The sequence below is a fragment of the Acomys russatus genome, chromosome 12 (genome assembly GCF_903995435.1).
Source record: "Acomys russatus chromosome 12, mAcoRus1.1, whole genome shotgun sequence".
Classification (NCBI taxonomy): Eukaryota; Metazoa; Chordata; class Mammalia; order Rodentia; family Muridae; genus Acomys; species Acomys russatus.
In genome coordinates this window covers 53,676,737-53,965,094 of record NC_067148.1, presented here as the reverse complement: position 1 = coordinate 53,965,094, position 288,358 = coordinate 53,676,737, and the positions used below count along the sequence as shown (strand labels likewise).

At 42.1% G+C, this 288,358-nt stretch overlaps 2 protein-coding genes and 2 pseudogenes across 2 annotated transcripts; 3 read left to right on the top strand and 1 right to left on the bottom strand.

The window, feature by feature from the left end:
* Positions 1–10,760: 10,760 nt before the first annotated feature.
* On the top strand, positions 10,761–15,219 carry LOC127196106 (ribosomal protein L18-like; annotated as a pseudogene).
* Positions 15,220–17,152: 1,933 nt separating this feature from the next.
* On the bottom strand, positions 17,153–17,966 carry LOC127196105 (spermidine synthase-like; annotated as a pseudogene).
* Positions 17,967–103,915: 85,949 nt separating this feature from the next.
* Positions 103,916–276,625, top strand: LOC127196603 (transmembrane protein 232-like). Its single transcript, XM_051154437.1, has 3 exons — positions 103,916–104,088; positions 130,697–130,944; positions 276,417–276,625. The coding sequence occupies exons 1-3, from the start codon at positions 103,963–103,965 to the stop codon at positions 276,463–276,465; spliced, it is 423 nt and encodes a 140-aa protein (XP_051010394.1). The 5' UTR covers positions 103,916–103,962; the 3' UTR covers positions 276,466–276,625.
* Positions 240,111–244,958, top strand: LOC127196604 (transmembrane protein 232-like). Its single transcript, XM_051154438.1, has 2 exons — positions 240,111–240,201; positions 244,658–244,958. Exons 1-2 carry the CDS (start codon positions 240,136–240,138, stop codon positions 244,889–244,891), a joined length of 300 nt encoding a protein of 99 aa, XP_051010395.1. The 5' UTR covers positions 240,111–240,135; the 3' UTR covers positions 244,892–244,958.
* Positions 276,626–288,358: the final 11,733 nt, after the last annotated feature.

The following is a 288,358-nucleotide window of genomic DNA, read 5'->3' as shown; positions in this document are numbered from 1 at the left end:
CATCATGCCTCTTGTCCTTGAAGTGCCCAATTATTTTTAGGGAATTTGCGTCATAGGAAGATGTACGTACTCTGGCTGTCTACATAACTAGAAATATTTTTCCTCCTCAATTCTTCCAGTTGTGAGCATTTGTAAAAACACAATCTCTCCTCTAGTAGGCACAGGGCTTCGATAACCTTACAGGATGTTTTTATGGCATTGAATTTAAACTCGCCCCCTTGTGGTTACTTTGCATCAAAACACCCTGGCTGTTTTGGTATCTGACCGCCGGCTGCCATGGGCTCTCTGCAGAAAGAAATTTGCTAACAGGAACTTCTTTCAAAGCTAGTCTGTCTGAGAGGGTCTTAGACGCGGTAGGAAACTCTAACTGCTGCCAAGCCACGTGTGCGGGTGCTGGCAGGCGACACAGTATGCAAGGTGGCCACGTGGAGTCATAGCTGTGTGCTTTCATTTATTGTTTAAAAACAGAACACACGTGGGGTGGGGGTGGGGTGGGGGAAGGGCTGGTGGAATTGTGCTTAGAGCTTGCGATTGGCTAAACCCTTCTCACGAGACAGTAAAAGTTCAACCCTCAGACTCCGAGACCTACTTGCACAGCGTCCTTAGCAACCAGCTGGGTTCTTGAGCAGTCTGGAGCACAGGGGTGAGTAATTGTAACTCCTATTGCTGGTCACTTGGGAATTCAGATTACTGTCAAACCAGACCACAAAAGACCCATATGGACTCAGCATCCCAAAGCCCTGGGCATTTGAAGAGACTTCTAGTCTTCGAGGACTCCGGGCCCACTTAGCATCCTTACAGCTTCAGACTCCTAACTAAGAGTCTGTGCCCTGCAGTTTCCCCCTGGTTGCTTGCTAGATACGGTGTTTAGGGGAGAGTGTAGAAGGCGGGCAACTTTGGTAACGGATCCAGAGCCTCTCGGGTTGCTTGGCTGAGCACTCTTCACGTTCTCTGGCAGTTGGTCAACTTCTTTTTCCTCCCCCTCCTCCCTCTCCCCACCACCTACTCATTGGCTTTTTTCTTGCACCCATACACTTCTGGATTTCCAAAGAGAAAATTCTAATATGAAGATTAGTGCGCGTAAATGTCAGGGGGGCATAGATTAAACCCAAACCAAACCAAACCAAAACACAAGCAACCTTGAAAATAAAGCCAGAGTCATCAACCAGGAAGCGTTTCTAGGAGCAGGTGAGAGAGTGGTAGAAGTCTGTCACCAAAGTCCTTCTGACCGACGCTGTCACCTCTGTGGTCTTTGGCCAACTCTCCTGTCACTCTCACAGTTTACACCTGGTGTTCCCTAATGCAAGATACATTTTCAAAGGCGTGAGCTAATTTTCATATGATCTAGTTCTCAGAATCTGCCTTTTAAGTCATATATTCCAAAGCTTGTTTTAATTTGAAGCTTTAAGAGGTAGCCCAGAGATTAATAATAAATTACCCTATTAGAAAGAAAAAAATTACACATCTAGGCCAGGTTGCAGATAAGCCGCCAAGCAACCAGTCATTTTACTGGAGCTATTTCCACATGAGCAATGCCTCAGGAACGTTTTGATCCCACACAACTCTTTAGCTTCAAGGTGAGTGCTGGATTTTTGCTGATAACTATCAGACATTTTCCAAAATGCATCATCCATGTAATTCCAGGGAGTAGTGTTCTAAAGAGTTCTTGCCAATAAATTCAGAGAAAATTACACATCACATTGTCACTCAAGGAGATTCATTGTATATGCACACATAGTAATAAACTCTTAAATCTTAGAGCATGATAATCTATGTAAATGTTCTTAGTCCAGTGTTTAAACTTATTTAATCACATAGATTTTTGAATAGTTTTCAATGTAAGAGGTTATATTCCACATTGCAATTTTTGGGAATTACTGTTTTTTAATTTTTATTTATTTGTTTTTATTAATTTATTCTTGTTACATCTCAATGGTTATCCCATCCCTTGTATCCTCCCATTCTTCTCTCCCTCCCATTTTCCCATTATTCCCCTCTCCTATGACTGTTCCTGAGGGGGATTACCTCCCCCTGGGAATTACTGTTTTAAACTAACTATATACTGCTGTTTTCTTCTTCTTCTTCTTCTTCTTCTTCTTCTTCTTCTTCTTCTTCTTCTTCTTCTTCTTCTTCTTCTTCCTTCTCCTTCTTCCTTCTCCTTCTCCTCCTCCTCCTCTTTTTAAAGATTGATTTATTATTTGTATACAATGCTCTGCCTGCATGTACACCTTCAGGTCAGAAGAAGGCACCAGATCTCATTACAGATGGTTGTGAGCCACCATGTAGTTGCTGGGAATTGAACTCAGGACCTCTTGAAGAGCAGACAGTGCTCTTAACCTCTGAGCCATCTCTCCAGCCCTCTTCCTCTTGTTTTGCCCTCACTACTTTGTATTGCATTTCAGCAGTAACGCAAGCTGCTGGCTACCCCCATGATTACTGTTTAGGACTACCGCTTCCTGCTGTAACATGGAAGCAGGATTCTAATACCGTAGCATCTAGCGTCTCTCAGCGGCTCTGTAGCTATTTGACTAACTAAAAATAATCATCAGTTTTTTTCCTTTTATAATACCTGTCTATAGAGGACCAGTTAGCTGTTTTTAATAACAGCTCCCTGAGCTGCAGTGGTCATTAGGTGATGATAGATGTTTTCTGCGTAGAATAAGTATGCTCTGAGGACTGGCTGCTTTGGGTGGTTCAGGGAACAGGGGTTTGAGATCAAATCAGATTCTTCATCTGTGAATTTTAAATAGAAATCCCAGGTGAAGAGCAGCATTTGGAGTCTGGGAGTAGGAACGCTTTCTAAGTATTTGTCTACAAGCTGGGTGTCCAAATCAATCTGAAAAATAAATCTAGATCTGAGAAGTCAGACTGGAGGTAGAGGCCTGAGGGTCATTGGTCTGTAGCGCACTCCACAGCATAAGGCTAGATTTGTGTCAACTCCAGAGAGATTGACTGTGGAGAAAAATGTACGCTGGCCACAGGTTGATGTGAATGTGTAAATTCAATGTATAGGAAAGCATTTCATGGGCTGAAGTGAAGTACCACGAAGGGGTGATGATCACTAATTCTAGATGGTTTCCCAAAGAAATAGACTGAATTTGGTTTTCTGGAATATAAGGAACAGTTTGGGATTGCGTTTGATGCAATGCGCCCCCACCCCCAACTTAACTCCAGTAGCTTACCCGAACAGGGATTTGCTCGTTTAATAATAACACAAAAGTAGGTGTCTGGGAGCAGTTCACCTATCCCATCAGTGTCCTCCACGGCTGCGTTTCTGCTGGTCATTTTCATATGTGCTTTTCACCATCATGGCCACTTCTAGACAGTGAGGCAATTTCTTTGGCATTCTTCTCTCATCCAGGAAGGCAGAAGAAATAAAGAAGGCTTCATGGATTTATCAGAAAGGCAGACTTTTCCAAAATTTTCTATTCAGATTTAGAAATATATATGTATATACATATATGCATGTAACAGCAATTAATAAAAGAGGCCATGAATTTGAAAGTGAGTGAGGAGGGATATGGTTTAAACAGGGGAAAGGAAGAGGAAATGATATAATTACGTTATAATCTCAAAAAGCAAAAGAAATAATTTACAAAAAGATTTAGATAGAGCTTCTAGTTGCAAAAGAAAAGCCAAAAGTCTTGCCAAGAGCGCCAAGTTGAGGGCATTGCCTGCGTGAGTGCAGTGGGGATGGTGACAAAGCCGAGGGAGAGTGAGATTCAGAGTGCGACCATGGTGCCTGCCACACCCAGGAGAAAATATGCTGAGAAGTAGGCAAACAGAGCTAACAGTCGGCTAAAAAACGGACTAAGGAATAGAAAACTATTGACCAAAATCTTTTAAGCATAGATCTAAAAATCCAGAACAAAATATTATTCAAAAGAATTCAACAATGTACAAGCAGAATTAATTTAGGGTCTGATACTTCTACATTTGTTGGCTTATACAATACACAAAACAAACAAACAAAACAAACCCAAGACCAAAACCAAAAATCCAAACCCAAACCAAGAAGTGTAAGAAAATCCCACATCCCAGTCACCGCAGCCTGTTTTTTGTTTGTTTGTTTGTTTTGTTTTTCTGTCTTCGTGTAGCCCTGGCTGTCCTGGATTTGTAGACCAGGCTGGCCTTGAACTCACAGTGATCCGCCTGCTTCTGCCTCCCGACTGCTGGGATATTCCCACTGTTTTATAGCTGCAGCTCACACTGGATTATAGCCACTAGTAAACAATGACTCTGTGAGGCTGTGTATGAAAGCATCTATTTGGCTTTGTGGATTCTCCACACTGTGGGCAGCTAGCCCCTGTAAGATGAAGGCACCCAAAGACCACGGAAGAGATTCCCTTCAGGAGCGGAGCCTGCCTCTGCCCGCAGCATTACTTTTCCAGTGGGACCTACGCAAAGCTGTGCAGTCTGAAGCTCACCACCAGCACCCAGCTGAAGCTGTGGCTGCTGCTCCCCTCCAAGTTCATGGGAAGCCCAGCTCGCTAAGAAAGTCCTCGCCCCGAGGAGCCGTGTCAGGAACACACGGAGCATCACTGTTTCAGCACCCTACATTTTGGATAATTTGTTGCACAGAATAAATAATAATAGTAAAATAACAGTCTTTCTGTGAGTGTAACTAATTTTTTTCTAGGGGATTTATGGGTGTTAAGACAAAGATTTTACTTCACAAGGTCTTGCATTTCTGCTCCACACTTCCTTTTCTTGTTCTAGTTTTGAGCTCTACCCCATCCTAGCGCAGTCCTTTGAAACACAACCCTCACCCACCCCTGGCACAGGACACCAGCTCTGTGGGCGTTGCCTCTTCCAGAGTTGCTTTTCCTAAAACATCCTGGAATTATGATGGATGAAATGATCTTTATTTTCTTGTGTTAATTATTTTTTATTTAGATCTCCACTACATCAAACAGGTTTAAATGAACCCACATTTTTTTGAACAGAAAACTCCATTCTCTTTTTCTTCCAGACATTAACGCACAGAGGTATGTACCAATAAACACACACACACACACACACACACAGACACACACACACACACACAGACACACAGACACACACACAGACACACACACAGACACACACACACACAGACACACATACCAACACACACACACAGACACACACACACAGACACACAGACACACACACACACACAGACACACACACACACAGACACACACACACACAACACATACATACACAGACACACTGTAACACACAACCACACCAACACACACATGCACACACACACAGATACATACCAACACACACGCACGGACACACTCTAACACACATATACACACCAACACACAATCATACCAACAGACACACATACTAACACACACATACAGATACATACCAACACAGAAACACACACACACACAGACACATACTCCAACATACATACACACACCAACTCACAATCACACCAACAGACACACATACCAACACACACATGCACACACACACAAATACCCACACACATACCCCCCCACAGACACAACCCAACACTCACACCCCTCACCATACACATACACACACAGCCAACACCTCCCCAATACTCACACATACACATAGACACACTCTTCATAACCACACACATACACACCCAAACACTCACACCCCTCACCCCCCCACGTGCCAACACCCCCCAATACTCACACATACACATAGACACACCCTTCACACCACACACTACACACACACACACATTAATACCCACATGTATAACCACACATACATAGAGACATACCGCGACACTCAGACATTTTTCTTCCCCCACCCCTCTCGGTTTGAAAGTTAAACTCAGCATTTCTCACGGCAGGCGGTCTGGGTGGGCTGCTGTTGTCATCTTGAGAGCACCAGCCTTGCTTGTGAAGCATTCTCAGAATCTGGGCGAATGTGTGCATCAGCTCTGGACGCAGAATGCACTTCTGCACGACCTCGGACATTCTGATGGACCGGTACCGCCATGCACTTGCGGATGTTGCCTAGCAGGTGGCGCTATGCCTGGTAGCCAGAGCCATTCTTGTAGCACAAAGGCATGGCTTCTGCAGCAGCTAAGCTCCTCATGAACAGAAGCTGGGGCATCGGCTGGCTATTGCTGCTGGAATCCCATATATTTATGTTGAGCACAAGAGACCGCCGCGTGAAACTCTTATTATCCTGACCTCGAGGAGGGTACTCATTCGATCAGAGTCTGTCTTCTTTATGGTGGCTTTGGGGAAAATGCCTTGTAACTTTACCAGGAATGACTACTTCTACAACCCATTAGATTTTAATCTTCGAGACACCAGTAAATTGTCGCTTTGAGCATTATTTTTTAAAAGACAGAGTTGTAGCATATCCCTGGCAAATGCATAAATATGATTTTTGTGACACGAACTTATCTACCCCTGTCTCCACCTTATTTCCTTATTCTGTTTTAGTCTTTTATCTAGCTTTTGCCTATTTAAAATTTGATTTACTCCTGCATCTAGTTGTTTCTGGAATTCATCTTGAAAACTTTGATAAAGGACAAGGTGTCAGTGGATGATCACACATCCTCAGCGGGCTGGGTTATTAGGTGGTATAACACAGCAGGAGGCACAGAAACCCTTCCGCCTGATGCAGTGTGGAACACATAAATGCAACTGAAAGAAAGCTGGGCAAAATGTTAACTTGGAAAATCAGTGAATGTACCGGCAAGGCATACTAATAATAAGGGCAGGCACCAATATAAAAACTGAACTTTGATGGAAAGAGGACACGAGCCATGAGCCGTTCTTCATCTTCCTCTAAGTTGAGCATCTCTCCATGTCGGCATGCCTAAGGCCGTGGGGAACCCCTTTCCTGGAGCTCCTCCCCAATCCCAGCCGTGTCTCTAGCCACCGAGGGCAGTTTGCTAGTCTTTCTAACCCCCCAATCCAAGTTACATGTTACATGCCTGATGCTGTGGCTGAGAGGTCAGCCTCTTGTTTTCACATTGCAGAAAGAAGGCTCAGCATCACCCAGTAGAGAAAGAACACTGGTGTCCCGACACAAGTCAAGATAGCTAAAGGTGGCATTGCACCTCAGTTGTCACAGTAATGCGGGGACATTCCCCAGGGAAGAAAAACAGAGAGCTATGGGAAGATATGGGACACTCTCATCAAAGGAACTAATTTTGTCTAATTTTACTCCAGTCAAAATGGCATGGATGTAGAAAGAAGGGATTGTTTAATCGCTTTTGGTGGCAGGGAAAACTGGACAGCCACCAAAGATATGAGTGTGGAGGTTTCTCAAGAAGGCAGTTCTAAAAACAGAACCACCACACGATCGGGCAACACCACTTGTCCTGGCTAGTCTACGTCAGCTTGACACACAAGCCAGCGTTAGCTGAAAGGAGGGAATCTCAGTGGAGAAAACACCTCCATAAGATCCTAACGAGTGATTGATGGGGGAGGGCCCAGTCCACGGTGGGCGGGGCCATCCCCGGGCTTGTGGTCCTGGGTTCTGTAGGAAAGCAGGCCATGGGAAGCAAGCCAGTGAGCAGCACCCTCCATGGTCTCTGCGTCAACTCCTGCCTCCCCCAGGTTCCTACCCTGCTTGAGTTCCTGTCCTGACTTCCTTCAAGGAAGAACAGCAACGTGGAAGTATAAGCTGAATAAACCCTTTCCTCCCCAACTTGCTTTTTGGTCATGGTGTTTCATTGCGGCAACAGAGACCCCGAGACGCCACTCTCTGGCCTATACCAAATGAACTCTCTATCCAGCATCAGAGATCCCTGGTCATCTGTGTTCATTGCTGCTCTATTAATAACAGCCTGGAAATAAAAACACCCTAGATGTCTATCGGTTGAGTCACACAGTTCAATCCTAAACAGTCCCTTTAAAACAACAGCTCCTTTTAGTTGAAAGCAACAAATTAACCATATGTCACTTGGTTCACCCAGGTTGGTGGGTGAAGGGGCAGTTAAAGGGAGCCCTTCCTTGGTCAGAACACACCTCAAAAACTGGCCTCAAAACAACTAGGTTGTGGTCAGATGGTAGGGAGGAGCTCCCCTTCTGTCAGAGGCCTAGGGGGAGGGGAATAGGGCAGAAGAGGAAGGGAGGGCGGGAACGAGGAGATACAAGAGAGTGGATAACATTCAGGATGTAATCTGAATAAATTATAATAAATAAAAAAACCCCAACTTATATCCAAATTTAATTGGGTCAGTGTCCTAGTTAGCTTCAGCTGTCAACTTGGCACAGCCTGAATTCATGTGAGAAGGAGTCTCGGTTGACAGATTGTCCGTGTTGTCGAGGGTTGCTTTGATTATTGGTGGGTGTAGGAGGAAACCAGGCCACTGTGGGTGGCACCATCCCTAGGGCAGGTGGTCTTGGCTGCAGCAGAAAGCTTGCTTGCTCAGCAGGAGCCTGTGAGGCAGTGAGTGTTCACGTTCCTCTGTTTTCTGCTCCAAGTCCTGATGGAGTTTCTGCCTTGACTACCTCAATTGATGGACCATGTCTTATAAATGAAGATAAACCCTGTCCCCTCCTAAGTCGCAACAGAAATTAAACTAGACCAATCATTTTGCCGAGCAATTTGTTGTGTAGAACATTTTTTCAAAGTACTAAAATGATCATCTGGAGACTAATGGGTTGGAGCTAACACAGAGTGAGGCATACAGTTTAGTAGAGAGAGGGAAATGGAAATCAGTCAGAGAGAGCTTGCCAACGCCACTGTTACCCCGGGGATGCTGTGTGCATGCCCATGGCTGTGCTGTCTGCAGAGTGGTGCCAAAGGCTTCACGCTGAAAGGGAATCGAGTTCACAAAAACAGCCAAAGCCCATGTGTACAAGCCCAGGCAAAGGAGACAGACAAGCTGCAGCTGTGCAGAGTCTGCGCCCATCTTCCCTCTACAGTGTATTGCCTAGAATGGTCAGTTTCAGGGGGAAAAAAGTTTGTAAACACACAAGGAATCAGGGAAATGCGACTTTTATATAGGAGGCAGGGGGTGATGGTGGGGAGAAAAGGACAGGCTGTCAGCGTTAACAGCTCAGTCATTAGGAGTTCATTATGCATTTTCAGAGAATTAACGGAAACCGTTAAAGAAATCAGGGAAGAATCAAGCGTTTAGTAAAATGTAGAATATCAATAAAGACAGACATGCATACATCTCTCTCTCTCTCTCTCCCCCTCTCCCCTACTCCCCATATAAAATAAATGAAAAATTTGGAGTTGAAAATCTAAAAACCAAAACTACAACAACAACAGCAACAACAACAAAAACTTTATTAGAAGCCGGGCGCCTGTCATCTCAGCATTCTGGGAGGCAGAGGAAGGCGGATCTCTCTGAGTTCGAAGCCAGCCTAGGCTACAAAGTGAGTCAGGACAGCCAAGGCTACACAGAGAAACCATGTCTCGAAAAACCCAAACCAAACCAAACCAAAGAAACTTTATTAGACGTGTTAACAGTAAACGGAGACTACCAGACGGTAGAATCAGCGTAGACTGCTAGTGAGTGTGCAGTCCAAAGAAGAGGAGGAAAACTTGGGCACCTTTCAGCATAGGTACATTTATCTAATGAGAATACAAAAACAAAAACAAAACAACCCCCAAACCCACAGATAAAAACACCCTAAACTTGCTCCCAAGTATCAGTCAGTTCTGAGGGATGGCTGCAGCGCAGTGCACACCGAGACACATTAGAGCGAGCACGTTGGAAGGTGTAGTGCAGTGCGGTGCACACCGAGACGCATTAGAGCGAGCATGTTGGAAGGTGCAGTGCAGTGCGGTGCACACCGAGACGCATTAGAGGGAACGCGTTGGAAGGTGCAGTGCAGTGCGGTGCACACTGAGACGCATTAGAGGGAACACGTTGGAAGGATAATGAGCCACAATGACAATGGCCTGCAAAGGAGCAAAGGAGAATGGTGCTTTGGGCATAAAAGGACTCAACCAGGCTGAAGGCTGTTCTTGGTCGTCAGCTTGACCACATCTAGGATGAATTAAAACCCCCAATAGAGGGCGCACCTGTGAAGGATTGCTGCTTGATTTGAAGTGTGAAGACGCAACTTTAATCCAGCCTTCTGCTGGAAGCTCATTCTTTGGAAGAAGGAAGCTTTTGTTCTTTTCCTGCTTGCTCTCACCTTGCGAGCAAGTCTGTTCCTCACAGCCAGTCTCGCAGGCTGAACAACTGCTGGATTCTTGGATTTTCTGTTCATAGCCAGATACCCAGTACTGGATTAGGTAGACCACAGACCGGGGGTGGGGGGAGGGGAGAGATGTTCACTCTATCAATTTTGTTCCTCTAGAGAACCCCCAAAATATAAACAGACTGACAACCAACTTTTTGTTAGCAGCAAGAGAGGCCAGAAGCAATAGAAGGATGTTTTCAAAAGTCCTAAAAGTTAAAAAAAAAAAAAAAAAAAAAAAAAAAAAAAAATCAACTAAAGCTAGATTTCATCCAAGCAAGACATAAAAAAGAGGGGGAAAACCTGGGATTCCAGGATCAAGAAGAACTGAAGGCATTTGCTGCTAACAGATTTAATTTACAAATAATAATCTGCTATTATTCTCTTCCTTGCATTGTCCTTTGTTGGCTGAGTCAACCATTTGTGAAACCTCCAAAGTTTGAGCCTCAGGAGCTATTCAGGATATCGTCTCCTTATATAACCCTGTATATTTTTTCTCAAGATGCATTCTGTTTCATAATCTTTGTAAAAACAAATCTGTCCTGTAACATTTCCTGCGGAAACGTGAATAGTGTGTATTTGCTCCAGTGAAGATGCTGACAGCAGAGCACCAGGATGGCCGCCAAGCCGGGCGTGCGAAGCGAAGGTTTTATTGAGTCTACGTATTGGGGTGTGCATGGGTAAGGTTCACTAAGTGGAACATGGAGACACAAAACAGCTGCGTTGTGCAAAGTTCCACTCCACTGTGGAAGCAACCGTCGGAGAGCTAGCTGCGTCACCGCAGTCCACTTTCACTTCAGTGCCCACTTCCTGGGCTGTAGGCGCTCCCAAGATGATTTGCGGTTGTTGGGGCCAGGATGAGGTAATGGCTGAAACCCCAACCTGAGACCCTCTTCTTCTTCTATCAGGGGATGGTCAATCACCCATCACCACAGAGCTGGCCATTCTGCTTATTTTATGGCTATTGGCCCAGGGTTGTTTGTACTCTAAGGTGTCAGTGGGATGGCCATGCCATGCTTAGAGGAGAAAGCCACATATTGAAACAAAACCACAGTGCAGACACAGTTCTTTATTGTTTACTTGAAAATTGGGGGCTTAGACATTTAAAATCCCAAATTCTTTTAATTCTTAAAAGGTCATACAGAATATCCCTCATGAAGTGTGTATGGAACAGCACCCTAAAACCCAATGCGTAAATACATTTCCAAGAAAATATATGCAGATTCATACTGAGTTGTAGTGATAGCTGTATAAAATTATGCTATTTTGGCTGATTTAAATAGAAATGACCTGGGAAATAAAATAATGAGATCATTACAGACCAGAATATTCAGGCGCTTCTCAGTTCTAAGAAAAACAATCTGTAAAGCTTTAGCCAAACACAGATTCAAGCTCACAAGACCACCTGTGTGTGTAAATCTCTACCCAAGACCCAGCTCTCACCTCTAGAGAAGAAAAGATGGTTTGTTCTTAATCCAAATGTGGGTGACCATGGTCTAGGAGCAGAGATTCACGTTACCCCAAATGCCACGTCTCACCACAGTATTAGTTACATGGAATCTTAGTAGTTACAGGACAAAGACAGTCATAAATCAAGGCATTTGCCAAACACGGTGATGGAGAACCGTAGGCATGGGCTGTGGCAAAGCGGGGAAGCCGGTTACAAGTGTTAGATGTGTCATTCTTAGCCTATGGATGGCGAAAGCTGGTGGTTTGCTAATGGTTTTGATAGCCACAAGGACGTTAGGTCAGACATGGACGTGGGCAGTACATACTTTTAGAAGGACTAAAAATAGCCCAGGGACCTACCTAGGTCCTGGCCTGTGACCTCTCACTCCATAACCAGTGAGTTTGCTTACTCAGCCTTGTAGCATCCTTAGCAGAGGCGAGTCTTTTTTATTTCTTGGGATTTGAGTTCAACTAAGCACAATAAATTTTTAATCATACCCTGGGTCGCTTCCAGGAGCTAAGAGGGTATATCAGTTTTCTAACTTCTTTCTTTCTTTCTTTCTGTCCTTCCTTCCTCTCTCTTTCTTTCCCCTCCCTTCCTTTGTTCCTTTCTTTCCTTGTAGTTTTTGTGATTTTATTTAAACACAAACAACACACACACACACACACACACGCCATCACTCATTTTCTTCGCTGTGTAGCATGGCGTTGGGATTGGTGGCTCTGATGGCAGCTGTGCTGCTCTTTCCTTGGGGGGGGTGTTCAAGTTTATTTTTCAGTTATTTTTTTTGGACTTCAAGGTTTCTGGTTCAGTTTCACAAAGTTGCCTTTAGACATGGAAACCCAAAACTCCTTTGAACTTTCTGTCTTCACCAGCTCTGAAGGATCACTAATTCTTTTTCTAAATTAAAAAAATTTTTCTTTTAGAATCTCATGTTTGTATACCATGTGCCTTGATTACACTCATATACCGCCCCCACCCCCAAGTCCTCACAGCAATGAATCACCTTCCCATTTGGACACTTGGGGCTCAGAAACAAGAGATATTATTATAATTCTCAAGTCTATGTGAAATAGCTAAACACCTTGAATTAAGCCATTGGCATCGTGTCAGAGACATAGTCTGGTGTGGAGCCAGGATTAAAGTAAGGTCCTGGCTCGTGCAATGCACAGGTAAACCCCACACCGCACCAGAGCCTGAGTGGGAGCCCCTGGGCACAGGGAGAGAAACAGAGAGGAACGTGACACCGATGAAAGAGAGACCTAACTTACTTTCAGGGGTCCGCAGGGAGGTACAGAAGAAAGTCTGGCTGCTTCGTGTGCCTGCAGCTCATTGTTTTCCCTTTTCTCTGCCTTAGGCAAAGAACAGAAATTAAATTATTCCATTTTTTTTTTTTTTTGCGCTTGAGTGTATTTAAGAGTAAATACCATTTAATTTGAAAAAAAATCACACCTTTGTAAGTGAAGTCTAAATTCATGTCTGTCTTTTGTCCACTTCAGATAAAATAGTCAAGATAAAGCTTGGGCATCTATTGACATTGCTGCAGCCGCCTTGCTCTGTAGGAAAGAACATGCAGACCTCAGACCTTCCTCTACAGGGTATGTCAAAGAGGGGTACCACGGGAGAGCCGGGTCTCAGGGGTCGGTGACGTCAGCGGTAATTGTGGTTTCCTATTTTGGCTCACCATTTGAAGGGATATTTTATTTACTTAAAGAAGAGATCAGATCAGTTATTAAAAAAAATGTATTCATTGAATTTGAAATTAAAGTCTGTTAAACCAATTTTATTTTTTATTTTTAAAAAGGTAGAGATCAGTCCTATCTTAGACAACTTTGTTCACTTAAAGTTTTATTTCCATTTAGACCCGAAAGTTCAGTAACTTTCCAGTGTTTGGGAAAGGAAGTTTAAAATGTAAACATTCTTAAGATAAACATATCAATTTTATAATATCTTCTCACTCAGAAAAACAACAGAAAGGCCATTGATTGACAGAAAATTAAAAGAGAAGTAATCCAGTTTAGCCTTTTACTTTTTGTGTTGTGATTTCCACTAGATATTATCATTCATTTGGCAAGTAAACTGAGACTTGACTGACTGTTGGGAGGAGGGACACAGAAGCCACGCCCCCAGGCTCCTTGGCACTGGGCTGCTTTCCCCGACCCCTCCTCCTGAGGACTGCACAGGAGACGGAACTCTGTCTTTTCATTCCTTTACCCTCCCCTCAGGCCTCCAGTTCCTACAGGGACCACTGGGGGGTCCTACCAGTGGCTGAATGCAGTCTTTAGAATAATTGCCCACGCCTGGGAAATTGCCAGGCCCAGAGCCCTTTTCAACCAATGAGGGACAGCGTCCTGTCGTTCTCTACACTGATAGGCTGACGCAACCCTTCCCTTCTCCTGTTCCGGCGGAATCTCCATAGATGAAGCTATCCTTGCTCTCCGCCTTCTCTTCCTGCTAGCCTTGCCTCTTTCCCCCACCCCCTCTTTCTAAGTTAATCCCTTACTCTCCAACCTTCAGGAAAATGCTGATCAGTTGAATTGAGTTTTGAAAACTCCGGCAGGTGAGTCTGAATTCTCTCTCTCTCTTTTTTATCTTTCCCCGAAGTCTGGTGGCCTTTGGAGCCCCCTGCTCTGCGTATGGGGAACTATGATAATCCCAGGGGGTTCTTTTTTAGCAAACCTGTGTTGGGTCAAATTACTGTTTAGATAACATACTTTTAAAAAGTGACTAGTGACATAAGTTTCATCTCCTGGTTTATATGCAAAAGAAAACCCGTGTGGCCCCGCGTGCGCCGACGACTTTTAGGTACCGCTCTGAATACGGATAAGCACAGGCTAGAAGAAAAATATTTCCAAAAGGTACGTCCGATGAGGAATGCTATGGGACGTATACAGAGAAGCCTCATGACTGAATAGGAGGAGAACGCACGACTGACCACAAAATGGGACAGACCCCTCCACAGGCACCTCACCAAAGACCATACGCATAGGATAGATAAGGCATAAGCCAGGCCAGTGACGTAATCATGGAGCTGCAGAGAGAAACAGTAAATATAGCTTTCTGGATCTTGGCCAGCAGGGGGCGCCGTCATGGGTGTTGACATTCGGTGAGAGGAGACCCCGAGTCAGGCCGTCTACCTGTGGCTGCTGGTCAAGCTGTACAGGCTTCTGGCCAGATGAACCAATTCCATCTTCGTCCAGGTTGTGGTGGAAAGATTACTTATGAGTCCCACTAATTGGCCACCTCTGTCTCTGTCCCTGATGATCCAAAAGACAAAGCTTCCCAGCTGAGACAACAAAACAGCTGTGGTTGTGGGGACGGTCACAGGTGACGCACAGATTCTGGAAGTGCCCAAGCTGAATGTGTGTGCCGTAGGTGAACAGCTGTGCTGGATGTCGGATCCTCAAGGCTGGGGACTATATCATCAGCTTTATCCAGCTGGCCCTGGGATCTCCCAAGGGCTGTAGCACCATGCTCCTGTCTGGTCCTTGAAAGGGCCAAGAGGTGGATTTTGACAAGGTCCCGGAAACCCCACACAGCCATACTAAACCCTATGTCCGCTCCAAGGACTCAAAATTCTAGCATGCTAGATGTCTAAGGGCCAGCCATGGTTACAAAAACTAACCCTGGATCTTACAGTTATTAAAAAGAGTCTTTGGCCCGGCATGGTGGCGCACACCTTTAATCCCAGCACTTGGTAGGCAGAGGCAGGCAGATCTCTGAGAGTTCAAGGCCAGCCTGGTCTACAAGGCGACTCCAAGACAGCCAAGGCTACACAGAGAAACCTTGTCTCGAAAAAAAAAAAATTCTTTGAATTTTGAACGAATAATCAAATCTTACACATTTATCATAATGGCCAAAAGTCAGACATTGACAACGTAAAAGCTGGTTAGACTATAAATAATAAGGACTCTCATCAGTTGATTAGGAAATAAAAATGGTGCAGTCACACTGGGAGACATCAGAAGTTTCTTAGAAAACAGAACATAGCGTACACTTACAACCCTGAGTCATACACTTTGGTATTTACCTATAGGAGTTCCAAACATAAGTTGATGGAAAAACCTGCACACATGTGCTGTAACAGCCTTATTTGTAATTGCGAAATATTGGAAGCCACAGGAGGCTGCCCTTTAGTAGATAAACACATAAAGCAACTTGTACAGCCACATAAGGGAAGATTATCCAAAACTAAAGAAGAGAAGCGCTGTCACTCATGCCATGAACAGGGAGGAAGAACCTAGGCTGAACTAGTAGGAAGAAAACAGATCCGAAGAGACTTGAGACCATGATTCCGCGTGGACAAGGCAGAGCTTCAGAGAGAGCCAGCATCTCAGGTGCAGGGGTGAGAGTGTGAGAGAAGGGTGGATGAACAGCCTGGGCACAGGGGAAACGTGTGTGTGTGTGTGTGTGTATGTGTGTGTGTATGTGTGTGTGTGTGTGCGCGCGTGCGCGTGTGTGTGTGTATGTGTATGTGTGTGTGCGTGTGTGTGTCTGTGTACTGTAATGGACACAGTCGTCATACACTTGTTCACACTCATAAAATGCACAGACTGAGTGGCCACCTGAGTGTGACTGGAGGACTGAATAATTATGTCGCATCGGCGTAGATTCATGTCATATCGAATATACTTCTCTTACCGCGGACATGGATAACGAACGGGGTGAGCTGTGCAGGCACAGTGGAAGGATCCGTGTCAGATTCCACATTTTCTTCTCATTTTCGTTGTGAACTTAAAACTGCTCTCAAAAATATAAAATCGTTGTTAAACAAGAACCCCAGGTGTGCAACCCAGGTGTGCAATCCAGGTGTGCAACCCAGGTGTGCACACAGAACAATAGTGACTTAAACATCCACCTTGTTAATGTGACAAATGACCTTCAGGGTTCAAGCATGATTATTAACCCAATGGGTCGTAGAGGCACCGTGCTCACAAGTCCTGGGCACGTCTGTGTGCATTGTCTAGTGAGGTTAACGGAAGTGGGAAGATCTAAATCTAAGCAGCATCATTTCATGGGCTGGAGTTGCAGACAGTAACAAAAGGCAAAGGGGAGCTGATCAGTATTTATTAGTCCTGGCTGGTTGTGTGTGTCAATTTGACATAAGCTAGAGCCCTCAGAGAGAAAAGAGCCCCAGCTGAGGAAATGCCTCCATGAGATCCAGTAAGGCATTGTCTCAATTAGAGATCATTAGAAAGGGGTGGTGTACGCGTTTAATCCCAAGTAGAGGCAGGCGGATCGCTGTGAGTTCAAGGCCAGCCTGGTCTGCAAAGTAAGTCCAGGACAGCCAAGGCTACACAGAGAAACCCTGTCTCAGAAAAAAAAAAAAAAAAAAAAGACAGTGGGATTGGTAATGGTTTCTATTGTAAAAGTTAAACTGTGTACAATTTTTAAGATTAATCAGAAAGGGGGGAGATGTAGAGGAATTTTTACTCAGAACATGGCTGCTCTGGCAAGAGAGCACGAAAGACCTTCTAGGTCTGTGTGATGGGCTGGAATACAGACACGCTGGGTGGTGGAGGCGGCATGTGCCTCTAATCCCAGGAGATCGAGGCAATCAGTTCGCTTGAGTCAGTGGGTTGAGAGGCACTGCAGTGGACTTGAGTTCTTGGCAGTACACTTCATGGAATTCAGAGACAGTTTTGCTGGGGGATGTTTTGCAGAGAGAGGCTGAAGAGCTAACAAACTCGACACAGGAAAAGACAGAACAAGCCAGGCAATGAGAAGGGAGCCAGAAGCTTGGAACAGATTGCTAGAAAAGCCTCTTCCTGATGAGGTCCAGGTGCAGCCGCTGGCACTCACCCTGGCAGCAGAGGATGTGGTCTTCCTTGAGTGCTGTCTTCATGACCTGTTGGTAGGATTGCTTGAAGAGGCTCTCAGCGGGGCCCATGGGATCCAAGGGGTCAGTGGTGATGACGACATCCTGGGCATCTTGGTTCTGTTTCATGAACTCAAAGGCCTCATCCACACGGAGGGTTAGCTTTGAACTGGAGCAGCCGTTGGCCATGCCAGGCAGGAACTTCTTAGAGACTTCGATGACATCCTCACCGATCTCGCAGCGGACCACAGACTGCACAGAGGGGTGCTTCACCACTTTCCACAGGATGCCCCCCATCTCCACTGCCGAAGATCCAGGACCTTCTGAGGGTGGGGTGGCTGCAGAGCGGCAGGTTGGCGATCATCTCCTGGTAGGAGAACTCATCCCTCTCAGTACACTGCATGACGTCATCCAGAACCAGCATGTTGCCATAGGTTTTATACAGGATCAAGAGGATGGCTTGGTACCGTGAGCCAGGCTGCAGGTCTTGTGGAATCAGACCTCGGGGATGGCAGCAGACCGGGTGTAGCTGGACCATCAGGCTGGGCTCCATTGTGGCCAGCAAGCAGGCCCAGCCGGGGACTGCAGGCTGCTGGGAGCCTCAGCACAGCCCAGCTCTGCCTACTGCCCACACCACAACCTAACCTATTCTGGGACCAGGCCTCAATCAACCCATTTCTTTAATTTTTTACATTAAATATTCTACTGGACATGCATAGGATACCCTGGTTTTGTTTATACACTCAGATATTTTCCAAAAGGAAATGAAAGATGGCTAATAGGGATAGCTAAATGGTCAAAAGACATGAAGTGTGAAAAGATATTAACAAATTGTCTCAAAAAACTCCACTAAGCATAAAGGTCTGTCAACAGACACCAGCACTGAGCAGAGAGCTCGCAATATGCTGGTTTCTGTTCTAAACTGCTGACGTCTTCTCAGAGCCACACCCTGTTCCTAGTGAGGACTCAGGCACAGAGCCATGATGCAAACCCACTGGCCTGGTTGTACAGCTTATTGTCCTAGCCAGCTGCTCTGTTCTGTCTATGTGTCTAAGTTAGGGTGTTATTGCTGTGAAGAGACACCATGACTAAGGCTACTCTTTTTTTCTTTTCTCCCTTATTTGTTTATTTATTTAGTCTCTTCACAGCCTGATTCCAGCCCCCTACCCTCCTCTCCTCCCAGCCCCCACCCTCATGCCCTCCTCCTCATATTTCCCTCTCTCCTCAGGGAAGGGGAGGCCCCCAAGGGGTACCATCCCACCCTGGTACCTCAAGTCTCACTAGGACTAAATGCATCCTCTCCCACTGAGGTCTGACAAGGCAGCCCGGCTACGGGAAAGGGATCCAAAGGCAGGCACCAGAGTCAGAGACAGCCCCTACCAAGCTGCACATCTGCTCCATATGTACAGGGGCTAGGTCCATCCTGTGCATGCTCTTCGGTTGGTGGGTCAGTCTCTGTGAGCCCTGGTGGACCCAGCTTAGTTTATACCTGTAGGTCTTCTTGGGGTGTCCTTGACCCCTCCAGCTCCCTCTATACCTCTTTCCACTCTTCCACAAGACTCCTCGAGCTTAGTCTATTGTTTGGCTGTGAGTTTCTCTATCTGTTTCCATCAGCTGCTGGAGGAAGCTTCTCAGAAGACAGTTATGCTAGGCTCCTGTCTCTAAGTATAGCAGAGTATCATTAGTAGTGTCAGGGGTTGGCCCTCTCCCATGGGGTGGGTCTCAAGTTGGGCCAGTCACTGGTTTGCCATTCCCTCAATCTCTGCTCCATCTTTATCCCTACACTTCTTATAGGCAAGGCAAATCTTGGGTTGAAGGATTTTTTTGGGGGGGGGGTGGATGGGTTGGTGTCCCCCTCCTTCTTTGGTTGAGGGACATCTAGTTGCTTCCAGTTTCTGGCTATTATGAACAATGTTGACCCTACTTCATGAGCTTAGGAAATCTTTCCATCTTCTGATACCTTCTTTAATTTCTTTCTTGAAGCTCTTTGTCATACAAATCTTTCACTTCCTTGGTGAGAGTTACACCAAGATATTTTATATCATTTGTGGATATTGAGAATGGTGTTGTTTCTTTAATTTCTTAAAAAAACCAATTTGTTTATTTTATTTTATTTGCTTTGGCTGCATACATGTCTGTGTGACAGTGTTGTATCCCCTGGAACAGTCATTATAGACAGTTGTGAGCTGCCATTTGGGTGCTGAGAATTGAACCTGGGACCTCTGGAAGAACAGTTAGTGCTTCTTAACTGATGAGCCACCTCTCCAGCCCCCATAATTTCTTTTTCAGCCCATTTATTGTTTGTATACAGGAGGGCTACTGATTTTTTTAGTCAACTTTGTATCCTGCCACTTTGCTGAAGTGTTTATCAACTGTAGGAGTTCTCTGGTAGAATTTTTGGGGTCCCATATGTATACTATCATATCATCTGCAAATAGCAATACTTTGACTTCTCCCTTTCCAGTTTGTATTCCTTTGATCTCCTTTAGTTGTCTTATTGCTCTAGCTAAAACTTCAAGTACTATAATGAAGAGATATGGAGAGAGTGGGCAGCCTTGTCTTGTCCCTGATTTTAGTGGAATTGCCTTAAATTTTTCTCCATTTAACTTGATGTTGGCTATTGGCTTGCTGTATATCACCTTTATTGTGTTTAGGTGGTGTGTCTTGTATCCCTGATCTAAGATATTTTTTGTTTCATTCCAAAGATTTAAAAAAATTTTTAAACTCATTGAAAGAAATAAAATTATATTAAAAAAATTAACTCATCTCACAGACGGAAAGCCAGGAACAAAAGAGCCAGTTAGCACTTTTCCCTGACAGATCTGATTAACTGTAGAATACAGTCTTCCCTCGCCTGTCACACAAGCAGGTGTCTCTCCTGTTTGCAAGGCATCAGAAGCACGCTAGGCACTCCATGGTGACTCAGGAACGAAGCTTCAGCTCTGATACAAGATTTTCAACCTGAAGGAGTGTTGGAGTTTGTCAAAGGCTTTATGACTAAGGCAAATTTTAAAGGAATAAATTTAATTGGGGCTGGCTTACAGTTCAGAGGTTCAGCCCATGATCATCATGGTGGGAACCACGGTGGCACGCAGGCAGACAAGGGGCTGGAGAGGGAGCTCAGAGTTCTACATCAGCAGGCTTTGAGACCTCAGAGCCATCCTCCTGGTGACACACTTCCTTCCAACAAAGCCACACCTACTTCAACAAGGCCACCCCTCCAAATAGTGTCACTTCCTATTGGCCTATCGGAGCCACTTTTATTCAAACCATTGCACAGCGGTTTTGAAAATAAAGCAAATAATAATAAAGGCTACAAATTGTAATCGTAGGGGTGGATAAGCTTGTACAGTGATGTAATAGAAGCCAGATGGGCGTGAGCTCCAACGTCAACGTTGATCCCTACAACTCAGTTTCAGTATTTTCTCAGTAAGCCTGATTTCTTCTTGATGCCTTTTATACTTTTTCATGTGATTTATTGTTCTGTATTATATTGTACTCTGACAATAATTTGCAATTTTTATTTAGGTTTCTAATCTGTAACTATGGCAGCTCCCAAGTCACCTGTGATCGATAAGTTGGGCGTAATATCTTCCAGTTATCATGAAAATATCTTGAGGTCTAATTCTGAAAGTGAAAACAGAAAGAAGAGTAAAAAACCAAAGTAAGTTTGGGATTTTATGCTTCTTATGTGGGTGTTCCAATTCATTATAGATAATTTTTTAAAAATTGTGAAATTATAAAAGAACAACTGCAACTTTGTAACTGGAGATAAAATATAAAAAAGTTTAATATTTTTAATTAGTTTCATATATTATGTTATCATATATTGCCGAAAGTTGTGAATTATACATATTTTATTTGAAAAGATATTTTTATATTTTTGTATAATTTAGAGTGCTACTGGATTCATGAAATACATGAGCAGAAACTTTTAATAATGGCTATTTTTAGTCTTTTGATTTTAAATTGAGACATAATGCTTTCCCATTTTTACATTATTGGGATAACATTTCTAAAATGAATGCAAGTGCAGCTCAAGAGAGCTGTTGCAAAGGCTTTACAATCACAAGAAGTATAATTATCCTGTGTTTACTTAGTTTTATTTAGTTCTGGTTCTGGTTTTGTTTTAACATCATACTAATCTATATAAAAATGAGGGGATGTGGGAAAAGTTATTAATAACTTTTATTATGCGTAACAATAAAGATGCAACTCATAATATAGAATCTAAAACGGAAGCTTTACTGCTACTTCTGAAAATGCCTTAATACATTTAGTATTGTGTCGATATGTCAGACAAACAAGTGAGAATGATTGGGGTGTCTAGACTGTCAAACACATTAGAAATGAATGCAAAAGGGCTGGTAATGTTGACTAGGTAGTTCTGGCAGAGGAGAAATAATTTGTCTTTAGATTTTTATAGCAGGACTGATTTGATCTAAAATTGCAAGTTTTCAGTACTTAATATAGGAATGGTCAAATTAACGAAGTGCGTGTAACAGTGTAATATATTGACGATATTTGTAAGAAAAAATGTCATTTTTGTCACACTTAAAGGAGTTTCACAAAGAAGTAGATATTTCTAACTTGTTATTATGTGTCTCATAACATGTCTAGTTTATTGGTGACTGTAAATTAACTTCTGGTAACTTAAGGTCTCAAATACGTACTTGGTACAAATTCTACTTATCTGATACAGTTTGAAGCAGCCGTTCTTCAACTTTTTCTTTTTAGATTCCAGATCCTCTCTGTAGTCCGATCAGATCACAGATCCATGTCTTGCCTGACTCTGTCCCCAGCACATTTGGAAAGTCACTAAACTTCTCATTAGTCCCTTTTACTCTTATCAAATGACGTTGTCAAGATCACAGAAACAGAGGGTAATGGGGTATATGCTTTCGCTCCATGGTCGAGCACTTACTTTAAAAGGGATACTGTAGCTGATGTTTGCTACTTTGTGGGTTCCACGTCTCTCCACCCTTATTCCATCCTTCCAACCTCCCAACACTACGTAGGAGAGAAAGAAGGATGGAGGGGAAAGGGGGCATTGGTGTTGTTAGGCCACTTCCAGCTGACCAGTGGTGTCGAGTTCCTTGGGGCAAGTTTGATCATAGCCATCAGGATATTCAATTTCTTCTCATCTGTTTATGCATGACCACTCAACAAACCACAACAATAGCGAACATCATCATCATCGTTGTGGTCGTCACCCTCATCATCATCATCATCATCATCATCAGCAGCAGCAGGAGCAGTAGCTGCAGCCTCTCTCAGGGCTCTAGCATTTATATACCCTTTCAAGAGTCCCCAGAATTCCATATGTCATACACTTGCAGAAACTATAGGCAGCTGGCAAGATCACACCCCTACTAGAGCATGAGGCAAATCCTTGTCAGCTGCTGTGGACTATCTGAAGCAGCCCCATATCCCACACCTGGGATTAGAGCAAAAACATATTCCCATAACATTTTTGTGTTTTTAAAGACACCAAAAATTCTCACTATGGGATACAATTTGAAATTATAATATAACAACAAAAAAGATAATTCGAGAATTACTCACTTGGGTGAGGACAATTATTATGGTCACCTTCTACTGAGCTTGTGGTACTCAGTGGTCACTGTGGCAAGCATTGCTAACTGCTCCTGTCCTAGACCCGTTTTCTCATGGCTCATATTAACAGAATTTTTAGTATGGCACAAAGTGAAGTGTTAACGCACGTATTTTCCAGATCCCCTTGCTACTGATGTGACCATGGGTTTGACCCCTTTAAGTTCCATGTTAGCAGAAATTTTGTTACAGTTTAATTTTGGCTCATCTCCAAGGAGAAGTACGCCTTCCTGGTCTTTGTTGCTTCCTTCTAGTGGGGATTGGGCAGTGGCTGCAGCAGCTGGAGCAGACACTTGGCCACAAAATGGAAGGTTTATGTTGAGGACAACAAAGTTCCAAGAAAACAGTGTGGGCCTCCTCTGCAGACATGCCATCCTAGACTTCATGTCTTGGCTCTTCTACCTGTAAAAGAATTGTCTGTCTTGATTACAATAATTTTGGCATTTATAGCACTTGAAATCATTTTCTGCCTTCAGTGTGCTTCTAAGATAGTTCACGACGACATTAATTTCTCTGTAACTAAGCTACAAGCAATGTCTCCAGCCTTGGCTGCCACGTTGTCTCTATTCTCTTTCCAGATGACTCATTGATCGCTCAGCTGACTAATATGTTCACTTCTGGCTTTGGACCAGTTGTTAGCAGGGATGATTGACCTCTTACAGCCATTTTCCTGGGTTCTTACGTGTCCAAACATATAAGAAAAAGATGTTCATACACATTACCGACAAATAGTACACTCTGACTTACCCCACTTCATAACACCCTTGACCTGAACTGAACTTTCTACTTTGGATTGAGTAAGTTTTAGCATTCTCTGGGACAATTTCTTCTGACAGAGAGAAAATTAAAAATTCTCCTGTTTTATCGCATTTTCTCCTTGGTTATAATTGCCATTATGCATAAGCTTATTCTTGAGAAGGGAGTGTTCTGATAAGATTACCATATATTCAATAGAAAAGTCACGTGTACTTAGTATTTAAGTTTTGCTTTAATTGATATACACATTTCATGTCAGGATAATTTTATACTTGTGAAGGACATGCAATGTTCAGATGTGAATGCTCAGCATGTTTTGAGCAGGGAACTCTTAAGTTCTTCAGGATGTTTTTGAGACATGTAATACTTTTTAAAGCTACCTTCCTTTTACTATTCTATAAAACATTAGAGTTTATTATTCCCATCTTTGTGTTGATGGTACATGATGACATCTTTCTCCATCTCATCTCCTTTCTCCAATCATAGACTTTATGATCATTAGTCTACTCTTGAATTTGAGGAGGCAAACCATGTTAGCTTCTACATATGACTGAGAATATGTTAGAATATGTTACTGTGTCTGGATTTTATTCTAATTAGCACCATGTGGCTGGAAATGGCAGGAAGCCATTCCTTTGATGGCAGAATGACTCTCCTCTCTGTGCACATGCCACATTTTTTTTTAATCCACTTAGTCTACAGTGGGTCTTCCTTTGGCTGCTGGAGCTGGCAGGTCATCTGATAGTTCCAGTTTTAGTTTAGTTTTTTTCTTCATTTGTCTTTAAGAATATTAACACCAATTTCAGTAATGACCATTCTAGTTTCTACTCTCACCCACAGTGAAGAGTATACTTTCTCTGTATTTCACTAATTTTTGGCCCCCCCCGAAACATAGCCTTTTTGCCAGGGTAAAGTGGCCTACGACTATAATTGGGCTTCCTACCTCCCTATTAGTGATCCTGAGAAGTCTTTTTAAAAATTTGTTGGCTATATATGTTTCTTTCTTAAAATATAAATCTCAGCCGGGCGTGGTAGCACTTGGGAGGCAGAGACAGGTGGATCGCTGTGAGTTCGAGGTCAGCCTGGTCTACAAAGTGAGCCCAGGACAGCCAAGGCTACACAGAGAAACCCTGTCTCAAAAAACCAAACCAAACCAAACCAAAACAACCCCTCCCCCAAAACCCAAAACAAGAAAACCTCTGTCCAGATCATCTCTCCATTTTACTTTCGTGTTACTTCCTTTTACTATTGTTGACTGTGTTCCTCACACATTGTTCATATCAGTCCTGGTATCTCCCCTTTCTTCCTGCTCCTCCTCAGCTTTTAATTCTTCTCTTTGCTGTTCCAACTTGTGATCCTTGTGTCTCCTGCTTTTGCCAGCCATGCTGAGGGATGTTATGCTAAAAGTCTTTGTTCGCACCGGTGTTCCTCTGTGTTTCCTTCTTGCATCCCATAGTTTAAAGTCTTGCATTTAGTTCTTTGATCTATTTTTATTTTAGTTTTATGTTTGGGGTCTAACTACTTTTATCTCTGGCAGATGGGGGTCCAGTTTTCCCCAGTACCATTTATGGAAGAATCTGTCCTTCTTTCAAGAAAATGGCATCTGCTCAAAGTCTTTCAGCATTTCTTTGTGCAGGGAACCCTTGAACTGTTCAAGATATTTTTGAAATACTTAACAATTTTTATGTCTATACTCACCTTATTGTTCTATTGCAGTAGAATAGAGCTAAATGCAATAGCATCAATGATGCCATGTTCTTGGCATCTTTGTGAAAAATCAATTGGCTGTAAGCAGATAAATATATTTCGAGTTTTTCTGTCCTGTGAATATGTGTGTTAGGAGATTTGGAAAATCATATGGGTATGAATCTGTTAATCATGTAATTTCACTTGCAATGAATAATGGGAGATATGAAAAGGATGGAATACATGGCACCTTTTCTTTTAAAATTAATATATTTTTTATACACATGTATAATGTATTTAGATCCAGCCCACCCCCTGTCCTTCCCTTCAATTCCTTTTCTATCCACACTTCCTCTACTTTTTGCTGAAGGTTCTTTCTTATGCAAAACATTTCAAGTACAGTTTGTCTTGGTTTTTTAAGTACATGGATTCAAATATTGTCCCTTTGTGTAACTAAGTCTCTTTGAGATTAATAATTACATTCAGGATAGATGACATTAAACATCAGAAGTTTGATTGTATTAAAGTGTGCACCTCAGGGACAACCTTGAGGACCCCTGCACTGTCTCAGAAGAGAAATTTTATAAATTCAAGGGCAAGCATTTAGAAAGGGAAGTATTTTGAATTTTCTTTCAAATGACTTTTGCTCAGAATTCAGTATTATTAACAACTTTTTCTTCCCACGTCCATTTATGAAGCTGGAGAATCTTTCATTTTCAAAGCTTAGCAAACTATTTGCCTTATTAAGGCTGCATTATGAGTTTAAAATCTAAAGAAATATCAAAAAGGAATTAGAGACCACATCAAATTGCAGCTCTTAGAGATGAGGACGTGGTCTCTTTAATGCCCATGGGGTATGCGCACAAGTGAGGAGGAGAGGCCATCTCTAGCGTCTGACTTCAAAGCCCAGGCCCAAGGTCAAGTCAGGGCCGATCAGTTCAGAGGAGTGCTGTGATCACAGAGTAAACGCTGTGCGTTCCCACGTCATGGCTGCTTGCTTATCCTCTTCAGCCTAGTGAATTTTTCCCAGAGTTCCTACTGTGTGTTTACATGCATCCTGGCTTCATCGAGGGCCAGAATTCTTTCACTCCTTGGGCACTTTCTGAGTTGTAGGAGAAGTGACATTAATTATAATTTGAAATTGCTATGTGTTTCAATTCAATTTTTTTTTTACCTGCTGTGTCAAATTTATATATAAAAAGACTAATCAGTATTTAAAGTTGTTTCTTTTTTTTCATGTATTGATGAACACCCTGACAAATATATTTTAAAAAGTTCTATAATGAAATTACTCTCATGATGATTTCATCAACTCTTTAAGTATGAATTCTAATGCCTTTTGGTCTTCAGTATTGACATTTCTACAAATACATACCGTTTAAGAATTTTCTTCTTCTTTAATTTATTTTTTGTTATCTAGGACTGTGATTTTTTTTCATGAAATAGGTACATTTTCAAACTATGATAATTGATAATTGAGGATGGTGGTGGTACAATAAGGCTATATCCAGGCCTGTTTTCTCCACTGAGTGCTAAGTGTGTTCTCTTCACACACTGGAGGTGTCAAGATGACGTTGACAGGTTCAGTCTGAACATCACTGTCTTAGTTCCTTTTCTATTGCTGTGAAGAGACACCATGACCAAGGAGACTTGTAAAAGAAAACATTTAATTGGGGGGCTTGCTTATGGTTTCAGAAAATGAGTCCATGACCACCATGGTGGGGGACATGGCCCCAGGCAGGCAGGCAGGCAGGCAGGCAGGCATGGTGCTGGATCAGTGGCTGAGAGCTCATATCTGATCCACAAACAGAAGGCAGAGAGAGGCGGGAGGATTGTGAAACCTCAAAGTCTTCCCACCCATGGCACACCTTCTCCAACAAGTCCTCACCTCCTAATCCTTCCTAAACAGGTGTGAACAAAAACTGAAAAGAAGCTATGTTTTCCCTGATGGATGGACTCATTAGAATCCAGTTCTGTGGAGAGGCTGGAATGCCGAAGGCCCAAAGGCTGGTCACCTTATCTTGGGTTAATTCTAGCCTCAGAACAGCTGTTCCTTGCCCAACTCCATGTCAGAGCAAACATCTTATAACCAATAGATAGAAACCTTCTAGAATCTATTACCTCAGCAGACCACTGGCTTCTACCAACCCCGAAGCTCAGAGTGCATCTTGGGCCTATAGAAAGCTTCCTCCATCTCACCACTGATGTATTTTAAATTGGTCCTGATTAATGACTTTCTTTGTTCTATAAAACGGTAAAACATTGTGAAATGGCTTTTGTGCTAGAACATGGGATTCCATTCATTGGCTTGGATTGAGTCGGCTCGAGTTAGACCTAATGAATATTGGCCAGAGGATACAGAGAGACACACGGGACAGACATAGGACTTCAGCATGCCAGGTCACTGGGCATTTCGAGTCATGAATAAATTTGTGAGTAAATTCACGCTTACTTTGAATTCCACTTGTTAGTTTCCTAGATATCTTTCTGGTTTTTTTTTTTTTTTTTTCTTTCCTGGATTCATCCACACATCTTCTATTGGCAGTTTTCTACTTGAAGTCTTAGCTTTAACTACCACTGACACAGAGTAGAAATTAGTTTTTGTTTTTTTAAAGATTTATTATGTATACAATGCTCTGCCTGCGCGTACACCTGCAGGCCAGAAGAGGGCATCAGATCACATTACAGATGGTTGTGAGCCATCACGTGGTTGCTGGGAACTGAACTCAGGAACCCTGGAAGAGCAGTCAGCGGTCTTAACCTCTGAGCCATATCTCCAGCCTACGAGAAACTACGTTTCTACTTGCAGATCTTAATCTACTTTTTAATGCCTGTCTCATGAGTATGCTGTCCTATAGGAAAAAACAAACCAAGTACATCTGGAGTAGTGTAAATAGTCTGCCTAAATTCTTCCTCTCTGGCTTTCATGATGGTCTCTCTCATGTAGGCTAAAAACCCTAAGCTCATCTGCGTCCCGGTCCTCTCAACCTCTTTTCCCCATTATCCGCAAAGCCTTTTTGGCTTAACTTTCCAGGTTTTAGCTTGATTTAGTATGGCTTTCGTTGGCTTCTATCCAATTCTTCTGCCCTGCGAGATTATGAACCCAAAGAAGCCGAGAAGGGACTGTGCGTGGACAATCCCTGTTCTGCGTCCTCCTGTCCCTGTCACACCGCAGGTCAAGCAGCAGCCCACAAGAAAGGCTTTCCCTGAATCTTTGAAGGAGAATAGTCGTGTTTATAACTGTCATTTAGCCTGAGCTTATGCCAGCAAGCAGGCTGCGTGTTTTGGGTTAAGGCTTTTAAAATCCCACGAGATTCTGTCCCCATTTCACTAGAGGGTACAATACAGCTGGCCTAGACTGGGTCACCCGAGAGCACTAAATTTCTCGTGGTATTTCACTACCTTTCCCTACTATGTCTCCTTTATGTGAAACGTGTGTAAATGTGTAAAGTGTGACGGTTGGTATGAGAGCGGCCCACGCAGGCTCACATATTTGAGGTTTTTTTTTTGGCAAGGTTTATGGGTTGCAGCCTTGTAGGAGGAGCTGTGTCCCTGGGGGCGGGCTTTAGATTTCCGAAGTCCGCACTGTTCTCAGTTAGGTCTCTGTGCCTGTGCCTGTGGATCAGATGTGAGGGGGGCTCAGCTACTGCTCCAGCGCCATGCCTGCCTGCCAGCTGCCGTGTCTGCCACCATGGTGGCCATGGGCCCACCCTGTGAAACTGTAAGCCAGCCCTCATTAAATGCTTCCTGTGTAAGAGTTGCCCTGGTCATGGTGTCTTCACAGTAACAGAGCAGTTACTAGGACCGCATTCCTTTCTCAGACTCCGAGCCTCCTGAGGTTAGTTCTCCGTCCTCACCTAGCTTCCCTTAGAGCTAGCAAAATGTCTTCATCAAGCATTCATAAGTAAACTGAATCGCAGCTAATATCGTCGGTTTGGATTAGGTATCCACGCAAGCAGGGAACTTTAGTATGTTTATTTTCTGTGTAAAATTAAAACGATCGTCTTTGTAGGCTGCCAGTTAAACAAGATTGTACTTTTAGTCCTAGAATAGATTGTGTTTATCTTCAAGAAATGCTTTGATATTTTGAAGAAACTGGGATGTAGGAAGCTAAATTACATTTGGCTTTCAAATGCCTGTATTAATTTCATCATTGGTTATATGTATACATTGTATATAACTAATAAGGGTTAATTTGTTCTATTTTCAATGGGCAAAAAATTGTTAAAAAATGTCTATATTTATTTCCTGTTAAATATTTATTAACACGAGCTGTGGGAGACCATTAAGGCATTCAATATCTGTACTGAATGTAGGAAATTATTTACTTTGCATATTCCCAATGGAACATTACAGACCACAACTTATATTGATTGAAGAATAATTGACAAAAATAAGATTATTTGTAAGCTATTCTAAGCACGTGAATTGAATTTGATACCGTTTTCATCCCAAAGATTTAAATGTTTTTTCTTTAGACGTAAATAATCTCTGGGTTTATGAGAAAGTTGAAGCAAAATATTTAATTTTTTAAAATAAAATTTAAGCCTATATTGAAAACCTTGGGTAGTTTGTATATAGCTATATTTGGGAGTGCCTGTGTTTGGTAGTGGGGGGATCTGTTTCAAGTTCATTAATATAGATTTATTATGAAGACACACACATTGCAAGCTCCTACACATAAGTCTGATTGATACCTATAAAATGAGCTCAAAGGTTTTAAGTTTCAGCTTCTTTTAAATACTGTTGTTATTTGCTGTTACATACACTTCAGTGTGATACTTAAACCTTTTTTCCTTCTCATAAAACAATGTACATCCTCTACACTTCAGTCAGCATCTATAAACACTAAGCAAATTTATATATGTGTATACACATATGTGTGTATACGCACATGTACACATATATGTATATTTTAGATATGTATATATGATATATTTTATATATAAAATATATATACAGAACAATAGAGGGAAGCTTTAGCTCAAGCCACAGCGATGACTATTAGAGAGGTGCATCAACATTAAGTTAAGGAGCATATTCCTGTGGGTTTACAGCTGGACCGTAGATGAGTCCTTTGTAATTACGCATTGCCAAGCACAGACTTTTTGTCTCCCCTGTCACTGTGCCCAGCCTCCCTCTGGTCTCCATTTCTGCATTCACTCACCCACTTGCTCTCTGAACAGCAGTCTCGGATTTCTTCTTAGATGTGTAAATGCCATGTTTTCATGCTCTAATTTAAGCTCTTACCACCTTACACTCAGATCACAAATAAAATTCCAACTCTCTCTCACAACCTAAATAACCTTCTAGGATCTGGTCCCGGGCTGCCTTCCATCTCAGAGGAAATCCCTGCATTATAAAAGAAAAAAAAATAATAATCATACACATGAAATTCAGTGTGTGCCCACATTTAGCATGGCAATGAAAAAAAAAAAAGTGTGGGAGAAGCTTAAGTGCAACCAGCGAGCAAACATTCAACGATAATTAAACTAATTATTATTAACCAGCTATTCAGGTTGTATAAATACCCCTTTTAAAAAAAGATGAAGGATTTATTTATTTATTTGAGCACGTATATTTTATTTTTGTTCTTTTTATTAGTTCTTTGAAAATTTCATACAATGCATTTTGATCATATTTCCCCCTCTTCTAATTCCCCCATAGAACCATTCCTTTCCCCTACCCATCCAACATTGTGTTTTCTCCCTCCCTCCCTCCCTCCCTCCTTCCCTCCCTCCCTTCTTCCCTCACTCCCTCTCTTTCCTAACACCCATCTAACCCGGTTTGTGCTGCCCAACACTCTTGGCTGTGTGGCCCTCTACTGGAGCATGGTTTCCCTAGCAGGGGCTACACTTGGAGAAATTGGACTCTTCCTCTCTCAGCTGTCGTTACTTCCTAATAACTTCTGCTAGGATCGGGACTTTGTGTCTACTTCTCTTCTCTGTGCTGGGATTTTGTCTGCCTTGAGCTTGCTCAGGTCTTCTCTGTGTTGTCACCACCATTGTGAGCGCCTGTGTTGAACTGTCTTGCTATGCTGAGATGTTTCCCTGTAGACATCTGCCACCTCAGATGCTTACAATCTTTTTATCCCCTCTCACACAGTGATCTCTGAGCCTTAGGTGGTGGGGTATGACCTCGATGTCCCACTTAGGGTGGAACATTCCGCAGCTGTTAATTCTCTGCACCTCAATGGGTTGTGGGTCTCTGTGTTCATCACCATCTACTGATAAAAGAAGCTTTTCCGACGAGGGCCGAGAAGTACGTTATCTTATGGATATAGTAAGTCATTAGGAATTGGTTTAGTATTATGACCATTTAGCAGCATAGCCATAGTAGCATCATCCGTGGGTCCTATGGCCTGTCTAGGCACAGGGCCTTGGCCCAATAGTAGTGTAAAATCTGGTTTTCATGTTGTAGATGAGCAATTAAAATCCAATCAGGAAGTGATTGGTTGCTTCCACGATGCTCATGTTACTGTTGCACCAGTGAGCACATCTTGCCGGGCCCCCTCTCTTTCTATTACTACGTTAGTTCTTTGACAATTTCATACATGTATATAATGCATTCGGGGTGCTCTCTCCCCCTAAAGCAATGACTCTTCCTTGGCCTGAATCCATCCTTGCTCCATCCTCATCTGGCTGTTGATAGATTCAAGGCATGGAAGAGTCATCACTTTCAGTTGTGTGTTGACTATTGATTGTATGTATCAAGCTCCAGTAGATATTTCCAATCCAGTGTCACAGATATGGCTCTGATTAAATCATATGGGTCACAACAAACTAAAAATTATAAACCTAGGAAAAGGCAGGTGGGGAGTGCTAGGGACAAGAGGGAGATAAGAGGGGGCTTTAAGAGGCTACCAAGAAGAGACTTGATACCCTATGAGCATATACAGGAGGAGGAGGTCCCCCTCAGTCACAGTCATAGGGGAGGGGAGTAGGAGGAAAGTGGGAGGGAGGGAAGAATGGGAGGACAAGGGAGGGGGTAACAATTGAGATGTAAATATGAATAAATTAATAAAATATTCAAAAAAAATAAAACAACTTCAACTTAAAAAAAAAAAAAAAAAAAGAGGGGACTTTAAGTGGAGAGAGTAACCAGTGCAATGTTCCAATAGATTGCTACCAAATGTACTGATTAAATACAACCTTCCCGTATCCACCCTTTAATTCCTTCATTGTTGTAAACTTACATGAATTAGTATTCTGAATTCAGCTGAACTATTTTTAGTGTCCCTTTACTGTGAGAAACGGCATATACAACTTGTGTTTTTGTGACTGGCTTTTTTCACTTAACATGGTGTCCTCCAGCTTTTTCTTCCATGTTTGATTGACAGGATTTCATTCTCCCCGTGGCTGCATTATTCTCCTTTGTGTATATCATGTCATCTTTACTATCTATTGATGGGCACTTAGGCTATAGAGCGTAGCTACTGAGAATTGTGCTGCCACAAATATGGTCATGTAAGTATCTCTTTGCCACGTTCAGGGCGGAAACCCACTGGCACACCTAGTAACCCACTAGGGGAATTTTTGCTTACGGTTCCTGCAACTTTAAGTTCTGTTTGTGCTGGGAGCAATCACATGCTGGATTGGCAAAAGCAGTCAAGTGAGCTTCCTGGAGGCAGCACACTCAGTTTTGCAGGCCTGATGAATGGGCACGTCTCTGGTTTTGGCAAAGCCCCAGAAAGTTTGCATCAAGACTATTTATTGTTGCTACACTGCCTTACTATGCCTGTCCCCTGTGCCTGTCTCCTGTGCCTGTCTCCTGTGCCTGTCTCTTATGCCTGTCTCCTGTGCCTGTCCCCTGTGCCTGTCTCCTGTGCCTGTCTCCTGTGCCTGTCTCCTGTGCCTGTCTCTTATGCCTGTCTCCTGTGCCTGTCCCCTGTGCCTGTCTCCTGTGCCTGTCTCTTATGCCTGTCTCCTGTGCCTGTCTCCTGTGCCTATCTCCTGTGCCTGTCCCCTGTGCCTGTCTCCTGTGCCTGTCTCCTGTGCCTGTTCCCTGTGCCTGTCCCCTGTGCCTGTCTCCTGTGCCTGTCTCCTGTGCCTGTCCCCTGTGCCTGTCTCCTGTGCCTGTCTCCTGTGCCTGTCCCCTGTGCCTGTCTCCTGTGCCTGTCTCCTGTGCCTGTCTCCTGTGCCTGTCTCTTATGCCTGTCTCCTGTGCCTGTCTCTTATGCCTGTCTCCTGTGCCTGTCTCCTGTGCCTGTCTCCTATGTCCGGCATAATGCAGTTGGGCATGAGCAGGCCCTCACTGTCTATTCACAATATTATTCCTCCTAGGTGCTACTCTCTCTCTGTTGGGCAGATTTCCTACAGATGATTTTATAATGCTTGATAATGGTTCCTGAATTGATCCAGGTAATTTAAGAACCCTCCTGCACTATAGCAAAGACTGCTAGGAGCTCTGAGAACCTCTATCTCAGAATTACACCAAGAAGGAAAACAAGATTGAAACAAATTAATAATCAAGGAAATACATTCCTTCTAGGTTTAATCCAAGGGTAAGGCCCAGGTGTACACTAGGATAAGAAAGACTATATGAATGTAGAAAAAAATATAAATGATTATATGTACAAGACAAAACAGACACCTGTTTCTTAGAAAAACCTTGACATAAAAATCTCTTGCTTTGGACACGTAACGTACATTTGAAATAAGAAGAAGATAGAACTTCTGCTTTGAACTCATAATAAATATATAGATAAAAGCCACTGCTTTAAACTTACAATAAACAAAAGTATATAGTTAGATATAGCACTAATTAAAGAACTTAGAATCAATAGTCCTACTGTAACTCCCTTTTTATGTAGCAGTTGTATCTATTTTTGAATGAGGTAATTTTTTTCATAGATAATATAAAAACCCAAGTCAGAAATAAAGCTGCTGTTGGTTGATTGGACTTTTCCTCCATCCACCAAATATGTGTCTGTCTGTTAAAGTAACTTTTTTTTTTTGTTTTTTGTTTTGTTTTTTTGTTTTGTTTTTCGAGACAGGGTTTCTCTGTGTAGCCTCGCTGTCCTGGACTCACTTTGTAGACCAGGCTGGCCTCGAACTCACAGTGATCCGCCTGCCTCTGCCTCCCGAGTGCTGAGATTAAAGGCGTGCACCACCACGCCCGGCTTTAAAGTAACTTTTATTCTCGTTGCAATATTGATGTCTGGGAAGTTTACTGCCTCTGTCTGTTAACCTAGGCCTAGTCCTGGAAGTTTCTAGCCTCCATACAATCTAACCTAGGCCTAGAATGTTTTCAGCTTCTGAGGCTTACTACATAATAAGCTCACCTTTCCTTATTCTTACTGAACTCTGGGCTGGCTGGGTCAACTCAGCTGTTCTGGCTCAAATTCTTCTCCCAGCTGATTTATTTAATCTGGCTGCTCTCTTGGCTTGGATTTGTTCTGCTTGGCCTCAAACTAACGCAGCAATCTGTTCTAATCTTCTGGTTCATTCTGCCTTCACCTTAGTTCTCTCTCTGCGCCGCACCTCTCTGTTACTGTCCTGGTAAAACAGCCTCTTAAGTAGCTTCTTCCCTTTCCACTTTCTTCTCGTGAGGCTGGGTATATCCTATTCTGTCAAATCTTCTCTGATTGTCACTTTCAAACATGGGTGCTTCCTTTTACAAACTAACTTACTTTTGTTTGGGATTAAAGGCTGTACTACCACACCTGGACCTAAGCTTTTCTTTACCTGATACTCGCTCTATACCGGGCTGGCCTGGAACTCAGATCTGTATTCCAGCGGGACCACACAGACATTACATCTTTGGATGTAATCCCTTGCCAGAACAGCCATGGTATGAGTTAACATTCCTCTATGTCTGTCTGTCTATGTCTTTTATGTATGTTTTTGAATGATCTGATCAGTGGGGGCTCCCTATGTTTGTGTGAGTGTAGGGTTTTCTTCTTTTCACCACAAGTAGTGGGCCTCAAATAGCAAGACTACCAGCCTGAGAGTTTAAGAGTTAAAATACAGCAGCTAGAGCCATCAGCCTGGCAGGATCAGTTTCTCTCTGTGACGGGGGTGGGGTGAGGGGGGTGGGGGTGGGAGGGATGGGGAGGGTGGGGGGCTGGGGGAGTGGGATTGGGGGTAGTGGGGGGGGGTGGGCAAATAGCCTGAAAGCTTGAGAGTAAAGTACAGAGAGAAGGGCTAGAAGCAACCAGCTCCTAGCCCCATAGGCCTAGAGCTAAGGCCTTTGGACCCTCTTTCTCTCCGACTGTGCTGTCCCACCTCAGCTACCCCTGTGTTGGTTTTTTACATTTTGGCGCACCTAGAAGTTTCACTTCCAGAGTGCATAGAGGTCCTGCCAGGGGGTACAGGAAACTTGCCATGGGGATATGAGAAGTCTGGGCATGACGTATGCTAGTAATTTACTAAATATATTTGTAATTTATGTGTATCAGGGAAAATGCCCTGCAGTTTAAATTTCTTTTAGCAGTTGAGTGGTTTGGACACCAAGAGTTCAAAAGTGTTCATTTTATTATATTTTTAAAGAGGTAAAGAGAGTTCTGCAAGTCTTGGGATGTTTGTGTTGTTCATGAGGACACCTGATTCTGATTCCCCCCCCCCCCCCCACCGGGAACGTTTTAGTCATTAATTTATTTTCATTATTTGTCATTGGTCTATTCAGTCTTTTTACATCTTGATATTATTTCTTAAGTTTTGGCAGTTTGTATGTTTCTAAGGAATTTATCCATTTTTGGTAATTAGCTAATTTATTGATATTCTAGTATAATAAATTCTGGGCATTATGTTTTAGAAATATCACTTTAATATATAACTTATGTGCTAGTCTATTTAAGTTCTCTTTTTTCTTGGATAGTCTAAGAGGTTATTAATTGTGTTTATTTTTACAAAATCACTTAATTCTTCTGACGTTTGTGTTTATTTCTCTTTTTGATTTGTTGCCATTCCAATTTTTATTATTTTCTTCTTCTGCTGTTTGTGGTCATTCTTCTTCTATTTCTTTAGATGTAAAATTAACTAATTTAGTTGACCTCCTCCTCTTCTTTTTTTTTCTCTTGGCTGGACTGGAACCTTCTCTGACCTGCCTTTGCCTCCCAAGTGCTGGCACTGAAACCGTGTACCACTATGCTTGGCTGAATCTTTATTTTTTTTATGTAGGCATTTATAGCTGCAAACTTTCCTTTTAGTTATCTATGGAGAACTCTGGAGGTTGTGGGTTTATGCTGTCAGCATTAAGAAAGGACTGTGAAGATGCATTAACTGTTAATCTCAGCTGCTCCTGATGGGTGCAGTGTGAGGCAGCAGTGTTGGGTGTTAGTGGAGCTGTAAGTATTTGGTGTGTCATCAACAACACACTTACGCTCATACTTCAAAAAAAAATTATCTTCTTCTTCTCCTCCTCCTCCTCTTCCTCCTCCTTCTCCTCCTCTTCCTCCTTCTTCTCCTCCTCTTCTTCCTCCTCCTTTTCTTTCTCCTTCTCCTCTTCCTTTCTCCTTTATTCTCCTCCTTTTTTTCCTTTCTCTCATTCTTTCTCCTCCTCCTCCTTCTTTCCTTCCTTCCTTCCTTTCTTTTTTCTGAGACAGGGTCTCTCTCTGTGTAGCCTGGGCTCACTTTGTAGACCAGGCTGGCCTTGAACTCACAGGGATTCACCAGCCTCTGCCTCCCTGAATGCTGGGACTACAGCCCTGCAAAAACTAAATTCTAGTGAGAGCATAAAGGTAACAAAGGGCTGACCTTTACCTCTGATGACTCTCACAGCACTTTGTATAAATTGTAAAATTAAATCAATTTTATATTCTTCATGTAGATGCTCCAAGTACACTTAAAACAAGAAAAACAAAACAAAACAAGAACCTAAGGGGGGAAAAAAAACCAAATAGACAAAACCCGTGTGCCATATCCAATGGCAGCAATAAAAATCTTTTTAGCCTGTCTTCATCATGTCTAACTGAGAGCTATCTCAAAAGAGAAAGTAGAAAGAGGAAGAGAAAGTCAAACATGGAATTGCTCATTTCACAACTACAACTGCTGGTGACTATGCGAGTCCAAACTCTCAGCTCTTCCCCTGCTGTTCTGAATGCTGCTGGAGGGCAAGGATGCGTGTCTACCCCACCTCTGTATCCTTAGTGCACGTTTCAGAGCCCGACACAGGGGATGCTTAGGATGACGTCATTAGCTAGTCCTTGAGCTATATGTCAGTGGTTCCAGTTTGCAGAGTGTCTCGTCGATTTGAGACTGTGCAGCACTGCCATAAGTTTTTGCCATATCTTTCTGATAGAAGGATTATAATTTATTCAGTGGCAAAATTAGATTTTCATTCATTTTTTTATATCCCACAGAACAATTAATTTAGAAACTTCTGATACAACAAACTATAAATAAATGTGTTTCTATTTCTCCTGATCTTGCATAGTAACACAATTCTAACAGTTATTTGACTGCAAAAAATATAATTCATTGGATTTATCAACATCATACTATTTTCCTGATTTTTTTTGAGGTTGATGGGAGGTGCAGCCCTCACTTGCCTGGAATTTACTTTGCAACCTACTCTGTCCTCTGACTAGGAATCTCCCTACATCAGCCTTCAAAATGCTAACGTGGCTGACTTAACCACACTGTTGTTTTGCTAGCAGCATGGAGCCCACAGCCGGGCTCAGTTCTGCCGAGTTCTTCAGTGCTGTACTTATTGTCCTTTGGAAGACTTCAACTTATTCCCCCTGCTTTTCTTTAAAATGATTGTCATCTTTCCGCATAAGGCCCCTCTCCTGTGGAGGGCTAAGCGTTGGTATGCACTGACATGCGAAGGCAAGCATCTCTCACCTGGTCTTCCTCCTGTAATTGCATTCCCCAGACCCACGCTTACGCTCTCATCTCCACTTGTCTGGCATTGTCATCCCCAGCCACGTCCGGAACCCTTACATGAAGTATGTACTAGCGACTCTGTTTATTCAGTGAGGCAGCTGTATTGTGACTCCCGTCTTTAAGCCTACCAATACCTCTATGGTCAGTTCCATGTGAGGCGTATGCACTATCCAAAGCATCCCCTTTACTTACATGGCCGCCCTCCTGCTGCAAACCGTCATTAGCTCGTGTCTAGCGCGTATGTGGCTGTCCCTGCAGATGTGTTCCACGTCCTCCACTTCAGCTCTCAGCAGGTTAGAACAGCGCCACGAAGGCTCCCTACGCCCTGCCTCTCCGCTCGCAGAAGCCCGCCTGCAGTAGCATCCTCTCATGCAGCGTCACCATGGCTACCTGCGCCCGTGCTGACTCTACTCCTGGTCTCTTTTCTCGCTTGACACTTGGCTGTAGTCACAGCTGCACTGAATCCACACGGAGGGAATGAAGACTTAGCCTAGATGGGAGCAACACTATTTATGGGAGGAGATAAATCAGCCTTCGGCGTAACTAAAGCTGCGTTCGATTTTACCTGTGAAGAAACCATCCAAAAGCCTGCTGGCAACCATCTCAGGAACGTGGCTCACATGAAGAGCACCTTTGGAAATGAGAATTTGTCTCTCAAACTAAGAGAATGGGTCTAGGCGATCTGCTCAGGCATATTTGATGCTACTGATCTTGTTTGTATGCGAAGCATTATAAGTAAAAAAGTAAAGCGCTTCTCCTACAGTGTTGTTCTGCTTTCCCACCAGAAGACGATTAATTACAATTTGAAGACGATTATTATTATTATTATTATTATTATTATTGTTGTTGTTGTTGTTGTTGTTGTTGTTGTTGTTTTTGTACAGGCCATCATTTTCAATCACCAAAGAGTTCATATTGCGATTCAACCACCCGAGGAATCCAGCAGAAGAGGCAGAATTGTTGGAACAGGCTAGGAAACTCATTGTCAAGTGTAAGGTAAGGGTTGGCCTTTAGCTACTTGGTTTGTAAATTCATCTCCTAGTTGGCAAATGCATACCTGCTGTATAGTATTGAAAGGAAAGAAATAAGGATGTGGGTATAGACAGCTACCTTTAACTGTAAGTAGGCAGAGCTAAAATATCAGTGTTAATTAAATTTAAGTTTATAACTAAATAATTCAATGTCAAATAATTTTGGAGGGGAGCGTCCCCATAAAAGAAAAATAAGAAGTTTTCTCTAGCTCTGAATGGCTCTCAGAATATAAATGAGAAATATTCGCAGACGGATAAACGAAGGGATGCACTTTTCCATGTGCTGTTTTCATGTTTCCCCATCACAGAGGAAGCTGGGACTCAAGACGCTGGGCTCTGGGAAGCACGTGCACCTCCCGACGGCCTGGACTGAGGTCATCTATCTGGCTCAGTGTAAAGGGAAGATCCAAGACGGTATGTGTGCGGAGCCAACTGCAGGCACACCCCACATGTCTGTGGCCTCGCAAAGAGGTGATCCGAGAAATTAAAGTAGATTTTTAGTAAATTTAAACCAAGCTTTGTAAATTCTCTGTTTGCCGTCAAAATATGCCCTGATGTTCCATGATCAAAGTTCCTCTGTAATTCTCAGTGTATGGCTTTGACTGTTGAACTTTTAAATTACAAACTGGTTATTAAAAGCTTTTTCTCAGCTGGGTGTGGTGGCGCACGCCTTTAGTCCCAGCACTCGGGAAGCAGAGGCAGGCGGATCGCTGTGAGTTCAAGGCCAGCCTGGTCTACAAAGTGAGGCCAGGACAGCCAAGGCTAACACAGAAAGACCCTATCTTGAAAAACAAAAACAAACAAACAGACAAAAGCCTTTTCTCAGTGTGGTCTGTATTACCTTCCCCCTACAATTGGCAACTGACTTAAAAGTCACCATGTAATGTCTTTGATTAAGTCTAACTGCAGTAGTCACCTGGATAAAAGTGTTTTTGCATTTTATATTCTTATAAAACATTAATCAGACAACCGTTGGCTTGCCTTTTTTTTTTCTTTCTGCTTTAAAAAACCAGAAAGGATTGCTCATTAACTCTTCACTTATTACTTCTCACGTATACGGTCTCTCTCAAGCAACTTCTAACCAATTTAAAAGGAAATTAAATAACATTATTTTTAAGGGAATAAAATTCCTTCTCTCATTAAACTAAATGTTATGTGTGTGCCTTATAAAATGAGTCTGCGGATGGTAACTGCTAAGGTCAGAGGATATTTCTCGGTAAATTGGGATTTGTGCTGCTGTCTGGAGCGCAAGTGCTTAGAGGAGGGAAAATGTTTTGTACTTAACTTGTTTTTATGGCCCCCACATCTCAGCGCTGCCACCTCGATCAGATGTTTAGCAGATCTGTGGTGTGAGGCCTTGTGGTTTACCATCAACCAACCTCACCGAGATGTGGGAGAAGATAGAGGGGATGAGGCGAGGGAGACAGGGGAGGGCGTGGGGAGATGGGCCAGGCAGAGGCTGTGTTTCCTTTGGGCTGCTCAGGTTGAGGTGCCTCTCACTGGGAAGAGCGGAAAGCATTTACGGGTACAGCAGAGCCCAGGAATCGGTGTACCGAATTGCAAGATGTAAGTATGACATGTAGAAAGTCAAGGCTAATTTTTCAGCGACAAAATTTCCCTCTGTTAATGTTTCAGAAGCTTTAAATATGCTCCACGCTTCGCTGGACCACGTTTCCTTTGATTATGATCAACTTCCCGCCCTGTTTTTTCTTGCGGAATCAGTTTTATATAGACTGTGTTGTGATGCGTTCATGAAGGAGTTTTTATATTCAGTTGAGATAAAGCTGGTGAAGGTATGTTTTACGTTTTAAAAAGTGTCTTAACTGCTTTAGGTGCAAGTGATAGGAAACCATAGTTCTGTCTGCTTTGGGATCAGGCAAGACATCGGGGTTTAATAAGGGTAGTTTAACAGTCTTTGAGTGTAACTAGTAGATTGCTACTTTATAGCCACGTTGAAATAGTTTGAGAAAATGGAATTTCACAAGCTGTGTAAAAATATAATTATTTAAACATCATCATACTGTTTTTTTATAACTATGCATAGATTTTCTTTTAAGGATTAAAAAGAAAAGATTTATTTACTTTTATTTTATGTGTATGGGTCTTTTGCTCTCACATATCTATGTACTGTGTGTGAGTGTATGAGTGTGTGTCTGTGTGTGTTTGTGAGTGTGTGTCTCTGTGTGTGTCTGTGTGTGTTTGTGAGTGTGTCTCTGTGTGTGAATGTGTGTGTGTGTGTGTCACTCTCAGAGAACAGGATCCCCTGGAACTACAGTTACAGTGTCCAGTGGTGAGCTTCCATGTAGGTGGTGGGGACTGAACCTGTGTCCTCTGCAGGAGCAACGTATGCTCTTAACCACTGAACTCTCCAGCTCCTCCTTTTAGGGATTAAAAAAAAATGCTCTGTCCTTTATTTAAAACTTCTGAGAAGTAACCTTAATTTCAACTTGAGGTGAGTGGCCTGTCAGCAGTCTGTCGTTCTAGAGTTGCTCAACAAAGAGGCGTCATCCACAGTTATACTTTGTAAAGTCCTTAGTCAAATGCTTCCAATATTTGTAATAGCCACAGTTGACATGGGGAATTACTATAAAAATAAGTTTAAGAATAACTGGCAGCTTTATTGCAAATACATTGAGCTTAAATAATGGTTTTATTATTACGAAAAAGGTGAGAAATATTAGAAAGATTTCCTTCAGATCGCAATGCGTGCAGCATGTCTATAAAGCAAGTGAAAATGAGTGAGCAAAATATGTATTTTACAGCTTTGGCCAGAAGAGAATATTCCTGTGTCCTCCACCACTAGGAAGTTTTGGGGAGATAATTATATTTTATGCCATGACCCTAGTCTCGGAGCTCTCTGACAGTTTTAGGAATAAAAGGTAGAATGTTAGAAAACATAAAAGAAACTGCCAACAAAGGCCCAAGATTCTGAGTCGAAGAAAAGAGTTAGCACATTAATACCTGGTGCAGTGAAGTTATAATTATTTTTTTAATTGCTTTTTGTATTTTTCAAACTGCTCATTATGGATACACATTTGTAACTATTTACAACAGAAAATATGAAGAGACCAGAGTTTATGCATAGATACAGGTGTGAGACAGAAAACACCTGCATACATATTCACAATGAAAGAGGTCGGATCAATGGAAGCATAGAACAAGTCCACTGTCTTGGGCTGGGCTTCTCCAGTGACCTTGCTCCATGTCTCTGCTTAAATTTCTGCGGGAGGAAAAGTGGTTGTGTAACTCAGCTTCATCCCTGGATGGATTGCCTCTGTGTTAGATTAAATGCCACACTGTCCAGCTTTTGAAACATTGCTATGCCTTCGCATCTTCAGGTTGAATGATTTGCACAGGTTCTTGTAGTGGCCATGAGTGATCGACGCACGACTGTGTACATTGCACGATAATGAATGTGCAAGCGTGAGACATGTTGACGTTTTATGTTTCACAGTGTATGGACCATAGTAGCCTCCACTTTGAACATAGGTGAAAAAATTGTGTCATGGAGAGTTTAACTAACTTACCATCTCAGCAGGAAAGCTTGTGAAAACCCAGGCAGACACTGAAGGTCTAAAGTCCAGGGAACTCTAGGCTGTGATGCCACATATCCCCTTAGTTTTTAGATCACTCATTTAAAAGCCAACTCTTTCCTTTTGGAGCCAATACACACCAGTCAGGAGAAATACGCACGGCCCGTGTCCCTAAGCATCATCCTGGTCTTTGTAGACTTTGCCTTAGGAAACCAAACATACATTGGAAAGCTTCCTTCCGCTAGTTTCTTTGGATAGAAAACATTATTGAAAGGCACTGTTACTGGTGTATGTGAGGGGGAGTGTTTTTTTTGTTGTGGGTAAGAGAGGGACATCCAGAGGCATCTGGAAGAGTCCAGAGCAGAGAGGGAAAGGAGACACAGCCAGGGCTTTCTGTGAGTGAAGGGAGAAGAACAAGAGAGAGAACAGCGAGGATAGCTGGACAGAGGGAGAAACCTTGGTGTTCTAAAGAGTGTGGGAATCTGCACTATTCTGGGGGCCTAGCACAGTGGAGGAGGGGTGAGGGAAATGGGAGCCAGGACGGCAGCATGGGCTTTGAAATGTGTAACAAGAACTTGTGTGTAGGCCATGAACTTTTTCAAACCTGCTTTGTTTGGGGTTCTTTCACAGTTCCGCTTCCCTTCCAACCCACGTGCCCTAGCTAAGAGAGAAAAGAGGTTAGTGGGAACAGGAGAAGTAGACCCTTTGAGAATCAGTTCCTTGGAGCGATTCCTCTTTTGTCGTCAGGATTTCAGCAGACCAGTTAAAAGAGCAAACGAGCAATTCAGCAAAGGTGACTGCAACCGCAGCAGCCGGAATCCAGAGCAGTACCAGAACCCAGAACCTCGAAGTGCTGTTCTTTGGAATGTTTCTCTCTAGGAACGTCTGGAAGGGGAGTGATGAACAGCTAAACAATAGGAAACGATGCCAAGACCAAGGAGCCCAGCCTCTTGTTTTGGGCTCATATATATATCCCCTCTCAGAGTCTGTCCTAGGATGTTTATCAGTTGGCAAAGACCATGCTCCTTTAAGAGGCAGTTCCTCTTCTAGTGACAAACACCACCTGTTCTCTCACAAGTCTGTTTCCAATGCACAAACACTGCACACCTTCACGTAAGTCTGTTTCACATTCCACATGGGATCAAAACGAAAACATGTTTCCACCCATTACATTTGTGACTAGGGACTGAAGAAACCTGGAGGCCAGCACGGGCTTTGACATGCCACACAGGTGTATGTCAGTGGGGGAACCATATGTACATCCTTTTGCCGGACACAAAGGAGATGGCTCCTTTTTGTGGGTGAGAACCGATTTCACAAGATCCTGAAAAATGCCGGCTTTTATCTAACCTCGAGAAATCCTTCTACAGTCCTGCTTGAGGTGAGCCAAGACTGTCATTTCCGGATACACATACTTGGAGAGACACAACTGGAAAAATCTGGGAGTCCCACCAGAGTCATCACACGTTCACAGGGAACTTGGCACCCTTAGTCTCATTCATGAAAGAATTTAAGAATGGACCCAAACAGAAGTTCAAGGGGCAACTCTATTGGAATTTACAAGAAAAACCCCAGGGCAGGCAGGGCATTGTCAGTCTCAGCAGCTTCCTGGAGGAGAGACACGGAGAAGAGGAAGAGAAGCCACGCTTTTTGAGTTACATTGGCATGGAGGACAGCATATGGTGGCCAAGCAGCCATTTGATGAGGAGAGGAGCTTTAGAGAGAGAAAGGAACTCCAAAATACCAGAAACAGCATACCTTATGCTGTGGGCAGCGCCAGGAGGAAAAAGACAGGTCCATCGCAGCTGCACAGTAGCTGTAGCAGCTGTACTGGAGGGATGGAATTCTGGGAAGGCCATTCACAGTATCCCACTCGAGGGTTGATTATTTTTCCCATTTCTCCAGAATGGCTTGAGGCAAACCTGCCTTCCTGAGGGATTGTCCCCTCACGGCCAGGTAATTGGCCATCCCCACCACGATAAATCTGAAAGGAAGATGCGATGGCATGCTACCACCGGGTGCATTGCATCTTTTGGCTGGAAAGCAGCAGCTTTCCTAAAAGTTCCTGCAGTCTCTGCCTTCACCATTCAGCCCCTCATTTAATGAAACAATTAAGGCTTGAGTAAATAAGTAATATTTGATTCCTGAGCATTACCCCGGTTCCAGATTTTTTTTTAGCACGTCTTTCTTTTTTAATCTGTTTTCTACATGTAGATCTTAGTTATTGAAGCATCCTTCTAAAAGTATAGAGAATAAAATATAAGAAACACAAATTTGGTGTATCGGGGAGACAATACTGCATAGAGCTTCTGTATAAATATAAAAATACAGAACAAGATAATTCCTGGATAGTGTTAACCTCACAGTCAATGGGAGAACAGGTAGAAAGAGATATGAGGAAGAAGCCTTTGCTTAAGGGGGAGAGGGCAGGAGGGAAAAGGACACTTTAAGGGCAGAGTTCACATGGGGGCGAAGCTGAGTTGTCAGGCTACAGAGAGAAAACGTAGAGAGAGTGCGGTGGAGTCCCAGATCTGAGAGGCAGGGAAAGGGACAACAGTCAACACAGAAACGGCCTTCAGATCGTCACAAGCACAGTCCTTCTAGGCTGCAGCAGTCGCCAGGAGCAGCCTCCGCATCAGTGACACCGATGATGAGTAAAGCCTGAGTGTGATTCATTATTCCTTTCAATATAATCACCAACCCTTTAAAAAAACCTTAAATAATCCTCCCCACTAGCTCTTTTAGCCTGCATCTTCAGTCATGGGAGTGCGTACTTGTCAGAGCTCCATCAGACGTTGCTGTCTGTCACAAGCATGCAGATTTTCACTCCCTTGAGCGAGTCCAGAGCAGGAAGAGACCACTGTACATATACTTCCCTTTATTTTTGTGTGTAAGTCTAAAAGGCTGGTGTCTGTACGTTTTAGAAACATCCCTAAATACCAGTTGCTCTTCACCAAATCAAATTTAAGAATAAAGGTTTCTGGTGAAAATAAGAGAGCTGGTTGAAATTCAGGGTTTACATGAAAGTGAGTGGATTTGGGAAAAGGCCATCCTAGCTTCAAATTCCTGTAATAGCACCCTCCTCCTCCTCCTCCTCCTCCTCCTCCTCCTCCTCCTCCTCCTCCTCCCTAAACAGTGCTGGGTGAAGCATTTGGGACTTGGCCAGGTTTAACTATTTTATTATATATATATCTTAGCTAATATTTTGCATCGCTGTTTGATTTCTCTCACATGTAAACTCAATAGCAATTGTTCCTGTTATTTTGCATGGCTCCTTGATTTCATAACTTTCACAGAATGCAGTTCATTTGTTTTTAAAATTTATATGTTCTCATTATTATATAAAATCTTATGTATTGTATGTTTCTGCAGATATTTCCATTTTCTGTAGCTTATGTAAAACCACCCATTTTCTTTTCTTTCTTTCTTTCTTTCTTTTTTTTTTTTTTGAGAAGTTTCTCTGTGTAACCCTGGCTGTCCTGGAACTTACTACATAGACTAGGCTGGCTTTGATCTCAGTGATCTACCTGCCTCTGTCTCCCAAGTGCTGGGATTAAAGGTGTGCACCACCACTGCCCAGTTTTAGCTACCGAGGCATTTTTATTGTCACACAAGTAAGAACTCACAGTGTTTACTGTGATGACATGCTGGAGGAATGGGGGCTTAGTGCAGCGTGCTGTGAGAAGCAGTTATTTCCCAGTGCTCCCCAAGTCTGTGTTTTAAAGTGTTTTGGTTAAAAGCCACAGAAAGAAATATGTTACATACAGTGATACACACATACATAATATACAACCTTCTATATACTGAAATAAAAGGTTTCGTGAAATACAAGATGATATTTTCTCTTCTCATGTATCTTATTTTTATATTAACCCCCACCAATTCATGAGTTATTTAAGGGCTATGATCTTCAATTTGGAAAAACAATGTTGCTTTGAAGGGTACAGAACCAAACAACACCCAAAATGGTCCATTTGAAAACGGATAGAGATGATTTATTCAAGTTTTTCTTCTGGCTGAACCAGCATTTCAGTCTTGACATAAACGTTTTAAAGTTATTTCAGAAACACATAATATCAACTGAGTTTGAAATTGTTTTATCAAAAAGTAAATGTAATAATAAAATGGTTTATCTTTCTCTATGGTTTTTAAGCATTTATTGGTGCAATACCAAAATGCTTTTCTCTTTTTTCTCTTGACAGATTGGCTATTTGATCTTCTTACGACTTTTTGTATTTTTCCTGCATGGTCACTTAGAAAATTTTAAACAACATTTACTTAGACTGCAACCATATTTATACGGTAGAATATTTTTTTATTTTTACACTTATAAATGTTTTATGCTACATTTTAAAGTTCTCAGAGTGTCACTATAAAGAGCATAAGCTGTTTTATGTTTCATGAAAAGTAATACCACCAATGATGGCTCCTGGGCCAGGCAGCATTTCTTCAGTGTTTGTTTTCCCTCAGAAACTTAGAATTTCTTATGGTGAGAACATTTAAAAATATAGTCTCTTTGCAATCTGAATAAAACCTACTTTCTTATGAACTGTGGTCACCACCTGTGCCATAGATGACAGGATCTAACACTGACTGAGACGTCCCTCTCCCCACTCCCTCTCCCCAGCCCCTCCCCACCTCCCTCTCCATACCCCTCCCCCTCCCCCTCTTCCCAGCTCTCCCCCACCTCCCTCTCTCCAGCCCCTCCTCCACCCCTCCCTCCCACCCCTCCCACCCCTCCCACCTCCCTCCCCACCTCTCCTCTCCCTCCCCACCCCTCTCCCCACCTCCCTCTTCAGACCCCTCCCCCTACCCCTCTTCCCACCCCTCCCCCCCACCTCCCTCTCCCACCCCTCTCCCCACCTCCCTCTCCCCACCTCCCTCTCCCCACCTCCATGTCCCCACCTCCCTCTCCCTACCCCTCTCCCCACCCCTCTCCCCACCTCCCTCTTCAGACCCCTACCCCTCTTCCCACCCCTCCCCCACATCCCTCTCCCCAGCCCTCTCCCCACCTCCCTCTCCCCACTTCCTCTCCATTCCTCTCCAGCCTTGTGTATGTGGTGGTGACTGATGTTCAGTTTCCTCATTTGTAACAATAGCTACCAGACCAAACTATACAGCAACAAAGTCCATGTTTTCAGGTCGGGGTGTTGGCAGCGTAGATGCTGGGCTGGAATAGGGGGAGAGGAGGATTCTGGAGGCCCTCTCAGTGTGGACGTATAGCAGGATAGTTCTGCACTACATAAAGCAGTGTCCTTTAAATTGTTCTGGTTGGTACTCAAAGGGAGAAACGCCATTTGCACTGCAACTCAGCATGCTCTACTATGTATTCACTTATGCACTGGAAAGAAGGAATTATGGAAGAACGGCCATTGACGATGTCAGTGATGGCAACGGGAATGTCACGTGGCAAAACACTTTAAAAACATTTAGAAGAAAAAGGATCAATTTTAGCTAATTTGCCCTAGGTTGCATGTGTACAAAAGCGAGGGAATCAGGAGGAAGATGATGTTTTAGATATTGATTAATATGGTGAAGATTTGGAAAAATGAGACAGCGAAAGTGAAGAGTAGGATATAGGTGATTAATAAAGCTAAGAACCCCTGAGGGTGTGCTGGGACGCCACAGCCCATACGTAACCCACTGAGTCCACTAATGCTGTTCATATGTGAATGCGTTTAAGGCTGATCACCTGAGACTGGACAAGGCGTCAGAGAGCTCATCCCTGAGGACACTGCATAGTAACTGCACATATGTATTAATATATACCATGTATAATAGACAATTATATATCGCATAATATACACAATATGTTAAACCATATATGTTTTAGTTTAAAAATCTTAGGATTCCATAGATGAGCACTGCACTGACATCGCTCTCACCCCTCCTCTTCCCCTCCAATTCTTCCGACCTCTTTTTGGACTCATGACCTCTTCTTTACACCCATGCGCCTATGTGTCTATGAGCAGAGCATGTTGAATCCCTTTAGCGTTGCTCATGTATGTGTGTGCTTAGGGCTGACCGCTGGGGACTCTCACAAAGCTCTGCCCCATAGAGGAAGAGACACCTTAGCCAATGGCTGCTGCGAGCAGGAGAATAGTGATAGTATTTGATTGTACATTTGACTATCACACAAAGCTGCTCTGAGTTATACAAACTCTAGTGGGATTTATTTAAAATGCAGTTCTCTTCCTCACCACCAGAGGACACACATACCATTACAAATTTTCACTAGACAGAGCAATGCACAACAGGAGGAAGTATTGAATTTAATTATACTTTAATAGCTAAAAGAGAAATGGAGCACAGTGCTAGACAGTAATAAAACATTTCTCACAGTTGATTTTTCTTCTAACAGCACTTTACTTCTCGGAGGTGTCCTACCACAGGTACCCGAACATCTTCTCAAATGTGCAGTTCATCCTGAAAACAGCGGAGATTATATGGGAGAGAGAACTCCTTTCTGAAACAGTTGTAGGAAACACAGGTGGAACAGAGGACCTATGTTCCGACTTGGTAGGTAAACAGACGTGGTGGGTATGCTTGCCGCATATCTGTAAGATAAACTTGCTGTGATTATATACGCCTTCTCATCAATCCAGCATGCCCTACTGTAACTGACCGTAGCTGGGGAGGTGAGAGGGGGCGGTGATTAGCAGAAATTCTTGGATCATAGATTGCTAGCTGAGGAATGGGCCTTCAATGTGATTCGTTACTTTCTTGAGAGGCACAGTGGTGTAATACGCCTTCCACACAGGTTCCATCTCGCGTAAGAACAAATCATAGCATAACTTAGGTCCACAAGTTAACATTTTAGGGGCTGGAGAGATGGCTTAGCGGTTAAGAGCACTGACCACTCTTCCAGAGGTCATGAGTTCAATCCCCAGCAACCACATGGTGGCTCACAACCATCCACAATGAGATCTGGTGCCCTCTTCTGGCCTGCAGATGTACATACAAGCAGAACACTATACATAATAAATAATTATTTAAAAAAAAAAACCAAGTTAACATTTCAGCACATTCTATTTCATTAAGGGGAAGGTGTGAAATATAGACTGGCTGCAAAACAAATGGCGTATGATTGTGTTCTCTATGTTTCATGTGAAATAACATTTACTATGCCACTGAAGCTAGCCAGAAACTCCCCAAAGCTCAAATTGGCCAGATATGGTGGCACATGCTTTTAATCTCAGCACCAGGAAGGCAGAAAGCAGGCAGATTTCTGTGACTTCAAGGCCAGCCTTCCCTAGGTAGTTTAAAACCAGCCAGAGCTGCACAGTGAGACCCCTCTCCCCCAAATTTCAAATTGAGAGATTAAAATAATTCTAGTACATGAAGTTAAATTTTCTTATATTATTAATAACCAATTTATTCAATAAGCACTAATTATGCAAACACAAATCCAACGAGCCATGTAATTGTGTATAAGACAGATGCTTTTCAAAGGACAAACTTCAGTCTATTTGGAAATAATCTATTTCCTTTGCTCAAATATTTTCTGAAAAATAAGGATTTTTTCATTATTTTAATTTTTATAGTTTATAAACAGAAAATTTGCTCTTTTTTAATTTCTCAAAAAGAAAAAAAATCACGTTTCTTGCTTGTGTGTATTGTGTGCATGCACATATTTACTTAGGTTCCCATGTGTGTTGGTATGCATATGTGCAGTGTGCATGCATGTGTGTTTGTGTGGAAGGGGAGGCCAGAGGTAAATGCTGGAACTTTCTGTGATTTATTTCTCTGGACTATCTTTATTGAGGCAATGTCTGTCCTTGAACCTGGAGATGCTCCATTCTAGCTGGCTGGTCTAGCTTGCTCTGAGATCCCCTGTCTGCACCTCCAGAGAGCTTACAGGTGTGATGCCCAAATGGCCCCGTTTTTATGTGTGTGCTGAGGACAACACGCCAGTCCTAAGCTTATACAGCGGCACTTCATCCAGCCAGCCTTCTCCCCAGCCTGAACCTAATGCAAATTCTAATGATAGGACATTTGTAAAAGGAACTTTTATTCGCCTGGTTCAGTTGTCTTGGAGGCTAACTGCCTCCTTCTTCTAACCTAGGGCTAGTCCTGGAAGCCTCCGTACAATCTAACCTAGACCTAGAATGTTTTAGCCTCTGAGACTTACTGCTTAATAAACTCACCCTTACTTGTTCTCACTGAGCTCGGGGCTGGCTGTTCTGGCTCAAACTCCTCTCCCAGCTGACTTGTTTAATCTGGCTTCTCTCTAGGCTTGGAATTGCTCTGCTTGACCTCAAGCTAACTCAGCAATCTGCTCTAATCTTCTGGCTTCTTCTTTTCTGGCCTGTTCCGTCTTCACCTGAGTTCTTTCTCTGTAACTCGTCTTTCTATTACTGTCCTGGTAAAACTGCATCCATGAAGCAAGTCCAGGGCAGCCAGGGCTACACAGAGAAACCCTGTCTCAAAATACAAAACAAAACAAAACAAAACACCCCCGCCTCTTAAGTAGCTTCCCTGTCCTCACTCTTCTGGTGAGAGTTGGCCGTATCCTATTCTGTCAAATCTTCTCTGATTCCTCACCTTTCCTGCCACTCAGACATCACTTTCAAACATGGGTGCTTCCTTCTACAAACTAACTATACCTTTGTTTGGAGTTAAAGGCTGTATCATCCAACCTGGATCTAAACCTGAAACTAGTTCTATGCCAGGCTGGCCTTGAGCTCAGGTCTGTTCGCCTCTGTCTCCTGGATTAAAGCTGTGTTTGTATTCCAGCCAGATCCCACAGACCTAGAAGATCTTTGCATGTAGTCTCTTGCCAGAACTGCCATGTTCTGAATTAACAATCCTCTACAGACATTTGTGAAAATTTCTTTAAAAATATCTGCATTTATATGTGACCTCAAACTTTAACTACAAATTTAAGAGGAGGAAATACCTGCTATTATGTACGTTTGTAACTTTTAAGCTTAAGTATTTGCCTCTTGCCTCATTAATGTTAAGCCGTCTAAGTAATTTGAAACATTTGGTTATAATTAGTAATGACTGCAAATTATGTCACGCAAAAAGAAGCACTTGTTTCAGAGTTTAAAATGTGTTTTGATAATTCCCAAAATTTGTGGACAAATGGGTTGAGCTAGAAATGATCATAATGAATGAGTTAACCCAGAAGCAGAAAGACTCAAATGGTATATACTCACTTATATCTGCATACTAGCCCAAGGGGCATGTCCCATGAAAGCCTTCACTTACCAGGAAACTGGGACAGAGGGGAGGACATCCTATTGGGACGCTAGATGAGAGAAGCATGGGAGAATAGCAATGTAGAAGGATCCAGAGGGTCCTAGAAACCTACAAGTAGAACATTATGATAGGCAGATTTGGGCCCAGGGGTCCCGCTCAAACTAAGGCACCAGCCAAGGACAATACAGGCGGTAAACTTTAAACCCCTACCCAGATCTAGCCAATGGTCAGAACATTCTCCACAGTTGAGTGGAGAGTGGGGTATGACTTTCACACGAACTCTGGTGCCTCATATTTGACCATGTCCCCTGGAGGGGGAAACCTGGTGGCACTCAGAGGAAGGACAGCAGGTTACCAAGAAGAGACTTGATACCCTCTGAGCATATACAGGGGGAGGAAATCCCCCTCAGGAACAGTCATAGGGGAGGGGAGTAATGGGAAAATAGGAGGGAGGGAAGAATGGGAGGATACAAAGGATGGGATAACCATTGAGATGTAACAAGAATAAATTAATAAAAAATTAAAAAAATGTATTTTGATGACAAACATACTTAAAATAAGATATAAAGCTGCAGAAAGAATACTGAGCCTAAAGAGTAATGATCTGCTTGCAACAGCCTGTGTCATCTAGGGGAGTCTGTTTAGCTTTTCTATACCTGCATTTGCTCATTGTGTACACACACACACACACACACACACACACACACACACACACGTATAAAAGCTCTGTTCATTTGCATGATCACCATCACCACCACCATCACTGCTGCCTTACTAGAGAAATAAAACTCTAGTTTGTAGATAAAATGTCATAAAAACATAGATATTAATAATTGAAACTACACCTAGGTGTCCGCTCTGACCTAGGCAGTTCACAATGGCTTTCAGCGGAGAGCATGGCTACCTTGAAGGACTGTGGCCATCTCAGCGTTGTATCTCTAGGTATGGTGCTGTGCAAGCTTAGCCACACCAGGCTCTGGCTCAGGAGAGGCCACCGTTAGTTTCCATGCTAGTGCTCTTGAAGAACATTTCCACCTTTGGAAGCAATGGAAGTGTGCTGCTAGAAGGGGCAAAGCCGACGACAGCTCACGGAACGAAGGCGTCTGCCGAGCGTGACATGCGCAGTCACAGATTCTTTCGGTGTCTTTCCACTTTGTAGAACAAAGGACCTGAATTCTATTTTGGCTCCATTTGTGTGAGTCTCTGAGGGGACTGTAACACATTTGGGGCTGTCAGGTTTATTACCTTTCTTTTTCTCCTCCAATTACTTTATAATATAAAGACTATAACGGATAGTGGGGCCACAGTGTTCCTAAATCACTGCTCGGCTAATCAGCACCGACTCGCGGCGTGATTGCCAGCCCTAACGTTCCCTAGTTTCTACCCGATTTCTCCTGTGTGTCTTTTCTAAGCCAGCCTTTCCAGTTCAGGTGAACACTTGCCCATCCAATACCCATTTCATTCCTTACTTTGGGGAATGAAAGAGGAAAAAAGAAGAGATAACAGAATGTGAAAGCTGCATAGTGGCCATTTTTCCTCCTTATTGATGCTTGATTACAGTCCAGGATTTATTGATCTATCCATCACCCCATGTCTTCTGATTATACTAAAAGGTTCATCCTTTTAGTATATATTGGCCATTGTAAAATATCTTGTGTTTAATGCCTATAAAGATGGAGTAAAAAGCAATTGCTGAATTTGTTGTACAACCTACGCTAGAACTGCTTTAAAAATCCTGTAGAATTTACATATTATAAGATTCACAATACAGATTATTGGTTTTATCTACAAGTAGGAAACTCTCTTTTCCTTGACGCTGGCTGGACATAATTTCCTCTTTTAACGTTCAAGTGATCCAGAGCCATGGATTCCCGCCAACTTTGACAAGCGCTAACACTTTCATTAGCCTCGCAACTGCAGAGCCCGATTGCCGGATTGAATTTCCCACTCTATCCTCTGCTTGGTGGCAGAGCTGAATTTTCTAAGCACAGTTGTCACGCCATAATAATAACATAGTTCTTTGGAGAATATTTTAAACTCAGCTGAAGTGGAGTAGACCCTTTATTAAATGCTATTATCTGAAGTACAAACAGTTCCCTGAAAAGTAGCAGACACACCAATTTTATATTCTGACGTGATTAGTGGCCTCTTCTCCTTTTGTATTTCACACACTCAAGAAGCAGAAAGGCATGATCAAAATCTGGGACACTCTGCTGTACTGCGGGTGTAAAATTTCCGTCATTTGCTAAAAGACGCTAGGCGCGGCATTGTGATGAGACACACGCCTTTTAAAACTGGGAGCATTATCCCGTTGGTCATGTTGCTGTTTGGCTAACACGGTTGCAATAAGAGGACTTTTCACAGCAGTGCCACCGACCCCTAAAGTCACTGAGAACAAGATGAAACTCAGAATGTCACATCTGAGCAGCCACAGCAGAACAACCACCCCCTCCCCACCCCCACCTACCCTCTCCCCCAAGCTCATCCCTGCGGTAAAAGAGCCTGATCAGTCACTCAAGGGAAATGCACTTATAGTCTCATAAATGCCAGGGTGATGGAGTTACCTGAATTCCCAGGACGTCAACAGCACTTTGGTAGGTGCGTGTCTCACAGCAGTCACGGGACAAGCTGTAGACACAGCCCAAGGCTGGGCAGCGAGGGAGGGAGATGGAGGGGTCACAGGAAGCAGTCAAAGAAAAAGAAGAAAGAAGACAGGCAGGCAGGAAAGCAGAAAGGGATGGAAACATATTCTCTAAAGTCATTGGATCCTGTGCTTGGTGCTTATAAAATTATCATCCAGTAAAAGTCACCCTCAGTCCCCGCCCTTTTGTGTATTTGTACACATGCTCATGTGTATGCAAGTGTGTATCTCTGTGTGCCTGGAAGCCAGAGGTGAACACCTGGTATCTTCTTCTTGCTGCTGTCTACCCACCCTGTACCGTGGGGACTGACAAGCCCCATTATGCCCAACTTCATTGTCAGCGCTGCAGATCTGAACTCAGGTCCTTACACTTCTTTCTTTCTTTCTTTCTTTCTTCTTTCTTCTTTTCTTCTTCTTCTTTCTTTTTTTCTTTGATTTCTTCTTTCTTTTTTTTTCCTTCTTCTTTTCTTTCTTTCTTTCTTTCTTTCTTTCTTTCTTTTTTTGAGACAGGGTCTCTTCATGTTGGCCTTGGCTGTCCTGGACTCACTTTGTAGACCAGACTGGCCTCGAACTCACAGGGATCCGCCTGCCTCTGCCTCCCGAGTGCTGGGATTAAAGGTGTGCGCCACCACGCCTGGCCAACCTTACTCTTGTGTAACACACACTTCCTTGGCTGTACACTCTCCCAGACCACCCCTTTCCTACATCAAAGCCACCACAGCATGACAATTTACAAAGTGAAATAATGAGGAATTGTAGGAAAAAAATAAAGCATGACTTAACTTTATTAGATTGGACGTGTATACAGTCGTTCTGCCAGAGAGCTGCAATGCTTTAAGATGTTCATTCATCTTTGCGCTCTGGTTGACGTCTGTAGGCGGTATTCGTCTTCCGACCCCACTAGACAGATCCAGTCTAAAGACACCAACTCTGCAGCACGCGATAACTGTCGGGGCTGCTCTTTCTTGGTCTGTGACAACTGGATTGAACCACGTGATTATCATTATTACAGTAATTCTTTCCTTTTGATAAGCCGAAGGCCAAAGGGAGGAGCGTCAGAGACAATGGGGTTGATTCCCTGGTGGAGGGAGACAGGAGAAGCGCAGGCCTGAGCTTGGGCGAGGAGCTGTGGAGACCGAGACCGAGGGGAGCCCAAGGAAGCAGGAGATCTCTTCAGATTCTCCCACTGAAAAGCAGGGGTGATTTTATGACTGAGTGTTTTGTGGGTGACACAGTGGCTTTGTTTTGGTCTGTGCTAAAGAATAAACATTCCTAAATGGCTTTAAAAAAATCATAGTTTTGGAGTAATATCTGGGGCATGTAGTTTATGCGTTATGTCCAGCCGATCAATATGACCCGACTGAATGAGGCCAGTCTGCAGTAAGTAACGTCAAGGCAGCTGCAGACAGCAGAGGTCCCAGGCTCTTCTCCACGATGTGTAAAAATGACGTCATATAAAATGGAAATAAAACATGGAACTTGCTCATAATCCTCACCGTTTTTTCATGCTTCATTATTTTGTGACAGTATCTCCCTTAACTTCCCAGAGGTGGCTTCAAGTCTGCCATCCTCCTGTTTTAGCATCTCTTGTACCGGGCACTGGGACTATGGGCTTTGGTCACACAGCCCACCTCCTAACGCTTGCTTGCCTTATCGTGTGTTAGTGCAGATAATTATTTACCTAACTTAATAATCTCTGTAGCCAGATAGTATCTATGACCTAGAAAAATAAATAGTTTAAAATTAATTGGCCAGGCCACCTCGAAATTGTAAAACAGAACTTTACCCCTGTTTGTGTGGCCTGCTTTTGAAACGTGAGGACACGCAGGGAGAGACGCCAAGGGCTACTGAGACAATTTCATTTATATGGCTTTTACTTTTTGGATGGGCCCCATCACAAGGCAGAAAAGTGAGCTGCATGAGCACTTACCAAAGTCAGTGTGTCTCAGTCCAGTGCCTTACGTTTTCTCAGAAGGCAGCTTCTCCAAGGGCCAGCAAGCTGTGCACACCGTCACTCTAGCACTGTTCTCCAGCATCTAACTATCCCTGACGTGAAGAGAATTGGTATGCACCCACAGGACATAACCAAGCATCTGACTAGAAACCTTACTAGAAACCAGAGAGGTTTACTCTGAAATTTTATACAACCTTCCAGCTGTTGTAGAGGACTCAACATGAAAACTGTCTTTAGATTTTGGCTATGGTATTCTACATAATAACTGAAGACACAGACCCCCTTAGACTTAAAGTGTTTATTAATAGTATGGAATATGGGGGGGCTAGAGAGATGGCTCAGAGGTTAAGGGCACTGACTGCTCTTCCAGAGGTCCTGAGTTCAATTCCCAGCAACCACATAGTGGCTCACAACCATCTGTAATGTGATCTGGTGCCCTCTTCTGGCCTGCAGGTGTACATGCACTGTATATATAATAACTAAATAAAAAAATACAGACTATGAACTGCTTGTGATCCGGGTGACTTGGGGCGGCATGGGGAGGGGAGTATACCTTTGGGGCAGGGGTTGGGGCAGAAGATGAGAGGGCCACGTTGTTATGAAATGCTGACCACTACGGCAGACCAATTATTTAATGACATTATCAGGGAACACTTAGAGAAAACAAATGAGAAAACCCCGTCAGATATAAATCCGTTGTCCTTTAAAACTTGCTTAACAGACATTGGTTGTACTCTGTAAGACATGTATTTGGTTGTTACTGTAGAGAAATTCACATTTCAGGGCCCAGTTTGTTACTGGATCTTTGCTCAAACTCTTCCTGTTGGTCTCTTGACCAGGTGTTGCAAAGAAGGGAGACACAGAATCTGAGAACACTACCCCCAATGGTGGTCTGTCACAGGATCTGGCATTTTTGTTTTACTGTAGGCTGATTCATTCAACACAGGGACGTGCAAAATTTTGTGTAAATATTAGGCTTATATCAACTATACATACCTAATATAAAAATACTTAGGAATGCCTGTACTTAGTAAAACATGAAATGAAGCGAGTGTTCATTTTTATTTGTATATTTAAAATGTGTTTTCACGTCTGTGCAAGTTAAAGAACAGATCTACCTCCTCATTGTCATTTCAGAGGCGCTGGCAGCTGAGTGAGGGGGGCTATGAAATCAACCACCTGCTCTGGCACTGCGTGGCTGCCTGGTCCTGCGTTCAGAACAACAGTCCTCAGCTGGGTAAAGTGCTTGTGCATCTCCTCACCCACAAAGCACAGCTTCAGACGAAATGCTGGTAAGGGCAACCCTATAAATCCAGAGCGACTCAGAGAGACCTGTGTGCTGAAATGTTAATCATGGCTCAGCTGACTAGCAATGCACTTTATGGTCCCGGCTCCAGAGACAAAAAGTGATGCGCGTGCTTTCTCGTGGTCGGATCAGTGAATTGCTGCCTCTCTGCTGTCTTGTTGTGCTGGCTGCTCTGGGTAGTTTGTCTCCAGTACATGAAAAGTGCTACCGATCAGGAATCTGTTCCCGTGTTTAAAACATTTCTCCTCGTGTTGTTAGAAGGCAGCGATGAGGTCATCTGTTGTGTGTTCGATTGGAATGTACTGAACCTGCTTCTGCTTTTTCAAAGAATATATAAGAAAATTAAAGCCCAGTAAGGGTTGGCTTCTTCTAGTGCATGTGCTGATTTAAGGAGGAATATGGGGGGAAAGGAACATAGAGGGACTACAAAAGCAGGCTGGGTGTAGTGGACCTTAGTTTGTATAGACTGACCAATAATACTTGTCTATACTTGTGGTTCAGTGTGATGTTTAGTGTGTGTGTGTGTGTGTGTGTGTGTGTGTGTGTGTGTGTGAGCACTCTGTGTAGTGATTAAACTCAAGCTAATTGACATACTTACCACCTCTCATACTTGTTTCTTCTTGGTGAGAATGTTAAAACCTATGGTTAAAAATTTGAATTTGCAGTGTGCTGATGATGGTCACCATGCTGTGCGGATCACTAGAACTCGGTCCCACTGTTTAACATTCTCTCTTTCTGTATCCCGACTGCCGTCCTTCCAGCCCTCAGATTAGCTTCTCATTAGACTTCTAAGAATTTGGATTTTACACGTGAGATGATTTCTTTACTAGTCCTATTCACTTGGTGTGGTGTTGTCCAAGTTCACCCATGTTGTCACGGAAGGCAAGATGTTTTTCCTCTGAACTGAAGGCTAAATTTGTGTCTTGCTACTGAGTGGAAGCAGGCATCTACTTAGCATTCTGATAACAGATCCTTTGATCCCTGGTCAGAAGAGCAATTGCTGGGCCATAGGACAGCCTATTTAGAGTTTTTTTTTTTTTTTATGAGGTGTTTTAATGCCCTTTTTCATTTTGGCTTTTATTATTATTATTGTTGTTGTTATTGCTGCTGCTACCACTACGATGACTACTACTACCTGAAGGTTTTTTTTTTTTTTTTTTTTCTCATTCCTCACAATTACCTTCTGCCTCATTGCAGTACCCATGGTAGCAGGCATGAGGTGGCAGTTCACACCCACAATAGCAGGCGTGAGGTGGCAGTTCACACCCACAATAGCAGGCGTGAGGTGGCAGTTCACACCCACAGTAGCAGGCGTCAGGTGGCAGCTCATACCCACAGTAACAAGTGTGATGTGGCAGTTCATACCTACAGTAATAGGTGTGAAGTGAGAATTCCCCAAGACTTCAGTTTTCATTAATTTATTAGTGAGGTGGAGCATAGTTCACATAACTGTGAGCTGTCTGTACTTTTAAGAACTGTCAAGTCAGGGCTGTTATCTTTTAAATTGGGTTATTTATTTGCCTGATCTTTATTTGAGATCTCAATTTGTTTTACATGCCAATTCACCAGATATATACTTTTTCTCCACACAGGAGTCTCTCTCTCTCTCTCTCTCTCTCTCTCTCTCTCTCTCTCTCTCTCTCCTCCTCCTCCTCCCTCTCTCCTCTCTCTCTCTCTCTCTCTCTCTCTCTCTCCACTTTATCCTCTTCTTCTTCCTCTCTTTCTTCTTCTTCTCTCTCTTTGACAGAGCCCCGAGTAGCTCAGCTTAGGTTTGAACTTACTGTGCCGTCCAGGCGGGCCTTAAGCTCACAGTAACCCCTGCCCCTCGCCTCAGCCTTGCGTTAACTGTCTAACCATTTTTAATGTTATTGTATCAACACACATTTAATTAATTTGCTGACATTTATGTTTAAGGCTGACACTAGGCCTTTAAGATCCAGCTGTTTTAGATTACTACTTCATAGATTTGGGGTGAGAGACAGGACAAGCTGCTGTTATTTTAAAAATGAAACTGGAGCCAGTTTAGTGTGTTTGCCAGAGGCTAGAGAAAGGTTCTAAGAGTCACAGTAGAGGACGTTTCCCAGGATATCACCGCACTGTCAACTGGTAACTTCCTGGGTCATCTGAGTCTTTGTTTCTTTTTTTATCTGGGAGGATGTGAGAGTCATCAAGGAGGGCGGGACAGGTATTGCACAGTGTTGAAGGGTAGAGGGGTAAACTGCAAATAATAGAAAGGGCACAATAATTGCCTGGATATTGCCAAATTGTTTTGGTACTGTTTCCTGTGTTTACTTTTTCATTTTAAAAGAGTAGTCTTTCTTTAGAAAAATAAAACCATGATTCTAGTCAACAAAACACTATTGATGTTCAGAGACCGTGGCCATTGAGATGTCTCCTAGTTTACCATTAAGACTGAGAATCTGAGTTCAATTCCTGGAACATACACACTGGAAGATGAGAATCCATTCCCCAAAACTGCTCTTTTACCTATACCTATGTGCCTTGGCATGTTCCTGTATACATGCCTGTGACACACAAGCAAGCACACACACCATACTAAAGCTTATCTTTAAGAGTGTCTTAGTCCGTGTTCCATTGCTGTAAAGAGACACTATGACTCTTATAAACAAGAACATTTAACTGGGGTTGGCTTACAGTTCAGAGACTTAGTCCATGATTGCCATGGCAGGGAACATGGCAGACATGGCGCTGGAGAAGGAGCGGAGAGCACTGCATCTAGATTGGCAGGAAGAGAACTGGCTTAAGCTTCTGAGGCCTCAAAGCCCATGCCCACTGAGACACATTTCCTCCTGCCCCAACAAGGCCACACCGCCTGATAGTGCCAATCCTTGTGGGCTAAACGTTCACACACACACACACACACACACATACACACCTGCACACACACAATCTATCAAAAAATTAAAGTAGCCTTGCTGTGCCTATTCAAACCATCAGGAAAAGATTGACTAACATTTTAAGCTTGTGTTAAATCTGTTTAGAATAGCATTGTATTGAATACAAAAATAAGTTTTCTTCTTAGAGTGTTTATGTACATATTATACACCGGCATTACACAGCAGCATGTGCAGATGGCAGCAGGCCGTCTCTCCAGGTAAAACAAAGCACTGACCTAATTGTTGGAACTACACCAGGACTGCCATTATCCATTCTAGGGAATCTTGTCTGTTATTTTCACAGTGTGCTCTATGATATCATTAACACTACTGGGAAAGCTGGGGAGGTGAACGATGTATTTAGAATAAATAGAGATACGGGAAGGGCTGATGAGGAGTAGGCTCTCTCAAGATTTTCTTCATTGTGACATAAGAAAGACACCATTTTTTCAGCTCTCCTCACCACCATAATGACACCAGTGAGGATTAAGAGAAAATGCCCGTCCAAAATATGTCAGTCCCCGTATGTATCAGAAACAACATAATGATGAATAACGTTGAGCTATTTAATGTAATGAAAGACAGCTTGACCAAGATATCCAATGACGTTCCATTTATGGTGGTCAGGTCCAGATAAGTAGCTGTCATCTGCTCATTCTGGTTGGCTGGTCTGTAGCTGACTCATACACCTTCCTATATGACTTCTTATAGACCCATTTTTTAAAGACTATAATACAAAAGGAAGCAAAAACAACCCAGAGATTTTAAGCCTGAAAATGGACAGGGCCAGGATCTATGAGAAGGGACACACACACACACACACACACACACACACACACACACACACACACACACTCTGTCATAGAATTAAAATAGCCTTGCTGGGGGTCATGATGTCCCAAGAGGAAAGGGTGCCCTAAAACCAATGCAGTATAGAACACAAAGGAGAATTAGGGGGAAAGGCAGCCCCACCCCAGCTGCCATACAGTGGCCTTTGTGTACCCAGAGCTGGAGATAGGCTGCTTGCTAGAAGACAGGCCTCTCCTTAGTATGGTTACATTTCAAACTCTTGTTTTATCCTCTCAGGGCTCTTCTCTGTAGTTTGGCCTTTTCACAAAGTGTCCCATTTTCTTTGGGGAGCTAGCTCAAGCCAACTCCAAAGGCTTTCAAATCTTAACAAGAAAAAAAATATGTATTTCGATTCAATTTTTGGCCAACAGAGATGACTGGAATGTTCAGTGGAACACCATTACATAAAATCTCACGTCCTCAAGCAAAATAGCCAGTCTAACGTGCCCCGTGTGTCTATCCCAAAAATGCTCAATGATTTCAAACTGTCTCAATGTGCCAAATGTTTGTCAGATTTTAGAGTAGAAAGGATCAGGTTTTGGGGGACAGTAGGCCCTGCACGTTCGGATTAGGTCATTGCTATCCCTTGTCTGTCTGTCTCCTCAGCCTTGGTAACTTCGGTGTTTGTGAGGAAGTCTCACTGGAAGGGTTTAGACAAAGGTCATGGTGTTGACTTTCTTCACTCTATGAGTTGAGGTGGCTGTGGGTGAATTTTCTACTTTCTGTTTCACTGGCTCTTCTTGATTCTTATCCCATTCCCCCTAGGTCTACAGGTCCCCTCACTGTTTGTGGGCACTTAGTCTGCTGGCGAGAAGTATGCATTTATGCATCTCCACATTATCATCCAGTGAAAAAAATGTTCACCTTCAAGTCTGTCAGTAGACCTGCATTCCCGATCTCTTACTGCCTGTCCCATTTTCAATGAGTCACTTACTGTGGACGAACCACTTTGTTGACCATTTAGAGACAAAAGAACCATCTCTCCCATCATTTCTCCCTTCCCTTTCCTCCCTCCAAACCCTCCCATGTAACCCCCTTCTCTCTTTCAAATCATGACCTCTTGAATTATTGTTACTATGTGGACACAATATATAAGATACAAAATGTCCTGTTCAGTCTGTGTAACACTTCTTGCATGTATATGCCTTCTGGGCTTCTTAAAAAGTTTCTGAGATGTTTAAATAAGACAATTCTCCCCTACAGTCTTCACGCTCTTCCAACTCAAATTTGAACCAATTTTCCTTAGCTAGTCTCTGGCTGGCTGAGATTTCACTTCAGTATATTTCATCATAAGCTAATAAAATTGGTCTATCCTCTCCTCTCCTCTTCTCCTCTCTCTTTTTCCCTTCCCTGCCCTCCCTTCCCTACTCCTTCCTCTTTCCTCCTCCCTCTTCCTTTTTATATTTTGAGACAGAGTCTCTCACTTGGCTAGCTTTGAGTTCACTGTGTAGGCTAAGCTGTCCTTGAACTTATAGAAATCTACCTGCCCTTACTTCTCCCTTTCCTAACTAGTTGTCTGAATGGGCTGCAAATACCCCTGTTGCAGCTCACACTTCTCCCTTCTCGCCATTTCGTGCGCTCACAGCCTTTTGCAGTCCTATCATTGCTGTTCCCAGTTCCCAACTGGCCTCTGGGATATAGATGTTTCCCTCAACAGTGGGGTCATGCACGACATGCTGCCAGGGTGACAGCATAAACGTGATCGCATCCCTCTCGAGCTCGATCTCATTTACTAAGCAGTGGCTCTCCGCGGCACAGGAGCTGCAGCCCAGTTAATGCCACACAGCTTACCAGGATACTGGAAAACCAGTAGGAGCAGCAAGAGCAGATCCTGATGCCTGGATTCACTGCCAGTGGCCATGGAGATGAGACAGGAGGACTCTGTGGTGGTGTGCCTGACAAATAGAAGCCGCAGCTCCCTGACGGTGCCTTAGTTTCCCCCAATGGCTTCCCTGCAGCCACAGGAATGAAGGAACCCCTGTAATCCAGAAGGTCACCTCATCACAAAGCACAGCATGCACGCTGTTTGTGGTCCACAATGCAGACTAGACTAGTAGATTTACACTAACCCTGTTCTACTTGGTCTGTTAATATACTCTTGTGTTTCTTTATGGCATTAAACTAATTATTTAAAAGTTGCTACCTTCTACTTAGTGAATTATGCGTGCTTCTGGGAAATCCTCCTATCTCTGCCTCCCATCTTGTCAGGGAGCCTTGGGATTACAAATGTGTTCCATGTTGCATCCAGCTGATTTACATGGATTTGGGGGATTAGAATTCAGGTCCCCACACTTGTGTGGCCAGTGCCTTACCCACTGAGCCACATCCCTGGGGCCCTGTAAGAAATATTCTTAAGAGTCATGGTCTTCTCTGAGTAACCAGACTGATACTTATTTTACTTAGCATATATTTTCACTGGTCCCAAGGGAGTCTTCTTGGCCATTTTTCACTTTACTTAATCTCAGAATGAGAAGATACTCATGCAATTTGACATTTTAAGGGAAGATATTTGTGTCCGCAGACATTAACGTTGTGCCTTAGCACAGTGGTTTTAAGTAGTTGAAGACTGTGAGCCTGCCACTGTACTTATCAAGGACCTCCACTTGTCCTCACTTCTGTAGCTTACACACGAGGAGAAAGCCCAGCCCTGCATCCCATGGCATTGCTTCTCCTTACATCCTCTCTATGTATGTCTACATACTTTAGCTCTTTGAAACTTGCTAACTCTGAAGAAATCTGAGGAGATAAAAGTGAAATGAAGCAGAAAATTAAGATTAAATATATATATATATATATATATATATATATATATATATATATTTTTTTTTTTTTTTTTTTTTTAGACAGGGTTTCTCTGTATTAGCCTTGGCTGCCCTGGGCTCACTTTGTAGACCAGGCCGGCCTCGAACTCACAGTGATCCATCTGCCTCTGCCTCCAGAGTGCTGGAATTAAAGGTGTGTGCCACCACGCCCGGCTCTGAATATATTTTTTTATTTTTATTTTTTATTTTTATTTTTTGTGATTCTGTGAATCACAGGATGAACCAAAGCTGAATGCGTTTATTTCTCCCTGCAATTTTTTTTTTCCCCTTTGAGTGTTGACAGTGGGGGTTCCTTAGTGCTTTTCCTCATCCAGGTCTACCAAGGTTACCAAGGTTACGGCTTGTGCTGTCCCCGTATGTTGCTGTGTGACTGACCCTTCTTGTTACCAGATTTCAAGGTCGCGCGGATTTCAGTATAGTCAGAGTTTTCCAGAACATTTGAATTCCATTCCTGCAGAAGTGCAACCCGCTCCTGAGGATACAGCCTGGAGGAGTAAAGACCCTGGGATGGTCAGATAATGGTGGCCTCGCCTCCTTACAGATGTGTGTGTGTGTGAGCAATTGTGAAGCCGGCATCAGTCTCTTTGTTTACACACTTGGGGGCAGTGCACGGTGCCTGAACCGTACGTGCTACCTGTTTGGTTCCAAAGCGTTGTTAAATCAGGTTGCTGCTAACTGAACTCTCCCTGCGTTTATTTTTTTAAATCTTTTTTTAATTAATTTATTCATATTACATCTCAATTGTTAGCCCTTCCCCTGTTTCCTCCCATTCTTCCCTCCCTCCCATTTCTCCCCTTTTCCCCTCCCCTATGTCCGTGACCGAGGGAGACCTCCTCCCCCTATATATGCTCTCAGAATATCAAGTCTCTTCTTGGTAATTAGCTATCCTTCCTCTGAGTGCCACCAGGTCTCCCCATCTGGGGGACATGGTCAGAAAAGGGGCACCAGAGTTCGTGTGAGAGTCAGATCTCACTCTCCACTCAACGGTGGAGGGTATCATGTTCGTCGGCTAGGTCTTGGTAGGGGTTCGAAGCTTACTGCCTATAGTCTCCTTGGCTGGTGCCTTAGTTTGAGGAGGACCCCAGGATCCAGATCTGCCTGTCATAAAGTTCTTCTTGTAGGTTTCCAGGACCCTGTGGGTCCTACTATTTCCTCTTTCTTCCATGCTACTCTTGCCTAAAGTCTCAATCGGATATCCTCTCCTCTGACCCACTTTCTTGGTAAGTAAAGATTTTCATGGTACGTATCCCTTGGACTAGTGTTTTGATATAAGTGAGTATATACCGTTTGTCTCTTTTTGCTTCTGGGTGAACTCACTCATTATGATAATTTCTAGATCAATCCATTTGTCCACAAATTTTGGGAATTCCTCGTTTTTAATAGCTGAGTAGTATTCCATCGTGTAAATATACCAGAGTTTCTTAGTCCATTCTTCTACTGAGGGACACTTAGGCTGTTTCCATGTTCTGGCTATTATGTATAGAGCAGCTATGAACATGGTTGAGCATATGTCCCTGTTGTGTGGTAGGGCATTTTCTGGGTATATTCCAAGGAGTGGGATAGCTGGGTCTTGAGGAAGCCCTATTCCCATTTTTCTGAGAAAGCGCCAGATAGCTTTCCAAAGTGGTTGTACTAGTTTGCATTCCCACCAGCAATGAAGGAGTGTTCCTCTCTCTCCACATCCTCGCCAGCATGTGGTGTCGCTTGAGTTTTTGATCTTAGCCATTCTGATGGGTGTAAGATGGAATCTCAGTGTCGCTTTGATTTGCATTTCTCTGATGACTAACGAGGACGAGCATTTCTTTAAGTGTTTCCAAGAAGGCGGTAGTGGGGTGTAGGAACTTCCGGCCCATTCCAGCTCCACCTCTTCTGTGTGCATTGATTTTCAATTTTGACTTTTAACAAATTTCAGCTCCCATGTGTGTCGATGCTTCTATTCTATTTTCGGCAGAAGCAGTTTTGCTTATAGAAGGTATTGCGGTCAGCAGCATTGATTGAAACTACTGTGTTTCTAGCGAGGCAGCATCTTTCTGCCGTTAAGTGGCTGGCACTGAGATGGTTTTCAATCCATAGTTCAGTGAGCGTGCCCTAGTTTAGATATAGCTTTCCTGACAAAGCGGGGGGGGGGGGGGGGGGAAGGGGGGAGCAGAAGAAAGTCTAAAGAGGCGCGCTGTCCTCAGGGGCGGGCAGGGGCGGGCAGGGGCAGGCAGGGGCGGGGAAGCTCCTGAACTCTGTCTTCTGTGAGCCTTGGCCCACCTAGGAAGCATGTGCGAGGAATGACTCACTCACGGGACTCCTTTCAGATACCCCGAGGCTTGACAGGGCACGTTAACAAACTCCTTAGCTTTTAGCTAAGGAGAAATAGTAATTCAGTTCAATTCAACACTTTAATCCGGCCATTCCAAGTTGGTAATGACCCATGACTCTCAGATTTTGTAATTTATTTATATAGACAAGTGAATTAAGAGCGAGCCAGGGGGGAAAGCGACTGCAAGGTGCTGCGCCGTTTGGTCAGCAGCATATACTTAGGAGCAAAGCTAAAGTGCTGCGCAATATTTCTGACCCGGAAGTCCGTGATCAAACATGCTGTGTTGGGTGTACCGGCTGGGATTTGGGCTTGCCAGAGAAATCCAGCAACACTCAGTGACCAGGTAGGGCTTCAGTTATGCACAGGACAAGCAAAGCATTGTGATGCGGATGCTTGGGTCCTCCTGACTCCTGGAAGTTCAAGTTCTGGCATTAGTATGTATTTTAGGCAGGAGGAAAAGGATGAAGGAGGAGATGAATTTTTTTTTCTAAATAAACCATTTTAAAAAAATTAACCAGAAACATAATAGCTTACCTAGGAAGCCTCTTTCTATGTCTCCTTCAGCCTCAGCTTACCAAGTAGAATTACAGGGGTGTGTCACCACATCTTGTGGTATAATTTTATTTCTATCTCATTGGCCAAACCAATGTCACACAGTGTTTCCAATCTTCAAGGACATAAGGAGTTAATTTTAAGTTAAATGTACTGAACTATAACTTAGATATAATATGTACTTAGATATAATCTCAGTATATTTTTATATAGATCTGTCATTTTTGACCAGCCTACTCATACATTGCATCCAAGACACACGACATCCCATGTTGAAGGGACAATCTGTGCCAAGCATTTTGCTGTCTTGAGTGAAAATTGGGCCCTCTGAAGCAGGTAACAGTCGGTGTCCACTACAGTGTGCTTTAGTGTTGAAACACTTAAGAAACAGCTTAGAAAAGGAAGAACCGCAAACCAATACGCTATGTCAGAGAAGATCTTAGTTACAGCTCTGTGAGCACTGAAGGAACTGTGCACATGCTTTGCAAGCTAGTCTGTGTGTACAATCCGTAATGGTGAAAAGAAAGGCATTTGAAAAGTCTAAAATGAGTACAAAGCCGTCACATTTAAACCAAGTGGGATAATTGATGTGAAAACCCCTTGGGATCTGTAAAACTCTGTCACTGTATTTAGAATTGTCTTTGCATGAGAAGGCGTTCCCTTTTTGTACCTTTTATAACCTATTTTGTTAGCATTTATTAATTGTGGAAAATAACGGGTTCCATTGTAAAATTTTCACACGAGCACAGAATGCATTCGATCACTGCTCGATCCCATTGCTCTGTGTCTCAGTCTTTTCACCCTGCCTCCTGCAGCATCCCATCCCTTTTCCATAGAGGACCTATTCTATGCCTTTCTACCATCTTGCCTTTTTTTTGGGGGGGGGTCTAGATTCTGAATAAAAGGGAAACATGCACACTTGTTTTCCTTAGCCTGGCCTATCTCACTTACATGTTGTGTGTCTGTATAGGGAACGGGAGATGAATGAACCCAGGCTTACTGACCCGAATTAGTACTGAAATCCAGTTTTACTATTACAATACTCAGGATGTTAAACTTGTTAAGTACTCAAAGGCAAGGCAGCAGACAGATCTGCATGCAGGCAATTTTACATTTGCTATCTCTTAATTCTCTTTCAGCCTGTGTCTATTTCGGTTGGGTGAACTGAAAGCAATGCCACAAAATCCATAGGCTCTGGAAAACCCCATTATGTCCAAATATTAACAGCTAACAACTTTAAGTTTAAATTCTCACTTATACATCATTAAAAAAAAACTAGCCTATGATCTTATTATTCACTTCTGTGAAATATACATTTTATTTCAAAAATATTTCACTTTTAAAAAAATAAGATAATACCAAAGTTTTGGAATATTTACCAAGATAGTTTGTCATTTGTTCTATAAGTTAGAAAACAAGACACTCTTTAAATTGACCTCATTGAATCATTTTCAGGGAGATGGACTCAGGGTCCCTCTGGAGAGCCCCAGCCTTTGACTGTTGCACCAGGCAGGAGTGTGAAGAGCCTCATGGTTCTTATTACTCCAATCTCGTCAGTCCAGTATCTCAAATTCACACATCTTCCCAAAACGTCACTTTTTGGGTAGACTTTTATTATAATTGATGCCAACCAGAATCTTTCAATATTGAAAATAAATTGTATCTGACAGTCCAGCCATCAACTTCCTTTGGTTTCAATGCCTTTTCATTAAAATTGATTAACGCTGCACTGTATTAAGGCCTTTATTCACTTGTTCACGGTCCAGGGTGGATTCAGCGCTGGCTTTGTTGGTCCTGGGAGAAGCAGCTAAGCTGAACATGGCCTGCTTAAAGACGCTGATGGACCTCGTGAGAGATTTCCTTTTGAGTGTCTTGTCTGCTCAGAATCAGGTAACATCTTGCAGTTTAGATGTGAAAAAAAGACCTGAGTGGAAACGAGCTTTATTCCTACCATTATGTAAATTGCACATCATATTCGGGCATGTGATGTGTGTATAAATAGGAACTGGTTCTGACTAAATGTAAAAGTGAATACTCACTCGCCACACCTTCACTATTTATCATAAACTCTCTTCTTTATTACTATGTCTGTTAAGTTTTGTACTTACATGTTCACTGTTGTCTATGTGTATGCACTTATCTGTCCCTAGGGACAAGAACCACATGGCTGGCAGGGCTAGAACCAGAAGAGCCACCAGCTTTATGTGCCCTTCGCAGCCTGTGCCCATCACCTGCGTCAGTCCTTGCTCATCTCCTGACACTTAGCCTTCTTATTCTCTTTTCTGAGTGTTATACTATAACCATGTGTGCGTTTGTTTACACATATGCATACATTACTAGCTAGATTCCACATAAGAGGGAGAAAGTGTAACATTCAGTGTGAATTTGTGAAGCTATGAAGATTCAATTCTAAGTGGCTCTCCTTTTTTTTTTTTATTTTAAGATTTATTTATTTATTATGTAGACAGTGTTCTGACTGCATGTGTGCTTGACGGCCAGAAGAGGGCACCAGTTCTCATTACAGACAGATGGTTGTGAGCCACCCTATGGTTGCTGGGAATTGAACTCAGGACCTCTGGAAGAGACTCTTAACCTCTGAGCCGTCTCTCCAGCCCTCTAAGTGGCTCTTCTAACCATATAGAAACTCTTTAAGATGTGTAGGCTTTGAGTCTTGCTAATTTTGGTGTGTGGTTTCTTTTAAATGTAAATTATTTATTATGATATTTATGAATATGTTTGAAAATTTGACATTTTAATGGAAAGATGGTCATTTCATCCTATATTGTTAAATATTAAGATTGTTTTTGATTTTAACAGTTAATAAAACAGTTAAAAATAGTTAATAAAACTCCTTTTTATTTTTTTCATTTCCTCCCACAGTTTCATATATGAATACAATGTATTATGGCTCTATTCCCCCTATCTACTATCTCTTACCCTCTCTCCATTGTGCTGTCTTATTTCTATTTTTATATAATTTTTATCCTTCCTGTTTTGTTTGATTTTCCTTTTTTGTTTTAATTAAAAAAATTTATATAATATATTCTGATTATGGGTTTCACTTCCTCAAGTCCTCCCACCTCCCTGCCCACCCCACTCCACACCCTTTCTTCCTTTTTCTCTTTAGAAACCAAACTAAAATTCAAACCAATCAAGAAAGCAAGCAAAAAAAAAAAAAAAAAAAAAAGAAAAAGATTAAAAGAAAGTACACAAGAAATACACCCACATACACACATAGACACACATACAGACACACAGACATACACATATACACACTCACATACATACACATACACAGACATATACACTCATACACACATACAAATACATAAAACCCACAAGAACACAAAAGTAGAAACCACAATATATAATCACAACATGTAGAAGTTTCCCCCTAAAATATATAAAATATACGTGAAGTCACCACATCATGATAGGGGGAGAAAATGTCCCAATCAAATGTCTTTTGATGCCACGTGAAACTTCCATGGCCAGGAGTGGGTTACATGGCCAGCAGTTGTTGACCAAAGGGCTCCACGGACTCTTAAGCATCTCAGGCTATTGCCCAGTTTATTGGTTGCTCTCCACAAACTGAATAGCTCCTGTGCTCTCATGATTGCAACAGCCATGCATGACCAGAACACAGCGTTTTGCAGCATTCTTTCCCAGCCTCTGGCTCTTATGCTCTCCCCACAGTGTTTAGTGGGCCTTTAGGGGCTGATAAAAATGTGCATCCCATTTAGGGTGCAACACACAACTGTCACGTCTTCTTAACATTTGAGAAGGTTTGAAACTCTATGATCTTCCCAGCCATAGACGTAGTTGACCATATTTATAGTATCAGTTCTGTGGGATAGACCTAAAATTCAATCTGAAAGTGGGTGGTTACCTGCATCCCCCAAGGAGCCAAGTTGCTCTTGTACCAGTGGGAGTGTCTTGCCTGGCAGATTAGGGTTGTAGCTTTCAGGGTCTACAGCTGGATAAGGCTGTTGATTTTTGTTTCCTAGCAGTTTGCACAGGACGTTCTGGAACTATGAATGCCAGCCATCATGAGGGATCTGATAGGTCAATTCCAGCTTGATTTCCCTGTGTCCTGTAAGCAAAGTATGTGGTATCAATGATAGGCTTTTTGCACCTAGGACTGGAATTCTTTTAAATTAAAAATATTTTATTAATTTATTCATATTACATCTCAATTGTTATCCCATCCCTTGCATCCTTCCATTCCTCCCTCCCTCTTGTTTTCTCCCTACTCCCCTCCCCTATGACTGTGACTGAGGGGGACCTCCTCCCCCTGTATATGCTCATAGGGTATCAAGTCTCTTCTTGGTAACCTGCTGTCCTTCCTCTGAGTGCCACCAGGCCTCCCCATCCAGGGGACGTGGTCAAAAATAGGGTGCCAGAGTTCGTGTGAAAGTCAGTCCCCACTCTCCACTCAACTGTGGAGAATATAGGACTGGATTCTTATAAATAAAAATGTAACTGCATTTTTTTTTACTGTTTCTTTTGAATAAATTATTTAGTGAAGTACTATGATCTCTCTCTCTCTCTCTCTCTGCCTGCCTCCTGTGTGTGTGTTTGTGTGTGTGTGTGTATGCATGTATGTGTGTGTGTGGTGTGAGTGTCTGTGCTTGTGTATGTATGTGTGTGTGGTGTGTATCTGTGCTGGTATATGTGTGTCTGTAGACTAGAGGTGAGGGCAGGTATGTTTGTCTATCACGCTCCATCTTATGTTTTGAGACACTCTCTCACTGAACCTGGAGCCCACAGACTGGTAAGGTCAAAACACTCTGCTTCCATATCAGACACTAGTGTTCAAAGCATGTGTTGCCACCCATGGGTGTTTTATGTGGGTGCTGGGGATCTGAAGCCAGGCCCTCAGGATTGCATAGTAAGTATTCTTGCACTGAGCTCTCTCTCCTCAGCTGCCTCCTTCCTTTTTCTCTGAACTTTGCTCTGAACATATTTCTATGGGACTCTTGGGACACATTTTCAAAGTCTGCCTTCCAAGTTGCAATGTAGTTTGTATTTTTATGACTGTGAAAGTTACACACACTAGGAAAGATTATCTTCCAACATAGCATGGAGGGTAATATTTCTTTTAGTTTATTATTTGAGAACTTCAGACAGGTAAGTAGTTTATTTTGATCAAATTCATCTCCTACTACCATCCCCCATTCTTCCATTTTCCCCTTCCAACTACATACAGTCTTAAAAACCAAACCAAACCAAACCAAACCAAACCAAACAAGAAACAACTCGCTTAGCACCCTTATTGCTCCCAGTGTGTGGATGGGTGTAGAGCTAACCACCGGACAAACATGTGGGAAACCTACCAGGCACCACAGCCCTGAATAAAACAGACTCTTTCTCAGTGGATCAGTTCATCTTCCACTGATTAGTAAAGAAATTGAATGCTTGTTGCTTAACATATATATTAGCTACTTATATTTCTGAACAATTTTTTAAATAAAGCACACCCATCAAAAACTAGTTTTAATGAGTGCATTTAGAAATTATGATTTGTTTTACAATGACTGAATAACATTTGAGTACTTTTTTTTTTTTGTTACAGCTGTACTATTTGGTTTCTAAGTTTGACAGAATGTACCTCAGCGCTCAAAGACGTACTTTTGATTTTTCTTGTCTCAGGAAGAGAACAGCGAGGCTTACGACCCTTCCTCGGCCCCAGATATTGTCTTCACATACACAACAATCATTGCGGAAGTCTGTTTGTACGCGGCGACCTCTTACCTGAGGAAGACGGCTCTGATTGGGTTCTGTGGCTGCACAAGTCCCCAGCGGGATGTTTTACTTGTCGACAAGTCAGAAGAGCAGCCAGAATTGGAGGGAGCAAGCATTTTAAGTCTTTTGAAATATTTCTCTTCCAAAATCTCTAGTAACTGTAAGTAACATACTTTTCATTTTAGTGAATAATGCTCTCTGAACACCCCTGTCTTCTTTGTATAATAACGTATTTTCACAAAATGCTTATATCTAAATGTGAAAAATAGCTTTCAACTTAGCAAGACTTCCTAGGGTCAGTATTTTATAAAATGGATTCCTTAAAATCAGTAATTATAGGACAGCTGATATGTACAATAAGCTCAGTAGGTTTTTGGTTCCTGCGATGTAACTTGCAAAGCTAAGATGGCTGAGGCGCCTGTGGGATGCGTCTGCCCAGCTGCGCCCTCTTCACTTCCGCTCTCTCTTTCCTAAGGAGTTTTCTTCTCCGTTCCCGTAAGTACCTGACTTTTCTCTTTTTCTCTCCTGTTCTTTTTCTATCAAAAAACTTCTCTTTAAATTACCTTCTTCTTCTTCTTCTTCTTCTTCTTCTTCTTCTTCTTCTTCTTCTTCTTCTTCTTCTTCTTCTTCTTCTTCTTCTTCTTCTTTCCTCTTCTTCTCCTTAACATCATAACCATCACTGTCATCCTCATCCTCACCAGCTTCATCATCGCTACTACTGTTTTATTTTGCTACTGGGTTTCAGTTGGCCAGAAACTAACCATCTTCCTGCCTTAGCTGCCCAATCCTGGCATTTCCGGCCCATGCCCACTTACTTAACTTCCACTCAGTGTGATTCATTTTTCATGCCTGACTCCATATCTGTCTTGAATGCCAAATCTAAAATCAATCTTTCTACTATGATTCTTGGGACTAGCAGAATTGCTAGTATTACTTTTAAAGGAGGGACCCTGATTTGAGAAGGTCTCTTAGGCTGATTGTTGCTGCAGGTCATTATTGGCTTAGGCTGTTGTTGGTATGATGCTATCCTCCGTGACTGGGTCTAGAGAGCCACCTCTCACTTATGTATCTTTCCTCAAAACCATAATTTAGCGGTGCAGCATGAGTTGTGCTTAATGGAATTTGGGATAGTAAGATTCCAGTGGCAGACTTTAAGATTCCCCTCTTTTTAGCTCATATATTCTATTTTCTCTTATTGAAAATAGATTTCTTTCAAACAATATATTCTGATTATTGCCTCCCCTCCCCAATTCCTCTGTCATTCTCCCTACATTCCCTCCTATTTAAAAATCATTTTCAATATACCTTGCTTTAACAGATTGGATTTTATTATTTCTGAGTCAATATGTTCCACTTTTTTTTATTTTTAAAACTTATTTTCATTATGGGTGTTAGCTCTAAACATATTTTTACTCTTCAGTACACAGTTATATTTCTCTAGCGTTAGTGACATTGATAAAGCTAAGAGATTACTATTCACTTATCTTGGCGCTCACATTCCTAATTGTTCATCTTCTTCTACAGCAGCTCAAAACATGTTGTTTTAATGTGCCATGAACAAAGTATTCTGAAAATCGTAGGTTCCAGCTCCTGCCTTGTCTTGGGTAGCTGGGTATGTCTGGTCCTGTTGAGTCCACACACAGTGTCTCCAATGGGAGGGCCTTTCCTCAGGAATGCCTCTTAGCCACCCTAAGCCGGGACCTCTTTTAAAAATGGTCATTTCCCCCCTCATCTGCAGCTTAGTTTTCCTCAGATATTTGATAACTCATCAAACTAAGTTGCTCATTGTCATTGTTAGATGTTCATATTTTTCTGGGAAATTTACATTGGTCCAGAGTCTGGGTGAGTCCTGGGGCGAGGCACTGTGTCTATCATCTTCCATGTACTGTTCAGTTTTCAGGCAAACACACCCCAAAGATCGTGTTTCCCCTCCAGGAGAGACAGTGACCTGGAAGTAAAATGGAACAAACTCTTTTCTCCCTTACACTGCTTTTGGGCAGAACCTTTTACCACAGCCACAGAATAAGAGCAGAACAGCCATATTATTTAATTTTCACAGATGCCTGACATGTTTCATTCTTATCTTAGTCACTGTCTCATTGCAGTGGAGAGACACCATGACCAAGGCAACTCTTATAAAAGAAAGCCGTTACCGGGAGCTGGCTCACAGGTTCAATTGCCATCATGTTGGGGAGCACGGTGGCACACAGGCAGGCATGGTGCTGGAGTGGTAGCTGAAAGTTCTATATCCTGACTCACAGGAGCAGGAAAGGGGAGAGACAGTGGGATTGGCGTGGACTTCTGAAACCTCAAAGCCCACCCCGGTTGCACACTTCCTCCATCAGAGCCACACCTAATCCTGGTCAAATCCAACAGTCACTCCCCGGTGACTAAGCATTCAAATATATGAGCTTATGGGGCCATTACAATTCAAACCACCACAATGCTATTTTATTTCCTCCACTTATAATCCATATGTATGCATATGGTTTAATAATTATAAAGCCTTTTTATGTTGACAGCTTCTGCTCATTTAAAATATATCCTTGTTTAGATACTGATTATTTTTGTTAGATTTGTCAAATACTGCCTTTTCATTTTCTTCTAACTTTATAATATTCTAGTTTTCTCAGTTTGTGGTGTCATTTTATTTCCTTCCAGTTTTCTTTTTTTGATTTTGTTTTTTAAAGTAACACTCAGTGGTCCCATTTATTAATGGTTGACATTAAGGCCTGGGCCGTTGGTGTTCTGTTCAGGAAGTTGTCTCCTGTGCCAATATGTTCCAGGCTCTTTCCCACTTTTTCCTCTAAGTGGCTTAGTGTCTCTGGTTTTATGTTGAGGTCTTTAATCCACTTGGATTTGAGTTTTGTGCAAGGTGACAAATATGGGTCCAGTTTCATTTTTTTACACATAGACCTCCAGTTAGACCAGCACCATTTGTTGAAGATACTATCCTTTTTCCATTGAATGGATTTGGCTTCTTTGTCAAAAATCAAGTGACCATATGTGTGTGGATTCATATCTGGGTCTTCGATTTGATTCCACTGATCAACCAGCCTGTTGCTGTGCCAGTACCATGCTGTTTTAATTACTATTGCTTTATAGTACAGTTTGAGATCAGGTATGGAGATTCCTCCGGAGCACCTTTTATTGTACAAGATTGTTTTAGCTATTCTGGGTTTTTTGTTTTTCCATATGAAGTTCAGAATTGAACTTTCAATGTCTTTAAAAAATTGTGTAGGTATTTTGATAGGGATTGCATTGAATCTGTAGATTGCTTTTGGTAGGATGGCCATTTTTACTATGTTAATTCTCCCGATCCATGAGCAAGGAAGATCATGCCATCTTCTCAGGTCATCTTCAATCTCTTTCTTCAGAGTTTTGAAATTTTTTTCATACAAGTCCTTTACTTGCTTAGTTAGGGTAACTCCTAGATATTTTATATTGCTTGTGGCTAATGTGAAGGGTGTGGTTTTCCTAATTTCTTCCTCTGCAAGCTTGTCATTTGTGTATAGGAAGGCTACAGACTTTTTTGAGTTAATTTTGTATCCATCCAATTTGCTGAAGGTGTTTATCAGCTTTAGGAGTTCTCTGGTGGAATTTTGAGGGTCACTTATGTACACTATCATATCATCTGCAAATAGGGATAATTTGACTTCCGCTCAAACACTGAGCTCCTGTGAGAATGTTACAAATGACTTGACTGAATGCACATGAGCCTTGGTCTAATCTAGGTCTATGAGGAGTGGCCTAAACATGTGCCCTGCGCATCTGTGTGGCTTATGGCTGATGTTTTGTGAAAAGTGTACCCTGGAAAGTAGCTCTGCTGTTGTGTTACTATGCTGTACCTGTGGGACAAGCATTACTAAATAGTGTGGCCCTGGCTCTCTGTTCTACTCACATTAAGAATATTTGAGAGCTGGGAGGTAGTTTGCCTTCACGCAGTATGCTTCCCCGCACATACTTGCACGCATGTACACAGAACTACATGCACAAACGTGTGTCACAAATAGTTGTTTATATGGTTCCCATGGTGATATTTGATAAATGTAGCACTCAACCAGGAGGAGAAAAGAATTATCAATAAATTGAATTTGTGTAATTAATTATCCATTTATTTAAAGTTTTAATCATCACATGTCATAACCATACACAAGTTCAAAGTACTTCATGGAATAGCACATTAAGTAACCAGGAGACAATATGATATGGTATTTTCATGTTTGCTAATGGGGGGAAGACTTCATAAAACAGAGAAATCACAACTTAAAAAGACACGATTAGACGGTTCACAACAAGAATTTCTAAGACCTGTGCATAAAAATTGGTTAACATTAAAATGCAAGTGAAGGTTGGAAAAATGTGTATACATTATAGAGAGGATAAGAAAAGAAATTCCCCTGCCAATACTGTTGCCATTCTCAGCTCACAGTGTCATTTGTAAGGTTGGTGGATGGCTAGTACCGGACCAAGGGCAAATCCTCTCTTTTTCTCTTTTTCTCAGCTGGCCCCTGCTCTGAGATGAAGCCGTGTGCTGTGTTCTGACCTTTAAGTCAGGCTTGGAACATTAAGTGTTATTCTCATCCTTGTAATTTTCTCTGAGAAAGTACCTACAGCACCCAGCGTGAGATGGCTTGACCAGCTCTCCAGGCTGCAGCTGGGTGCTTTCTGTTTTCTTACACAAGAGCTTCAATGTGGGACTAAGAAATCCTGGAACAATTTCATGTGCCAGGCAAATGTCCCTGAGCCTGGGACCGTGGAGGTGGCAGGCGGCTCAGAACTGCTATGGGTTCTCTTTCTTCTCCGCTTATTGCAGCCTTGAGCTGGGGCAGAGAGTTCTGGAGACTGTAGAAGAGGCAGAAGGTTGTGTTTTCAGTTCAGAGTGGGTGACAATAACGGGCATAGTGATTATAAAGGAAGGGAAGACTCCATGGTCCATTGGTACTTCATTTCCAAAGCTAAGTCAACAGCTGTAGTCTGTGGCCCGTGTGCGCTGTGCTCAGCAAACGTGAGGCAGGGTTTCCCGTCTCTGTCAACATTGCGTCAGTCAAGTGTAGTCTGTGGGGTCTGTAGAAAATAGTTACAGAGTTTTAAAGCTGAAACAGCCTTCTAAATTTATTTTAAGATTTTCATAAAGTCCAAACTAGGTAACCAAAGAGCTACTGGGATGTTTTTAGAGTTCAAGAATGTTGCTGTTCTCCCCAGGAGGCTCTGTCATTCCTGTCTGTCTTCAGATTAAACTAAAGGGCTCCCATTATTTTGTTTTCCTTGCATCTGGTGTGGTTACCATAGGGCAGCGGTTCTCAACCTGTGGGCTCTGACTCCTTTGGGTCACAGGGATCACCTGTGACCATCAGAAAATACAGACGCTTCTATTATGGTTTGGAACAGTAACAAGATTACAGCTACAAAGTAGCAAGAAAAATAACTTTATGGTTGGGGGTCACTGCACCACGAGGGACTGTGTTAGAGGATGGCAGTGTTAGGAAGGCTGAGAATCACTGATCTAGGGGGAAATAACTGGATATTTCAAGCACTTTCCTTACATGAAGGTTTCGACAGTCCTATGAATTAGCATTTCGAACCACCGATAATACAAAGTATTTCATTTGGTTCAGTTTTAAAAAACTCCGTCTGTGGCTGAACATAGAAGAAAAGGGGCCATGACCTAAGATAATGCATAATTTCTAAAGCACTTAGATGCGCTCTAGTCTGTCACTTCTTAACAACGTATCAGCAAAGAAAGGAGAGAGGGTTAGACTTTCTGTCCAAATCAATTAAGGATTGATGTATGTGCACTAATAAAAAGTAACCAGTTACGTCCTTGTAAGCTCTATGTTACATGTGTCGGAATTAAGGTCACCAGTGTATTTCAGAATGATTTTCTCATATTTTATCTGGCCTAGAAGTTAATACGCCTTCCATCTATCAGAGTAACCTGGTTTGCTGGGTAGTGGTGGCACACACATTTAGTCCCAGCACTCAGGCGGCAGAGGCAGGTGGATCTCTGTGAGTTCAAGCCCAACCTGTTCTACTGAGTGAGTTCCAGGACAGGTGGGGATACACAGTGAAAGTTCATCTCAAAAAACCAAAACCAGAAAAGAAAGAAAGAAAGAAAGAAAGAAAGAAAGAAAGAAAGAAAATAATAAAAAGAACTTCAAGAGTTACCTGGTAAAGCTCAGACACAGAAAACACTAATTTAATCTTGCACATTAGAGTGGATTAGAGTCTTTTCAGTGTTTTGACATGGTCAACACAAAATTTTAATATTATGGTATTAGCACACATACACACATACCTAATTCCACATCAGCACATTTAGGACCTTTGTCCTATAGTGTTCACTGTGTCCTTTATACGTGAGGGGATACTTTACGACTGCAGAGGGAGAGCTACTTGCTAAGCACACCCCATAGTGTCTATCTGTGCCACATCGCCACACAGATCTCAGAGGACTGTAAGTGGCAAATACATCACCCCGTGTGCCCACTATTCTGCTCTGTCGTTCTCAGTTTAGCTATTTTTTCTGGCCATTGATTTTTTTAAAAATTCACAGACAAAATGATTCATTATGACAATTTCATCCAAAAAATGTCACTGCACCTTCATATCGCTCATTCAATTACTCACCTTTGTCCTCCCTGCCACCGCCCTCTTCTTCCCTTCAAAGTGCCCTAATTTTTCTTTCATATATACATATATTTGTGTATATAGCATATATACACAAATAAGATGTATACATACATATGAAATATATAAACATTTGTAAATTATATAACAATGTGTCAAATATATAAGTATATAAATAAAATATAAAAATATATGAAGGCAGCAAAGAACTAGAATACGGTAGCTCAAGCATTTAGAGTGCTAAAGTAGGTTCTAACCTGTCACTTTATAATAGCATGTCGGCAAAGAAAAGAGAGGAAGTTTAGACTTCCTGTCCAAATTATATATAATACATAAAATATATGTACATGTATACACATGTGTTTCCTTTACATGTCTGTAATGCACATATGACATGATTGCTTCAGAAATTTTCATGTCATCCTTGTCCAGAGTCATGCCAACCATCTGTGCATCTGACCAGTTTTGATGCCTCTAAAGCCAGTACCTGATCTTAACCATTTCTATTACCTAACAAATGTGTAATTCTAGTATTCATGCTTCTGTGACTGGCTTGGCTCACTAGCCACAATGTCATTAAGGGTCATATATGCCATTGCAGGCATCTCATAAACATAGGAATACTAATATACTTTCAGTTCTTGAGGTTTTCTTTTCTTTTTACATTTTTATCAAACATTTTTTGTTTTTTACATATACATTTATATTATTACACATATATACAGTAAACTACCTATAGCAAGAAGAACCATGACACAATCAGGAATTATATAAATGTTAAATTCTTAGTGTTTTGGATATTTGTATTTGACAGCCTTGAAGAAAACATCTTTCCTATCTTGGTGAGTCTAAAATTCTGAATGTAAATCAGTATCTATCATATCTCATCATTATCAACTTAAAACATCTATCGAGACCTGAAAACATCTTAACCCCTAAATTACTAAGCTTAATTGTAAAACTGCACTATCTGATCTTCAACCCTCTCAGAGACTTGAGAAGGAATAAAATTGATTACCTGAGTATACAGGAAGTGCAGGTTAGTTGCTTTCCAAATGAGAAGACGACAGAGACAGTTTGCTACCTGAGTAGTCACCCAAAACTATAACGTTTGAGCATCATCTGCAGCCTTCTGGCCCAATATATCTGACAGCCATATTTGTGAGGCAGGAACCACTGAGGACTTGCTTACCGTCTTGGCAGAGTTTGGCCATCGACTCTGCCTGCATCCAAGTTTGCCCTTTTTTAGGCAGAATTCTGTCTGTGGTAGAATCAAGGACATTTTGCCCAGTGGCTTGTTTGCCACATTTGAAGCCATCTCCATAAGGAGGTTCTTTGATGCTCATCATCCTCTTTGAGGTAGGCTGGGGGTTGCCAGGAGTTAACCTGTCTCATTGTCAGTGAATCTTTAAAATAATAAACATTTTAAAATGCCATATTCCATATGTGTCTGAGGTTTCTGAAGACCTTGTCTAACTATTTTACCTTATCTTTCTATAGAATCACATCTATCTGTTGCGTCTAATATGTATATTCTTGTGATAAAAATAGACTAGTAATTGATATGACCGTAATTTCAAAGAAGTCACTTATCGCTTTCCACAGTGGCTGCACTGTGTTATGCTCTCAACAAAAGCATGGGAGGATCCCAGGTTCTTCACAGTCTTGATGATGCCTGTTTGGTAACCTCAGCACCGCTCACATCCCTTTGAACATTTGGTGTCTTCTTTATAGAAGACTTTACATGTTCTATTTTTGGTGGTGGTGGTGGTTGGGAGCAAGGCAATTGCTGTTTCATTTTCTGAGAAGGTCTGGGGAAATTTGTACTTTGCTTTTGTTTGCTTGTCTCTTTGAGATGGGGTCTTGTCGTGTAGCTACTCCTTGCCTGGAGCTCACTATGAAGCTCTAAAGTCTTGGTCTTCCCACTGCATCCTCTGAGTGCTGGGAGTGCAGGCGTACGCCACCCACTAGGCTACCCTGTGGATTTTCATCTTGGTTGCTGAGAGGGAAGCAAATATGAAGTCGTCCTCTGTGGCTATGGGAACTCACAGCTTCCTCAGGAAGGTCACATATTCTCAGTTGAGAAAGGTAGAAAATGTTACCACAAAATGAAATCAGACACCGGCCTGTCGAAGATCAACATTTCAGCATATCTCTTTAAAAAAATATTGATTTATTATGTGTACAACGTCCTGCCTGAATGTGTGCCGGCTCGCCAGAAGAGGGCACCAGATTTCACTACGGATGGTTGTGAGCCACCGCGTGGTTGCCGAGAATTGAACTCGGGACCCCTGGAAGAGTAGTCAGTGCTGTTAACCTCTGAGCCACCTCTCCAGCCCTGTCTTTGTTATTTTTTCACTTTAGGATTACCCACCCCATTCCCGTCTCTCCCGCCAGCTCTTCTATGTTCTGCCCTTAGCCTTCATGTATCACCCTTGGTTCTTGCCGAATTCATGGCCTCTTTTTAAGGCTATTGCCACACACACACACACACACACACACACACACACACACACACACCTCCCACATACACACCCACATACCCCCACACTCACACACACACATACATAAAGACACAGACACACATAGACACACACAGACACACTCACAGACATACACACAGACACACACACACATACACACAGACATGCACACAGACACACAGATACACAGACATACACACACCCACACACACACTCACACACATTCACACAGATACACACTCACACAAGGCACACATACATACATTCACATACACACACAAACACAGACCTCACACATACACACCCACGTACCCCCACACTCACACACACAGACACACAGAGACACACATAGACACACACAGACACACTCACAGACATACACACAGGCACACACTCAGACACACACTCACATACACACACATACACACAGACATGCACACAGACACACAGATACATAGACACAGACACACACACACACATTCACACAGACACACACACTCACACACAGACACACAGACACACAGACACACACACACACATACCCCTGCTGAAGTCCATTCCATGCTCCTCATATACTCATGCAACTTAGAGGGCTCAGGGCTCATCCCTGGGGAAGGCTAGTTCCCCCTCTCTCAGCACGCATAGTTCTTTGTCTAGAAGCATGGCCCGGTGAGATTCCCCCCTCACTCTGTGCTATCAGCATGTCTGATGGTGTTGTCACGGCTCATGTCTTACAATCTGCCTGCCTCTTCCTCTGTGATGTTCCCGAAATTGTGCAGAATTGTGATGTGCAGAAATTGTGTCACAGATGTTTGAGTTGGGGCTGGCCACCACATGATCAGCTCTTCTGTGTATTTTGACCTCTTCTCTGAATACACGATAGAGCTCACTCATTAGATCGTCCGTCTCTGGCCTTGTCCTCGGGGTGAAGGTTTCGGTTATTGTGATCCATCTTACTGGTTGCAGTAAGTGCATTCACACTGCCTTTAGTTATAATTAATCCTTGATAGATTACATATGTCCAGAAACACTTGTTTGTACTGGGCTGTGTAACTACAGTAGCTAACAGCTTTTATTTTATTTTTATTTTTATTTTTTTTCACTTTTAATATTTTCTTTTCTTTTTTTTTTTATTAATTTATTCTTGTTACATCTCAATGTTTATCCCATCCCTTGTATCCTCACATTCTTCCCTCCCTCCCCTTTTCCCTTTATTCCCCTCTCCTATGACTGTTCCTGAGGGGGATTACCTCCCCCTGTATATGCTCATAGGGTATCAAGTCTCTTCTTGGCTACCTGCTGTCCTTCCTCTGAGTGCCACCAGATCTCCCCCTCCAGGGGACATGGTCAAATGTGAGGCACCAGAGTACGTGAGAAAGTCATATCCCACTCTCCACTCAACTGTGGAGAATGTTCTGACCATTGGCTAGATCTGGGTAGGGGTTTAAAGTTTACCGCCTGTATTGTCCTTGGCTGGTGCCTTAGTTTGAGTGGGACCCCTGGGCCCAAATCTGCCTATCATAATGTTCTACTTGTAGGTTTCTAGGACCCTCTGTATCCTTTTATTTTGCTATTCTCCATGCTTCTCTCATCTAGCGTCCCAATAGGATGTCCTCCCCTCTGTCCCAGTATCCTAGTAAGTGAAGGCTTCGTGGGACATGCCCCTTAGGCTAGTATGCAGATATAAGTGAGTATATACCATTTGATTCTTTCTGCTTCTGGGTTAACTCACTCATTATGATCATTTCTAGCTCAATCCATTTATCCACAAATTTCGGGAATTCCTTGTTTTTAATAGCTGAGTAGTATTCCATAGTGTATATGTACCACAGTTTCTTTATACATTCTTCTACTGAGGGACACTTAGGCTGTTCCCATGATCTGGCTATTATGAATAAGGCTGCTATGAACATGGTTGAGCAAATTTTCTTGTTGTGTGCTGGAGCATCTTCTGGGTATATTCCAAGGAGTGGAATAGCTGGGTCTTGAGGAAGCCCTATTCCCATTTTTCTGAGATAGCACCAGATAGATTTCCAAAGTGGCTGTACTAGTTTGCATTCCCACCAGCAATGAAGGAGTGTTCCTCTCTCCCCACATCCTTGCCAGCATGTGGTGTCACTTGAATTTTTGATCTTAGCCATTCTGATGGGTGTAAGATGGAATCTCAGAGTTGTTTTGATTTGCATTTCTCTGATGACTAAGGAGGTTGAGCATTTCTTTGTTTCTCAGCCATTTGATATTCCTCTGTTGAGAATTCTCTGTTTAGTTCCAAACCCCATTTCTCAATTGGGTTATTTGTTTTGGTGGTGTTTAATTTCTTGAGTTCTTTATATATTTTGGATATTAGACCTTTGTCAGATGTAGGGTTGGTGAAGATCTTTTCCCAGTCTGTAGGCTGTCGCTTTGTTCTCTTGACAGTGTCTCCTGCCTTACAGAAGCTTCTCAGCCTCATGAGGTCCCATTTATTAATGGTTGACATTAAGGCCTGGGCCGTTGGTGTTCTGTTCAGAAAATTGTCTCCTGTGCCAATATGTTCCAGGCTCTTCCCCATTTTTTCCTCTAAGTGACTTAGTGTCTCTGGTTTTATGTTGAGGTCTTTAATCCACTTGGATTTGAGTTTCGTGCAAGGTGACAAATATGGGTCCAGTTGCATTTTTTTACACGTAGACCTCCAGTTAGACCAGCACCACTTGTTGAAGATGCTATCCTTTTTCCATTGAATGGATTTGGCTTCTTTGTCGAAAATCAAGTGACCATATGTGTGTGGATTCATATCTGGGTCTTCGATTCGATTCCACTGATCAACTAGCCTGCTAACAGTTTTTAATAGTAGTTTCACCGTCTTTTTTATGTCTTATGTTGGTTGTGATACTGTTATCATTTTAGATTTTATCTGTTTCTTATTATTGGTGTAGCTAAATTAATATTGGTGAGTTTTGTTTATTACTTAAACTTTAGCTTTTATTTTTTTCCATTTTTTTCCCTTTATTTCTATTTGAATTCTTTCTTTGTTGCGTTCGGCTAGTTTTGGGTTTACTTTGTCTCTGTTTTGTTGGTTGTAAAATATTTCCGATTTTTCTTTTCAAATCTCAGTAAACGTTTCTCTCCATATTGCTGTGGCACCATTTGAGGTTTCAGTATGTTGTGTTTTTGCTTGTCTTGGGCTATTTTCCAATCTTGCTTTGATTCCTTATATGACCGAGTTGTTCTCCAAGATTACACTTGATTTACACAGTGTTCCGTCCATGTCTGTTGGGGCCATTTAGTCTTCACTGCTGCTGAAGCTCATTCTTCCTGCAGTATTCTTTTGAACTGTTCTTTCTAATAGTGGAAGCAATGGAGGCTGAAGAGGCAGCTGGGAGATTGAGTCTGTATTGCTTTTGCAGAGGACACAGTTCAGTTCCTAGTGCCCATTTCAAATGTTCAAAACCTGCCTGTGAGACCAGCTCCAGGGGCCTCTGGCTTCTGTGGGTACATGCACATGCATATATATGTACACACACACACACACACACACACACACACACACACACACACACACAATTTTAAGAATAAAACCAAATCTTTATTGTATATATTTATTTGTTATTTTACTTAAATTTTTTATGTTTTGGGAATCTTAAATATGAGTACTGTATTTACATAATGTCCACCCCACTCCCTCTCAAACTCATGGCCTTGTCTTCTTTAGTTACTATTGTTACACACATACAGACAACCTACTGGGTTCAGTTAGTGTTGTTCCTATGGACATATGTTTAGGGCTAACAGCTTGGAGTTTGAGAACCTATCCAGGGCTCATCTCTGGAGAAAACTGATTCTCCTTCTTGGTGGGCAGGCGACCATTGATTGCCTGAAGCTCTTCCTCTAGGAGTGGGGCTTGTCTACTGGTGTGGCCATGACTCCTGACTTAGTCAACCACACTGTTGTGAGTTCATGGGTGTGGCTTTTCTGTCACATCTAACATCAGATGCACTGGTCCTCTGGTCTTATGATCGGCACACCTCTTTGTCCACAGTTCTCTCCAAGTTTTGAGTGTAGGGCTTATAGAATAGTAGATTTGTCAGTTGGGCTAGTCACCTGGGGGTCAGTAATTCTCTGCTCTGTGAGCAGTTGTAGAAAGGAGCTTCTTTGGTAGGGGTGAGAGCTACACTTGTCATGGGCATGTAATTAAAATACAGTTAGAAATTGGATTGGCTCGGGCAAATGGCAGGAGTAGGTTCTCATCTAGGGCCTATGACCCCTCCAACCACTAGCAGTTGGCTTGATGCACAGTTGCAGGCATGAATCCCCACCTATTGAGTGGGCCTTAAGTCAAGTTAATCAGCTGCTGTTACCTCCCCCCTCCCCAAAGTAAAAAATGGCCGTTGTTGCACTGTGGGGCTATCCAGCTGGGCCCTCACCCTTGGGTGCAGGCTTTATATTAGGGCTATTGTTTGCTTGTCCCCGTGGGCAACATGCAAGGGATGCTGTGGTGGTTAGTGCTTTGGCTGGAGGTTTCCAGGCCAGTTCAAGCTGAATTCCTCTACCTTACGTAGGGGAGGGGAGGGGTTGCGTCTCTTAGGCAATAGTGTCTTACTGTTAACATCTGGGAGGCAACTAAGGGCTGCAGCAACAGCCTATGTTGTTTTGTAAGATTCTTGGTTTCTCCTGACCAACAATGTGAAGGGCTAGTCCTCACTCTTGGCACTGTGATATGTGAGGCAGTAGATCTTGAGAGAAACCTTATTACCTTGGATGTCATAACGCCACTTCACACACACACACACACGCACATGCACACACAACACACACCACACCACACAAATAATGTTGTTGTTTTGTTCTGTTTTTTTCAAGATAGGGTTTCTCTGTGGAACCTTGGCTGTCCTGCATTCATTTTTTAGACCAGGCTGTTCTTAAACTCACAGAGATCTGCCTGCCTCTGCCTCCTGAGTGCTGGGATTATAGGCATGTACCTCCATTCCTGCCTATAATGCATGTTTTAAAGTAATCTTATAAAATGTGTCATTATGGATTTTCCAAATATCTGTAGTTTTATCTCTCTTCTTTTTTCTCCTTCTGTATTCCCCAACCTCTTCCCAGTTAAAGTCCCTTTCTCTTGTCTCCATTTCCTCCTTTATACCATCTGTGTCCTCCACCCCTCTCTAGGACAGGTGCTCTCCATCTGTGTCCCCCACCCCTCTCTAGGACAGGTGCTCTCCATCTGTGTCCCCCACCCCTCTCTAGGACAGGTGCTCTCCCATCTGTGTCCCCCACCCCTCTCTAGGACAAGTGCTCTCCCATCTGTGTCCCCCACCCCTCTCTAGGACAGGTGCTCTCCATCTGTGTCCTCTACCCCTCTCTAGGACAGACTCACTAGTCTCCTGGCTCTCACTCACTAGTCTCCTGGCTCTCACTCACTAGTCTCCTAGCTCTCACTCACTAGTCTCCTGGCTCTCACTCACTAGTCTCCTGGCTCTCACTCACTAGTCTCCTGGCTCTCACTAGTCTCCTGTCTCTCACTCACTAGTCTCCTGGCACTCAATCACTAGTCTCCTGGCTCTCACTCACTAGTCTCCTGCCTCTCACTCGCTAGTCTGGCTCTCACTCACTAGTTTCCTGGCTCTCACTCACTAGCCTGGCTCTCACCCACTAGTCTCGTGGCTCTTACTCACTAGTCTCCTGGCTCTCATTCACTAGCCTCCTGGCTCTCACCCACTAGTCTCCTGGCTCTCACTCACTAGTCTCTTGGCTCTCACACACTAGTCTCCTGGTATTCACTGACTAGTCTCCTGATACTCACTCACTAGTCTCCTGGCTCTCACTCACTAGTCTTCACTAGGGTGTGGACTTATTTGTACACATTTTTGAGTCCTGTGGGCTTCCCGAATTGAGAGTCCATTTCCCTTTTGAGGCTGGGTGCTTTAGTTGACTGTCCACTCCAGTTTTACAGCGCTGTCCTCAGGGAGGAGTTGCGCTGTGGATGGCTCTGTCTTTTCTACTGGTGTTGGAGTGGTTCGAGTCATATTTCCCAGAGTGCAGAGGTTGTTCTCCTAGTTTCTGTGTTTTTCCTGCAGTAAACTGAGGTCTCTCTGTGGTGGGAGGAGGACCTGGGCTTTCCCATTGTGCCTTTGTTCTAATGTCACCATTTCGTGTTTTTAAACCACACCCCATGGTCTCTGCTGATCAGAAGAATGATAAGTAAGACAATTGGTAAGAGATTCATGTAAGGATGGGAGGGAAAATATGTAACACAGAGAGATGTTGGTGAAAAATGTTCACTGGACACGACCTAGTGTCAGAAATTGTGCATGCCTGAAACTCAAGATGAATATAGCTCTGTCATTGAGCTCTCAATTTGGAGAAAATTATCTTTCAGGATCTTTTTTTTTTTTTTTCGAGACAGGGTTTCTCTGTGTAGCCTTGGCCATCCTGGACTCACTTTGTAGACCAGGCTGGCCTCGAACTCACAGCGATCCACCTGCCTCTGCCTCCCGAGTGCTGGGATTAAAGGCATGCGCCACCATGCCCGGCTTATCTTTCAGAATCTTAGTCTCTTTAGGCTTATAGACTTTGAGTGAGAGGAGGAAGGAGAGAGACAGAGAGAGAGAACGCATGTGTATGCTGTGTGTACTTGCTGGTGTGGACATGTGCACATATGTATGTATGCAGGGCCAAAGGTTGACCTCGGGTCTCTTTCCTCTGTCACTCTCCTTGCCTGGCTTTTGAGACAATGCTTCTCACTGAGCGTGGACTTATGGACTCAGGGGACTGTCTGGCCAGAGACTCCACCTGTGCCTGCTGCCCCCAGTGCTGGTGTTACAGGCTGTGTTGTCACACTCGCTTCCTTATGTGGGCTGGGGACCAGAACTCAGATCTTCGTGTTTGGAGGGCAAGTGCATCACCCGCTGAGCCAGTTCACGTTGTTGTTTTATGTAACACACTTGTGAACACAACATCTTTATTACTTTGCAAGTTTGTCTTTCATATTTTTATTCTTCTTATTCCTTTTTTTTTTTTGATCCGGGGATATAAAAACTTATGAAAATTACCTACTTCTGTTGAGATAATCCGTATCTCATGATAGTATAAATTTAGCTTAGTGAAATTTAAAAGAAGTCAAGGAATTAGGAGTCTAGTATTTTAAAAATTTATCTGTAAGAATCACAGTTGGTCCTGAAAAAAAAAAAAAAAAAAAAACCAAAGAAACCAAAAACTACTTCTGTCCTTTTCAGATATAACTCCAGAAAATAATTATTTTTAATTAACAGATTTCCATAACTTACAGTTGGAAAAGATTATGGAATTTAAGTGAGGCAACTTCCACTCACTTCCTTAATTATTCACGAATGGTTTGACACCCTCCTTGGCATCCTATCCCAGTCAACTGTCACACTGTAATAGAGCCTGCTGACGTTTAGTTCTTGGCCTTCAGTTCTGCCTGCAAACATGATGAACGTGTTTGTGTGGAAGTTCTCCTCGGCTTATTCTGTTGCCTGCTTCTTAGTGTGTGCAGTGGTGAGCAGACGTGGTTATATACGCAGAATAACTCTCGATGGCGCCTATATGTAAATGTGTCATGTATGTGCGTATAACATAATTTCCAAGGCTTAACAACATTCTGAGGAGCGATCATATTACGCAACCTTTATTTTCACACTGCCTGCCCCTGTTGCTGTTTGCTCTGAAGCTCAGGTGTCCTCAAGAGCACCTCTGTTCTTGGCAGCAGCGGCAAGCTGGAGAGTCCCAGAGTTTTGGGTGCCCATTGTGATGCTGCGGATCACAAACACAGCTTTTGTATTTGGTATTTTGTTAAAGGGCTCATAAAATTAACAAAATCACTTACCCTTCATTATGACTTAAAACTGTGAAAAGGCCGGGCTTGGTGGTACATGCTTGCAATGTCAGTGCTTGGTGAGGTAGAAGCAGGTGGATCTCTGTGAGTTCGAGGCCAGCTTGGTCTACAAAGTGAGTCCAGGGCAGGCTGGGCTACACAGAGAAACCCGGTCTCAAAAAACAAACAAACAAACAAACAAACAAAAAACCACCAACAAAAACCTGTGAAAGGATACAAATCAAAAGCAGCCAAGACTAGAGATGGTCATACTGAGTGAGTTAACCCAGAAGCAGAAAGACTCACATGGTATATACTCACTTATAATTGGGCACTAGCCCAAAAGGCATGTCCCACAAAACTCTTCACTTAGCAGGAGATTGGGATAGATGTGAGGACATCCTACTGAGACTCTACGTAAGAGAAATATAGGATGTGGGAAAATAGAAGGACCCAGAGGGTCCTAGAAACCTACAAGAAGAGCATCATGATGGGTAGATCAGGGCCCAGGGGGTCTGCTTAAACTCTTGCACTAACCAAGGACAATACAATAATAAACATAGAACCCCTACTCTGATCTAGCCAATGGACAGGACATTCTCAACAGTTATGTGGAGAGCGGGGACTGACTTTGACATGAACTCTGGTGCTCCATATTTGACCACCTCTCCTTGGTGGGGAGGCCTGATGGCACTCAGAGAAAGAATAATCAGGCTACCAAGATGAGACTTGATAGCCTATGACCATATAGTGGGGGAGGAGGTCCCCCTCAGTCATAGACCTAGGGGAGGGGAATAGGGTGAAAGCGGGAAGTAGGGAGGAATGGGAGGATACAAGTGATGGGATAACAATTTAATTATAATCTGAATAAATTAATAAAATTAAAAAAGAACCCCCCCAAATAAAAGTAGCCAAGAAAAAAAAAAAGGTGTATAGAGCAGAGTCCAGGAGCATGCAAGCACTTACGTACCTACTGTCTCCTGCAGTGGGGCTGTGTGGACGGCCTTTTCCACAACTAGCAATGAGTGACAAGATTCTAAGGTATGCTCAGCTATTAGTCATAGTTTTTATTATGGCTTAGACAGGCGGTTTGCTGACTGGCTTGCTCTAGTCTCTGGCACTTCCAAAGGTTGAACTATTTTATGTGGCTCAGGCCACCGTGAGAATTCACATTTTTAATTCACAGATCATCTATCTATTTATCTGTCTATCTATCTATCCATCTACCGTGTGTGTGTGTGTGTGTGTGTGTGTGTGTGTGTGTGTGTGTGCACGAGTACATCATAGTGCACAAGTGGAGGTTGGAGAACAACTGGGGCACTTGGTTCCCTCCTTCCATCACATGAGGTCCTGGGCTCTATCTTTCTTGGTAACACGTCCTTTACCCATGGAGCCCTCTCAGTGGCTTTATCAAGCAAGAAGGCATCTTTATTTTAACCAGGAAAAATTCATCCTTCTATTTCTCTAATTGTGTAAGCTGCTTTTTGATCAAAGCCTCTGTGTTCTCACTCTCCTGTTGGGAACACTGTTCTGGAGTTCTTGGACAGTTTATGCCTTCATCCTTTGAAACGTTGCTGAGCATCACCGTCCCATGGCCTGCCTTCCTGGTCCAGGCATTCTTACACTATCATCCGTGACTCTTGCAACATCACTAGGCACTGATGCTGTTTTGTTCACTCTCTTCATACCTGCTTTTCCCACTAGATTGATGCATCCCAAAGGCACTGATGTTGCCGTTTTCGTTGGTGTAGAGAGAAGTGCTGGCAGAAACAATCTATTCTGCATTTGCCAATGCATGGCTTGCTGTGAGCCTTATGCACATTTGCCAGTGCATGGATTGCTCGTGAGCCTTGTCCACATTTGCCAATACACAGCTTGCTGGTGAGCCTTGTCCATGCATTCGTTTTCCGGCACTGATCTCATCAGTTTCATTCTCTGTAGCATTTAATAAAGGCGGCACTGAGAACGACATCACACGTTTGGGCTACCTGTCAGCCACACATTTGATTTCACAATATGGAATTGTATTTGTCAAAATCAGAAAGGCTGTCGTCACTGATTTCCATTCATACGAGTGGAAACATTAGCATTCCACGTTTGCAGACTGTTTGCAGTCTGTATATCCAGAATGGCGATGAAAGGCTACACTGAGTTTAGCCAGTGTCGAGAGCTCCTAGTACTGGCTTCCAAATGCCACGAATTCTTAATAAAATTTGAGAACATATAATTTTGGTTCTGTTCTCTCCCTTCCCCACTGGGGCCATGCCTGCTTAGTTGCACACACAGACACTGTTTCTCTCTGTGTATTTAAAGTAACACACTTGATAGCTGCCATAGAGTCAGAACTGAGGACTGCCTGACACTGCGGCTTGGTCCCTGGAACGGGAGTTTCGTAGCAGGCATGCTTTGCAGGAAGTGTCTGTATGTGCCGATGAGGAGGCTTCCTGTGACAGCTGCAGCAAATGCCATCTGTCTCCAAAAGGTTTCTCCCGTGTCATTAGCTGTCAGCACACTACCTGTAATAGATTCTTCTCTTTGATATTATTTATTAGCAACACTCCAGCGGAGTTCAAACAGCTGACTTTAAAAAAAAATCATAAAGCATTTTCAAAAGAAATTTGAGTTTGAGAACACAATTATCAGAATATGTTTTATGGATTTGTTATTGACCTTGAGGACTATAAAACCAAGTCATATTCTCTTGGACATGAACTACTGTAGTCTTACAAAATATTTTCCTTTAATTAATAACTTCAATGTATGAAGAAAAGTGGTCTGTACATATTTTAATCATTTTTTTTTAAGGTCAGAAGGTTGGGAGATGGGCATGGTAGCACATGACTGTAAAGCCAGCTCTTTGGGAGACTAAGGCAGGAGGAACAAAAGACTGAGATCAAGAGAATAGAAGCTAAAGAGCAACATGCAGACACAATCTATTAGACTCTCCAGGTTGTAAACTATTGGATAGAAACTATCTGAAGAGATGGGGGATATCCAGACATCCGTGGTTTAAATATCAAAATAAAATGGGAAACTATAAGTCAGAACAGGAGAAAGTCCAGAGTTCATCCCCGAGGGACAAGTGTGGTGGGGAGCTCTTCCTCCCAGGGAATGAGAGATGTGGCATCAGAGGGCAGGAGCCATGACAGAGAACTCTGGGAAATGTGCGCTGTGTGCGTATTAATGGACACCTTAAAGATCAGAGGAAGAGGAAGAAGGATTGTCCACTGTACTGGCAGAGGGAGGCGGCACCAGGAAGAGCCTCTCTCCTGGGCATCTCACTGCAGCAACGATGAGAAACCATTTCAAAAACAACCCTGCTTCAGGAGGCAGCTTGACTATCCTGGTCCCTCTGTGGATTGCAACCAGGGAAGCCCAGAGCAAAGGTGGATATGGCAACCTGGCCAACAGACTACTTCTAGATTATAGAGAGGAAACTTAGAGTCAGAACCATGTAGCATTCAGTGAGATGGGAGGCTGGTTACAGACAGAGAATTGAAACACAGTCTCCAAGCACACGTAGTAGACATTGGGAAGGACCTTTCAGGGGAGGGATCAGAGTCCCGATCCACCCTGTAAAGGCCTTCTCACTGATGGGCCCAGCCAGCATCTGTGATCTGAACTCCCACAGGTGTGACTGGCACCTGGAAGTCCAGGAAGGAACACTGAAAATCCCGAGGCCCAGCAGCTAGAAGACCACATTCAGCCTCTGCACACACACTCATCTCTCTCCCCTTCTCTTTTATTTAGTGTCCAATGTCAAGTTATCAGGACACTAGTCTATTTTATTCTTTCTCTTTTCTATTCCCTTCTTTACATCATCATCATCATCACCACCACCACCATCATCATCATCATCATAACCATCATCATCATCATCATCACCATCACATCATCACCATCATCATCATCATCATCACCATCATCATCACCATCATCATCACCATCATCATCATCACCATCACATCATCATCATCACCATCACATCATCATCATCACCATCACATCATCATCATCATCATCACATCATCATCATCATTACATCATCATCATCACCACCATCATCATCATCATCACCATCATCATCATCATCATCACCATCACATCATCACCATCACATCATCATCATCATCATCATCATCACCATCACATCATCATCACCATCTCATCATCACCATCATCATCATCACCATCACATCATCATCATCATCATCACCATCACATCATCATCACCATCTCATCATCATCATCATCATCATCATCATCACCATCACATCATCATCATCATCATCATCATCACCATCATCACCATCATCATCATCATCATCATCACCATCACATCATCATCATCTAGCATTTCTAAAGAACATCAGATAGTCTGGTCTTGGATTCTCCATGTCTCAGACTCTGAAATCTGGGATTGTTTTAGGTTATCACATTTTAGTTTTCTTTACCTCCTTTTACTCTACTATTAGTCAGAGACACCTCTTCTTCCCCACATCCCCGTGTTTCCTACCTCCTTTTGGTTGTGAACCTTAGCCTTAATGGCAGAACCATCTCTCCAGGCCCGTTTCCTACCTCTATTGAGTTTTATCTACCATTCCAGTACTAATCACTAGTCTTTCTGACTCACACACAGTAATTAACACCCCACATCCTGTGTGCCCAGTCAAGTGTTCATCTCCATCCTAACAGGATTTGAGTTAAAGGCGTGGTCATTTTTCATTTGACGATCCCTGCATTTTCACAGCGGCCTTGCCCTTTGATAGTTTTTCTTACAAAAACTCTTCTACTCTCTTGGGAATGTTGGATAGTGGTCCTGGTGCTGAGGATCTAACTAGTGGATTAGAGTTCCAGCTTAGCAAAGAAAAGTGAAAGCCTAATTTTACTGTAACTGAGGCCCTCCTATACATTATGAGCCCTGCAAACACTTCCACTGGGTGACTGAGGGTGATCAAAAGCAATAAATATCCAACCAATCATCTAACCACGCATGTGAAAGCACCAATGCACGTATACAAGAAACATGAAAACCCAAAGCAGCGTGACTCCTCCAAAACTCACAGACATGCCCTCAAAGGACAGTAAATTAGTTGATGTCCCAGGTAGGAAGGTAAAACAACAGTTTGTTCAAATAAATCTAAGAAGCCACACGTACACCTCTGAATGAATTTCAAGAGGACATAAACAGAATGAAATAAAAGATGGATATGAAAGTGGAGGCCAAGAATGATATAGAACTATTGAAAGAAATGAATATGAATGACTAGAGATAAAAAGTGCGGGATGTTGAATAAAAAAAATCTCTGCAGAAAGCTTTTTGCAACAAAATGTGTAGACAGACTTTAGAGCTTGAAGACAAGAGAGGTGAGTCAGTGTATTCAGATAATGGCAAAGCTAGATTAATAAGTAAGTACACAGAGGATGCATGAGATCTGCAGGACACTATGATACAACTAAGCCTATAAATTATTGTCTTAGGATTCCCATTGCTGTGAAGAGGCACCATGACCAAGGCAACTCTTACACAGTCTAACGTTTAACTAGTGCTGGCTTGTAGCTTCAGAGGCTTACTGCATTGCCATCATGGCTGGAAGCATGGCAGCATGCAGTCAGACATGGTGCTGGAAGGGTCTAGAGTTCTGCATCTCGATCCTGACCTGGAGGCAGCAAGGAGGGACTGGTTGTATTTCACACTGCTCCTAGCTTGAGAATTTAAGACCTCAAAGCCCCGCCTCCAAGGGACACACTTCCTCTAACAAGGCCACACCTCCCAATACTGCCATTTCCTGTGGCCAAGCATTCAAACACATGAATCTTTGGGGGCAATACCTATTCAAACCACCACAATTATAGACATATAAATAGGAGAAGAATTTAATGTAAAATGCCTAGAAAATATTTTTTAAAAGCCGTGAGAAAAGTCTGTGCAAAAAGATACACACCCAGGTATGGTAGGCATTTATAATCTCAAACAGACAAGATGAGAAACGAACCTGTCCGTGGCATATTATAATTAAAACACTAAATATACACTACAAAAAGTATATTGATAGTTGCAAGAGAAACATCAGGTCACAAACAAGGCAAGCCTATCCGAATAAAAGCAGAGGTCTTACAAGGAGCTTAAAAAGCCAGGAGGGTTTAGAACATGACATTTCAGCGTCTGAAAGACAATTTATAACAACCTAGACTACTGTATTCAGCAGAGCTGTCATAACTGAAGGATACCAAAAAGGCTTCCATAGTAAAAACAAGCAAGGGGTCTATGAACCCTAAGCCAGTTTCACCGAAGACACTGACGGGATAATTTGGACTAAAGAGAAACAAAAACACATTTATGAGGCAACAGGAAAGTATAAACCACGTTAAAAGACAGAAGAACAGTTAATAAGTGAAAAGCAGGAAAACGCCAAGTGCTAAAACATCAACAAGATGACAGTAATCAGTGGACACTTCCCAATGGCCCTGTCAGTGCCCTCAGTTATGCACTCTAAAGGCACGGGCTAGCAGGTTGGATTGAAGACAACAAAAAGCAGGGTCATCTATTTGTTGCCTGCAAGGGATGTGCCCATCCATTAAAGACATTCAAGCTCAGGGTGAAAGGACGGGTGAAGAGGTCAAATGGAACAAGGAAGCAAGCCTGTGCCGCTCAAAAAGCTACATTAAAAAAAATCAAACAAGTCAACGAATAATACTGAGTAAGGTTAATGGAGACGAAGAATAAATGAAGAATCATGTTCAACCATCAAAGAGATGAAAAGTCAAGCCTTGCTGGAGTTCTCACACCAGTCAGAAAGGCAGTCAGTCCCTAGGAAAACACAAAAGAGTCAATATAGATTGTCAATACCCCAGTCACAAAGGAAATCAATGGAGAGGTTCCCCCCAAAACTAAAAATGGATTTAGCCCATGACCCAGTTTATACTCCTCTTGGGTAGTTACCTGAATAACTCCAAGGAGATGTTTGTGCAACATTCTGGCACATCTGTGTTCACTACACTGCTCAGGGTAGCTGAGCTGCACAACCAGACTAAGACGTTCATCAGCAGAGGATGGGCAAAGGAAACGTGACATATGGAAACCATGGGAACCTCTTCATCATAAATGTTGCTGGTAGGAAAGTGGGTGCAAATGAGGATGACTAGATTAGTCTTCCAGAAGACTCACCGTGGTCTGCCTAATGTTTGCCTGTGGGTCTCTGCATTTGTTTTGATCTGCTGCAGGGTGGAGCCTTTCAGAAGACAATTATGGTGGACTCCTGTCTGCAGGCAAGGTGGAGTATCATTAATAGTGTCAGGGGTTGCCTCTCTCCTATGGGCCAGCCATTGGTTGGTCATTCCCTCATTCTCTGCTCCATCTTCATCTATGTACCTCTTGTAGGCAGTGTAAATTTTGGGTTGAATGTTTTGTGGGTACGTTGACGTCCTCCTCCCTCCACTGGAAGTCCTGCCTGCTAGGAGGTGGTCACTTCAGTCCCCATGTCCCCTCTGCTAGGAGTCTCAGCTAGAGTCAGCTCCATATCTTCCCAGGAGCCTACCCTGTCATAGGTCTCCAGTTTGTCACAGAGATGCTTTCTCTCCTCAGGTTCCCCTTTCTCTCCCAGCCTTCTCAGCCCCTGTCCTCACTTTCCCCATATCTGGCCCCCATCTTCATTCCTCTCCGCATACCTTCTCCCACCCTGTCCCCTCTCTTCATCCATTTCCGATGTCTATTCTATTTCCCCTTTTTAGTGGTTTTCAAGCATCTTCCCTTGGGTCCTCCTTGTTACTTAGCTTCTTAGGGTATGTAGATTGTAGCATGGTTATCCTGTACTAAATGGCTAATATCCACTTACAAGTGAATACGTACCATGCCTGTCTTTCTGGGTCTGGGTTACAATACTCAGGATAATTTTTTTCTAATTCTATCCATTTGTCTGCAAATTGCATAATTTTCTTGTTTTTAATAGCTGAGTAGTATTCCATTGTGTAAATGTACCTCATTTTCTCTATCCATTCTTTGGTTGAGGGACATCTGGGTTGTCTCCAGTTTCTTCCTATTACAAATAAAGTTGCTATGAACATAGTTGAACAAGTGTCTTTGTGGTAGGTGCAGCAGTTTTTGAGTATATGCCAGAAGCGATTCTTGAGGTATATCTATTCCCAATTTTCTGAGAAAGCACCAGGTTGATTTCCAAAGTGATTGTACAAGTTTTCATTCCCACCAGCAATGGAGGAGTGTTCCCTTTTCTCCACATCCTCAGCAGCATGTGCTGTTGCTTGTTGCTTGAGTTTTCAGTCATGGTCAATCTGATAGGTGTTGGAATCTCAGAGTCCTTTTGATTTGCATTTCCCTGATGACTAAGGACACTGAACATGTTTCTCTGTTGAGAATTCTCTGATTATTTTTAAATTGGGTTATTTGCTTTGTTGGTGTCTAATTTCTTGAGTTCTTTATATATTTTGGATATTAGCCCTTTGTCAGATGTGGTGTTGATGAAGATCTTTTCCCAGTCTGTTGGCTGCCATTTCATTCTATTGACAATGTCCTTTGCCTTTTCAGTTTCATGAGGTCTCATTTTTAATTGTTGATCTTAATGCCTGAGCTATTGGTGTTCTCTTAAGGAAGTTGTCTCCTGTGCCAATGCATTCAAGGCTGATACCCACTTTCTCTTCCATTAGATTTAGTGTACTCAGTTTTATGTTGAGGCCTTCGATCTACTTGGACTTGAATTTTATGCAGGGTGATAGATATAGATCTATTTGCATTCTTCAACATCTAGTTAGACTAGTACCATTTGTTGAAGACGGTATCTTCCCCCTCCTCCCTCCCCATTGTATGGTTTTGGCTTCTTTGTCAAAAATCAAGTGTCCTAGGCCCATGACACATATGTAGCTGATGGGCATCTTGGTCTTCATGTGGGTCCCCTAGCAAGTGATGGGGGGGTTGTCTCTGACATGGACTCTGTTGCCTGGTTTTGGATCCTTTCCCCTAGCTGGGCTGCCTTGTCTGGCCTCAGTGGAAGAGGATGTGCTCAGTCCTGATGCGACTTGATGTGCCGGTGTGGATTTGTAAGGGGAGGCTCCCCTTTTCTGAGGAGAAGGGGAGCAGAGAAGAAACGGGGGGTATGGTGGGAGGGTGGGACATGGAGGAGAGGAGAGAGGGGGCTGTGATTAGGATGTAAAATGGTAAGTGAAGACTTAGTACATAAGTTCAATAAAAATTTAAAAGAGAAGCCATAGAGACCTTTTCACTATAAATGTTGGTAGGAAAATGGTGCAACTGGTACTGATTTTATTAGTTAAGTCACTCTGAGAGAGTCAGTTTTACATATGACCTTTCATTTGTTCTTCCTAGAGTTTATGTAGACTCATAAAATCATGTATGCATAAATGATATGAATTAGATGTAAAACCTGTTGGGAGAACAAATGGAGGGAAGCTAAATGACCAGGTAGACAATATGGCAGGGAATATGCTCCAAGTATATCATATACTGTGTGAAAATACCCTTCTATAACCCAGTCCCATGTACAGTGTATATACAGCAATAAAACAACTACAACTAAAAACAAACGATTCAAACACCCTACTGTTATGTTGCAATGGCCTGTGTGATGAGGGCTCAGATCTCAGCTTTTACTGGAGATGATGAATCCGTTAGAAAACTGGATTTGGTCAAAGGGAGCTGTATGGTTAGGGCTTCCTTCAATAGGCTGCCAGAACTTTCCTGTATTGCTCTCTGCCTTGCTGTTTCCTGGCTGCTGTGTTGCTCCAGGACATATTCCTTACAGTGAAGTTCTGCCTCTATGGATCAGTGCTTCTCAACCTGATACCTCTTTGGGGGCCACATAGCAGACACCCTGCCCATCATATCTTTATATTATGATTCACAACAGTAGCAAAGATTACAATGGAATTAGCAATGGGATAGTTTCATGTTTGGGGGTCGCCACAGCATGAGGAACTATATTAAAGGCTCCCAGCATTAGGAAGGCTGAGACCCGCTGCTCTAGAGCAAAGCATAACAGGCTAACTGACCACAGATATGAACAACTGGAAAGGAGCCAAAGCCTTTTCCTCAGTAAGAACAGTGCTAGGTTATGCTGGATAACGTGGTGAGGCCTCTTCTCTCAGAGTTTAAGCACAGCTATGTGTGATGAATCACAAAGAAGAAGTAAATACGGTGGGAGTTGAGTCTATAAGTAAATAGACCTATGACCCAACAATAGAGAGGTAATAGTCCAATCAAGTGTTCAAGGCCAGCCTTGGTTACATAGTCTGTTCAAGGTCAGTCTGGGCTACGTGAGACCCTGTTTAAAAAAAAACAAAAACAAAACAGAAAACAGTTCAACAATAAAAAATAGTTAAAATCTACAGCAAATGATACTTGTTTTATGGTTCAAAGTCTTTTTTGAAGCTGAGGAGACGGCTCTGTGGTCACGAGCAGTTGCTGCTCTATCATGAGATGGTGTTCAGTTCCTGTTGCCTCAGTTGGGTGGCTGACAATTGGCTCTATGTTCAGCTCTTAGGGGGCCTGACGCCCTTTTCTGTCTTCATAGGCATCTGTGTGTGTGTGCACGCACACACACACACACACACACACACACACCACACACACCACATGGATACACACATGCACACACACATGCATAAAGAAAGAGCTGAAGTAAATCTTAGTAAGCCTTTCTCACCTGAGACATAGTTTGAAAAATAACTTAAAAATCCAGAATTTGGACAAATGAGGTGCCTCAGGTGGCCCAGGCATTTGCGATGAAGATGATGGCCTGACTCTAACCACTGAAAACCCACATGGTGGGAGAGGAAGTCGATACCCTCAAGTTGTCCTCTGACCTCCACATGCTCACAATGACATGCATGTACCTACACACACACACACACACACGCACACATGCACGCATGCACACATGCACACACACGCACATGCATGCACACATACGCATGTGCACATACACACGCGCACACACACACACGCAGGCACACACACATACAGTTAAAAATGTAATACAAAATTTAAGAAAATGAGCCTCAAAATAGCCCATTCCCTGTCGTGAAACCCAGCATCATCTTTCTGCTGGTCTGTAAAGCACCATCACCCATGTTTGTCTTCATGCATTTTCTTTTTTGGCTTTGTTTTAAGAAAAAGCTGTGTGCCGCTGGAAGCCGACTCTCCCTTCAACCTTCCCCATTTTCCAAATACTCTTCACCTTGTCTCCCGAACTGACTCCTCCAAACGGCAGTCTCATCTTCACGAGTGACTCCATTACTGTTTCTCTGAACGTGTGCTTCTCCTTTGACCTTTGCATTCTTCACTCAAAACAAAGAATTTGTCCCAGTTGCCCTCCCTGAGAGCTGATGTTTGCCTCCTCCTCTCCAGTCTCCTCCTGCCCGTCAAGTGAGGACCTAGATGATTATACAACTTCTATCAGGCTGCGCAGTTCACTGACGGATTGGTTATAGCATCTTGTGGAACAGACAGGGAATTATTCTTTTGCTGAAAATCCAACCATTACGTATGACACCGTTTCCTGTGAGCTGCTCTACAGCGTCACATTGATATGAACTCATTTCTTCAGCCCAGTGTGAGATCCTTTCAGGCACCTTCACTCTTCTCTCTCCTTAGAGCTGCATCTCTGCAGGAATCCTATTATTGGTTCAACTACCCAGTTTTCTTCAGCACAGTTCTAGTTTTGTCCTCAGAAGCACCGTGTTTTAAGCAACACGCTAATCCCAGACAAACGGAGACAGTTTCTAGCACCTTCTCCTCCCTGTATACTGGGCCGTCGTCGTCACGGTGTGAGTGCTAGGTATTCCAGAGCGAGTGAAGTAATTCCCGTCTTCCTGGGACTGTGGGTGACACGAACAATTCCAGTATGATGTACATAGAATTTCGTAAGTGCAAGGCAGAGAAGTAACCTCGAGGATCTGGAGAGAGCTCCTTATTAGAGTGCAAGCAGAAGAACAGGTGGCAAGCCGCTGAGGTAGATGTACCGTTGAGTGGACTGGCTTCCGGTGAGATGAAAGGAACAATTTACATTAACCTCAGAAGGAAGAACTCGGTGTTTACTCCAGCTTTCGCTTTCACCTTTCTTTTTGTAATGCATGGGATGCGAGTGGGATGGGCATCAGGGAGTGGTGTGGATGCATTCTAAAGCGATGCATCATAATGACAGAGCCGAGGTTGTCAGACTCCCCAGCTTGGGCTTTACCCAAAGACAAACGACATACCATAGATTAGTAGTGGCTGTATAGCCTGCAGTAACTACGAATACTGCAGGGAGTTGCTACAACATTTGCTGGCATTTTTTTTCTTTTTTTGGTGTCTTCCAACATGTAGCCAGAGTCCAACTCCTTCTCTACCCTTTCTCCAAAGGCCCCCCCCTACTTGCAGGTCACGCAAGGTCTCACCTTCTCAACCCCCTTTCTACTCTGCCAACCCTCGCTGAGAATCTTGCTCTGGTAATTCCATTTCACCATCTTTGTAAGGACCTATTGCTCTGCAAGTTCTTACGTAAGTTATCCTACCTCCCAAGACCGGTCCACTGATTGAAGCCACTGGTTGTCTATTTCCCAAGAAAGAAAACATATAATTAAATTTGTATTTCTTGATTATATTCTGTTTTTATGATGAGAAACATTATATTCATTAATAGACCCATTTTTTTCAGTTTCAGATTTTTGAATATCACAGTCTATTAATTGTATATAATTTAGTTGACAAAAGGGGAGCCTTTCTAAGTGCCTGGTTTGTTTGCCTCTTGCTTGCACTCCTCTCTTCCTTCCTGATGTCAGTGACACAAAGAGTGAAGGAGCCTTTCTTCAATTTCTGAAGTGTGCACACACTTTCTCTTCCTACCTAGGCTTTCCCTTACTTTCTTACCGTGTAATTTTTTCTTTCCCTAGGAATGAAACTGTGAATTAGAAAGAAATGTCCTCGTCTGAACTGGGGCATGTGCTACTTGGGATGGACTAGTAGGGCTTTAGCTATTAGATTTCCTCAGCTGTGTGACAGTAGGTAACTTTCTAGACAAACTGATGTCATGTGTTCCCTCTTATGTGCTAAATATAGTAGGGCCCATATAACAGAATTACAGCGTAGAATCCAGACTTAGTTGGGACTCCAGTTTAGTCCAGTTAAAATAATAATTATTCCCTTGCTTGTTTATTTTGTTTAAGACAGGGTCTTACTATGTAGTCCTGGCTGTCCTGGAACTCACTATGTAGACCAGGTTGGCCTCCAACTCATAGAGATCTGCCTGCCTCTGCCTTCCAAGTTCTGAGATTAAAAGTGTGAGCAACTGCACCTGGATTTTAAAAATAACAATTATTCTTATTGAAGTTTTAGGGCTTTTCACCTTCCATATTTTCTTGTGAAAGCTGCTTCTTTTGAATATTTAAGTTTTTCAGATAGGCTCAGTTTTTTCATATTGTTCTTTGACTAAATTTAGTTTATATCTCTCCCGAGGACTATATTTATTACCTTACTATTCAAAGATATTTTTCCTGTCTCTACCTGAATAAGAATTATCTATGCTAACCATCATCACATAGAAATATAGCCTAGCTAGGTAGAAAGAATAGTTGAAGCATAAATGACATTATTTCACTCTTCCTAAGGATAATATTGAGAGTAGAACTTAACGTGGTTAAATTCCTAACTATTTTGTAGCTTTTGGGTTGTGGTGTAGTCTAGATTTCAATTTCGGTAGATTAATTAGCATTGATTATTATAAATGTGTATGAAACTGGCTTTGTCTTTTTCTTCATGAATAAGACAGTATATTCTCAAAAACAGTTAGTATTGCTATCCCTCTCCTTATCATCATCATCATCATCCCTGCAGGTGCGAAGGTGGTCTGGACGGGGTATTACAGCTTAGTGTACAACCTGGTGAAGATGTCATGGGAACTTCAGGGTGATGAAGAACAGGACGGACTTAGAACCCTGATATGGCAAACACTGCAAAAGATAAAGGATGTTGAGCAAGACCCTCGAATCCAAGGTGCATTAATTATAGCCCAGGTAAGTTCACAAACTTGTCCTTCTAGCGGCAGAAATAATGTTTGTCAGTTCTCCATTAAAGCGGAATTTCCACATTTGATGACCAGTAGTGACTTGTGATCAAGAATATGGATTTTAGAATCAAGAACATGGACTTTCTATACTTGCCTATTTTTGTTTAACAACGAGAGCTAAGCTCCAGGTGACACCATAAGATGAGACCCTTGACATTTTTAGTATAAGAGAAACAATAAGGAACCCAGGCCAAAACAGAGCAAAACAAAACTAAACCAACCAAGCGAACAAAACAACCCAAGGAAAGACTAATGCAACCACTGATTTTTGGCTATGGTGAAGAGTTCTGACAGATGTGTAGTGGGTACACCATCAAAGGTACCAACTCATAGTTTTTTTTCCACTCTTTTTAGAAAGAAATGGTGAAGAGGCTTGGTAAGTGATAGATATTTCAAGAACATTACATGAACTTCTGACTTGGAAGTTCCTTCTGGAAAGATTAGTAGATGAGTGTAGGCACCACTTTCTACCAGGAGCTGCCAGAGAGGCCAGCTGGCCCCCGTGACTTCTGACGGTTTGTACGCCATCTGTCCAGGCCCTTGACTTGTAGAGTCATCACTGAGAAGTCACGTGTTTTCTAATGGTCACCTCTGTATGTTACTTGGTCTTTTTCCCTTGCAGCTTTAAGCATTATGTTGTATACACTTACTATTTTGATTGTTATGTGTTGTGTGTAATTTCTTTTTGGTCCTTCTATTTGGTGTTGTGTATGTGTCTTGTATGTTGAAAGCTGCCTTCTTCTTTAGCTCAGGGATGTTTTCTTCTATGATTTTGTTGAAAATAATTTCTGTACATTTGGCCTCAGCTTTGTATCCTTCCTGCCCTATTATTTGTAGAATTGGTCTTTTGTAGTGTATCCTTCCTGCCCTATTATTCGTAGAATTGGTCTTTTGTAGTGTTCAAATTTTTCTAGATGTTTTGTGCATAGATATGCTTATATTTAACAATTTATTTTTGACTGTGGTATCCATTTGTTCTACCGTGTCTTCAGTGTCTATGACACTTTCTTCCATGTCTTATAACTTTTTTTGTGAGGCTTACCTCAGGCTTTTGTTTGACTTCCTAAATTTTTCATTTTCAGTTTTATTTCAGTTTGTGTTTTCTTTAGTAATTTTATTTACACTTTCCTGTCTTGAATTTATGTACACATTCTCACACAATCCCACACATCATGCACATATACAAGCTGCTTTCAGGTGGACTATAGGAGCATGTAGAAGCAAAATTTAAGGAAAAAATTTAATCTGTTTGCAGAAACTAAGAAATGATATTAAGAAAAATAAAGTAATAAACTATGAAATCAAACATAAAATTGATAAATTTGGAAATTGTTCTTTGGAGTAAGGTAAAATAGACAATTTGTAGAATAGGCAACAATGAGAAAAATAGAGAAATATTCATCACAAAAACTGGAGGGGAAAATGGAATAAAGCTCTAAGAAAATAATTGTCAAACAATTACTTGAAGGTCTTTTTTGTACAAGTTTATATTAATATATTTGAAAATACAGAAGAGCACAATGGTTGGTTTTAATGTCAACTTGCTACAAGTTAGAGTTACCTGCGTAGGGAGCTGCAGAAGCGTTGTCCTGATTGGCTATTGCTGTTGCCCCTGGTTGCTTCCCAGACATTGAAGGTAAATCCTCATTGCTAAAGACACCATGAAGTTTGGATACAGGACTCTTGAGGTTCTGACCTGAAAGCAGTCTCTCTGCAGGTGCTTTTATAGTCCTGGAAGGTTCTGTGCAACATGCTAGAGGGGAAGTTACCAACAGTCTTAGTCAGCTGTGAAGTGTTTGGACCACATCTGTGACCAGCAAGGCTTGATATTCTGAAGGGCATGTAGCCAGTCTTTGCTACTTTGTGGGTTCTTCTTTTTCCCCATTCTTTATTCCCCTGGTTTCACCCCCATTTCTAATAGGGGAGAAAGGTGGACATAAGGGAGATAGATAGATAGATAGATCACCGAATCTAATTTACTTCCTTTTGTTTCTTCTTTGACCACAGCTACTAATAAACTACAACGCCCCCCAATTGATGAACAACCACCCGCCCCACCTATTAGGGTCTTGCATTTATATAGCCTCTGAAGAGTTCCCAGAATTCCAAATTTCATACAGTAGCAGAATCTACCTCCAGCTGGCGAAACCACCCTTCTGTTAGAACATGAGGCAAAGCATGCTGGGACAGTCCAAAGCAGCCCCACATCCCTACAGCTGGGATTAAAATGAAAAGCGGAGACAGCAATGCATGGAGGGACTGGGATTAGAAAACCAGATAATGTCTGTACAAGCCTCCTTCCTCCTTACAATACCAAGACAAACTGTACTTTCAAAGTTACTGGGCATTTTGATATCAGAGACTTCTAGCCATAGCCTGACCTATTACATTAGCATAGTACATGTCAAAACCAATAGTGGTCACATCTTTTATCCATTTTTTTTCCACAGGCGCTGCCCTTACCTTTAATGGTCTAATAACTTTTTACATTTCGGTATTCACATTTTCAAACACCGAGGTTTCTATAAACACCTGCCTTGAGTCAATGAAGGCTTTGTTTTCCCTGCGTTCCTCAACCTCGTCTCAAGCTCTTAAAGCCACTGAGTGACATTATTTTGTAGTAGTGGCATCAAATCAAATATCTTCTTGTATATCAGAGTACCGCCCTTTGCCTAGCAATTTGTCTTTTACTGTATTAACTCCCCTGACTCTATTTTGTTGTTCAGTATTCTCAGTTGTTAACCACTGCAACTCTGAACCAGCCTCCAGTATAGCTGTTACCAATCCCTTCTAGTTTTTGGATAATAATTCTGTTTTGAGTAGTACAGTTATTTAGAATTTGTTTCATGTAAGGCAGGTATGTGCCATATAAAATCGTGGCCTCTTTAAAACGCCTTAGATCTATTATTTCTATAGGATGCCATCCTATCTCCTCATAACCTTATTCTACACCATTAGTAGGTATATGCTGAATGACAAATGGGAAGGCTGATGGAGATCTCATGTCCCTGGGCTGCCCCTCTCCCACCCTGGCAGTACAGTTGGGAGCAAATCAGGGGATATCTTAGTGATAGCAGCTACAATAAATTTTTTGCTGGCCTCTTGGGAAAAAAAAATCTATTCCTTCATCTCCTGACATTTCCTCTACAACATTTGCAGTCAAATTTTGCATTTTTATCCTTAATTTCTGAGTCCTACATTGGGACACCACTTGTAACTGGTCTTTACTATTTTGTGGGTTCTTCTTTTTCTCTTCTATTTATCCCTCTATTACTAGATAAGGGTGGGGGGGGAGAGAGGGAGGGAGGGAGGGAGGGAGAGAGAGAGAGAGAGAGAGAGAGAGAGAGAGAGAGAGAGAGAGAGAGAGAGAGAGCGCCCTAAACCTAATTTCTTTTCTTTTTTCTTTGACCACAACTACTGACAAACTACAAGCAACCCTCCTGATCTAATAACAATATCCTCCTCACCTATTAGGGATATTGCATTTACAGACCCTCTGAAAAGTTCCCAGAATTCCAAATATCAGATAGTAGCAGAAACTATCTGCAACCGACAAGACCGTGCCTCTGCTAGAGCATGAAGCAAGTCATAGTCAGCTTTGGACAGTTTGAAGCAGCCCCACGCCCCTACTCCTAGGATTAAAACAAAAGCACATTTTTTTTTTTCGAGACAGGGTCTTTCTGTTTTAGCCTTGGCTGTCCTGGAGTCGCTTTCTAGACCAGGCTGGCCTTGAACTCACATTGATCAGCCTGCCTCTGCCTCCTGAGTGCTGGGATTAAAGGCGTGTGCCACCACGCCCGGCTCAAAAGCACATTCTTATAATACTTCTGTGCTTTCCAAAGAAACCAAAATTTCAGAATTCTCACTATAATGGTGCAATAGTGGCATTCATATCTTGGTGGTAACCAACAACTCTCTAGTTGGACTCACGGCTAGGTCAACAGCGACAAAACCATCCTGATACTGGAGGTTAGTGAAACCATGGATTTTAGAAGAGAAGACATTGCTGTCAATTGACTAAACCAGACACTTCTTTTTTTTTTTTTTTTTTTTTTTTTTTTTTTAAGATTTATTTGTTTATTATTATGTATACAGAGCTCTGCCTGCAGGCAGAGAAGGACATCAGATCATATTATAGATGGTTGTGAGCCACCATGTGGTTGCTGGGAATTGAACTCATGACCTCTGGAAGAACAGACAGTGCTCTTAACCACTGAGCCATCTTTCCAGCCCAACCAGTCACTTCTTAACTGCTTTTTAAGCACTTACCCTTGAAGCAACACTTAGTGTAGCTCCCACTTCTCACCAGTGTGCTTTGTCTTTACAATGCTCAGAGAGATTATCAGAGAAAACTGTACCGGGTTAAAATGCAGAGACCAAGTGATCATGTGATGCCAAGGCCCACTGGACACATCTACAACATAATTCCTGTACTTAGAGCTCAGGGAACGTCAAAGATGAGGGAAGAAAGATTGTAAGAGCCAGAGCACCAGGAAGTGTGTTGTAAGACTGTTTCTCTTAGAAACAACAGGGAAGCTTTGCTGAATGACACCTCAAAAATATGGCTATCTAAATAAGACCCAGACAATGACAACACCAACAGACATGCAACATGTACAGGGGAAATCTCCAAGAGCTCCCCCTAGACAACGAAACAAAACCATAACAGCCAAAACCATATAAACAACTAGTGGATGATGAGAGCTAGAGAAGTCGTCTTTCCTCAGGGATGAGTAGCATAAAAGATTATTCAATACCAAGTGGCCAGCCCTACAATCACCCCCTGTCCCCCCGACATACACCTCACCCACCCACCCACCTCACCCACTCACCCACCCACACCCACACATACCCACACCCACACCACCAGGTAGGTCTAGCAAGTTGTGTTTATATACTTATTCACATATGTATATATGCATTTTATGTACATATATTTTTATATATCTGCACATATGAATTAGAGGGTCAGAGTCAGGAATTTGATAAGTGGCAAGGAGAAAAGGACATGAGAGGACTTGGAGGTAGCAAAATGAATGAGAGAGAATGATTTGATTATATTTTAATAAATTAAAAGACAACCCATCCTCCAAAGCTACAAACGTTATTTCTGAATTCTTAGACCATTCCAGCAATAATTGATTTACTGTATGTAATATGACGGTTTAGATTTAGTTGAGCAGTAATTGTTAATGATCAAAGTTAAACACATAATTTAAAACAAGGAAAGAAAGCAAGGCCCGATTGCTGTAACTGATGTGGGAAGGTGTGAATGACCCTTCTGATGGGAGGCCAGATACAAAGACCTTTTGGTACCTCACCTTCCCCTTTGCTCTGAGCTGACTGACTCTGCTGTTGCTGCTCCTGTTGTTCAACCCTTAGCTAGTGTCAGACTTGTGTTTCCAGGCTCCCAGCCTTCACTAAGGTCCTGTAGCTTTCCAAGAACCTTCCAAGTTTTTGACACCAGATTGTGACTGCTGAGACACCCCGCCTCATGGACTGAGCAACTGGGCTTCTCCAATGTGAGACAGCCACGGTGGGACTCCTACTGCTAAGGTGTAGGAACCAGGCCCGACTGGGCTGCCTGCCTGTCTTGCTGTTTCATGTCCTGTTTCTAGCAGCTTCCGTGTCTGTGTTTATGTTGGTTAGCTAGTCATGTTTACTGCTCTGAGAATGCACCCCTCCCCTCCTTGAGACTTTCCCTCCTATGTGCAATCACCTCTTCAGGGATTTCACCTGCAAGTGACATGCCTGTTTTGCTGCCTATTAAAAAGGCTCTTTGGACACTGAGTAAAAGCTGCTGCTGCTCTCTTAGCATGAAGGACCCACTGTTTTATTGTGTGTGTGTGTGTTATATCCTCAGTCCCTTGCCCTTGACTTGGTACCGTGGTGGCGCGGGCGCCACACTAAGGCACCCAACCCAGGCAACCAAGTGACTGACGCGTTCACATCTTCTTAAGTGTGAAACAATGGTTACTATTTTAACATAAGCTGATCCAATACATTCTTTTTTATAGATGTTCATCCTTTTGGCTAATACAGCGAGAGAATGAATGATTTTTTTTTTTCTGAGAAGATAAAAATGATAGAATTGATTTAGTGTGTGTAGGAAAGTAAGATGAACGTATTCATTATCACATTATTTAACACGGCACTTAATCGTGGCAACCTGTGCACTTATGTGTGGCTATTTGCCATTGGGAATGTGTCAGATGACACCACATCCCACATGCTGGCGAGGATGTGGAGAGAGAGGAACACTCCTTCATTGCTGGTGGGAATGCAAACTAGTACAGCCACTTTGGAAATCTATCTGGTGCTATCTCAGAAAACTGGGAATAGGGCTTCCGCAAGACCCAGCTATTCCACTCCTTGGAATATATCCAGAAGATGCTCCAGCACACAACAAGAACATTAGCTCAACCATGTTCATAGCAGCCTTATTCATAATAGCCAGAACATGGAAACAGCCTAAGTGTCCCTCAGTAGAAGAATGGATAAAGAAACTGTGGTAAATATACACTATGGAATACTACTCAGCTATTAAAAACAAGGAATTCCTGAAATTTGTGGACAAATGGATTGAGCTAGAAATGATCATACTGAGTGAGTTAACCCAGAAGCAGAAAGAGTCAAATGGTATATACTCACTTATATCTGCATATTAGCCCAAGGGGCATGTCCCATGAAAATCTTCACTTACCAGGACACTGGGACAGAGGGGAGGACATCCTACTGGGACTCTAGATGAGAGAAGCATGGGAGAATGGCAAAGTTGAAGGATCCAGATGATCCTAGAAACCTACAAGTAGAACATTATGATAGGCAAATTTGGGCCCAGGGGTCCTGCTCAAACTAGAGCACCAGCCAAGGACAATAAAGGCTGTAAACTTCAAACCCCTACCCAGATCTAGCCAATGGACAGGACATTCTCCACAGTTGAGTGGAGAGTGGGATATGACTTTCACACGAACTCTGGTGCCTCATCTTTGACCACGTCCCCTGAATGGAGAGACCTGGTGGCACTCAGAGGAAGGATAGCAGGCTACCAAGAAGAGACTTGACATCCTATGAGCATATACAGGGGGAGGAAGTCCCCCTCAGTCACAGTCATAAGGGAGGGGAGTAAGGGGAAAATGGGAGGGAGGGAATGGGAGGATACAAGGGAGGAGATAACCATTGAGATGTAATATGAATAAATTAAAAAAAAAATAAAAAAAAAATAAAAAATGTGAAGACCTTCTCAGACTTCAGTCCCGGAGCAGCCGTGATTGTAAATGAAACAATAGCATTTGAGCTCTAATGTCATACGATCGCCTGCACTGGAACAACTGACAGCGTGCAGCCTCAGTTTTCTTAGGTGCTTAGGAATTCTAGCCTTGCTCACAGCTTGAGCACTGCGGACACACACACAGGAGAGGGAAAGCCCAGTGACAGAATGCAGTGCGCCAGGGAGGAGGCCCTGCAGGCCAGTCCGGGGACAGTGCCCTTGGGTGACCTTGAGTATATTTATACCTCAGTCCTCTGAAAGTGAGGCCAATAGTCCTCAGTGAATATGCTGCCTGTGATTATTGAGCTAATATTATAAGGTAAACACAATTGTTGCTAAACAAATAAATAAAAAGATAAAAGTTATACTTTGAAGCTTTCAGCCTCTTAATATTTCTATTATGGAGCTATGAGTGAAGGGGACATTTATATTTAATATGAAAGTTTGACATCATATGTTGATAAACGCCAAGTGAAGAAATTAAAAGAAAACTGGAAAATATTGTGAAAGAATTGAAGGCAATCACAACACAAAGGGAACCCATTAAATCATTATTTCTTCTATAGTGGTTTCTTTGTGTCTTCAAGTCGTGAAAACATGGTCCAAAGGTCAGAAAAACTTCACAGAATTGTTGGAGTAATGCTGATTTTGGGAGTAGGACTTGTTACAACATTCCAAAATAAGGGGTGAGGAAGCTGAGCTGCTGTGCATCGGTCTCTTCTGGGGACGAGTCACTCTCTGGATGTAACTGTGAGGGAAATGCTGCCTGTGAGCGAGTCTCCCTGTGGTCGGCTTTCCATCTTCAGGCCATGAGGGTAAGCAGCCCTGCTGACTGGCAGGTGGATCTGAGGCCCGCCCAAACATGCTGCTTGAAGTTTTTTTCTTTTTTTTAAAGATTTATTTATTTATTATGTATACAGTGTTCTGCCTGCATGTACATATGCAGACCAGAAGAGGGCACCAGATCTCATTATAGATGGTTGTGAGCCACCATGTGGTTGCTGAGACTTGAACTCAGGACCTCTGGAAGAGCAGCCAGTGCTCTCAACCTCTGAGCCATCTTTCCAGCCCGCTGCTTGAAGTTTACTGTGAGGAGGGAAACTGTTTTGTTTTAGGTTTGCTTCCTTTAGAGGCATTTAGAAGCATGCTGATTAAGCACTACAACTTGTTTACGTTCCGTGGGCGTTTTACAGCTTGTTTATAGCAGTGAATTAATTGTTCACCTTCAAAAGCGTCTGACTTTGTGCGGTAAGTAATTGACTCACTTGACTTGCAAGTTTCTCCTCTCTGGACTCAAATCCTTTTCCTTAAATTAAAAATACTTTTTGCATTTGCTGGATCCTTAGGTGGTTCTTACCGAATGACCATGTACGTATTTTCTAATAAAGGCATTTTGAAGTTGGTGAGTCACCCTCCTGAAAATACAGATATGGCTCTGCAGTAATGCTTTGCATGCACAATGCCCTGGGTGTTTACAAAATGCTGTCATTTCTTCCTGGTCTTATTTTCTGTCAAGTTAATTCTTCATCATCTTGAAGTAGACATTTTCCTGTTGTTGAAGTTTCTTGTTATTTCTCAGGGTTAAATTAGTTGTTCAATTGTGTAATTCACTATTATGGATTTAACAAATGTTAATAAGTGAGGACATAATTGACTACACTCTGTTCAGAGTATTGTCACGGCATGCGCGCCACATTCTTAGTACAAGTGAAACTTTAACTTCCCAGCTTTTTAATTCTCAGTGTGACGTGAGTGATAATCTGTAGGAACTATGTAGGATTAGAAAGGTTAGTAGACAGGAAATATTTTTTTCCCTTGGAAGAAAACAGACAATTGACTGCCCACTGGAACTAAAATGTTTTAATTTCACCAATTTACCATTAGGCTCCAATTAAGTTTTATCTTTGTTTTTTTTGATTGAGAACTCAGAGAAAAATAAGAAGAAAATATCAAAGCAGTTGTAGTGAGCACTAACACATCGCTCGGATCCCTCCACTGGGGACTTGTGACTGAAATTCTCCCCACTCTAATGTCTGTAAGCTTCACTCCTGACCTTGTAGAGACTGTTCGGGGTAGGGGCTGGGGGGGGGGGGGAGAAGGGAGAGAGGGGTACGGGGCACAGCAGGAATGGCAGTCAGAGTTCTGGACAGCTTTTAACAGACTAGGGGGCATGTCTTCCATGGAACTTTATTCTTTCCTTTCCTTTCCTGCTTGTTTCTGTGACTTGTTCAATTGTGCCCACTGCTCTCAGACCTGCTACCCATTTTCTACGCCATCTCGAATCTCGAATGGGCCGGTAGTAGAACCCAGCAAGCCAGCTCACCGCGCCTTCCGTATTTAGAATTCTGTTTAACGGCTGTTTTCCAGGCCGATCATTTGATGTAAGATGTTCTTGTTTCTCAAGCTTTAGTAAATATCTACAGATAATTGCATTTCAAATTCATAAGTCAATCAGACACAGCAAACATAGTAGATACTGGATGCTGCAAGCAAAGCCTTGGCACTCAGGCGGTTAGCAGACAAGGCAGACAGGGTACACGTGCTGAGGTGTTTGCGGCACTTAGAAGGCTTTAGAAGGGCTTTGCTCACTTGAACTAAGAATTGGGAGGCAAGTTTTCTTCAGAGAAAACTCTAAATTAGAAGTTTCTGAAAGCAGCTGTATTAATTTACTATAAAAATAAGTTAGTATTATATAATATGATGTACGTATAATGCATATGAGGAAGATCAAAACACAGTCACTCTAGGCCTGCCTTATATCAAGGCTATTTAGAATCAGATAGAGCCAATTAAATCACTCAATGCAAAAATATGGTTTTTAGACACAAATCCTAAGGTATCTAGCCTATGGCGTATCATTTAACTTATCTTACTAGTAAGATAGTTCAATTGAAGGAAAAGTTATATGTTTCCTTTGGCTAATATAAATTTCAGGATAGCAAGCCCCCTCCGCCTTCCTCCTAAGGCTGCTGTTGCCTGTGTGTGCCCGTTGACTCCATCTTGGTGACCCAGAGCCCCAGCATGGTGATTAGTGCTGGTGAACCGGGCTATGATCTAGAGTTATTTTGTATGCCTAGTCACATGTGAGTTCTTGGAAAAGATGTTTATTCCTCATGGGCTGAAAGGCTTGTTAAAGATGCCATGAAAGCGTGGCCCTGGGTGTGCTTAAGGGAGCCGTGCACTCTTTGCTGGTCCAGTGATTGTATTGATCATTAAATAGAAATAAGGATAGGTCCATTCCTAGGACTGTAGATTTTATGAGGCTGAAGAGCTACGTTAGCGATCAGTGAACAGAGAACACCGACACTGTTGGGGACAATGCCTCGGGTGCAGCTGGAACAAGTGTCTTGGTGACAATGTAATTGGCACTGGGAAAGCCCTGCAAAGCAGCACAGCTCCCAAATACTAGTCTTCACAGCTTGTTGGTGAACATGACCTCTCAAAGGGTTGGATAGAGGCAAGACTTTGTTGGATTTAAAATTCCAGACAGTAATTGTTTTTGGATGTGCCCTTGATTTGAATTATTAGTGAAATTGGGAAAAGCTAAATACAAAGCCTGTGACGAGAGTTCAGGTTGAGTCTACAAACAGGAGGCGTCCCATTGGCATTGCCAGCTACCAAGCCTTCAACTTCTGTGGTCATCTGCTTAATAAAGCTTTGCACATTGTAAGAATTCTATGTTTGATATTTTTAGAAACGTCAGTGGCAGCATTCCCAAACTTTTGATTTGCACTAATAGCCTACGGACAGACTATCTGTTCTCTCAGGTAGATTGCTGCTTGTGAGCAAAACAAATCGCTTAAGTTACCACTATTAAGCAACTTGACTACACGGCTTGACTTGTATAATGGCAAATCTTATGCAAGCCAAAGTTTGAAAGATGCTTGCGAAGTGAAGTGTTTTGTGTCTTCTCTGGAACCTTGCAACTGTCATGTCCCAAAGTTCGCATTCAATACAAGATGAAATAAAACATGGCGCCACCAAGTGGAGCCTTTCTGGCTCATCCGCTTCCTCCCCAGGACTGGTCAGTCTGCACTGAACCCAACATCTTTCTGCTGCTCCCAACTGAAGCTACCGACCTTGAAAGGAGGAGTCAAGCAAACGGTCGTGTGACGATCTGCCTGTGGGTGTGACATTCCCACACAGTGAGTTTTGAGTTTGACAGCTAATCAAATGGAATTTTGTCCCACTATGCCGTTTGTATTTATTACATTTTTTCTTCAGTTTTTTGAGGTAAGGTTTCATTGTAGTAGACATTTTGAGTTCCTATCTGCCTCTGCCTCTACCAAGCAGCAAAATTATATGCATGCGCCACTCTTCTGGCTCATTCTTATTATTAAAAACAGGCAGTAACAGTATTATTAGAACCGGTAAAGCACTTACTGTGTGCCCTATATTTGCCTTAATTACTGGACTATCATTTAATTACAGCATGTATTACTTTTACCTTTATTTTACAGATGTGGAAATTGAAAATTTAAATGAGGATTCATATTTTCTCCAAGATTAGCTAACTATCTTTTAGGTACGCAGTTATTCATACTGCTTGAAATCGAACCTATATTATACCCTGACTTCCTTTCATCTTCTGAAGTCCTTTAAAATGTTCAAGTGTGTTGTGTGTGCACATTTGTGTGTGAGTATAGCATATACATGCTGAGCCAGCCGTGGGGAGTGAGCCAGTAAGCAACGCCCCTCCATGGCCCCTGCCTCAGCTCCTGCCTGCAGGTTCCTGTCCTGTTTGAGTTCCTGTCCTTACATACATCCTTTAATGATGAACAATGTGGAAGTATAAGCCAATAAACCCCGCCCACCCACGTTGCTTTCCTCGGGAAGTTCCTTTTTGTGGGCATTCCACCCAGAAAACAGTAATCTTAACTAAGACAGAAACTGACACAAGATATGGGATATCGCTATGACAGACCTGACCGTGTTTTTGGAGGATTGTGGAAGGACTTCAGAACTTTGGGCTAGAAAAGCCACTGAGAGTTGAGAGCCCAGAGGACTGATGTTCTGTAGGAGCTGGGAAGACAAAAATGTTGAGAGCAGTACAGACAGTGGAGGCGTGGCTTGTAATGTTTCAGAGGGAAGTTTGAGTCTCTTAAAGATTCTGTTGGGGCCATTTGCGATTTAAATTAAGAAACTGTGGTTCTGGGCAGCTGCGATGAACAAGATACAAGAAACTAAGTGAAACCTTTGCTTTGCTGGGACACTCATTGCCGGTCGGCTGGAGCCGAGACATTATCCGTGATTAAGAAGAGACCAGCATCAGTGAGGTGAAGTCTTCTGGGAAGTGTTTCCCTAGATTGGGTACCTAGAAGCCGCGCTCCAGAGGTAGTCAAGGCTGTGCAGCGTGCCGGCAGATGAACTGGATTTTGTGTAAGGGCCTCCCAGGTGGTGCTGGTTTTCACGGCTCAAAGGGGTCCTATAAAGCAGCTGGGGCTTGGTACTGTGAGAGGCCATTGGTGAAGACACAGCGTCGGTGGGAGCCTCAGGATTGAAGGGGCCACGCAGAGAGCTGAGGAACCACGAGGAGAGACCAGGAGAGGCTGGGCCAGAGTGCAGTGAGCTGCAGGAAGAAACCCCAGCATTTTGGAGATGCCAGAGCCATGGGACAACCAACAAGGGAAACAGGAACTGAAGAGTTCCCCCACCCCCAGCCCCCAGACTATCAGATGAGCTTTAGCTGTGTGTGCTGCAGCAAACCCTTAGGAGAAGCCCAGACCGCGGTGAGTAATGCCAGAAATCTCACACCAACCGTTAAATTATTGGAGCTAGTTTTACTTTGTTTAGATTGTGACTGTGCCCTGTTTTTCCCTCTTGGAAAAAGACAGTCTTTAACTTATTTTGCTTTTACGTGAGTCTACAATTGAAAGGCTTTGAACTTTTAAGGAGATTTTGAAGTGTTACAGTGACTTGGGATTTAAAAGAGAATTTGGATGTTTCAAAAAGATTGAAATTTTAAAGTGTTGGAATTTGTAAAGATTATAGGCCTTTTAAGGTTTTAATGCAGTTTTTATTGTGATGTTTATTAATATGAGATTTTTTTTTTGGATGAACAACAGGGAAGGTTATTGTTAAATAGTGTTGCATTTGTTTGTCAAGGGTTCAGTTATCCTGGCTAGTTTTATGTCAACTTTATGCAAGTTAGGGTCATTTTGGAAGAAAGAAACTCAACTGAAGAAAATGTTCCTACTAGATTGGCATGTGGCTAACGCTGTGGTGAATTTTCTTGATTGGTGATTGCTGAGGGAGGGCCCAGCTCACTGTGGGTGGTGCCACCCCAGGGCTGGTGGTCCTGGGTGCTGTAAGAAAGTAGGCGGAAGGAGTCACTAGGAGCAAACCTATTAGTAGGATGCCGTCATGCCTTCCGTGTCAGCGTCTGTTTCTGTCCCGTTTGAGTTCCCGTCGGGTTTCCTTTAGTGATGAACAGGGACGTGGAAGTGCACGCAAAATAAACTCTTTCATCCACAAGTTGCTTTTGGTCCTGATGCTTCATCACAGCAATAGTCACCCTGAGACAGACAGTGGGCCCTCTGTGTGGGTGATGGGACAGGTGGTCCTCTGTGTGGATGGTGGGATAGCATTGGTATACAGGAATAATCTGTGATATAAATGTTTCCTTTTTAATACAAATATAGTTAGTTTTTCACCTCTTTGCCATTTGGATTTCCTTCGTTTATGAATTGGTAATTCAAAAGCATTTTATATTGGTCTCAGATTGTCTGTATTGTTCAGTCATCGTTACAAACTCTAGATGACACAACTTCTTTTTCTTTTTCTTTTTCTCCTTCTTCTCCTCCTCCTCCTCCTCCTCCTTCTTCTTCTCAAGACAGGGTTTCTCTGTGTAGCCTTGGCTGTCCTGAACTCACAGTGATCCACCTGCCTCTGCCTCCCTGAGTGGTGGGATTAAAGGCGTGTGCCACCATGCCTGGCTTAGATCTAACTTTTTTTCTGAATGGTTATACAGTACTATTTCTACTAAATCTATGTATTCTTCTGTGATTTCCACATACCTTGTTTTGTGCTGTTCATCTTCCTCCTCCTCCCATTGCTTTTCTTGTTTAACACTTTCTTACTTTATGGTGTTAAACAGTGTTGCGGTATATGGTTTTAATCTTCCATTCACTGTAGTCTGACACTTTATAGCCTTGTGTCTAGATTTAATTTTTTTGTTGAAACAGAAACAGGTAAAGAGACACAGATTAAAAATGTTTAGCTCTGCTATCTAAGCTGAACACTTAAGAAGTGAATATTTAAAGAAAATACTGAAGAGACTAAGATTTCATACCTTTATCCCATCTAATCACCTTAAAATAAGGCATTTTTCCTGATTTCTCCATTTTGTTTATGTTAGTAGATTCTTCATACCCAACTAGTATTTGTCTGTGCCAGCTAATGTATTTCCCAGATTCATCAATATTCTGTGTAGCAATTTAAATGGTGGCTCAGGATTCCATCATATTAATTTGTAATTCATCTATCATATTTCCTATTGATAGAGATGTGTTATATTTTCCACCTCAGACTATTCTACCAAAGCAGTCTTGTACACATTTTCTCATTGTCAAATAGCTGATTCTTACTTAACTTTTAATTTCAAAATTAGCATAGAAGACATTACGTATCATTGTGGCATTTTCCAGGTTTGTTTTAGTAGCTGCTTCCACCTTCTTATGGCTCGGCCCCTTCCTCTTTCGGCCCTTGCCTGTAACTCCATCTTCAGTCTTTCTGCTTTTGGGTCACGCGTGTTGTACCCCCGCTTCTTCCGAGGCACCGAGCTTTATCTTCTTTTGCTTTCCTTTTTAGTTTTGTAGGCTAAGCACGCATTTGCACCCATCTACATACAAACACGTATACATTACAAGCTAGATCTGCATATGAGAGACACTGTGGTTCTTGTCCTGAATTTGCGTCATTTTATTTAATATTATAATTTTGAGATCCAGCTAATTACCACCTGCCAATTTTCATAAGTCTGGTTTTTCTTCATAGAAATGCTGATATTTAAATAGCGTTTGTCATGAAGAAACTGGAGTTTTACGATGGTTGGCTAGAACTGGGTATTGAAGAGTGAAAGGACTGGGTCATGGAGATGGTTCTAGTGGGTGACGCCAAACGCTTCCTAAGCTGAACGGGAGGTCTGGCTGCCTCACCCTTGTCACGGGTTAATTACGGAAGGCTTGAATTATGTGTGTGTATGGGATTCAGGTAGCAGTGAATTTTGCAAGTTTTCATTTATTTCAGGCTTAAGTTTTCAATTTAATTTTTTCTTTTCTTTTTTTAAAAATTTAATTAATGCAGATTACAACTCAATTGTTATCCCATCACTTGTGTCCTCTCATTCCTCTCTCCCCCTCCCACCCTCCCCGCACCCCCCGTCCCCCACTTTCAGGATAGATGTGAGGACATCCCACTGGGACTCTAGGTAAGGCAAACATAGGAGATGGGGAAATAGAAGGATCCAGAGGATCCTAGAAACCTACAAGAAGAACATCGTGACGGGTGGATCGGTTCCTAGGGGGGAGTCTGCTGAAACTATTGCACTAACCAAAGACAATACAAGTAGTAAACTTCAATTTAATTTTAAATGCTGTCTTAGTTCCCTTAACTGTTCTTGTGATAAAATACTTTGATGAAAACAACTTAGAGGAGAAAGGGTTCAGCTTCTGAGTCCTGGCTCCAGCCCATCACAGCAGGGAAGCGCAAACGACAGGGGCCTGAGAGAACTGGCCATGTTATATCAGAGACAGAGAGGACCGGATCAGTGCGTGCATACTGGTAGTCAGCTCCCCTTTCCTTTTTTTGTAGATTTTATAACCCAAATCCAAGAATGGTTCTGCCCACTGCCAGGCTGGGTCTTTACCAATGATTAACACAGTCAAGACAACCCCCCACAGACAGGCACACAGGGCAGCAGAATCGAGGCAGTGTCTCATTGAGACTTTTCCTACATTATTCTTGGCTGTGTAACACTGACAGCTTTGTGGGCTGAGATTTTTCCAGCGGCACAGTGAGATGAGAGTTTTAAGTGTCCAGTCAACTGCTTTATTATCATTTCAGTGCCTTTTTTTTTTTTTTTTTCCTCTTGCCTCATTCTTGTGTCTTTGGTCATAAAAGGCTATTCTAAGTTTCTTTGATGGGATACATGGTATAGGCTTTAGGAGAAGTAATCTGTAAACTAACGCCTTGAAAGTCTTCACACTTGCTTTTCAACCACTCAAAGCAGCCGGCCAAAGACCTCTGAGCACCACTGGCAGTCTCAGCTTCTGTCTCCCTCTGCTGCTGGTATTGCGATGTGGAATTTAGATTTCCTGCATTCCAGAGCATTCTTATCCTTCTGAGCCACTTTCTCAGTTAAGCACACACATATCCAGTTATGTTTTTATACCCTTCCTTCTTACGACAGTTAGTACTGCCACACCGAGACAGCTAACGCGACGTCCCGTAGACAGTAAGGCAAACCAAAGTCAGTTTGTAGAAAATGAGAACACTTGACCCGCAGGCTACTGTGCTAAATGTTTTGGCTCCATTAAAAAAACCATATTTTTAAATCAGAAGGAATTGGGAATATTTTGTAAGCAAGCAACCTTTATCTTATAGTTAAAAAAAAAAAAAAAAAAAAAAAAAAAAACCATAGGACAGACCTCTTTTATTTCTTCCTTTGGGCATTCTGTTGATAGCAGACATTTACAAAAAAATAAAAACAAAACAAAACAACAAAAAACCAACCAACCAACCAACCAAAAAACCAAACCCCTCCAAAGTCCATCTATTTATTCCTATGTGTCGTGTCCCCGTGTCCCCGCCCCCCCCCCCCCCCCCCCCCCCCCCCCCCGCGCTTCTCTGACAACTTGCTTATGCATAAGCTCCGCAGGGCCATCTTGCATGTCTTCTGTGATGTAAATTGTCTGGAAGATGTTCTCTCTCTTTTTTTTTTTTTTTTTTTAAGATTTATTTATTTATTTCATATACAATGTTCTGCCTACATGTACTCCTGTATACCAGAAGAGGACATCAGATCACATTATAGATGGCTGTGAGGCACCATGTGGTTGCTGGGAATTGAACTCAGGACTTCTGGAAGAACAGTCAGTGCTCTTAACCTCTGAGCCATCTCTCCAGCCCTGGAAGATTTTCTTTATGAGCAATTAAAGTGAGTCTGTTTTTAGCTGCCCCCTCTTTACTCCATGTGAGTAGGAACATGAAACACAACACCTGCACATTGAAGGCTCGTGACTTAAGACATCTGGCCTAAGTAAAAAGTGTATTACATGCTCAATTTTGGTATTGCTAGTAACTGTGTCCATAACACACGCTTTGCTCTGTCCTGCCCCAATTCCTTGCTTCATGTCAGACAATACTATAACTTACAGTGAGTGGTAAGAAGCTTTGATTATAATCTACTGCGTATCGTACGGGGAAGCTTTGTACTAGAATGTTGACAGAGGTAAATAGAAGTCTTATGCACTAAAACCAAATATGTATTTCATATGATAGATTTTAAAATTTAATGAACAATTTTTAAATTTAACACGTCAACTCATCTTCAATGTTGATAAACCCATTGCTAGCTACATTATGTATGGCCATGCAGTGCGTGTTTTTAATCCATAATAACATCCTGCCATCGGTAATATTGCTGTATCTGTTCATGATACTGGGTGCTTTGGGAGATTTGACGAGAGGTGAAATAGCTAACAAGAATATTTGAAATGAAAATAAATTCCGCATAGATCCCTGAACACGAGTCCTTTGTGCGACAAAGTGAATATAAACTCCATACCTGTCATATTTGCAGAGCGGCTTATAATAAACAAATTTGCATTAACGTGTTGTGTTTGAAATGTTTACAGAAAGACTTGTGTTGAGCAAGGCTTCTCTGTGCCGGTGATTCTGTAGCATAAGTTGACGCATGCCAGAGAAGCCATCTTGTGTAAGGGCTTTCTGCCCTCTGGTACATCACCCGGAACATCAACGGGAAACAGGCACAGCTCAGATGAATATATGACTTTCTTCATGAGTCTTTGGCTCATTCAGTAAAATCTTTTGTGGCTATAATTTCATGGCAAGATTGTTAAAATTGTTTTTATACTTCATGACGTTTTCGTAGCCTGAGTGCAGCCCGTTGGGCAGAAAGGGCATTGGTCAGTCTCTATTAATCTCTTAGTGCCTGTCTGTCTTCCCCTTCACGTCTGACTTATTTTGGCATAAATGGGAAATCTGGGTGTGGAAAGGTAGATATGTTTTTGGAGAAGTGTTCTCCTTCTAGTCTCAACAACAAAATGTGTAAGTCACAGTACCATGTTGAAGGCGGCAGTGATGCTCCCGGAGTCTGCGCAGTACACAGGCCGGGCCAAGTACTGCTAAGGGTCATCCATCTCTTCCACTTCAGCTACACAGCCCTCCCAACGTCGTCGTTGTCAATGTGGCTCGGGGGGGGGGGGGGTGATAAATGGCAGGTGGCTCGCGCCCTGTTGGTGAGTGCGACTCGAAGGCTCCGCCGCGGGCACTACACCATGCTCTTTCAGAACTTAAACGTAAAGGAGGATTCAAGGTCAGAGAGAGCTAGAGAACACGGCCGACTTCCATGTTTAGCATTTACGAGAACGCTTGGACTGGTCGTTCTGTCTTCAGCTCAGCGGCTGGGAGAGGTGCGCAGAGAGATTGAGTAACCAACAGCAAACCACGTGACTCATGAGTGGGGAAACAGCGTTCCCATTCAATCCTTTCTTTAATCCTGTCCGTCAGTTGGTCTTAAACGTTAATGCATCTAACAAGGGTGGAGACTGGCGTGTCGCATGTGTAACGCTGTAACGAAAAGTGATGCCCTTGTAACCAGAATTATACCGACAAAGAACCACCCGCGCTGCTCCTTCCTGTGACTGGAATTCCTACAGAAAGTGACAATTAGGTACTGAAACTTGGAAAAACATTTTTTACAAAGCAAGTAAAGTAATGCCAGTTCTATATTACATAAGAAAATTTAGAGAGCTGTCCTCTGTCACTAGGAATCTGAGTTAGCTCAGATTTTGTTGTGGCTTTTTTTTTTTTAAATTTTAATTTTTTGTTGTGGTTTCTATATTTCTTTAATTGTTGATTCAAACTTTGAGACTCTGGAGAACTTTTTTTCCCCCACCTTTTGTATTGCTACTATATCCTGACTCCCTGGGAGAATGTCTGCTTTGCTGACTCACCACCTCCCTACCACCCTGCATTAATTCCGCCTTCATCATCTTTATTCCCACTACAAAACCAAAGGGCGCCATCTGCTCTCACCCATGGCTAGAACATGTGTGCGGGAGAACTCCCCCTCAGGAATTCCACTCTTATAATTTTAATTCTAGGTTACATAGACACTAAAAAAATTGTCACTTACCCCAAACAAAATGAAATATTAATAGCCCAATAAACATACAACCCTGACCCATTAAAGCATATTATATAGACACCACTGAAAAACAAGAACATAGCAGTGAAAATTAAATCCCTACAGAATAGTTATAGATGGGGAATGAGACACGGCCCATAGGCAAGCTAGTTGTAGGAATAAAGTAGGGATGCAATTTGAAGGATGATTCTTAATACTTTAACTATGTGGGCAAGAACTGAGGACTGGTTTGTGGGTAGGAGGCACTTAAATGTTTGAGTAGTAGCACCTTAGAAGGAAGCCGGATGTAGACCACGACTCTAGAATTACAGGCATGACCTCATTTGGTGAACTTCCTTGCACAGAAGTTGCTTTGGGACTAAATGCGCTTTGAGAAGCCAAAGGCCGGGCCGAGTAGTTCTCGGCGGGCATGAAAGGAGCTGAGGTCTGTTAAGACTGACGCCACGTGATCTCACGTAACCCTCCTAGGCAGAACAAAACTCAAGAGAGGTTACATTTCCTGAGTTTCCTGGGAATATGTAAAAGCAAAACCTAATTTCAACTATTTCAAACTGTAGAGCCTGTTTTCTTTCCTGGAAATTTCCAGGAAGAAACAATCTTTTTCTGTTTATAATGTATCTTAATTTAATCACAACATTTCTTCAAGCCCTTCCTTCCCTCATTTCTCCCATGCACCCCTTTTCACTCTCCCTCAAATTCATGGGTACTTTATTTAAATGGTTGTTATTGCACTCATCTACATCTGTAAGTACAACCTGTTCAAGCTGAATCATGCCATTAGTATGTGTGTTTTCAGGGTTGACCACTTGGTACTGAATACCCAGTTGGTGTGCTTTGCCCAGGGGAGACTATTTCTGCCGATCCCAGCACTCCTTAGCTGCCGGCAGTTCTTTGTGTGGGGTCGAGGACTTGTGGGCTTTTCCCTATCCACTTTGGCATGTCTATTGGTGTTGTCCTTGTTCAGCTCATGTTTATGGATGGAGCTTCCGCTATTACTAGGAGCCACAATGTCACGGCAAAGTTCCCCGTCCTCTGGCTCTGACGATCATCCTGCCCTACTTCTGCAATGTTCCCTGAGCCTCAGGTGTGGGCGTGTGTTGTAGATGTATCATTTGGAACTGCGCTCCACAACTCTTGTGTTTTGATGGGTTGTGGTTTCCTGTAGAGGGTCCTATCTGTTGCAAAAAGAAGTTTCCTTGATGAGGGGTAAAGACTATGCTTATCTGTGTTTATAAGGACAGGTGTTTAGAGTGTAGTTAGGGACTAGTGATGAGGTATTGCAGGTTCTCCACAAGGTCACCATCTCCGAGTAGTTGGGGTAGGATTCCAGTACCAAGCTTTTTGTTGTTTCTGTTGTTGATATCCAGCTTTAACTCTGTGGTGGCCAGGGAGGATACAGGGTGTTATTTCAATTTTCTTGTATCTGTTGAGACTTGTTTTGTATCTGAGTATGTGGCCATTTTTGGAGAAAGTTCCATGGGATGCTGAGAAGAAAGTATGTTCTTTTGTTTTGGGGTGAAATGTTCTGTTTGTCAGGCCCATTTGATTTATGTAATTGTTAACTCCGGCATTTCTGTCTAGTTTTTGTCTGGATGACTTGTTTATTGGTGAGAGTAGGGTATTGAAGTCACCCAGCATCACAGTGTGAGGGTCAAAATATGATTTAAACTGTAGTGGCATTTCTTTCATGAACTTGGTTGCCCTTGTTTGGTGCATAAATGTTTAGAATTGCAATATCCTTTTGGTGGATTTTTTCCTTTGATGACTATATGGTGACCTTCCCTATCTCTTCGGCTTAATTTTGGTTTAAAGCCTAGTTTGTCAGATCTTAATGGCTACACTGGCTTGCTTCTTGGGTCCATTTGCTTGAAATATCTTCTCCCCACTCTTACCCTGAGGTGATGTTTGTTCTTGATGGTGAGGTGTGTTTCTTGGATGTACAACAGAGTGGATCTTGTTTCTGTGTCCAGTGTTAGTCTGTGTCTTTTTACTGGTGGAATTGAGGTGATGGATGCTGAGAGTTGGGCTGGTAGATAGCTACTGCTTCAATTTGTTATTTAATCATAGAATGATTTTCTTTCTCCATCTATTGTGATTGATAGTTTTGAGGAGTGTAGTAGTCCGGGCTGGCATCTGTGATCGCTCAGAGTTTGTCGGACATTTATCCAGGCCTCTCTGTCTTTTTCAGGTCTATTGGGCAGTCAGGTGCTATTCTGATTGGCCCGCCTTTATCTGTTGCTTTTGTTTTTCTCCTTGTAGCTTTTAGTAATCTTTGTTTTGTAAGCTTAGTGTCTTGGTTATTACATACAGTGGGGATTTTCTGGCCCCACCTCTTGGTGTTCTGTGTGCTTCTTGTAGCTTGATAGTTAGGCACTATTTTACTGAAGGTATTTTCTGTGCCTTTGACCTGGGTTTCTTCTCCTTCCTTTATTATTATTCTTAGATTTTTTTTTCTTTTCATTGTGCCCCAGATTTCCTGAATGTTTTGTGCCAAGATTTTTTTTTGTGTGTGTGTTTAGCATTTTCTTTGACTCAGCTATCTATTTCCTCATCTTGTCTGAGGTTCTCTGTTGTATCCCTCGTGTTCTGTTTATGAGGCTTTACCTCCAAGGTTCCCGCTCCAGTTCTCAAAGTTTTCATTTCCGGTTTTCTCACAATTTATTTATTTATTTATTTATTTATTTATTTATTTATATTTTTCTTTCCTTTGCAGTCTTGAACTGTTTTGCTCATTTCCTTCCACTGTGTGTGTATGTGTGGGTGTATGTGTGTATATGTTTTCATAGACTTTAATTCATGGATTTAGTCATATTCTTTTTAAGGTCCTTGAACATAATTATAATAGTTATTTTGGAGGGTTTGTCTTGTGGGTTGGCTACATTACCCTTCCAGGGCCTACTGTAGTAGGGTGCTGGGTTCTGCTGGAGACACATTGTCCTGCAGGTTAATTGATACATGTTTGACCTGGCATTAAGGCATCTGAGTTTGGGGTTGTGTAGGTGTTGATAAATGGTCTTGTCTTTGTTGGGTGGGTGTTCTGTTCCTTGATTGGTATTGTCTTCTCTGGGTTGTAGGGGAGAGTGGTGGCTATGGCTGCCTATAGGAAGTGCTTCTGAGCTCCTGCCAGATGTGGCCACTGGGGCCTCTGGTAGGCCCTGCTTCTAGGCATTAGGGGCTGACACCATGGAATAAGGGAGAGCGAGAAGGGAGGGTGGTGCTGAGGGTGTCCACAGGAGGGAGGAAAGTTGCCAGGAGGATCTGTGGAGGGAGTGGAGTTGGAGCGGAGGAAAAGCCCCTGCAGACTGTCTACTCCAGGGCTGCAGATGAGAGTGGGGCATTGCATTCGGAAGACAGAAGGAGTCCCTGGCTGGTGCGGCCCGCAGGTTTCCAGGCAGAGAGTCTCATTTTCCCTCGCTGCTGAATCAAATTCCTCAGGGAGCCATTGGTTGGCTGTAGGGCAGGTACATTGCTTCCATCTTGTAGCTATTGGGAAGCGAGCAGCATGAGTTTGACTGAGCAAAGATTTATGAAGCATGGGGCCTTTGGAGGTATGCCAAGGAGTGTATGGTAGGGTTGTATGGGGGATTTATTCCTGGCGTTTTGAGAATTCTCCACGCTGGTTTCCTTCATGGCTGCACCAATTTGCAATGCCACCAATGGGATTGCAGTGAATGAGGGTTCCTTTTACCACACATCCCTTTCAGTGTGTGTGTGTGTGTGTGTGTGTGTGTGTGTGTGTGTGGTCACTTGTTTGTTGATCTTTGCTATCCTGACTGGTATATGATGAAATCCCAAATATGTTTTGATTTACATTTCCCTAATTGCTAGGGATGATAAACATCTTTTTTGAGACACTTGTTCACCCCCTACCCCCAATCCCTTTGTTTTCTTCTTTTGAGAATACTCTGTTCAGGTATCAGGCCCATTTTTCAAATGAGTTATTTGCTTTTTCAAATATTTATTTTTGAGTTATTTAAATATTGTAGCTATCAATCCTCTGTCAGCTGGCAAACATCCTCTTCCATTTCATGGGATTCCTCTTGCTGTGCTTGCTGTTTTATACAGAAGTTTTTCAGTTTTATGAGGATCCATTTGTCAGTTGTTGTCTTTAATTCTGGGGCAAATGGAGTCTTATGCAGGAAGGGCCAGAAGGATGGGTCCTGGCAGAAGCATGTGATGGTGGCGGCAGCGCATGTGGTGGCGGCCAGACGGCACAGAATCACTGTGTGTGGTCCCTGCGTTAGATGATGTGGCAGGCTGGGGAATGGTGGGTCCCTGCGTTAGATGTGGCAGGCTGGGGAATGGTCGGATAAGGGGTTCAAGAATGGCCCCCAGGCTGGGTCGAGGAGAAGAAGGCAGGCTGTCTGTATGGGTGGAGGGGTTTTATAAACATGATTGAGATGTGAGAAGGCCTCGGACATCAATGGGGGGGGGGGGGTTTCCCTGAGCTCCCGACAGGGTTTCCAGAGGAGAAGGTGAAGGAACGCCTGCGTCTTGATAAGCCAGCTGACAGCTCAACCTACCTTGAATAGAAGAACGTGAAGAAACACAAAGGAGACACAATGAAACTAGCATCAAAAGTCTAGGGTTAGATTGATGTAGCCTTCTGCAATAGTGTTTAATTTTATTTTATTACCGTACGTGATATTCTGAGAAGACATTGTTTATGCGGGTCTGGATCCTAGTGCGTTCATGTAGTCATTTAGCCTGCCTTACTAATTAGCGTGCTCATAGTGAAGTAAGACAGGGGAGGTACGTTGAGGACACAAATCCAGGTGTGACTGACATCTTACCGAGGAAGCCGTAGACTTCGAAGAGTTAAATAATGTCCCGAAAGTCATGACAGCTATCTTGTGTCCTACACAGTCTGACTTCCTGTTTCCGGCTGAGCGCTGTGCCCAGGACTTCTGGTCAGTAGGCATCAGATTCAGTTCAGCTGTGTATAGTCTGAATTGTAAGCTGGTTGAGGTATCTGGACACACTCGAACTTAAATGCTTTAAAAGTAGATACAATCCAAGGAGAACTATTGATAAAGTTCTCTTTTCTGGAACAGCACAAAAAGGTTCCCTGCTTTGATGATGTCACTTATTAAAATTTAATTTCATTTTTTAAAAGTTGGAAGCACTGTATGTATTTTTAAGTACAGTTCTTTGAAATGTATACATGCTGCATGCACGTGGAATAACTAAATCAAGCCAACTAACATGCTTCTCATGGGTCACATTTTTGTTGCCGAACACTTACAATCCCCTCTCGGCATTTTTCGAGAAAATATGACATAATTATCAACTGTTTTCACCAGCCTGTAAATAGATCTTTTGGAATTATGCCTCCTACACAACCACAACTTCATGTTCTTATTTTAAACACATAGAATGTATTTATTTATGCTCATATATGCATGAAATACAACTTTATATCAGCAGCAATTCAATATGTTCATAATAGTTCATCTGAACAGTAGACCAGTGGGAGTTTTTAAAATTTATAATAACATTTTTTGTAAATTTTTCTTTGGCACTTTCACCCATGTACATAATACTTTCAGGTTTTTGTCAGTCATATACTCTTCTGTTTCCCCCCTATCCCTCCTATCCCCATCACCGGCTAAGGACACGCCCAGTCTTGAGCATGCCCAGTGCAGGCAAACAAACTGTGAGGTCATTACTGAGATGTTGCGTCATGCGGAGTGTTTAGTGCTTTGTAGACGCGGTCTCTGCCCTTCAGCTTTTACGTTCTTTCGTCACTCTCCCTCCCCGTGTTCCCTGAGCCTTCAAGAGGATGGTACAGCCTGCTTAGGGCTGAGCTCTCAACTGCCACTTAATTCTCCACACGTGAGCGTCCACGAGTCTCCGTATTCACTGCAGGTCATTACAAAGAGAGGCTTGCGTTTTACGTGGGTTCTGGGGGTCACAACTCAGGCCCTCAGGCTTGTCACGGGGGTACTTTATTGACAGAAGCATCTGCCATTAGCTCTGACCACTCTTATAAAGTTGATTTATAACCGGCATTTCAGGCATCTAAAACGAACCATAACTGGTGATAGAGAACCATGGGAAGACCAATAATATTCAATAACAATGCCACATGGAAAGAAAAATAAACAGCACCCAACTTGTAATATGAGCGTTTGTAAAACATAGCATGTGAAAATTTAAAATCTCCATTTCCTATTACAAAGTCAAGCCAAAAAAAAAAAAAAAAAAATAAATAAATAAAAAAATAAAATAAAATAAAATAAAATAAAAAAAGTCTCTGAATATTTAAAAAATATTTAGTTAGTCTTGGATAGTATAAAAAATATGTTGTAGATTTCAAACAGTATCTTATTTTGAATAAATTTTGTGGAAATGTTTTGGATTTCTTGCACTCTTTGGCATATGTCACTAATTAGAATCTACATACGTTGAAATATAACATGGTACATGATTAATATGTATAGTTTTCATGTTTTATGTGTCATTAAAGTACAATTTTAAAAAAACAATAAATAAAAAGCCTAAAACATTTTCAACTGTAGCTGAATGCAAAGCTGTTGTTTCTACATTTCTTTTGATTTAAAAATCTATTCTAAGCCAGGCGTGGTGGTGCACGCTTTTCATCCCAGCACTCAGGAAGCAGAGGCCAGCAGATCTCTGTGAGTTCGAGGTCAGCCTGGTCTACAAAGTGAGCCCAGGACAGCCAAGGCTACACAGAGAAACCCTGTCTCGAAAAACAAACAAACAAACAAACAAACAAACAAACAAACCAAACCAAACCAAACCAAACTCATTTAATAGAAGGAAGTCATTGTTAGTCAAGCAAAATACACTATACTTTATCTTTTATTATATAACTTTGATTTTTTTAATGCAATCTTATTCCAACTACTTTTTCTTTCCTCCCCCAAACAGGCTGAATTAAATGACCCAGTTGGCCCTTTTGGTCGGGACGGCACAAAAGCGACACCAAACGAAGGAGAAGAAATTTTCTCTAAGTACGTTGGGTGGAGAATCGCCAACACCCTCTCCAGCCTCTTCTTTCCCCCTCTGGATGCCCGTGCCCTCCTTTCAAAGAAGCCGGTGGAAACAGATCTGCAAAGAGAACGCACGGTCAAAGAAGAGCAGCCCGCAAAAAAGAGAGTTCTACGTTTTATTGTAAAGTAAGCGAAACCGTGTTTTATTACTCTGATGCATGACAGTATCGCAGGTATCAGGGCGGGGGATGGGCGCGGTTTTCACTTAACTCAGTTTCTCCTTTTCAGTTTTTGGCGCAGCCGCCTCCGAAGGTGGTTTTATCCTGAGAAGGACCCTCTTCTTCTCAGGAACGATCTCTCCGTGTTTAGAATAGAATCGCCACGTAATGCAAAACAATGTTAATGTGAGTCCTGTGTAGGAAGAATGCAAGTAAAAACAAAAAAACACGCCCAGTGTTCAAATATTTTGACTTCGTTTTTAGACGTGTTTGTATGTATATGTATATGTATATATATATATATACACACACGTATATATATACATTATTTATATAATATATACACACATTTTATATATATATATATATATATATATATACACACACTCACACACACACATTTCATGTGTATTAAATGCATGTATCCCAATAGCCTTAAACAGTAATAATTTGATAAGTTGCAAGTATAAAGATAGTAACTATGTTTTGTACCTTGAATACTTGTGTTTTTAAATTTACTTCTAATGTCTTAGGAAAATGTAGACTTGAGATAGATTGATTTAGGGGAATATTTTCACTATGCAGGGTCTTAAGATGTTATTACGAATGTACTTAGCTATTTCCCCTCTTGGCACTCTTCTGGTATATTAAAAAAACAAACCCACTGTCTATCTATTCTATGGGCTGTGGTTTATGCTGATAAATATCCCTGTAAAGCTTTATTATAACAGAAGGCTTTATTTATTTTCAATCCAGCTCATTTAAAGAACATATATTATCTAATTTTTTGCTATACATTTTGACAAAGATCACAGAGAATGCATATATATTAGTATTTTTAGCAATTCATTTTTTGTTGTCTCCTTTCGTAGTTGGGCAGGGTGTTTATTAATGACTGATAACTATTAGACTGGACTTTAAACTGACATCTTACACACCTGACTGTTTCAATAGGATATGTGACGTTTCTTCTCCATATTTTAGAAATTATGCCTGACAGCCTTTGTTTTGAGTCATTTTCCTGTATGATCTCTGTCTTTTATTTCTGGCCTGATCTAAACACAGCGAATAAATTTAGCTGCTCCAAATTACATGCTAATAATATATCTATAAACTTAGCTTTAATTATGTATTTTATTCATATTACTACAAATGACGTATTTATTACTTGACTGAAGTATTGTTGATTTTTAAATATATACTGAATATTAAAAAAATCAGTTTGGCCCTCACAAATGAGAGTATGGGCATGCACATATGATTATGGATTGACAAGGCTGTCTTTTGTGCTCTTTTGTACTATTGGAACTTTCATTACTAAGCATTTCATCTGGTTTTTAATCTAACCTTTTCTCCATATTTAACATTTCAAGATTGTTCCTTACGTGTGTTACAGCCTGTGACAATGTGTGCATTTAATTAGTATAGACATTTAGTAAATTCACTTAGAGATTTGTTTTCTAGACACACAATTTTAGTTTTCTTTCTTGGTTTATATATTGCCTTTTTCCTTTTCTCTTATGTGTTTGTTGCTTTGGTAGCTCTCTGAAAACAGATTTTCATCTCGAGTGTGAACCTTTCTTTATCCCTGTTTCTACTCAGAATCCTTCTTTGTTTCCTGTTCCTTGTGATACTGGGTTTAGGACCACTTTCTTACACTTATTAGTTGTATTTGTAAAAATCTGTTTGGCCCGTTTATTTAAGTACAGTTAGGGCAATGTTGATGGGATAGAAAAGCATACAAGCTGTAAGCAAAAGTAAAGGTATCTATCTACTTATCATCTATCTATCTATCTATCTATCTATCTATCATCTATCTCTTTATCTATCTAATGGAATAGCTATTAAGTACCAAACTGTCACACAAAACAAAATGCATAAGAAAAAGACCAACCTGTGTGAAAAATCTAGACTTTGTAAACTTATATGCAATTGATATTAGAACTTCTAAATATATGAAACAAATATTGATGAACTTAATCACAGAATAAGATAGAAACATAAAAATAATAGATATTTTAATATTTAGCATTCAGTAAAAGAAGAATCTGATAGGTCAATATGAAAAAATTGGGTTTGAATAATACTAGATCAAACATATCAAAAGATACCTAAATAACACTGCACCCAGTAACAGTAGAATTTAATTTTTCAAATGCTATGGAACCTTTTCAGAGTTAATCATATCATGTCACAAATAATCTTTTTTTTAAAAATCTAAGAAGAATAAAAAAAAATACCAAATTTCCCCCTAGCCAACAAAGTACAAATATTAGAAAATTTCTAAGAGTTTGAACACATTTTTGAGCAATAGTTGGGTCAAGATATAAATAAAAAAGGAGATTAGCATTTAGAAACAAAACTAAACTATAACATAAGACATAACATAAGTTATGAATAGAGTTGGGGGAAGGGAAGCAAAGCTCAGAGGTCAGGGTGAGAAGAGCAGAGGACCCACAGGTACTGAGTGTGACAGAGCGAGCCTGGGAGCAGGCACTTGCTAATAGGCAGCTCAGCCAGCCCGTTGTCCCCACTTCCTTTGGGACCTGAGGGTAAATATCCTTCAGATACAGCTGCTTTCCCTGTTGCGTCAGCAGAGTAGAGAGCGCTCTGATTTCAGTGTGATGATCTGGAACCACTTGCAAGGGAGAATCGGGAGCTTTTATCATGTGCTGTGGGTAAATTTCTTTTTAAACGAATACTTTCCCTTTTATTTTTAACACAAAAAATTGAAGACAGAATTGTGATTTTTGGCTTATAAATGACTCAAAGTTGTTGTCTTTTATTCTTTTATAAGCATATATTTTAATTTAAGTGATTTATAGAATTCCCTTCTCATGTGACTTCTCAGAAGGAAATTGATCACTTTGGCTCTGTGTGTTAAACTGGGAGCGGGGTGTTTCTAAGTTAGTTAGTTTGCCCCCGTAGGATTCTTTTTTAAATGGAAAAAACATCATTATGGCTTTTCACTGTTTCATTAAAAACTGCAGGCAGAAACCAAGGTATATAACCCTTCCACTTCAAAGCACAGTGTTTTCCATTTTCTCTCCTTGTCAATAAAGGTATCTTAAGTTTACCTTAAGGCTGGACACTTGAAAATCCAAAAACTAAGTAAAAAAAAAAGTTTTTATTTCTAGCCTTCTCTGTCTGTTTCTAAAATGAACATTTTCTATGCTTACACCTTGAATTAGATAATTCCTGAAAATTTCTGTATAAATGTAGATCTAGGAGAATAGTAATTTACAACTTTATCACTAATAAAGCCCAGCTGCTCAATACTTTGAAGGTTTCATTTATCCCCAACTAGACAACACCGGGTAAATGCAGTGACTGTAGACTGCCGGCTTCTGCTGCCGTTTAGGCAGATGTCGTAAACCGTCGCGCGTGGACGGACGTTCAGAGGCAAACCTAACGTCTCCTCGGCACCCTCCTCCATACGGGCATCTAGCTCCAGAGTGTCATTTAAACCCACAGGCACAAGGTAGAAGGTCAAATCCTGGAGACATTTCACTATAGGGGAGGGAAAAAAAAAAAAAAAAAAAAAAAAGACTTAAATGGAGGACCTAGAAGCCGAAGGTGGGCGAAAAGAATACCATGGCTTCTCCTTATCTCACTGATTACAAGGCAGAGCTCTGCAGACACAGCTGGCTGTGCCTGGAACTTGGATTTCAGGAACAAAGACGGCCTCATTGCTGTTCTAGTTTCTGGTAAACATAAAACCTCCATTTTTTTTAGTGCATAAGTGAATAAGTTCTTTAGTTTATTTTAATAAATAAATATTTATTTATTGTTCATCAACCCTCTATTAATGAATGAATAATAAATAATCGCCTTAGTTTCTAAGTCCCTGTATGGTCAAGGCTGGCCTCCCCTCAGCTTTCTGGCGTTGGGATTACGATGGGCACCACCACACCCTGCTAGTTGCCAAGCCATCTGAGTTTTGTTGAGTGATTATTAATATTTAATATTGATTCATATAATTATTAAGGTGGTAGTTATTTGTTAACCTGCCCATTTTATAAATAAAGACATAGAAGCCTGTTAGATTTTTAATAAGCATTAATGCACTGGGGCTGGGCAGATATTAACTTGCTAAGCTATCTTGTCTGCTCCCCAGTCCACATCCCCATAAATACCTGCACATGTTTTTCATTTGGGCTGCTTCTGTCCACCATGCGGGTCCTCAGAGCAGGCTGCCCTTGGCCACCTGCTCCTGGTTACAGCTAACCCAAGGCAACTTTCTCTTTCCCCGCTTCTCTCTCCCCATTGCCCCTCTCCAACCCCCCCCGCCCCTCCCAGCCCCCAACCCCCCCCCAGCCCCGCACCCACAAAGCCCGCAAACCTAGGCTCTGTTTACCTCTCTCCTGCCCAGCCCAGCTGTAGCAACATCATTTGCCAATCAGGGACAATTTTTGGGAAGCAAGGCTTCCACATGTCTTGTGGATATGTGAGAATTTGCTTGCAAGAATCTTGGGGAACAAGCAATTAACATCTGAATACACAGTAGCTCTGGATCAAGCCCCATGGAGTTTGGTAGCAGCTGCACTAGGGAGGGATGTTGGAAAAACGCCAGAAACTCAGAATTCGGAGCTTTTGATACATGTCCATTTCCACGGTCAAGAGGAGCCGCTGGGACTTTTGAGAAATCCAGTTTAGAAGAACCTTCATCAAGGAAGAGACCCTTAAGACTTTAGTCCTGGACAGCCCCTGCCAGACGATCGAAGATGAATTCTGTTTTCCACTGGACACTCGGTGCCCTCCAGTAGGGGGTCTCTGTGTGGGAGACCATGTCAATGTTTATGATTTCTGCCCCTGCCGGCTGCTATGGATAAGGAAGCTTGTTTGGCAGCGGTGCCTGTGACTGTAGACTCATAACTGATAATGAGAGACACTGAAGGCTTCTGTGACAGCCTCTTCCCCTCGCCCCACAAAAGACACAGTGCAGACAGGAAGCCATTGAATAGAGTCCTTAAAAACAGTGCTAAAAGATGCTGTAGTGCCGCTCTTCGCAGTTGATGGCTTACGGTGGGGAAGGCCTCCCTTATCTTTAGGGGGTTGGCCACTGCGTGTTTGATCATGCTTCAGTGAGTACATGGGTGACACAAATAGGACTTGGTTTTTTTTTGCTTGTCTGTTTTGCCGGGGTGGGGGTGGGGGAGTGGGACACCGGGAAGGAAGGGTAGACCTAGGGGGTGGTGGAAGTGGGTATGATCGGAGTGCATTGTATGAAATTTCCAAATAATTAATAAAAATATTATGTTGGAAAAAGTGTGATTTTTTTCCCTAAGGGTTCACAGCTGATTTTGAAAACATGAGGTTGATTAGGACGAATATCTTTAGTAGTGGCTGAGCCTCCAGTTCATTAATAGGGAATTTATGCCAAGCAAGAAGCATTTTCTAATTTCCATGACTTTTGCCAAAGCTAATGGGGAAAACTGATATATGTATAGAGAGTTTAAAAAGAGAGTTCTAAGCATTGATTTAGTCTGCTATTGAGTATTTTCTGGGCTTGACTCTACCTCTAGGATTGCTAAACAAATCTTGTGAACAAATCTGTTTATTTCTGTTTCATACGGAGAACAAGGCACGAGACACATTTTGTTTTACTTTTGACTTGTAGTAGTCGCACCTACTGAATATGATGGCCAGGCCAAGGCAGCATTGCTCTCGCTGTGCCTTCGTGTTTGGAGTGTTCATAAGTGATGGTGAGCCGAGGTCATCCTGTTGTGCAGAGGAACAGTGAAACTTGTTCTACCTAAGCATGCTTGGTTGGCCACCGCGCACCTTCCATTTGCCCTTCCCCTGTGCTTCCTCACCGGAACACATCACCAATCTACACTCATATAAAGTACAGTCGGTTTAACATAATGTCCCCCTGTTCCATCCATTTCCTCCAGAAGCTCATTCTTCACGGCAAATGACCTTCTACGGTACAGAGACCATGTTTTGTTTTTGTTTTTTCTCATCCATTTATGTGTGGGCACCCGAGCCGGTTCTGTATCTTTGCTAACGTAAATAGTGCAATTAGCATACGCATGAAGGTAAGCACTGCTGTGCCGACGCACACTTGGATCCGACAGAGCATCTTTTCTTAGGTGTTTGAAGCCTTCCACACCGTCTTCCATGGCCATCCTATCCACGTTTCTACCAACAGCGGGGGAGTTCACCTTTCTCCACACCCTCATCAGCACCTGGGACTGTTTGTTGTCTTTATTACAGCCATTCCGATGGGGGCAGATGGCATCTTATATGGATTTAGTTCAACATCTTGATAGAGAGTGACCCTGTGTGTGCTTAGACACCCATTGTCCATTTGTGTCTCCTCTGGCACTGTCTGTTTAGATCAACAGTACATTAGTCAGATTGCTTACTTCTATGCTAAAAAAGATTTTTTTTTTGAGTCCTTTACATAGTTCTGAACATCAATCCTTTATCCTTGTGGATGAATAGTCTCTAATGTTCTCTGTTTCTGTCTTCCCATGACTCTCCTGCTGTGGGAAAGCCCCTCAGGTTGATGAAATGCAATGCATCTGATTTCTACTTTGTTGTCTGTGCTTTTGGGGTCATTTCTAGAAGACCATTGCCAACGCCACTTGTCTCACAGTGGTTTTTCTGTTTTTGTTACATTGCTTTCCTAGTGTTAGGCATTGCATCACGTCTCTCACCCACTTAATTATTTTTGAGTAGAAGGGTCACACTTTAGTCCTATTCCTATGGGCATACGGTTTTTCCAGGACGACACTGTCTTTTCTCCAGACATGTGTTGGGCATCTTTGTCACTGAGTAGTTGTTTGTAGATTCTTGAGTTTATCTCTATGTCTGTGTTTTCTTCAGTTACCCTGTATATCTACTTTTATTTTATTTTCATTTTTCTAGAGAGGGTTTTTCTCTCTTTTGCTTTGTAGATCAGGCTGGCCTTGAACTCACAGTGATCCTCTTGCTTCTGCCTCCCAAGTGCTGGGACTAAAGGCGTGCACCACCATGTGCCAATACTATAATCTTTGGTTCAAAGATGAATTTAGCAAAACTAAAATTAATTAGAAAGATTGAACAAAACCAAAACATAGAATGGGTATTCTTTTTTTTTTTTAAGATTTACTTATTACTTCTTATTTTATGTGTATGTTTCTGACTATATGTGTGTGCCCTGCATGTATGCAGGATCCCGAAGGAGATGAAAGAGAGCCTCAGATTGCCTGGAACTAGAGATGCAGTCAAGTGTGGACCAGCGGATGTGAGTGCTGACCACGGCCTCTGAAAGAGCAGGAGATGCTCACCACCAATGAGCCGTTCTCCAGCCTCATGACCGTGTGCTCTTAAGGTGATGGATAGTACAGCACACCACATACACTATGGTACATACCTATAGGCTTTAGTCTTTCTGTTGCTGCAATACAATACCAAACAAAAGCAACTTTACGGAAGAAAGAGCTTATGCAGTTTAGAGGTCATAGTCCATTGTCAATGGTAGTCAGCCTAAAGGAAGACACTACCCAAGCCAGGGCTGCCCACTGGCGTGCTCAGCTTACATAGCCCAGGACCACTTGCCTGGGCATAGTAGCATCCACAATGGGCTTGGGACATATCAATCAATCAATCAAGGAAATGCCCCATAGATATGCTCATAGCCAATCTGTGAAAGCGACTTCTCAATTAAGCTTTATTCTCTCTAGATAATTCTAGTTTCTGTCAAATTGACAAAGACTAACTAGCATACACTCACAGAAATTAATTTATGAATCAGGCAACAAGTAAGATATTAAAACAATAATAAAATGGTTATAATGGTATTCTGTTATAGTAATTGCTCAGTGTTAAGATCACCTGTAGCTGATGCAGAGGACCTAGGTTTGGTTCCAACACCCACCCAGTGGTTTACAACCATCCCTAACTCCATTTATGGAGGGATCTGCTGCTCTCTTCTGACCTCTGTGAACACCAGGCATGTTCATGCTTGCACATACATATATAGACAAAACCCTCATACATATAAAGTGAAATACACATTAAATAACAATTACTTAAAACTTTAAAACCATTCATGATCACACATAATATTTACTCTGTCTTCTGACAGCTTCTTTCTAATTGATTTGGGTAAGTTAGTTAGCTTCTCAAGCCTTAGGAGTTTAACCTTCAGAGGGCTGTGTGATGCTGTCAGACATATTCTGAAGAGAAGTAGGTAGGTAGAGTGCCACACACGTTAGTTCCTTATCTTGTTCAATCATTAGCAGATTTTCTTAAGTACTTATTTTTTTCACAAAGTAAGATTACACTACTAAGGCTGTAATAAGGAATAAGTAAAAAGCATCTTATGCTTTTGCCTGTATTTTTTTTTTCAAGATACAAGCTTCCAGAAACCTTCAGAGAACACACAGTGTTAAGATGGTTTTGCTTTTATCTATTATTTTTCTCTTGCTCCTGTCTGGTTTTCATCACATCATAATGCGATGTATATGTGCTTCATGGCTGTATTAGGTACAATTCTCTATAAGAACAGGCCCAATAGACTACATATATACTATATACGTGTACTATAAAGGGACACTCAGTAGAGTGGTTTACATGGTAGGGGCTGGGTGGCTCACCAATGGGCATCTATACAGGGGAGAGGCTGAAAACTGTAACTCCACGGAGCTGAACTTGTCAACAATCTCAACCTGGCACCAAAACCAGGAAGTCTGATAAAGACTTACTTATTTCCAGCCTACCACAGTTCTGAAGAAAGCAGGAGGCTGGTGCCATCAGAGGACAGGAGCAGAGGCAGTGTAGCATGGCGGAGGCAGCAGCAGGAGGAAGGAGGGAGGGATAGGTGCATTCACAGCAGCCAATGCACACACAGAAGCAACATGGATTTTTGCTCAGACTCTGTATCTGGGCCTCACATTGAGATGTGCATAACTCTGATAGATACCCACTCTCAGGTAACCCTTTCTGGAAATGTCCTCACAATCCCACCCAGGAGCGTTTTCTCATCAATCCCAGATCCTACCAAATTAAAATAAGTATTAACTATAGTGGTTATGCTGTGCAGGGTTATTGGAAAAGTAAGGTGGACATGTCAGAAATCCATGCTGTCAGTCACACTTGTTGGCTTGAGAGAAGTAAAGGGTGTGCAGTGCTTCTTCAGAGAACAGGCTTTTACTTCTTGTCTCTTGTGAGTAATAAGAAACTGATTGTCACATTAGATCAATCCTGCAAAGTGTTAAAGCTTCTGGAGATCTGGAGTACAAATAACTCTTTGACATACTGTCTTATCCTCCTCTTTGGATACAGACCCAGTAATTGGGATCCTGAATCAGGTCATAATTATATTTTTATCTTTTTGAAGATTTCCCCCCCAAAATATCTTCACTACTTACATTCTCATCAGTATATAAATGCACTATTTATATTTTTTATTTTAGTTTAAATTATGTGTATGTGTGCTATCTGAGGGTGTGTGCACATGGGTGCAGATGCTTGTGAAGGCCAGAAGAGGGCAGCAAATTACAGGTGCATGTGAGTCACCCAACATGAGCGCTAAAGCCTTGGATTAGCTGCAAGAGCAGTAATGTACTCTTAGCTGTTAAGCTTTTAATGTTGGCTGTGTGGTTTTGCAGATTGATGTAGTCCCACTTCTTATTTTATTCTGTTGAGATTGAGGAGCTATAAGGTGAAACCCAGTGGCCAGTGATTAAAAAAAAAGTGCTTTATTTGTCCATTTCTATCACACATCTCAGCATCACCCATGGTCTGGTCTGGAAGCCTCCCTGTCTTTGTTCAGCTACTGTTCCTGTTTTAATTGCTCAGGAGCCTTGACAGCAGGAACTTTTCTCTGCATCGGTGGAACCATGGCAAAGCTTTAACTCCTACTTTTCACCATAGATATTTGCCTTCAAAGCAACCATCACCCCCGAACTCATCATTAAAAAGTGGAATGATAGGTTGTAGATTTTTAAACACGACACAGGAATTAACACGATATCAGTGAGATAGAAAAAGTTATATTTTAAATACAGATTAACTAGAGTCAAAATGACAGCCTTATGGGAAAACAAAATTATGCCACAGAGAACAAAATCTACATGTTTTGTTTTGTGTTTCACTTTTCATGTGCTCTTTGGTCTGTCAAAGAAAAGGGCAGTATTCAGCTTGTTATATAATGTTTTTACAGTAGTTGACAAGCATTTATTACCTGTTTGGTTAGAATGAACGCTTGGATATGACACTAATCAAATTTTTACAATTGTTCCACTTTCTAAGCTCTCAGAAAACATGAAACTAGCAATTTACAGGACTTAATCTTTTCCTCTCTTAAAGACTTGATAGGGTCAGGTATTTGATCTGAGCAAGCACCTGCCACCTCTCACGGTGAATGAGGCTGCCAGCTAACCCAGCTGACCCAGCTAACCCAGCTAATCCAGCTAACCCAGCTAACCTATCTAACCCAGCTAACCCAGCTAACCCAGCTAACCCAGCTAACCCAGCTAACCCAGCTAACCCAGCTAACCCAGCTAGTCTAGCTTTACCACAGCAGACACTGACTACAGATTTAAATGGTAAGCAGGCAACAGAGCTCCCTAGAGAAGCTATATTCCTTCGGAAAGCACTAATTGAATACCTCCATAAGCAGGCACTGTGTAAGGTACCACACAATAAAGATAAGGTACCATAGAATAAAGAAAAAATAAGCCATAGCCAGGGGTGTGTCGGCTAGCTTCTGGTCTAGGCTAACATTTGTGTTTCTAGCATATCTTCCCGGTAGAATTAATTCAAAATTGTCTATTCCAATAGCTTAGTTTTCATGCACATCTTCAATTGTTGTTTATTGGATGCCACAGATAAAATGTGTAATAACATAGTTATATTTCTTTCCCATGGGAACTTAAAATCAAGTTTGTAAGATAGATAGCGATTAAAATCATGTATGTAAAGCTGAGCGCATATGTTCAATATCTGTACTAACAAGCATAATGAAGAGATTTCATGGTACCACAGCAAAGGTGCAGAAGGACGAGGAGTGCATACGGCAGCATCCCGTGCATCCGGCAGCATCCCGTGGGGTGGTGGGGGGCGTCGCAGGAGGGAGACCCTGTTCCAGGCGGAGGAGAGAGAACAGGGGAGTCCCAGTGGTGAAAAGGGTGATAGAACACTTAAGCAGATAAAAGATTGGTGGTGTTGGTTCATGCACCACAGGGTAAAGGGGTTGGAGACATGGTCAGGACTTCTAGTTTCATCTTAGGACACACAAGAAGCATTTGGTATACTTTTTATGGTTAAATGAGGGGAGGGAGGGAGAGAGAGAGAGAGAGAGAGAGAGAGAGAGAGAGAGTGTTTCTGACATGGCCTGAGATAATAAGTGTTATAGTTAGGTGACACTGGGCAAGTTAATGTCTCTAAACATAAATATTTGGATTTTTTTTTTTTTGAGACAGGGTTTCTCTGTGAAATAGTCCTGGCTGTCCTGGAACTCTCTTTGTAGACCAGGCTGGCCTTGAACCCACAGAGATCTGCCTGCCTCTGCCTCCCGAGTACTGGGATTAATGGTGTGCGCCACCATGCCTGGCTTAATATTTGTTTTAAATAGGGCAATGACAATACTTTTGTTGTTGAATGCTCTTGAGAAATTATGAAGTAATTAATTAAAAGTTATTATCCACTATGGAATATATGCTTATTATATGACATGATAAATAGGGTATGATTTAGGTATATGTGTGTGTAATATGAAATTACCTTGTAGAAAAGAGATTTGTCTCACATGTTTATTATAGCATTATCACAATTAGATATAAAATGAAAAGAACCTAAGTGTCTCTTAGCTGAGTGAGGTGTCAAGAACAGGTGGGAAACGGAAAAGCAGAATACTGTTTGATTATAAAAAGAGTGAGGCCTTGTTACATATAGCACTGTGACTGCAGCTGGAGACAGTTATCCTCAGTGAAGCAAACCAGGCCCAGAGAGACAAGTGCTGCGCGGCCTCACTGACGTGTGAATTCTTCACTAAGCTGTTGAGACCAGGCTTGCAGTTACCAGAGCCTGGGAAGAGTGAAGGGGATGGAATATAGGAAACGTTTGATTAATGATCGTAAGTTACAGATAAGAGAGGACAGTTCTGATGCGTTACTGAACAGTGCAGTCACAATAGACAACACGCACTGTGTATGTATATGCATTTAAAAAGCTAAGAGAGCTTTAGTATTTTCATTAAAAATGATAATTGTTCCAGGAGACATGTATTTGCTTACCTGATTTATATATGGATATATGTTTGTTTAAATTTCACAAGGAGACCCAGTAATATATACAATTTAATGGATAAGTTGAAAAAGTTAGTGATGAAAAAGTGGCTACAGTAACATCCGGGATTGTGAAACTACAAAACTATTATGATATTAAAGGGTATGTCCTGATGTAATCTAATCTGTAAACAACATGAATGCACGTATCACACTGGTCAAAACAGAGGAAGAAGGTGGAAAGATTTTTGTCTTTCTAGAAAAAGTAGTAGGGTGTAGCAACAGATGTGAGAAAGGGGATAGAGAGGGCGGGTGTAAGAGAAGGGAATCTGATAGCAGCCATCCAATAGGGCCTCCAGAGAGGGAAGGAGGGCGGTGGAGTGTGGCCTGGCAGAGATGACAAGCCCGCTCTGGAACATGCTGGGCTTGAGGTAGTGATTTTGCGTTCTCTCAGTAGAAGTGTCAAGTGGGCAGTGCGTTTCACAGCTCTGCTGCTCAGGAGGAAGTGTGGGCTGTAAACGCAGGTGGTGACTGAAGGCATGGGCGGAAGGAGCTCTGCTTTGGCAAAAAGCACTGAGCAGGATGGGTGCCGGGGCTGGGGTGGAATTTTGAGGAATGCTCTCATTTAGTGTCTGGAAGAAGGAGAGTGATATAAAAATGGTAAAACCACAGCTTAGAAACAGCCAAAGGAGTGGGTGAAAAAGCCAAGGTGTGTGTGTGTGTGTGTAAGTGTGTAAGCTCTTGAGGAGAAAGCTCAGAAGCCCATGATGGTCTCAAGCCATAGTACTGCTGTACAGCTTTTAAAAACTTTTCAGTGTGTGGAACACATTTGAGACTGCCCGGGGCAGTGGCCGAACCCTTCTCTTTTACGGAGCCCCTAGAAGAAGCGTGCTCCTCCAGAAGCTGTGGGGGCAGCTGGCCTGCTTGCACATCTTCACCGCTCCTTGCAAGGGACACGCACAGGCTAAATGCAGATCTCTGCTACTTCCTCCCTTCCTCCAAGTGCAACCCGCCAGTCCCATCCCCAGAGCTGTGGCAGCTCACCTGCTGAGGCTTCTCCTCACCTTTGTCCCCATCACAGGAGACTAAGAAGATCCTGGTGGAACACTCTGCTGTTCTCATTCCTGTCCCCCTCCCCTCAGCCCATCCTGTTCCTATTTCTTAGCTCCCAATACCTAGAAACACATTTTACCAGGACCCCCAATGACCATACTTATCAGGATCCCACAAAAATTTCCTCTCAGCCAACACCCAGCCACCACACTCTCCTAAGAACCAGGGAGGGCAACGGAGACCAAGGATAAACACTCTCCCAACAAAGACAGGACCAGATTACCAGTACCTAGAATCACAGTCTTCCCAAACCCAGACGCCTGGATATTAGAATTAAAACACAGCAACAGCCAGGACAATGTGTGTCCACTGGAGCCCACCAACCCAGCACGGCAGGAATTAAAGGCACGCACCACCACCCCTGGCAGGATTTTATTTTTCTTTTAAGTTGAACAGTATTCCATAGTGTATATGTGTAGTATTTGTTAATTGTATGTGCTATTAAGAGTATCAGTGCGTCCTTTCTATTACATGGTTTAGCAGCACTGCCACAGAGGCGCGCAGTTGGGGAACTGCCTTTGCCCGGAGCCGTTCTAGTCCTAGTACTTAGTGTCTTCCATCTTCATCTGAGAGAGGGAACTTGACGCTGAAATAAACCAGACCGTGGGAAGGGCTGTTGTCAAACCAGAGGCCTTAATCTGTGGCAGCATATGTCAACGGCCAGAAGAGAACTAAGGGGACAGGATGCCACGAAGACCTTAGAGTTGTGTTTCACGAGTGCCTTCCTGACCCCCAGGATACACAGCTGCTGGGGTTCTAGCTGCGTACTGTGCCTGTGCCTTTCATTTCGAAGTTTAAGTTTCTATGTCCTGAATTGTTTTTACATTTGCTTCTGTTTCTCTTCTCCTATGCCTGTTGTAAGTGGATGCATCTGCACCCAATGCTAATCGTGCCTTTGATCTTTAATAAATTGCTATATCCGTTTATCACCCTCAACAGCTTCCACTTTCAATGCTAAGACTGTCAGTGCAATATAAGACCAGTAATTGGTAAGCATTCATCATTTCTAAAGTGATGTGTCACTAAGTTCTTGGCACTCCACAGCAGTTCACTAACCTGAGTCTTGTTGAGTCAGAATTAATGTCAAGTAGCTTTGGTTCTGTTTACATTAATGTAAAAGAATTCAGAGGGAAAAGCCTACCTCAAGCATTGAGATTTTACTAAACCATTTATGTAAGCAAACCAGTGTTGTCAGACCGGATCCTCAGCGTTGCAAGCATGCCTGGCTGATGCATCAACCGCCTGTTATCGTCCTGTCATTAAGATGGAGAGATAGGCTAAGTGAACCACAAGGGGACAGCCGCATGGTAATTACAGAAGCTGCTTTTCTCTCTGGGATGGAAATAGTTTGGGATGCAGCCAGCAGTGACCTGTTAAGAATCTCTTACTGAAGCCCCGTACATTTATAAAACACATCCGACATTCCCTCGCAGTTCCCAAATGCCCGTTGGCCTCGTCCTGGGAATGTTCACCTTATGCCAATATATAAAATACAGGAGAAAAGGAGCATAAATGAAGGGGTCCATGTTGCACTCAGCTTCCACCATAGAAATTTATTTGCCTGGGAGAAGCAAGGCAGCTGACCCAGTGAAGGCCCTGCGTCTCTCCTGGCATTCTATGAGGTGTCCCCTGAGACACCTCAGTTGACTGTGAGGTGAATTTACACAGGCACGAGACCTTCCTCGTTCTAGCTTGAGAAGAGGCAGAAGCAGCACAACTGGCTGAATAATTGGGCTTCCAGAATCTATTAGCAAACTCCTACACTGGCTTTTAGAAGTGCTTCAAAATCTCTACCGTTGCCGTTTCCAGTCACTGCATGGCGCTTGGTGTCATGTGGAACTCTAAATGTAGCTGGCCAAGCAATCAACACAAGCTAACAGAGAGTCAGAAGTAAGGGCGTCTGTGACAAGTGCGTGCATCAGAAGGAAAAGTCACACAGAGAACTCTCAAGCTCCCTTTCACTTCTCTTGCTCAATTTTATGCTCTTTATATCGATCGGCCCAATGTAAAAACAGTGACCGTCTCTTAAGTTCTGGTTACTAGGAACCTGTTACTATTGCACCCAAGCCAAGATGGACTCGGGGAATAGTTTTGCTATAAATTTGCCCATCTTCTTCCACAGATCAGTGAGGATGGCCCTGTAGCTCAGCGTTTTATTACTACCTGGTTCGATATGTTCAGAAGGTGATAAATTAATAAGCCCAAAACAATGGCCACTTGGCTTGAAGATATGATAGGAAAAGTACAATTACTTTCTGAAAAGAACATAAAGACAGAACATTATATTTTAGGAAGGAGTATAGCTATATAAATGGAAGCATACAGAGTGCTCAGGGCATTGTTCTCTTCTTTCTCTGTAGTCAAAGATTCTTGTAACTCACCTGACTCAGTGGTGTTTCCAATCATCAGCAACGGCAATTGCTCAGTGTCTGAGCAAGGCTCACTGCCAGTGAGCCCCACAACCTTCCCCTTTAATTGTGGCCACATATGGTATCAGATGAATGGCATCTGGAAAGAGGGGAGCAGCTGTTTAATTGATAGAGATTCAGACTCTTGACTTGAGTGATCTTATCTGGATGTCCTTATCAATAACCACGGTGGAAAAATTGTCATATTTGCAAAGCAATGTATGTCAACAGTCTGTAACAGTGCTTATGCAGTGGATACATTTAGATCTTAGTAGGCAATTAACTGATAATGGGTAAAATTAACCTTAAGTGTATTAGTGTGTTTTCTACTAATGAGCTATCTCCCCAACCCCGAATGCAATTTTATTTAAGAATATCTACACTTACCAATATAATGGCATGGCTGAGAAATTGACTAAGCCATTAAATGTAGATGCTTAAATGTTGCGTGGGCGTCGGCGGCCATCTGTAATTCCCGCCATGGAAGACAGAAAGAGGTGATTCCCTGAACAGGCTGGCTCATGTTACTAGCCATACCCAGGAGCTCTGGGTTTGACTGAGAGACCCTGCCTCAAATAGCCATGTAGAGGAGAGTCCTTGAGGAATATTCATGTTGATAATCTCAGGTTTTCGCATGCACACGTCTTTATGTTCATGCACACCTTCATCAGAACACATGTAAACATGTACACCACACACATGTACATGCAAAAATTAATCTAGGCATAACTTACTAGAAATATACACAAGTGCACACACATAAGTATTAAAAGTTAACTATAATACAAAGTTGGAAGGAAAATTATTCAGTTTAATATTTGCTTTTAGTAGTGTGTAATAGAAGGTGGTCTTGTGTGGCTGGAGCACAGAGTGGTGCTTTAAGTACCATAGCCTGGAAAGAAAGCAAGTTAGCATTAAGGATTCACCGATTGAGAGACCAGCTCAAAACAATAAATCTAATATGTATTAACCATAAAGAAATAGAGTTAGATGTTTATGTCCGGTTTAGACATCCTGGCAGGAAAAACTCTTAAATTATTCAGTTCCCTTCACCTCTCATATTTTTTTCCCTAAGCCCAAACTAGATTAAAAAAAGATTAGTACAATTTTGCATAAATGTGAGTGTGGCTGTGCCTATTGCAGGACACCACAGACAGTACAGACCAATTGCTCTTTTCCATTGGGTTAATAAACAGTTTAGGTTAGTCATGCTTGCCTGCATTCTTTGCCACACTGACCACCATGATTAATACGACAGATGTCCTCTTATACCGAGACCTCGTAGTTCGTCTCCACTCATGAGGAGGCCAAACAGCCAGAGACCAGAGAGGGCTGTGTCCAGTTTAAAGGCCATTCCCAGGGGGAGGCTTACAGGAGTCACCGGGTCTGGCGTCCTTCTCATATTGAAGGGGAGAAGAATTTTATAGCACTAACTGACTTTACCAAGACCACATAAGATAAGAAGCAGGACAGTAGATGTGGAGTCAGAACCTAAGATTTTTCTCAGTCCCATTTGGGGAAAAATTCTTTTAATTTTGTAGAATTATAGTGCTATTCTAAGGTTTGAAGTAAGTATTTAAGGAAAAAATGGTATACGTGAAAAAAGAGCTAACATGGCTTTTGCTGATCTCTTGAGTAAGGTGCTTGGGCTACCTGAATAAAAATAAACTTGTCATCATAGTTTTGTGGTAACGAGATGGCTGCTTCTATGCAGCATGTTGTTTGGTGCCAGTGTTTGACTATTTCATCAAACACTTGTTATGCATGTGTCTGTGACAGTGCTGTCGGGAGACATGGAAGTTGGGGTTGGTAGAATGAGGTGAGAGGATTGCCTTCCATACGTGAGAGGTTCAAATGCACTGTGCTTACAGCTTAATTAGGACAGGAAGCCTGGCCTTCGTGTAGCAGCAACAGCTCATTTCCCAACTGTGTGAGCTTGGACTGCAGAACCTTCAGGCTTCTTGATTCAAACTGAAACTGAATTATTCACCCATCCTCGAAGTCTGACCCCCTGGCCTCCATTTGTAGACTGGAATTGGAGTGGTAGGGTCTCCTGGGTCTTCAGGTTAGAATGAGAGACCCAGAATGTCTCCTGCATCTCCATCTTGCTTATGAATGTCTTGTGAGCCTTCATAACCACCTGACGTAGCCCATCCCCCGCAGGCAGAGCTCTGATGGGTCCAGTTAAACTTGTTAATATGGAGGATGCTTCAGTTTTGTACAATTCTGTCCCAACATTAGCACTTCCTTGAAAGCTCAACAGTAAAAACTTACAACTTTGCTCTGCTCAGGCAACTACGTTAAAAACGCTTTCCTCATATTTATTTTTATAATTGGAATTTCATAACTCTACTTATTAAAAGACAGTTTTAATACAGGATTGCATAATTCCTACCACATGTGAGATGAAAATTGCGCAGAGACCCACAGTAATGAATTAAAATCCTACCAATACAACTGCTCTGTCTATAAATAGACAACTATTTTCATTTATAGCTGAACACAGACATGCTGTGCTATGTTTGCAAATGACCTGATTGGTTCAGGATAATAAATTGCTGAGATATTCAAAAGAACATGTTCTTTGGCTTGCAAACTCTAATAAGTGGAGGATAACAAGAATGGAGACACACAGAGCATCAATTATCCCCCGATATAATACAATCTTAAGGGTCACCTCCTTAGGTACAGAAAAGCCAAAGGCATCATTTTTCTCTAAAGAAGTTGCAAAGGTCCATTTAATGCTCAGTCATTTGGCAAACACATTGGTTAGTGTCTTTAAAGTTAAAAAGTAAAGTGAAGGAGAAATAGTTGCTGTGAAATTCAGCAGTGAAATTTAAGGCCTGTTCTCTATTACGGAGCTAGCATAGTGGATACCTGAAAGCCAAATTATCCTGGTTAGGGTTTCTATTGCAATGAAGAGGGTTTCTATTGCAGTGAAGAGATGCCATGATCATGGCAACTCTTATAAAGGAAAACATTTACTAGGACTGATTTACAGTTTCAGAGGTTTAGTACGTTATTGTCATGGCAGGAAGCATGGAGGCATGCGGGCAGACATGGCGCTGGAGAGGGAGCTGGGAGTTCTACAGGCAGCTGGAACATAGGGTGACACTGGGCCTGGCTTGAACAGCTGAAACCTCGAAGCCCAGCCCCACTGAAACGCTTCCTCCAGCAAGGCCACACCTCCTAATTGTACTGCTCCCTTTGAGCCTATGGGGACCATTTTCATTCAAACCACCACACAAGGTAGATTTGGGGGAAGAAGCAAAGACGCTGAGCAGGTGAATGGCGTAGGGTTTCAGCACACATCTCCATGGACTGGCATCAGCACTCATAAAGCTTCTGTGTTTGGAATGTATGACAGGTAGATTACGTCCCTCAGGTCACCCATGGGAGGGTTTACAATAATGGCGATTTTCATCTGTGTTGCTGTGGTCCCCTACCCTCATTTTGTCTTCAGCTTACACACAGAAACATGACTACCAACTTTATGTATCATTATTTAAATAGATATCTAAACATTTTAGATTTAACATACACAAAACAGAAAATGTCTACTTTCCCCTCACACCTGCTCATCCTCATTAGTTTTTCAATAGTTATATAATTCATTTTTCCATTATTTGAGGTGTGGAAATGATCTTTCGCTGTTTGTTTTACATACCAGACTCGGTCTATCAGACGCCCTCACAGTTGTGTTTCTAAAATCCAGTCACTTTTCAGTGCATTTCTATCTGGTTTAAAAAGGAAGCAAACTGACATGTCAGCCGAGACAGTCCATCTGTTGAGGTGACTCTTGTTAAGCCTTTGGCTATTGGGAAAACCGAGAGAAGCCTGAGCAGAACTGGAGTTGGCCAGACCCATGTGCTGGGCTATGTGCTGGAGATGGGGTGATGAGCAATTTCACAGGGTTTAGAGCTAACTGCCCAGGCTCACCTAGACCAGTGTTCTCAACCTCCCTAATGCTGAGCCCCTTTACTACAATTCCTCATGGTGTGGTGACCTCCAGCCCTAAAATTATTTTTGTTGCTACTTCATAACTTTAATTTTGCTATTCTTATGAACCTGATGTAAACATCTGTGTTTTCTGATGGTATTATGTGACCCTGTGAAAGGGTTGTTTGGACCCCCAAAGGTGTTGAGAACTGCTGGTCTAGATGATAATCTAAGATACGAGATAGATAATTCAGAAAGCAAAGGAGGCACTGATTGTTTTAAGTTGCATAAGTGGAGTTAACAAGACAATAAAATTGAAAAATCCAAATTCTACTTTAGACATGCAGAAAAGATTTCTTTGAGGAGGTGATGATTAGATGGGGCCTGTGGAAGACCATTCCTGCCTTGTAGAGTGTGTGGGTAGAGACTGCTGACTGAGTGTGGGCCATGCAAGGCCCAGACAGAGAGAGATCACTGTGTGTGCGCGATCATAAACAAGGTGGTTAGTATGCCTGCTGCTCAGCAGTGAGAGAGGAAGAGGGAAGCAAGGCAGGTGAGGTTACCACTGACCCAGGCCAGGCAGGGGTCAGGAATCTGAACTAGCACTTCTGATTTTACTCACGGGGCAGAAGGAAGTGCTCAGAAGGTTTTGTTTTTCATTGGTTATTAGGGAATTTCACATAATGCACACCACTCTAGGGAGTGACAAGGCTGATTTACCTGTAAATGGAATGACTACAGCCTGAAGGTCATAGCTGAGCTAACATTTCTCTTATCCCATTTCCCTTTCAAAATTAAAACTGGTCTTCAAGCTGACCTGGGCTTATACTAATTATCTACAGCCCTTTCTCTGCCAGAGTTCTTTCTCCCAGTGAGTGACAAGTGCAGCCCAAGCTAGCTGAAACCCACTGGTAAACCACTTCTGGCCTGATGAGGGCAACATTTGACCAAGTCATTGAAATAATAAGAAATATAAAGAATGCTTAAGTATTACTGTTCTTATTTTCTTAGAATCCTAAAACACCAGACTGTTGAAGGTGGAGTATAATTTTGGGTAGTTTATTTTCTACCCAAGTATTTGTAGCTTATTTACTACCAAAGGTACTTGTATTATTTAATTTGTTTTGTTTAAAACGACACCATACTCTTTAATGGAGTTTATAGTGAAAGCAAAGCCCACAAAGCTATCAATAATCTCAAAATATTTTATGTCTTAATAATTATTCATGTGTGTGTAGTTGTGATATTTACTATCTTAATGACAATAATTAGTTCATCTATTTCTGTGACAGTCATGCCTTTTTCTTACAACAGAATTTTCAGTGGTCAACTAGGAATATTTTGATTTTGACATTGGTTTTGGCTCTCGTATGCGTTTTAATTTGCATATACATTTTATCCTTGAGTACCTCTGGCTACCCTTACTACTCACAAACTAATTCAATAGAACTCTATTAAAACGCAACAGAAATAGAACAGAGCTCCCTTCTCCATCTGAATGCCGAGCTCCATTGTGCTCAAGCAAAGACATGATGGGGGGCCTTCCATGCCTGCTTTAACCCTTTTTATAATTTGCCGCACTCAACTGATAGTTGTGGAGGCATCCACTCACAATGTCTTCATGAAATTTCTCTTTTGCAGCTACTTAGACTGTTAAAGAGGATCTTGATGGTCCATTATCTACTGGTCCTGTAGAATGATTTTTAACGGGAGAAATTCTCCATTTAGGGCTATTTGTAATTAAGTTATTTCTCTTTTCCCTAAATCATCATGTATAGAAGCACTTTTAAAAAGATGACCCCACACTGCCTCTATCCTGAGCCTCCATCCCGAGCCTCTATCCTGAGCCTCCATCCTGAGCCTCCATCCTTCCTCAGCTATGCCTTTGTGAAATAAGTTTGTCTCATGAAAACCTACGCTGTAACTTTTAAATGAAGACACTAAAAAGTTTTAATCCCTGACTATATTTAAAATGGCATCTTAATTCCCTCTTAAGTGTTATATGGCATGATCCTGAGGACAAACCATGATGATTAATTATGATCAGACAAATTACTATTTACATTTTACTTTCCTCCTCTGGTTCCTCTATAAAGATAAGCTAATTGATAGATGATACACCGATACTTTGTATTCAAAGGGTTCATGTCATTGGTCATTTATGCTTCAGTTTATGGTAAGCGCTTCTGTGGCATTTCCATTAGGTCGGCAACGGGCATGCATTCCCCCTTTCTGTTCCAGTGTGAGCATGGAGAAGGTGTTTTCACACCATTAGTTTTTGTTAGAGTCTGAAAAGAGTGGGAAGAACGTCACTTTCCTTAGTGGAAGCAATCTGACAAGCCACCATGGATAAACACTGTATAAGTAAATAAGCAAAATAAACACTTCTAAAAAATGTAGGATGCATTGCAAAAACAGGCACACTGTTTCATGGCTTGCGTTTTTTTTTTTTTTACCAGTTCATGAGGATTTTAGGAGAGTGGTGGGAAGTTCCTTGCATAATGAAAGAACTATTTCTAGGCCAGATGGAAACTCAGAATCTCGCAACTTCATGATTTAAATCGTCTTGTTAGTTCTTTTTGGTCTAGTTGGTCTAGTTCTTCTTTCTAGCTCCATGATGCTTTGATGAGTTTGGGGTCCTCAACTTTAAGGCGAGCACACACTAGCCTAACCTCTGGCCCTAAAATATCTATTGCGAACAATTATTTGGTCTCATTATCCCATCAGGTGGACATAGCAAGGATTTTTGCCAGCTGAATTATCTCATTGGCCCTTGGTCATTTGTAAAATGACAAAAATTCAGTGTTTTAATTTATTATGCCAAGAAAGAAAAGGAAATTAAAATTTTTCATAAGATAAAAGACAATGGAAATGCAGCACACCACAGCCAGTGGGACGCAGCCAGGGCAGCTGCAAGATGACAGCTTATAGCAGTGAGTTCCACATGGAAGAAGAAGGAAAGGGACCCTAATAAAGCACCTAGTGCTGCGACTTGAGGATCTAAGAAAAAAAAGAATGGAGACTTAGGAGTATGGTGCTGATGCTCCCTCCTGAGGGTGAGCCTGCAGAGGGTGATGTAGGTGAGGAGGGTAAGCCTGCAGAGGGTGATGTGGGTGGTGAGGGTGAGCCTGCAGAGGGTGATGTGGGTGAGGGTGAGCCTGCAGAGGGTGATGTGGGTGGTGAGGGTGAGCCTGCAGAGGGTGATGTGGGTGAGGAGGGTGAGCCTGCAGAGGGTGATGTGGGTGAGGAGGGTGAGCCTGCAGAGGGTGATGTGGGTGAGGAGGGTGAGCCTGCAGAGGGTGATGTGGGTGAGGAGGGTGAGCCTGCAGAGGGTGATGTGGGTGAGGAGGGTGAGCCTGCAGAGGGTGATGTGGGTGAGGGTGAGCCTGCAGAGGGTGATGTGGGTGAGGAGGGTGAGCCTGCAGAGGGTGATGTGGGTGGTGAGGGTGAGCCTGCAGAGGCTGATGTGGGTGAGGGTGAGCCTGCAGAGGGTGATGTGGGTGAGGAGGGTGAGCCTGCAGAGGGTGATGTGGGTGAGGAGGGTGAACCTGCAGGGGCTGATGTGGGTGAGGGTGAGCCTGCAGAGGGCGATGTGGGTGAGGGTGAGCCTGCAGAGGGCGATTGTGGGTGAGGGTGAGCGAGCCATGAAGGATGCCAGTCCCCTGACATAAGGAATAGATTGGAAACTCATACTTGGAAACTCCACAGTGGTTCTGTGAGGGTCTCATGGGGCTTGCAGGAGCTTCAGTGTTCTCCAGCCTGGCTTCTGTAATGATCTCTTTTTTCTTTTCTGCTTTAAAATCTATGATAAGAAACAAGAGACTCGTGTCCCAACCTCTGCTCCTAAAGCCACAACACATTAGAAGCAAGAGAGAGAGAGAGAGAGAGAGAGAGAGAGAGAGAGAGAGAGAGAGAGAGAGAGAGAGAGAGAAATAATAAAAATAAGAGTGGCGATATATAAGATATGGAAAAAACATTACAAATGATTGCAGAGAAAAAGAATTGTGCTTTTGGAATTAAAATGAAACTAAAAAACATTAAATAGACAAATAGACTGAACAAAAAATTCATGTGAGTTCAGAAATGCAAAGTAGAGATGTTACAGACGACACAGTAGAAGTGCAGAACGCCACAGGTGCTATAAACAATTATGTGTAAAACTAGGAAAATCTGGATGATAGTCGATATATAAGAATTAATTTATGCTATGACCATATAGTGGAGGAGGAGGTCCCCCTCGGTCACAGACATAGGGGAGAGGAATAGGGTGAAAGCGGGAGGGAGGGAGGGACTGGAGGATACAAGTGATGGGATAACAATTTAGTTGTAATCTGAATAAATTAATAAAATTTTAAAAAACCACAATTCAAAAATAAAAGAATTTATGAATAAACAGAAGAACTGGACAGAGAATAAGTAAAGAGAGTTGTGGGGAGATGGTTATGTGGGTAATGTACTTACCTCAGAAGTACATGGACTGAGTTCACATCCTGAGCACCCATATGAAAAGTGCTGGCTTCTGTGCACATGCACACACACATACACACGCACACTCATGCACACAATTAAATGAATAAACAATAAATGTAAAGGTATAGGAACAGTAATGATGTTTCCATCAAACGAAAGTCCATGTCCTTATTGTTTCATTGCTGAATTTCAACAGCTGTTTAAAAAGCCAATGCCAATTCTCAAACTCTTCCAATAAAACTGAACTGATATTTCACAACTCATTCTGTCTCCACCATTTATTCCAATATCAAAAGTCAAAGAAAGACACTAAAACAGCAATAAAAGACAAACAAGCAAACAAACAAAACAACAACACCAAGCTAAGTTGCTTGCTAAACATAAAGAAAAACATCAGTAAAATACTACCACACAACCCAAGAACCTTGTGTGTGTGTGTGTGGTGTTCAAACCCCCTGCCTTGTGCATGCCAGGCAAATGTTATACCACTAAACTATGTCTCCAATCCTATACAGTATGTCGAAAACTTATTCGTTATGGGCAAGTGGAGGCTGGCTCAGTGATTGTTCAATATATGCAAGTCAAAATATGTGATGTATTGCATTAGCAAAAGAAAAACAAGGCAACATGCTCATTTCAATAGATGAACAAAAGATATTTGGCAACATTCAATATCCCTTCATGATTGCAACTCTCAGGTCATGGGGATATGGAGGGTATGTGTGGACTCAGGGAGAGCCGGTTATGGTGGAGATACACCTAACGCTACATGGGGATATGGTGGGCATGTGTGGACACAGGCAGAGCTGGTTATGGTGGAGGCATACCTAATGCCAATGGGGATATGATGGGTATGTGTGGCCTCAGGCAGAGCTGGTTATGGCGGAGGCACACCTAATGTCACATGCAGTAGGAAATGTTTGAAAGCGTTCCCTTTGATAGGAAAAGACCAGGGTACTCAATATATAGTCCTAGCCAGAGCAGTTAGGCAAGAAAAACCATAAAGGCACCTAAGTTGGAAGAGAGCAAATTAAATAGTTTGCAGATAACATAATCCCAGCTCGTCTAAATTGTTTGTGGTTTCTTTGCTCAGAGCCTAATCTGAAAAAGTCACCATTGATTCTGTGTAATAAAACTGCATTCATGATCATTTTAAATGGTTAAAGAGCCTAGATGGTGTCCAAGTAAATTTAACATAACTAATTTAAACACATAGAAATTTTAAAAATTCAGAAAAAAAACCTATACATCAAAACTGCCAAAATAAGTTCTAAATTCTTAGCAAAACTTCTGGGTTTCCTCAGATTGTTGTGAATTGAAGGGTTGGTAATTCTGCTGTTTGGTAGAAATTTCCTAAGAAATCATGCTATTAAAGTTCATTGTATGTGAAACACAAGTCAAAAAGATAACCTCTGGGCTGGGATGGTGTCTGAGGATCTATTATTTCTTCCTCTGTATAAGGGCGCCTGCATCTTGAAAATCGCATAATATTTATTTTCCCCTATTAGTATTTGGTCTGAGTCAGGAATAGACAAGCTCTCTGCCATTTGGGTTACAATAAAGAGAAAGGGTGCAAGTGTGGTACTAACCTAATGACATTTAAAAAATTCTTACAATGGGCCAGCAAAAAAAATATTGTACCCAATCTATGTCACGTTGATGGCCATCATGTCTGTCAATAGGTGCTCCTAACTCATTGCATCTTTGGGTTGTGGCATCTTACATTTTCTGTCTCTAAAGACTCACGTTTTCATTTCAACACACTTTTAGTACAAAGTAAGACACCGGGCTAATGCTATGTCTCCTTTAACCAATGAATACATTTTCTTTTTGTTCTGTTCCCTAAGAGAGGTAGTCTCTGAAACACGATTATTATTTTAGAATAGGTCTGTGGTTATTGGACTTTGGTGCACATTAGAATTACCCGAGAGATTTTTTTTTTTTAAATGAATCTTGAAGTCAGGGCATAGGTAAATTAAATCAGACCCTTTGGAGGTGGAATCTGGACAATGTTACTTTGTTAAAACCCCAAAGGTAATTCCAATGTACAAGCAAGTTTCGAACAAAATGGAATAAACAGGAGAATGCTGAAACGTTAGGCTAAATGCAGAGTTAATTTTTAAGATAATAGTAGTAATAATTATTACTGAGCTGGGAGTCTCACATTGTTGTCCAGGCTGGCTTCGAGCTCCTGTGGCCCAAGCAATTCTGTATTAGACCCTCAGTTGGCTGAGAGTCCGACCTGTACCTTTAGTACTTACGATAAATAATTTAACTGTACAAACTTATAGGGCACTATATGATAATTTGACAGATGTATGTAGTGATTAATAATTAAATCAGTAGAGTTAACTTTCATATTTCCATGAACACTTAAACACGTAACACTTAATAGTTGTATATGTGTGCAGTTTCCCCCGAGGTATTTTAGTACATGTGTGCAGTATTTATAGATCAGAATAACTACTTTTGCTGTCTCCTTACTAGTTCATAGTTGGCCTTAACACCTGTAGAGCAGCTTTCTCTTCGGAAAGTCCTTCCATGTACCTGACTGATTTAGTGTTTCTGACAGTGGGCCACATCAAAAACTAGGGAAAATATTTCCAGATGTTTGCTTGGCAAAAAATTTTCAGGAAGACATCCCAAAGCTCAGAAACCACCCCCCCACACAAAAGTGTGTTTTTCCCCAGCAAATAAAACAACACATAAAGAGACATTATTAACACTGGAAATAAGTAGTTCTGTTAATTTTATAAGGGATTGGCAGAACTATAAAATTTCCAAAATCTCATTAACAAAAATTTGTTGAAAGAATCCAATTAACAAGGAGAGAAAGGCAAACATGTGGCCGAGTTGGGGAGAAGGCAGCTGGGACAGTGCACGTGCCTTCAACCCCAGCGATTCAGATGCCGATGCAGGAATGGTGTGAGTTTGAGGATATCCTGGGCCACAACCTGAGAAACTGTATCAAGCAAATGACAACCAAAGGACAAAAGATGTCATATACTGACAAAGACATGGAAAGGGGACCTTTGCTCATTGTTGGTGGGGTTGTATAATATTTGCAAAGCCAAAATAGAAAATAGTGTTGAGTCAGCTCAGAACTACAGCTAACAACTGTCATGTGACCTAGTAATCTCAGTACTTGGGCACATATCCAAGGGAAGTGGCATCAGCTCACTGAGGAAACACTGGTCCGTGTGTGTGTGTGTGTGTGTGTATTGTTCACAATAGCTACAAACAGAAATTGTCTAGATTTTCTTCTATCTGATAATGAATAGACAAGAACAAGTGGTATGTATATACTGTGGAATACTATTCAGCCAGAAAAAAGAATCCCATCATACATAGTGTTACAAGGACTGATAATGATTACGTTATATAAAAAGACAGTAATAGACAGACTGCGCAATCATTGTGATACACATGACCTAAAAGCAGTTGACTTTGCACAAGTTGAAAATAGAATTACAGTTACTGTAGGGTAGGACAATCAAAAGGGAAGGGGTATGGTGTACTTCTGATTGACAGTTACTAAGTTACAGTTACACACGACCCACATCTTCTATAGCCTTCACAAAGATAGAAGAAAGGATTTGAGTTTGTACCAAAAGAAAATATCCAGTATTTGGAGAGATAAAATATTGGACCCAATTTAATCATTGTACAATTTGATGTATATCAAAGCATCACATTCCACTTCTAAGATGTATTCAAGTTTTAGGTTGGCGTGTATCAGTAAAATAACTTTAATTGAGATGAGAGAACTATAATGATGATGTCATTTTATACGCACAAGGTAGGGGCTAAGTTGTTAGTGGTCTGTTCCCATCCTTATGCCCACGGCACAACTTACTTAATTCTGGATTTCACAAAAGCTTTCATTTTTATATCAATTTTAGCTTATTTCTATTTTATTCTGGCTTTTTTTTTTTTAGCATTTTGTTCTTAGGAGTGTTACCTCCAAGGTATATAGAAAAGCAGAAAGTACGGTTATTTTAATTTATTTTTTTTATTAATTTATTCTTGTTACATCTCAATGTTTATCCCATCACTTGAATCCTCCCATTTTTCCCTCCCTCCCATTTTCCCATTATTCCCCTCCCCTATGACTGTTCCTGAGGGGGATTACTTCCCCCTGTATATGCTCATAGGGTATCAAGTCTCTTCTTGGTAACCTGCTATCCTTCCTCTGAGTGCCACCAGGTCTCCCCCTCCAGGGGACATGGTCAAATGTGAGGCACCAGAGTACGTGAGAAAGTCATATCCCACTCTCTACTCAACTGTGGAGAATGTTCTGACCCTTGGCTAGATCTGGGTAGGGGTTTTAAAGTTTACCTCCTGTATTGTCCTTGGCTGGTGCCTTAGTTTGAGCGGGATCCCTGGGCCCAAATCTGCCTATCAATGTTTTACTTGTAGGTTTCTAGGCCCATCTGGATCCTTCTACTTTGCTATTCTCCCATGCTTCTCTCATTTAGAGTCCCAATAGGATGTCCTCCCCTCTGTCCCAGTTTCCTGGTAAGTGAAGGCTTTCGTGGGACATGCCCCTTGGGCTAGTATGCAGATATAAGTGAGTATATACCATTTGATTCTTTCTGCTTCTGTGTTAACTCACTCATTATGATCATTTCTAGCTCAATCCATTTGTCCACAAATTTTGGGAATTCCTTGTTTTTAATAGCTGAGTAGTATTCCATAGTGTATATGTACCACAGTTTCTTTATCCACTCTTCTACTGATGGACACTTAGGCTGTTTCCATGTTCTGGCTATTACGAATAAGGCTGCTATGAACATGGTTGAGCAAATTTTCTTGTTGTGTGCTGGAGCATCTTCTGGGTATATTCCAAGGAGTGGAATAGCTGGGTCTTGAGGAAGCCCTATTCCCATTTTTCTGAGATAGCACCAGATAGATTTCCAAAGTGGCTGTACTAGTTTGCATTCCCACCAGCAATGAAGGAGTGTTCCTCTCTCCCCACATCCTCGCCAGCATGTGGTGTCACTTGAATTTTTGATCTTAGCCATTCTGATGGGTGTAAGATGGAATCTCAGAGTTGTTTTGATTTGCATTTCCCTGATGACTAAGGAGATTGAGCATTTCTTTAAGTGTTTCTCAGCCATTTGATACTCCTCTGTTGAGAATTCTCTGTTTAGTACCAAGCCCCATTTCTCAATTGGGTTATTTGTTTTGGTGGTGTTTAATTTCTTGAGTTCTTTATATATTTTGGATATTAGACCTTCGTCAGATGTAGGGTTGGTGAAGATCTTTTCCCAGTCTGTAGACTGTCGCTTTGTTCTCTTGACAGTGTCTCCTGCCTTACAGAAGCTTCTCAGCCTCATGAGGTCCCATTTATTAATGATTGACATTAAGGCCTGGGCTGTTGGTGTTCTGTTCAGGAAGTTGTCTCCTGTGCCAATATGTTCCAGGCTCTTCCCCACTTTTTCTTCTAAGTGACTTAGTGTCTCTGGTTTTATGTTGAGGTCTTTAATCCACTTGGATTTGAGTTTTGTGCAAGGTGACAAATATGGGTCCAGTTTCATTTTTTTACACATAGACCTCCAGTTAGACCAGCACCATTTGTTGAAGATGCTATCCTTTTTTCATTGAATGGATTTGGCTTCTTTGTCAAAAATCAAGTGACCATATGTGTGTAGATTCATATCTGGGCCTTCGATTCGATTCCACTGATCAACCAGCCTGTTGCTGTGCCAGTACCATGCTGTTTTAATTACTATTGCTTTATAGTACAGTTTGAGATCAGGTATGGAGATTCCTCCGGAGCACCTTTTATTGTACAAGATTGTTTTAGCTATTCTGGGTTTTTTGTTTTTCCATATGGAGTTCAGAATTGAACTTTCAATGTCTTTAAAAAATTGTGTAGGTATTTTGATAGGGATTGCATTGAATCTGTAGATTGCTTTTGGTAGGATGGCCATTTTTACTATGTTAATTCTCCTGATCCATGAGCACGGAAGATCATTCCAACTTCTCAGGTCATCTTCAATCTCTTTCTTCAGAGTTTTGAAAATTTTTTTCAAACAAGTCCTTCACTTGCTTAGTTAGAGTAACTCCTAGATATTTTATATTGCTTGTGGCTAATGTGAAGGGTGTGGATTTCCTAATTTCTTCCTCTGCAAGCTTGTCATTTGTGTATAGGAAGGCTACCGACTTTTTTGAGTTAATTTTGTATCCATCCAATTTGCTGAAGGTGTTTATCAGCTGTAGGAGTTCTCTGGTGGAATTTTGAGGGTCACTTATGTACACTATCATATCATCTGCAAATAGGGATAATTTGACTTTCTCCTTTCCCATTTGGATACCCTTGATCTCCTTTTGTTGTCTTATTGCTCTGGCTAGAACTTCGAGTACTATATTGAAGAGATATGGAGAGAGTGGGCAGCCTTGCCTTGTTCCCGATTTTAGAGGAATTTCCTTGAGTATCTCACCATTTACTTTGATTTTGGCTGTTGGCTTGCTGTATATAGCCTTTATTATGTTGAGGAAAGTGCCTTGTATCCCTGATCTCTGTAAAACTTTAAACATGAATGGGTGTTGGATTTTATCAAATGCTTTCTCTGCATCTAAAGAGATGATCATGTGGTTTTTTATTTTCAGTTTGTTTATATGGTGAATTACATTGATGGATTTCCGTATATTAAACCATCCCTGCATGCCTGGAATGAAGCCTACTTGGTCATGATGAATGATATCTTTGATGTGTTCTTGTATTCATTTTCCAAGTATTTTATTTAGTATTTTTGCATCGATGTTCATAAGAGAAATTGGTCTGAAATTCTCTTTCTTTGTTGAGTCTTTGTGAGGTTTAGGTATCAATGAGACTATGGCCTCATAGAAGGAATTTAGTAATGTTCCATTTATTTCTATCTTTTGGAGTAGCTTGAATAGTATTGGTATTAGCTCGTCCTTGAAGGTCTGGTAGAATTTTGCACTGAAACCATCTGGCCCTGGGCTTTTTTTGGTTGGGAGACTATCTATTTCTGTAGGGGAAATGGGACTATTTAGCTTGTTTATCTGTTCTTCACTCAACTTTGGCAAGTGAACTTGATCAAGAAAATCTTCCGTTTCCCTTAGATTTTCGAATTTTGTGGCGTATATGCCTTCAAAGTAGGATCTTATGATTCTTTGTATTTCTTCAGTGTCTGTTGTTATGTCTCCCTTTTCATTTCTGATTTTGTTGATTTCAATACTGTCTCTCTGCCTTTTAGTTAGTTTGGCTAACGGTCTGTCTATCTTGTTGATTTTCTCAAAGAACCAGCTCTTGGTTTTGTTGATTCTTTGGACTGTTTTCTTAGTTTCTAATGTGTTAATTGCAGCCCTGAGTTTGATTATTTCCAGACATCTACTCCTCTTGGGTGTTTCTGCTTCTTTTTTTTCTAGGGCTTCCAGTTGTGTTGTTAAGATGCTTATGTGCGATGTTTCCAATTTCTTTTTAAAGGCACTTAGTGCTATGAATTTTCCTCTTAGCACTGCTTTCAATGTATCCCACAAATTTGGGTCTGTTGTTCCTTCATTTTCATTGAATTTCAGAAACTCCTTGATTTCTTTCTTTATTTCTTCCCTGACCCAGGTGTCATTTAGCAGAGAGTTGTTTAGTTTCCACGTACGTGTAGGCTTTTTGTTATTTCTGTTGTTGTTGAATTGCAGCCTAAGAGCATGGTGATCTGATAGGATACAAGGTATTATTTCAATCCTCTTGTATCTATTGAGGCTTGCTTTGTGACCTACGATGTGATCAATTTTAGAGAAGGTTCCATGGGGTGCAGAGAAGAAGGTATATTCTTTCTTGTTTGAGTGAAAGGTTCTATAGATATCTGTTAGATCCATTTGACCCATGGCATTGGTTTTAATGATGTTATTTCTTGGCTTAGTTTCTGTTTCAATGACTTATCCTTCAGTGAGAGTGGGGTATTGAAATCTCCCACTATTATTGTGTGGGGATCGATGTGTGGTTTAAGCTTTTTAAGCATATCTTTTACAAATGTGGGTGCCCTTGTATTGGGAGCATAGATGTTCAGAATTGTGATGTCATCTTGGTTGACTTTACCTTTGATGAGTATGAAGTGTCCTTCCTCATCCCTTTTGATTAATTTTGGTTGAAAGTCTATTTTGTTCGATACTAAGATGGCTATACCTGTTTCCTGCTTGTGACCATTTGCTTAGAATATTTTTTCCAACCTTTTACCCTGAGGTAATGCCTATCATTATGGGTGAGATGTGTTTCTTGAATGCAGAAGAATGTTGGATCTTGTTTATGCACCCATTCAGTTAGTCTGTGTCTTTTTATTGGAGAATTGAGGCCATTGATGTTGAGAGATATTAATGACCAGTGACTGTTAAGAGTCTTAATTTTGATGTTGTTTCCAGTCGAGTGTTTGTGTAGTTGTGTTTTTGCCATGGGATAGTTATCTATTTCCTGAGTAGTTTTGGTTGTAGCTTGACCCTTTGGGATGGAGTTTTCCTTCTAGTACCTTCTGTAAAGCTGGATTTGTGGATAGGTACTGTTTGAATTTGTTTTTGTCATGGAATATTTTGTTTTCTCCATCAATGGTTATTGATAATTTTGCTGGGTAAAGTAGTCTGGCCTGGCATCTGTGGTCTCTTAGGGTTTGCAGGATCTCTGTCGAGGCCCTTCTGGCTTTTATGGTCTCTGCTGAGAAGTCGGGTGTAATTCTCATAGGTTTGCCATTAAATGTTATTTGGCCCTTTTCCCTCACAGCTTTTAATATTTTTTTCTTTGTTCTGTATGTTTTGTGTTTTGATTATTATGTGACGGGCAGTTTTTCTTTTCTGGTCAATTCTATTTGGTGTTCTGTAAGCCTCTTGTATGTTTATAGGCATCTCTTTCTTTAGATTGGGGAAATTTTCTTCTATGATTTTGTTGAGAATAGTTTCTGGGCCTTGGAGTCTGATATCTTCTCTTTCTTCAATGCCTATTATCCTCAAATTTCTTCTTTTCATGGTGTCCTTAATCTCTTGGATGTTTTGTGTCAGGAGTTTTCCAGATTTGGCATTTTCTTTAATGGTTGCTTCAAGATCTGTGATTGTATCTTCTAGACCTGAAATTCGTTCTTCCATCTCTTTGATTCTGTTAGAAAAGCTCACGTCTGTGTTGCTCGCCTTCTCTGAAGTCTCACGTTCTCGTTTTTCTTCTGTCTGTGTGTTTATCATTGAATCCATTTTCATTTTCAGATCTTGAACTGACTTTTTGATTTCTTTCATCTGATTGTTTGTATACTCCTGAGTTTCTTCCATTGCCTCTTTATAGGTCTTCAGAGCTTGAACCGTTTTATTTATTTCTTTCATCTGGTTGTTTGCATTTTCCTGCAATTTGTCCAGTTCCACTCTATGTGCTTCTTTTATGTCTCTTACCTGTTTTGCTGGGTATTCCTGCATTTGAGGACGAATTTTATTTGTTTCCTCCATTACCATCCTCATTACTAAGGATTTGAGGTCATTTTCTTTTATTTGAGTTCTCTGGGTTGTTTTCTTTGGGATAGCTGGAAACTGGAGATGCCATGTTGTTTTGTTTTTTTTTTTGTGTATGTTTTTTCGTTGTCCTTTAGACATCTTGCCATCTTTGTTTTTGTTGGGTAGCTTCCAGAGTTGGATGAAGGGAGTCTTATGATAGATTCATTTGTTTTCTCATGATTTCCCTAGGCTGGAAGCTCTAACATTTCACTGGTGTGGATGGTAGGAGGTTAGCCCTGTTGTTTTGGTCTCTCTCAGCCAGTGATCTTCAGCTCCCCTGTGCTGTGGGTCCTGCAATCGTTCTGTGTCTCTGAATGAGCGTTGGGTCAGTCCAAGGTATCCACAGCCTTCTGTGTCCCCTGCCAAGTCCAGCCAGGAACACTGGGCCCAGACCACGGGCCGAACTCAGCTAGATTCTCAGGGCCTGAACCTTCTGCCGAGCTCAGCTAGGGATTCTGGGCCCAAAATGCACACAGGATCCAGCCAGAATTTTTGGGCTGGGACTACGCACCAAGCTCAGCTAGGGGCTTTTGGCCCAAAGTGCGTGCTATGGCCAGTTATTGACTCAGGGCCCAAACTGTCCGCCAAGCTCAGCCAGGAATTCTGGATTCAAACTGCACACTGTGTCCAACCAGAGTCTTAGAGCCAGTGAAATTAAGCGATCCGCCCAGCTTGCATCACAGCAAGAGAGCTGCGGCTGCGCTGAGCTAGGGCCTCCGGTGGAGCTGAGCACTCCGCCCAGCCTGTGTCACAGCAGGAGAATTGTGGCTGCGCTGAGCCAGCGCTGGTGGTGGAACTGAGTGTTCTGCCCAGCCTGCATCACCGCAGGGGAGCTGCCGCTGAGCTGAGGTGGTGCCTAGGGTGGAACTGAGCGCTCTGCCCAGCCTGTGCCACAGCAGGGGAGCTGTGGCTGCGCTGAGCTAGTGCCTCGGGCAGAATTGCTTGCTGGGCTGAGCCAGAACCCAGGACTCTGGGGCCGAACTGTCCGCCGAGTCCAGTCTGTGTTCCAAGGCACCACATGACCCAAATCCTGCCCAGAGTCCCCTCTCTCGCAGCAACTCCCACCAGCCACTACACCAATCGCCTCCACTGGAAGGCTATGAGCTGCAAACCTCAGCCACCGCTGCTGCTGCTGCTGGTGCCGCTGGTGCTGCTGCTGCTGCTGCTGCTGCTGCTGCTGCTGCCTCTGCTGCTCCTGCTCCGATCCAAGAAAATCCGCGCTCCTCTCGTGTGCAGGGGCACACAGGTCCTCCGCATCCTGGTCCTTTCGAACCATGGAGCACTCCCGCTGCCGTGGTGTGGGGACCTCGGTGTTTCTGGCTCAGAAATCTGTGCAATTCCCTGAATTGTTCACTGGAGCCTCCAAACACGGTCCACATTGCTTGCCGCCATTTTGGATCCTCCAGAAAGTACAGTTTTATCCTTATGACTCCAGATACAAATTCCATTTTTAACAGCTAACCTCCATGGCAAATCTTGTTTTATTTTTCTTAACACCCACTCTCCCATCAAATCCAAGTAATTTCTAGTCCATCACTGGTATTACCTAACTTTCTTTAAAGTAATGCATTATGGTTTCAACTCTTTTTCCAAGTAATATTCCATCTTCTAGAGTACATAGTGCCTCTATACATAGTTCAACTTATTTATTTGCACTGAAAAATTATTCGCTTTACATCTCAACCATAACCTCCTTCCTCCTCTCTTCCCAGCCCCTCACCTCTGTCCTTTCCTCATCCCAGTATCTTCTTTCCCCTAACCTTCAGGAAAGGAGAGGACCCCCCACTTCATGCAAACCCATATCAGCACTTTGAGTCTCATCAATACTGTATACTTCCTCTTTGATAGTGTCCTGGCAAGGCAGCCACACCAGGGTGAAGGGATTGAAAGGTATGCAGCTGAGACCATGTCAGAGAGAGCCCTCATCACCTTTCTGGGGGACCCACATGGAGGCAAAGATGATATATATATATATATATATATATATATATATATATATATATATATATATACACACACACACACACACACACACACACACACACACACACACACACACACATATATATATATATGAAGGGTCTAGGTCTAGTCCATGCATAGTCCCTGGTTAGTACTTCAGTGTCCGCAAGCCCCTCTGGGCCCAGGTTGTTGGGATTTCTGGTCTTCTTGTGGCGTTCCTGTCCTCTCCCTCCCACCTCCACTCTTCTACTAGGCTCCCTATGCTCACCCAATGTTTGGCTGTGAGTCTCAGTTTCTGTTTTGATCCATTGCTGGGCAGAGCCTCTCAGGACAGCCATGCTAGGCTCACATCTGCAAACACAATGGAGTATCATCAATAGTGTCAGGGTTGGCTCTCCCCTGGAGTGGGTCTTGGGTGGGCCACGCATTAGTTGCACATTCCCTTGATCTCTTGACTATCTTAATCACAGCATATCCTGAAGGCAGGATAAATTCTGGATGAAAGTTTTTGTAGGTGGGTTGGTGTTGCCCTCCCTCCACCAGGAGTCTTGTCTGGTCAGAGGGTGGCCTCTCTGGCCTACATGATCCCCACCACCAGGGGCTTCAGCTAGAGTCACTCCCATATCCTTCCAGGAGCCTACCCTAGGCTTGTCTGATAGGTGTCCCCATCCATGGTTGCTTCTCTCTCTGTAAGCCCTCTGTCCTCTCACCTGCTCATATATATCTGACCCCTCACCCCTTGTTTCCCTCAGGGTTCCCTTTCCTCTCCTGTTCCCTCTCTCCAACTGCTTCCGCTGACCATTCTATTTCCCCTTCTGAGTGAGATTTGAGCATCCTCCCTTAGGTCCTTCTTGTTTCATGATAAAAGTCTTAGAGAGATGAGGGATACAAGGCCCACACCTAAACATAATAAAATCAACGTACAGTAAGCCAGTAGCCAACATCAAATTGAATGACGAGAAACTCAAAGCAATCCCACTAAATTTCAGGGCAAGACAAGGCTGTCCCACTCTCTCGGTATCTCTTCAATATAGTACTTGAAGTTCTAGCTAGAGCACAAGGCAACAAAATGAGATCAAGGGAATACAAATCGGAAAGGAAGAAGTCAAAGTATCCCTTTTGTGGATGATATGATAGTATATATAAGCAACCCCCCAAATTCTACTAGAGAACTCCTACAGCTGATAAACAACTAGATACAAAATTAACTTAAAAAAAAAATCAGTAGCCCTCCTTTACATAAACTATGAATGGGCTGAGAAAGAAATTAGGGAAAAAACACCCTTCACAGTAGCCACAAATAGTATAAAGTATCTTCGTGTAACTCTAACCAAGCAAGTGAAAGGCCTGTATGAAAAAACTTCAAGGCTCTGAAGAAAGAAATTGAAGAAGGTTTCAGAAGATGGAAAGATCTCCCATGTTCATGGATCGGTAGGATTAACATAGTAAAAATGGCCGTCCTTTCCCCTTGCCTTGCTGTTACATCGTCCTTCAGCTTAGGAGTCTTGGCCGCTTCAGTTTCCAACAGAGTCTATCTTTTGTCCTCTTGTGGATTTCACACCCTCTTGCATGGTTATGTTCTGCAAGTTTGTTGAATATTGTCTGTAAAACTGTGTTGGCTTAATTTTATTTAAAATAATATTTTAGATTACTCCTTGAAGTTTTAAAATTTGTCTATTTTGTTTACATTTTAAAATATATTGCTAGGTCATGATCAAAGTAAATTTTCACCGTAATTTTAGTCTGTTACTTTGTTCTTTTCTAACCCTGCCTGCATTCCTTATATAGTCAAGTTTATCTACTTTAGAAATAACATTTAAATAAAGGGTTATCTTTCAAAATGTCCCGTATTGTTGTTCTCACACGTACTGCTTCCAATCTGCTTCCAAATAATGGAAGGTTCTACCTTAAATTGAAGTGTAACTCATAATCCAGAAAATTAACCCTTTAGGCTTGGCCAATTCAATACTTTTGTATATTAGTAAGTGTGTAATCCCTATCACATCTAATTCTGGAATAATTAAATCAGTCTAGAATGAAACCTATGCCCATTTTTAGAGAGTGACCATCTTTAGAATCCATTGACTTTAGTGTCTAAGGATTCTTGGAATAAATCATTTGTCCACTTCTTAATCTTATTACTTGTTTGTTCTTGCATGTTGTAAATGTACTTTAAAAATATGTCTCTTGTCAGATCTATAATTCAGATTTTCCCGTTCTATACAATTTTACTTTTTAGATAGTGTAATATCAATCATCACATGTCATATTAATTATATTTTATAGTTTCCTCCTTCTGTTTCTAATACGTTGGAGTGTGATATCATAGCTAAGACACTATCATCTAATTTACAGGAAGTTATAAATTTTTTTCTTCTAGGTGCTTTTTTTCTACTTATTTGTCTCTTATGCTAAAGTCTTAAACTTGCTTTAGTTAATTCCTTTCTATGGATTGGGAGAAAGGTCCAAGTTCATTCTACAGTGTATGGATAAACAAATTGTCTCCACAGCATTTACTTCAAGAATTGTTTGCTGCTTTGAACTGTCTGGCAGTTACTGCAAATCAGTTTTGTGGACTTTGAAGTCAGCTCTGTTGATCTGTCCCTACACCAGTATCACAGTTGGAAATGAGGGAATTGTGAACACTTGCAGATTTTAAAGCATTTTCTAAGGTTGTTTTGATGTTTTTGTTCCATAGAATTTCCATATATCAGAATTTTATTGTTAATTTTGGAAAAAAATGAGATTTAACCAGATTTTAAATACTGAATGATGCAATATATGAAAATGGTGTGCCTTTGCTTATGTTACTGGTTTAATTTTTGTGCGTAATTTCTCTCCATGAGGCTCTCAAGGTTTTTTTGAAAATAGTTTCATTTCTCATACAATATGTCTTCATTACAGTCCCCCCTCCACTCCTGGGGCTTCCTCCCCACCTCCCATCCCCTCCAGATCAACTCCATTTCTGTCTATCATTAGAAAAAAACAGGTTCCTAAGAGATAGCAACCAACATAACAAAATAAAATATAACAAGATGAAGCAAAAAATTTCATATGAAAGTTGGACACAGCAACCCAACAGGAGGAAGAGAACCCTGAGAGCAGGTAATAGAGTCAGAGACCCACCCATTCAAATAGGAGTCCAATAATAATACTAAGCTGGTGTCTACAGTATGTGCACAGAGTACCTGCTGCTAATATCTATAATATGTGCACAGAGGGCCTGCTGCTAATATCTGTAGTACATGCACAGAGAGCCTGCTGCAGACCTTGTAGGCCCTGTATTTGCTGGTTCAGTCTCTGTGAGCTCATATGCATCTGTCTTAGTTGATTCAGAGGGCCGTGTTTCCCTGGTGTCCTTCATCCCTCTAACTCTTACAATCTTTCCATTTCTTCTGCAGGATTCCCTGAGCTCTGAAGGGAGGGATTTGATGGGGACTTCCAATATAGACTCTCTCTCTCTCTCTCTCTCTCTCTCTCTCTCTCTCTCTCTCTGCATAATGTCTGGTTGTGGATCTCTGCATCTGTTCTCATCTGCAGCCAGAGAGTTAGGCACTAGTCTATGATTCTAGAAGGATATCTGTAGGAGTCATTTTATCACTACTTTCCTTTCTTTCTTTCTTCCTTCCTTTCTTCCTTTCTTTCTTTTAGATCAGAAGTATTTTGTTTTACCTTAGGTCTCTGTGCTATCTACTCCTCAGTTCTTGGTTACCCAAGCAGTAGCGGGTGTGGGTTCCATCTCATGGAGTTGACTCTAAGTCAAATCAGACAGTGGTTGGCTATTCCCACAAGCTTTGTGCTACCAGTGCCCCAGCATATTTTGCAGGCAGGACAGCATTGTAGATCAAAGGCTTTGTGCCTGGGTTTGTGTTTACATTTCTCTTTGGGAAGCCTGAGAAGTTCCTGCCTGTTCCCAAGATACTAGAATGTAGAGGTCACCGTTCTGTGTAGGCACCAGCTCAGTGAGCGGTGTGGCTGTTGTCCTCAGCAATGGGACCTTGCTGTTACTTTGCGAAGAGCAACCTGTCAATTGGATGAAACTCAGCCCTGGTACTGGCAGCTTTGCTTGGCGAGATGGAGAGGGTCTGTCAGGGCTCCATCTCCATCAGTATTTGGAGACTTCATTAGGATCACCTTCATATCACCTTCATGCATTTTAGAGACTTCCTCACTGAAGTTGGTTTCCATTTCAGCCTTCAGATGCCCCTCAAGTCTAGCTGTCTCTTTCCCTACATTTCCTTCCTCAACCTCATCTCCCCTTCCTCCAACCCAATCCTCTGTTCCAGTCTTCCCCCTCCCCCACCCATGAAAGCTATTCTGTTTCCTCTTCCCAGGGAGATCCATGTATCCCCTCCCCTCTTGTCCCTTCCTTTATACATAACCTCTCTGGCTCTATGTACTACAGCTTGGTTATAATTTATTTAACAGTGTGAGTCACAACCACTAGGCAGGGAAAGAGCTAACTGGGAGTAGCATAGGTTTTTGAAACCTTAAACCCCACCTCCAAGGCACAGCTCCTCCAACAAGGGCACACACCTCCTAATCTTTCTTGAACAGTTCCACCAACTGGGGAGCAAGTGTTCAACCAAATCAGCCCCTGCGGCCATTCTCAATCAAACCACCGCACTGAGTGACAAATTCTAAAAAGGAGGCTCGAGTCCAGAGGAGAGATGATGGTGTGTAGGGAAGTGAGCACCGTGGTGGAGGCAGAGGGAGATCTGAAGAGCGTTTGCTGCAGGAGAGAACAGGACATGTGGTTCTGCAAGGGGACAACAGGAGCCAAGAGTGTAGAGGTCGCTAGAGTGATACAGGTGACAAACAGGGGACAATGTGAAGTACTCCAGACTAATATATTGGTCTGACTGGATTTGGAGTACTGAAGTTTCTCTTTCCTTGGCCTCTCTGCTAAGCCTCTCTCTTTACAATTGTCCTTACCACAATTTCATTTCTTTACGTATTTTCATTGTGTACCATCCTTTCATATTATCTGTAGAATTACTGTAATAGTAGACTAGTATTATGTGGGTAATAAATAATATATGTATATACATATATATGTATACATACATAATGCATACATGTCCCTTAATCTCCTTAAAAATTATTTATTTTATTTTACACACTATGGGTGCTTTTCCTGCATGTAAGTCTGGTTACCACATTTGTGCTGTATGTGTGTTGGCCAGAGGTGAGTATCCTGAGAATGGAGTTACAGACAGTTGTGAGCTACCATGTGGGTGCTGGGAATTGAATTGGGGGTTCCCAGAGCCCTTAAGCATGGACACATCATCTCTCTGGCCCCATGTTTTGAAGTTTTTAATGTAGAAATTCTATCTCTCAGTTACCTCTAGTTTTGTATTAATTACAGCACTATGGAGAACAATGTTTTCAACATTTGTTTTTTAAAATGTTCACTATTAGTGTACATAAAAATAGTTGAATTGTGGTAATGACCTTATTTCCCTAAACCTTGGTGACTGTATTTTTGTTTGTGTTTATGTATGTCTTGAGTATTCATAGTGTTTAACACCCCAGATTATATCCTTTGCCAACCGTGTTTCCTTTCTCTTCACGATTTGCGTGTTGTTACTTTCCTTACATGTTTGGCCACGTTGCAACACCATTGCAACGCTACACAGACGTGACAACAACAGGTGTCTCTTCACGTCTCTAACACAAGTACGATGTCATCTGTGGCCTTGACAATGGAGCCTTTTCTCTGATTGAGGAAGGGTGTTGTATTTCTCAGTGCATTTGATATGAAGTGTGACTCAGTTTGTGTTGTTTCATTTTAGTGAGATTTCTTTTTGTGTTTTGGGCAAGATGATTGTATAATTTTTGTTCATTATTAAGTTGATAATTATGTAGTACATCAACACATTTCCAGATGTTCCAACAACTTTTCTCTTGGGCAAAAAAATATTGTTAATTATATTGATGATTACTCCAGTTTCAGAGTGTAATTTTTTTTACACACTATTTAGTTTTCTAGGGTTTGTGCTTTCCCCCCGCTTCCCTTGGTTGGAACTATTAATTTATGTTCTTTGTTACTTGTTATTTCTTTTGGTAGGGGCTATTAATTTATTTCCTTTGCTATTTACCTATTCTCATAGACCAAAATGAGGCATTATCTACTTTCAGTGCAGAAAGTATGAAATAAGTTAAGTCTATAAATGGCCAATAGAATTCACCAATGTTGGCTTTTGGTGGGAGTCTTGTTTGATACATTTTCATGTTACTGTTTAATTCCCTTAGCTTATTATAGGTATTGTGGTGTTTTAAACTGATTATTGTGACATCTTTTTCTATATTCTATTTTTGCTTTATTGGTATTTTTTCATTTTAAACAGGTTAGAGAGAGAGAGAGAGAGAGAGAGAGAGAGAGAGAGAGAGAGAGAGAGAGAGAGAGAGAAAGAGAATGTGTGTGTGTGTGTGTGTGTGTGTGTGTGTGTGTGTGTGTGTCAATGAATCTATGTGCATCCATGGCTTGGATGACAGAGAACAACTTTAAGCACTGGTGTTTGCCTTTCCACCTTGTTGGAGATAGCATCTCTATGTGCTTTGTAAGCCTGGAGGGCTGTCCCTGGACCTTCCAGCCATGCTTTATCCCCGCCCCCACCTTCCGGCAGAAGCGTGATGGGGTTACAGACAGCCCTCATGCAATATATTTGAATCACATCTCTCCCCCTTCCCCAACTCCTCCCACCTTCCTACCCACCCAGCTTCATGTTCTGTCTATCTCTCTTCCTCCCTCTTTCAGAAAAAGAAGAACAACCCCTCTGCCATGAAAGCTCAAAACAAACCAAGACAAAACAGAACCCAGTAAGATAAAAATAACAGCAAAATAAAACAAAACAGAAAGCACAGGAAACCCAAGGGGTCCATTTTGTGCTGTGCAAATACTCCTTGGCATGAGAGTTGTTCTGAGGCGCCCTTGATGTGCCCTGCGACACTCCACCAGAGTGAACCGCCTTTCCGTCTCCCGGCAGGCATTGGTTAAACATAGCTTCTTGGTAAGGGAGGGTGGGACTTTGTGTTCACCTCTGCTCAGTGCTGGGCTTTTGTCGGGTTTGAACCTGTGCAGATCTTATTCCTGTTGCCACAGTCTATGTCTATTATCCCCACTGTGTCTTCAGATGCTGTTTCCTTGGACTTGTCCACCTCTGGCTCTTATACTTTTTCTGCCTCCTCCTGTGCATAGATCCCTGAGTCTTGAGGAGTTATGATAGAGACATTCCATTCGTGATTGCTTCAAAGTCTCTCACTCTCTGTACACTGTCCGGTTGTGGGTTTCTGTGTTAACTGCTGCAAGAAGAAGTGACAGGGATGAGGGTTGAACAATGGGTAGAACACTATGTCATTAGAAGTCGTTTTATCCCTATGTTTCTTTAGCAGATGATGGTAGTAGATTTTCTCCCCGGGTCCACAGCTTGCCTTATCTCATGCTCTTGGCACTTCAGCCGTAGCAGGCATGGGTTTCATCTCATGGAGTGGGCCTTAAACTAATCAAAGTGTGATTATGTACTTCCATAGCATTTGTGCTACACCTGCCCCTGTATATCCGGCAGGCAGGTCACGTTCAGGTTGTAGCATTTGTAGCTGGTGATGTTGATGATGATTCTTTAGTAGCTGCAGAGTAAACTGCGCAGGCCATGAGCACACTCAGGAGGGGTGCAGCTGCTAGGTTTGTCACCAGCTCAGTGTCCTCATGCTTGTTCACAGAAGTTAGTTGTGTCTTCAACAATAGGGCCTTACCGTCAAGGTGTGCAGAGTAACAGATAGCCTTGGCAATAACATATGATGTTTTGGGGAGTCTCTATAGCACCCCTTTGGGCAACGATTCAATGATATGTAACCCATCCTGTTCCCAGAGGTTTTCCTTGATGACATAAGCTGTCTAGCTGGGGGCAGTGTCGCCTCCATTATATGATGACTCCATTAAAATTTCTTTCACACACACATATATATACACATATATATTAACACATGATTATTATATATACATACATACACATATTTAGATAGGTGTTCATATACATTATGTGTATATATTATTGAAGATTCTAAGGTACTAGGTCTCCATATGGCTTTTCAGAAGAACTTCAGTGTTAGTTTTCCATCCCCACATTACCTCCTTGACCCTACCCCACTGCCCGACTCCCAACCCAATCTTCCTGTTCTAGTTTCCCCTTCATCTATTTATAAGACTTTATATCCTGTTTCTTCTTCCTCAGAGGCTCCTCTCCCTTGGTCCCTTCACAGCTACCTAGCCCTGTGGTTATTTGGAATGAAACACACGTGCCTACAGATTAAAAACTAACACCTGAGTGTAAGAGGAAATGTGTGCTGTTTGTCTTTTGGGGACTGTTACCTCAGGATGATTGTTTGCAGCTCTATTCATTTGCCTGCAAGTTTCTTTGTTTCTTTGTTTCTTTCTTTCTTTCTTTCTTTCTTTCTTTCTTTGTTTCTTTGTTTCTTTCTTTCTTGTTTTTCGAGGCAAGGTTTCTCTATGTAGCCTTGACTGTCCTGGACTCACTTTGTAGATCAGGTTGGCTTCGAACTCAAAGAGATCTGCCTGCCTCTGCCTCCCGAGTGCTGGGATTAAAGGCATGTACCACCATGCCTGGCAAAGTCTCATGTTTTAAAAAATAGCTGAATAATAATCCACCGTGTCATTGTAGTAGATTTTATGTCGCCATTGGCTGTTGGACATCTAGGCTGCTTCTTGCTGCTATAAATAGGCCAGCAGAGACCATGATGTGCAAGTGTCTCTGTGGTAAGATTTAGAGTCCCATTGGGTGTATGCCCAAGAGTGGCTTAGCCAGACCTGTGGTAGATTGATTTTCAGCTTTAATTCATTCACTAACTAACTAACGAACTAATTTATGGATGAAGATTGCCATACTTGATTTACCATCGCTGCCGCCAGGTCATCCAGTCTATTTTGTAGTATAAACAGTATTCTTTAGAAAAACCATTTAATTTCTGAGGCACTGATAACAATAGCTCATCTTTCACTCTGATTTCAGAAATTTCAAGTTCTCTTTCTCTGTCTCTGTCTTCCATCCCTCTGCCTCTGTCTTTGGTCAGACTAGCTAACCCTTGTTCTTTCTGTTGATCTGTCAAAGAAAAACCATCCAGTTCGCACTTCCTCAACTGTCTTCTCTCCTCTAGTTCATGTATTTGCACTGAAGTCTCCTTTTTTCTAACTCTTAGTTTCATAGAATGTAGGAAGTTAGGATAATTATTTAATTCTCTCTCTCTCTCTTTTTTTTTTTTTTAACTTTTTGGTACATTGTATTTTAGTTTTAATTAATCTCTGAGTATATTCCAACCTTTTTAAGAATCAATTTTTGTTAAACCACTTGATTAATATACAGGGATATAGTTTAATTTCATGTGTATAAATAATTAAGCATCATTTTCTATTTCTAGTTTTGTCCCGTTCTGGGATGAGGTGATTTAAAATATTTTAAATACACTGAGATCTGCTCGTGGGCCACCGTGTTGTTGGTCATAGTGAACATGACGCCTTCGTATGTGACAGAAGTTTATTCAGCTGTTAGTGGGGTGTTAAACTGCTGACCGCTTAGCTTGTAGCATTGTTCAAGTCACCTGTTGCCTCGTGTGCCACACTCTGTTGCTGCCCTGTCAACAGTCCTTCGTTGCACTTAGTTCCTACCTCATGTGTTTTGAGGCTTTTACTAAGTCGCTTACCTTTGTGATTGTTGGGTCTTCTAGATAGTCTGGCTTTGTTACTAGAACGCCTTTCCACTGTGGGGCTTTTAGTCTCTGAGTCCGTTTGTCTAATATAAGTGCTGACGGGCCCACTCTACCCACAGCCTTGTTTGCGTTATAAATCTTGCTCAGTCTGCCCATGCCCATGTGTGGAGCCCTGCTCTCTGGGAACTCACCTCCCCACTTGGGGAGAGCCAGGTTAGGGTCACTGGTGACCCCAGTCTCAGACCTTCCTAGGGGCTGGGGAGAGACAAGCACTCAGCACATGGCCCATAGCCCCATTAATGAGCTTTCTCTGCCCTGCATTATAAATTATATACCTTTTAACTTTCAACCCACCCAGGTCTTTGAAGGAAAACTACGTTTCTTACTGATATCATAACATGGACTATGTTCTAATTTATCTGTACATTTATATTCATAGTTACTGATGAATTACTTCTGTCAAGCGTTGCTCAACATCCTACATAAGTCACACTTCTTTTGTTACCTTTTCTCCATTTCTACTTTTTTTTTTTTTTTTTTTTTTGGTACAACTTATTGTTCTAATGAAATATTTCAATTCAGTTTTATTTTGTTGTTTTTAAAAAGTTAGTTACTTCCCTCATATCTTGAAATTTGGAATTAAGATAATTACCATTTAAATCCTGATTCTCATTGGTGTCAACTTAATTTCAACACTATGTAGATTTTGGTCTTCTGGAACATTATTTGTAAATGTAACTTCTATTCTCCAGATGTAATTGTCATCTCAGAGGCTTACTCCCTCCATCTGCTAACCTAGGCCTAGTCCTGGAATCTTCTAGCCTCTGTACAATCTAACTTCGGCCTAGAATGTTTTCAGCCTCCGAGACTTAACTGCTGAATAAGCTCACCCTTTCTAGTTCTTTCTGAATACTTGCTGGCTGGTTCAACTCAGCTGTTCTGGCTCAAACTCCTCTCCAAGATGACTGATTCAATCTGGTTTCTCTCAGCTTCTGACTTAATTGCTTTGCTTAGCCTCAAACTATCTCTAGCAATCTGTTCTAATCTTCTGGCTTCTTCTCATTCTCTGTCTCCCCCCTGTGTCTAGCTTGGTCTCTTTTCAGCCTTTTTTTGTAAAACTCTGCAGGTAATAACTGCTCCTGAATTCCACAAACTGAACTGCCATGAACTCAACTCCCCTGCACTGCCTCTCAGCTCACGGACTTAACCGAACTGCTTGAACAGCACTGACTAGAACTCAGAGATTTACATACCTCTGCCTCCTGAGTGCTAGCATTAAAGGCATGTACCACTACCCCTGGATCTAAGCTTTTCTTTACCTGAAACTTGCTCTATACCAGGCTGACCTGGAACTCAGAGATCTGTTTGCCTGTCTCTTGGGATTAAAGGCATGTCTGTATTCCAGCCAGGGTAGCCATGTTGCCTGATTAAAATTCTTCTATAATTATTCTCTCTATCCACTTACTGTTGTACTAATTAATCTTTACAGATAGTACCACCAACACAGGTTTATAATTCCCTCTTTCTTAAGTAATTTTAGTAAAACACACATTAAAGACAAAAGACTTAAAACCTAAATAAAATACATATTCTTTCTTTGATATTTCACTATAATATAGCTTTCCCTAGTATACTGTGTTTCTTATACATATTTAAGTTAATTCTGTGTGGTGTATATTTCCACCTCAAGAAATTCCTTTAACATTTCCTTTTGGGCAGTGGGCTCGTGTGAAGATTCTCACTATTTGGGAGAGTGCTTTTTCCTATGTATATAGAACCTTAGTTTGATGCCTTTTTCCTTCAGCTCTTGAAGCACGTCCTGCCTCTGGCTTTCACCTATTTTGTTACTCTGTTTTCAGATGACAGCACTACAATGCTTGTTTCATTTACTTTTGCTCCTTTTAATTTATGGATTTAATTATAAATGTCTTCTAACTGTGTGAAACCCACTTGCCTCCACTGCTTTCTATCATTTGTGCTTGCCATTAATTAAAAGGCTATTTTAAATGTTTCAACATATTTTTCTATGTGGCGGCAATCTCTAGCTGTAACTTGGTTATAAGCCCGTTTCTCTTCTATTGATGGGGCGTCTTCTTCCAGCGTTCTAGCCTGCTAATTATAATTCCTGTGATGGTGATTTGTTGTGAGATAGGGTCTTTTTACTTAAATCGTTAATGATTCTTGGTTTGAAGTGCTCAATTTTCCACTTAAAAGTTCCTTTTAACTTATCAGTAATACTGGGTCTATGTAGTTTTGTTGCTTCTTATTATTTTAGGGATAGAAGAGAAGATAGTCCCAGATAGCATGTGCCCAGACCCAGTCGTCTCACTTTTTAGTGCCTCTTTTCAGCTCTCTTCCTGAGGTTCTTTGCTGCTGGAGCGGAAGAGAGGGTGTTGTATGCCTGAAAAAAGGGGAGATTGCTCGGTGTAAAGCAAACTGCTACAAGTCGGAGGTCAGTGTCTCTAATTCAAGTGTGATATATAGCTCAAAAACAACTTTTCATCTCGTCAACAGTTCTGTGATGAATGTGTGATGGAAGTGCTTCTGTTGGGCGCTGACTGGTCCTATTCCCAACAGCCAAGTCACAGAATCAGCATCACCTAGGTGCCCATTAACAGATGAACAGATAAAGATAGCAGGCTACCGAGAAGAGACTTGATACCCTATGAACATATGCAGGGGGAGGAGATCCGCCTCAGTCACAGTCATAGGGGAGGGGATTAAGGAGAAAATGGGAGGGAGGGAGGAAGGGATGGGAGGATACAAGGGATGGGATAACAATTGAGATGTAATATGAATAAATTAATAAGATAAAATTAAAAAAGAATATCACACACACATATACACACGAGAGAGAAAGAGAGAGAGAGAGAGAGAGAGAGAGAGAGAGAGAGAGAGAGAGAGAGAGAGAGAGAGAGACATGAACACACAGTCACATAGTCTGCAGGAAAAGTGTTTAGCAACATTAGACTCAAAGAAAAATACAACATTTCTCTCTCAAAAGCAGAATCTACAGTTTTTGTTAAAAAAAAAAAAGAAACATAAAAACTTTTTTAAAAAGCATAATGGAGACTATTTCAGAAGAAGAGACCTGTGGGACAGGAGGGGACAATAGACGACAGCGAGGTAAATGGAATCAGGAGACACGAGTGGCCCATACTGAAATGCCATAAGTACGCCCATTATTTCGCCATTTTTTTGTTTCACACTATATTCCCGAAAGCCAGTTTAGCCACAGTCGCCCATCAATATGGAAGAAGTTAGTAAGAAAATTTGGTCACATGGAAGTTGTAATAGGCCCTGTGGGGTGGGGAATGAATCTGGCAGCAATTTTTCTACATGTTATCTCAAAAACAATCACATGAAAAAAAAAATCAAATCTTGGGTGTGGCTAATAATTTAACTCACAAATTGTCATTATTTTTATGTTTTCTCTGTCTTCTTTGGAAAACACTTTAAGTTCTGTACCTGCATATAGTGGCTTCTTAGAGACTTGCATTTGCATATACAGATGAAAACTATAAAATCAGCACACCTAGTCCACCAAGAAATAAAATAAAATCTTCAATGGCAGGTTCTTGACTTCTGCAAACCATTTGTTGCAAAGAGAAAACAAAAGGTTTTTTTTTTCCCTGTATGATTTGCAATAAGATTTAAACGTCGTTAGATTTTGAAGAAATTAAAACAGAAACGAATAGTTAAAGGAAAGAAGTTACATACGGAAGACAATTAATACAAATATTGTTTATTATATTATTATGTTAGCTTTGAAAGCTGTAAATACATGGCCTGTGCATGGGAATGTGAGCTTATGTGGCTTCTTTACTACCATGGACTTTCTGGACTCCGTTGCAGGAGACCATCTGCATCCAAGAGTGCCTTACTAAACATCAGCACAGTGCTACTCGGAAAATGATACATTTAGTTAATAATTGCCACAAGACAGTAAAAACAAGATTATTGAGTAGATAGATGACTTCAAGGATTCAAAAATGTGCATTGGCAGTAGAATAAATGAGTTATGGTAAGCCAATTAGCCACTCTAAAAGGAGAACGGGCAGGCCGTTTTTCCGTGAAATTAATAATGACCTCAAGAATGACCTCAAGAACCGGGATATAAAATATGTGCTTTATGATGCCATTTATATCAAGTTTAAAAATCACAAACAGTTTTAAGGCTGAATAGAGGCAGTGTTTGGAGAATGGTTAATGACTGGAAATGGAGCATGAAGGGCAGTAGGTTATTTGGGTAATTTATTTTTATTTCTTGACCTGGGGTTTTATTTAACAAAATCCATTGACTTAGTGATAATTCAAATTGTACACTTGAGGACTAAAACCTATATATTCATCTCAGCGGTGTGCATAAACAGAAAGCTAAGGTTAAAATAATTTATGAAACATTTCCTTACCTTTGTACAAATTACGGCTAACTATATTTTAACAGGAACAAGGCGAAAAGCCAGCCAATTACTATCTGAGGTCTAAAAGATGTTGCTCATGAGTTCTGTTTGGATGTTTCAAAAAAAAAAAAAAAAAAAAAAAAAAAAAAAAGATTGTCATAAAACCATGTAGACTGGCTGTGATGTGTTCGAACCAATTACCTACTTTCTCAGGAATTTCCGACACTAACAGAGACATTTTGATAGACCTTCAGTCTCAATGGCAGTTTAGCTACTGTGTGTCCTAACCAAGGACCCATCCCTGAAGCTTTTGCTACCTTACTCATTTTTTTTTTTCAGACAGTGGGATAGTTTAATGAGATGATGTTTTCCGTACATGAATGCTTTATTTGCATTACTCCCTGTCCACTTCTCGCTCCAACTCCTCCCAGACCCTCCTCCACCTACTCCTCAAATTCATGGCTTTTTTTTCTTTATTATTGTTACATACATATGTGTAAATATATAAATACAACTTGCTGACTCTGTTTAATGTCATGTGTATATGTTTTCAGAGCTGACCGACTTTTAGTCTACAAAGAGAGATGCCCTCCCCCAGCCCAGATATCTCCATCTGTTTCCTATTCATCACACTTCCTTTGTAACAATGGATAGACCAACAGTGCCTAGCACTCGGTGGAAGCTAAAAGGTACAAACAAAGACATGTTAGTGCACACAAAAAAAAAAAAAAAAAAAAAAAAAAAAATTAGGAAAACTCTAGAAATTCAAAACTTTGCTTGATGGTAGTACCGTCTTGAAAAGTGTTCCTATTCCTTTTGCCCTTATACAGACATTTAACATTTACGCTTACAGAAGTATTTTCATATTTTTTTTAATTCTACCTTTCATTTTAAATCTCACCTTGAATAACTTACAGTGTGCGTTTCTGTATGTACACATGAAAAATGTGGGGAGACCTGGCGCTCTCTTCTGAGTAGTCCCAACCCAGGCCCCAGTGGCCTGAGCTGCCATATTGTGTCAGATGAGGCTGTGTTTCTTCTCGTTTGAATTATAAAGACAATTACTGCACATCTCCGTTTTTACACACACGTACACAAAAGCATTCCGAGTGTGGAACAGTGATGAGGATTTCAAAATGGAAGGAAAAATTGTATTTTAAAGTAAAAATGTAAATTTATGGTTATTATTTTGGCTTAAAGTTAGAAAGCTTTAAAAATAACTTACTAATATTTTAGTGAGCAGATTGGTTTTTCACAGCTTATAAAGTAGAAAGCAAAGAGTGGTGAAACTGGGTTAATGAGGGTGATTAAAACAGGAAAAACTTGTAGACGAGACAGTTTCGCTGTGACTACACACAAGTAAAAGATGCAGTGTGAACCAAGAGATTCTTATGGCTGAACCACGTCACATGCTCATGCTAGTCTCAATGGGATAATGAGTGCCTTTCTACTGTAATAACACCTATCCTAATCCTCTCATCCTAAGCTGAACATAAATATAAAGGATATTAAGAATACATTTGAAATGTCAGTGAAATAAAATGCTGTCACAGGATAATGGTGTCCTGCTGCTTCAGAAAATGCCAAGCCAAAGGCAAGATGTCTCCAGGGGAGACGGTGCGGACCCCGCGCGGCCGCGTCGTGCTGCAGTGACTGCATTCCCACTCCACGGAGTGAGCGCGTGCATTCAATCAGCTCACGTGATGGATGCTGATGTGGTGAACTGACTTCAGTTTATCGTCATCCCAGACTGTGGCCGTTTCATAGTCAGCGTATCAAAGAAAATACAGGTATTTCAGGGAACTCTGTCTGGCCGTCTGGGAGGATGGTATTTCCTGACTAGTTGTAGGTTGGCTTTGCTTAAGAGAGCAATAGTTAACACAACAATGTGGGACCAGCGTGATTGACGTGCACAGAATGCTTTATGTAATGTTCTTGTTAATATTATAGTTCTGCATTTCAACTTTCTGACAGGCAAAACATAATAATTAAATATAATTACTTGAGCAAAATGCACAGTGCCATAAAGTTGGACTCCTTCTCAGAATGATTTACTAAGACATTTACAAAGCCGTCTTTGTTCTTTCGAATAGCAACTGCTAAATAATGGTTGGTATCGTCAGCCAAGAGCGTTATCCCTGCTTTCCATCCTAGTATAATGCCGCAGTGGTCCATTGTGACGGGTATCTTAGGGGTTCTTATGGCTGCTCAGCCGTCTAATCCAAAGCAAGCTTTGCTGCAATGAAACTGGCGTTGCTGCTCTTTTCCTCCTGTGGAAATGACATTGCTGCCACCCCCTCTCCTCCCCCTCCCCCCACATAAAAGGGCTCGGTGTCAATGTGTTCCGGTACTTGCTGTTTAAAAATACTTGTTAATGCCTACATGGCTGTTCGGTTTGTTTTAAGAAACTCCTAATATTTTTTAAATGGAACTGCAAGAAAAGCTAATTTATTATTCCCAAAGGCAGACTGATTTCTTATACTGTGGTCGTTTAAATGAGACTGTCAACCCTGGCCCCCAGTGTGCAGAGCCCTTTGGGTCAGGGTCAGGAGGTATGGGCTTTCTGGAGGAAGTATGTCACTGGGGTTAGACTAATGCCATTTCCTGTTTCCGGCTTATGGTTTGGGATGTGAGCCCTCAGCCTCTCTTCCACCATCAATGACCCTAGCCCTCTTGAACCGTAAGCCCAAATAAACCCTTCCTTTTATAATTTGCTATGGTCATGAGGTTTTATTACAGTAACAGAAAAAAAACCTAATCCACATACTTTTGTAAAATTTGTTGGCTACCTTTAGTAAGTGATTTTCATAACTTCAAGAGTCCATTTATTTTTTAAAAAGGGAACATTTGTGCTGCACTCTGTGCATTGGTATTATACAGCCAACAACCTGGAAGTTAAAATCTTTCTTTCTTAAAAAAACCCATGACATGAACTCTGGTGCTCCGGATTTGATCCCTTTCCCTGGTGGGGAAGCCTGGCAGCACACAGGAAGAGGATGCAGGCTAGATCTGATAGGCTGTGGTCATAGGGTGGGGGAGGAGGTCCCCTTCTGTCAGAGGTCCAGGGGAGGGGAAGAGGGTGGAAGAGGGAGGGAGGATGGGAACAAGAAGATACAAGAGAGGGAATAACATTCATCTGTATAAACTATAATAAATTTAATAAAACCCCAGAGAGCTAGATAGCTGAAACGGACTTTTCTTTTCCTAAAAACTCAGGTAATCAAGCATACTGCACATGCAGGAAAATAAACAGTGTCAAAAGTGCCACACGAATGCCATGTGGGGAATTCTTACAGTGTTACAATACTGCTGGCCACCAGGCTGGTCATTGCCTTTTGATATTAAGTACAAATCTATTTCATAGAAATATATAGATGAATGGACAGGCAAGTCCCTTAGCAGTTTAGAACTATATCTGAACTCAATTAGGACACAAAACAGCATTTTCTTAGTGTACGTAAAAATGTTTTAAAGTATATTACCACTAAAGAGATTCAAGATTTTGTTACATGGCTACAAGCCCAAGTCATTAAAAAAAGCCCTTGAAATCCAGGTAGTTTTTCTACTTAGTCCCATTATGTTGTGAAAATTTCTGCATCTAGTCCCATTTCTGCACGTGATCTCAGGGCTGAGCACTTTGCGTTGAATAACCAGCAAGGGGCTGTTCCTCAGGACGGCCAGTTCTCCCACTGTCACTCTTGTCTAGTTATGGCAGCTCTGTTGAAGGCTTGAGAGCCCGTGAGCTTCCTTCCTTGTGTGTTAGCATGTCCATGGCAGCTCTGTTCTAGGCTTGAGAGCCTGTAAGCTTCCTTCCTTGTGTGTTAGCATGTCCACGGCAGCTTTGTTGAAGGCTTGAGAGCCTGTGAGCTTCCTTCCTTGCATGCTAGCATGTCCATGGCAGCTCTGTTCTAGGCTTGAGAGCCTGTGAGCTTCCTTCCTTGCGTGTTAGCATGTCCACGGCAGCTCTGTTCTAGGCTTGAGAGCCTGTGAGCTTCCTTCCTTGCGTGTTAGCATGTCCATGGCAGCTCTGTTCTAGGCTTGAGAGCCTGTGAGCCCTTCCTTGCGTGCTAGCATGTCCGCTGATGTCATTCTCACTCAGGTCTTCCTTAGGCAGCCATGAGACCTCATGGGTGTCACCTCTCTGACATTTCTAGGAGATACAGTCTCACAGCAAACGTCCTGCTCCTTTGACTGTTATAGTCTTTCGGCCACATCTTCGACAATGACCCTTGAGCCTCGGTGCAGGGACTGTATTGTAGGTATATTAGTCAGGACCCGGCGCCATGTGATCTCTTGATCCTTGCATTTTGAGTGGGTGTGGTTTTCTGCAGATCTCTCTCCTCATCTGAGATACGCACATACGGGTAACATCATGGAGATTGAGCTGGTTGTGTTTGTGTATTTAGGAGTGTGTGTTCACACATCTAACAATAATTAAAGAAAAAGGAGGCCATGCATTTGAGAGAGTACAAGAGTGATAAGTGCAGGGAGCGTGAGGGAGCTAAGGGAAGGGGGGACTGATGTAACTCTATCCTAATTAAAGGAAATACAAAACATGTCTGGGCTGGATCTCATAGGCGAAAGAAAGGCCATTGAACAGTTGACGTCCACACGGCTTTGACTAGACTGTGAACTTTCCGTACCTCAAGATTATAAGCTAGGATTTATATTTATTCTAGTGACTTTATACTCCAGTGATCTTTGGTCTGAGTGCCGACTTGTTTAACAAAGAACATTTAAAATAGGTGAGTAAAACAAGTAGACTGTGAGGGAAAATAGAAACTCTGCCTTTGATCTACCTCTCATGGATGAATTCTGTTAACACCAGTTAAGTAATACCTCAAAGGTATGTGTCCTTAAGTGCGTGTGCTTGATGAATCAGCCTGACTATGACAATCAGGCTCTTTCCCCCTCAGATTTAGCTGAGACTCCACAGAGCGTGCGACCCTATTGTGTTCCACGCAATCCTGTCACGCACCTGGGCTCCCACATGCTAATGTGTGCTGTTAGTTTCTCCACGCGAGACAGCTCACAGGCCATCTGAAGAAGACATCTAGTTACCAGGAGCTACCTGGATGCACGAACATGCATCACACATCAAAGTTCTTTTAAGTTTTTTGAGAGTACAAGGGAGAGAATTCCTTGGAGGTGGAGGTTGGGGTGTGGTGTGCCTGCCCTCCTCAGAGCAGAGTCCACCTCATGTCCCGCCAAACAAGACGGGGGTTTGTGAAACCTTTCTGGGCTTTGCTATCGGAAGGAGCAGTGTGTCTCATGTGAAGATGCATTTAAATAAAATGTGTCATAATGAAAGGATGCACGGATGCCTCTCGTGGACAAGGTAGGGCCTCCGGGGGCGAGGGGCATTCCCACGCATATACCCCAAGTAAGGTGTGAGCTTGTGTTGAGTTCCAGCTTGTACAGATTTGCTCCTCTCATGTTATTTGAGCGCGCGCACGCGCGCGAGTGCGCGCGCGCGCGCACACACACACACACACACACAGACACACACACACTTACACACACTTTTTTTCTTACATTGCTATCCTTTACTCTCCCATCTTGGGAGGTAAATACTATGAAATCTGAGGGTATCACTTACTTCATACACACTGATCTATACTTATTTTAGATAACAGTGTACCAACAAGCTGTCTGCTTTGTCCCAGTATTTTCTCATGACTGCCTAAACATGAGCAGAGCAAGGAGGAAGCCAGGAGACATGCCAAAGTGACCTGAGGAAGCCCATGAGGCCTCAGTTCTACAAACAGCTGCAGACGACGAAGGAATGTCGAGAGAGAAAGATAACTTTCTCTAGGAAGAGCACAGCAGTTGGTTATCAATAGCAAATGGTCAGCCCTGGAAACATACACATAAGTAATATTCTACAGACTGAGTAGGTTTTACACACACACACACACACACACACAACACACACACACACACACGTGTATACGCATACACGTGTAACAACCATTAATGAACAGAGGCCATAAATTTGAAAGAGAGAAAGGAGGGATCTGTGGGAGGATTTGGAGGGAGAAAAAGGACAGGAAAAGGATGTAATCTCAAAACTCCAACCCATGTTATGTGTGTGTATTGGCTCATGTGTCCTTGGGAATGTGCATGAGGCATTCAAGGAGACAGGTCTGGAAGAAGAGCTGAGTTTAGGACCATGTATGTGCAGCTCGCTGGCTATGGCAGGATTGCCCTGCACAGTGGTTATTCAGATCATATCCCAACTGTTATGCCCTCACTTGTAGCTTCCCCTTCCTACCCTCTCTCCTGCTGCTGCCCAATTCCCCTCCCCTAGACCTCTGACAGCAGGGGACCTCCTCCCCCACCATCTGACCACAGCCTATCAGGTCTCATCCAGATAGCCTGCTTCCCCTTCCTCTGTATGCCAGCTGGGCCTCCCTACCAAGGGGAAGTGATCAAATTGGGGGCACCAGTGCAAATGTCAGAGGTAGTCCCCACTCTACGGACAACCATGGAGAAGGAGCTGTTGATTGGCTAGATCTGAGCTAGGTCTGGCTAGGTCTAGGTTTACTGCATGCATTGTCCTTCATTGGTGCAACGGTTTGTGCAGGCAGAAGAGGATTTCTTTTTCTCTGGCTTTTGCTCTAATTTATTCTGGAGCCTTAGGTTTATTTTGGCCACTTGGTGACAGTTTGATTTGTATCCTGCAGCTCCTCCCATGGGTGTGATTTTCCAAGAGGTTGAATGGCTGTTCCTCAGTGAATTTCTCATTTTTATCTTGTGCTTATTTTTCCATTGTTTGGCTCTTTTGGTCACAAAGTTAAGTTTAAGTTAAATTAAAGTTCTCACCCCAAATGTCCCCAAAGTATATGCTTTTTGTTCATTTTCTTTAGGGTTTCTTTCCATATTTTTGTTTTTAAGTTTAGTGTATTTAATCACCTGTTTCCTTTAAGTGTTCTGAATGCTTGTATCTTGTTTAAAATATTTTCTTTCTTCTTACCTGCTATATTTTAAACAGATCACCCCAGTTTTGATCTCACACTTAGGGTTTTCAACCTGTCTGGAATATTTCATTTTCGTGTGTAGCACCTTGTGGTGATTTGATTTTGATTTTTTTTATTATTTGATTTTTATTTTATTATTTTCCCACATGCAGTACAACTTACCTTGCATCCTCTGTATGTAATTCCTTTTAAAAAATGTTTGTTCTGATGTACTTGTCATGTGCCATATACACCCAATGTCTTCCGAGCCCCATGTTCTGTCTGTTTCTGTGCCAACACCACAGCTTTAATGGTGATGGCTCTACCACGGGTCTTTGCGTCAGAGCCAAACCTCTTTTTCAGTTCTCATAAACAACTGGATCTCATTTTCATAATCTTTTACTTCTCTGAAGATTTAAAGACCAAACTTGTTAGTTCTACAGGGAAATTTACCTGAATTTTAACTTGAGTTATTGAGAAATAATAATTTCACTTCAGCGGAATTCGGGTGTTTCATCTATAAATGAGATTATGTACATTTCTCTTTATAATTGAAGATGGTGACTGGACAGTGGGGCTGTTGGCTTATGATCATTGTGCTGTGTCTATTACAGCCTTTGAACTCCCTCACGTGCCGTGTAAGTTTTCATTTCAACTGTCTGTGTTGTACATCCTTTCACCTATAACAACATGATTATTGGTGTGCACATTTCTCTCTCTCTTTATTTTTTTCTACACTAGGCTATTCAGGCAATCTTGTAAACATATGCTGGCCAATGTCTGCTTTGAGTCACCCTGTAAGAAGGCAGGGTCTCCTTGCTCCAGAAGGCTTGCCTGGCCACAGCTGGCTCAGAGTTTAACATGCGCTTGTTGGGACTTAGCAGTTCTCACTCATGTGCGAGCACAGTTTTCCTACCTCTAACTAGCCACTGTGATATTCTATGCTCATAATTAAATATTAAGGTATTTCTACACAACAGTTGGAACACAGGATTTGGTCACGATTTATTTTTCCTTACGTTACTGCAATATACTCTTCATGTACAAGTTTCTGTAGCGCATATAAAAGCAGCACTGGTAGTCTTTATGCCTTTCTGTGGAATTTACATTCTATCAACATAAAATTCCATCACTGTAAGTTTAATGTTTTGTTTAATAAGTGGCTTTAATATATGAAATATGTTCTCCTCTTCATCAGTTCTGCCAATGCTATCTTATAAAGCAAAAACAAACAAACAAAAAACCAAATATAAGGAAAACAAAAACAAAGTGGGGCCTCTGCTGTTCAGAGCTGCGAAGCTTGTGTTTCTCAAATGGTATTTGAATACATCTTCTTGTCTCCAGGGCCCCTGAGTTCTGTCTTGGATTCAGTTACAGATGAACTCTCCCCTGTTTTCCCTCCGCACTATGCTTCTCTCGCTCAGGCCACTTCCATTCTTCCCCTTAACAGTAGCTCCAAGCTCTGTCTCCACTTGGTGTGTTTTCTCTCTTCACGCTGATGTTTTCCACCTCTGGACCTTATTTCCCCTTACTGCACCCAGTGGAGCTGTAGTTGGTAGTGCAGCTCTAAAATGGTTGCAAATCATCATCCTGTTAGAGGGTGTGGGGTCCTCATCACCTTGCCTCACTAATGACCACTGGTGATTATCTCTAATTTCAGGAAGACTTCTGGGGACCCCAGCTCCATCCTTCTCGTAACTCAGAATGCTTCAGTGTCTGCAGTGCACTGTGACAGGATAATGTTTTTTGTTTCTGTTTTTGTCTATGATTGGGTATTTAATCTTCTACATTCTATTCGGTTAATAAGCAAGGGTGAAAGGAAAAACTAGGTTAAATGATTCTTTCAAGGATAAAAGTAATTATAATTTGAAGAAACGTGTCATTTTCAGAGTAGGAAACCATTCACAATGAAGCAAATGTGTTTGAAACAGGAACCATTGACTTGTTTTTACAAACATGAAGAATGCTTACCCAGGGTTTTTGATTAAGTGTAATGGATGATACCAAAGCAATTCAATTAGATTAATTTGTCAGGAAAATAAAATAGTCAATCTGATAGTTAAACATAGACCTCAGCTCTGACATTAAAATCGATATTAAATAAAGCAGTATTTTTTCATTTATTCTCCTTCAAACAAAGATTTTACTTTTAAATATAATTTGATCTAGGCCAATTGTTCAGGCTTAATTTGTTAGTGGTGAGGGAACAGTGGTATCAGAATATTTGCTGCCTAAAGACTTCAGGTTTTTGCTCTGGTTGAGTCATTCCTTGAAGCTTGTTTCTTACATAAAATGGGAATAGCCATGTTTGCCTTGTGGGCTCCATCCAAGGATGAAAGGAAATGCTGCCCACGCCACTATTTATATACTCAACAGCATGTCCAGAGGCGGACAAATAATTTCAAAAGGCAGTTGCATTTTAATGATTTCAGTATCTTTTTTTTTTTTTTTACAACTACAATAGAAGGTTGGTTTTCCGAAACATATTTTCTAAGTCTAAAACATTTTTTTTTTAGCTAAAATACTTGTTTTCTTGCATCCTTTGATCTGCTAACAAGCCCCGCCCCCCCACCCCCAGCACTCAATGATACAGAATAATTTACTTACAACAAAAGCTATGAGAGTAGCCTCTCTCTTTGCTCTAAGCAGTTCAATAGCTCCGGCAGACTTTCTGTGCAGGTTGTTGTGGACTTTGGAAGGGCCTGGATGCCGTTACACTGCACAAGTGTCTCGCAGAAACTGGAGTCGATGCATCCAGACTGGATACGGCTATGAGGACCAGGGCCCCTTACGCTTCTGTCCAGTTCCTTGTTTAATTGTTTTATCAGTGGTGGCAGTCATGCAGAAGCAATTCCCCAAATGTCTGACAGGACAGAAGACACGAAAACAGCCCTCGGGTTTCCGCCATGTCTTGGCTTCTGGCTGCAGTTCCAGCCTCAGAAGTAGAATAATGAAAGGCAATGAATGATGGTGCCAAATCTGTCCCTGCCTGCCCCACACAGCTGTTTGCCTGGACTTTAGGATCACCCCTGAACATCGACGGGCAGCCTTTTCCCACAAATGGGCGATTTTATAGACATCAAAAGGCTTTTGTTAGACATGTTAGCACATGTTCACTTATTAGACGTGTTAGCACATGTTCATTTGTTAGACAACATGTTAGCACATGTTCATTGTCCACATCAATGGGCTTTGGCGATGCGTCTCTGTGCCCACATTTTTTGACCCTGTTCCCCTGAGGTCATTGCTGTCACCCTCCTCACCCATTCCGGCCTCTTCCTAGTCCCTATCACTTCCTCTTCTTCAACCTCATTTAAAAATTTTATCATTTTGTTTCGATGTATGAGAGGAAACACGTGATACTTTGGTCTTTCTATATGAACATTTTTAGGTTAACATGATGTCTGGTTCCACTCATTTTTGTCCAAATGACAGGACTTTATTCCTCTTTATGGTTTAATCATATGCCATTGTGCATCTGTGCATTTACACCAAATTGTCGTCTTTTTCTTTTTCTTTTTTTCAAGACAGGGTCTTACTATGTAGTTATGCCTGGAACTCACTTTGTGCTCACATAACCCCCACTTCTTTTATTCTCCACTCCTTTGCAGAATCCAGAGGCATCTGATGCTCTTTTCCTTTTGCCTGAAGGACTTTTGTAAATATATCTTTTTGTGTGTGGTGCAAAATATGTGAGCCTACTGGTGATGGATTCTTTTTTTTTTTTTTTTTTTTTTTTTTTTTTTTTTCAAAATTTTCCCTTTTTTATTATTATTTTCATTTTTACATATACATTTATCTTATTACACATAAATACAATAATATACACACACAGTAAGAAGAACCACGAAACAATCAGGAATTATAAAACTGTTACATTCATAAAGTTCTGGCTATTTGAATTTGGCACCCTTGAAGAAAACGTCTTTCCTATCTTGGTGCATCTAAAATTCTGAATGTAAATCAATATCTATCATATCTCATCTCTATCAATTTAAAACATCTATCTAGACCTAAAAACCTCTTAAGCCCAAAACAACTAAGCTTAATTGTAAAACTAAACTATCTGGTCTCCAACCCCATCAGAGACATGAGAACTAAAAATTAATTACCTGAATAAACCAGAAGTACAGGTTAGCAGCTTCCAAAATGAAAAAAAAAAAGAAAATGACAGAAACAGTTTGCTGTCTCAACAGTCAACCAAAACTCTCTATAATGTTGGAGCATCATCTTTAGCCTTCTGGCCCAATACATCTGACAGACATTTTTTTTTTTTTTTTTTTTTATTAATTTATTCTTGTTACATCTCAATGTTTATCCCATCCCTTGTATCCTCCCATTCCTCCCCCCCCCCATTTTCCCATTATTCCCCTCCCCTATGACTGTTCCTGAGGGGGATTACGTCCCCCTATATATTCTCATAGGGTATCAAGTCTCTTCTTGGCTACTTGCTGTCCTTCCTCTGAGTGCCACCAGGTCTCCCCCTCCAGGGGACATGGTCAAATGTGAGGCACCAGAGTATGTGAGAACGTCGTATCACACTCTCCACTCAACTGTGGAGAATATTCTGACCATTGGCTAGATCTGGGAAGGGGTTTAAAGTTTACCTCCTGTATTGTCCTTGGCTGGTGCCTTAGTTTGAGCGGGACCCCTGGGCCCAAATCTGCCTATCATATTGCTCTACTTGTAGATTTCTAGGACCCTCTGGATCCTTTTATTTTGCTGTTCTCCCATGCGTCTCTCATTTAGAGTCCCAATAGGATGCCTTCCCTCTGTCCCAGTTTCCTGGTAAGTGAAGGCTTTGTGGGACATGCCCCTTGGGCTAGTATGCAGATATAAGTGAGTATATACCATTTGATTCTTTCTGCTTCTGGGTTAACTCACTCATTATGATCATTTCTAGCTCAATCCATTTATCAACAAATTTCGGGAATTCCTTGTTTTTAATAGCTGAGTAGTATTCCATAGTGTAAATGTACCACAGTTTCTTTATCCACTCTTCTACTGAGGGACACTTAGGCTGTTTCCATGTTCTGGCTATTATGAATAAGGCTGCTATGAACATGGTTGAGCAAATTTTCTTGTTGTGTGCTGGAGCATCTTCTGGGTATATTCCAAGGAGTGGAATAGCTGGGTCTTGAGGAAGCCCTATTCCCATTTTTCTGAGATAGCACCAGATAGATTTCCAAAGTGGCTGTACTAGTTTGCATTCCCACCAGCAATGAAGGAGTGTTCCTCTCTCCCCACATCCTCGCCAGCATGTGGTGTCGCTTGAATTTTTGATCTTAGCCATTCTGATGGGTGTAAGATGGAATCTCAGAGTTGTTTTGATTTGCATTTCCCTGATGACTAAGGAGGTTGAGCATTTCTTTAAGTGTTTCTCAGCCATTTGATACTCCTCTGTTGAGAATTCTCTGTTTAGTTCTGAGCCCCATTTCTCAATTGGGTTATTCGGTTTGGTGGTGGTTTAATTTCTTGAGTTCTTTATATATTTTGGATATTAGACCTTTGTCAGATGTAGGGTTGGTGAAGATTTTTTCCCAGTCTGTAGGCTGTCGCTTTGTTCTCTTGACAGTGTCTCCTGCCTTACAGAAGCTTCTCAGCCTCATGAGGTCCCATTTATTAATGGTTGACATTAAGGCCTGGGCCGTTGGTGTTCTGTTCAGGAAGTTGTCTCCTGTGCCAATATGTTCCAGGCTCTTTCCCACTTTTTCTTCTAAGTGGCTTAGTGTCTCTGGTTTTATGTTGAGGTCTTTAATCCACTTGGATTTGAGTTTTGTGCAAGGTGACAAATATGGGTCCAGTTTCATTTTTTTACACATAGACCTCCAGTTAGACCAGCACCATTTGTTGAAGATGCTATCCTTTTTCCATTGAATGGATTTGGCTTCTTTGTCAAAAATCAAGTGACCATATGTGTGTGGATTCATATCTGGGTCTTCGATTCGATTCCACTGATCAACCAGCCTGTTGCTGTGCCAGTACCATGCTGTTTTAAGTACTATTGCTTTATAGTACAGTTTGAGATCAGGTATGGAGATTCCTCCGGAGCATCTTTTATTGTACAAGATTGTTTTAGCTATTCTGGGTTTTTTGTTTTTCCATATGAAGTTCAGAATTGAACTTTCAATGTCTTTAAAAAATTGTGTAGTTATTTTGATAGGGATTGCATTGAATCTGTAGATTGCTTTTGGTAGGATGGCCATTTTTACTATGTTAATTCTCCCGATCCATGAGCAAGGAAGATCACGCCATCTTCTCAGGTCATCTTCAATCTCTTTCTTCAGAGTTTTGAAATTTTTTTCATACAAGTCCTTCACTTGCTTAGTTAGGGTAACTCCTAGATATTTATATTGCTTGTGGCTAATGTGAAGGGTGTGGTTTTCCTAATTTCTTCCTCTGTAAGCTTGTCATTTGTGTATAGGAAGGCTACAGACTTTTTTGAGTTAATTTTGTATCCAGCCAATTTGCTGAAGGTGTTTATCAGCTTTAGGAGTTCTCTGGTGGAGTTTTGAGGGTCACTTATGTACACTATCATATCATCTGCAAAGAGGGATAATTTGACTTCCTCCTTTCCCATTTGGATACCCTTGATCTCCTTTTGTTGTCTTATTGCTCTGGCTAGAACTTCGAGTACTATATTGAAGAGATATGGAGAGAGTGGGCAGCCTTGCCTTGTTCCCGATTTGAGAGGAATTTCCTTGAGTATCTCACCATTTACTTTGATTTTGGCTATTGGCTTGCTGTATATAGCCTTTATTATGTTGAGGAAAGTGCCTTGTATCCCCGATCTCTCTAAAACTTTAAACATGAATGGGTGTTGAATTTTATCAAATGCTTTCTCTGCATCCAAGGAGATAATCATGTGGTTTTTTATTTTCAGTTTGTTTATATGATGGATTACATTGATGGATTTCCGTATATTAAACCATCCCTGCATGCCTGGAATGAAGCCTACTTGGTCATGATGAATGATATCTTTGATGTGCTCCTGTATTCGTTTTGCAAGTATTTTATTTAGTATTTTTGCATCTATGTTCATAAGAGAAATTGGTCTGAAATTCTCTTTCTTTGTTGAGTCTTTGTGAGGTTTAGGTATCAATGAGACTATGGCCTCATAGAATGAATTTGGTAATTTTCCATCCATTTCTATCTTTGGAGTAGCTTGAAGAGTATCGGTATTAGCTCGCCCTTAAAGGTCTGGTAGAATTCTGCACTGAAACCATCTGGCCCTGGGCTTTTTTTTGGTTGGGAGACCATCGATGATTGCTTCTATTTCTGTAGGGGAAATGGGACTATTTAGCTTGTTTATCTGTTCTTCACTCAACTTTGGCAAGTGAACTTGATCAAGAAAATCGTCCATTTCCCTTAGATTTTCAAATTTTGTGGCATATATGCCTTCAAAGTAGGATCTTATGATTCTTTGAATTTCTTCAGTGTCTGTTGTTATGTCTCCCTTTTCATTTCTGATTTTGTTCATTTCAATACTGTCTCTCTGCCTTTTAGTTAGTATGGCTAATGGTCTGTCTATCTTGTGATTTCTCAAAGAACCAGCTTTTGGTTTTGTTGATTCTTTGGACTGTTTTCTTAGTTTTCTAATTTGTTAATTTCAGCCCTGAGTTGATAATTTCCAGGCGTCTACTCCTCTTGGGTGTTTCTGCTTCTTTTTTTTTCTAGGGCTTCCAGTTGTGTTGTTAAGATGCTTATGTGCGATGTTTCCAATTTCTTTTTAAAGGCACTTAGTGCTATGAATTTTCCTCTTAGCACTGCTTTCAATGTATCCCACAAATTTGGGTATGTTGTTTCTTCATTTTCATTGAATTTCAGAAACTCCTTGATTTCTTTCTTTATTTCTTCCCTGACCCAGGTGTCATTTAGCAGAGAGTTGTTTAGTTTCCACAAACGTGTAGGCTTTTTGTTATTTCTGTTGTTGTTGAATTGCAGCCTAAGAGCATGGTGATCTGATAGGATACAAGGTATTATTTCAATCCTCTTGTATCTGTTGAGGCTTGCTTTGTGACCTACGATGTGATCAATTTTGGAGAAGGTTCCATGGGGTGCAGAGAAGAAGGTGTATTCTTTCTTGTTTGGGTGAAAGGTTCTATAGATATCTGTTAGATCCATTTGACCCATGGCATTGGTTAATGATGTTATTTCTCGGCTTAGTTTCTGTTTCAATGACTTATCCTTCAGTGAGAGTGGGGTGTTGAAGTCTCCCACTATTATTGTGTGGGGATCGATGTGTGGTTTAAGCTTTTTTAGGAGATCTTTTACATATGTGGGTGCCCTTGTATTGGGAGCATAGATGTTCAGAATTGTGATGTCATCTTGGTTGACTTTACCTTTGATGAGTATGAAGTGTCCTTCCTCATCCCTTTGATTAATTTTGGTTGAAAGTCTATTTTGTTCGATACTAAAATGGCTACCCCTGCTTGCTTCTTGTGACCATTTGCTTGGAATATTTTTTTCCAACCTTTTACCCTGAGGTAATGCCTTTCATTATGGGTGAGATGTGTTTCTTGGATGCAGAAGAATGTTGGGTCTTGTTTATGTACCCATTCGGTTAGTCTGTGTCTTTTTATTGGAGAATTGAGGCCATTGATGTTGAGAGATATTAATGACCAGTGACTGTTAAGAGTCTTAATTTTGATGTTGTTTTCCAGTCGAGCGTTTGTGTAGTTGTGTTTTTGCCATGGGATAGTTATCTATTTCCTGGGTAGTTTTGGTTGTAGCTTGACCCTTTGGGATGGAGTTTTCCTTCTAGTACCTTCTGTAAAGCTGGATTTGTGGATAGGTACTGTTTGAATTTGTTTTTGTCATGGAATATTTTGTTTTCTCCATCAATGGTTATTGATAATTTTGCTGGGTATAGTAGTCTGGCTGGCATCTGTGTTCTCTTAGGGTTTGCAGGATCTCTGTCCAGGCCCTTCTGGCTTTTATGGTCTCTGCTGAGAAGTCAGGTGTAATTCTGATAGGTTTACCATTAAATGTTATTTGGCCCTTTTCCCTTGCAGCTTTTAATATTTTTTCTTTGTTCTGCATGTTTTGTGTTTTGATTATTATGTGGCGGGCAGTTTTTCTTTTCTGGTCAATTCTATTTGGTGTTCTGTAGGCCTCTTGTATGTTTATAGGCATCTCTTTCTTTAGATTGGGGAAATTTTCTTCTATGATTTTGTTGAGAATAGTTTCTGGGCCCTGGAGTCTGATGTCTTCTCTTTCTTCAATGCCTATTATCTGCAAATTTCTTCTTTTCATGGTGTCCTTAATTTCTTGGATGTTTTGTGTCAGGAGTTTTCCAGATTTGGCATTTTCTTTAATGGTTGATTCAATATCTGTGATTGTATCTTCTAGCCCTGAGATTCGTTCTTCCATCTCTTGGATTCTGTTAGAAAAGCTCACCTCTGTGTTGCTCGCCTTCTTCTCTGAGGTCTCACGTTCTCGTTTTCTTCTGTCTGTGTGTTTATCATTGAATCCATTTTCATTTTCAGATCTTGAACTGATTTTTTGATTTCTTTCATCTGATTTTTTGTATATTCCTGAGTTTCTTCCATTGCCTCTTTATAGGTCTTCAGAGCTTGAACCGTTTTATTTATTTCTTTCATCTGGTTGTTTGCATTTTCCTGCAATTTTTCCAGTTCCTCTCTATGTGCTTCTTTTATGTCTCTCACCTGTTTGTCTGCGTCTTCCTGCATTTGATTACGAATTTTATTTGTTTCCTCCATTATCATCCTCATTACTAAGGATTTGAGGTCATTTTCTTGTATTTCCGTTGTATTTGAGTTCTCTGGGTGGTTTTCTTTGGGATAGCTGGAAACTGGAGACGCCATGTTGTTTTGGGGTTTTTTGCGTATGCTTTTTCGTTGTCCTTTAGACATCTTGCCGTCTTTGTTTTTGTTGGGTAGCTTCCAGAGTTGAATGGAGGGTGTCTGATGATAGATTCACTTGTTTTCTTACGATTTCCCTAGGCTGCGAGCTCAAAGCTTCACTGGTGTGGATGTTAGGATGTTAGCCCTGTTGTTCTGGTCTCTCACAGCCAGTGATCCTCAGTCCCTCTCTGCTGTGGATCCTGCAATTGTTCTGGGTCTCTGAATGAGCGTTGGGTCAGGCCAAGGTATCCACAGCCTTCTGTGTTCCCTGCCAAGTCCAGCCAGGAGCACTGGGACCGAACCACGGGCAGAACTCAGCTAGATTCTCAGGGCCAGAAACCGTCTGCCAAGCTCAGCTAGGGATTTTGGGCCCAAAATGCACACAGGGCCCAGCCAGAATTTTTGGGCTGGGACTACGCACCAAGCTCCACTAGGGCCTTTTGGCCCAAAGTGCGTGCTGTGGTCAGTTATTGACTCAGGGCCCGAACTGACCACCAATCTCAGCCAGGAATTCTGGATTCAAACTGTACACTGTGTCCAACCAGAGTCTTAGAGCTGGTGGAACCGAGAGCTCTGTCCAGCCTGTGCCACAGCAGGAGAACTGCGGCTGCTCTGAGTTAGCGCCAGTGGTGGAACAAGTGCTCCGCCCGCACTGTGTCCCCGCAGGGGAGCTGCCGCTGAGCTGAGGTGGTGCCTAGGATGGAACCGAGCACGTCACCAAGCCTGCGCCACAGCAGGAGAACTGCGGCTGCTCTGAGTTAGCGCCAGTGGTGGGACAAGTGCTCTGCCCGGACTGTGTCCCCGCAGGGGAGCTGCCGCTGAGCTGAGGTGGTGCCTAGGATGGAACCGAGCACGTCACCAAGCCTGCGCCACAGCAGGAGAACTGCGGCTGCTCTGAGTTAGCGCCTGTGGTGAAATCAAGTGCTCCGCCCAGACTGTGTCACCGCAGGGGAGCTGCCGCTGAGCTGAGGTAGTGCCTAGTGTGGAGCAGCGTGCTCAACTAAGCCTGCGCCACAGCAGGGGAGCTATGGCCACGCTGAGTTAGTGCCTCAGGCAGAATTGTTTGCTGGGCCGGGCCAATACCCGGGACTCTGGGGCCGAACTGTCCGCCGAGTCCAATCTGGGTCCAAAGGCTCCACGCGACCCAAATCCTGCCCCGAGTCCCCTCTCCCGCAGCAATTCCCACCAGCCACCACACCAATCGCCTCCACCGGAAGGCTATGAGCTGCAAACCTCAGCCGCCGCTGCTGGTGCCGCTGGTGCTGCCGCCTCTACCGCTGCCGCTCCGATCAGAGAAAAACCACGCTCCTCCCGTGTGCAGGGGCACGCAGGTCCTCCGCACCCTGGTCCCTCCGAACCGTGGAGCACTCCCGCTGCCGTGATGTTCGGACCTCGGTGTTCCTGGCTCAGAAATCTGTGCAATTCCCTGAATTGTTCACTGGAGCCTCCAAACGCGGTCCACACTGCTCGCCGCCATCTTGGATCCTCACTGCTCGCCGCCATCTTGGATCCTCCTCTGGTGATGGATTCTTTAAGTCTATCTGAAAATTGCTTATTGCACCTTAATATTTGAGGGAGACTGTTACGGGGAATGAATTCTGTATTGAGAGTGCTATTTCTTTAAAAGTGGCTCAACTCCAATTCCTTGTGTTATTTTCGATCTTGAGCTAGCTATACACATAAAAAGCTTTTGCTGCATTTATTCTTGTTTTTATGCACAAACTGTATTTTTCCTCTGATCACTTTTAATATCATTCTCTTTATCCTTGATATTTAGTAGTTTGATTTAATCATTTGGTTAGAATCTAAGTGTATGTAATTTCTGTCTTGGTAGAGTTCAGAAAGTTTGAAAAAAGCTGATTTTGATGGTGTACAGCTGTAATACCCCCATGGGAGAGGCTGGGGCAGGGGGATCATGACTTCAAGGTGAGTCTGAGCAACGTGGCTGAGTCTTATTTCAAAAAGGAAAACCAAAATTAAAAGAAATGTGGTTCTTCTCCTTCACTTTCCTACCCTACTTTTCCTACCGCCAGAGTCTGCTGCCGTCATCTGCACATATTCAGTCACTGAAAGTTCTTCTGTAGCAATGTGTTCATTTTATACTGTCTTCTTTTTCCCTCTTTGTACACTAGTTGGTCTGTTTAATCACTATGTCTTTAAGTTCACTTAATTTTTTTTTTTATTAGAAAAGGATTTTTTTCTCACACAGTATACCCTGGGTTCAGTTTCCCCTCTGCTCCTCCTAGTTCTTCCACCCCACCCCTCCCATCATGATCCCCCCTCCCTTTCTGTCTCTCAGTAGAAAACAAACCTGCTTCCAAGGAATTATAATAAGATAACATAAAACAAAAACTAACACATTGGAATTGGACAAAACAAACAGAAGGGAAAGAGCCCAAAGAGAAGTCACAAGAATCAAAGATCCACTCTTTCATACACTCAGGACTCCCACAAAAACACCAAACTTTGCATAATGTGTATGCAGAGGTCTTGGTACAGACCCAAGCAGGCCCTGTGTATGCTGCCTCAGTTTCTGTCACTTCCTTCCTATGCGCTTTGGTCGTGTTAATTTAGAGTTTCTTGTTTTCTTGGTGCCTCCATCCCCTCTGGCTCTTACACTCTTTCTGCCCCTTTCTTCAGGGCCTCCCCTGAGCCCTAAAGGGAGTGACCTCACAGACACACCTCAGTTAGGACTGAATAATCCAAGGCCTCTCGCTATCACATGTGTGGCTGTGGGTCACTGTATTTGTTCCCATCTGCTGCAGAAGGAAGCTTCTCTGATGATGGCCAAAATTAGGCACTGATCTGTGATTCTAGCAGAATGTTATCAGAAGTCATTTTATTAGATCTCTGTGATACCTAGTCCCAGGTACTTGGTCACCCAAGCAATGCTGGCAGTTGGCACTAAGTCAAGTCAGATATTGGTTGGTTACTCCCACAAGCTTTGGACCAATATTGCATTAGCATCTTTCTGGCAGGACACCATTGTTGATCCAAGGGTTTGTGGCTGGGTTGGTGTTTATGTTTCTCTTGTGATAGTGTGCAGAGTGCCTTCTTGTACCAAAGACACTAGAATGTAAGGGAGAGTACTCTATTTTTCCGTGTCTTTGCTCAACTTTTCCATGTTCAATGAGTTGTGTGTGTGTTGCCTTCATCAGTGGGGCCTTGTTTGTGGAGAGCTACCAATAGTCTTGGCAACAGTCTAGGTTGTTTGGGGATTCTCATGGGCTACTTTTGGCCCACAAGTCTGTACCAAGTCCTCTGCATATACATTATAGCTTCTAGTTCAGATGTAACCCAACCCTGGGTCTGGAAACTTCATTTGATGACAAGAGGTAGCCAGTTGAGGTTCTGTCTCCCCCATTAATTAGGCAAATTCAATTAGATCACCTTTATATGTGTAATTTTAGGGAGATTGTGGTGTATTGGGCATCCATAATATCCCTCCTATGGACCTTAATTTTAGCTCTTTATGCACAGATTGCCTCCTCTGTCCCCTTTCCACTTCCCTACAAAGCTGATACTCTAGTTCTAGCTGTCCTTTTCATTCTGTAATTAATCTATTCTATTTCCCTTTTAAAATTAGATCTGTCTCCCCTAGTCCCTTACTTTATATTAACTTTTGTGGTTCTATGGATTGTAGCTTGGTTATCATTTATGTAACAGCTAATATCCACACATAAGAAAGTACATGCCATATTTGTATTTTTGGTTCTGAGATACCTCACTCAGGATGATTTTTCTGTACTTCTATCCATTTACTTGTGCATTTCATGATTGTATTTTATTAACGGCTGTGGAATGCTCCATTATATAATTGTACTGTATTTTATTTGTCCATTCTCTAGTTGAGGGACATGTAGGTTGTTTCTAATTTCTGGATATTTTCAATGGAACAACAATGTTCCAATGATCTACCTACCTAGCTCATGGTTGAGCAAGTGTCTTTGTAATAGGATGAAACATCTTTTGGGTATATGCCCAAAGTCGGTATAGCTTGATTTTGAGATAGATCAAATTCTATTAACTTGAGGAGCCTCCATACTGATTTTCATTCTGACTCTACAAGATTACAGTCCTACCAGCAATGAGTGAGTGTTCCCCTTGCTCCACATCCTCTCCAGCATGAGCTGTCATTTGTGTTATTGATCTTAAGCATTTTGACATGTGTAAGATGAAATCTCAAAATAGTTTTGATTTGCGTTTCCCTGATGCCTAGGGATGTTGAACATTTAAGTGTTCTTAGTTGTTTGAGTTTCCTCTTTTGAGAAGTTTCTGTTTGGATCTGTATTGCGTTTTTACATTTGACCATTTATGTTCTTGTTACCTTGTTTAAAAATTTTTAGTTCTTTATATATTTTGGATCATTTGTTGAAGATGCTGTCTTTTTACGGTGTGTATTTCTGACTTCTTTATCAAAAGATCAAGTGTTCATAGGTATGTGGATTTATATCTGGGTCTTCAGTTTGATTGCATTGATCAATGTGTCTGTGTTTGTGGCAACACCATCCTTCACCCCACCGCCCGACTCTATATTTCTTAGAGACATCACCTCCCCAATTTCAAGATGTACTATCAGCTCTTGTTCATGATTGTCTTAGTGATTCTGTCTTTTGTTTGTTTGTTTGCATATGAAGTTGAAAATTGTCCTTTTAGTTTCTGTGAAGACTTGTATTGGGATTTTGATGGGGATTGCACTGGGTCTGTAGATGCTTTTGGTAGGATTGACAGGTTTACTGGATTAATCCCATCTACCTATGAGCATGGGAGAGCTTACTCTCTTCTGGTATCATCTTCGATTTATTTCAGTGTTTAAAAGTTTTTATCATACACGTCCTCCACTTGCTTGGTTAAAGTCACCCCAAGATGTTTTATATTATTTGAGGCTATTGTGAAAGATATTTCCCCCCTATTTTTCAGAACATTTACCGTTTGTATATAAGAAGGCTATTGATTTTTGTGCATTAATTTTGTACCCAGTTACTTTGCTGAAAGTAGTGGAGTATACAGGTAGAACTTTTAGGGTCGCTTATGTATACTAAAATATCATCTGCAAATAAAGATACTTTGATTTTTTTCCTTTCTAATTTGCATCCCCTTAATTTTCCTCAGTTGTCTTATTGCTCTAGCTGGGATTTCAAGCACTATTTTAACAGGCATGGAGAGAGTAGAAAACCTTGTCTTATTCCTGATTTTAGTAGAATAGCTTTCCTTTTCTTTCCATTTAAGTTGATGCTGGCTATGCGCTTGCTGTAAGCTGCCTTTATTATGTTTAGGTGTGCCCCTTGTATCTTTAATCTCTCCAGAACTTTTATCAAGAAGGAATGCTAGATTTTCTCAAGGGACTTTTCTGAATCCAGTGAGATGATCATGTGGTTTTTGTCTTTTAGTTTGTTTATATGGTGGACACATGTTGTTATATATGTTCAGTCTAGATTTTGTTCTCCCAGCTCTGTAACTTCCCTACAGTAACCTAGGATTTTCAGAACTCCTTTGTTTCTCATAACTGAGGCTGGTCCTTCATTCTTTGATGTCCAGTGTGTCAAGAGTAGTTGTGTGTATTTTCCCTTTAAAATGCAGTTTTTCAGGGAAGCATAAATATGAGCCTATTATTTAATCCTATATGTAAGTATGCATTCTTAATTCAAACTAGAACCTCCAAAAGATGGATTTTGTAAGTATATGCCTTAGGAATTAAACCTTTCCTTCCCTGTGAATAGCTAATAAATCAAGACCTAGTTACTGAAAAAAATCACTCCTTTGAATGAACACAGTGCATTCTATTTCACATTTTCATATTTCTACTTTTAGCTTTTATTTTTCCTCATAATTTCTAAAGTATACAGTTTTAGAAGATATATTATTGTTCTTTGATTTTTAAATTTAGAAATTAATTCATCTTAGTAGATAATAGGAGAACTATATACACAATGTCTCCATACATTCAAGTTACTTGATTTTTCAATTATATTTATCCAGAGAGAGAATGTTTGTTTATATAGGAGGCAACACAACCCAAAAAAGTGAACATTGCAAAATGCAAATTTTTATTTTCTGGTCTTTTCCTCAATATACAAACATTTTAATAGCTGATTTATTATGAAGAATAGCCTACATGGCCAAATTATGTCACTTACACTGTCTTAGTAAATTATTGCCTCGACATTTTGTGCCTTTTTCGGGGGAGAGATTGGTTTTATCCACTTCCCATTGTCAAGATGCGCGGCTTGTGTGTCTGCTCCCTCAACTGTTACGCAATGTAGGAAATATGTTAATGTAGCTCTTGGCTTTTCTTTGGCAACATCCAGTTTCTCCACACATCTCTCTTTCTATTTGAACAATAGCAACCACGTGGTGAATGTATGAATGTTTTTCATTTGTTTTACACCTTTGAGATTTCTCTAGTGCACGCATTTTAAAATCTCCTGCTTTCAGTCGTCTGGATGAGGTAAATAGTTTCTTAAATGTCTCTAGAATGAATGCCACGAGGGCAGGATCCTTTCTGCATATCATCGCCACGTCTCTTTATTAGAGCAGAAGGGAGCCACATAAAGTAGACAGCACACAACTGAAGGATGAATTAATAAGCTGTTATGTAGCCTAGCGAGTTAGGAGTGCTTATTACCATGCTGCTTGCAGGTGCTGGAACTAGTTCAATCAACTCTGCTATCGTTCATCATTTAGTTAACATTCAAAATTGTTGATTTTTATCCACAATGCAGCTGGACTTGGGTGCAAAGGAGCCTGGGTAACTTGGGAAAGCCTGGCTTTAAAACCAAAATTAAAGACATGGCGATGAATGTAGTTCCCTGGTGGAGCAAGAACTAGCCTAGCACCCAGAATTCCCTCGTTCAATCCCTGGTACGAAGTAAGAAGAGCAATGCAGAGAAGGTTGGCCTTGTAGACACATAGATTTTATTAAATCATGTGACTTACGATGAGTTTTCATTCAACAGTGGTCCCCGCCTACAACGGCCATCTTACAGGACTGTGGTGCAGCTAAACCATGCCTGTTTCCTACTGACATTCTGACAACTACTGTCTTGTAATGCAGTGGGGTTGCTGCTGGCTTGTGGTGATGCTGGAACAAATGGCGCCACACTGCCAGTCGTGTATGTATATAACCTCATCCCAGATAATGACAACAGGTGACAACAGGTGACATACTGGCCCATAGATGCACTGCACTGTCATACATAACTCTTGATGTAAACTTACATATAAAAGAAAGCTTGTTACAAGCAGCGTAGTATGTGACCCTGTCATCAGCCTCATATATTTTTACCTTATCTGAGTTGGACCATTTTCTCTTGTAGTGGATTTTATGTCATGTTCTTTTCTTCATCATGGTCTTGGAACCAATAAGCTGTATAGTACATATCTATCTGTATCTATCTATATATGTGTGTAGTGGTAGAGCAAGAACTTTCCTAGCATGTAAATATTCCCTAGTTCAACCCTAAATATATGTTTTACTTTACACTATGTCTGCCACGCCTCTAACTCCCAGCATTTATGTCATATAGACTAGATGTACAGCCCATTACGTTAAGTTGACGTCGGTATCCTCCATGATAGTTGCATGACTTAATGGCACATTTCCCAGAATGCACCTCTGTCATTAAAGGATATGTCAGTTCACAACTTAACTACCACTGACCCCCAGGTTATTGCACATATGCGTGATGTTTTGGATGATCAGGTTGTTAAAGCAAACCTTTAAAGTTTTTATTTATATATGAAAATGTGATGATCATCTAACAGACATTAAAATCTTCATTAAATAAATCAGGCACTAACAAAAAAAAAGTAAAGTAGTATTTTGTTACATTCAGAATATTATTCTGAGTCTTGATCCAGCTAAAATGTTAAAGTGCTTAACATAAGGGTAGTAAAGTGGCTGGATGGTGGTGACACTTCCATGGACCCTGCCTTGTTGTGGGATGCTAGCCACAATCACAGGTGACAGTGATGGAGTGGCTGCAGGAGTCGGATGTGACATTTGTGTCAGGCAAAGGGCCCAGTGACAAATAGGAAGTTGGACATGAACACAGCTCTAAGGGACTGAGTGTCGTACCAGTAGTGTGGTACCAAGACAGCTTTCCACGAGGGCCAATCCTCCTGACCCACCTCTTCCTGTCCTCATCTGTCAGCAGATTCCGTCGACAGTGTGCTGATGAAATAGCAGCAAGTGAAGACAGCTGCCCCTCTCTCTCCACAGTGGAGGACTTGCGGTGCTTTCTTGGATTGCGTCTATTACTTTAGGAAGACATTGTCGATTCATAAGGATGTGGTGGTTTCAAAAGAGCAGTCACAGGCTCTTGCAGGCTTCCCCTGTGGACTCAGCCGTAGAAACATTGGCATGCGTTCCTTCTGAGTCTCTGCACACAGTTTAGTGGCTGGAACCATGGCATTTTACAACAGGTTCATGAAAGATTATATATATATAGATAGAGTGAATGAGTAGATAGATTATGCATAGATAAATAGATGGTATATAACGTACAGAAGATTCTTGTATATATAGGGTCTTTCCAAGTGCTGTGTTAATAGTATCCCAGTTATCCTTCGTTTAAAATGGTCATTTTCTCTATATGTTTTAAAAATACAGAATAATTTTCCCATTTAGTGTGTGTCAAATTTTTATTACGTAAGGATGATGCTTTTAAATATGAGAGTCATCTGAATAAATCTGAACTTAAAGGTCACACCACATGCAGCAAGGCTGGGCTCCCAGGTTTCCATTTCTGTTTACGACAGTCTTCCAGTCTTGCAAACAGTTAGCAAGTAATGAGAGTCTGTGCGAACTGTCAGCACTCACAGGTCTAGATTCTAGACTTAGGTTTGTCCCCAGGAGTGACTCGTCCAGACTTGAAGAGAGATGTTTTTGCTTTCCTTTACTCAGCATTTCCACTTTCTACCCAGAATTGACAGCCCCAAATTGCTGCCTAGAGCTAAGTGCAATGAGACGGTGTTCTGTAGAAATGTTACAGGGCTGTGTTTCTAATGCAGTGCTCATTTTCCATTCATCTGATAAACAATTTGTTTGGTTTTTTACTCCCTGATAACCACTTATGGAGCATCTGTGATTTGTCAGCCAAATAGGAAGCAAAGGGCTGCGGAGTTCTCTCTTTTGGCCCTCTGAATGGAGAAGACGCATAGCTAAAATAGCAAGAGCAGTGTGTGAAAACTGTCATAAAAAATGTTCAGGTAATGGCATGGAAAATTCATGTGAATAGCAAAGGCTTCTCCTAGCTGGTGACAACTGAGCTAGGCCTGCATGTTACACACAAGCCCCGAGGCTTGGAATTTGTGTGTTTCATGGAGCAATCGCACAGGTCCCAAGAACGGAATCGCTCAGCTTAGCTTACTCAGGGACAGAAGAAAGGCCAGCGTGTCTGGAGAGCATGAGGCCATGTGGGGATGCTAGCGGAGGCTGGTGAGGTGCACCTGAGGAGCTGGACTAGGGAGGGGGTGGTCCAGGTGGGGGAGGGGGTGGTCCAGGTGGGGGAGGGGGCTCAAAAGAGGACTTACCAACACGGTAATTGGAGCCATGAAAAAGACTGGCAAAAAGCACAGGAATAACCCCTGTATGTTTGGGCTCTGCAACGGAGAGCATATTATAAAAATAAAATAAGGAAGAATGGCTTACATAGACAGGGAAAGGAAGGACTGATTGAACAAAATTAAGAGATTTAATGTCAGGATCATATAAAGTTTAATATGGCTAATAAATATCCAAATGATATACATAATATATCGTGTGTGTGTGTGTGTGTGTGTATGTGTGTTGTGAGTGGGAGTGTGTGGTGTGGTGTGAGTGGGAGTGTATGTGTGTGAAGTAGAAAAGTTTCCTTAAAGATAATTTAAAAATATGTTCCATCAAGTGATTAAGCAAATATAACAAATGACTTACAATGTTTTATATTAAGTAAATACTTGATATTCTGCTGTAAGCCTTTTTGGTGCCCCCACCCCCACCTTGATAGCTTCAAGCATAGGAAAAGAAGACCAGTCATATATAAACACACAGAAATTATCAAAATCAGGAAATAGAAATGGACACGATGCTGTCATGAGATCCGTCATGACCAGCTGTTTGTACCCACCTAACAGTGCTCCTCCGGGTCCAGCCTCTAGTGCAAGGCTGCACACTGCTCACTTCCTGCTTCCTCTGTGAGCCGTTCCCCAACCTTTCTTTGTGGTTCTGGAGTTTAACATTTCCAGAGTCCACAGGAGATTACTTTGTGAGAGGAAGCTCACCTGACTGTTTTTCACTGCGGTTAGCTCTATGCGTTCCAACTTCAGTACGGCAGATAGCGGGGAGGTGGCACATCCTTGCCCACCGGCTGCACCAGGGGTGTGTATCAGCCTGCTCACTGTTGGTAACTTGCACTTTTACCATTTGAGTCAGGGCGTCCAGTCGATTCTTCCATTGTAAAGCTACTTTCCATTCCTTTTATAATTAACAAAAATTTAGGGAAACATTTTGCTATTATTAAATATCCTGTTTCCTATTAAGTGTTTATCTCCTAATTTCAATAGTCATGGATTTTTGGCTAACATTTCTTGTGTTGTCATAAAGTTGAAAAATTACTTTTTTTTAACTCTCAAAATTTTTAACTGTAGCTATAAGTTATCATTTTCTTGAAGTAGCTTTTCAATTTTTAATTAGTGACTTTTAAAATAAACTATTTATATATTTGAATTTCAGTGGGTTGTATAAATGCTTTGGTAAAGTTTTAAATTTACTAATATAACGTTAAAAAGGTAGGACTAACTCATAAGATTAAAAAAAAAATCAACCTTTGATTTTTGTATTTTCAAGATCAATCTTTGAGCTCTGTGTCTCTGAAGCTTTGTGAGTCTTTTGACACCGAGAGACACCAAACCGCTGATGCATCAAAGAATAAAACCTTTCGTTTAAAAAAAAAAAAAAAGTTGGCCAGCACAGTCTAGAGATATTTCTAGCATGCCGACAGGGGCCAGGAACTGCTGCCGGAAGAGGTGGCGTCAGCTGCAGGAAGTACATAAACAAAATGAATGTAATCAAGGCTGGTAAATATTCCTGAAAATACCCCACCTCCTCAAAGATGCCCAGAGTTCACCTACCCTAAGGAACCAATTTTTGATCCTCTCCTGGAAGTATAGGGTGTGTGTGTGTATGTTTATCTGAAAGGAAGAAGAAGAAGAAGAAGAAGAAGAAGAAAAAGAAGAAGAAGAAGAAGAAAGAAGAGAAGAAGAAGAAGAAGAAGAAGAAGAAGAAGAAGAAGAAGAAGAAGAAGAAGAGGAGGGAGGAGGCAGAACGAAGGTGCACTGTCTTGTCTTAGATGTCATATTACACACGTATTTGGAGTAGGTTGCGCAGCAGAGCCTCTAACCAAGCAGCACAGCAGCCTCTAGCTTTAACTCCTCAAACGTCTCATCTCCTCTGACTGCCTCAAACACTGGAGGCATACAGGAATGTCTATCCTTAAAATGAAAAACATCCACAGAACTAGAAGAAAATAAGTAAAAATAACCATATCAAATCCAGAAAAATCAATGGGCAGTAGGGAACGGAGCTGACGACAGGAGGCAGGAACTCACAAGAATCCCTTGAGTTCCGGTGCTAGGCGCGGGCTGTGAATGATGCACCCCACAGAGAGCGGAGGGCGACCGACCGACTGCTGTAGTTCAGTTGGCTCCATCTCTCCTGCGGAGAGTGCTGGGGGGCTGCTTGCTGCTGTTATTGCTGCATAAGCCTGGGCCTTATGTCAGGCCACGTTCCTGGGGTATTAAGAGATGTGACTGTCAAAGAAGCGAGTGAGCTTAGCCTCCAGCTAACCTGGTGACCTGCATTATCCTTCTGTCGCTCAAGGTCACGCTCCCCCTTTGGTTTTTCCTCAGTGAGTCAAATTGGGAAACAGTGACGTAAATTCTAAAATTAAGATGTGGGGAAAGAGACCAAGAGGGCAAATAGCAAGTGAAAGGGAGAGGGGGAGGAGAGAGAAGATAAACGTCAGCTTCAAAGTGACCTGCGGCATTGCGGAAGGAGCAGAGAGAAAAGAGCACGGGACAGGGAGGGTTGCTGAATGAAGCCCGCTTCGCAGTGGAGTTAGCGGCACAAACCTACACTACACTGCATAAGGTCTGGGGATAGAGTTATTTTAGGTCTCATCTTTCTCAGAGGGACTATTGACAGCTAACTGCAGCTGAGGGAAAGGTGTCGCTTTCTTGAGTGGTGTGTCCGCTGATAAGTTGTTCGTACACTGGGAAGCAACCTCCCACCCCTGCTCGGGAAGTCAAGCCTGACTGCACCCAATGTGTCACACACACGAGAGACACTAATGCAGAACAGGGATTTCTTGGGAAAAGGACAAGAGAGGGTGATTGAAGTGAAAATGACTAAAATTCATTATATACATGTACAAAACTGTCAAAGAATAAGAATTTTTTTAAAAGCTGCAAAAGATGAACTTCATAAAAACGGATTAAAACACCCAGCAATGTTGGAGCCTGACAAGCATTCTAAGTCCCTCAGCTTGAAAGACCCCAACCGTGGGTGTCCTTCTTCAGGGAGACCCTCCCCAAGGACCAGCGAGACCAAGTTGTTCGGTTTGCAACTGCAAGAGGCTTTATTCAGATACACAGGTACCCGGGGCGTCCTAGTCATTCGGAGGACTGGCGCGCGCACGAGCTGGGGAACTGGGTTTTTATAGGGTTTGAGAGCAGAAGCGCAGGCACAGAAGCGAGAAGCTTGGTTACAGGGTTCTGATTGGCTGATTTAAATGAGGCCAGGGCAAACTGAGGTCATGGCTCGTTTCTCGGAACGGGGAAGTCGGGGCGGGCCCGACCGTTATCTGGGTACATCAGGGACTTTTGCTAGGGGCCAGGTGGCTGACCACAGATATCTTGTTCGGCAGGGTGGAGTGGGGGACATCTGGCTCTCTTAGGGTGTGGTGGGTTGGCGGTTACCCTGCACCAGTTCTGCTTTGCAAAATGGCGTTACTCAAGTCAAGCAGCCCAGCAGAGGCGGGGGTCTTTCATTCCCCCATTTTCTTTTTTTTAACTTCGAATGGAATCTTTCATTCGATTGGCCTTTCTTCAGTTTGTCTGAGTTGTTGGTACTGTTGTGTGAGGACTAAGGCCTGCACCACCGACAACCGATCTTTGACGAACTGTATCACCCTGTTTAGGATGCAGGGTCCAAACAGAAGGATTAATAAGACAACTAGCAGGGGGCCCATGATGGTGGAAATTAAAGTAGTCAGCCACGGGGACCTACTGAACCAGCTTTCGTACCAACTTTGTCCCACTTCGAACATCTGTTGTCGCTGTCTGAGCCTCTCTCTAAGTTTGGCCATGCTATCTCTTACTAACCCAGTGTGGTCTGCATAGAAGCAACATTCTTCTTTTAGGGCAGCACAGAGCCCTCCCTCCTGTAAAAAGAGGAGATCTAGTCCTCTTCTATTCTGTAGAACAACCTCAGAAAGGGAGGTTAAGGATTTTTCTAAATTACTTACTGCCTCTTCAAGGGCCTGTAAATCGACGTGCATGGCCTGTTGTAATTGGTAAAACTGATGAGTTTGTACTAAAGCGGTGGCCCCATTCCCCACTCCGGCATCTATTCCTCCTACTGTTAGCCCTCCTAGGATGAGTGCCAAGGTGATTGAAACCGGCTCTCTCGGGTGTCTAAGGATCCCTTCAAAATGCCGGTAAATTTGCTCTGACTCATGATACACCACTTTAGGCCATAATTCTATAAGGACACAAAAATCTGAAACATTTTTGAGAAGCTGAGCGGACACGCATGGTGTCAGACCGGTCTTGCAAACCCAATAAGTTCCGCTGGGTCCTTTGAGATAATAGGGCCCAGGGTAGACCTTAAGGGTGAAGTTGCAGAGGGCCTGATGGGTCGGTGGAATGGACCCAACGCAAATTCCCTGGCCCGTAACCTCGGACAAGGTTAGTCCGTGTGGGGAGGGGGAATCACATGGGGTAGAGGGGTTGGTTAAATTGGTGAGATTTCCAGTGATGGCTACCCCCTCATAATAGGGCGGAGTAGAGACCAGACAAAGCCAACACTCCTGAGTTTTCTCTGGTTTGGTGTAATTAAGAGCCTGGTAGGCCCCACTTATTAGGTCGAGGAGCCTATCTCCAGTACTGGGCCTAGAGACTTGCGCCGGGGAACTTGGGTCAAGGGAACTAACAATGGTGGGGGTCAGGGGCTTCACTGGGGGTACATAGGGCTGGCATAGGTGTGTCTTGGATGGGCATCTCCTTTCTGCCAATACAAGGTTGGGCCCGACAGGGAGAGGGGGGTTTTCTTGACGAAGTAACTGTAGGTGTATTATTCCCCCGTGGGTCCCTGTTTTCCACAGATGGAGCCCACAATATTTACCCTTTAGCCACCCCGGATATTCTTTTCCTCTGCTTGTGAAGGAAAGCTTAAGTGTGTTGCATGTCTTGGGAGGGTCTTCCCTAGCGTCCGAATTGACAGCCCATCCACAACCGCGGGGGAGGGGGTCCCAAACCAGTTGGATAAGCCCGGTAGAGGTGGGCTTCCATTGGGTGGCAAATTCTTCACATCCCCAGGACTTTCAGTAAAGGTCAATCACGGACCCACATTTTCCTTGCTGAGTTGCCCCGACCGGGGAGGGACACATATAGAAGTGTATTCTATGCTGTTCAGTCAACATTCTAGCGTAGGACCCTAAGGGCATAGCGCGAGCGAGGTCGAGATGTAACTCAGGAAACCATGAGGCCGGGCGTGTCACCCGACTCACTGAAGTGAGAGCATTGCCCTCACCATCCCACACAACCCAGGTATAGTTATGGACCTGGTGAGGGGATGCTCCACCCCTTGAACTGTTAAGAACCATTAGGAGAAGGGTAGGGATTAGCTGCGGGTGAGTCTTATCTTTAAAGGGTTTGGAGTGCGATGGAGTTTCCATGAAGACCGTTGTTGATCTGATTCCCGAGTGTTCGATGTCTCGTGGGCGGCCTTGACGTGGGAAGCGTGTACCCAGGCAGCAATGCCGTCCACTTTCAGGGCAGTAGGAGTGGTCAACAGCACAGTATACGGCCCCTTCCAGCGAGGCTCTAGGTTCTTCGTCTGGTGGCGGCGCACCCACACGGAGTCTCCAATCTGAAAAGGGTGGGGCACCACGGGCCTGTCCAGCTGGTCTTGGTAGGCAGCCGTCAGGGGCTTCCAGACTTCTCGCTGGACGATCTGCAGGGCCTGCAAGTGGGCTTGCAAAGAAGGACTGTTAGCAAACGAGGCAATGTTGGAGTCAAGGAAGTTGACAACAGGAGGGGGAGTTCCATACAGAATCTCAAAAGGCGTGAGCCCATGGGGGCCAGGAGTGTTTCGGGCCCGATATAAGGCTAACGGGAGGAGGGTCACCCAGTCTCTAGTGCCAGTTGCAAGCGTTAATTTAGTTAGAGTCTCCTTAATGGTTCTATTCATACGCTCTACCTTCCCTGAACTCTGGGGCCGATATGCACAATGAAGTTTCCAATTTATCCCCAGTAAAGTGGCCACCTGCTGACTTACCTGGGAGACGAATGCGGGCCCATTATCCGACCCCAGCACCTGGGGCATGCCATAACTGGGGAAGATTTCTTCCAGGAACTTCTTGGTCACAACCTTTGCAGTCTCATGCTTGGTGGGATAGGCCTCTACCCATCCTGAAAAGGTGTCTATAAAAACTAGTAAGTACTTGTAACCATACATGCCGGGCTTGATTTCTGTGAAGTCAATTTCCCAATAAATCCCTGGACGGTGGCCCCTCTGACGGGTTCCGGGTATTGACCTTGCCTTATTTGAATTTACCTGGGCACAGGCTTTACAGGAAGCTGCGGCTTCCTGCAGGGCCTGCTTTTTGCCCAAGAGATACAGTCCAGTTTCTTCTCTGTCCAATAGAGTCTTCATTTTCTTGGCACTTAAGTGGGTCAGCTTATGGAAATAGTCAATGAGATATGCTGTGGCCTTGTGAGGGACCACGACCCTGTCTTGATACACCCATTGGTTCTTTACTGTGTCGTGGAAGGCTCCCATTTTCTGGAGCACCTCCAGGTCTTTTTCCTCGTACTTCCAATTGCCCTCTCCCAAGTCCTCCTCTTCGTATTTTCCTTCTGTGAGAACCTGGGTGATTATGAGGTGGCTCTGTGGACCGAGTGCAGCCTCTTTGGCAGCTTTATCTGCCAACCGGTTCCCTAGTGCCTCTGGACTGTCTCCCTTTTGATGCCTGGGGCAGTGCATGATGCTAACCCCTTTGGGGAGAAAAAGAGCTTTTAATAAAGCTAGTATCTCTGGTTTATTTTTGATCTCTTTCCCTTCTGAGGTGAGGAGGCCTCTCCTCCTATAAATTTCCCCGTGTATATGGGCAGTGGCGAAGGCGTAGCGGCTATCAGTGTATACATTCAGCCTCTTACCTTCTGCCAGTTGGAGTGCCTGGGTTAGGGCGATGAGCTCTGCTTTCTGGGCTGACGTACCTGAGGGTAATGTGGTGGCCCAGATCACTTCTGTTGTAGTGGTGATGGCAGCTCCTGCTCTGCGTTCTCCGTCTTTTATAAAACTGCTCCCATTGGTGTACCAGGTATGATCAGCGTTTGGGAGGGGCTGATCAGTCAGATCAGGCCTAGTACCATGGGCTTCTGCCAGAATCTGGAGACAGTCGTGAGTCTCTGGGCTTTCCGGCAGGGGGAGCAAGGAGGCAGGATTTAAGGCTACCGTTGGACCGAACTGGATCTTGTCGGTATCCAGCAGTAGGGCCTGATAATGAGTCATGCGAGCGTTGGAGATCCATCTATCTGGAGGTTGCTTAACCAAGGCCTCTACTGCATGGGGAGCCAGGATGGTTATTGGCTGTCCCATGGTGAGCTTGCCAGAGTCTTTGGTCAAGAGGGCAATGGTGGCTATCATCCTAAGGCATGGTGGCCACCCCGAGGCCACCGGGTCCAATTTTTTTTGATAGGTATGCTATAGGCCTCCTCCATGGTCCAAGTTTCTGGGTCAGTACCCCCTTGGCATATCCTTTTTTCTCATCCACGAACAGCTCAAAGGGCTTGGTCAAGTCTGGGAGGCCTAGCGCGGGAGCAGACAGCAGGGCCTCTTTTATGGCTGTGTACGCCTGCTGCTGTTCTTTTTTCCAAGTAAAGAGTGTCCCCTGTTTGGTGAGGGGATAGAGCGGCGCAGCCATTTCTGCGAACCCTGGAATCCAGAGGCGACAGAACCCGGCGGTGCCCAGGAATTCTCTTAGTTGTCTAGGATTCCTAGGGGCAGAGATTTGCAGGATAGCCTGTTTCCGGGCTTCTGTCAACCACCTCTTCCCTTCTCTAATCTGGTACCCCAGATAAGTCACCTGTTGTTGACATATCTGTGCCTTCTTGGCCGAGGCTCGGTACTCCAATTCACCAAGGGCTTTCAGCAGAGCCGCTGTCCCTTCCTGGCAGCCTTCCCTAGTCTTGGAGGCCAAGAGCAGGTCATCTACATACTGGAGCAGGATTAACGTCGGGTGTTGAACCCTGAAGTCAGCCAAGTCTCTGTGCAATGCCTCATCAAACAGGGTGGGGCTATTTTTGAACCCTTGAGGGAGTCGGGTCCAGGTCAATTGTCCAGAAATCCCTAATTCAGCATCTTTCCATTCAAAAGCAAATATCTGCTGGCTCTTGGGATGGAGCCTCAAGCAAAAGAACGCATCTTTCAAATCCAGCACCGTGTACCAAGTATGTGTTGGGGCCAATCCAGTCAACAGGTTGTATGGGTTGGGCACAGTGGGATGTATGTCTTCCACCCGTTTATTGACCTCCCTCAGATCTTGTACTGGGCGATAGTCCCCGGTGCCCGGCTTTTTAACTGGAAGTAGTGGGGTGTTCCAGGGTGACTGGCAAGGCACTAGGATCCCCTGGTCCAGTAGCCTCTTAATATGGGGCCTAATCCCCTGGTAGGCCTCCTGGGACATGGGATATTGCTTGATAGAGACAGGGGAGGCGGTGGCTTTGAGTGGAACCAGTAAAGGGGCTTGGTGAGAAGCCAATCCCATTCCTCCTGTCTCGGCCCAGGCTAATGGGAACCTTTTAAGCCACTCGTCTGGAGTGGATACCTGGAGTTCTCCCTCAGTCTCATGTAGCCTGTACTCATCTTCCATATGTAGGACGAGCACGTGGAGGGGTTGTCCTTGGGGCCCCGTAACTCGTGCCTTGGGCCCTTCAAAGTAAATCTGTGCCTTTAGTTTTGTCAGGAGGTCCCTCCCTAATAGAGGGTAAGGACAGTCAGGAACATGTAGGAAGGAATGAGTCACCTTACCGGAAGCCAGGTGCACTTGCCGTTCTGTTGTCCACCGGTACCGTTTTCCTCCAGTGGCTCCTTGGACCCAGGCCGATTTATTGGAGAGAGAGCCCGGTGCAGTTGTAAGGACCGAGTGTTGGGCCCCAGTGTCCACCAGGAAGGTGACCGGTTGCCCCCCCACGTTTAGGGTTATCCGGGGTTCAGGGGGGCTCCTGACCCTGACCCCCCTATTCTTCTTCCAGGTTGAGTAGGGAGCTCTGGGGTGTAGGTTTCCGAGATCCCTTGGGTTTCTTTGGGCAGTCACGAGCCCAATGACCTTTTTCTTTACAGTAGGCGCATTGGTCCTTGTCCAGCCGGGGGCCCCTTCGTCCTCCCTGGTCCTGTCTATTCTGTCTCTGTCCTGTTACTACGGAGGCCAATAGTTTGCTAAATTCCTTATTTCGCTTACGTTCTCGCACACTCTCTCTTTCCTCAGCCTCTCTCCTTAATCTCTCATCTCTCTCCTCTGGAGTCTCTCTCTTATTAAAAATCTTTTCAGCTTCTTTCAACAAATCTTGCATGGAACTTTCTCTTAATCCTTCAAGTCTCTCCAACTTCCTTTTAATGTCTGGGGCTGATTGCCAAATAAAGGACATGGCTAAGTTAGTGGCTTGGGTGGGGTCTTCGGGGTCATAAGGAGTGTACACCCGGAAGGCCTCTTTTAACCTCTCTAGAAAGACAGAGGGAGACTCATCAGGCTTCTGAGTGACTAATTTAACCTGGGCCAGATTAGTGGGGCGTCTAGCAGCCCCGTGGAGACCCGCCATTAGCAACTGGCGATAGAGTCGTAGGTGGTTCTTACCCTCCTCGGTGGCGAAGTCCCAATCAGGTCTCTCCAAGGGGAAGGCACTATAAATTTCATTCGGCAGCTGGGTGGGCTGTTCATTGGCCCCTGGGACGTTCTTACGGGCCTCTAGGACAACCCTCTGCTTTTCCTCCGTGGTCAGGAGAACCTGTAACAGCTGCTGACAGTCATCCCAAGTGGGCTGATGGGTCACCAGGATAGACTCAATGAGAGCAGTCAGTTTAGTGGGATCTTTAGAGAAGGAGGGGTTATTGTTTTTCCAATTGTAAAGATCAGAGGCAGAGAAAGGCCAATACTGGGGCCAACCGTCCGCCCCAGTGCGCAGGGGAAGAGCCTGCGAAGTGGAGTCTGGAGGGGGCTCTCGGCGTCCCCTCAGTCACCCAGCTATCGGAGACGGCTCCACCGGAGGGCTGGCGGCCGCTGCCTCTCCCGGGCTTTGGGCATGGTCAGGCGCCAGAGCCTCCTGCCGGAGGTCTGGTCCCCGATAGGGCGGGGGCTCCTCGGAGAGGAGATCCAGGAGGGGACCCCCCTCCAGCGGCAGGACTGGCGGGGTCTTTGTGTCCTTTGGAGGACGGTCTCCTACAGGCTTGGTCACTGCCGGATACAGGGTGGACCTAGAGGGTGTAAGGGGAGGGGGCAGAGCGGGAGCAGAGGGAACGAGGGGGGGAGTGGGAGTGGTAAAGGGCTTGACCCAGGGAGGGGGATCCTGGGCCAGCTCCTCCCAGGTGATAATGTATGGGACTTGGTCCGGGTGCCCATGGGGTCCAGGGTCCATCACTTTTGATTTAACCTGCAAGATAAGAGATAGGTCAAAACTGCCGTCCCGTGGCAAATGGACACCAAAGGTAGGCCACTCTGAGGAACAAAAGGTCTCCCATTTTCCTTTCCGGACTTCCACCGAGAGGTTGCAAGCCTTAGTCCGGACATCTTTCCAATGCTGTAAAGTAAGACTTAAGGGAGTGGTTACGGACTGTCCCATTCTCTCGGACACAAATAGACACACAAGTACAACTAGAAATATCAGAATGACACTAACACAAACAAGCTGTGCGGCACGACTACGGCGCCAAAGTGAAAGTAAAAATTCAGATGGAGAACTTAGAGAGGGTCCGGATCCCTCATCTCCCAGATGAGGCACGTATCCCTCGGTCAGGGGTGAAGCCCCGAAAAGACCAAGGTGTTGGACCGTGTCTCCAACCAGATGGGTCCAATGGACCCCAGACACTTTCAGGACGTCTCCCGAAAGTCGCGGAAAAGAAGTTCGAGCCCGTCAGCTCCTTCTGGTTTCCGCCAAATACAGATCGACCCAGCTGAGCCGTACGGATTACAGAGTAAAAGTACACACAGACAGGAACGGACAAATAAGAAATGCCAGGCAACTCACCTCTCGAATTTGGGTCGGTGGTCCCTGGGCGGGGGTCCTGATCTCGGTGGGACCTCCAAATGAAAGACCCCAACCGTGGGTGTCCTTCTTCAGGGAGACCCTCCCCAAAGACCAGCGAGACCAAGTTGTTCGGTTGCAACTGCAAGAGGCTTTATTCAGATACACAGGTACCCGGGGCGTCCTAGTCATTCGGAGGACTGGCGCGCCCACGAGCTGGGGAACTGGGTTTTTATAGGGTTTGAGAGCAGAAGCGTAGGCACAGAAGCGAGAAGCTTGGTTACAGGGTTCTGATTGGCTGATTTAAATGAGGCCAGGGCAAACTGAGGTCATGGCTCGTTTCTCGGAACGGGGAAGTCGGGGCGGGCCCGACCGTTATCTGGGTACATCAGGGACTTTTGCTAGGGGCCAGGTGGCTGACCACAGATATCTTGTTCGGCAGGGTGGAGTGGGGGACATCTGGCTCTCTTATGGTGTGGTGGGTTGGCGGTTACCCTGCACCAGTTCTGCTTTGCAAAATGGCGTTACTCAAGTCAAGCAGCCCAGCAGAGGCGGGGGTCTTTCAAGCTGATCATCAGCCTGCAGTGTAGGTGTTACTGATGTCTAATACATAAGCCACAGTTAAGCGAGAATGAGTGGCCAGGCGGCTCAGGTCACAGATGCCTGGAAACCCCACACCCCAACCATTTCCATCTCAATAAGTGATCTTAGGACCGAAGAGCAAAGCAGAGCAAAAACAAACCCAAACCAAACCGAGTAGCCCAAATTCCCACCATTGCACAGCAAAAGAGAATCAAACAAATGAATCATTCAAGATGAAATAACAGAAAATAAATCTTAAATGCTTACAACACAGGTGTATAGGACATCAAAGATGCAGTTGATGGAAAATGCCTGACATATAAGGTTAAACATTGAGATAAGAGATGCAATTTTTATTCTTAAACACAATAAAACATAATATATTTACTTAGATACATGAGTGTTTTGTTACGCTATTTTTATATTACAATCACATACATATATTTTATAATTATATAATTTACAATTGCTTTTTATTTGAGTCATTTTTTTAAAACTATGAGTAGGCTGAGCAGTTTTTCTAATATGTAGCACTATTTCCATGAGACCTTTCCCACCGCTTTGACCCAAATTGCCTACAATCTCTCCTAACTGGCTTCCCTCTTTAACTATGATGCTTTTGAGATCTTCCCGTGACACTGTTGTGTGTAGTTGTAACTATTTTGTTTCACCACCGAGCACCTCATTCTCTATGTGTGCCAAGTGTTTATTCCTAGGCCACTTAAGGAATTCCATTCTCAGAATTTTTTTGGTAACCATAAATATCCCACTATTTAAATCAGCATGTTTTTATTTTCTTTTACCCTGTTAAATCCCTGCTGGTGGAGTTCTGGGTTGGGTGGTAAATGCTTGCCAAGTACCTTAATAAAACAGGCAGGCTGGAGTCTAAAGACGCTGTTTCCACTTTGTCTTCCCATCAGGAGCTTATGTGAGCTCCCGTCAGCAGCAGCCTTTGTCATGAGTGGTTTGCTTTTCTGTTTATTGTTTGTAGTTGTGCTCCGGGGTGTGCTGTGGCCGGAAGCTGTCTCTGCTGAATGACTCATTATGCACAGCGAATTTTATGTCCTAGCTGGGCATCCAGTACACTGTCCTTTTTCTGGTATCTTCTTTTGTAAAATAATTTGTCCACTTTCCCTGTTATTAATTAATGAAATGCAACAATATTTTTTTTTTTACATAGAATAGATAGTTTGGTATAATTATTTAGCCAACATTTCATCCTTGCCTATGCTTATTTTTAATTCTTGGCATTCTACATAATAGAAATATCTGAAAAATTTGATAAAATCCAGTCTTTAAATTTTATTTAAAATAAGTTTGGTCAAGGTTTTGGAATAAAAACACTTTCTTCATTTTAAAAGTTTCTTATTTTTATTTGTACCTTAAATTTAAATTTATGGTTCAATTTTGTTGATCTTTTATATCATGGAAGGAAATATAAATGTTACTTTTATCATGTATGGAAGTTCAACTTTCCCAGAGCCCTTTGTTTAACAGACTAGTATTTACCTATTATAATTGAAGTTTTGCCTTCATTAAAATTACAATTGACTGTGCATACAGTAATATATTTCTTAAATATTTTTATTACAAAAATATACTTGTCATCAGTTTTAATGTCAAGACCATACCTTTTCATTTACTGTATCTCTTTAGGTCTTGAAACCAGGTAATATTTTTATTTTTTTAAGCTTTTTTTTCACCTTCACTATCTCAGGGTTTTTAAACTTACCATTCCTTGTAAATTCTAAGGTTTGCCTATGGCTGCTTAAAACCTTTCAAGAATTTTCAGTGAGATTAGACTCCACTTCTAGGTTGTGTGTAAAATGGAATCACTTCCGTGTCCACTACTCCAGCTCACGAACCCTCCCTCCTTCCCTTCTTCTTCTTCTTCTCTCTCTCTGTCTCTCTCTCTCTCCCTTTCTTTCTTTCTACAATACAGTGGGAAACAGTTTATTTTTAGGATACAAACAAGCAGCTAAAAATGTTAAAGCAAAATAAAATGAAACAAACAAACTCTAGCAGGACAAAACAAATGAAACAAGAAAACAAGCCAAAGACAAAGCTCAAGAAGCACGGTAGACAGAGATCCACACATTCTGACTCACACAGAGAAATCCCATAAAAACACAAAGCTGGAAACCATAATGCAGAGAACCTGTACGGGGCGGGGAGGGGGAGGGTGAGGAGTGGGGATGGGGGAGGGGTTGTTGACAAAGCACCATGAGACAAGAGTCTCTAGAAACCTGTTGAGTTTGTTGTGTGTGGCCATCTACTGCTGAGCACTGAGTTTGCCCTTCAGAGAGGTTTGTTTCCCCAATGAGGCGCCATTGGAGAAAATCTACTTTTAGTTTGAGAGTGGTTATCCACCTATGGATTGGAGACAGCCTCTGGGTTAGAGAGGGCAGTTTCCCCTCTTGGTGCTGGGATGCCATGGGGTGTAGAGCTGTGCAGACCCAGTGCATGCTGCCCCAGTCTCTGTGTTCATCTGTGCAGCAGCCCTGCTGAGTTTGGAAGGTCTTTGTTCCTTGGTGCCCTCCATCCCCTCTGGCTCTTACAATCTATCTACCCAACATCCCAGAGTCCTGAGGGGAGGGATTTAATGGAGAATCCCATTCAGGACTGAGTGTCCCAAGGTCTGTCGCTCTCTTCACGCTGTCCATCTGTAGGTCTCTGAAATTGTTGCCCTCTAGTGCAGGAGGAAGTGTCTCTGATGATGGCTGAACAAGAAACTCACCTATGAGTGTAGCCGAATGTCAGTAGTAAGCATTTTATTGCTATATTCCTTTAGCAGAACAGTGGTATTTGGTTTCTCCTACATAAATTTCGGTGTCTTTTAACCAGTGTTTTAAAGTTTGAAGCATGTGGTTCCTACACATATTTTCTTAAAGTTATCCCCAGCTATTGCATTTCTGTTGTAATTACAGATTTTTTTTACTGTCATTTCTAATTAGTCCACTATACAATGTTTTGTACATATTAGGGTTTTGTCATAAAACTTTATTAATCTCAGTTATACATTTAATAAAATATAAATTCAATGGCTCTTGAGGTCAACTGCACAAATGGACACACCTTAGAACTTTGTACCTATTAGTTTATTTCTTTTTTAAACAATTAAAATGTTTAGTACTACCCCAGTTTCTTTTCTGTTGTGCTAAACACTGACCAAAGAGCACCTTAAGGAAGGAAGTATTTACTTGTCTTATAGTCCAAGTCTCAGGCCATCTTCAAGGGCAGGACGTCAAGCTAGAGCACGAAGCAGAAACCACAGGGATAGGATGCTTGCAAGAAGCTTTGCTACTTCCCTATGTAACCCAGGTCCTAGGGGATGACAATGCCCATAGTGGACAGAACCCTCTTACATCAACTAAGACTTGAGATAACCCCAAAGGATGCACAAAGGCCACTTGCATCTGGGCAATTCCTTGACTGAGATTACTTTCTCAGGTGGCTCTAGGCTGTGTCAAGTTGGCAACTAAAGCCAGCTTGGATACCAGCTCAGTGTTGAAGAGAAGCCATGAGAGAAAATGTCTTACTGTGTTTCTGACTTGAGCAGCAGAGCGTTCAACTGACATCATCATGTGGACAAGGGCCCAGGTTGTCACAGGTTGGGGGAGTTCTTTTGAATTCCTAGTTCTTGAGCAAGCTTTTAACATGAATGAATGTCATATTGAATTTTGCTATGAGGTTTTATGTTATTTGTTGAAGTAAACCTATGGATATTTTCCAGTTTGAGTCTAGTGATATAGGTAATTACACCGTCTTGTTTTCCAATGGTAGAATAGTCCTTCGTCCCTGAGGCAATCCCTCTGTGTGTGTCTCTCTTGTTACCCCTTTTATGTACCATTTAAATTTTTTGCTCCCCACCTTCTATCTGATTGCACAAGTCTCTCAGAAATCTTATCATTTGCTGGCAGCAGTATCCATGGTTTTAGGGTCAGGACAGCACTGGCTCTAAAAAATGTAATGGGGATTGAGGCTTTAACGGGGAGAGTCCTCTGACTTGACACAATTTCTCCCTTCGAGCTCTACAGTGTTCAATGGACACAGCAGAGCATCCATTTGCATGGAAGCATTTTAACTCTGAGCTCAAAGTCTACAATGTATTTCATAGTCATGTTATATGCATTTCTTCTCGAAAGAACGTCTACTACACCTCATGCCTTTCCGGACATTCGCCCCTTGCATCCCTGTTGAAGTGATGAAAATGTATTTAGTTGTAGCATTACATTTTTTTTTTAAAGCACCTGAGTTTCTAAAATGAGGCATCCTTTATAAGATTTGTATTTACAGAGAGCAGAGACTGGGTTTCCATTTGCCTGCTTGCCATCCACTCTCAGTTCCATATGCAGTTCATTCTATGTACTATTTTAACTGCACTGAGCATTTTGTTGTTTGCAGCTTCTTACTGTTTAAAATACTTTATGATCATTATTTCTTTGTCTTCGAACCATGGGACTCCAGAAATGGATAGTGTAATTCTGAATGCTTGGAGATTTACCAGATTCCTTTTTGTCACTTTTTTTTCTAGCTTAAGATTCTTATGGTCAAGCCAGGTGTGCTGGCACACGCCTTTAATCCCAGCACTTGGGAGGCAGAGGCAGGTGGATCCCCGTGAGTTTGAGGCCAGCCTGGTCTACAAAAATGAGTCCAGGACAGCCAAGGCTACAAGTGAAATCCTGTCTCTAAAGAAAAAAAAAAATCTTATGGTCTTACGCTTTATCTGATTTTATTCTCTTATTTTGTTGTTATTTGATTTATGATCCAGAATATTATCTAATTTTGTGAGTGTTTCTTGGGTACTTAAAAATCCTTTATATTCTGCGACGATAGTTCTGTCCTATTAATGTTAATTACATAAAAATCGTTTGTCAGTGTTTTCTCAGTCTCCTGTCTCCTTATTGATTTTATTTCTACACTCTGTGTTAATCATTGAGGGAAAATTGCTGAAGTTCTCAAGTATAATTACAGATTTGACAGGTTTTAATTCCATTATTCTCCCTTTTCACATTTTCGGCTTATATCCATGTAGGATTGTTCTTTACTCTTAGCTGATATTTTTCATCATTTTGTAATACTCTTTCAGCCTGGCAGTATCCCTTACTCAGGCCACGCTGCCCAAGGTGATTAGGACTTATAGCGGTGGCCAGTGGTATTTACTTCTTTACATACGAAGCTGAAGCTCAGCCTTTGCTGATTAAAAAGTAAATCGTAGAAGAGTCAAGCAGACCAACTGAGATGGAACAACTCTAGGAAAGGAACCAAGACTCTGAGAACGCAGGTGGGGAGAAAATGACTCACAAGGGAGGCTCAGACTCGAGTTAAAGCTCTGTAGGGCGAGGTTTACACACAGCTCGCGACAGAAGCAGACCGGAAGTCCTTGCATTATACAACCTGGAGCCCTGCCTGCCCTGAGATGTGTCTGGAGATGGCTTGTTATTGTTATAAGTGCTTGTTACGAGCCGGGCATGGTGGCACACGCCTTTAATCCCAGCACTCAGGAGGCAGAGGCAGGCGGATCGCTGTGAGTTCGAGGCCAGCCTGGTCTACAAAGTGAGTCCAGGATGGCCAAGGCTACACAGAGAAACCCTGTCTCGAAAAACCAAAAACAAAAAAAAAGTGCTTGTTACTGGGCTTAGGGTAACCACCACCAGGAGTCCACACTCTGCTCACAGATCCCAGGAAGGCCTGCAGTGTGGAGAAGCGGAACAAAAGAAGTTGCAAGGCCATTTACAGTAAACTAACAGATGCCTTATTGAGCAGACAAAGAAGCTACCTTCACATCATGAGGCAATTACTATAAACTAACGTGGTGCCATGTTTCCCTCTCGGGTGCAGCCACTTCACCGATTAGCTAGTATTTGTTAGTGTTCATGCTGTTTCACCCAAAATCTTCCTGTTAAGCACCTCACGAGAGAGAGAGAGAGGAGAGGAGAGAGAGAGAGAGAGAGGAGAGGAGAGGAGAGGAGAGAGAGAGAGAGAGAGAGAGAGAGAGAGAGAGAGAAGGAGAGGAGAGGAGAGAGAGAGAGAGGAGAGGAGAGGGAGAGGAGAGAAGAGAAGAGAGGAGAGAGAGGAGAGAGAGAGGAGGAGGAGAGGAGAGAGAGAGAGAGAGAGAGAGAGAGAGAGAGAGAACTCACGCAGCACGTGTGGGCGGAGCCTACACTTTGTTCTGGCTGCCTGTAACCATTTATTCAAGAGAACTGGTGGGGGCACACACTTTGGTGTGACGTCTTTATAGTTTTCATTTCATCTTTTCCTCCCGTGGGCCTTTACTCCTAAGCTGGCAAACACAGCCTAAGCCGGCAAGTTCTTTGGTTTGGACATATCTCGTTTGTCTTTTGCATTGCCTTAATTGTACTGCTGCAGTATAGTTGGGGGCTTTTGTGGCTTTCCTTCTTAGTATGATTTACAGACTGTGCACAGAGAGTATTTGACAAAAATCTATTTTTGGTGTCAGTTGCAGAATCCTAATTTGCATCTTCTTGTGGATCACCATGGCCTAAATTAGATGTGCACTGACCTGGCTCACTTTAAATCACGCAGGGTTTTTCCTCATGAACACAGAACAAAACATTTCCTGTACCCCAGAGGCTGCAAAATCAATCCCAAGGAAATTAAAGTGATCTGGATGAGTTCTTCAAATACAAGTGTGCTCTGTTCTTCTCTACAAAGTTGAGAGCAGTCTCAAAAGAAACTAAAATGCTGTAAGATACCATCTAGGCAATATTTGCAGCAGTAATGTGTGATACAAAACATTTTCCTGATTACTATGTGATTAATATTGCATTTAGCAGCAGAAATGAATTCTATTAACCAAGTCATATTATATTTTTTGAGCATTTTTACCAACAACTTGGCACAAAGGAGAATTTTATTTCACTATAGTTATAAGGGTTGCTTCTAGCCAAGGTGCTGTAGCCACCTCTCCTTTAGAGGGAACGTGTAAAGAAGGTGACTAGAAGTGAAAAAGGCCCATTTAGCCAGTGAACAAAAATGATAATTGAAACATCTTTGAGTACCTTAGCATTTATCTACAAATAAGAGTCTTTAAATAGACTACCAAACTATATGTCACACCTGAAAATATACTACATTCACTGAAATGTTAAAAAAGTGATTTATATATATTTAGTAATTTTTATTAATAGATATTCTTTTTATTTTTATTATTTATGATTTGAATAAAGGCCTAGAAGGATCTCCAAAAGGAAACTCAGTGGAAGAGATTAGGACATGCTCAGCTGATAGGCAATTCAGTTATCCAAGCCTGGAAGAAGGAAGCAACTTAGGGTGCGGAAGGAGGAAAGCTAGTCTAGGTAACAGGAACAGTGTTTAAATGTTAAAGCAAAGGACTATGGGAGTTTATTGATGATAACGACTAGAGCACTAAGAGGCTAAAGGACGCGGGAATGATGGGTGTAGTAAATCGGGCTATGCCTGAAGAGCGTGACCCTTGCAAGGCACACGAGGCTTCGAGCTCCCCTCTAAAGACAGTGAGGGGCCAGGAAAGACCCAGAGCCATTGAAACGCAGCATAGAACAGAGGCCTCATTTGCTGTGTGACTATCTAAAGGGTGCATTTCCAGGAGGCACATGCATGTTCAGTTTAAAGGAAGATGTTTAAACAAAAGCGCACGAACCACAAACTGACTTCTTCCCTAAAAGAACAGGGTGCTAAAGAAACAGAAGGCTAGCTCCAGAATCAGACCTTACATTATAAAATGGTTCGGTACAATGGGCATTCATTTTCATCCTATTACGGGCAAGTGTGATGTGCCTTGTCTGTTGGCCTAACATGTGGCCATTCAGTACCATAGTGTCTTTGATTTTGTGGCTCCATTCTTCCCTGGGTCCATCATGCCATTTCTATGGGTAAGGATAACCAAGAGAGGCGTCTGTGTTTAACTGACTCAGGTGAGAAGGCTGGAGTTCCTGCTCTCTTGCTGGGACCTAATAGAGCTGTACACGAGGTCCAGCGGTACGCACAAGACAAGCACTGTAAGGGTTCTGATGTGTACACTGCAGCGTGGCCTGAAGAACACATCCACGGAGTGAAGTGTGTACATCCAACGAGTGACAGAGTCCCGAGAGAGCTGCAGTTGGCTGTTGCATTTAGCATCGGTCCCATTTATCAGAACCCGCGTCACTGATTCTGATTAGGTGGTGCTCATGCCGGTTGACTGGTAAACGTTTAGACTCATTTTTCCCCTTTGAACTTGGAAGTCTCAGGTGGGTGCGCCATACCACTGATTTTATTTTCATTATATCTTTTCTGTTCAGTTGATTTACTGTGACACTTTGTTTTCGTGCCATCCTTTCCCATTTCATAGTGTTTTCCTTTGTTTCATCTTTATAAATGTCTCCTCCTATTTTTATAGCTATTATACTTTACATTCTGTCAAAAGCATCAAGTACCAGCTTTCTGTTCCCTGTTCCCAGTTCTTACTGAAAATAATTTTTAGGATTGTATCTTCTTCCTTATCTATGAAACGACGTATCAATGTTCTTTCCCTGAAATGATTCTCAGGGTTTTGGACATATTTCTTCTACTTGCTATGTATGGAAGTAAACTCTACAGAGGACTGGACTGTGCCAGTAGGTACATTTATAAATTGTCTTTGTGTCCCTGCCTTCATATTTATGTCACAGTGGAGACCATTTATATCTATATCTCTGTGTCATGGTGATAGCCAAAATGCCTAGCCTGTTCCTGAGTTCTAGAAGGCATTTATGTGTTATAGTTGGGTTGGTATCCTGTGTATGTATATATCCCACCCATGGTACCATATAGAGAGGAGGCTTGTTGGTCAAATAAAAAGTCCCATCCAAGTCCATAGGTGAGCCATGGAGTTTCTTGGGACTACGTAAGCAAACATGGACGACTGACAGGCATCTATACCAGGAAGCATCCTTGGTTATTTATGGCACCTGGAGAGTGCCAGCCACCCACAGTGTAGACGGTCTGTGGAAATCTGTGCACTGAAGAGTTTCCTGGCTAGCCAATGGGCAGTTTCACCACCACAGTAAATCATTCACCCTTTGCATAGTCTCAGCGACGGGAGGAGCCTCACGGGGGTTCTTGAACCTTGGGATTCACATGAGCCCCAGGACCCCTTGACTCCCTTTCAGACCATGATCCTCATGAGATTCCACCCATGGCCCATGAGATTCAAGAAGGCCATGGTCCTGTAAGAGAAGAAATAGCTCACGAGAACTGGGATGCCGCATTCCACGTGTCTATCTATTCTTCCCGGATCTCTGATGTTCCAGCAATGACAATTCTTACTCCATCTGGAGACCAGAGCCTTTCCAGTTCCCTTAGGTCCCCTCTCTTCCTCCTCAACAGACCCTTGTTCACAATAAGTATTCTTTCTAGGATGAACTGTAATCTCCATCCCTCAATTTTCTTCTACTTGCTTTTTAAATTACTTTATACCTCACAAAGTCTAATTATAAATATAAGTGATGTGATGCAGGGAGGGTGAAAGAACCCCTTTGGTGCTAGATAGCATCAGTTCCTGTGGGATTTGTACCCGTGTTGTCGTGAGACCAAATGGCTTTACCTGCTTTTAGATTCCAGAATCTGGAAAGCATTTTCTCTACTTCTGTTTAAATGGGTCTCATTTTCAACCATAGCTCTTAGATCATTGTATTGCCTCATAGGAAATACAGCTTCCAGGTTGTGCTCAGCTTTCAGCATGCTGGCTCTGGCTCCACTAGTCAAACTCTACCCAAGAGCCACACAGTATTGAATGACAGTGAGAAGCCAAGGCCAGGATACTCAGCTTTAAAACAGGAGCTTGGACCCATGGACGTAGCTCAGTGAATGCGTTTGCCTCGCCTGCATGAAGTCCTGGTGTGGATGTGCACCACTGGACACAGGAAGGAACACTGCATCACTCTTAATGTCAGTGTGCCTTATGATTACAGGAACATGCCCCCCAAAAGCCAGCGCATCACAACCAGAAGCTTCTAGAGTAAAGCAGACACAGGACTCTAAAGTTTGGCATCCCTTGCCGTCCAGTCTGAAACAGAAAGCCCCGTACTGCTGAGTGTGTCATCTAGTGGCAAGGAAGTCACTCAGAGACAGGGAAGAGAGGGGGAAGCACGCATTTTAACATCCTTCTATTTCTTCTTCCAAATCTTTATAGTTGCCATGGCAACCAATTGCCCCTCTGCTGAGATCACTCTTTCATAATTACCAGCGCCACTCTGCTTCAATGGGTTCAGAAATGGTCCCACATCGCTAAGTATTTCTTGTTCCGGTTGCACAACTGTTAGAGTAATCATTCTGAAACAGAATTCTGATCACACTGTTTTCCTGCTTAAACACTTTCAAAGCCTCGAGGCCGTAGTCCCGAATAAAGGTAAAGACATCACCTGGAATGGCTGTCAGACTTAAAGCCCTTGGTTTATCTGTAACTTCCACTCCCACCCCTTCCCTCCTCACCTTATGGCTCGGAGTGGCACACGCGGACACGGGACTACTGGGTGCTGCTTCTTGGCACAGCAGCAAAGGCCCACGCATGGGGATCGACTCCAGAAAGGGCAGCCCCACCATGCCCTCCAGGGCCCTTGACTTGTGAGTAGGCGTGCTAGTGTCTGGTATGTTCATAGACTGTGGTGTGAACTCAATACTTAACTTCTAAGGAATAGAGTGTGTCATGTGATGAGAAACCATTTCCAAGGCTGGGTAACAAAATGGCTTCCATCTTGGAGGCACTCAACCTGAAGAGAATCAGTTGCCACATTCTGAGGTGCTGTAAGGACAGACGGAAGTACAAGGAAATAAATCCATGTGTCTGACCAGCAGCCAATTGAGCCACAAGGCTTGCCAACAGTCACGTGAGTAAAGCCATCAGTGGGTGCTCACCTGACTAAGCTTTGAGGTATCTGAGGTACCTGGCAACAGTGCCTTTCTGTGTTGGGTGCTGTCCAAATTCCTGACCCGGAAAAATTGAGATGATAAAATGTCTGTTATTTTAGCCTGCAAATTTGGGGGCAATTTGTTATGCAGCACTATGTAGCTAATGTAATCACTACCCAATCACTCCACAATGAGAATAATTTTTCACCATGCCCAGCAACCCAACCAGTTTCCAGTTGTCTTTTACTATTTTGTTCATAAACACAAATAATGTACAAGAGGTACACAGAAAAAAAAATAGATGCAGTGTCATGGTTAACATTGTTTAAGATGATGACGACGATGATGATGACAACAATCATGTGCCCGAGGCAAGACAGTGAAACAATTGCTTCAGGGTATTGAAAACTAATTATACCAACTCTAGAACTGTTACTGTCCCGGGTTATATTTAGCTAGTAATATTTCATTAGCTAGGAAGATTCATATACAATTTATTGAGTTAAGATAAGAAATGATGCCTAAATATGTCCCATCCCAGACTACTGAATCTGGTAACGCAGTGCTGGGCTTCACACTAGCAACTTCAGCTCACTGGTTATTCACCAAGTGAGGAACTGGGCCAGGAAACAGACAGGCAGCAGGGGTTGGCCCCAAGAGAAAACTGAGATAGAAAAACTGTCTCCATAGAGTATTCCCAGGGTGACAGTCTGCCAATAGGCCAAGACAGCAGCCTCCGATTTCAAGGAATGCAAGCAAACAAAGCAAAAGCAAAACCAAATTAGAAACCACAACAAGCCCACAAAACAATAATAAAACAAAAACCAACATCCCCCACTTCCCCTCCTCTGACAAATAAGACCCAAACAAATGAAAACAAGCCAACCAAAGCCACTAAAGTCCAACAAGTTCAAGCTGGAAAGTACCTCTTGCTATCCACCAGCCTTGCCTTTCAGGACACATTGCTGCATCTTTTTACTGGTGTCACGTCTTACATCATACGGACCAGACTGCATCACGCCACTTACGTCATGCGGAGCTGAGCACAGTTCTTGGTGCCTCTACCCAAACTCTTGCTCAGTCTCCTTGGGAGGAGCCCTGCATCACCTGCTTTGCTTTGCGAAACCGCTTGCGTATCAGACTGACTACATCTTCTGACTTCTTTTGGTTCTTTGCACCAAACGCCACAACCCTGTTGTGAAAATCACATAGATTAGTGTCTGCACCTCAAGTAATGAAAAGGCCCCAGTCTCTGATCTATAAATTGATTTAGGAGATTGCTGACAAACTGCAGGAGGGCATTCGGTGAGAGGGCAACGTGAGAGTATCAGTAGATTCTGTTTGGCCCCAAACTGGAACATTTTATGTCTAGAAATATAGAAAGAATTGCTTCCAAGGGGCATGTATACAGGCTATTTTGACCAATTGAAAAAAAAAAACGTTAAAGGCATTTTATTATGTGTTGCTTTGTTGCTTCTGTAGGCTCTATTCAACGTGAGGATACTTGAAAATTTCCAGCTGAAACTGTATATGGAAACCGCTAGATCAATAGTCTGGCTGGCAGGCGATATTGAGACTGACACTGTAGAAACTGGTGGCTTAGCGGCCCTGGGACAGCTGTATTGGGCATGTATGAGTCCATGACCCTGGGAGCTCCTCTGACTGTTTTCCACACTAAGCACTTAACCAGACCATTGCTCAGCCCGGCACTGCTTTTGGAGAGGCGAGAGAGTGGAACATTTTCACTCCTTTGGGTGGACTGTGATCTATGGATGTTCAAAATCTAAGAACGGCGCAAAGTTCAGTTGTTAGAGATTTTAAATGCGGGAACAGGCAGTGGTAAAAAATAGCCAGTTGAGAGCCGGGCGTGGTGGCGCACGCCTTTAATCCCAGCAATCGGGAGACAGAGGCAGGCGGATCGCTGTGAGTTCGAGGCCAGCCTGGTCTACAAAGTGAGTCCAGGATGGCCAAGGCTACACAGAGAAACCCTGTCTCGAAAAAACAAAAAAAACCAAAAACCAACAACAACAAAATAGCCAGTTGAGAACCAGCCCTTACTTAACTACCAAGAAAATGGGTTTGGTGTTAGTTCAGTTTGGGGGTGGTGTTTTTGTGGTTTCCTTGAATGCGAAGGTTCATGTAAGGTGTAAACCTACTCTTTCTAAGCACCTATATATATAAACTCGAGGCTGTACTTGGGTGAGTCAATTCAGGCAAATAAAATAAAAGTAATACTCAAAGTATAATCAGATATGATTTACAATTTACCTCACTCAGCAATCCCAAATGCAAAATAAAAATATTTAATTGGGATAGAAGAGCTTTCCCCGAAGTGCTCAGCAAGTCATCTAATTAAAAATCCCCTCTTTGAGAAATGCATGAAAGATTAAATCTGACAGGTGGGCTATTGAGTGTAAAAGTTATAGCTGAATATGTCCCCAAAGAGTTGAAATATTTAGTTTCCAGGGATGGGGCATGGTTCTTAAGAAATGTGACTGAAAAATTAACAGATGGCTCAGGCCTTACCTTCTGAAGGCTCAGTCACCTCCCTGCACTACTGCAGGTGAGGCACTGTTGACAAACTCAGGGACTTTCAGAGCCTAGAGCAAGTTATGATCAGTTTGTATTCTGACTTCTGGTCTTATTTTCTGCAAGCCTTGGTGAGGGAAAATAAATGCATGACTTGCTCTCCCCACTCTACCCATAGCCTTATAGTCAAACAGTAAAACATGGGTAAATCCTGTCAAAAATAAAAATGAGCCACAAACATGATGCTATCTTAAATGAACCACATTAAGTACAAAACAAATGTGTTTCGTTAGAGGAAAAAAAGACTCATTATTTCTTACCAGCGTGTGTTCTGGGCACATGAGATGCAGCCTCCAGTGCACTTTATGTAGTACCTTGCTAGGCTCTGGAGGGTGCTAAGCAAATGAGACCTTAGATGTACAAAGTGGATTTACTCCTGTGTTTCTGTGGACAGGTATGGTCTAAACTTAGCCGTGCTGAACAATATAATCAGTGGACAATTGTATATTATCAAATAAACCTGGAGAAATAGGAGTGCTTCTCAATGGGCACAAAAAAAAAAAAAAAAAAAAAAAAAAAAAGAAAAAGAAAAGAAAAAAGAAAAGAAAGAAAAAAAGAAAAGCCGGAAAAAAGCACGAGCAGGAACCGCAGGCGGATGGAGTGTGCTCAGTCTTGGGCGCACCAAATTGGACAACAGAGCCCCGTGGGCAGCGGTACCTCTAGCACATGAGCCCAAGGATTTTACAATGTGTTATTGGAAAGCCTGGGTATGCTTTCAGATGATTCTACTGTGGCTGTGTAGAGATGGCGCACTGCCCAGTGAGAGCATACAGGGCTTGCCAGTGGCCCAGGAAAACCCCACTGCGTTCCTGGGGATAGATGGTCTGAGTGGAAGCATATGGAATCCTCCTTGGGTGATTTATGTTGGACCTATCCAGTGGCAAGTGCAAGCTTGGTTAGCATAGTTCAGTCGATATAAATGTGTTTCGCATTTTAAAGTCTTATGTTCCATATCCATCAACTGACCTATGCAAAGATACCTTTGTATCTCATTTTGATTATTCAGGAAAATGTCCTCCAGATGTACTTCATGCATGTAACAATGTGCTTTTTACTTGGCTTTTATATATGTATGTGCAAATTTAATAATAGCACTAGGTAAAGATAATAATGAAAGTGAGAGACAAATCCCTATGATCCAGATGAAGCAGTGAATGTTACTAAAATGGAAAACTATCTCTCCCTGAGTGGCTTTCTCTTCATTGCCAAAGGTGAAGCTATTCTGTGTTTTATGTCATTCTTTCAGTTTTTTTTATGTGTGTCCCCTAGTAAGGGGAGCGGGGCCTGTCTCTGACATGGACTCTATTGCCTGCTTTTTGATCACTTCTCCTTGGATGCTGGGGAAAAGGGGAGCCCCCCTACCCACCCAGCCCAGAACATCAAGCCGCATCCAGACTGAGCTCATCCTCTTCCCCTGTCTAGTGGGGGAGGTGACAAGAGCTCCACAAGAAGATCAACAGAGCCAACTAACCATGGCCCAGAGGGGCCCGTGGAGTCTGAGCACGGGCTGGACCTAGGTCTTCTACATAGATATAGCCGGTGGCAGCTCAGACTTCATGTGGGTCTGCTAGCAAGGGGAGTGGGGTGGCAGGGAGTTGTATCTGATACGGACTCTGGTGCCTGTTTTTTTTTTTTTATCACTTCTCCCTGGTGGGACTGCCTTGCCAGCCACAGGAGGAGAGGACGAACTCAGTCCTGATGAGATTTGATGAGGTGCTGTGGGTGGGTAGGGGGGCTCCCCTTTTCGGAGGACTGGGGAAGGAGGTGGGGATAGGAGGTGAGGAGGGAGGAGGCTACAGCCAGGATGTCAAGTGAATAAATTAATTAATAAGAAAAAATTATACTATGTATTTTATTATATGAATTTTTGTTTTACCTTTTAATGTAGCTTCATATTTCATATGGCTTATTATATCTAAAAGCATACTTTAAAGCATTAGAATATATAAGTAGACTGCTGTGTAGCCTGTGTGCTGTTGGTAAGACCTGAGTTGTTTCCAGTTTTCTGTTACGATAAGACTGATACTTTGAACGTTCACTTGTGTGTCTCTTCCCTTCCCTTGTTTTATATGGGTCCTCACATGATCCTGTTTTTATATGGGTCCTTACATGATCCTGGTATCGTGATTAGCCTTTTCTTTCTGTAGTTATTATTATGACAAATTTTACATCTCATTTTTTAACTCTTTCAACTCTAGTATTAATATGTAGGTTTTTAGAATATAATCCATTTAGGATCCTATTTTCTGGTGAAATTCTGTTTTTCACTATTTTATTTGAACATACTTATCACCTTCTTTTTTCTTGGTTCTTTTTTATTTTTCCACTTTTTCCTTTCCCTCCCTCCCCTCCCCAACAAGTGGTGGCAGGCAAATAAACCCAGCATCTTATGCCACCTATACAAGCTGCCCTGCCTCCCACTGTGACTCTCATACCAGCTCTCCTAGTTACTTAGAAGCCTATGCTTACAACTTCTATTTGAGTTTTCTATGTACTTTTTAAGTGAATGGTGAGATTTGTTTATGGAAGTTATGAGCCCATGGGATTGGAGAGACGGCTCAGCACTCAGGCGCAGGGAACCCAGGTTAGATTCCCAGTACCCACATTGCTGGCAGCCGCCTGTGGCTCCAGGACCCTCACCTGGCCTCAGAACTGCACACATGTGGTACTCAGACATACATAAGGGAAGACACTCACACATATTAAATACAGATAGATTAAGAAGTGTATAGATCTAGTTGATACTCAAGTACATCCAAAACCAATTCTTTCTTGTTTTGTAACTCGATTGTTAGGAGGCTCTTTGGCCTAACTAATCTGATCTGATGTAAGCAATATCTATCTATTAATTCAAATCTCTTTCTGATTCAAATATAGCCCCAAATTATAGATTTTCTTGAGACCCAAATGAGAGACCAAAATACTCATGAAAGGTCTCTTCAAATTTGCAAGTTTAGGACTTCAAATTTTCTGTCCTGTGCTACTCTAAAACTTCTGAACTCTGGCCCTGGCTTGTCCGTGGCTCATAGGTAGGCCTCTAGCCTTTTTCTGTTTAAGTATCAAGCAAGCATAGGGAGGGGTGTAGCACTCTGATTCTAATGCCCTGTTTCTCAATTCTGGGCTGCTGATGGTTCTGAAATCTAATTGTGTGTCACCAAGCCTTTGATGTTTCCAAGTCTCTACTCACTTCCGTTTAAACCAAACTTTTTAAGTTTTTGCTTTTTCCTTTGGCTCCATAAAACATTGTGTAAACCCTCCCCTATGGAGTTACATGGCTTGTAAAATATTACTTATTTCCATGCTTTCTTTCTTGGAGATTTTGGCAATTCTCATTTTGGCTGTTTCCGTGGGCTGTTGGTAATTTTTAAACAATTTTATTAAATACTGTTCGACTTTTGTAATAATTGTCTTCTTTAGGCCTCAATTTCATAGTGACAGACAAATGTCAGAATGTTTTTTTGATCTTATGTCGAGCTGTGATACAGAGTCATAGAGACCTTGAACTGGGCATGCTGCCTACCCCTGTGTGCTGACAGACCAGCCTCTTAGACAGACTGGTCTCCTAGGGCTTGAAGAACAACACTGCATTAGGAACCCTGTCATCCCTCACACCTTCTGGAAAGCATCCATGGGTTTTCTCATCCTTGATATAAGAATGAAACTGAGTGAGCCACAAATGGGGACTTGTCATCCAGCTCAACAGGTCTATTAGGACAACCACACATAATCCATCTCTTATAACTTTGTAACTCAAAACCTGTATCATACAGTTTCCCAGGAGCCTGTAGAAGTCCGCTGTGTACCTTTCGTGTGAATTGACATGTTGGATGACAGTGCCTGATGCTTTCCTTTCCTTGTCTTTTTATCAGTCCCTATGGCAACACCCTCTTTGCAATAACTATTGGTTTAATGACTTAAGAGAATAAGTGAGTCACTTCATCTTTACTGTATTTTAGGGTCCATCCACACCAGGTCTCCATACTTCTCCCCGGATAAACCTCTGTATTCCCCCTGATTGGTTTGCTACTATTTTGCAGTCCAGAGTGTGTCAATCTGAATCCTCCAGAAGATGCTCACCAAAACCCAACTGTCAGCCCCTGTGAATGTGACTTTACTTGGAAACAAAAGAAGTCTTTCTAAATGTAATTAATACAAGGATCTGAAGATGAGGTCACCCTGGGCTAGGCAGCTGCATCAAAGAGAAATCTTTTAGACAAGCGTATGGGATTCTACTCAAGTAAACTCAACAGCAGAAAGGGCTTGGGCTTGGCTTGCTTGAAGCAAAAGCCAGGATGGGTTTTCACACTGGGGGAGATGTGACTGGGAGGCTGTGCTAGTTCATTTGGAACTCATCCAAGGCTTCCAGACTTCCTGCAGAGACTGGCGGGAATGATGCCTAATTTCATTGATGGTTGGATTTAGTGGACTAGCTCCAGCTCACAGAGAAAGGCATCCTAGGTTGTAAAACTAGATGAAATTTACATCTCAAAGGGCTGGAAGAGAATTTAAAATGGGTAGCCTTTCTAAGGCAAATGCTTTAAGAAAATGGAGGTTAAAAGCCCACCGCCTAAAAGACACCCATCTAGACTGAGGGGACACTAGAGCTATTTTGGTCTCATGGATCTCAAATCTAATGATAGTATTACTATGGCCTTGAACGAGCTGCCATTGTCACCCAGAAAAGATGACACGGGGAGGTACAGAAGGAAGTGGCCCTGGGAAGACAGACACTCTCAGATAAAGTATTCCCTCAGCCAAGGGAGAACAGGATAGCAAAACTCCTCTCATAGCTAAGAGAGCCATTAGAGGAACTAACTGCCAACACTCTGGAACCACTCACCAGAAGGTACCAGAATCTTTCATCTCATTAAAGGCTCACTACAACTGCCATGTCGTCCTGTAATTGATAGTATGAGCTAAAGCCATGGCTGCCTGCTCCACGTTGTCCTGACAACAAAGGTGATGATGTCACAACTCATATCTGAGTAGTGTCTGGTGCATACCTTACCTCCTTGAGGAGGAAAGTAGTATTTTTCTATATCAGGGATACAGTAACACTCCACAACAGAAGCAGAATTACAGGATTAGCTATGCTCATTAGTTTACTAACTGTTTCCTTCATTCTCATATTGTCTTGAAGCTATTGTTATCCATGCCTTTCTTTTTTTTGGTGCAAATAAATCAACAGATATAAGTAAAAACTGTGTGTGTGTGTGTGTGTGTGTGTGTGTGTGTGTGTGTGTGTACATTCATTTAAGTTTTCCTTTTAGCACTTAAACTTTTACATATTATTTAAGAAGGAATTTGAGACTACTTACTTAAATATTTTTAACCTTAAATAATTTGTAGGATTCCACCTTACTTCTCAGAGTACTTAGCATAATTCTTTGAAGGCTGGAAATGCCCACTTTTGTGGGCTGAATATAGCTCACCCCCTGTCAGCCCCTGCCTGTACTCCAACTCCAGAGCCACATTTCTCTTTAGTTTTAATGGAGCAGTGAGAGGAGTGCGCTGTGCTCACATGCTCACCTGCTTCCCCACATTACAGGGTGGGAGAGAGCACCAAGCTCCCTGGTGCTGTGTTCGTGCTGTTGAACCAGCCATCTGCTTCACTCTGCAGCCTGCCCCCTGTGAGTCTCTTGCCACACTGTGTACTGCTCCTCTGAACACTCCTGACTAACTTCCTAGTGCCGGCTTAGAAAACACAGCCTCTTAAAGCGTACAGGAATTTCCACATGTTCATCAGTCATTCAGGGGACATACAGACATCATGTGATTACTGACACTGTCTTGGGCACTTAAAACTGAAAAGAGGCAGAAAGCTCCTTGGTTGGGGAAAACATTAAATTCACATGGGCTCATGACAAATATAAAGTCACAACTGAGGTAAACGCAATGAAGCAAAAGTCTCTGAGGACCAAATCCTGCGGCACAGGGCTTCAACTAAAGGCATTAACCCAATCAGCATGGAAGAAGAGCACGAGAAATGAGGAAACCAACTGGCAACCTACGCAAACAAACAACGAGGAACAAGCATGCTGAAGCGATTGCAAGTGAACCTGTGAGTTAGAGTTACGTAAATCTAGGGATATAAGACAAGTGGGACTCATGGGAAACTAATCACAAATACACAGTACACGTAGGATTCCCTGGTGGTGGTTAATGGGGAGAGAGTGAACAGTTAGAAGGGCCAAAGTATCTTCTGAGATTCAAGGCAGTCTCTTAATTGTAACCCTCTCTAAAAAAAAAAAAAAAAATCAAGCTTCATACCTTGAACATAGTGACACAGAATAGACATTATCATTCTCAAAGGAAAAACAGGGTAAGAGTGATAAAATACTGGACGAAACAAGACTGTTCTCTGCTGTCTCCCAACGGGGCCTTGCTGTCAGTGAAGAGAAATGTGTAGTCTTGGCAAACAGCCTTGGTTGTTTGGGATTGTCCATGGGACCCTTTGGCCAACCCCTTTCATCAATTGCATGAACCCAAGCCCTGGTACTGGAAGCTTTGCTTGGTGAGATGAGGGCCTGTCAGGACTCTATCTCAGTCATCATTTGAAATAGAGACTTTGCTAGGATCACTCTCATATCACCTTCATGCACTTCAGAGTTTCCCACTGAAGTCGCTTTCCATACAAGTCTAGCTGACTGTCTACTCATTTATTCCTTCAACCTCGACTCCCCCTCCCCCAACCTGATCCTCCTGTTTCAATCCATCCCCCTGCCTCCATCCACCCATAAAATCTATACTTTCATTCCTCCCCAGGGAGATACCTATGTCCCCCTTGTCCCTCCCTTTATACATAACCTTTTTGGCTCTACAAACTACAGCTTGGTTATAATTTATTTAACAGTGTGAGTCACAACCACTAGGCAGGGAAAGAGCTAACTGGGAGTAGCATAGGTTTTTGAAACCTTAAACCCCACCTCCAAGGCACAGCTCCTCCAACAAGGGCACACACCTCCTAATCTTTCTTGAACAGTTCCACCAACTGGGGAGCAAGTGTTCAACCAAATCAGCCCCTGCGGCCATTCTCAATCAAACCACCGCACTGAGTGACAAATTCTAAAAAGGAGGCTCAAGTCCAGAGGAGAGATGATGGTGTGTAGGGAAGTGAGCACTGTGGTGGAGGCAGAGGGAGATCTGAAGAGCGTTTGCTGCAGGAGAGAACAGGACATGTGGTTCTGCAAGGGGACAACAGGAGCCAAGAGTGTAGAGGTCGCTAGAGTGATACAGGTGACAAACAGGGGACAATGTGAAGTACTCCAGACTAATATATTGGTCTGACTGGATTTTGGGGTACTGAAATTTCTCAATTATTTCCTTTCCTTGGCCCCCTCTCCTAGCCTTCCATTTACAACTGTCCTTTCTCCCTCATAACCGCCCTTTAACCATTTCATTTCTTTACATATTTCTCACTGTGTACTATCCTTATTATTTTGTAATAGTAGAATTGTTATAGGTGTAATTTGGCTCTACTCTGCCTTAATTGGCAGCCCAGCTTCATAATAGCAAGAAATTTACAAGCTCTTGCTAAAGTGTCACAGTAATATGGCTAACTTAAAAAATATTAAAATCACATCATGTTTTAAGGTCAAACTCTTAGGCTTTGGCCTTCCTCAGAGCCTTCAAGGTGGTAGGGCTTTGAGAGCGAATGATGGGATGCCAACCTCCCCACTGAGTACACTGCTGTGCCAGCATCCTACTCCACCCTTGGTGTCCCGATGTCTCCTTTGCTATTGTCGGTTGTGGAGTTTACATCTGGCATGAGAGGATTACCTTTTTTTTTTTTTTATTATTATTCTCTAGATTTCTTTCTATATGTTATGTCTTACCCTCAAGAAATGTTAGGTTTGGTAATCTAAAATGACTTTGACAAAGTAAAATCTAGCATATCAGCAATATAGCCAGAGTTATCATTTTAGGTTAATAAAGCTGTGTCAAGATGTTTAGTATTAAATTATGACTTACACATGTCTTAGTGAAGGATAGTGCCTCAGTCTAATGCTAGACATGTTTTTTTGTGTGTTCTTTTGAAGGGAGCATCCTTCTGTCTTAGAACTTTCCATGTTTCCATATCCAGATTTCTTCACCAAGGCGGATAAGAAATTGGCAGAAGTCATTGATCATCATGTAAGATTTTCTTTTCTTAATTAAAAATTAAATACAATTACATTACTTTTTACCCTTCTTTATTTCCCACCAACCCTTCCCACATTCTCCTTCAAATTCATAGCCTGTGTTTATTTAACTGTTGATACATATGGATACATATATTTCTAAATACATAAAGATTAGCCTTCTCGGTCTGCATAATATTAAGTGTATGTGTGTGATCGCAGGGCTAAACATTTGGTGTTGGATAAACAAATTTGGGTCTCTTTCCTGGGGAAGACCATTTTCCCTACTCTTAGTATTTGTTAATAACCTGAGTTTGTTTGTTTGTTTTGTTTTTTTGTCTAGAGGTGAAGCCCTATGATATTTCCCCCTTTCGTATCACCATGCCCAGTGGGGTCATCCTTGTTTAGGCAACCATGTTGATGAGACTTCTGACATTATAGGAAATATCTGTCTTAGGACCAATACCTCTCAGATTATTCTGAAAAAATAGAAAATAAAGGAACATTTTCAAATGCCTTCTAAGTATCCAACATTATCCTAATTCTAAAACCAAAGGCATACCAAGAAGAGAGAATTAGAGACTAATCTCTCTCATGAACACAGAACCAAAAAATTGTCAATAAAATACTGGCAAACTAAAGTCAAGAACGTCAAACATATCATTCATCGTGATCAAGCTGACATCACTACAGACATCCAGAGATGTTTTAGCATATGAAAAGCAATCAATATAACTCATCAAACAGTATCAAGGGCAGAAAACCACATGGCCATCTTAATAGATATAAAAAAAGGTCTTTGACAAGAACCTTACATCACTTCATAATAAGAGCTATGGAGGAACTGGGGGATGGGCGTCAGACACCTTAACCAAGTAAAAGCTAAATTTGGCACACCTATAGCCAAAGTCATGCTTAAAGAAAAGCTTGAAGCATCCCCACTAATAATAGGGACAGGGCGAGGGTGTCCATTTTTTCATGCCTATTCAATATAGCACTTGGATGGGTCCTTTGTAAAAGGATCAAAGACCTGGAAGTCTGAAATTACTAGAAGATAACACAAGGAGTGCACTTAAACATACGAGCAGGTCTTTCAAATAATAAAGCTATCAGCTGACAAGTGGAAGCTCATGACATTAAAAAGCATCTACACTGCAAAGGAATCCAAAAACATGGGAGCAGGGAGCTCTATGCCAGCTACACACCTGACAGAAATTAGACTCTAGAATATAGAAAGAGCTTAAAATCTACATATCAAGTAAATAAATAATGTATTTAAAAATAGTTTAAGGTTTGACCACGTCCCCTGGATGGGGAGGCCTGGTGGCACTCAGAGGAAGGATAGCAGGCTACCAAGAAGAGACTTGATACCCTATGAGCATATACAGGGGGAGGAAGACCCCCTCAGTCACAGACATAGGGAAGGGGAGTAGGGGGAAAGTGGGAGGGAGGGAGGAATGGGAGGATACAAGGGATGGGATAACAATTGAGATGTAATATGAATAAATTAATAAAATATATTAAAAGTCAAAAAATTGTTTAAGGAACCCAAGATAAAGTTTTCCAAAGAAGAAACACAAATGACTAATAAATACTGTAAAAAATGTTCACCATCCTTAGCTACAAGAAAATTCAAATTCAAAGTGGTTTGATATTTTATCACACACCAGTCATAATGACTATTATTAAAGAAATAAGTAACTATGAGTGCTGGTGAGGATGAGCAAAAATGAGCTCCTGTTGGTAGGAGTGTAAACTGGTGTGGCCCCTATGGTAATCAGTGTTCACATTCCTCAGAAAGCTCAAAATGATGCTGCTGTACAGCCCAGCTCTACCACTCCATAAGCCACAACAGACATTTCTTTGCTCCCATGTTTATTGCTACTCTCTTCACAGTAGCCAGGAAATGGTATCAGCCTAGGTGCCCATCAGTAGATGAATGGATGATGAAGACAACACACACTCTGGTCATTGGACACACAGAAATTAAGTTGGAACTTACCTGGAATTTCCCTCCCTACCTACTAGACTTGATAGTTTTAGAAAGTGCTATAAAGTATATTTTAGGAGAAAAGTCATCAACATTTTTATCTAGTGCTGAATCCTACGAACTACAGTGGCCTGTGCCCTCTAGTGCATTAGTGGTATGATGGTTTTGTGAACAACCAATCATTTTCTTGATTGGAACTGAGGCCTGTCTCGTGGGTAAGAATACATTCCTGGTTCTGTCAACCTGGTTAGGAGCCAGTGGCTGGGCAGGCCATACAACTTAGGGAAAACCTCATATTACTGTTTTTCTCAGTGTGGCTGAAATACTCATGATTACACACATGTTCTAATACTGCACCCAACCTTCTTACTACACTGAGTAGGAGCTAGTAAAGCAACTCATAACTGGCTAAAGTGCCAGAAATAGGTGCCAGAGTGGTCAGGTACAAATAGGACAACTACACCACCCTCTCAAGGTTCAGAGAACATGGTAGAGATGACCAGACACATGCAGAAATTAGCAGATTGTGGGGAGCTCAGCCCAACAGACACATGTACATCACAGCTTCCATCTCTTTTGCTCAGGGAAGGTTGCAGAAGAGGGGGCAGGAAGATTGCAAGAGCCACAATACCAGGAAGTCTCCTGTGAAACAGTCTCCCCTGGAAATGAGCACACAATGTATATATTGCTGGGACAATGGCAGTATAATGGGAATGTTACCATGAAAGGAGAAGCTTTTGTGGGGTTCCCCACCCTTAGGTGAAGAATTACAGGCAACTAAAGACTGCTGGGGGAAGAAGAATCAACCTCATCCACTGTTGGTTATCCAGCACAAAGTGGTCACCCTTGAAACCATATACCTACAGACAATGAAAATGGGTTCAGCATGCTGTGTTTATATATATATTTGCATATACACACACAATCATATATGTATGCAATAAAGTATGTAATAAAGTATAAAGAGTTGAAAGTGGGATGGAGATGTGGAAGGGAAAGTGACCTGGAAGAGCTGGGAGGATACAGGGAGGGGGCAAGTGATATAGTCCTCTTTTAAGTAAAAATAATATAAGAACTTAAAAGAACTAGAAGATCAGGAGACACACAGCTAAAAAAAACGTCCTTTGGTCATGTCACAGCCATTGAAGTCATGCTGCCATGGTTGCCTGTGTAAAACTTCCAGGAGATTGGGCACGCTTCAAGATTTCATTGTGCAGGGAGTATATTGTATAAGTCCTCACATTTCCTCGAGGGACTATTAGCTGTTGAGGCATGGGTATCCTTCTCTTCAGTGGGGTAGCCTCTAATGCATTGCTTTTGCTCTAGTGGGATAGCCTCTAATACACACTTGGGCAAGAACCTGATTAAACTCAGTGGGTCGCACATTGAAAAGTGGACATGAAAGTTGGAGTGAGGGGCTTGCTGAGAAGAAGGGTTTCAACTGGGGCATTTGTTGTATAATTGCATGAGACAGGCAAACAAAAATTTTAAAGGGCTAAAAAATAAACTATAAGACCTAATAAATGAGAAAAAAGTATCTGTTGCTATTGAATGTCACAAAATTTTCAACTAAATGAATCTTAGGTTGTGCCCGAATATTATGGATGTTTTTGCCACAATTTCTGTACATTTCATACATTAAATTATTTTCTGGGAAACAGAATACATAATAATGATGTTCAGATGACATCTCAAAAGCATGATAGTAACTTGTTTCTTGTATCATTAAAACTTAAGCAGGCCATCTATTCTAAGCATATATGACTTTATGCTATAGTTTTAATATTTACTCGTGTGAGTATTTCAACATTCTGCAAAAGCTATATCATAGCCAGTAAGGCTGAACGGCATGATGTGAGTGTTGAGCTGTGGCTCACAAAAAGAACATTATAGGCAGCATCCTGAGGGGTTTCCAGCATGTACCAGGCCTGGCGTGACTCCACTCTGAGTCATGGAGGGCTTTACTACGTCTTGTAACCAATTCCTCCGCCAACTGTGTTAGAAGAGGGCAAGTTCCTTGTGGCATCTTATTCTTTGTCATCATTAGTTCCAACACTGATTACACCTTCCTGCCTCTCACCACATCAGGCACACTGGTCTGCAACAGCCAAGAACTGCATCGCTGTTAATTTCACCTTCAACCTTATTAGGAATAAGGTTTTATTCTTTAATATGAATTTTCTATGATTTTTTTTGTTTTGCTTCAGCTATATCTTTCATCTTATAATGTGTGCTGTGATGGAAATATCAGCATTGAACAAGACAGCAAAACACCCTGGGATGTAGAAACAAATTCTGCTTTTAAGATGGAATTCTGTTTCTGTGGGGCATTTGTATGATAGAGAATAAGAAAGAATAAGAATAAGAGAGACGCCTCTGCAGACACCAAGGAGAACGGCGTGCAGCATTTGTAAAGCTATTTTGACATGTACTTTTTCATAGAAAATAATATGCAAATGATTTATTATTTCTGTCACAGTGGCAAAGAGATATGGAGATCCGAAAGCAAGAAGAAGCTGCGTGTGAGGCCCAAAGACAGAAAGATGAGGAGAAAAAGGAGAAAGTCCACTTTCAAGAAATTATGAAGCAGAGGGAAAGGAAACTGAACAGAAAAACCAAGCCTTACGAACTCACTTCATTAGAAAAGAAAAGTGACCCAGGAAAGGAAAGTGGACCCGTGGAAGCGAACAAGACAGCAAACCTAGCGAAGTGAGCTATGTGGTAGGGACCCCTTCTTAGAGGTCCCTTGAGGCCATTTTAAAAAAGGAGTTGTTACCATGGTACCAGTTAGTCACAGTGTAGTCTTACTGTAGGAGGCACCTGACCATCACACTTACGTGAAGTGAGTTCGCCTGCCATGCCTTTGCTTCCCTCTGCGGCTCGCCTCTGCTTTAGCTCTTCTAGCCACTCTCAGTGTTGACGTTCACTGCACTTACTGTGGGAAGAAAGTGAACTGAGCATTAGCTGATGAGTCAGAGCATGAGGGGCAGTGTTTCCTTGAAAACGTGAGTGCACATAGGCTTAAACCCTTTTAATCACTTTTATTTGAATAAAGTTCTGATGCCTCTAGGTTGTTGTGGCTATTTTATCAGTATGACCTAATAATGTTTATTATCGGGCCTATAGCTATTATTATGGCAGTATTTTGTAACCCACTAGCAATCAGTGAAGACATGGACACCTATTATATTTTAAAATAGCCTTAGTTAACCTGGGGCAGGGCAGATCTTAATCCCCTAAACAACCTCCCATATTGGGGCAGGCATCCCATACCCTGCCCCAATCCCATGCCATCTGCTCCTAATAATTTCTATAGAGCTACCTCCCATCCATAATCCCAAATACTTGCTAATTATCATCATCTGGGCCAAGTCTCCATCCACGGCGGCACTGTGTTTCTTCCTGCCTAACCCATGGCGCTGGCCCCTTCTTCTTGCTCCCCTTCCTCAAGTCTCTTCTTCCCAAGATTCTCTGTCTCCTAAAGCCCTGGAGCCTTAGCCGTGCCTACCCCACTTGCCCTGCCCAGGTGTGATTGCCATTTATTGGTCAAACAGGAAGTTCCTTAGGCAAGGTTATGCAGCAACCTTGGGGTACAGAGAGAGCAGGTGGTAATTAGCCTCAAAGTATATCAGACCAACCTCCAACACTAGGATCTGTGTTTTATCGTCAATTTTTGAAGAAGTAAACCCCATTTGATAAATGACTACAGAAGCGAGTCCAGAAAGGCAAGACTCTGAAAATCAGTGCCATGTTTAAGGAATAGCCAAGGAGACCTCTGAGTGACGGCGGTTTCAGTTTGCCACGTGAGTATTTGAAGGAGCCCGGAACATTCAGTACGAACTCCTGAAGGTGTTCACCAAATCAGGAACTGTTTTATAAATGTTACTTCATTTTGTCTGAGACTCTCAACCTATGGGCAAGAGTAACAGGACATATTCCTCTTTTTGAAAATATAGATAATATATTTTCCAACTTCATTTCAACTTCACACACATGGTTTGGTGATACTGAAGAGGCAAGTACTTTATCAGGGAATCAGGGATGTCAAAGGCTGATTCAGGTCCAAATGGTACCCCAAATTAGTGGAGGGGCCTAGGGACTATCTACTCCATCTAGAGAGGTCTCCCTACCACTTGGACACACTTGTATGCATAGTGCTGTGGGGTTTCTTAGCCTTTCAAGAAGTCACCAGATAAGATTTCTTTTTAAAGGAGTTATTGCTTCACAGAGCTGGCAAGTACGTTTGGAGGCTAAATTCGACAGCGGGCCACAAGTTTGTGGTCTGTATGGTGTGATTTTGAGGTATTATTTTCTGGTGGTGGCGTTCAGAATAACAGTAAGCAATGGGAGGAGAACGCTGTGGTCAGCTTTCTGTCTTCATCCCTCACTTAGCTGGTTCGTGTTCATGTTTCTTCTTCCCTTCTGTCCTGTGGGGAATCTCACAATGCACCTTTCCCATGTGTCTCCATCACCTTTGCTTTGTATTCCTATGCAAAAGGAAAGGAACACTATTCCAGAGGACCAGCCAATCCATGTCTTCCCAAGCTAGTCACCGCAACCTAAGACTCCACCCCTCCACCCATGCAGGTCTAGCATTCCTTCCATCCTTCAACTCACAGCACAGTCACAGTAAAGCCACCATGGTGGGACCGTTACCAAACTCTGGCTGGTCTTATCTACTGGCGTGCGGGTACATGTACCACTGAGCTGTAAAAATTAGGAAAGGGATTTGAGTAGTCTAACTGCTATTTATAGGAGTTTCCATCAATCTTTCTTTTTCTATATATTCTTTGTAGAAAGAAACCTCCATTTCTAAGTCTTTCTGGCACCTGAGGTCTGTTCTGGTACCACTGGAGACTTTGTTTATTTTTTCCTGTTGATCCTTCTTGTTCAACTTCCCTAACAATTCTATAATTTTCTCAATATTGCCAGGGTGCCACCATATTTTATCCTTGCACATTCATAGCTTTGTTTTTTTATAACTCATTGCTGTCATAGTAATTGTGACGTGGAAAGAGGCAGCAATAGGATCTCCATATTAATAGGTAGATGGTGATACCAGGAAAGATTAGAAGGGGGGGGGAGGGAGATGACTAAAAATCTTACACTTTCTTCTTCATTACATATTAAAATAAGAAAGCACATGTTTATTATAGTTGTCTGGCTCTATCTCTGACCCTCCTGAAAGGTTGGTTACTTTATGCTTATGGATCTGGATCCATACCCTGCTTTGATTTCCAGTTGCTCTGAAATAGTAGATAAGTTAATAAACTCCTTGCACTTCAATCTACTCATTTTTGAGGTTGACATAATCAAGTAAAGATTGTCACGGGCAAAAGTTAATTAGCAAAACAAGGTTGTCAATAATTTTAACAGAGAGAATTCAATATGAAGAATTGATTTAAAAATGTGTGTGTGTGTGCGCGCGCGTGTGCGTGTGCGCATGTGCACATGTGTGTGTGTGCCTGGACAAGTTTATGCACACTATAGACATTGAGGAGTCCTTGGAGACCAGATGCAATTCTGGCTCTCCTTGAGCTAGAGTTATAAGCAAGTGTGAGCCATGATATGAGTTCTGGGAACCAAAGTTAGGTCCTTTCCAGGAACAGTGAATGCTCTTAACTGATGAGTCATCTCCAGCCCCAAGGAATTGTTTTTAAAAGATGTTTTAGAACTGAAATCAATGGGGAAAAATGAATACAGGGAGAACACTGTAAGAGAATGTTCACTCTTTAGATCCATGGACTTAGAACCATCAGGGCTCTGGAGATGGGAGGACTCAGACCTTGGGTGAGCAGACTGCCCTGCTGCTGGTTTAGGGTGCACAGACAGAGAAATCATCAAAAAAGGAACAAGCTGTCATTTACTGAACTGGCTAACAGGAGAAGCGAAATCCGGAAACTCAGACCCCTTCCCTCAATTCTCCTTCAGCTGATGTTTCCTGACTGCAATATGAGGATGGTGATCTGTTTAGATGTGAGTACCTGAATGACCAGGAAAATCTGTAATGCCCAGAATGTTCTAGACCATACAGTGTAAGGAACTCTTCCTTCTTTTGTTTTGCTAAGATATATTTCTAGTATAATTTACCGTCTATGTTTACTTCCAGTTTGAAACAAGAAGCCAAAGCTTTCTGGAATTCATTGGTTATGGACTTTTAAGTTTTTCCTAGTAACATAGTTTCCACACAAACTGACTCAAAGCCTTTTACATGACTGAGAATGAAACGCTCCTAAGACTGGGTTAGTTTCCCTGCAGGACTAGAAGCTACAAGGCATGTACCGTGGAGGCAAGAAACCGAGTAAACAATAATTTACTCTGAATCACAGCATAAAAAAAATATGAAGATTTCTCCTGTTCTAATTATAAAAGTACAGGTTAGTTGACCTGTGAAGGTTCAGAGGAACACAAGTGATAAGTTTAAAGAAGAAATGACCACCAAAAATACATTCAGCCTGGCTGAGGGGTTATTTACGGGACAACAGGACAGTGAGAGGCATCAAAGTAGCCAGCGTCAGTAATCTGGAAATGCGATGGGATTACGTGGACGTGTTACGTGTCATGCTTCAGCAGCCGACTTGTCCCTCCCTATCAGTGAGTGACTCTCCGTGACTTGAGCGTTCCTTCACATACTTGAAGTTTATTGTATCGACAAATTCAAAGAAAGTTTCACTACATCACCCATAAATTCTTGAACCACATTGCTTAAAGCTCATGAAGAAGTGGGTCAATTCCCTTCCTGTAACATGCCACCATAATTACACTAGCATGGTCACATCTACAGCACTATGGGAGATTTTATATGATACTATGGATGGATAATTATTTAATCTGGGGGATTTTCTGTGTATCTGAGCTGTTAAACTGCAGTTTTTCCTTCCTTGCAGTAGAGGCCAGTAACGCCCCACTCTGCCCTCTCGACCATTCTGCATTCAGCCGTGACAATCAAAGGTCCTTTGGAAATTATCCAGTTGCTCCTGGGTGAGAAAGACTGGAGTTGGGCTCGTGAATGCCTCATCACTCCTTGCTGTGCTGAAGTGGGAGCATAAATCATAACTTCAAAGCTTTTAAGATGCAGTTTTCTTTATTTTTTGACTACACACACACACACACACACACACATATTGCTTCCATATGTACAATGTATTGTGATTTTATTCATCCTTGATTACCCTTTATTATTCTCTTCTTGCCAGCTAGTCTCCTACCTTCATGGCTCTTTTTTCTTCAGACAAAATGAGTTTAATTAGCATTTCTTACATGGTCATTGATAGATATTATTGGTAGTGGCTACACTATTGCAGAAGATAATATCCTGCCCCAGTCACAGGTAATGGCCAATAACTGCATGGAAAGGGTGGGTCCTCATGACCACGCCCACGTCCATGATGGAAAGCTGGAGGACGACGTCCTATGTGGATCTTATGCAGGTATCCATAGCTATTGTATAGTCCGGGTTATAATAATGATGCCATGGCGAGAAGACTGTTTGATAGCATTTCTCCATCTTCTGACTCTTGGAACCTTCCCCGATAGATATGCTGCCTTTTCTGATGTGCTGACTGGATCTTGAAAGGGGCTATATAAAGGTTACATTTAGGGCTAAGAACTAAATGGTCACTAATTCTTAGGAATTTGACCAGTTCTGAGTCTGCACTAACTTTCACCTGCTTCAAGACAAAGTTCTCTGTCCAAGGCTAAGAATAGCACTAGGCTATGTGTCTAAACATAAGCTCTGAAGGCAGTTTGACAACATGTCCATTTCTCACAAGGACAGTAATAAGTTACACCCTAGGGCCTTTGACCAGGTTTATAATACATCTATTTTTTTCCCTGTGGAATGAGCCTCAGATCTAACCAGAAAGCAGCTGGTCACCCCCACCCCCCCATGTAGTCAAAGCACTATTGCACCAGTGGTCATGACTTGCGTGGTAGGCTGGTACTGTAGCATGCAGGGACCACGGCTGGTTAAAAGTGTTGACTTTTCTTCTCCAGCGAACAGAAGAGCTCCGTGCAACACTCTGAACACTAGTCAGCAGGGAGAGAGCTACCAGTGAAGTCCCAGCTTGATTTCTTTGCATGCCAGGCCTAAATGCATCTTGGGAAACAAGTTTTGAGGGCAACTGAAAGCAATGACAACAGCCTGTACTGTTTTGGGACCTCCTGGTGCCCTAGTGGATAAGAACCCATAAGGTTTCCTGTACTTGGCATAGAGATTTTCATTTAAAAGCCCATGACTTTTAGGCTTAGCGTCATCCACCTCAGTTCAAATGATCTTTTTAAAAACATACCATTATTCAATTGTATTACTTAGTAGTAGGTTTCTATATGGATTTTCATGCATCTTTAGTTCTGGTTAGGCCCTCTCCCTACATGCCTTTCCCCTATCCTTAACCCTCTTCGATCTCGTGTCTTCCCTTTCTTCTTTCCTGTCACATGTGCTTTACTATTCCCCCTAGGTTCCTGCTTCCTGGCCTCTATACACACACACACACAGGCTCAACAATAAAAATATAAAAATTCAAAGCTAGGATCTTCATAAAAAGAGAGAGCAGATGGCGTTTTTCTTTCTGGGCCTGGGTTACTTCACTCAGCTTGATATTTTTCCAGTCCGACCCATTTTCTTACAGATCTCATAGTTTCAATTTTCTTAAGTGCTGGATAAAATCCCATCAGATATCCATCCACACCACATTTTCATTCTCCATCCTTCAGCTGCTGGACATCTAGCCTGATTCCACTTCCTAAATCTCGTCATTAGAGAGAGCTGCCATGAATATGGATGAGCTGGTATTGCTGTTGTCGGATACACAGTACTTTGGGTGTGTTCCCAGGAGTGGTGTTTCTGAATCCTATGGGAGTGTTCTATTCTTAGGTTTTTTTTTTTTGAGACATATCCAGACTGATTTCTATAGTGGCTGCACAAGTTTGCACTCCCATATCCAGACTGATTTCTATAGTGGCGGCACAAGTTTGCACTCTCACCAACAGTATATTAAGTTCCCTTTGGCCACATTCTTGCCAGCCTTTGTTGACATTTATGTGCCTGATGATGGCTGTTCTGGCTGGAGTGAGATGTAATCTGGAAGTAGTTTTAATTTGCATTTACTGATGGATAATGACCGTGGACACCTTTAAAATTACTTAGTAGTCCTTTATATTTCTTTGAGATGTCTCTGTTCAGTTCCATAGAAGTTTTCTTGTTGTGGTTGGTTGGTTTTCTTGGAGTTTACTTTGTTATGCTTAGTTCATTGTATATTCTATATATTAATCTGCCATACATATAGCTAACACAGACACTCTGCATCGTCACTAAATTTACATTTTCCTTTGCCATATAGAGTCCTTTGAGGTCCTACTTGTCAACTTATAGGCTTTCGATCCTGAGCAACCAGAGCCACATTGAGAATAATCTTATCAATGTCTGTATTGTGTAGTGTGCTCCCTAATTATTTCTCTAGCTATCTTTAAATTTAGGATCTTATGTTGAGGTCCTTGATCGATTTGAAATTGATTTATATGCAAGATGAGAGACAAGGATCAAGTTTTATTCCTTATCTGTAGGTATACAGTTTTTCACACACCATTTGTTGAAAATGTTATTTTTTTTCCTACTATATTTTTGTCCTTTTTTTTGTGAAAAAAAAAATCAGATGGCCATAGTTGCATGGGTTTATCTTTGTGTCTTCTGCTGTATTGCACTGGTGTACATGTCTGTTTTTTGTGTCAGAACCATATTGGCTTTTTTGAGGATGGGTACTGAGGTTCTTATTTTGCTAACAGAGCCATAAGGAATCTCTTCTGTGGCCACCCTGGTGATAACCCTGGAGCTATGAAGGCTCCAGACACTAGGTGGGACGTGAAGTGAAAGAAACAATAACTTGAGCTAATCATATGATGTCTGGCTCTCAGCCTTGAACCAGTGGCAGGAGAAGCCATTAACTACAAAGGCCTGTCAAACCCTGGGCCAACCTGGGGCTGCTGGATAATATTAGGGACACGGTCTAGGAAGCTAATGGTGACTAATGGCTCCAGGAATTGCCAGCCCACAGTTTATTTGGCCAGGGGCTTTTAAAAGAGTTGCCAGCAGCCAAGATCTTGGGTCTAGTTCCTACCTGATTTTGAAGATCTAATTGTACTTGGCTAGTTGCTCAGATCAACACAACCTGCTAGTGATCTGGGAAAATCTGTACACTTGCAACGACTCGATCAGACAGCCAGTCTGTTTCACTTCGAGCAGGAGCCAGTTGCAGGACAACCTCAGCAATCCTTTTAGGATTAATTTATTTATTTATTTACTTATATTATTAATTCTTCCTTTCCATGGGTACGTGATGTCTTTCTCTTAGTGCCATACTCAACTTCTTCTCCAATGTTTTAACTTTCCTAACTGTAGAGCTCTTTCATGCCCTCATTTTTGGTTCATTGTGAGGCTTTCCTGATGTCTTTCTTGTCTGTCAGTGCTGTCTAGGAAGGGGATTGCTTTTTGAATGTTAATTTTATATCCTGCTACTTTGCTGAAAGTGGTTATTATTAGCTCTAGTTGTTTCCTGGTGAGTCTGATTCTCTATTTTAAGCAGTCCACTGATTTGTTGTTGCTGTTTTGCATGTAATTAATTAATTAATAAGTGACTTTCGTCAATCCTTCATGAGCTAAGTGCAAAAGAAGACAGTGATGGTAGCAGTGTGGAGCGCTGCCCAGCAGTCAGCAGACTTTTCAGGCCTCAGGTTGACTGCCTGGGGACTTGGACTTTTGTATTTCCCTGTACTAATCCCAGCTATTTTCTCTGGCACAGAATGTATATGCCACCAGGGGAAAATGCATTTTAAATTATCATCTTGTATAAAATAAAATTCATAGCTTTGCGCAGTTTCGAAAATTCTGTTGTTGATTTGGTTACTTCCGGGCTACATGAATTTTTCATGGTGACACAGATTTCAAGGATAATTTGGTTCTAATGCTGTTCAAGCCCATTCTTTCCTGCAGTCATTCTAGCTAAGGGACGTATTTACATAATACCTAATGCCTTGTTTCTTTCAACTGCTTCGTTGAGAAGCCTAAAACAAACAAAAAGAAATGTATCCTAAGGCGGTTCCTTGTTGACGGGCATTTATGGCAACTGAGTTTCCCATCCAGTGCCCCAAGCTGAGTCTATTTGGGGAAAAGGGATCTTCTTTTATGAACTAAGGTAAAGGTCATGCATCTCAGGATTTGGTGCATTTTAAAATAATATCCAGATGCCTGTTTCCAATGGTGTTTCAAATACTGAGGTAAAAGAAACTTTGGAGAAGGAGTTCTATTTGTCTCTAGATCTAATTATTTTCTCTTGCCTTCCCCATGACAAGTTTCCTCCTCAAACATAATCAGGAAGAAAATGAAATAGAGTTTCTTCGGGCTCATTATAAGAAGAAATGATGAAAAGACAAATAGATCTATTTAAGGGTCCTTGCTACCACACCTCTTAGCTCAAGGGAAGAAGGCAGGATGTGAGGAAGGCATGGTTTAGAAGGATCCAGATAGCCAAGGATTAGCAGGCTGGTACCACAAACCCTGCACTGCTGGGGACCTGGTGAGTCACCAGGACAAATATTGAACTAAGCCATTTCCTAGGACACAATTGTTAAGGGGAAGTGAGTAGCAAACATCTGCAAAGAGCACTTTCTCTTTTCCACACGTTAAATACAAATCCCAGAGAGAATTAACTCACCTCAGGGTGTGTCAGTAAAGAAAGCCCTCGGTTTAGTCACTGCTCAGGGAAGACCAGAGAGGAACCAGAGGCCACGGGAGGATTTTAGGACCCAAGTTCCATCTCCTGCCTTACGCAGACTCTGTCCCACTCGACATGTCCGAATAAGATCTTGGAAAAGATAACAGTGGGAAAGGGAATCTGACGGGGTAAATCGATTTTCTGAAGAGAACAGGTTACTCTTTAAAGAGTCTCTTCACTTCCTAGATTTGGCTAATTGTAAGTCTGAGCTCCTGAGCCTAATTTGTGTCCTGCTCCAAGAATACCACCAGCAGAGGGAGCCTTGTGAGGAAAAAAAAAAAAATCAATGTTTTCATAACACTTCAAAGACTACGTTTTCTTTTGATACTTAAAATGCAATATGAAATTAAATTTGTTTACTTGCAATGCAGTTATGAAACTGCCATTTTGACACAGACATATATATGAATAGAGGCCTGTATCTAAACATCTGTACATCGATCTGTTGCACCCACTCATTTGTTTATTAAATAGAAAATGTTTATTGATTGCCAAACTCTAGATACTTTCTTAGCCCTTGGAGATGCACCAGCGAATCAATGTGCATTACAGAAAGCATGGCATTCTATGTGTTTAAATGTAATGTGTATATAAAACGAGTAACAAGCAAAATGTTATTTCACACAGACATGGGTGAGGAGCAGATCATCCAGGGTGGTGGATGAAAAGAACAGACGGTTTTTTTGGATAGGGCCAGTGGGAGTGATCGATGTAAGGATGTTGACAAGGACCAGAATGCAGTGGCTACGTGAGTCATCAAAGGTCCTGAGATAACAGAAATTGAGCAAGGAAATCAAAGAATTAAAAACCCTTAAAATAATGTTGGGAAAATGGCTCAATGGTAGAGTCGTTGTTGGGCAAGTTTGAGGTAGGCCAGGCACAAACAGTGCAAGTCTGCAACACCGGTACTGAAGACAGAAACAAGAGGCTCCGCAGAGTTCAGTGGTTAGGCAGCCTCAGTGAGTCACTGAGCTTCAGGCTCGGTGTGAGGCCAGTCTTAGAAAACAGTGGTGGACAAAGCCCCTTGGTGACTGCCAGCATCCATGTAACCCTCCACAGGACACACTTACACACTACACACCAAAGTGGGTGCAGTACCTGTGGGGTAATGGCCTCTGCTTCTTGTTAAAAATGACCACTCTTCCTACTTTGATAAACCCAATAGCATTTTATTTTACATCTGTTATATTGTGTGGGTCATATGACTCATGCTGATGTTTGTGAGTGGAAGGGATAAGTGTCACCTTGAGCTAATGTATTTACATGCTGGGTTGAGAATTTTCAGGCTTCCTACCTTGTCCAGACTAAAGATTTTCAAAACTGTAATTCCCTCTCTTAGCTCCCCTAATAAAAATGACAGGCTTACAAAGACAAAGCCAGTCTGTTGTAAGAACCTGAGATCTTTAGGGTTATATTATTATAGAAGAGCCAGAGCTAGCATGATAAGGTTTTTTTTTTTTTTTTTTTTTTTTTTTTTTTTTGTTTTGTTTGTAGTTTAGTATGCTTAAAGAAAAGCAAAGAATACCACAGATCAGGCACGAGGCTCCAGAGGATGGAGAGGAGAGCAAATCTAGGGGGTGGATTTGGTGCAGATCACACAGCCTTGAGGGCTGGAGCTTCTGATGGGGAATTTTTTCTGAGTGTGGGAAGTTCTTCTCTGGGGACAATGAATCTAACCCATCAGGTAAATAATTATGTTGCAAAGTATAATTTTTTAAAAATTTGACAGTTGTATATTATTTTTCCTTTTGAGGTCCTGGGACCCAAATTCAGTGCCCCTTGCATTCCAGGTAAACGTACTACCACAGAGGTGCATCCAAGCCCAGAAATTAGCTTCTAACGTGCTGGACTCTTCATGTATTTTCCTAAAAGCTTAACAAATTAAAATATTTTTATCTTGAATAACAGATTGCAACTTAAATTTCCGACTTAAAGTTTCAACTTCCAAAATGTTGTATAAACTATGAGGCTTTAAAAACCAGGATGAATTTCAATATCTTCCTCTTGCAGATACTTTACCATTTTTGGAGCACCCAACACTAACTGGGAAAAGATGAAAACTTAACAAACATCCTAAACACTAGTCAGATGACTGCAGTTTTGTTGGGAAAAGGTGTGTCACAAGTAAATCTAGACACAACTTTATGCTGTGTAGGTTTATGTTTCCTGGCATTGCTGCCTTTGGCAAAGGAATTGGAGCCACTTTGGTGTGATCTATTTAATTCCTCCCCCCTCGGAAACATCATGTATTTGATAAATCAATGGTCATGATTGCTTCAACCTGAGCTAGCGAGGCAGCCATTCAAGTAAAGACAGGTTGGTGCTCTTGGTGCAGAAATGCAGGTGCTCCTGTGTTCTCATTCGCTGTGTACCTGTCATATCAATGGAAAGAAAAATAGATTTGATTGCATTTGGCAGTTGCTTTCCACTGACAGTATTTGTGAAAGACGGGCTTGTTCAAGGTTGAATTCCCAATTATTTCCTGCTGTAAGAAGCAAGATAAAACAAAGTCTCCAGTATCCAATGCAATTAGCTCTTACATTGACTTATTTCTGATGTAAAATAAATCACATTCCCTTTGGAGGAAGAAAGAGCAGGCTCTGGAGAAGTAGCCAGGTGTGTCTGTTTGGCTGTTTGTTTTGTGTCTCCACAATCAGAGCTCTGAGGTCAAAAGTCTAAAGAGATGTGATGCAGGGTATAGTAGAAGTTATGTTGTGAAAACATTAATTAATATATATTACATATTTCATTCTTCTTTCTAAAAGTTATAGTCCCTCATCCTCATCAATGGCTACCTTGTTCAGCCAGATATAGTGGCTCATGCCTGGAACTCCAGCATCTGAAAGGCTAAGGAGGAGGGATTGATACCAGTTTGAGGACAAGCTCATCTGTACAGTGAATTCAAAGCCTAAGGCTCTGCCTCAAAAACTAAATAAGTGTGTTACTCACAGCAAAAGGGAGCGGAAGCAGCATTATTTATTCACAGTGGCCAAAAGGCAGAAGTAGCCCATGTGTCCAGTGACAGGTGAATTGGGTGGACAAAATGCAACATATATACACCACGTGTTCAGGTTTAAAAAACAAACTTAAATGCGTGGAAGAAACCAAAAATCTCATTCTACGGAAAATCAGACAACAAGAGGACAAATATTGCATGATTGTGCTTATACGAGATATTTCCAAGAGGTCAAATGTATAAAAACAGAAAGCAGAATGGTGTTTGCCAGGTCTGGGGGAAAGAGGAATGGAGCCGCTGTCTAGGAGAAGCAGAACAGCAGCACTGGAAACACTGCGGATACCAAGGCTCTCCTGAGAGTCACTCTTGCCTTCTTCAACATCAAGCTTTGCTGCCTGGAGTGGGCTGATTCATTGCCCATTCCTGAACGTGCCAATAATCAGACTTGTCTAGGATGGGGTGTAGTTCTGTCTAATGGTATGTACTTAGCACAGTCCCCAGCTCAATCGTGTGAAAGAAAAATAAATGAAACACTAATATAAGATATAAAAAAACGTCTTGTTTTGTAGTGTGTGGATTAAATCAGTTTTTTTCCCCTGCCTGTGAAAATCTTACACAACACTTGGCACACAATCCTCAAAAATGTGTCATTATTTTTTATTTTCGTTGAGAAAAAATATGTGAATTATCAAATATATATTCATTTCCCAATATTGCTCGTAGAGAATAGCAGTTAACTTCAAATGAGAAGCCCAAGACTTCTACCCTCTGCCACTAAATTAAATACGGAATAGGGAAAACATTCATTATTCTGTAAAAGCAGACAAGCCATTTTTTTTTTTTTTTGTACAGATGCAAGGAAGCAACTTTCTCATTCGATTTTATAGCATCCTCTGTATTCCTACTTTGTGTGCTTGCACTTAACACTAGTGATGTCAGGGTCACTAAGTCACAGCTACGTAAAACATAGAGGCCGAGTTAGTAAACTATTAAATACAATCTCTCCTTTTACTCTGGAAGCTACACTTTCTTGAAGGCTAGACTAAGGTTTCAGAGTTAGCACTGTCTTCCCTGTTGGAGCCCGGGGAACCCGGGAGGTAAGCCTGTGGCTGTGTTCTCCCTTCTCTCGCATGCCCAGGCAGCTTTGCAACCTATCCCACATACCAAGTTTGTGACCTTTCTAATACTTCAATCAGGGGTTGAAAGGTCATAGAGTTCAACCTAAAATTCTTCCATAGAGGGAACCCAGATTCCAACAATAACAATCATGCTGTGAATGCAGTGCCCAGTGAAAAACAACAAAACAACAACAGCAGCAGCAACAGCAGCAGCAGCAGCAGCAGTACCCAAAACGACTCTAAGCAGCACATTTATCTTACATTTCAACATTTTGAAAGGGGAACGGTTTCCTATGATGACACTTTACAACTTCTGTCACATAAGTGGCAGTTTTGACAAGGCAGTTAGTGCCTGTACGTGCATGAATTTGATCACAGCTGTTTACAACTGACCTCATGTCACAAGAGCTGCATGCATGGCTGGCCCTTCGTGAACTGAGTCAAATGCTTAAAACACCTCTGAAAGGATTGCACTGTAAACTGGCCCAGAAACAAGCCAGTTGTATGCAAGGAGACAGAAGCAGTAGGCACGAATTGAATGCTAGAGAGACAAATGCTTATTATTAGATGGATATTTGCAACTTCTTATTTGCTTTCAAAGTAGCAACCAAATGAGATTTAAAGTATGGGTACCCATAAAGATGTGAAGTCACAGCCATTTTCTTGCTTACTTTATTGATTACCTATTGGTACAATAACATTGTATAACTCCACCCACAAAATCTTAAGTGTAAAACAGCTAATCTACAATCATGAATGTATCTGGTCAAGGCTAACAGTGCTTTGTGGGCTTGACTTCCCAGGCCCTCATTTCATAGGATGCTAGGCACCCCTAGGCCTAGCAGGCTAGTGGAGCCTGCTTTTCTCTTAATGATCAAGAACAAAAAGAATGAATGGGGGTGGGGCACTCAGAAGGCCATATTGGGAGATCAGGAACAGTAAAAAAAAAAAAGGGAGACAGTGCTTGATATAATCATAACAATAAGCACATAATACATTACACACACACACACACACACAATTCTCAATGAATGAAAAAGAATGGGTAAAACATTCAAGATCTCCTAAGGACCTAGCTTGGAACTAGCACAATCAGTCGTACTCAGCCTAGGGGACCATCAGAGAAACAGCTGGTAGGGAAGATATTTTAAGAAGTTCATCACTTTCGCAGCTTATGCAGCGGTAGGGTGTGTCTAACTGACATCACAGGTGGAGATTCTCCCATGCTTTTTAAAGCCTTCCACCTGGGAGGAGCAGAGACACCAGGACCACCCAGGGTGACGTCCTGAGTTAGAAATTGTACCCCGAAACCCTTCACAGTGTCAGTGTTAGTGTGTTGTTAGCTATCTGGGGATGGCATTCTTCACCAAAGCTAAAGGGGGGTGGTCTCTGCTCCTGGGTAAATGAAACTGCCGGATCACATAGGAAACCATGGGTACCAGAGGCAGGAGTAAGGCGCAGGTGTGAGACAGACGCCACACTCACAGGAGTGAGAAGACCGTCACCGCTCAGTGTAGGCAACGGAACATAACGAAAGTTGGCAAATACGTTAGAACTGAAAAAAAATTCAAAGTAAGGACAGGATGGTGTGAACAAAGAAAGGATCATGTGGCTGAATCACTAAACAGTAGTAGTAAATTTTTGTTTTTGTTTTTGTTTTGTTTTTGTCAGTAGTATACAAATAATAGTATACAAAGAGAAGATGTCTCAAGTTTTTAATTATATTTTTGAAGATCAGGGTCTGTAGGAAAATATCAGGCTTTTAAAAGCAAGCTAGTTAGTTGTATAGAAACCAAGGACACCTAGAGAGGCCACAGGAATCAGGGCTGGAATGGGCAGTGAGCAATTATCCTGCTCTCACATGACAAGGCGCTGACCTTTGGCTGGGGCGAGAAGCCCAGGAGAGGATCTGAACTGAGGGCCAGCACCTGCTCCCTGCATTTCTCCTCAGCAGAGGCGTCTCCTCCATCAACGGCATGTTCACGTCGGAAGAGATACAGCAAAGTTTCACCCTGAGTGGGAAGGGTACTCTGAAGATGCCCAGCTGCCGCTAAGAAACAAACTGGAGACAAAGACACAGTTCTAATGGCGGGAGCTGAGCCTTTCGTAGGGTCCCAGGACTTGTTTAAAGTTTTAATGATTAACACATTAATTGTATAAATTGATGGGTCTCACTGTGCTGGTGATACACACACATATATGCACATAGACATCTGATGGCAATTTATTCATTTGTTCTTCTTTTAAAAAAATGTTTATTCATCCACTTTGCATCCAAACTGTAGCCCCTCCCTACTCTCCTCCTGGCCCCACCCTCTCTCTCTCTCTTCCCTGTATCCCCCATGCCCTACCCCTCAGAAAAGGGGAGCCTCCCATATGCTCTTCTTATACAGTGAGCTCGCTCCATGGGTCCCCTGTTCCCAGTCCCTAGAATCATTTTCTCTTCTCAGCCCCCCAGCTTTACACTTCTCTCTCTCATGTGTTTATTTTGATGAACACGATATTGTTTTGTTTCTAGTTGCGCCTGTTTCTCTGCAAATGATGGGCTCTATTCTTCCCAACACTTCCTAAGATCCACTGTGTATATACTTCATCTGTGTGCCTGTTGATGGAGATGTCAGCTGACTCCTTGGCTTAGGTTTTGCAAATGGAGCCACAGTATATATGGGAATGTAGGCATCTCTTTTGGGTGGTGACTTTATTTGCCTTGGATGTAAGCCCAGGCGGAGATGGGCAGATTATATAGCAGTTCTAATTTTAGTTCTTAGAGGAACCTCCATACTGTTTTCCACGGTGACTAGATTCATTTATACATCTCCCATACTGTGCAAATATTCTTTTCTCCACATCTTTGACAGCATCTGTCAATATAAGTTTTCATAACCTAGCCGTTCTAACTGAGATCTGATGAAATCTCAGTGTAGTTTTGAGTTGCGAATGATATTAGGTTTTCCCCATATATTTAATGACCATTTGTATGTCTTTTCTTGGGAGAATCTACTGAATTTGCCTAGTTAAAGCTGGAAAATATGGGAAGCAGACAGATGAAAAGGCTTGGAAATAACTTTCATCTTTTGGGGGAAAACAGAGACATCCCAATTATGATGAATAATATTTGTGATGGTTTAAAAATGCAGTAGGGGAAAATATTATGGTAACAGTTTCAAAATGATCTAATGAGTTTTTAATCTCACTCTTGCAATAACTCATCTCCTTGGCAACAATGCTACCCTTAAATGTTCAAGGAATAGGAGAAACTTAGAAATTAAGACTAAAGAAAGGATTTATAAAACAGCATATACCACATGGATATTTAAAACTATCTTCCTATCCTTGTTGCAACTTGGGGAGTATACAGAAGCAGGGCTTGAACCCCGGGGGCCGGCACTTGCCTGTCTAAGTGGGAGCATGGTAGAATGTGACAGCCAGCCAGCCAGCTAGAACAGGAAGTCAGATAACATGTGACTGATGAGAAAGATGCCTCCCCTGATGAAGTTTTGGTGATTGATGGGCACTCATGAACTCATTAGAATAATTTTAATTGTGTAAGGTAAAATAAGATTATAAGGAACTGTCAAGATAAAAGGCATTTGAATATAGTAATATAAATGATTTATATTTATGTATCTCCTAAGATTTAGCCATAGGTCTGATAATTATACTTTTAAATGACATACCTAAATAACTTCAAAATATGTTAAACTACCTGAAAACATCTTATTTCGATTGGCAGCTAAATCATATGCATTTATTGTAACTAATAGAAAAATATAAAGTGAAACTGGAGGTTAGTGAAAATATGACACAGCACTTTTTTTTTTTTTTTTTTTTAACATCCAAATTCAGCTGAAAATCCTTGCTCCTCTCGCAGAGGACCTGAGTTCAGTTCCCAGCACCTCCATGGCAGCTGACAACTGGCTGTAACTCTAGCCCCAGGGAATCTGGCACCCCCACTTGGCCTCTAGTGGCTATTTCAAGCATGAGGTGCATAAATACTCATGCATGTAAATAAATCACTAAAGAAAAAATTCACTGACAATTTATCATAGACCCGTTGGTCAGTTGGGCATTTGTGGTTTCCAGGCTAATAATTCATGCATCAGGGCTAGTCCAAGCCCAGGTCATTAGCCTCATACTTGGTGTAAGGAAAAGGGGTGTGTCTAGTACGAGAACTGGAAAACAAATCCCTCAGCTCACCACGGCCGTACACAGTAGTAAGAGTTCAGAAGTTCCTATTGAAAGTGCAAAGGGGGGAAAGTAAAAAGGGGTATTTTTAAAATTTGAGCAAGTGATGTTGTAGGGACAGTGGCCAAACATCTGGCCACAGCAAACATCTGGCCACAGCAAACATCTGGCCACAGCAAACATCTGGCCACAGCAAACATCTGGCCACAGCAAACATCTGGCCACAGCCTGCTATATCTGGTACATCCCAAACTTGCTGTCTAAACACAGACATTTATGATAAGATGAACATCCTGGTGATCTAAACTCATTTTTTTTTTTTTTTTTTTGTCTCTGTCACAAATTTTACTCTATGTGTGCAGCCATAGCCTTGATTATTAAGAGAGAAATTAGGAAGACAAAGAGATGAATATTTATGTAAAGCCACTCAAAAGAAACCGGCTACAAATGAACAGTGGTGCTACAAATTGCCCACATTGTCACATTTACGGCTTTTTGTTTTTATGTTTTGACATAGGATCCCAATAGGCATCCCAGCCTTGAGCTTTTAATCCTCTTATCTCACTTCCCAAATGCTGATTAGTCATTTGTTCTTTCACTTGCTGAGTGACATGGTTACTACTGCAGAGAGACAGGAAATTTTGTAGGTAGCATATACTCTATCTTCACTTCGCATATGTGAGCACCGCGGAGAACAAAGGTTCCTCCTACAAGTGTGGACACACATCGCCTTTTTCCAGAGACCAGTTCCAACCCATGAAAGCCACACATTCTGTTAGTAACTTCCACTTCTTTTTGGAAAGCTCTTGTATTCATATCTTGGAGCTGCCACAACAAGGACCACAGATTTGCAACTCACAATAAAAGAAGAATATTCTTTCCTAGTTCTGGGACCAAAAGTGAGAAATGAAGGTGTTGGAAGGCTCTCCATCCAAAGGCCCTGGCAGAGGCCGGGCCTGACGCGGATCTCCTGCCTGACAACCTCTAGTCTGTGGCTACAAATGTCCTCCCTTCCCTCTGTTTTCACATGCTCTTGTTTCTGTCTGTCTGTCTTTCTTTCTTTTGTTTTCTCTTTCTTTTTTTTTTTAATTAAATATTTTTTATTTTTTACATATACATCTATATTATTACACATATATACAATAAATTACCTAGAGCAAGAAGAACCATGACACAATCAGGAATTATATAAAGGTTACATTCTTATTATTGGTCTCTTCTCCGCTTGAGGACAGTTGTCAATGGATTCAGGCCCAAGAGCAAAACTCAGAAGTCTCTGACACAGCCTAAGTAATTTACAAATAGGCAGAAGTGGAAAGGAAATGGTCAGATGAATGTTGGGGATATTCTTTTGTCATGGTTTCAAAGGGCTTTTTATCACTTCTCTTATTTTTTGAGATTGTAATTATGACATTCCCCCTCCCCCCTTTCCTCCCTACGACCCTCTCTTATACCCATCCTTGTTCTCTTTTAAGGTCTTATGACCTCTTTTTTCATTGTTGCTACACTCATACATGATGTGTGCATATTCCTAAATACAACATGCTCAGTTAGTATGTATAGAGACGTCTTTCTCTGTCTGTCTGTCTGTCTGTCTGTATGTATGTATGTACGTATGTATGTATGTTTTCAGGGATGGCCATTTGAAATGCAATAATTAACTGGTGTGCTCTTCCCTGGGGAAGACAATTTCTCACCTGTCAGAATTCTTTAGTTGCCTGTAGATCTTTGCGTAGGGCTGAGACCTCACCAGCTTCCGCTGTTTGGTAAAACTTTATGCGTGTGGCTTCTGACATTCCTGGGAGACACAGTCTCACAATGAACTCCCTGATCCTTAGGCTTTAAGAACCTTTCTTCTCCCTCCTCTGCAATGCTCCCCGAGCTCCACTTCAATTGACTTTATAGTTGCTCTGTCATTGAGGCTCTTATGCTCATTGGGAAATTTGTATTAGATTTTTAAAATTCAATCATTTAATTTAAAAAATTTTGTCATAAAATTCTTCCTTGTGTTATTTTACCCTTTTAGGACTTGATTTATTAAAGAATAATTTCTATACTGAATAGAGGTTTTTTAAAATTTTTATTTATTTTATTAATTTATTCATATTACATCTCAATGGTTATCCCATCCCTTGTATCCTTCCATTCCTCCCTCCCTCCCATTTTCCCCTTATTCCCTTCCCCCATGACTGTGACTGAGGGGGACTTCCTCCCCCTTTATATGCTCATAGGGTATCAAGTCTCTTCTTGGTAGCCTGCTATCCTTCCTCTGAGTGCCACCAGGTCTCCCCATCAAGGGGACATGGTCAGATATGGGGCACCAGAGTTTGTGTGAAAGTCAGACCCCACTCTCCACTCAACTGTGGAGAATGTCCTGTCCATTGACTAGGTAAAAGATCCTCTGGAGGAATCTCCATACCTGATCTCAAGCTGTACTATAAAGCAACAGTAATTAAAACAGCATGGTACTGGCACAGCAACAGGCTGGTTGATCAGTGGAATCGAATCGAAGACCCAGATGTGAATCCACAAACATATGGTCACTTGATTTTTTACAAGGAGGTTTTATTTTGATGAGTACTGTTAGATGCAGATTGAAGTACAGAGGATGGAATCAAGGTATAGATTGCATGGAACATTTCCACTACTCTAAAGCTCTTCTCTCTCATTTTCTGATCAGGCAATCTCCGTACAAAGAGGAAAAGACAATTCAATTCTAGTTTCTATAATTATGATTACTTTTGTCTATTGTACAAGTTCTTTTCTTTTTCCTGTGTTTTTCATTTTACTTGCCCTGCTCCCATGTGTGTGTGCATGTGTGGGTATATTTATGTGTGTATGTATGTGCATATATGTATATGTGTGTTTATGTATGTGTGTATATGTGTGTGTGTGTGTGTTGGTACATAGTATTGCTATGTAGCTCAGGCTGGCCTTGAACTCACGATCCTCCTGCCAATGCTGAATCACAGACATGCATGTACCAGCACACCTGACCCACAGAAATCCATGAAAATGGATTCATGTTGTGCATGTTATTTTGGATCTGGAACTTGAGCCCAGTGTAACTTTTAAGGTTTGTTCACAATGTTGTGCATCTTCATGCACGGACACACCCAAGACTTTGTGCATTCTCCTTTCTTCTTCTAAATACTCTTCCTTAAACTTTCAATATAAACATACAAATGATATAGTTATATTTAATTAAACATATACTTAAAATTTTATTCTGTGTATGAGTGAAAAGCTGCAAAATTTTTTCCTCGTCTGGCTTATTTTGTTTAACCTGATGATTTCTAGTTCTATCCATTTTTCTACAAATGACAGGATTTTCTTCTTTATGTTTGAAGCACACTTTTCTGTGCATATATACACCATAATTTATTTACCCATTCATGTGTTGATGGACATATAGGCTGATTTTATACTTTGGCTATTGTGAATAGAGTCATAATAAATGTGGGTATAGGGTGAGTGAGGTGGCTCAGTGGGAACGGGCACTTGCTGCCAAGCCCGATAACCTGAGTTTGATTCCACCAGAACCTACAACGTTGAAGGAGAGAACCAACTCCTTTGAATTGACCTCTGACTTTTCACATATGTGTTATGCCATGGTGTCCCACCTAAAAAAATGTAAAAAAGAAAAAGGAAAACCTCAAGAAGTAAATAAACATGGGTGTGCAGGTATCTTTGTAGTATACTGACATAGTATGAATTTTCAGCTATACACCCAGAGGTGCCCTGGGCCAAGCATACAGTATTCTACCTTTCATTTTGAGACGCTTCTATTCTGCTTTGTATAGTGGCTGCACTTGTGACACGTCTGCCTGCCTGTCACCTACATCCTGATCATCATTTGTTCTTTGTTTCCTTGATGGTAATCAATATGCCTGAGGTAAATAATCTTACTGCAGACCTGATTTACATTTCCCTGATTATTAAAGATACTAATATTTCCCCCACATATTTATTGGCATTTGTGTTTCTCCTTCTGGTATCTATCCATTCAATTAATTTCTCTCTTTGGTGTGTGTGTGTGTGTGTGTGTGTGTGTGTGTGTGTGTGTGTGTGTGTTTTACCTTTATAGTTCTGTAGATTAATATTTTAGATATTTAGTCTACCATCACAAGAATAGCAGCTAAAACATTTCTGTATTCTGTGCTGACAGAGATTTCAAATTTTATGTGATCCTATTTGTCAACTTTTAATATTATTAGAATGATGATTTTTCATTTTATGACTGTTATTACTATCCACACATTTCACCTATTTATTTGTTCTTATCTACTTTTTACTGTAAATAACACCTTTGCAGATATATTTAACTTTGGATGTGTTAAATACAATATTTGGTTATTTGTAGTTCCATTTATATCAGCCTATTTTTCTGTTAGTCATGGAAAATGCTTTTTTGTTTCTTCACATGTCTTATGATGTCCTGTTGTATTCTAGATGTCATGTATAAAGTTATAAGATTTTTCACAAGTTTTGCTACTCTATCAGGGAACAGATTTCCAGACTGCTTTTTAACTGTAAAGTCAGCATCCAGTGGTTTAGGGAGCTCACAGTGGAGCTCAGCCTCTACTACAACACAGCACCGAGCACCTTGTGTGTAGCTCTACTCCAATTGCCTGGGTCACCGTAGACCTCTGTCTTGCCTACATTTGAGATGAGAGAGGGTAGATAGTAAAATCAAAATCATATTTATATAGACTTATATGTACTACTTTTAAAACATCAAAGTAGGAATACAGGAGGAAGACTTTTCCTGGACCTTTATTCCCTGGTAAGCCTCTATTCTATCTTCACTGTGCAGATATGCACATTTTCCTCATCCATTTATCAGCTGATGGACATTTCCTGGCTATCATGAATATAGTAGAAATCACCAGAGATGAGCAAGTGTGTCTATACTAGGATATAGAGACATTTGGGTGGTGTGGATGGACTGTGGTGGATCTATCTCTAGTGGAGAGCCCCCACACTGGTTTCCATAGTGACTACATCACTTTGTACTCCCACCAGCAGAGAATAAGTGTTCCCCTTCTCCCACATCCATGCCAGAGTTTACTATAGTTTTTTTTTTCTTTTGATCTCAGCCATTCTGACTGGATTAAGATAAGATTTCAAAGTAGTTGTAATTTGACTTTTGCCAACGGCTAAGGATTCCTAATGGCCAAACACTTTTAGGTGTTGCTGAGCCATTTGTGCTTTAATGCTCCATTTGTTAAGTAGTTGTTTACTATTTTTGAGAAGTAGATGGGAATTAACACAGAAACCTACAACTGCTTAATGTACTGCAATTAAAGGACATCAGGATGCTCCTTGCTGACTGGGATGTGTGTATCTCACCCCTCCCCTCAAGGCTCAAAGATTGACATGTAAAGTGGGTAACTTCAAGGAAACTGTATTTTCCAGACACAGGAGGGCAGGTGCACATGTGAACTCACAGACTCCGTGACAGTATGCACAAGAGCTCGTAAGCTCAAGACACACGGAAACCCAGCATGAAGGAGGGGAGGCAGGCACAAATATCACCCCTCGCTGGGGCATTTTAATCCTGCTGGGAGAAGGAAAGGCAGTTCCCTTCAATGGAGTGACAGCTGGAATTAAGATCACATTCCAGATCACATACGCCTCATGCCCAGGCGTAGTCAACCCATGCCTAACTCTTCCCCCCCCCACCCCCCCGGAATGGGGAGGATATGAAGTTGAGTAGATAAGGAGGTGGGAGAAAAAAAATCTGGAAGGAATTGGGGGAGATGATAACATGTCCCAAATATATTGTATGACATTCTCAAAGAATAAATAAAAATATTATATCTTTAGAAGGAGTTAAAATAAAGCTACCCTATAATGGGGGCACTAACGAGCCTAATAGACACAACAGGTTAACAAAGGAAGAGCTCAGTGCCAAGTATAGGCTACCTCTTTTGATGGCTACCGGACTCCCATGGCCCCCAAACATCACTTGCTACTGCTAATGCTATTGATTATCCTCCAGAATTTGATGGCACGAATCTGTTGCTAGAGAAACCATATTTGAGTCATGACACATGGAGAAACCAAGCTGGTACTGATGTGGAAACGTCATCCTTACTGAAAAGTTTTCATAGTTCTGGGAGGTCCAAAAACGCTGCTAGAGGAGAAAAGTAACCATCGTCATATGTGGCTACAATGAAGACTAGCCTGGAATACATGCCTACCAGTGCAATAGTCGCATAAACATCTTAAGAGTAACCAGCTGCTTTCTGATAAGAAAGTAGCAAAATACTTGATGGCAAAAAAATAACTTGCTTTAGAATGCTAAACCCTAAATGAGACATCTGTATAACAGCCTCTCCTCCTGCAGCTCAGGGATGACTGTAGAAGAAGGGATAGAGAGAGTTAAGGGTCCAAGGTAGAGGGTAACTCTGAGGAAACAGCTGCACACCGCTGCACACAAGGACCACAACAGTTTGATTCCAGGCACAAGACCTGTATAAGCTCAAGCCAGACCTGATTCCAATATGGAGAAAGGAGTTAGACGTCCCACCCTCAGCCCAGGAGCAATCGGTAGCTGATAGCTAGGGAGAGGAGAATGGGTTTTCTTTGGTGTTTGCCCCGTAACAAGCTGACCACCCTCCTGTAGAAGCCCATACAGCCAAGAATATATGGGCAGCAAAGACTGCATTTAATGGGTTAACAAATAACAGGGGACACAAATTTGGGTGGATAAGTAAAGTGGGTGGATCTGGGAAGAGATGGTGGAAGAGAGGACTATGCTCAAAACAAATAGCATGGAATTCTCAACAACAACAACAACAACCACCACCACCTGATACAAGTGTTGGAGGTTGGTCTGGTGTATTTTGATGCTAATTACTGCTTGCTTTCTCTCTGCCCCACCTGTACCTTGCCTAGAGCCAATAAAAGGCCATCACACCTGGGCAGGACAAATGGGATAGGAGTGGCTAAGGTTCCCCGGCTTGGGGAGACAGGGAGATTCTTGGGAGGTAGAGAGACCAGAGGAGAGGAGAGGAAGAAGAAAGGCCGTCATGGGTTAGGTGGAGGAGAAGCACATGGCCGGCGTGGATGGAGGATTTGGCCCAGATGAAGAACATTAGCAAGTACATGGGATTATGGATGGGAGGTAGCTTGATAGAAATTATTAGAAGCAGATGGCATGGGATTGGAGTGGGTATCTCATACTTGCCCCACTATGGGAAGTAGTTTAGGGGATTAATATCTGCCCTGCCCCAGGCTAATTAAGGCTATTTTAAAATATAACCGGTGTCTATGTCTTGACTGATTGCTAGCAGGTTAGCAAATCCTGTCGTAATAATAATTATAGGCCTAACAATAAACATTATTAGGCCATAATGGTATTTTAACTGCAAGAAATTGGTGCCCAACTAAATTCAAGTATCCACACCCTTAAAAATAATATTTTGTCATAGTCTGGCAGGGGGAATAGCTCCGTGAGAGCACCCATGGGCCAGAACATTTCACAGATGCTGCTTTTGGCTGCCTGCAGGATCAACTCTTAGAGAGCAGAGATGGCTGCTGACATGTGGCTGGTTGGAGAGGCAGAACTAGGAGGCTGGCAGTCTTATAAACTGGCCTAGGAAATGGAGTTAACTACCTAAATGAATAATAATAAAACAAAAACTGCTATGGTCCCTTTCCAAGGCGCCATGGCAGAAGGCTCCCGGATCTTTTTTGGCTTTGTTTTGGCTGCTTTGGATGCAATGTGCTTAGTTATAGTTACACTTCTCAATACCTTCTCTTAAATAGTTCAGGGAGAAAGGCCGAAATCAGCAGAGAGATGTGAGGCTAAGTTACCGGCAACAAATAGGGAAGAAGGAACCAAACTCTTGTCCATAGAGTTGATGGTGGCTGCAATTCAAAGCTCCTTAGCGGCAAGGTGTGTTTGTCAGCCCTTTCTGGAAAGGGTCCACCCAAAAGAGATAGCAATAACTAAATTCCAAGGAATGGTGGACAGGGTTTCAGTAACTGAAGCCTAAATTGGCACAACTGACCCAAGACTTAGAATTTTCTTGTTTCCTTGCTTGAAATTTGCCTGAGATTTCTAAAGATTTTGACTGGAATTGGGATGAAATAGTTGAGCAGGGTGGTGATGGCACAAACCCTTAATCCCAACACATTGGAGACAAAGACAGGCAGGTGGAACTCTGAGTTGCAGACCAGCCTGGTCTCCTCAGTAAGTCAGGGCGTGACCCCCCTGCTGATAAGATGAGCTACTTACAAAGTCTAGGATTCAAAATAAGAAAAATTTCCTTAAATTTACTATGTACATTCCATTTTCTTAATAATGGATTATATGTTCTTGCTGATCTAAAGAATGGATACACATCAATCTTAGGTTTATGTAAGGAAAAATGATGTCACTGTTCTAAAAAGGCCAGCCAACCTCCTTAAAAGTGGAGCTTCCACAGGAGAACTGGTACCAAAGGGTAAATTGGACTAGGAGATAAGTTCTGTTGGTCAATGTAAGGACCAAGGTTGGGCAGGGAGACAGACATGCAAGCTGCATGCCTCCCACATCGAAAACCCTTTGTATGCTGAGCTGAGGTGTCACTGCTCTTGCAGCCGGCTTATCACTCAAAATGTGAGTCACTTTCATGGGGGACAGGTGGCGGTCACGCCAGGTGCAAAGAGACACAGAGGACTTACAGGTGACAGAGTACATGTCAACCTAGTTAGGTCCCCAAACCTCAAAGGCTACAATTCAGATATGATTAAAAGGTGGAAGTGTCTATCCCCTATGGAGAGAAGGAGTGAGACAAAAATACCCACAACAACAATTAAAACCCATGTACAAGATACCTAGGGTAAGCTTAATGCCTTTTGTTTTGCTCAGGGCAACTGGCTTGTCTCTACAATGGGATACATTTTCTTGGGAAACAGGTGGTGGCTGTGCCTATACATCAGGTGCCATAGAGCCTAGAAAAGGACATTTAAAACTATATAATCTTGTTTTGGTTTCAATATTTCCTCTTGGAAAGAGGTCAAAATGAAACAGACTTGGATAAAAGAGAGACTGCTAACTTAAGTCAGTCTATACTTACATGACTTCAAACTGCAGAACAAGCAGGTAACTTATATTGCTAATCCCACTACATGGGACTAGCTCTGAGACTGGCTGAGACATGAATGTCTATGCATAGACAAAGCTTCCTGTTGGTCACAGAGTCCTCATGATTTATTATTAGATGCTATTCTTAGTATGGGATGAACGAAGATTTACAGATGTCTTTCTTTTGCTCAGACAAAGAGCAGAGAACCAGCCTTAATTGTTCTGTGCATCCTGCACACCTAATATATTCATAGTTTTAGGACTGTATAATTCTCATGAGAAATTATATGTTTTCAGAACAAAAGAACCAGACACTGATGCTGGATCAGACCTGACAGGATTCATTCCTCCAGCATGCTGACATGCTGACATCCTGCATCCTTCATTTCCAGCCCCAAGTGCTTTGGTTGCTGTTCCTCATCAGAAAAGTACAGCTTCAAAGAAGGCTCCTGATCCCATTTGGTCCAGCATTTCAGACTGTCCCACACAAAACTTATATTAAGCCTGGAATTTCTCAACATTTTGAAACTGGACCATAAATACTATTACTAGCTTGTTTAACCATTTTTTTTTTCCAATTTCATTTGGGCCCCTACATAGATATTATTTGCCCCAAATCAGCCAGAAGAAACCTTAAGAGAAAACTGCCCCATTTCGCTTAAGTGGGGCTGAATAGGTTTTTTGTTGCTTTCTTGGGCTATAGATGTTTATTGTCATTGGGAGTTGGTTATAAGTTATTATTGGTTTTATTCAGAGAGAAAACAAGGTTAAACTCAGGGATTTCTCTCTTTTCTTTTTCTTTCTTAGTATAGAGATAGGGATTGAAAAGAAAGAAGGGGAAATATTGAAATATGTCGGGATGATAGGACAAAAAGTAGATTATTGAATGTACTCCTCAGCATAAGGCCTTAATTGTTACCCACAAATAAGGTTAATTTTAATTCATTGATACAGAGTTTTTTATATTGATACAAAATAAGTTTAATTTTGATACATTGAGATAGGATTCAAATTTAACATTATTCTTCACACATTATATTTCTACTCAATGCAAGGTTTACTTCTAATACTCTGAAAGTGCTGTTTCAGGCTGTTTAGGATAATTACGTAATACAAGTTAATTGTTAGTTGATCAACTCACGTTGGTCATGTCAAGTACAGGAGTATACATCCTAGGTTTAACAGATAGGTATTATTCTACATATAGATATTCAGAGATCTACAGAATATGGCATTTTAAACATGTTTTTATTATTTTAAGAATCCTTTGACAATAAGACAGGTAACTCCTGGCAGCACGCAGCCTGCCTCAGAGAAGATGATGAGCATTGAAGAAACTTTATGGAAATGGCTTTGAGTGTGGCAAAATGGCTACTGGGCAAAATGTCCATGTTTCTGCTACAGAGAGAATTCTGCCTAAAATCTTGGATACAGTCAAAGTCAACAGCCAAACTCTGCCAAGACAGGGTAAACAAGTCCTTAATAGTTCCTGCTTCACAAATATGTCTGTCAGATATATTGGGCCAGAAGGCTAAAGATGATGCTCCAACGTTAGAGAGAGTTTTGGGTGACTGTTCAGGCAGCAAACTGTCTGTGATTTTTTTTTTTTTTTTCATTTTGGAAGCTGCTAATCTGCATTTCCTGTTTACTCAGGTAGTTAAATGTATTCCTTCTCAAGTCTCTGACGGGGTTGAAGATCAGAAAGTTCCCATGAAAGTCTTCACTTACCAGGAAAGTGGGACAGAGGGGAGGACATCCTATTGGGACTTTAGGTGAGAGAAACATGGGAGAATGGGGAAATAGAAGGATTCAGAGGGTCCTAGAAACCTAAAAGAAGAACATTATGATGGGCGGATCTGGGCCCAGGGGTCCGGCTCAAACTATGGCACCAGCCAAGGACAATATGTGCAGTAAACTTCGAACCCCTACTCAGATCTAGCTAATGGACAGGACATTCTCCACAGTTGAGTGGAGAGTGGGGTCTGACTTTCACACGAACTCTGGTGCCCCATATTTGACCATGTCTCCTGGATGGGGAGGCCTGGTGGCACTCAGAGGATAGCAGGCTACCAAGAAGAGACTTGATACCCTATGAGCATATAAAGGGGGAGGAGATCCCCCTCAGTCACAGTCATAGGGGAGGGGAGTAAGGGGAAAATGGGAGGGAGGGAGGAATGGGAGGATCCAAGGGATGGGCTAACAATTGAGATGTAATATGAATAAATTAATAAAATATATTTTTTAAAAAGACCAGAAAGTTAGTTTTAAAATTAAGCTCATCTGTTTAGGAGTTAAGAAGATACTTTTAGGTCTAGATAGATACTTTTTATGTTGATAAATATGAGCTTTAATAGATATTGATTTAGGTTCAAAACTTTTGAATCACCAAGATAGAATAGATAATATTCTTCAAGGTTGCCAAATACCTTTTGATTAGACATTATGTATGCAAGTCTTACCTATCAGTTTTTATAACTTTTCATAATTGTATATAAAAACGACCTTTTTATTTAGACAGAAAAAGGGAATTGTTGGAGGTTGGTCTGGTATATTTTGCAGCTAATTACTGCTTGCTGTCTCTGCCCCATCTGTACTTTGCCTAAGAGCCTAACTTGTTTGGCCAACAAAAAGCCATCACACCTGGGCAGGGAAAATGGGATAGGTGTGGTTAAGGTTCCTGGGCTAGGGGAGAGAGAGACATTCTTGGGAGGAAGAGAGGCCAGAGGGGAGGAGAGGAAGAAGGAAGGCGCCATGGGTTAGGTGGAGGAAGCACATGGCCAATGTGGATGGAGGATTTGACCCATTAGCAAGGTTATGGGATTATGGATGGGAGGTAGCTTGATAGAAATTATTAGAAGCAGATGTGGGATTGGGGTGGGTATCTCATAGTTGCCCCACTATGGGAATAGTTTAGAGGATTAATATCTGCCCTGCCCCAGGTTAACTAAGGCTATTTTAAAATAAAACAGGTGTTTGTGTCTTGATTGATTGCTAGCGGGTTAGAAAATACTGTCGTAATAATAATTATTAGGCCATACTGGTATTTTAACCATAACATACAAGTTAAAAAAACAAAACAAATAAAAAAACCCGAAACAACAACAACAACAACACAGAAAACCCTGCCTTTGTTGACTGGCCCAGTTCCTCTATTTTATCTTCCAGCCCCAATTCTACTTGAATCACTGGTAAGACTTTCTCTGGAATTCTCAAATTGAGTCTTTGGGGTTTTTTTTTTTTCAGTCCTTTCTTCAGTTCAGTTTGAATTTTCTTTAGTATTTCTCTTTGTTGAATTCAGTCTCAAAATCCTGTGACATCTTCACACTTTCATTCAATCTTTTGTGTTTTCTTTAACTTCACCTGGGAGTTTATTTCTGTTTATGCTCATTCAGGTGTTTGCCTCCATCCCTTTTGAATTCCTTAAACTCCTCCCCGTCCCCTTTCTCTGATTTAATCATTGCAGTTTTAAATTCTGTGTAGTAGGTTTTGTCTAAGTAATTTCCACTATAGAACATATCCGAAAGTTGGGTGGGTGGTCTTGGGCAGGGGATACACACTGTCTTGGCTTTTACCGTGCTTGCATTTATTTGCAATGGGACCTGGGCATCTTAATTTATTTTGTTGCTCGTGTATCTGATACGAGAACCTTGCTCAAGAAAGGGTAGAAAGATTATAAACACCAAAGGGCCAGGACACGTGCTGCCAGGTAGCACCTTCCGGATTTGGCTGTGAAGCAGCACCTACGAGACCGTAACCGTATGGCTGCCTAACCGAGATCTGCCCCGTGCCAACAGCAGTCTACGTGTCACTGCTGGTGGGGCAAAGTGGACAAGGCCTCTCCTTTAGAAGAAGAACCACAGGTGACCAGTGACCAACAGGAGAAGGAAATCTGGCTTCTTCAGTGACAAGACTCTGCTGGGTTATCCAGCCCCTGAGTTGTCAGCCCTTGTCGTGTGGCGGTAATAACTGTAGAAGAATTTATGAGCACGAGAGAGAGTGGAGAGAGACAAGAGAGGAATTCTAAGAGGGAGAGAGGGGTTGGGATGTAAATTTTGTAAATAAAGTGCTCATGCATGAAATTCTAAAATATAAATAAACTACGAAATAGTCCCACTCTCAACACCATTCAGTGTTGGACCTCTTAACTAGTTCTTTGCCTGTTCTAGTCCTCCACAGAGGACTTGTAAACCTTACAGCCAGCTCTTGCTCAAAATAACACCTCCCTCCACACGCTCTGTCTGCCGCCACCAAGGGAAGTAATTTCAGAGGCCTCACTCATGGGCCCACACTACCACTGACCATTTCCAGCTTGCAGGATTTCAAGGGCTTTGGATCATGCTAACAAACAAAGGCTAAATTCACCTCAGTTTTGAATCTATTAACTCAAAGCCCCACGTGTTCCCTGTTGTGCTTCTTTCCTCAGCAGCAATAGCTCCCTTCCTTCCAACAAATCCTCGCTGCATGTCCACAGCGTCACGAGCTCTACATATTTCCTGGCATTCTGGCAAAATCCCTGGTCGCTGGCAGCTCTCAGCCATGCCATCGTCTCTCCTTCTGAAAAATCTATGGACAAATGAAGCTGAACAGATCAAAATAAGAATGGGGCAACCTTCATTTTTCTAACAAACCCTGAAGGGAAAAGAGAATTCTATTCTGAGGCATCACAGTGGATTGATTCTATCTTGCTGAGAATGATGGTAACACAGCTCTTCTTGCCAGAGAAGACTCGAACATGGCTTAGTACTTAGCTCTATTCCTCTGGCTTACAGCAGTTTAAATATATTTATACATTTTCTAATTCTGTTCCCTAAGTGTTTAATTACTTAAAAATTTCTTTGGAGTCAAAATACCAAGATTGAGACCCTATGTGGGGACCTTAAATATTTATTTTACACAGGGGTTCAAGTCTGTCAGCACATGACCCTCCATATATGAGAGTTATTTGGTGGCACCAAGTGCACGGTAAGCCATCCTATTTTATTCTGTCACATCTTCACAGAATTTAAAGACATTCGAAATCTCCTGCTAGACAATGGTAAACAAAAGAAGAGAGCATTTATTTGCTTCAGTTCAGCACCCTTCCATTTTTCATCTGGTCTTAAAGGTCTCAACTCTTTTTTTTTTCTCTTTAGGAAATTATTTCTCTTTCCTTTGGCGAGACTGTCAATCAAGGTACCCTGATTTCTTCTTGGGGGAAAATGTCACTTCCTCTGGGGATTCTGGATGTGTGGACCTTCAGTCTTAAGTCAGTAGATGGAAGAATGAGGGAAAACAAGCCTCTTTGGCAATGTCACCTGTCACCAGAGGCACGCTGAGAAAACTATCACACGTCAAGAAAGCTATCATCATCCAACCTCCCATCTTGAAGATCTTCATCCTCTCCAGGGCTGTCACCCTAATGAGTCCTGGCTAAACTGCCCATGACTTTCCTGTATTATTTATACAGAAATATGACTTATAAAAATGACTCCAGCTACATCGTAGATGATTTTTAACAGTAATTACTTACTCTACGATCCATCTCTAACTTTGATTTTTTTTTTAACACACAAATACTTATCTTAATATTTAGAGTAGAATGCTGAAGGAGCAAGTTAAGCATAAGTCAGAACGCCGAAGGAAGATGCTGACATTTTAGCCAGCACACCCTCCCAAGTAGTGGCTGCAGCAACATTCATCATTGTTTAACGCAGCAATAAGAGAATGTGTTCATGGGACATGCCCGTTGAAACTGGGACAGAGGGGAGGACATCCTATTGGGCTAGACGAGAGAAGCATGGGAGAATAGCAAAGTAGAAGGATCCAGAGGATCCGAGAAACCTACAAGAAGAACATTATGATAGGCAGATTTGGGCCCAGGGGTCCCGCTCAAACTAAGGCACCAGCCAAGGACAATACAGGCGGTAAACTTTAAACCCCTACCCAGATCTAGCCAATGGACAGGACATTCTCCACAGTTGAGTGGAGAGTGGTATATGACTTTCACACGTACTCTGGTGCCTCATATTTGACCATGTCCCCTGGAGGGGGAGACCTGCTGGCACTCAGAGGAAGGATAGCAGGTTACCAAGAAGAGACTTGATACCCTATGAGCATATACAGGGGGAGGAAGTCCCCCTCAGTCACAGTCATAGGGGAGGGGAGTAAGGGGAAAATGGGAGGGAGGGAAGAATGGGATGGGATAACCATTGAGATGTAACAAGAATAAATTAGTATAAGAAAAAAACCAAATGCTTAAAAAAAAAAGAGAGAGAATGTGTTCAGCTATCTAAGGCCACCAAGCTTTAGGGATGGAGCTGTACATTGGAGCATCTGTGGGGAGCAAGTGATGCAGACAGGTGAGCCAGGTGTAGTACTTTCCCTACTCTCGTGTGGAGTTATAATCTGACCTGCTTTGTCTCTTTGGCCTCTTCAGTCTCTCTTCTTGGTGGCCTCTGATGATGGAAAGAGATTGTTCACTCAAACAACAGTGCCAGTGTAAGTAGTAAGGTGGCAGAAACTCAGGCCCATTCTCAGGGAAGCTGGGGGGAGTCACAGGTATTCAAGAACTGAACATCTCTCTTTAAATGAGGCAGCACTCCTTAATATATTTATTGTATATTAAAAACTAATTTCTAGCCCTGCCCACAGCTCAGTCTTTATTCATGGAGGCCATCAGCCAACCAGGACAGACAGATAAGTCTCTGTTTTCCAGCCACCAGCCTGCTGTGGGTCCTCCTGGACATGTCCAGCACTGGTGAGCTACACCCTGCCCCCTGCATGCCCACCTCCCTGATCACAGCCCTACCTGCATTCCCAGAGGCCTGGAGCCATCAGGGACCACCAGGTAAGACTTGCTCCCCGCTGCCCCGCCAGCTGCTCCCCATAAAACACTCCCAACAGAGATAAAAGGCACCTCTTCCCTGGTGCTCCATTTCTTGGCCCACAACTCAGCCTGCATTACCTGAGGCCTGCCAATACCAGAGACAACCAGATGGCTAAAGGGCAGTGTAAGAACACAAACAAAAAGAGTCAGTGCAGTATGGTACCACTAGAACCCAGCTACTATACCGTAATAAGCCCAGAATATCTTAACACAGCTGAAGCACAAGAAAATAACCTTAAATCCAAACTTATGAAGATGATAGAGGCCTTTAAAGAGGAAATTATTAAATCCCTTTAAAAATACAGGAAGACACAAACAGGTGAAGGAAATGAATAAAACTGTTCAAGGCCTGAACATGGAAGTAGAAGCAACAAAGAAAAACACGCTGAGGGAATCCTGGAGATGGAACATCTAGGGGAGCAAACAGGAACAACAGATGAAAGCATCACCAACAGAATTCAAGAGATGGAAAAGAGAATCTCAGTGTAGAAGATACAATAGAAGAAATCAATACATTAGTCAAAGAAAATGCTAAATTTAAAAAGTTCCTGAAACAATATATTCAGGAAATCTGGGATAGTATTAAAAGACCTAACCAAAGAATAATACAAATAGAAGGTGAGTTCCAGGTCCAAGGATCAGAAAATATTTTCAATAAAATCACAGAAGAAAAATTCCCCAACCTAAAGAAAGAGATGCCTCTAAACATACAGGATGCATACAGAATACCAATTAGATTGGACCAGAAAAGAAAATCCTCTTGCCACATCGTAATCAAAACACTAAATCTACAGAACAAAGAAAGAATATTAAGAGCTGCAAGGGGAAAAGGCCAAGTCACTTAAAAAGGCAGACATAACAGAATTACCCTTGACTTCTCAGCAGAGACTCTGAAAGCTAGAAGGGTCTGAACAGACGTATTGTAGCCTCTAAGAGACCACAGATGCCAACCTAGACTACTATACCCAATGAAACTCTCAATCACCATAAATGGAGAAAACAAGATATTGCAAGACAATACCAACTTGAAACAACATCTACCAATAACTCCAGCCCTACAGAAAATACTAGGAGGAGAAAACCAAACAAAGGAGGCTAACAACATCCAAGGAAACATCAAAAAATTAGTAATTCCACATCAAATGAAGGGAAACACACACACACACACACACACACACACACACACACTCACCACCACCACCACCACCAATATAAAAATAACAGGTATTAAGAATCATCGGTGGTTAATATCTCGCAACATCAATGGACTCAATTCCCTAATAAAATGACACCGGCTGACAGAAAGGATACAAAAATAGGATCCATCATTCTGCTGAATATAAGAAACATACCTCAGCAAGAAAGATAGACATTACCTCAGAGTAAAGGGCTGGAAAAAGGCTTTCCAAGCAAATGGATACAAGAAGCAAGTTAGAGTAGCCATTCTAATATCTAATAAAATAGACTTTTATCTAAAATTAAAATAGATAAGGAAGGATACATTAAAGAAAAATCTACCAAGATGGTGTCTCAGTTATGAACATCTATTCCCCAAATGCAAGGGTACCCACATTTGTAAAAAAAAAAAAAAAAAAAAAAAAAGAAAGAAAGAAGAAAAAGAAAAAAGAAAAAAGAAAACATTACTAAAGCTTAAAGCACATACCATACCCCACATATTAATAGTAGGAGACTTCAACACCCTTCTCTCACCAATGGGCAGGTCATCAAGACAGAAACCAAACAGAGAAATAATGAAACTAACTGATGTTATGAATCAAATGGACCTAACAGATATTACAGAACATTTCATTTAAAAATATATATATATATATATATATATATATATATATATATATATATATATAGTCTTCCAGCACATCATGGAGCCTTCTCCAAAACTGACCACATGGTCAGTCACAAAGCAAGCCTCAACAGATAAAAGAAAATTGAAGTAACTCCTTGTGTCTTATCATACCATCATGGATTAAAGCTGGACTTCAACAGTAAACCTACAAACTCATGGAAACTGAACAACACCCTACTCAATAACCACTGGGTCAGAGAGGAAAGAAAGAAATGACTTTCTAGAATTTAGTGAAAATGAAGGCACAGCATACCCAAACTTACGGAACACAATGAAAGCAGTGGTAAGAGAAAAGTTCATAACACTAAGTGCTTTCAGAAAGAAATAGGAGCAATGTCATACTAGCATTTTAAAAGTATACCTGAAAGCTCTAAAACAAAAAGAAGCAAACAACTCAAGAGGAGTATACTGCAGGAAATAATCAAACTCAGGGCTGAAATCAATAAACTAGAAACAAAGAAAACAATACAAAGAATCAACAAAAACCAAAAGCTGGTTCTTTGAGATAATCAACAAGATAGACAAACCCTTAACCAATCTAACTAAAAGGCAGAGGGAGAGTATCCAAATTAATAAAATCAGAAATGAAAAGGGGGACATAACAACAGATACTGAGGACATCCAAAGAATCATCAGGTCTTCACAAAATTGGAAAATCTAAATGAAATGGATGAGATAGATACCACTTACCAACATTAAATCAAGGTCAGGCCAACAATTTAAATAGACCCCTAACCCCTAAGGAAATAGAAGTAGTCATTAAAAGTCCCCCCCCCCAAAAAAAGCCTTAGTCCAGATGGTTTAGCATAGGATTCTACCAGACTTTCAAAGAAGAGCTAATACCAATAATACTCAAACTATTCAACAAGATAGAAACAAAAGGAACATTACCAAACTCATTCTATGTAGCCACAGTCACCCTGATATCTAAACCACACAAAGACTGCACAAAGAGAGTTTCAGACTAATCTTTCTTATGAACACTGATGCAAAAATACTCAATAAAATACTTGCAAACCAAATCCAAGACTACATCAAAAACACCATCCAACATGATCAAATAGGATACAGGTGTGCTTCAATATCCAAAATATCTACCAATGTAATCCATCATACAAGCAAAGTGAAGGAAAAAACCCCATATGATCATCTCATTAGATACTGAAAAGCCTTTGACCAAATCCAACACACCTTCGTGTTAAAAGTCTTGTAGAGTTCAGGCATATAAAGCTCATACCTAAACACAATAAAGGCAATTGTGGATCTTCAGAGATCCACAGAATATGGCATTTAATAATAAAGGGCTTTTCTAACAGAGAGACACATCTGCTTCTGGCAGCACCTCTAGTCTACTTCAACGAAGATGAGGGCTCCAAGAGACAAGGGTGTCAGAATAGCCGCTAGACTGAGGAAGTACTCTTATGTCTACTGCTGATAACAGACTGTCTACTATGATCAAGAATAATACTGAGAAATTGGCTGTCCAGCTTTGCAAGGACTAGGTGGGCCAGTCCTTCAGGAGTCCTACTTCACAGAGAAGTCTGTTGGATGTTTTGGGCCGGTGGGCTGAAGACTGGATGCTCTGACATGGAGAGGAACCTGTGACTGTCCAGGCAGTCAGCTCTCTCTGTCCTGTCTATACTTATGGAAGTTGCTTGCCTGCACTTCCTTCACATTAGATAGTATTTCCTTCTTGGATCTTTGATGGGGTTGAAGACTAGATAGCCATAGTGTTACTATAAGCTCTAGTTTAAGAATTAAAAACATGTTTATAGATTGATAATTATAATTTCTTTTTTTCCCATTTTATTATTTTATTCATATTACATCTCGATTGTTAGCCCTTCCTCTGTTTCCTCCCATTCTTCCCTCCCTCCCACTTCCCCCCTTCTCCCCTCCCCTATATCTGTGATTGAGGGAGACCACCTCCCCCTATATATGCTCTTAGAATATTGAGTCTCTTCTTGGTAACTTGCTATCCTTCCTCTGAGTGCCACCAGGCCTCCCCATCCAGGGGACGTGGTCAGAAAAGGGGCACCAGAGTTCGTGTGAGAGTCAGATCTCACTCTCCACTCAACGGTGGAGAATGTCATGTTCGTCGGCTAGGTCTTGGTAGGGGTTCGAAGTTTAATGCCTATATTCTTCTTGGCTGGTGCCTTAGTTTGAGGAGGACCCCAGGACCCAGATCTGCCTGTCATAAAGTTCTTCTTGTAGGTTTCCAGTACCCTGTGGGTCCTACTATTTCCCTATTCTTACATGCTACTCTTGCCTAAAGTCTCAATAGGATGTCCTCTCCTCTGGCCCACTTTCTTGGTAAGTAAAGTTTTTCATGGTACGTATCCCTTGGACTAGTGTTTTGATATAAGTGAGTATATACCGTTTGTCTCTTTTTGCTTCTGGGTGAACTCACTCATTATGATAATTTCTAGATCAATCCATTTGCCCACAAATTTCGGGAATTCCTTGTTTTTAATAGCTGAGTAGTATTCTGATAATTATAATTTCTAATGAAGAGACTTCAGAAAACTTTAGACAATAGGAAAGGACTCACTTTGAGAGGATAAAACTTTCTCCAAGATTATCAAGTACAAAAGGACTGGGTTATGTACTTGATACCTGATGATTCTGGACATATGTATATTTATATATAGTTCTTATTTTTGCCTATTATTAATATAAAAGGGGGATATGTGGAATGAATGTGACATTGCCTTAGGCTGGGACCAAGGTGAAAGTAGTCTTGGGTGGCTTGACCCCACTGAGATAAAGATCTTAGATAGATTCAGAGAGAGGAAGTTTCAGCCCAAGACAAAAGACAGGCTTCTGCGACTCTGCCGGGGGTATTGTATTGCAAAAAGGGCCATAGATTAGGAGAAAAAAGGACTTTGGGGAATCAGAGTGAGAGAGATCAGAGGTTTCTGACCACAGCTCAAGGAGAAGAGGCTGGAGCTCCAGGGAGGGGTGTGTGGATTCTGTCGGGTAGAGGAGATTCCCAGAGAATTATACCAAGGGATTCGCCCTGAAGAACTAATACCCAGAAGGTTTCATTCTTGTTCTCTTTAATCTCTTTTCCCTCCTGTTTAGGAGTTGGGTTGTAAGGAAGATCCCTTTGTTTAATAAATTCATAATAAAGTTTAATTGTTAAGGAACCAGAGCCAACAGTCAATATACGGTAAGCCTATAGTCAACCTCAAACCAAATGGAGAGAAACCTAAAGCAGTTCCTAAAATAATGGACAAGCCAAGGCTTCCCACTCTCTCCATAATCTATTCTATATAGTACTTGAAGTCCTAGCTAGAGCAATAAGACACCTAAAGGAGATCAAGAAGATACAAATGGGAAAGGAAGAAGTCAAACAATTGCTATTTGCAAATGATATGACAGTCCACATAGATAACCTTAAAATTTTTACCAGGGAACTCTTACAGCTGATAAGCACCTTCAGCAAAGTAGCTGGATACAAAATTAACACTACCACCACCAACAAAAATCAGTAGCTCTCCTTTATACAAATGATAAATGGGCTGAGAAAAAAATTAAGGAAATATTATCTTCACAATAGCCACAAATAATATAAAATATTTTCGTATAACTCTAACCAAGCAAGTGAAAGAACCTATGTGACAGGAACTTCAAGTCTCTGAAGAAAGAAGTTGAAGCAGATATCAGAAGATGGGAAGATTTCCCATGTTCATGGATTAGTAGGATTAACATAGTAAAAATGACCATCTTACCAGAAACAATTTACAGATTCAATGCAATTCCCTCCAAAATTCCAACACATTCATTTACAGACCTTGAAAGAGCAATCCTCAATTTCATACAGAAAAAAATAAAAGTTCAGAATAGCTAAAACAATCCTGTACAATAAAAGAATTTCTAGAGATATTCCAGAAGCTATTCTATGTCAAGTGATACTACGGAGAAATAGTAATAAAAATCACATGGTACTGGCATAAAAACAGACAGGCTGACCAATGGAATTGAATTGAAGACTCAGAAATAAACCTATACATCTACAGACACCTAATTTTTTTTTTTTTTTTTACAAAGAAGCCAAAACCATACAATGGAAAAAAGAAAGCATCTTCAACAAATGGTACTGGTCTAACTGAATGTCTGCATATAGAAAAATGCAAATAAATCTATATTTATTACCCTGCACAACACTCAACTCCAAGTGGATAAAGGACCTCAACATAAAACTGGATACACTAAATCTAATAGAGGAGAAAGTGGGAGAATAGCCTTGAATGCATTGGTATACCTATAGGAGACAACTTTCTGAACAGAACACTAACAGCTCAGGCTCTGAGATCAACAATTAATAAATGGTACCTAATGAAACTGAAAAGCTTCTCTAAGACAAAGGGCACCGTCAATAGGCAAAATGGAAGCCTACTGAATGGGAAAGATCTTCACCAAAACTACATCTGACAAAAGGTTAATATCCAAAATATATAAAGAACTCAAGAAATTAAACACCAACAAACCAAATAACCGAATTAAAAATGGGGTACAGAATTAAAAAGAGAATTCTCAACAGAGGAATATCAAGTGGCCGAGAAACACTTAAAGAAATTCTCAACATTCTTAGTCACCAGAGAAATCCAAATCAAAACAACTCTGAGATTCTACCTTACACCAGTCAAAGTGGCTGAGACAAAAAAACAAAACAAAACAAAACAAAACAAAAAACCAAAAACACAAAAAAACAAAACTCAATTAACAACACATACTAGCAATGTGGAGAAAGAGGTACACTCCTCTATTGCTGGTGGGAGTGAAAACTTATGCAACCCCTTGGGAAATTAATCTGACACTTTCTTAGAAAATTGGGAATAGTTCCACCTCAAGGCCCAGCTATATCACTCCTGGGAATATACCCAAAAGATGCTCCACCATACAACAAGGACATTTGTTCAACTATGTTCATAACAGCTTTATTTGTAATAGCCAAAATCTGGAAACAACCTAGATGTTCTTCAGCTGAAGTATGGATAAAGAAATTATGGCACATTTATACAATGGAATACTACTCAGGTATCAAAACCAAGGAAATCATGAAATTAGCATGCAAATGGATGGAACTAGAAAATATCATCCTGAGTGAGGTAACCCAGGCCCAGAAAGACATGCATGGTACATACTTACTTATAAATGGACGTTAGCCATACAGTACAGGATAACTATGCTACAATTTGCAGACCCAAAGAAGCCAAGGAGGCCCCAAGGGAGGATGCTTGAATTCATTCAAAGAAGAAATAAAATAGACAATTGAAGTAGACAGAGGGAGGTAACTGGGTGGGAGAGGGTATGGGGAGGGTAGTGGGGGTGGGGGTCAGGTGTAGGAAGAGTGGGGATGGGGAAGAGAGAATGGATATTGGCAGGGGCATCTCTGATACAAGAGAGACTCTCAAGGGTCTATGGGGGTAACTCCACCTGAGACTCCCAGCAGCAGCAGGGGTATTGGAGCCTGAAGTCATCACCTTCTGTAGCCAGGTAGGACTTCCAGTGGAGGGAGCGGGACAGTGACCCACCCACAAAACCTTTGACCCAAAAATTGTCTTGTCTACAAGATGTGTAGGGATAAAGATGGAACAGAGATTGAGGGAATGGCAAAGCAATGATTGGCCCAACTTGAGACCCACCCCATGAAGAGAGCCAACCCCTGACACTATTAATGAGATTCTGCTTTGCTTGAAGACAGGAGTCTAGTATAACTGTCTTCTGAGAGGCTTTCTCCAGCAGTTCATGGACACAAATGGAGGGACCCACAGCCAAACAATAGGATGAGCTTGGGGAGTTCTGTGGAAGGAAGGATAGAGGGAGCCTGAGGGGTCAAGGCCACCATAAGAAGACCTACAGAGTCAACTAACCTGGGTCCATGGGGCTCACAGAGACTAGACCACCAGCTAAAGAGCATACATGGAGCTAGACCTCCTACACATATGTAGTAGATGTGCAGCTTGGTCAACATGTGGCTCCCCTAATGATGGGAGTAGGGTCTGTGTCTGACTCTGTTGCCTACTTTTGGATCCCTTTCCCCTAGCTGAGCTGCCTTGTCAGGCCTCAGTGAGAGAGGATGTGCTTATTTCTGGTGTGACTTGAGGTGCCAGGGTGGGTTGGTTCCCCTTAGGGGCCTCCCCTTCTCTGAGAAGAAGAAGAAGGAGAAGTGGGGGGATGGGGTTTGACAGTGGGCCTGGGAGGAGAGGTGGAGGGAAGGGGCTGGGACAGGCTGTAAAGGGTTTAAATAAATAAATGAAAATTTAATTTCTAAAATAAGTTCAGTCATCATCCCAAGGAAACCAATGCATCTTTTTTCTCTATGCTACATACAAATGAGTCATGATAATTGATACAAGTTTGAGACATTTAAAACTCACAGGAGCCCATTACTTCAGTTCATTTTATATCAAACTCATAAACCCAAATGGTGTACCTCAGTTGTGGAGGGAATACCCAGAAATACCATGCAAGGTCCTTCAGGGCCTAACAGTGCTGGAGGACATGTGGGGACGGTGAGAAAACTGCTTTCTTGCTGGCAGAGGCCAGGTATACTTTCCTGGGTTGGAAAGATGAATCCACTCTGTGGGATTATGTATTCAGTCACTCTGTGATGTGTACACTCGTTGATACAAGCTTATGAAGCTTACTCAGTTCAGCTCTTGCAGCCCCCCAGAGCTTAGCAGTGTGCATTGGGCCCATGCCACATTATTTTTGTGCTATGAAAGCTTGTTGCTGGATTCGGAGGAAAGCAGCCTGCGCTTTTGGGTCTTCTCGCTCAGCATAGATGAAGAATGGCACCACTGCCCAGAAGCATTAGTCAAAGTACAGGGGCTTCAGACAGGCAGTTTCCAAAATACATCAGCCTCATTTATACCCATATATAGCAGAAAGTGGCACTGTTCATCTCTGTGACCCAAGACTCCCAAATACTGAGGAGGAAGGTGTTTCCCGACACATCTTGCTTTTAGGAAGGGCTGGAAATAGAAGGCAAGAGCAGAGTGAATGTCATTTCCTAACGATTATACAGAGGAAGAAATTCAATGCCTTAGGAACGAGAGTAAATAATTGTGGAAATGATAATACAGCACAAAATCACCCAGTGTTACAACAATGATAGTCTCAAAACACAGGATCTAGAGGTCCAAGGGAGCCCATGAAAGCACAAATGCCCACTTGTTCCTGGAAGCCACTGTTTCAGTAAACGCTGGCATGCTACTGGTGGATTTTCTAATCAACTAAGTAGGAGGAAGGGGAAGGTGGGAAGGGATTGATCCTTGAGGACTGAATTAGAATCAGGTGGGAATAGGATGTTTCCGTGTGCTATTGTGCAATGGAGTGACTATAGAGGACAGTAAATGATCTGTGTCCCTCATGCTAGAATTTGTTTTGTTTTGTTTTTTATTTTTATTTTTTATTTTTTTTTTTGAGATAGGGGTTCTCTGTGTAGCCCTGGCTGTTTTGGAACTCAGTCTGTATACCAAGCTGGCCTTGAACTCTGAGATCTGCCTGCCTCTGCTTCCTGAATGCTGGGATTAAAGGTGTGTACCACCACCTGTCTAAAGTCATTTTTTGGATCTACTTACATTATGTGGATGAGTGTTTTGCCTGCATGTGCTTCTGTGCACCACACTCCTGCTTGACCCCCAGCAAGGTTGTGACCCTCCACGTGGGTGCTGGGAATCAAGCACAGGTCTTTATCTGCAACAAGTGGCCTCTACCACTGAGTCAACTCTCCAGCCCTCGACTTTGTTGGCTTAACTGTAAGTAAATAAATAATATTTGTGGGTCTTGATGTGTTTAACCTGATCCAAATGGCACATAATGGACATGTGTATTAAAACAGTATCTAGGACCCAACAAAGAGAGCCAACCATTATTGTTTTGTGTTGTCAGTTAAAAATAAATGTTAAACACAAACAAGACAAACACAGTTAACTTGGATTCTGGAGAAGCACAAGCCAGAGGTGAAGGAATATGCTTACTTGACTGTGCCTCCCACTGGCGGGTCCTGATGGCATAATATATACACGTGGCATCTGATGTGTGCTTTAATCTACATTGTTCTTGTTTGGTCAGGATTCTACCATTGGGGTGGAATATACTATTTCTATTAATGTAAATCTTGTTTTTTTATCAACACTAAACTTAAAAATGTTATTTATTTGAGCACATGATAATGGAGAAAGTATTATGTCCTTTATACTACCTTAATTTTACCCATCACATCAACATATAAGCTAAATTGTGAATACGGGTTATTTATTTATTTTACAGAAAACTGAGATGCAGGTAGTATTTTAACTTGGCTTGATGTCCTGCATTTTGTAGGTGGAGCA

Coding starts and splice junctions, on each gene's coding strand:
- LOC127196603 (XM_051154437.1), top strand. CDS start 103,963: ATGTCATGGGAACTTCAGGGTGATGAAGAACAGGACGGACTTAGAACC. Junction 104,089..130,696: donor GTGCATTAATTATAGCCCAG/GTAAGTTCACAA, acceptor TCCCCCAAACAG/GCTGAATTAAATGACCCAGT. Junction 130,945..276,416: donor GTTCTACGTTTTATTGTAAA/GTAAGCGAAACC, acceptor TTTTCTCTTTAG/GAAATTATTTCTCTTTCCTT.
- LOC127196604 (XM_051154438.1), top strand. CDS start 240,136: ATGTTTCCATATCCAGATTTCTTCACCAAGGCGGATAAGAAATTGGCA. Junction 240,202..244,657: donor CAGAAGTCATTGATCATCAT/GTAAGATTTTCT, acceptor TTTCTGTCACAG/TGGCAAAGAGATATGGAGAT.